This window comes from Ictidomys tridecemlineatus, chromosome 5 (assembly GCF_052094955.1).
Source record: "Ictidomys tridecemlineatus isolate mIctTri1 chromosome 5, mIctTri1.hap1, whole genome shotgun sequence".
Taxonomy (NCBI): domain Eukaryota; kingdom Metazoa; phylum Chordata; class Mammalia; order Rodentia; family Sciuridae; genus Ictidomys; species Ictidomys tridecemlineatus.
The window spans coordinates 83,472,031-83,760,388 of NC_135481.1; the positions used below are offsets into that span (position 1 = coordinate 83,472,031).

At 34.2% G+C, this 288,358-nt stretch overlaps 2 protein-coding genes and 2 long non-coding RNA genes across 7 annotated transcripts; 1 reads left to right on the forward strand and 3 right to left on the reverse strand.

Moving 5' to 3' along the window:
• Positions 1-4,264: 4,264 nt before the first annotated feature.
• Positions 4,265-95,595, reverse strand: Scfd1 (sec1 family domain containing 1). 2 transcript variants are annotated; one of them, XM_078050267.1, is made up of 25 exons: positions 95,442-95,595; positions 92,068-92,138; positions 89,038-89,126; positions 85,881-85,971; positions 80,767-80,889; positions 79,445-79,532; positions 75,983-76,072; positions 73,113-73,168; positions 72,045-72,130; positions 69,513-69,612; positions 59,318-59,457; positions 56,653-56,743; positions 55,903-55,976; positions 55,140-55,221; positions 37,048-37,144; positions 33,760-33,830; positions 31,803-31,882; positions 27,804-27,866; positions 25,909-25,984; positions 17,655-17,708; positions 13,873-13,925; positions 12,493-12,526; positions 11,481-11,546; positions 9,232-9,300; positions 4,265-4,494 (listed from the first exon to the last, which is right to left on the reverse strand). In XM_078050267.1, the coding sequence occupies exons 1-25, from the start codon at positions 95,500-95,502 to the stop codon at positions 4,471-4,473; spliced, it is 1,929 nt and encodes a 642-aa protein (XP_077906393.1). In that variant the 5' UTR covers positions 95,503-95,595; the 3' UTR covers positions 4,265-4,470. The 2 variants fall into 2 exon arrangements, 1 of the variants encoding a protein (XP_077906393.1); XR_013439044.1 differs by lacking the exons at positions 4,265-4,494; positions 9,232-9,300; positions 11,481-11,546; positions 12,493-12,526 and adding an exon at positions 15,177-15,300 and having other exon boundaries at positions 13,892-13,925.
• A 530-nt stretch (positions 95,596-96,125) lies between these two features.
• Positions 96,126-153,687, reverse strand: G2e3 (G2/M-phase specific E3 ubiquitin protein ligase). Of its 3 annotated transcripts, XM_040275663.2 has the most exons (16): positions 153,531-153,687; positions 153,156-153,197; positions 134,579-134,619; positions 129,602-129,699; positions 127,269-127,370; positions 125,822-125,946; positions 124,516-124,681; positions 121,068-121,174; positions 120,312-120,428; positions 117,614-117,738; positions 117,384-117,513; positions 115,192-115,499; positions 113,081-113,262; positions 109,137-109,309; positions 100,927-101,117; positions 96,126-100,224 (listed from the first exon to the last, which is right to left on the reverse strand). In XM_040275663.2, exons 3-16 carry the CDS (start codon positions 134,613-134,615, stop codon positions 99,968-99,970), a joined length of 2,118 nt encoding a protein of 705 aa, XP_040131597.1. In that variant the 5' UTR covers positions 134,616-134,619; positions 153,156-153,197; positions 153,531-153,687; the 3' UTR covers positions 96,126-99,967. The 3 variants fall into 3 exon arrangements, with proteins under 3 accessions (XP_040131597.1, XP_005343149.2, XP_077906392.1); XM_005343092.5 differs by lacking the exon at positions 153,156-153,197; XM_078050266.1 differs by lacking the exons at positions 134,579-134,619; positions 153,156-153,197.
• Positions 153,688-154,026: 339 nt separating this feature from the next.
• LOC144377850 (uncharacterized) lies at positions 154,027-166,537 on the forward strand. Its single transcript, XR_013439045.1, has 3 exons — positions 154,027-154,167; positions 159,791-159,906; positions 165,950-166,537. It is a non-coding gene; the product is annotated as an uncharacterized LOC144377850 (long non-coding RNA).
• Positions 166,538-262,024: 95,487 nt separating this feature from the next.
• LOC144377851 (uncharacterized) lies at positions 262,025-267,781 on the reverse strand. Its single transcript, XR_013439046.1, has 2 exons — positions 267,319-267,781; positions 262,025-264,413 (listed from the first exon to the last, which is right to left on the reverse strand). It is a non-coding gene; the product is annotated as an uncharacterized LOC144377851 (long non-coding RNA).
• Positions 267,782-288,358: the final 20,577 nt, after the last annotated feature.

Sequence of the window (288,358 nt, forward strand, 5' to 3'; positions counted from 1 at the left end):
GTTGTGTTCCACTGTGCCTGGCTCTTAATGCAGGGAATTTTTAAAAATATATATTTTTTAGCTGTCAATGGATCTTTATTTATTTATATGTGGTGCTGAGAATTGAACCCAGTGCCTCACACATGTTAGGCAAGCACTTTACCCCTGAGCTACATACAACTCCAGCCCATTAATGCAGGGAATTTTAAGCAGTGGAAAGAAGATGAATTTGGGGCAGACAGATATGCATTCCCTTTTTGGCTCCACCATGTGTCACTTGTGAATGATTGTTTCCTCTCGGGATTGTTTCCATCTATAAATTTGTAACTTCTATGTGGCAGTACTGTTGTGAGGATGGATAAAACTTTGATTTCACTTTCCCATTGACCTCTATCCCTGTTCTGTACTTTCTCAGGGCAGGAATCAATTCTGAAAATCACTGCTAAATGGATAAAACTAATTTCTGAGTTAGCCAAATTAGTCTTGTTGGTACACGTTTCTTGAACTGCCAAACCTGAGAGAACAACTATATGACCATTGTAATACTGTGGATGGCCTGCCAAGGTAACCCATTTCAGGACACATCTAAGCTGTGGACTGAGAAAGGCCAAGATTTCTCTACCAACATTAAAAAAAAAAAAAATTCTCAAGAAACTTATAGGCCACAGGAAAAGTTTCTCAGAAACTTAGAAATGAGCTTGATTTTCACAAGGCAAAATGTTTGTGACTTTAAAGCAATTCTGAAGAAAAATACCATACCTTTATTGATATGGCTGTTTCTTTCCAGTATATTTGTAAACACAAAGACAATATGAAGAGACCTTGTCTTTTGTAGTTTTGATCCTGCACCCCCATTTTCTAAACAAATGTTAAATAGCTGAAGTACAATTTCTCTGTTACTGAGGAAGCAGGGACATTGCTTAATCTCCTCAGGAGTTCGACACAGCCTTGTTTTCTCTACATACATCTCTCCTCAAGTCCTGAGCATAAGCTGTTCAGATGCTTTGGCGATGATATGGGCTCTGCTTCCATAGGAAAGGTGAGGTGAATGTGAACCCCACCCCTCTACTTCAAGGGACTTCTTTTCCTTCTCTTCAAACTTACTTCAGCCAAAGTGTACACTGGATCATGTACTTGGTTGCATAGTACTAGCCAAATTCAAGTCTTGGCCCTGTCAAACCTGCTTCTTGGGGACAGCCTCCATCAGTGACTTCTTGGCTTTTCAGATTCTGAAAGACCATCCCAGCTGAGTTCCCTGTGAGCCATAGGGCCTGCACTGAGACACAACAGTTGGGCAGCTTCCTCTGTCCCTTCCTTACATTTCTTCTCCAGCAGGTGCTGATCTCAAAAAACACTTCTTCATTAGCATGCTAATCTGTTTGAGCCTGTTTTTTGAGGAACAACCTGTGACTACTGTGTTCCAGATGTTACTGATTTGTTATTTTAAAAATTTGAGTAAATTTAAAATCTATTGAGATCTATTTCAAGTTTCAGAATATGGTATATGTTAATAAGTGTTCTGAAGTGCTTGAAAAGAGTGCTGCTCTTTTTGGGTGGAGTGTTCTAGATCATCCTGGTTTATTTAGGTATGCCCCGTGTAATCACATAGGTCCATTAAATGTGGAAGGAGAAAAACATGAAATAAGAAGGACTTGGCTGGATACTGCTTGCTAGCTTTCCACATGGGGCCATTAGCCATGGATTATGGCGACCACTAGCAGCTGGAAAAGCAAGTGAGCCCCTGGGTTCCTCAGAACCTCCAAGGAACACAGCCCTTCCCATTCCTTGACTTAAGCCCAGTGAGACCCATTCTAGATTTCTGACTTCCAGAGTAGTAAGATAATAAATTTATGGTGTTTTAAGCCAGTGGATTTGTGATTTGTTACAGCACCAGTAGGTATTCTTCAGGTAACAGCTGTAAAAATGAAGAATATGGAAAACAACAACCCCTAGGGAGAAAGGAGGACACTGGGTGGGTGGGAGTGTGGGGGCAAAAGCAAACAATGAGTCTTCCGCTCTGGACTTTCACCCTTTCCCAGCAAAAATGGGTTTCAAACTTTTGCAACTGTTTCCCTGATTTAGGCTTTGAACTTGCACAATTTTCACACCTCTACTTAACAAGTTCAGTCTTTTCCCTGGTTTCCTGATCACAAGGGAGTAACAGTAATTAAGTAATGTCCTCATCTCCAAATTATAGCAGCTGTGATATTTTTGGTTTTAAATAGATTTTTATCCTTATTGGGGATTGTGTTTTTCTGTTGTTTTGCATTTGATTAGATTTCAAATTCAATTTTTTTTACCTTATTGGGTGCTAAAAAATTTTATAATTCTTGTAGTCTTGAGCATTGGTCTGGGATATGGTTATTTGGAAATAATTTGATCTTTTTAGGCCTTGCTTATAAGCTTTGTAGGACTCAAGAGCAGTTCTTAGTTTGGGACTATTTTCCTCACTAACATGGCAATATACTTGTAAGTTTTTGATTCTATGTGAATTGTGCATTTTTCTACTCTGGTTGTGAGCTCTGAGGATTGTTCCCTCCAATTATTTTGGGGTGGTTCTTTCCCCACTCTCAGGTAGTTTTCCTCCCTTGCCTGGTAGGTACTCTACTGAATGAGGACCCTCTGCTAAGCTGGAGTATAGTGTCTTCTCTGACATTCTACCTTGAATACTGTGGCCACCCCTGAATACCCAGAACTGTCTGCTCAGTTAAGGGGCACTAAGGGTGTTCTGGCACCAGAGTTAACAATCTAGGAATCACCCTATTTAATTCCTGTCTGCAGGACTACAGTCTTAGCTGCTGATGTGCAATATTTTAAAGGACTGTTGTTTTAATATTTTGTCCAGTTTTAAAATTATTGCTGGTGTGAGGGTAAAGCAGTTACCTAGTGCTCTATCTTGGCCTAAAGTGGTAGTTCCATTTTACTTGTTTGATGTCAGCAATACTATTACTAATGTTCTTTTTTTTCATTCCTAATACTGGGATTTTGTGTCTTTTCACTTTTTTTTTTTTTTCCCATCAGTTGGTTCTTGTCTTAATTTGTCAGCTCAGGAACCTGTAACAAGATATCACAGATTTGGTTGCTCAAAGAACAGACATTATTTTCTCATAGTTCTGGAAGCTGAAGTTCAAAATCAAGGTGCTATCAGGTCTGTCTTCTGATAAAGCCTTCCTTCCTCTGTGAACATGTGGTGAGAGGAGATTTTTGAAATTTCTTCCTCTTTTTATGAATAACATTATAGAATTAAGACCTCATATATGTTAATTATCAAGTGTAGGTTTACTGTAGCCAGCTAGATAAAGTTGATTAATTCTGCCTTCAAATTTTGTGTTTGTTCTGAACACATTTCCACAATGCCTTTTAGTTTCTCTGAAGTAAATGTTCATTAATTTGATAGAAGTTATTCCAGGTTATAACTGTTGGTACTATCAAATTTTGGTACCTCATTTGTCCTTTTTTTTTTTTTTTTTTTGATATTGGGGATTGAACTCAGGGATACTTAACCACTGAGCCATAACCCCTGCCCTTTTTTTATTTTATTCATAGACAGGATCTAAGTCTAAGTTGCTGGGGCTGGCTTTGAACTCTTGATCCTCCTGTCTCAGCCTCCAGAGCCAGTGGGATTACAGGTGTGCACCACAGCTCCTGGCCCTCATTTGTCTTAATGAATAATGAATACATAATTGAACAATACTTCTTGTTGGCATTACACACCATGAAGCATGGAATCAAGTTTAATACATATTATTTAGAATTTAAGGGGATGAATATTATTTGTATTTGTTCATTCCAAACCATGTTAGTGTTGTCCTGTCAACATACAGAAAGGAAAAGACTTATAAAATGTACATAGGTGTGCCAGATGGAGAATAGACATTAAAGTGGTTTTAAAATCTCCACTTACACTGGATGTGGAGGTTCATGCCTATATTTCCAATGACTTAGGAGGCTGAGAAAGGAGGGTTGCAAGTTTGAGGTCAGCTTCAGCAATTCAGCAAGACCCCATCTCAAAAAATAAAAAGGGCTGGGGGATGTAGCCTAGAGGTATAGCACCTCTGGGTTTAATCCCTAGTACCCAAAACAAACAAGAAACTTCACCTAATATCTGGCACACATGTTTATGTACATTTTATAATGTGAAAACCAATGAACTATAAAAAAGTAGTTTTACAATTAAAAATGTATGTAAGGGATTCATGAACCAGTCAAGTAATATTTGTATAGGATAACCTTAGACTTTTAAAGGTCAATTGTAGTCATCTGTTAAACATAACAGGAGAAAGAAAAATGTTAAAATTTTTATTTCTGAAATGCTTTATTCTTTTAATCAGTATACATTATATTAAGTATAGAATTTCCTTAAAAATTAACAACTCTTGGGTTTCACTGTTAGGACATTGTTTTAGAAAGGAAAATATCTGGCTCTTTTGACTTTTCTTTTTAACATTTATCCAGGCTCCAAGTGGATTATCATATTAAGGTTCTTCTGTGTTATTTCTGTCCAAGTTGTGACAGCTAAAACAAAACACAAAATTATAACTTTAAAAAAAATCACAAAGAATGGTTATGCTTTCAAAATATACCTGTAAACACCCTAAGAAAATTCACTTTCATCACAGTAAAATTTAGGTTTCCTATTTGATTCACTGCATTCCTAAAATAATAATAATAAACTTTAACAACTGAATTAAACAAAACCCTGGGCTGGGGATGTGGCTCAAGCGGTAGCGTGCGCGCCTGGCATGCGTGCGGCCAGGTTCGATCCTCAGCACCACATACAAACAAAGATGTTGTGTCCGCTGAAAACTAAAAAAATAAATATTAAAATTCTTTCTCTCTCTCTCTCTTTTTAAATGATAAACTTAAACCAAATGTAAAAATCAACTAGCCAAAGACAGTGGACAGCAACTAGAAAAGAGTCACCACCCAGAAGGAGGGAATAGCCCTGACTGATTCCCAGGTTTTGTGGTTCTCAGCTGGTGTTATACTGGGGAGTTAGAACTGTGAGAGAAAACTGGCAGTCCTTCTTGCCTGGAAGAATCAGAGTGTGCTTAAAGCAACTAAAGAAACTGGAAAGTGAAGGTGGATCCTGGAAAGGAGGGAGAGACAGATGGGAATGAAATCCTTAAATTCTGTGTAGACATTCCCTAAATCTATCATGAAACCTGAACCTCTCATAAATGGGAGAGACTAAGAAGTCAGGATTTGAGATCCTGCCCAAGAAAACAGTTTGAAGTGAGTCCAATCAAGGTAACTGCCTATCTCCAAATCAATATTCTTAAGAGAAACAGAATTCAGTCTTCAAAACAGAACATTTATAAAGTTAAGAACATAATATGATGCTAATCAATATATGAAGAAATAGAAAAATGTGCCCCATACTCTAGAGACAACCAATTGTGACTGGCAGGGAGATGATCTTTATGTTGTAATTTAAAAAGGTTTTAAAAGCAGCTCTAACTACCTTCAATGAAGTAAAGAAAAATATGCTCCCAAAAAATAAAAAAAAAATCAGCAGAGAAAATGAAATAATGCAAAAGGAACCAAATGAAAATTCTAGAATTGATAAGTATCTCCACAAGACACTAATTAAAAACAACTAAGCCAATGGCAGAAAGATAGTAGAGGGAAAGGAAAGGTGAAGTACTAAGACTGAATCAGAACAAATTATATTCTATGCTTTTATAATTTTTTCAAAATGAATCCTATTTTGTATAACTAAAAAGAACCAATTAAAAAATATTGCTTGCCTGGGGTTGTAGCTCAGTGGTGGAGCACTTGCCTCACACATGTGAGGCACTGGATTCAATCCTCAACACCACATAAAAATATTGTGTCCATTTACAACTAAAAGATTAAAAAAAATTGCAACATAGAACTGACAAATACATTATAAAAAGCAAAAGAGAAACAATAAAAGACTTAGAGCAATATAAATTGTACATTCTGAATAGCAGAATTCTTAGGGATCTGTGGGACAACATATATGCCAAACACACAGTCCTACAATAATGCATAATGATGGGTCTATGTTCTGAAAAATATATCATTAGGTGGTTTCATCATCATGAAAACACCAATGATGTAAACTTAGACAAATCTGGTCTGAGTGGTACAACTTCCTATATGCATACCCAGGTTATTTGGTAATGCCATTGCTCCTAGGCTACAAACCTGTACATCAAAACGGAAAAAAATACAGTAAAATAGTATAAAAGATAAATGATGTGCCTGTATAGGCCACTTTCCATAAATGGATCTTATAGGACTGGAAGTTGGTCTGAGTGAGTGAAAGCTCAGAACATTATTGTACACTGTTGTAGACTATAAACACTATGCCTTAGGCTACATTAAATTTCAACACTTACTATCAGAATCAAGTACATAATATACATAACCATATGTGCTAAATATTATGAGTGGCAATGCAATAGGTCTGTCTACATAGCACCACAACACTTACCTAATGTGCTGCATTATGATGGCTCTGGTATCACTTGATGATGGGAATTTGTCAGCTGTGTTATAATCTTATGAGAGCACAGCTGTATTATATTGTATACATGGGCTGTTGTTGACTAAAAAATCATTATGTGGCTAGAGAATATGTAAAAGGAGTCCTAAAATGAGAAAGAAAATCGGGCATAAAAATATTTGAAGAAAAAAATGTCTGAAAATTCCCTGAATTAGTGAAGATATAAACTTAGCCAGGAAATTTATATCCAGTTTTCTCCAACCAAGACATATATGTCATACTCTTGAAGAGTATGACCTTATAGTTTTATTGAACTCTGAATGACTGTTGACTTATCAGAAAAAATGAAGGTTGGAAGACAGTAAAATATCTCAAGTCTATATAACACAACTAACACTGAAGAGTAAAGGTAAAATAGATATTTTCATAATAGGAAATTAAGAAAATTCACGGCTAGCATACCTGAGGCACGGTAAATTCTAAAAGATGTTTTTCAGTCAATACAGAATTTAAAATTTTTTGGAAACAGAAGAAAATGGAGAGTCATAAATATCTGTAGAAAAGCAAAGGATTTGTTTGTCATCATTTTTGCCTCAGTTGTGTATATCATTGTCCATTGTCTTGTGAAATTATTGGTGTATACACGTGTAAAATATGGGAGAATAGTTCTATAGTTGTAAGGTTTCTAAATTTAGTGCAACTGGACAATATTAACTCTAGTCGACAAATAGTTAAAGATGTATATAGCAGTATATAGCAGTTGCTTTAGAGATCATACTCTATGAATTAATAATGCATAGATGTAGCTTAAAAAAAATTCTGTAGATGAATTAAAATGGAACTCTAAAGTTTTCAAAAATCCAAAGGAAGCATGTAAGGAAAAACAGAAGAATCCTAAACAGGAGACTAAAAGAAAAGCAAATAGTAAAATGGTAGACAGATTCTCAGTAATTACATTAGATGGTAACAGGTCAAAGACTCTAATTAAAAGGTAGACACTTCAGAATGGTTAATTTAAAAAGTTCAACTATAAGAGAGAAATGAATTACAGTAGATGGGGTAGAGAGAGAAGATGGGAGGGAAGGGGGGAGAGTAGAGGAAAGGAAGGGCAGCAGAATACAACATACACTAGTTTGGCAGTATGTAAAAATGTGGATATGTAACCGATGTGATTCTGCAATCTGTATACGGGGTAAAAATGGAAGTTCATAATCCACTTGAATCAAATGTATGAAATATGATATGTCAAGAGCTTTGTAATGTTTTGAACAACTAATAAAAAAAGTTCAACTATATGCTGTCTACAAGGTAAGTTGAAAATAAATAGGTGGAAAAAGTTTTAACATTGCTACTCTAGCCTCTTATGCTTACCATTTGCAATGTTAATATATGATAAAGTAGACTTTAAGTCAAAGAGTTTTATTAGTTATGTAGGGAAATACCACATAATGATAAAAGTGGCCATTAGAAAAATGATGAATCATAAAATGTGTATATATCCAATAGCCCCAAATACAGAAATGGACAGAAGCAAAGGGAGAAAGAGAATTCCACAATCCTATTTGGCAATTTTAATAGCAGATGATAGAAAGGACTCACCCTCCAAACCAAAACCAGAAAGCACACTTCAAACTAACAGAGAAGCTGAGCAATGCTATCAGATACCCTGACCAAACTGATATTTACAGAACTCTATACATAACTTCTGCAGAAACTCATTTTTTAAGAGTATATGGAATGGTTGGCAAGACAGGCCTATATGTTAGGCCATTTAAAGAAATTTCAATACATTTTAAACTGAAGTTATGTAAAAAATGGTCTACAACTACAAGGCACTATTAGGTATTTATGAAATCCTGGAATATAAGAACAGTATTATAAATAATACTTAGAATAAATCACAAGGTAAATTACAAAATATTTAAAAGTGATAATGAAAATAAAATAAAAATTTGTAGAATATGCTTAAGTATTATTGTTTGGCAGAAATTAATTTTAAGGCTATAAATGCTTATTTTAGGAAAGCACTAAAGTTAATAAGTTTTCAACTTAAGCTAGGAAAAAAGTTAATAGATTAGAAATAGAAAACAAATGAGAACAGTAACAAAGGCAACATCTGGTTCATTAAAATGATAAACAAATTTGAGATTCCCCTTGTTAACCTAAATAAGACAAAAATTTCATTTATTGGGAAAAATAACTAAATAGACATTTCTCAAGAAGAAACAAATGGCCAACAAATACATGAGAAAATGTTCAACATCTCTAACAATGAGGGAAATGTGAATTAAAACTATACTAAAATTTTATCTCACTCCAGTCAAAATGGGTATAATCAATTATGGGTCAGCATCCCAACTGAAAGCTAAGATCAATATAAGATTGTTAGTGGCAACAATCCTAAAAGGACCATGTGGACAATCAATATGCCTCAGTTATTGTAGTCATTAACTTTAAAGGTGAACATAATTTTCCTGTATCAACTGAATATATGTTATTGCCCAGAAGTTACTTCATTTCTCAGGCCCAATCTATGACACTCTTGGCAAAATCAGATATACGGAAAGCTGAATTGAATTTTGCCTAAATAAGAACACTACTCCAATTTTAAATTTTGTCAATTTGCCTTTTCATAAAGAATTGGAATAATGAAAATGTTAGTTAAAACAAATTTTTGAGTTCTACAGTTTTCAACTGGTCTAGATGAATAGTTTTCTTTCTCTTGAAAAATATCAATGGTAACTTAAGAGAAACAAACTAAAAAAGGTATACTTTACCTGTTTTATAAACTGTGAAGCATTAAAAAGCTCACTGCAGCCATATAAAATGTGTTTGCCTTGCTTTCCCTGTAAAAAACAGAAATCATGAATAAAAACTCAGATCCAAGTGAGTAACAAAAAATATTTTCAGTTTTCCTATGAAAAAATATTAACTTGCTAGGACATTTTTGTTGTTAGTTTTGTGGATGGTGGTGCTGAATTTCAGTGTACATGTGTATCCTAAAACTGCTTGAAATAAAGAGGGATAAAGTGGTAAAATAGGCATAAGAATGATTTATTATACAAAAATAGGAGTATGATCACATTTCATAGGATCAACAATTATCCAAAAAAATCTAAGACCACAACATTCTTTTAAAGATCTATGCTACTTGAAGAAAAATATTAATTTGGCCATGTTTAGCATAGTAGGATATGATGCAGGTAGTACGGACTGTAATTTCAGTCTCACTAGTGCAACAGTATTTACATGTTAATAAATATCCTGTTCCACTCTGAAACTCTTCTTTTATTTCCACAGAATGTTGGAACCTAATTACAACACTGAAACTTCTCCACTAGAAAATGCAATTCCTATTTGTATTGTGAACTTGAAGTTAAATTCATAAGTTTTCTTTTGTAATGTAAAAAGTTTATCCCACAAAGTAATTTGATAATGCAACAAGGAATAAAAAAATTTGGCTTTGTTACATAAGAAAAGGACATTTCTGTGATGTGTAAACTAAATAAGCTGCTTGCCTTATATGAAGTAAGAATAAAAATAATAAATGAATAAAAAAATAAATAAAAAATGAATAAATGTCCTAGATGGCCGTCTATAAAGGGAAAAAACAAAAGCCACACCTTAATTATAATTTTAGGCTGGGTGTGGTGGCGCGTGCCTATAATCCCAGCTCTTCAGGAGGCTGAGGCAGGAGGATCACAAGTTCAAAACCAGCTTCAGCAACTTAGTGATGCTCTAAGCAACTTAGCAATGCTCTAACTCAGCAAGACTCTGTCTCAAAATAACACAAAAAAGAGCTGGGGATAAAGCTCAGTAGTTAAGCACCCCTGGGGTTCAATCCCTGGTACCCTCCCATTCCCCCCCTCCAAAAAAAACCTTTACAATTTTAGAAAATGAGATGGTATATGCAGCAATTACAGAAGGTCATATAACTAGGATTCTTGAGGCTATAGAGGACATAAATGAGCTATTAATAAAGGCAGAGATTATAGTATAGAAGGAGAAAGCAAGCCCAAGAAAACATCAGAGGGGATCAACATTTCTAAGACAGATCTCAGGATGTTATCTCAGTAGCACAAGACTCATCATTTTTAACTGTTAACTATCAAGATACATTCTAGACACACTTGTATCCTACCTATATATTGGGAGTTCATAATCCAAAGATAAAGTGTGTCCTTGCAACGATCCTGGGAGTTGCACTGATCAGGATTTTTTTTTTTTTTGGTGGTGGGGTGGTACTAGGGATTGAACTCAGGGGCAGTCAGCCACAGAGCCACCTCCCCAGTCCTATTTTGTACTTTATTTAGAGATAGGGTCTCACTGAGTTGCTTAGTGCCTTCCTATTGCTGAGGCTGGCTTTGAACTTGAGATCCTCCTGCCTCAGTCTCCAGAGCCACTGGGATTATAGGAGTGCACTATCGCTCCCAGCAGCACTAATCAGTTTTGGAGGTCTGTTTTTTCTTCCTGTTATACCTTGATCTCTACCTTACTAGAGCCTTATATGAAGTGAGAATAAAAATAATAATCATCATTTTCTAGTGTTAAGTGAATAAATTAAGATTACAAAATGTCATTCTAAGAATACTTTGTTTTTAGTTTTTTTCTGTCACTTCCTGCTATGTTACCCAGCCTGGTCCCGAAATCCTGAGCTTGAGAAACCTCTTACCTCAGTCTCTTGAGTAACTGAAACTTATTGGTATGTGCCACTGTGCTTGGCCTGTATGCAGGATTTTTTTTTTTTTAATAAAGCTGTTTTAATTTATTTATTTTAGTTTTTTTAGGTGTACACAATATTTTAATTTTATTTTTATGTGGTGTTGAGGATCAAACCCAGCGCCCTGCGCATGCCAAGTGAGCGCGCTACCGCTTAAGCCACCTCCCCAGCCCTTTATGCGGGATTTTTAAGTGATCTCTTAGAAGAGTAGTTACGTAAAGGTCAGGACAGCCACCAAAGAACGCTGTGCTCTAAAGATATAAAACTGAAACTATCCTATGATAGAATAAGAAGGCCAAAACATACCTTTATGTAGTCAACAAGATTTTGATATTCAATGTAGTTGCCTCCTCCCACCACAAAAACAATTGCCTACAAATGCAAACAAAAAACTAAATTGAAAGAAATAGTTAAAAACATTGTTATAATTTTCAAGCAACATAGTTTTTAGTCTGAAACCTATTCTACAATTGGGACAAAAACACTAGCTAGCCAAAGGCCACAGCTGAAGCATCTAATGGTATTTAATTAAGAAATTTCTAAAAAGTTTATACATTTATAAATTTTAATGCTTGTTCAGTGGTAAAATGAGATAGAGTTTTCAGAAACAATTTAAAGATAACTTCTTTTTTTAGTACCAAGGATTGAACCCAGGAGTGCTCAACCACTGAGCCACATTCCCAATCCTTTTTTATATTTTATTTAGAGAAAGGGTCTCACTGAGTTATTTAGGGCCTGACTAGGTTGCTGAGTCTGGCTTTGAACTTCTGATCCTCCTGTGCTGCTGGGATCACAGGCATGCACCACTGTGCCCAACACTAGAGATACTTATTATTCGTCTAATAAGTAATAGCAAATAAATCCAAAGGGCTTTCTTCAAAGGATGCTTTTCAGTTTGCAGTTATTTACTATGGGCAGGAAAATCAGAAAAACCAGCATTTACATAATTTTCTATATATGTTATTTACTGTATTTGCTGAGAAGTCTATTTGCATTTTAAATTAAAGCAGTCTTCACAAATGCATGGAATCCAATTTTATAAGCTCCACACTTAGAAAATTTTCACTGCAATCTGCAGGCCTTCTTTTTTGGCAAATTGCATAAGTTTCAGCCACTTTAAAGCTTCAATATAATAAGTATAAATAGTTTTATAAATCAGGAAAATACAGTTGCTGAGAATTAAAAAAAATCTTGGGGTACAGAATTGGATTTATCCAAATCATCATGCACTAATCATATTAGCCATGTTTATGACAAATTATTGTTCAGGTTACCTTTTATCTTTTCTAGGAGCACAAAATTTTCATGTGAAACTTACCTCCTGAAATGGATTTTTGTTCCTAGGAACTGAGCTGTAATAGAGAAAAACTATACTGAAAATCTCACCCATGGCTTTTATTATGGGTAGAACAGGTATGGGAAATACCACATTAACATATACTCCAGAGGTATGTTAGGCATTTACAGTTCTACCTCCTCTTTCTCAAGAGGGTAGTGGGTACTTGAGTTCTGCAGAGGAAGAAGCCAGAAAATGTAGAATACGTGTCTAAAAGGGAATTGGCATCCTATTGACTTTGAAATAAAATTCTAGAAAACTGAGGAGCAGGTCTCTGTATATATGTAGGTATTTTGGAGGTAAATTTCGACATACTTCAAATGTCATTTATGTTGTCTATGGGTATCTATATTTGCAGAAAAAATGAATAAACACCTATAAGATAACATAGGAAGAAAAAAGAAAATGGCAAGAGGGATCCGTATTTTGCAGTAAATTATATTTTCTTTATTACATTATTATATATTTAAAAATATTTCTTTGATATATAGAGATCTTTAATAAGGACATTTTTTCAAAGTTTTTGTGTTTCAGATACATGTTTGAGTGCTAAAACAGGCTGTACAGTGTGATTTACAAGGACAGTTGAAACTTTTTTCAATTACTCAGTGGCTAAACATAGCTCTATCACCTTTCCTAACATCTTTAGTCTGTCTAATTATTCTGTCAAAGTGGTTAGACATTCACCTGATCAAAAATGCTCCTAAATGCTTAACTTCCTTCTAATTCTGCCTCCTTCCCTCCTAATTCTGCCCATTATTTTTCTATAATTTATAAGCTATTTTTTGTATCACCATGAATTAAATCTTGAAAAATATCTGTAATAAACAAAGGCTATCTTACTATATCATGCCTGTCATAAAATACAAAAATTATTTATAGAATGTTTCACTGTCAGCAAATGTTTTTATAGCAATGGTTTCCAAGAACTGGATTTTGTAGGCAGCTACATTAAAAAAACAAAACAGTATCCAAATATAAAGCTCCTTTCTCTTCATTTGGTCTGATAAAAATATTCTTAAAACACACATTATCCAAATTTCCCTCCCCTACACTTAGTTTGTAATGCCAAAAGCCCTCCCAAATAAGAAAACCCCAAAACAAAACAAAAGAAAACAAACACCTCAAAACAAAAACCCAGTAAACAGCTACATGTATTTGTATATATACTTGGAGGGAAAAACAACAAAATACTATCTTTAATACTATCTTTGAGAGATTAGCACACAGATTGCTTCCTTTCCAGTTTTTCCACACAGTTTAAATTTTTAATATTAAGCAGTGCTGCTTTAGAGTACAAAACCAATTATTTTCATGTTTGGGAAATCCTACAACATATTATAGAAGACAGAAACTGTTTACCTGTCATTGCCACGTAGCATTTTGGGATCGAAATATCTGTAGTCGTCAGTTTCCTATTTAAAAACAAAAAACCCTTGACAATGGAATTTTTCTTTAGAAGTTCTGGCATACGGTTATCTTATATTTATGAATCTATCAATTTTGTAGCGTGTAAAACAACCACCCCTAACATTTAACGAGTAGTTACAATGTGCTAAGCATCATTTAAGTGCTTTATGTGAAATTACTCATTTAATCCTGAGTTTCTCAAGTAGCTACTATTACTATCCCCATTTTTCAGATTGGCAAGTTGAGGGGGTACTGAGAGGTTCCTAAGGTTACATATGTAATAAGTATGGGAACTCTAGCACTGGCAACAAGGCAGTTTCAATGTCCAAGTTCTACTCTCATGCTATAATGCTTCTCAAAAATAAATCTGAAAAAAAAGTCTTTTAAGTCTGAAAGTAGTTAATGTACTGAAGTATTTTTGTTTTTTAGAATTTTATCTGTATAAATTTTATCTCATGATTTTACCGAATATATGGAATACCTAACACAGGTACACATCTCTTATCTGAAATTTTTGGAGTGATATGTATTTCAGAGTTTAGGATTAAAAAAAATTTAGATAAGTAATATCAGGCATAAACTACATATAATATGGGTAGCACCTCATCATCAAATATGTTAATACTTCTATATATATGAACATTAACAGAAAATAGGATAAATAAAAACTATAAAGAGCCTCAACTGCAGTCCAGGTCAGATTTTGCCACCAAATGACTTATACAGAATCTTTTAGTTTTCAAAGCTTTTTGGATTTTTCAGAAATTGTGAATAAGGGGTTGTGGACCTCTATACTATACTGGAAACTTAACACTTTGATTAAAGAAGTTGGAAAGTATTGCTCTACTACTTATTGAATAAGGACTTTCCATTCTCTGCCTGCCTCTCCTTCCATAGCAGAATCATCCAAAGAAATTCATCTTTTCTTCTTCTGGAGTGTAGATGGTTTCACTAAAACCTGATAAAGTACAGATATACTACATGTGTTGCTACTATTTAGTTCCGCACCCAATAGTAGATACTTTCAATCAACCACAGCACCCTCAGTAAACCCAAATGTAGTGTCAGAATCCTCCAAGTAGTTTGCTTCAAGAAACCACTACCAACCAGATTTACAAGGCAAGAATAAACCTATCTGATATCTTGCCTTAACTTTATTAAGACAAAGGAGAACACTTAATAAATGTGATAAGAATGCATCTAAAAATAGGTAACAGCATTTTAAAACATTTGAGATAGGATACATTCAAGATTACCTGCCAGGTCTAACTTAGTACACTTTGCTATCTCTTCAGCATTTTGCTAATCTCCTCAGTGCCTCCAAATCAACTTGTCCATCTGGGAACAGGAGAGGTATAAGAGTGCAGGCAGCTACCTCACCTAGCAGATGGATGAAGAAATGCTTTCAAAACAGAAAACATTTACTTTTTCTAATTAAAGTATCTGTCTGTAGTAATGTGCCTTCAGTTCTATTGACTTTATAACTAATAAATGAACTTGTAATTACAACTTGGAGAAACATTTAAGACCCACGATTTAGCCATTGATGTGTTTTGCCAGAGAAATACAGAAGGATTGTGTATGCTGGGATGAGTACTAGACTGGAGGACAATAGTAGGATTTTTATTGTAATTCTGCTACTAAAAAGGTGTGACCTGGCAAGTTACTTAACCTCTCTAGGTTGCCTTGCCTCCATTGTTAAAATTATTTAGGATGTTTCCTTAAACTCTATTTCTGTGATTCCATGGTTCTTACCCTAATCAACAAAATATAATGGTAGACAATTTGGCTTGTGGTTAAAATTCCAGTGCTGCCACATACTAGCTGTATATCCCTGAGCAAGTTTAATGACCTTATTGTGACTCAGTTTCTTCATCTATAGAAATGAGAATAAAGATAACAATACTCTTCTTGGAAGGTTCTACTGAGGATTAAATGATATAACAGGTAAAAAATGCTTTGCATGGTTCTTGGTACTTAGTAAGTATGCAATATCTGATAATATTTAATAAGTATGCAATAATGTTAGGTGTTAATTTTGTGGTCATTATTTTTCATGTCAACATCAAAGGCAATAATAAAATATCATAATTTCCCTTAACCTCTTGTATATTTGGCTATCTAAATGTTATTTTTAATCTTTATTACTGTTTGGAATAATATGTTCCAGCAGTTTACTGCCCATTACAAAGCAGTATTCTCTGATACAGACATTAATGTCTCTCTTTGGCTTTTCAAGAAGTACTACTTCTTCATATATTCTAGGATACGGTGACAGTCTACTATTACTATATTATATACCACTATTATTTATATTGATTCCAAAATGGAAGAATTTAATCCTCTCAGATTATCCTTACAGATAATTCTTCCATTCTTTTCATAATGGTAATTGATGTTGGATATTTTATTAGGCTATGTTTCCATATGACTTAAATTCAAAATTTTATTTCTGTTAATTTCTTTTAATGTTACTGAAATAATATTTATAATTACCAGAAAAGTCCCATTGATCTGAACATTCTATTCTCATTCTTTTTCCTTTTTTTTCCAGGGCTGAGGAGTGAACTCAACCTAGCTTGTGCGTGCTAGGCAAGTGCTCTTGCCACTTGCTAAATCCTGAACCCCCTCATTCCTTTTCAAGTCTGGAATTGTGTGCCTCACTGCCAAATCTACAATGATTCACATCAACCCAAACTGGATTTTTTTTTTTTATATATTGGGGATTGAACTTAGGGGCACTCAACCACTTAGCCACATCCCCAGCCCTTTTTTGTATTTTATTTGGAGATAGGGTCTCACTGAGTTGCTCAGAGCTTCACTAGATTGCTGAGGCTGGCTTTAAACTTGTGATCCTCTTGCCTCAACTTCCAAGCTGCTGGGATTACAAGCATGTGCCACTAGGGTTTGGATGAGGGTAGGATCATGCTGCCATTTATTTATTTATTTTATTTGGCACCTGGGATTGAACCTGGGGGCACTTAGCCATTGAGCCACATCTCCAGTTCCTCCCCTGTCATTTAAAAATTTTAAATTTTGGGATAGGGCCTTGCTAACTTGCTGAGGCTAGCTTTGAAGTTGAGATCCTCCTGAGCTGCTGGGATTACAGGCATGTGCCATCACACTCGGCTTCCATGCGTTTTTCTTTATACCAGACTCTAGCCATAGTATCAGGATAGTTATTTTTACCAAAGAAATTCTGAGGACTTTTGTATTTCTTTTTTGAATTGTAAACAGACAGCTTGAAAACTATTCAAGTAAATGTGATAATATTTACCAATGATTTCTCTTCCTCAATTTGCTTCTTCAGTCCCAAAGACTTCAGTGCCATTTGAACATAGGCACTTAAAATTTTTACTATGCATATTTCTCCTAATTTAATTTTCTTAAACTTAAATTGGTCTAATCCTCTTTACACTATACCAACTAGTCCTTTTTCATTTATAGAAACTTGCTCCTTAAGATAAAATTTACATGTAATTATACACACAGAAAATAATATACACTTAATTTGGATGGGAGTTGACCAGAATGTTTGTAGCAGTGGAGAAAATCAATTCCCAGTATCTGTGATAATGGCTAAACAGGGCTCTTTTAGAACATGAACTCTTTTCTTTCTCTGATTATTCTGCTATGATTAAAAACACAAGAAATTCAATCTGTATCATTACCTTTCCCATTAGCCAGTTTGATACATTCAAGAACTTACAAGTTCAATGTAACATGCTACTCACAGGGTTTGATTTCATCTCCATGAGATTGTCTAAAATACGAGTAACAGGAAGATTCTGTGAAAGAGATTAGTATTTTATTAACAATAATAAACCAAAGTTCCTTTCTACTAACAAGACAACCTAGTAATTTTATAGTTAAGGATTAATCATAATTAAACACATTCTAAGATTAAGTATACTGCAAGAGTTAATGATGTCAGATGTAAATATCCTTGGCACTTAAGTGTCCACAGAAAAATATCATTCTCAATGAAAAGCTTCTTTTAATATGTAGGCGTATTCAGGTTTTAGTAGACAATATGTTTGGGCTTTTTACTGTTGAATATTTGCTTCTCAATATTAGTAACTGCAATCTTTTGTTCTGATCAAGAATATCACTGTTAACTTTTCCTTTTGTCAGTTAAGAGTTTTCTTTACGGATAGTTTGAGTTCTTTTCCTATTTTTTTCTCTTTAATTTTTTTTCTTCTAATTGCTCTGGCTAGTTTCCAGGACTATGTGCAAAGAGGCATCCCTGTCTTGTTCCAATTTTTTGAGGGAATGCCTTGCATTCTACCAGATCATAATGGAAGGAAATTAGAAGTCAATGATAAAATAAAACATAGAAGCTACTCTAATGCCTGGAGACCAAATAATACGTTATTGAATGACCAGTGGATAGCAAAAAGTCAGGGATGAAATAAAAAAATACTTAGAGGTAAACAGAATAGCGATACAACATATCAAAATCTCTGGGACATCATGAAGGTGGTTCTAAGAGGAAAGTTCATTGCATTGAGCTCATTCATTAAAAGGATAAAAAGTCACCAAATAAATAACCTAACATTTCATCTCAAAGTCCTAGAAAAAGAAGAATAAACCAACACCAAAAGCAGAATACAGGAAATAATTAAAATCAGAGATAAAATCAATTAAATTAAAAAATTGTACTCTAATAAAATAGAAAATCCTGAAGACATCAACAAATTTCCAGAGACATATGACCTACCCAAACTGAATCAGGAAGATATAGAAAATTTAAACAGATAAATTTCAAGCAATGAAGATGCCATCAAATTCCTACCAACAGCTGGGTATGGTGGTGCATGTCTGTGATCCCAGGGGTTCGGGAGGCTGAGGCAGGAGGATTGCTGTCAAAGCCAGCCTCAGCAACACTGAGGCACTATGTAACTCAGTGAGACTCCGTCTCTAAATAAAACACAAAATAGGGCTGGGGATGTGGCTCAGTGGACAAGTGCCCCTGAATTCAATTCAAAAAGAAAAAAAAAAAGAATGGGATGGTATCACACTAAAAAGCTTCTTCATAACAAAGAAATAACCAAGAGTGTGAAGAGAAAACCTACAGAATGGGAGAAAATCTTTGCTAACTGCACTTCAGACAATCAGAATGGCAATGATCAAGAATAAAAGTAACAATAAATGTTGGTGAGGATGTGGGGGAAAAGGTACACTCATACATTGCTGGTGGGACTGCAAATTGGTGTAACCACTCTGGAAAGCAGTATGTAGATTCCTCAGAAAACTTGGAATAGAACCACCATTTGACCCAGTTACACCATTTTTTGGCACATACCCAAAGGACTTAAAATCAGCATACTATAGTGACAAAGCCAAATCAATATTTATGGCAGCTCAATTTGCAATACCTAAGCTATGGAACCAGCCTAGGTGGCCTTTAACAGATGAAGAGATAAAGAAAATGTGGTGTATATACACAAGGGACTATTACTCAGCCTTAAAGAAGAATGAAATTATGGCATTTGCCGGTAAATGGATGAAACTGAAGACTATCATGATGTTAATTGGAATAAGCCAATTCCCCAAAACTGAAGACCAAATATTCTCTCTAATATGTGGATGCTAACTTATAATAAGCTGGAGTGAGGGTGGGGGTGGCGAGAAATATTAGTTCACTGGATTAGAAAAATGGGAATGAAGGGAAGGGAAGGGAGATAGGAATAGGAAAGACAGTAGAATGAATTGGACATAACTTTCTTATATTCATATATGAATACATGACTAGTGTAACTCCACATAATGTCCAACCACAAAAATGGGAAGTTATACTCCATGTATGTCAAATACATTCTACTGTCATGTTTAACTAAAAGGAACAACAAAAAAGTTTTCCTTAGAAATTCAGTAACTTTTAAAAATAAGTTTGTAAAAATGCACAAAATTAATTGATCTAACAGATTTCTTTCATTTCTAATAAAAAGACGTTTGAATACTTTGAAAAATGGGGATATGAATACATACACAATTTTATTGACCATTTTTATTTTGCCTAAGATAAATTCCAATTTTTCAATATCATACTGCATTATCTTTTTTACAGAACAAATTTGACTCTGAACTTGAAATGTACAACACCAACACTGGTGTTGGCAGAAGTCTGTTCTTTTAACATGCTTATAGGATTTGGGATGAGATATACTATTGTTACATTTCTATCCAACAAGTTTGATTAATTTGAACATAAGAACACTGAGTACAGAAAATTTACTAAATGACTATACTGTCTATTCAAAGTGCATTTCTACTGGGCTGATATTCTGCCCATTTTGAACTGGTATTTCCCTTGTGAACTGTACAGAATAATTTTCTATTTGAAACTTCACACAACAAAAGCAACATTAAATCTGATTGTTCAAAAAAATGTAACTAAGGATTTAAAACAAGGATTTAAATTTTCTTAGGTCATAAAACATATTGTCACTAAAGTGGACTAGCACTAAGGAAAATGCTATTTTCCCTAGAAAAAACAAAATATTTTTCCCCTTTTACTAGATTATGAAGTAAAGATCTTTTAAGATGGTCTCACACAAGTGAAATTAAATTAAAGTTATTTCATCATTTTCTGAAATTTGTGTTGGCCAGGAACTTTTAAATATAAAAGAGAACCATATGTTCAAACTGAATGTATTTCCTGAATAATCTTTAGAATAAATTTAAAAAGGTGGCTTCAAAATTTTACCTTTTTTGTTTCAAAAAAAATTGAGTTTGTTCATTTATCAATAGGCCTAAACCATAAATTTCTCTAGGGATGGAGAAAACTATAGTTAAGTATTTGTTCCAAGTAATAAGAACAAAAGATGATGAAGCACTTGGCAACAGTAGAGAAAGAAATAATACATTCTGGAGCAATGGAACATTACAAATTATTTGGCAAGACTTTAGTAAAATTGAGTTTTTTTTTTTAAACCCATTTTTCTATTTAGGCTGAATTCTGTTTAGCATTTTGAATTGCACTATTACAGCTATGCAATGGAGAAAAAAAATCAAAAGATTTCACATATGATAAATCATGAGTCATCTTTTATACTTTTGAAAATAATTGGAAATTTGGACACTTAACCAATATTTCATGATAAATCTTCATTTAGTATAAAAATTCCCTAAAGGATGCAATTACATTTTACTTTGTGCTTTATAGTTCTGCTATCTCTTATAACAAGTCTGTCAATAAATACATTAAATAACTTAAGAAAAATTTCTTTCTAGAAAAATTGTTCAAAAATTTAAAAGCCCAGGGACAAATCTTTCTTATATTTTCTCCTGGCCTTTATGATCAGACACTAAATCAATCAACTATAACTGCTGTACCATGTAATATTCACAGATTGCCAGAGATTAAGGGCAACTCCAGTTGAAGAGAATGATAAAGGAAACACATAATGTCTTTTTTTTAAAAAAAATATTCATTTTTTAGTTTTCAGTGGACACAACATCTTTATTTTATTTTTATGTGGTGTTGAGGATCGAACCCAGCGCCCCTCGAATGCCAGGCGAGCATGCTACTGCTTGAGCCACAACCCCAGCCCACACACATAATGTCTTTAAAGGGATAAGGAAGAGTACATTAGAAAACAGCTTTTAAGATTTGCCACCAACTGGCACTCTATTCAGCTGTTTTCTTTGCCTAAATGAAGGCTTGGATTAATAATTTTTAAAATAAATTACAGATTTAATTGACTTTTATTGACGGAAAAACTGGGTTGTAGCATCTTAAGTAACAGAAGAGAGAAAGCATCAGAACAAAACAGTATATCTCTTTTTGCTTAGCAGAGACTGTTAGTTTTTAGAAACAAAATAATTGTGTACCTCAGTAAGATATATAAATGAAATTTAATAAAATGAAAAACATATTAATTGTTTAAAAAATTCCCAAGCATATTTTTCTTTTTTTGGAAATCACTATTTAGAAATAAAACTGGAAGCATTATTGTAGGTTAGTAACACTAAACGGATCAACTACCATTAAATTTCTAATAATTAGTAGAAAGCCATTACAGATACAGATTTGAGAAAAAAAGAGTCCTACACACACAAAAACCCTAAATTAAGGATCAGTTTTTCTAAAATACTCAAATTTCAAATACATGAACTAGAAATTTATGTATAGAAAAAAATATGGTAGGAAATTTGTGTCTAAAAACCCTGACTTCTTACTTTAATACTGTTTTGTAGTTTTAGTCATTAGAAAAGTTTAGATAAAAATAATGCTAACTTCATCTCTGCTGGGGTTATTGCTTAAAAAACAAAACAAAATATGCAAGAAATTCTAAAAACCAATTTAACAAGTGTCAGCTCTATAACCAAAACAGAGAATTTTTTCCCCCTTTGAGTTCTAGAATTAGCCACCTCTTGACCTATATTGCCATCTGCTCTGTGGTGACTATTTCTAACTTTTTCCTCGCGTCCCTAGGCTTGGAATGATACTTTGATATGGAGCTGAAAGCAGGGCTGGGACAAGGGTTGCTGCTGTCCTGCATATCAGAGCTCTGGAGAATGAAAAGGCAGTTCCTTAGGAAGGATGCTTATCTGGAAGGCTTTGATTAGTACAGAATAAGATGGGATGCGAAGACACTGGGAACACTTTGGGAATGAGGCATATATATCAGTGCTAGAAGGGTGGAAAGTTGCCAGTGAAGATAGTAAGAGAGGGAATAAGATTGATCATCTCTTTTCAAAAACTGTAAATTATAAAACAGAAGGGAATCTACAGAGCAAACCCAATACTCTTACATTAGAGATGAGGAAACCATAAAACATGTAAGGTGGTTTCCCCTCAAAAATCATAGCATGTAATGGCAATAAAAATGAAGAAAACAAATGATACGCAAATTCGTGAAGTGTCCCATATTTTTAGCAATTAGAGAAATACAAATCAAAACTACTCAAAGATTTCATCTCACTTCAGTCAGAATGGCAGTTATTGTTGCTTATATTCTTAACAATAAATTTTGATGAGAATGTGGGCAAAAAAGGTACACTCAGACATTGCTGGTGGGATTGCAAATTGGTGCAACCATTATGGAAAACATTATGGAGATTCCTCAGAAAGCTTGGAATGGGACCACCATTTGACCCAGTTATCCCACTCCTCAGTTTATACCCAAAGGACTTAAAAAATCAGCTTACAACAGTGAAGCAGCCTACTCACAATAGCTATAAACTATGGAACACAGGTGCCTTTCAACAGATGAATGGATAAAGAAAATGTGGTATATATACACAATGGAATATTATTCAGCCTTAAAGAATAAAATTATTGCATTCGCCGGTAAATGGATGGAGATGGAGAATTTCATTCTAAGTGAAGTAAACCAGTTCCAAAGAACAAAAGAATGAATGTTTTCTCTGATATGTGGATGCTAATTCACAATAAGGGGGTGGGGAGCTAGGGAAGAATAGAGGTACTGCTAATTCACAATAAGGGGGTGGGGAGCTAGGGAAGAATAGAGGTACTTTCTAATCCAAAGTACCTCTATTCTTCCCTAGCTCCCCACCCCCTTATTGTGAATTAGCATCCACATATGTGCTCATAGGGTAATAAGGCCCAATTCATTCTACTATCCTCCTTCCCTTATACCTGCTCCCCTCCTGTGTCAGCCTCCTGAGCTGCTGGGATTATAGGCATGTACCACCATGCCCGACCTTCAAAACAATATAATTTTAAGGGGCATAAATTATTCATAATGCTCCAACTGTGAAACTGATGGAACCAATCTCTTAGCAATCTCTTCTTCTTTTTTTTTTTTTGGGGGGGGGTACCAGAAATTGAACTCAGGGCCACTCAACCACTGAGTCACATCCTGGCCCTATTTTGTATTTTATTTAAGACATGGTCTCACTGAGTTGTTTAGTGCCTTGCTATTGCTGAGGCTGGCTTCAAACTCCCGATCCTCCTGTCTCAGCCTCTCGAGCTGCTGGGATTACAGGTGGGCTCTTCTTTTGACACTTCTTACCTCTTAGTTTCCAAATTGCCTCAGAGCCCCCATTGCCTTTTTAAGTATTAGGACGTCGTAATTTTTTTTAAAAATATTTTTTAGCTGTAGTTGGACACAATACTTTATTTATTTATTTATTTAATGTGGTGCTGAGGATCGAGCCCAGCGCCTCACATGCACTAGGCGAGCACTCTACCATTGGGCCACAACCCCAGCCTCATGACGTTGCAACTTTTAAAATAGATTTCTGTGAATTTAAAATAAATATTTCTAGAACAACAAGCTTTTTACTGGAGGGAAAATTCATAATATTCATTAAGAACAATTAGAAATGTCCACACCCTTATATTTCATAATTCAATTCTAAGAATTTATCAGGTAGGTATAAGTAATATGAGGTGAATACTCACCCAGAAAAAAAAACTAACATTTAAAGCTTTGGTATATATCCTTCTGTACTCTCTATTTTTTCTTTTAAAAACCAACAAAAAGCCAAATGCAGTGGTATACACCTGTAATCCCAGCAGCTAGTAAACTGAGGCAGGAATAGTATAAGTTCAAGACCAGCTTAAGCAACTTAGCAAGGCTCTAAGCTACTTGGCGAGACCTTATCTCATAATAAAAAAAAAAGAACTGGGGATGTGGCTTTGTGGTTATGTGCAGTCTCTGATACTAAAACAAAACAAAAACCAACAAAAATGATCATTTGGATTTGCTGTTTTGTAATATGACTTTTCTTTTTTCTTTTTGTTACTGGGGATTAAACCCAGGAGTTCATATCACTGAGCTATATCTCCAGTCCTTTTTTATTTTGAGACAGGCTGGCTTTGAACTTGAGATCTTCTTGCCTCAGCCTCTCAAACTGCTGGGATCACAGGGGTGTGCCACCTACACCCAGCTATAATATGACTTTTTTTTTTTTCTGGGGGGGGAGGTGCTTATCCATGGAGTCACATCCCCTGCCCGTTTTTATATTTTTGAGACAGGGTCTTGCTAAGTTGCTGAAGCTGGCTTTGAACCTGTGCTTTAGTCTACCGAGCTGCTGGGATTACAGGTGTACATCAATGTGCCCAGCTACAGTATGACTTTTAAGTTCACTTTGCAGAATAAAATGACTCATACAGACCCCTAGTCAATACATATTTTGTCTTATGCTGATCTTATTCTTTTTTAATACCACGGCTCTTCTGATGGTAGTACCAGATATGTTACATTGATAGGGGTAATCACAGATCATTTCAAAGTGAGAATTTGCCTCTGTCAAAGCAGAAGTCATCTGCAATGTTAAGAAAAGCAAAGGGATTTGAAGTCTTAAAAACAAATTGTTTTTATATTTTATGAACTCTAAAATAAAACAAATATTGTGTTAGCACATTAAAATAGGGCAATTTAAATGCTTCTTGCAGGTATCATTAGGGGACTTGGCAATACTGTGCACCAGTTTAAAAAAAACACTTTAAAAAATATTTTTTTTAATATTAAAAAAAATATTTAGTAGTAGTTCCTTGCAAGAGAAGAAGTAGAATGGGAGGTATTAATTAGAATTCCTGAGATAATGAGGTTAAAAAGCATTCCCCGAATAAAATGTTTAGAATCATTTAAAGGAGAAATTTGGAAATTAATCAGCCTTGTAATTAAATGAAGCAAATTAGGATTTTTACTATTCTTTACTAACGTTCCATGGTTTTTTGTAATAGAACATTACTTATTCAAATAAAGAATTTGAATAAAGAATTTACTTTTAAACTAGAAACCCACTTTATGAAAAATTAAAATATTATGTGGCAATTCATTTTTCAAATAATGTATTTTCATAAACCCGATGACAAAGAAAAATTAAATATGAGTAAAGTTCAAATGAGCCAATCTTTAAAAAGTATTAAGATTTCAGAATTCTCATATTCTTATATATACCAATTAAGGACTTCCTGACCTTATTTTATTCCTCATTTGTTCTCAGTAGTCAACCTGTCAACATTTATGTTAAAAAGTTACTAGTATGCTTTTGAACAGGAGCACTTACTTGCTGTTTCAAGACCAAGTTCTTCACTCCTTCCATCACAAACTGAGATCCTGTATTCATGACTCGTGATAAGAGACTAAGTAGAGGCAAGAGAAGGACTTCAGTAAGTAAAGCTTCTCCAATTTGTTACAGATATAATATCTGCTCGCTCACACACTGCATGCTGATGCTCACTGTACCTATTACCATTGTTTTCACTAAATAGAAAGACCCTGAGAATTTCTGCTTCCATGGGTATCACTGCTGCAATTTTATTTAGCCATAAGATGATGAGATTAGTCAGTAATTATTTTAAAAAAATTTGTTCTCAAATAAATATTAATCTTAGGTACAGCTTTGAGGCAAAGTATAATTTGAAGTAATTAAAGATAGTAACCCAGACAACTTGCTTTAGGAGCTCAAACACACATGTTGAAAATACATATGCTTACTAAGTACTATGAAAAGGTCAAATGTTACTGTCTCTTTCTACTGTGTTCACAGCAGTAGAAAGGATCCAGTCCTGAACAGTATACTATGTCCTCTCTCTATATAAAGTCTATAATAAAATGTGGGGTATAACCCACTTCATGAATTCTGTCTCAATTCTGAAGAATGCTTATTGTCAGAACTTTTATTTATTTATTTATTTTTGTACCAGCGATTAAACCCAGGGCACTTAACTACTGATTTTGAGAGTGCCTAAGTTGCTTAGGGCCTCACTAAGTTGTTGATGCTGGCTTTGAACTTGCAATCCTCCTTCCTCATCCTCCCAAGTTGAGGGTATTACAGGTGTGTGCTACCACTCCTAGCTCTTGTCTGAACTTTGAACAACAAAAAGAATGCCAACAAATGACTTGTCACACTGGGTTTAAATTTATGGTTCAGTCTCTCACATGGATCTCTCACATGGCACAGAAGAGTAATTCTGATACATTTATGATATTAGAGGACTAGGGATAGCCTGCAAATTGCTTTTCTTATAACACTTTTTATTAAAATCCCCAACTAAAAATACATAAGAAATCTAATAAGCTTTATTTAAACATTTCTTAAGATTTTAAGACATGAAACTGGAAAATCTCTTTTATTAAATACATGTGAATTATTTTCCAAAATTATTTTCCTTTTCCCTGTTTTATCCTTACCCCCTGCTGAAAAGAAGAGATGGACAGGATGGATATCCTTAATTAACAGAAATAAGAGAAAGTAATCTTTGTTGGAATACACACAGGCAACTCTGAAGGGCATATAAACTGCACAGCACCCTCTGCAGCTGGATTCATTTTGCCCAGGACTTACAAAGGGCAGGCCTTAGGCAAAGTTCTATCGTTTCTGGAAAATGTTTCATTAAAACTTGTACGGAGCTAGGATGAACCAATTTTCCTTTGAACTTCATACTTTTATAATTCTAGCTCTAAAAAATAAGTTAGGAATTTGAAACTTGCATGGTATTGAAGAGAACAGTAAGAATTATCTTTGTTCATAATTTTTGAAAATTACATAAACTTTATATGAGTCTTTGGAGTAAGAAGTCATCCACAGTCCTGGGTACTTCCTAGCTATCATTCAGCACCATGCCTGGATCTGTCTTACACCTAGGTCTGAGTGACTAGCTTCAAGCCTATGTTAATTATCAACATTGATATAAAAATAGTTTTAACCTTCACATATTTTCTGAAAATGTGTAATGTTTTAAGAGCAAAGAAGCACATGAAGTTCATATCATGTAAAAGATACTGCATTACATTAAAAAAAAATTTAAACCATCTAAGGAAGCCAAAGGCATGGTGATATTTATCCTGCATCATAACAAAAACATTCTTCAAAGTGTTAGGTATTATGTTTTTAAGGCATGAAAGTCTAATTAAAGCCTGGAGGACAAGGATTCAATCAGCATTATTAAAAATACTTACCCCATTGGTTTAGTGGTAGTGTTTCCATAGCTGGCAGGAGCTGAGGCCATCTTGGCAAAAGCCCTAAGATATAAGAAAGTTATATTTAGATGTGACTATTAAAATTCCTATTCAGTATTATGGTATTAAAATATCTATTGACCAACTCTAACTTCTATTATGCATTTTCTGAAAAAGAGGAATAATTTTTTAAACCAACATAACTATATTCACTTAGTACAGAAACACTGATATTCTTTAAAAACACAAATGCATTTTAATCTTCACAATTTTTCTTTCTTTATCCACTCTCATCTGATCAAGGACAAGAACTGAGGCAGACACCTACTAACTTAAGACAACAATCATGTATTGATTAACTTTAGTCTCCTTATTGTTTCCATATACTGTATTCTCTTGTTCCTAAATACATGCCTTTGCTCACTGTGACCTTTGGAGAGTAAAACTCACTACCTTCTGCAGTGGAAAGTGCCCATTTCCTTTTAAGACTCTGTTCAAAACCACTTTATCATTACTCTTTCAATTTCTACTATCCAATGATTTTTTTCCTGTAGCTGTATTTTGTACCATACAATTTTATATTTAATTGCATTACTTTTAACTGTTTTGAAGTATCTAGAGTGTCTTTAACTATACTATAACATTATTAAGGGTTGGGGGAAAACACAGCACTTAGGTGTGTTTTAAAAATTTTTCCTCTGAGTCTCTTCTCTCATTCTGTACAGAATCCAGAAAATACAGAATGCTTGCAGAAGAATTCCATAACTTTGAGGTAACCAAATATTAGGATGTTGGTGTATATTTTTCTAATCTTTGGACATATGCATACATAAAGTACATGATTTAAAAATCAAAATTAGCATTGTATTACTATAAACATTTAATGTCAATAACTATTCTTTCATGATTCTTAATTATTTCAATTGTGGCTTTGTAAATAAAGATAAAGTGTGTGTGTGTGTGGGAAGAGACCTAAGAAAATTTTTATAAAAGTAAAAAAGAATGGGAATCACTAAGATGTGGTAGTTGATATGCAGACAATATTCAATCTCAATCTTGATAAAATCTGTCAACAGAAATCCCAAACTTGACACAAAAACATGTTTTGTTCAGAAAGGAGGATATGAATCAACTGTTTCTAGCAGTGAATTGGAATTTCTGTCTTAACAAAAATCTGTATTTTTTTTTTACTAGAAACTATATGTAAATGATTAAGAGGGGTTTATAAATAGCATTATATTTTTATGACTGAATATTATGCAAACATCAAATATTAACCTTGGAGACTATCTTAAGAACAATGACAAACAAAACCTTATAAAAATGATTTTCCAGTTTTAAGAAATATATGTAATATATGCACAAAACAGAAGGATATACAATAACATTTACCTGTAATCTCTGGATATCGAGATTACAAGTAAATTTTTACTTTTTCTTTATACATTACTTTCCAAATTTTCTTCAATAAACTGGTATGGCTCTTACAATGGGAAAAAAATCTTATAAATTAGAGTTTATGTATTTTATGACTGTGTAAAATAATGCCCAAGATTGTTTTTCCCCTGATAACTCTAAATACTGATTAAGGAATTGCATGTAAATCATAATATAAAACAAACAATGTATATATACGACTGCATGACAGATGTGATTCTATAATATGTACAACCAGAAAAATGAGAAATTATGCCCCATCTATGTATATCAAAGTGCATTCTGCTTTCATGTATAACTAATTAAAACAAATAAAAACATATTAAAAAAGAACAATACTCTGTCACACTGCCAAATATGTCTGTATATTATAAAAGTTGGAAAAAATAGTTTTTAGTTTTTCTTTTTAAAAAAAGGTTTGTTGTATATTACAAGAACACAGTCAAGTGAAATTTGAAAACATGAAAGCATAGATAATACTCAAAAACTTACTACTCAGAATAACCACCGTTCATTTGGTACATTTCTCTTGCTATGCACATTTTTTGGGACCTAATTGGCGATCAGAAAGCACAGTTCAATCTTACTGTTTTAAAAACTGATTTAAAAATTATTTCAAAGGTAATGTTTATTAAAGTAAATTTGGAAAATAAAGTGGTCAAAAGAAAAAAAAAATCTGCCACTAGGAGTTACCTGCTATGACATTCAGAGGTATGTCATTTCACTTATGCAATTAAATGTATATATGTGTATACTAACACACTAATACAGAAAAATGGATAAACAGGGATTGTGCTGTAAAAAAATGTCATCTAAGTTTGTGTTCAAATGTGATCCAGAGGTTTCCCCTGATCTCCTAAACATACTTAGCTCTTACCTCCAATAAATTAAGATCTTATTCAACTTTATTTCATTTTATTTGATTAACATGGCATAGCATCATTCTGTTCATTTACTTGTTAACTATTCCCTTAAGATAAATTCAGTGCCAGTGAGGCCTTGCTTATTAGGCTTTACTATTAGAAAATACAGTCATCCTTCAGCATTCACAGGGGATTGGTTCCCAGATCTTCAAAGATATGAAAATCTGCAAATGCTCAAGTCTCTTAAATAAAATGCACAGTATTTGCATAAAACCTATACAAACAATCCCCATATACTTTAAATCATCTCTAAATTACTTAGCATACTTAACGAAATATGAATTCTATGTAAATAACTGTTATACTGTATTGTTAAAGGAATAATGATAGGAAAAAAGTACATATTGTGGAGAGCAGTGATAGAGAATGGGAGAACAGTGTCTGAGATTGGGGTCTCTGATGACTTCATGGCTGTGGTATGCTTGATGCCTGGGAAAATTTCTGTGCAAAGGTGCAGGATGCCTAGCTGCTATGGTGATGCCTAGCTGCTATGGTAATGCCCTCTGTGAGGAGGCTCTGTGCTAGAGTCTTATCAACCTCGATCTTGATCTCAGGCACTCAGCTCCTGGGAATAAAAGAACTCTTTGGCTAGAAAACCACAATATTTTGCCAGCTCCACTGCTCCTGAACCTGTCCACACAACAGTAACTTTAAACAATGGACTTTCTTGAGAGCTACCCAAAGCTCCTAATATTGCACAATGTAACTGTGGAATGTAATTGCAGAATAAGCTGCATAATGTTGTTAACTAACTTTCATGAATACAAAGACTAATGCTTGAAAGTCTTTAATCTGATTAATGAGACATATATAAGTAAAGATTGCTGGAGTAATTCTTCAGACACTGCTCTCTACAACATGTGTGTTTAGAAAAAAATTTTTTTGAATATTTTCAATTGGTGGATATAGAAACCATGAATATGGAAGAACAAAAGTATTTATCAAACAAATCAATAAAGACTGTTACACAATTTTTTTCTCCTTAAAAAATATATGAACATTTCCTATGTCAGTAAGTCTTCTACAGCACGAATTTTAGTGATTCAATTGTATTCTACCTTATGTAAATGCTACAATTTACTTACCAATCTTACCACTGGACATTTAAGTTGGTTTTCAAAATTTCATCATTTTAGTTACTTCTGAGATTTTACAACTCCAGTTACTTATTTGGGATAAATCATTAAGAGAAGAATGTGCTAGGTTCAAGCCATTTTTTAAAAGCATTTTTATATCATCCAGAAAAATAGTGACAATTTATATTCACAGCAACACAGTACAAATTTGCCAATTAATCATCTTTGGCACAATATTTTCTACATTTTTACATTATGTTAATCTGTATTACCTGTGAAATTAAAATTAACTTTTAATGTTTTTAAGACACTTCAGTCTTTGACTTTTTTACCTTATCAGTGGAGAAAATATAAAGCTTGTCTAAAAAAGAAAGTCATTACTGTTTTATGTAATTTTAAGATGTGCATAGGGTGGGTCAGATAAGGAAATATTTGTGCCACTGGATATAAAAATCAACAATGGCACTGTTTAATTTCCTTATTAGCATTCCCATTTTCTTGTGAACAAAACCTTAACAGTGCCCTTACCTTAAATGACAGGAATTAAAGAAAATAAAGCTTACTTCCACTGTTTGATATATTGTAAAGGATTAAGGTTGCATCCTGCATCTGTTAAAGCTTTTTTATACTGCTCCAAATCAGCCTGAAATAAGAAAAGAACTGTATGACAAAAATTTATACTTTCATGAATGTTGTCATTTGAGTAATCAGCAAGTAATACCAAAAGCATGAGCTTAAATTATTGGTACCTAAATAGAATGGAGTTGCATCTTTACTGAATACCCAAGTGAGGATCTGAGACAAAAATCATATAAAATAAAAATAACTTAACAGGTTCCCAAATCACCAATAAAGTGTAGTATTTTATCATACCTCAGTAAATTCAACAGTCATGTTTTTTCTCTATTGCTAACATAGATTGGCTTTCTTTGGGACAAGCATTAAATTAATGATTTGGCTTGACCAAGAATATTTCAGAACCAGAAGTAACAGGAGAACAACATGGACTGAAAAGAACTGCTGATTCAGGTTTCCCATCTTATATATTCTAGGGGTCCAGATTCATTAACTGAAAAACAGTGTATTACACCCTCTCCACCACCCAGATTGGGGCTCTGAGTGTCCTACACCTCTTAAATAGCTGGTTTTTTTTTTCCTCTTCCTTGAGCTTTTTTCTTTTTCCCTAATGAGTAAGTCCAGTTGAATCTGTGGAAGTTGAAGAACTACACTATAAAAACATTACAAGGAAGAAGCGTTTAAAGTTTACCATAAACCAGGAGTTTTCATTACTTTGTATTAAAGGGCTGTTAATCTGATACCAGTTGCCATAATTTGCATTAAGCCTCTTAATCATCACTGAAACTTCTGAAAAGATGTAATTTTTAAACAAAAATAAATGAAATTAATGCCCAATTAAACTATTGTTTTAAAATCACTTATATATGATTTAACAATATATATATATATAAAATATATATATATTTTATTGGGGATTGAACCTAGGGCAATCTACCATAAAACTATACTGTCATCCTTTTATACTTTTTATTTAAGACAGGGTCTCACTATGTTGCTGACGCTGGACTTGAACTTGTGATCCTCCCTCCTCTACTTTCTGTTTTGCTAGGATTACACTCATGCACCACTGTGCCCAGCTAAAAATCAGTCTTAAGAAAGCATAATAAAGTCTGTTAGAATCTTATAAGATAATGGGAAACTCCCATTGATGAGAGATTTTTACAAAGAAAAACCACACTTACTGAATTAAAGTAGAAGTCAAAAGATAGATGTATTCCTATAGTACAATAGAAATGGCTTAAAGCAAATACTGGGTTTAGTTTGCTGTTTTAACATGCCCAAAAGTTTTGATCTTTGCTGTTTTAACATGCCCAAAAGTTTTGATCTACAGAAGCCTGACAATTTACTAGACATCAAAAAGTAATTGCTACCAGCAAAGGAAACAAACTTACAATAGCCATGTTATTCCAGATGTAATCTTAGAAGTTCATTTAGTAAAACTAGTTGCTCATACTTCTTGCTCACCTAGTAAAACTATACTTGGTCAACATGAGAAAGAGTCAATGATCTCTAACTCAGTAAGAAGCCTGACACCAAAAACCCATCACTTTCCTTCATAATACAGGATATAGGATATTTTCTATGGAATACTAGTTTCAAAACAATCTTAAAATTATAAGACTGTTCAAAAATCTTATCAATACTGGTTAACCTATTTTAGAGTAGTTATTTTCCAGAAATAAGAATTTTGGCACCTTGAATTCAATTCATATTTTAACAACTTAATAGTGGTCAGACATTTCCTGAATGGACAGTTTCCCCTGGTGACAATAAAAACTGCCACAAACTCTGTAGTAAATAGAATGAGTCTTAACAAATTGTTTTTCTTTTAAAGAAAGGAATGAAGTAGTTATCTAGCCATAGTGATTTTTATTTCTATTTTTGAAATTCTGTTTTAATTGCAAATAAGCATTCCTCCCAATAACTCTTTAGAGCACATACCTCAGAAGGGACTTGCTGTGTACTTATGTAATAGATAAGAAACAGTCTCATTTTGTCTTCTGGAGTTCCTGCTACAAAAGAAAAATAACAACAAAAAACTTTCATAATTGTGGTTATGATAATCAACATTTACAAGTACATTAAAATTCAAGGCATATGTAAATGTAGCAAAACAAAATATGGTTCTTGATTCAACTGATAATTACCATAATTATAACCACATAAAATACAGATACAGAAAAAGATTAATCGTAGGATTAGAGGGCTGTGATTATGGAAACAAATTCATTCTAACTTACAAACTATAGTGTTGAGATTTACTTTTTAGATTAAAAAACTCAAAAAGAAAAGGAAGGATATAGGCAGGTAATAATACAATTATATAGAATGGGATACTTGTAAGATGGCAAGAAGAGGTTGGTAAAATTAATAGTTGTTTAATAATAAATAAAATAAAGGTATAAAAATACAATCACATTTAAAAATAAAATTAAAACATTTTAAAAATCCCTAGGGCATTTATTAACACTAATATTATAAAATACGTTTCCTCTTGAGGAATGGGAACTATTCTTTCTTTTTAAAGCTAAGTATTACCTACTATTGGAAGATGTTATGGATCAAACCCAGTGTATTACACATGCTAGGCAAGTGCTCTACCACTGAGCTACAACCGCAGCTCCCTCTAGAGTCTCTTTGCCAATAGAGTTATCTTATGGTAAGGATTGAAAAGCATCCTGATGCATATAACTATATATGAACCAAACTGAAATCATAAAATGTTTCTTTTTAAACCAATAGTCTATAGCACGTAGCTACAGCCTGGAACCTCTTGTCATACTTTATATTTTGAGAAAAGTTTTAAGAATAGCTTGGAAAGCATTTTTTTAATCTCTGAAAAATTTAAGTTGCTGAGCTAATGTCCATTACTCTCAAAATCAAAGACATTTCCAATATAATTTTGATAATATAACAGAAAATTAACGTTGATACATTGTTACACAAATGTAGTAATCTGCTACACGATATGTATATTATTGTTTCATTCTCATATCCCATTTCAAGTTTAACGAATTGTCTACAATATCTTTCATGGCAAACTTTGGAATCATGTGTTGCACAGAATTGTTATGCCTCTTTAGTCTTCTATAAAAAATTGTTCCTCCAGCTTTCCTTGACTGGCATGACTTGGTATTTTTTAAAATTATAGGTTACATTTTTTTGGCAGCATACTGTGCAATTAATATTTCATCACAATTAGATTCAGATTATACATTTTTAGCAAGAATATTACAAAAGGATGCTGTATTCTTTGCAAAGAATCATAGTAGGTGCTGCAGTTATTTCCGAATATCTCATTACTGATGATTTTAATGTGATAATCAAATAGGGTATTTGTCAGGCTTCTCCACTGTAAAGTTACTATATCTCTTTGTAATTAATAAATACTTTTAAAGTAAGTACTCTGAAACTGTAAATATCCTGTAAAATTTGAAGGTAACCATTTTTTTTTCTATGAGGATTTGTAGCTGTTTCATTCAATGGGCTATACTCATTATTTATTCTGACATTCAACTGTCATGATTTGGAGACTTGTCAAGCTGACTTCTGGGACTTTTTGACATGTTCTATCATATTTTGAGTTATTTCCTTGCTTTTTGTTACAACAAAATGTTCCAGACTCATCTAGTACTGTCTTTCCCTACCCGAGTCCTGGAATCAGTTACTTCTCCAAGGAGTCCTGGTGGAAAATGGTATTTATGAGCCAGAATCTTTAGCAGTGGGATATTACTGTTCCCAGGCCTCCTCAGCTAGGGAATACATATAGTGTGCACATATGTGTGTGTGTATATTGATTTCTAGATCTGACAAATATATAGTGAGAACACTAAATTCACAACACTTGAATACTACTTCATTCTAGTTTTTACCTTTCTGTACTTAATACTTCTTCCTCTGATGACAAGAAATCTGGCTCCCTTTAAACTAATCGACATATTTACTTGTTTAACTAGTTCTCTGTTTGTAATAAGTATCCATATCTGCTGCTATCCCTTTGCTTGCATGGATGCTCTTCTTACTTCACTTGAACTCTGATTCCCTATGATGGAACCACCCACACACCTGGACATATTTTTCAACCTACCTGGGCCCAGACTGAGTAGTTCCTGTGTGGGATCACTTGCCTTAATCAGTTAGGGCTTTTATACCTCTTACAAAACTTATTCCTACATGTGGATACACTGTTCATCCCCTCTTGAACTTTGACATTTCACACTAGGTTACCCACTCCCCTCTACCCCATGTGTAGTTTCTCCTGCCATCCTGCTTAGGTTCCAACATCTTGTTCTGGGCTAAAGTGGCACCAGACTGCCACTGTGCATGAATGCCGACTTTGTTCTGCCCTACTTAATGTCTTTTGGAAAAAGTTGTGTGAGAAACAAAGAAGAAAGGCCTTTTTATCAACACATTTATTGTTTTGATTGTATTCAGAAATTTTCACAAACAACAAGGAATACCTCGGAAGTGATGGATGTTTCTCTCATTGCAAAGTGCACATACATAGCAAAACGTTATAAGTCTAGTTTTTAAAAGTATAAGCAATACTTGTGGCTCCTCAGAAGTTTTAATAAATGGAATCTTTATTTACACATTAGTTTGGATTTTCTTTTTTCAATTTGGAAAAAAGTCTAAAGCTTATATCCAAATTTGAACTAAAAATCGTCATTATACAGCTTGAATACTCCATATCTGCAAAATGGGTCATGGGCTTTATATCTGCTTTGGGAAACAATGAAATTTGGATTCAGAACTATTCTGAAATAATCAAAACGTCTCTTAAGGTTTGAATATTTTAGAGGCTAACCCCCTACATACATTCCAAAGTCACTATAATTAAAAGTTATAATTAGGTTATATTTTCAAATTATAAATAGTTGTATTTTGTTTCAATAGAATCTAACATAAAATACTTAGACATACAAATATAAAGAATTGACTACAAGGTTTTCTCAAAGTGAATTTCTTAAACATATAAAATAGATTTAGAAATAAAAACAAAAAGTGCTTTAAATAATATAAAAGTAAAGTTCAGTAAATAAAATACAAATCATTTTTCCACTTTAGGAACTACTATGTTGAATGTTTTTCAACAGAAAACAGTTCACTGAGCTTCCTTGTTATTAGTATTGATTCAGAAAAGTAGTAATTCTACTTAAATTTTGCTCAAATTGAAAATGCTGGATTCATAAGATGTGAAACTTTTAACCTTAAACTTATGGTACATACCATCAGGGTCTGATATTATATCGAGAAGAGATTTATCCAAAGTAGTTTTGCTCATTATTTTTTCTTCATATTCAAAATATACATCCAGCTTTCTTGCCTGTTTCAAAGTAAATATTAGATGAGACTACATCAAGTAATAAAAATATATTAAAAGTCTTTCAAAAATTTCTATTTTCTATAATCAATTTAAGAAATAAATGTTCATTTCCTAGTACAATTTCAAGTTTCTTGCTTTTAATCACACACTTAATATACACATATACATACATGTATAAATCCTAGCCAAAAGATTAACTATTTTGTAATGTATCAGAATTAACTGTACATGTCTTACATATATTAGTAAAAATAAAAACACACTAATTGTATTAATTACTAACTAGAACACAAATCACATTGTACTCCATGCAAATTAATATTGTGGCCATGCTGTTTACATTTTTTAGTGTGCAAATCCACATTTTTCTATCTTAAGTGAACAAAAAATTACCCTAATTAGCCTGCTTTCAATGTTTTTAAAAAAAAACTCTTTTTTTCCCTCATTAGTTCTATTTGATATGTTGAAGTTTTAGATAACAAAAAAGTAGTAAAATGTTTCCAAGTGACATTGATCCAAATGAAGTTAAGAGTAAATAAAAAGTAATTATTCTTAAATATCTATTAAATTATGCTTCTGATAACAAAACAGAAAAGAACATATTTGTTCCTAACACAAAGGAGTTAAAAGTTAAAGTAGCAGTAAAAACCATTCATGAAATAAATTTGGATACTTAACAATACCAATGAAGAATCAACAGATAATTATAGAAGGTAAATACTTTATGCTAAAATTATATAATTAAATAAACAAACTTTTGTGGAAGAGGAAGTGATATATTTTGAATTAAAAGTGACTTGGGAACTCAGATATAGCTCATTTAGGTTAAACAGATCATACCAAGGTACAACAGAGTGCAGACATCCAAATAGTAGACTAAAGAGTGGATTTCATACATGGGCAATAGTCTTTTCAATTCCACTCCCCTGCAGTGGCACACAAAGCCAGATTTTTAAAGAATGAAATATTCAGGAGTTTAAAAAATAAACAACACAGAAAGGACAAAGAAGTTCCAGTTCTTGCTAGTCTTCTTCTCATTCATTTCCACCTGCTTCTATCAGTATTTTAATTATTTCTTCTACAGTTTTTCACTGTATTAACATAAAGAAATAGAACCTACATTCTAATATCCCTCCCCACTTTGACACAAAAAGTTAATAATGCTATACTCTTCTGCCCCCTTTTGAATAATATAGACTACATCAGTATGTGAAAATTTTCTTTACCAGTGAGTGCTTAATGAGAGTATAATAGAAAAAGTTTTTTCCTTATTATGTTTGTGCCTTCATATTCCCTGATGATATAGGAACTATTTTAGCTACTATATAGTGCTACTTTTATAACTATAACAGAGAAGAGGTAAAATCCCATGGAATGACAAAGTCCTAGAAATAATATTATAAATAGACAAAAGAAATATAAGAGAGATCCTATAGAAAAGACTAGGGTAGTGGCTAAGGGAACAGAGAAGATAGATATTTAATAATTAACACAAGAAAGGATATGAGAAACAACAGTAGTGAAAGAAGTAAAAGAAAACTCCCAGGGAACTAAAATGATTGTAGGAACTATGCTAATATGAATATTAGATTAGGAAAAGCTATTATTTGTAAAGCCAGGAATGAAAACGGAAAGGCAATAAAATATGGCATTAAACTGACTTTTAGGCAGTTCACAGTCTGATCCATCCAACTTTTTTGATTTCAGCATTATTTATAGATTTGGTTTCCTCAGTACACCATATAACTCACCAAATTTTCATTAAGCATAGTGTATACTTTTAACCTTCCAGGGTTATGCACAAGATATTTCTTTAAGTTTTTAAAGGATATATTACTTCTCTATCATTTATCCAGTGAATTCTATTCATTTCATCTTATTTGCAGCTTCTCTGCTCTCTCCCTCATATTCCTTAGCCAGAACTCGTTACTCCTTTACCTGTACCAAAAGCATTTCATAATAACAATGATCTCTCCATAACAACAATGATCACATCACATTACTCTCCTTTGCTTTTTATGTCTTCTTCCTAAAACTATAAACTCCTTAGAATGTGTCTACTTAATTGTTTAACCTAGGAGTTTAACAAAGAACCTGGCTCATAATAAGTACTTGAATTTATTGAATTTCAAAACTAAGAGCAGGACATATACAAGCAAGCAGTCATTTTTAAAAATCATAAAAATAGGTGAATGACCTTCTAGAAATAAAAAATGTAAATAATCTAATCTTTAGTGCTTTAATATAAAGAATTAAGCATGCTAAATGGTACAAGGGAATCAAATGTCTATATGGATCAGTGAAAAAACAATGTTTCATTTACTTATGCAGGTATACACACATCTGATTCATTTCTCCTTTCTTGATGTATTAACTTGTATTCCAAATTCTAAGGAGCAATGTAAATCGAGTCCCAAAACAATTTAGTTTGAATAGTAATGGACAGGGTTTAAAAAAAATTAGAAAAAAATTGTTTTTGGTGATAAAAATGTTCCAACATCAGGTTGTGATTATAAATTTCATCAATTCTATGAGTATACTAAAACATATAAGTGACCCATGAAATGTCTCTACAGAGCTCTAGGGTACTAGAGAACAGTGTTTAAAAACCACTACCTTAAATTATCTTGTTTAATTCTCCAAATAACACTATGAGCTAGGAATTGTTAGTCTCATTTTAAAGATGAAGAAGCAGACACAAAGAAACTTAAGTTTATTCAAGGTTACCAGAGTAGAAGTAGTAGAGAGTTGAGATTCAAATCCAGGTCATACTTCAATGTACACCACAGATAAAGAGTAGGGAAATTTATATTTTCCTCAAGAACAATTTATTGCTTCTTTTGCTTTATGAAAAAAAGCATATTTGTCAATTAGTAAGTGTTTGGCTTTTTGGTAATACATATAATTTTTGTATATATTTGGCAAAAGGTCATTCTGGCCAGAGATCTTTTATCTATAGGTCTTTTCTCAAATTCTTCAAATGAAGGAAAATACTGAGAGGCGCAACTTGGTAACTTCAAAGATTGGTTATTCTTATTCAACATGGGCTTAATAGATAATACAATTTGCATAGTAAGAGTGACATTAAAAATGAACAACTTAAAAATTATAAAATAACATCAAGATAAATTTTTGGTAGTTACATTAAATATCAAGAATAAACAGATAAAAGGGACTATAAAAGGGACTATTATAGAAAATCAAAAGCACTACACATGGAATACAGATTATACATATAGTGAATATATTGTGAATATGAGTTGTGAGAAAGATGAATTTCTCAAGAATTGCTTTAGAAGGGCTTTCTAAGTGAGGATATGATAAAAGTAAATTTAGTATTTCTTTCCAGTTAACAAGGAAGCTTTTTATTATACTGTCTCAAAATTTATATTCAATTAATACTGCATATATGTTGTTAAAATTTGCCTACCTATAGCCCACTGGATGGGAAAAAACACAAATAAAACAAATCTAAAGAAAACATTTTCCAAAGCTAGTCTGTCTCTTCCTTTACTGTAATGGACAATTTCTTTTCATAATAGACAATTCTTAAGATTCATCTGAGAAGTATAGTTTGTTTACACCTTTTGCCTTTTTGAAAATCTGTTACCTAGAAACATGTACCAGATACCACACAGGATATAAACGGAATTCTTTTCCTTATAATTGTTGGAGATCTTCCATCTCTTTGGCATTCTTCTCTCTATTCTAGCAGATATCACCATTATAGAATTCTCTCTTCATTGCTAGCCTCATTTCTTACCTCTGTTTAATGACTGACTGATGGCAAAGTCCAGAGACTATCTTGGCCTTCTCATCTCTTGGCCCCAACTATATCCCCTGGTACTATTTAGCAGTGAAAGAAAAGGCAAGAAAGAATTAGAGTTCTACCTCCTTCTTCCATTAAAAATCTCAATATTTCTCTCTATTTTTTTTAGGGGGGAGAGAGAAAGAGAGAGAGAGAGAGGATATAAACCCTTCTATGTTACAATGCAATATGAGAAATAACTCTACATTGTAGACTAAACAGGTTCTATGGGAAAGAAAACTATCTACCACATAATATTTTAAAGAAGGTATATTATACGCACTATAATAAACTTAGAATTAGACTTTCAGAATATAATCTGTACCTAAGTTGAAGACTGTTTATACTTGAGCCTTTTTTATTCTTTCTTCTTCATGAGTTTAATTTGTACCACCTTTTAGGGCTGTACTTCTATCTCCCTTCATCTACGTGGGTAGCAGTGGTAATGCATTATTCTAATAGTTTGTGGTTGGTGTACATCATGAGATTATGAACTCTTTAAGACTCCTCATTCATTATTGTGTGCACAGCGCCCTACAAGATGACTGGAATTCTCCAAAACAATTTTTTTCCTAATATAACAAAATATCAGGTTAATTTATTTTCAGTTATTTAGGTGGGTATTTTGATGAATTTCACACTGAAATGTTTGCCATTGCATGCATGAGTTTGCCAACATAAGAAATTATTCCACAGTAACTAGATGATCCATTAAGTTATATTTAGACGTGTTTTATAAGACAAGTAGCTGAAAATAATCACTTTGAAACACTTGCTTATATGTCAGAATGACATAAATTAATCCTTTCATCTTCACCTCTATTTTGTGCAGAGGAGGGAAAATGCAATGTATTATTAAGGTGAGGAAATTGGTTAGGATCTTCAATTTCTACAATAGAATGTTAACCTTACTACTTGGTTATCTCATTTTTAAATCTACATATTTTTCTATCAAGACACTAAATTTCTAGCATTCAAGGCCCAAATAAGAATATAGAATCAACTTTGCTTTATCAAATCCTATCAAAAATCCAATCAAAAATTGACATTATTATAAATTATTTAAAAAATTGGTAGTCATCTATTCTAGATATTAAAAATTTTATTCTAAGTTTAAGATGAACCATTAAAAGGCTATGAACTTAGATCTTACTACCTTGGTAACTGATAGAACTACTCTCACTGAATTGTATTTTAATATTATACCCCTAGCTTTCATTAAAGGTGCCATACAAAACAGTCATATGAAATCCGTAAATGTAACTGATATTAAATATTATATCCTTACATCATAGTTTACTTTAGATAATATAATGCAATATTTTTTGTAATGTTACACTAAGTAATGCTTTTCTTAAAAGAAAATCAACTTTCTGCTAGAAGTTTTTAAAACTTATCTCTCTTTTGCTCCCTTTTAAAATTTTGGTGACCAGAAGATTCAAAGCCACATTTGTGAATTAACAACATGAATACGTAGAAACTATTCTGAATTTTTATCTCATTTTTTAATGTGCTATTTGTGGAAGTGGTCCTAAATCAGACTTAGACTAAGGAAACAACTTTAATCTATAAATTTATCCTACATATTGATGTTTGCTGAAAATTTATTTAATTCAAACTAAAATAATGTATAGACCAAAATTTTAAAACATACAAAAATGATCTTTATAGATTACAAGTATTTAAAATACAAATAAAAGTGACCTTATCATTAGATAATGAAAATTGCTTTATCAACAATATTTCTGTAGAGAATAGAGATTTATGTGGCACTTGTAAACTACTGTCTTATTGTATTATGGCTCTATAATATTTCTGTACAGACATTTATATAGGACTTATAAAATGCTATAAGTCTTATTATGACTCAGAAAACAAAAAAGAGCAAATTAAATTGAATATATGTAGAAGAAAATACATAATAAAAATCAGAGCAGGAATCAATGAAATTAAAAACAGAAAAATAAACAAAATCACAGAAACCAAAAGCTGGTTATTTAAAAACATAAAATTGATTAAATCTCTACCCAGGTGATAACCTAAGAAACTAAAAATCCTAGAAGAAAGAGTTAAGATACAAATTAATAATACCAGAAATGAAAGAAGGGCTCTTGCTACTAAGCTCATGATAAAGTAATGTTTTAAATAACTTTATGTGCACAAACTTGGTAACCAAGTGAAATGAACTAATTTCTTAAAAGATAAAAGCTATCAAAACTAACTTAAGGAAAAATAGATAATCTGAATGCATTTATATCTATTTTTAAAATGTGACTAAAAAACAGAAAGCATCAGATCCTGATAGATGCACTAGGGCATTCTATTAAACATTTAAAGAAGAAATTAAACCAATTTCCTACAATGTCTTCTACAAAACAAAATGCCAGTTGTGACAAACTAAGTTTCTTTCCCATAAAGATCTTATCCCTATTACTATACTGGAAGTCTTAGCTAATGCAATAAATAAACAAGGGAAATAAAAGGCATAGCAACTGGGTAAGAAAAAATACAATTTTTGGTTGCAGATGATATAAGTGTCTTTATTGAAAATTCCAAAGAACTAACAACAACAACAAACTCCTGGCACTAATAAGCAATTATGTCAAGGTTGCAGGATACAAGGTTAACATATAAAAGCCAATGACTTTTCTATATATTAGCATGAACAATAGGAAACAGAAATTAAAAATTGTGCCACTGTACCAGCACTAAACTCCCCAAATACTTATATATAAATCCAACAATACAAGTGTAAGATCTGTAATGATAGAACAGAACTGATACGAAAGAAACCAAACAGGCTTCATATTGTCAGGATGTCAGTTTTTTTCCAATTTTATCTACAGGTTCAATATAATCCCAATAAAAATCCCAGCAAGTTAGTTTGTGGATATTTATAAAATGATTCTAAGGATTATATAGAGAAGCAAAAGACCCCAACCAGCCAACATAATATACCGGAGGAGAACAAACTTGGAGGAGTGATACCACCCGACTTCCAGAGTTACTATGAAGCTATAGTAATCAAGACAGTATTGTACATATATAAACACAGGAGAAATGAGATCCCCAGAAACAGACCCATTCAAATGTAGTCACTGAATTTTAATAAAGAACCAAAATCAATATAATGGAAAAAGGATAGTCCTCAATCAATTTAGACACCTTTTCAAAAGTCAACTAAAACTAGACCACAGATCTAAATGTAAAATGGAAAATTATAAAACAACTAGAAAATAAGAAAATCTACATGGTGATGATTTTTTTTTTTTTTAGATAAAACACTGAAAGCATGATCCATGAAAAACACTTCAACTAAGAAGATAAATAGATGGCAAATAAGAATAAGAAAAAATGCCCTACATCATATGTCATCAGGGAAATGCAAATTAAGATAACAATGAAATACCACTACACACTATTAGAATGGTCCAAAACTAGGATTCTGATAATATCAAATGTTGGTGAGGATATGGAGTAACAGCAGCTTTCATTTATTGCAGGTAGGAATGCAAAATGGTACAGCTACTTTAGAATCTGGCAGTTTCTTACAAAACTAAACTTATTCCTACCATACAATTTAGCAATCATGTGCTCAAGAGTATTTGGTATATGTCCAAGAGTTAAAAACATGCATACACAAAAAATGCACACATGAATGTTTATACCAGTTTTGTAATTGCCCAAACTTGGATGCAACCAATGTATCTTTCAGTAAATAAATGGATAAACAAACTGTGGTATATACACACAAGGGAATATTACTCAGCAATAAAAAGATGTGAGCTAAGAAGTCATGAAATAATGGGAGGAACCTTAGATATTATTAAGTGAAAAAAGCTGAGCTGAAAAGTCCACTTACTCTGTAATTCCAACTAAATGACATTTTGGAAAAGGTACTTCTATGGAAACAGTATAGAGATCAGTGGCTGCCAGGCTTAAGGGAGGAAGAAGAGTATAGGGAAAGTAGGGCATGCCCCCGGCTCAGGAGACTGAGGCAGGAGGATCTAGAGTTCAAAGCTAGCCTCAGCAAAAGCGAGGTGCAAAGCACCTCAGTGAGAGCCTGTCTCTAAATAAAAATACAAAATAGGGCTGGGGATGTGGCTTACTGATCGAGTGCCTCTGAGTTCAGTCCCCAGTAGCTGCCCCCAACCCCTCAAAAAAGAGTACAGGGAGGAAGGAGGGATAAACAGGTAGAACACAGAACACAGGAAGGATTTTTGGCCAATAAAACTATTCTACACAATTCTGTAATAATTGATACAGGTCATTATGTGTTTGTCAAAACCTACAGAATGAATCCTAAGGTAAACTAAGGGCTGTAGTTAGTAATAATATATTAATGTTGATTTACCAACTATAACAAATGTCTTACTATTGCAAATGTTAACACTGGGAAACTAGAAGTATGTGGGTAAAAGAATATGTGGGAACTCTCCATTTTTTTTCCTGTAAACATAAAACTTCACTAAAATAAATGGAATCTATTAATTAAAAAACCAAATATATGTAAACAGGACAATAAAAGGTTCTTATCTAATAAAGAGTGTTGGCAAATTCTTGGAAAATTTTGTATAGGTTGAATATCTTTCCAGCTTCTTCATGCATAATGTATAAAATGATGCAAAAAGAAAAGAATATAAAAATGATTTTGCATGTGCTTAAAAAAATTTCCTGGGCTTCAGCAGCACCTAGTCCTATATTTATAATAAACACAAAAGATATATTAAAGATATATTTGATGGATGAACCTGGAGAAAATTATGCTAAGTCAAATAAAACAAATATAGACAAATATGTGGAATCTGAAAAAGTTGAATTTATAGAAATAGAAAGTGGAAAAGTAGGGCTGGGGTTGCGGCTCAGTGGCAGAGCGCTTACCTAGCATGCGTGAGGCACTGAGTTTGATCCTCAGCACCACATTAAAATTAAAAAAAAATTTATATATATGAGACTTAAAAACAGCATACTTCAGGGACACAGCCATATCAATGTTTACAGCAGCACAATTCATAATAGCTAAATTGTGGAACCAACCTAGATGCCTTTCAATAGATGAATGGATTAAAAAAAGTGGCATATATACACAATGGAATATTACTCAGCAATAAAAGAGAATGAAATCATAGCATTTGCAGGGAAATGGATGTAGTTAGAGAAAATAATGCTAAGTGAAGTTAGCCAATCCCAAAAAAACAAATGCCAAATGTTTTCTTTGATATAAGGAGGCTGATTCATAGTGGGATAGGGAGAGGGAACTCTAGGGCAGAGGGGTTGGAGGGGAAGAGGGGGAGCATGGGGTAATTAATGATGGCTGAATGTGATGATCATTATTATCCAAAGTACATGCATGAAGACACAAATTGGAGTGAGTATACTACGTATACAACCAGAGATATGAAAAATTGTACTCCATATATGTAATAAGAATTGTAATGCATTCTGTTGTTATATATATATAAAAAAAGACATAACAATCATAAATATCTATGCCCCAAACAATGGAGCATCTGCATATATCAAACAAACGCTTCTCAATTTCAAGAAGAAAACAGATCACAACAAAATAAAACTGAGTGACTTTAACACACCTCTCTTACCACTGGATAGATCTTCCAAACAAAATGTTGCACTACATTTGTGTATGAAGAATTGAAATGCATTCTGCTGTCATGTACAACTAAGTAGAACAAATAAAAAATTAAAAAAACAAAAAACAAAAAACCTTAGTAATAAAGATGAATAATTTCTAGAGACCTAAAACACAGCATGTGGTTATTACTAACAATAATGCATTGTATACTTGAAATCTGATGAGAGTAGATCTTCAATCTTGTTACAAAAGAAATGCAACTATGAAAGGAGACATGTTAATTACCTTAATTGTGCTAAATCATTTCATAATCAAAACCTTATGTTGTACACCATAAATATATAATTTTTATTTTTCAATTACAATTCAATAAAACTGGAAAAATTTTTGTTGAAAAAGTATATCTGTTTTATGAAAATTAATAAAACAACTGGAATGACTGAACACATTAAATGAGCGATTAAACACATTAAGTTGATCAGGTGTTTTAATAAACAATTGAGGTTCCTTATTCCTATTTTCTTTTTTTTGGTATATGTGTGTTGTGCATGTATGTCAATTTATAATGAATACAAAGAGTATACAAAAAACATATTTGATGGATGTAAATATATTTGATTTATGGCAAAAAATCTTTTTTTTTTTTTTTTTGTGGTGCTGGGGATTGAAACCATCAATAACCTCATGCATGCTAGGCATGCCCTCTTGTCGCTGAGCTACATCCTCAGTCCTCACTGATTGTTTGCATTTGAATTATGTTTAATCTTATGGTTACTCCAAAGGGATTATCAAAGAGCAAACCATTCTCATTATGTTTTTGCTGAATCTTTTTGAAGGAACTACAGTCTGGGATTTAAAACCTCAAATTCAATCTATAGCAGATGATCTTAAGACAAGTATTAAGAATGTCTGAGATTCATTTCCTTTGTAGAATGGGGAAATACACACATACAAATATACATAGTCATACAACGTTAAATTATTTGACATACAAATGCATACACACAAGTCTTGTTTTCCTTTAAAAGAAAAAAAATGTTCCTATTTTCAGCCAACAATTGTTTCTTTTTCTCTGAAGAACCCTCATTAATTTGTTTGCTTCCTTAGTGAGTTTTGACATCTTTATTCCTTTGAATTTAACCTTTATGAATCAATTATTGGATCCTGCTGCATGACAATGCTTCATTTCCACAATAGCCATGGCAAAGAAATAAAAAAAGCAAAGAGCTAGAGGAAGTTAATGCAAATCAAAACTACACTGAGTTTCCATTTCACTCCAGTCAGAATGGCAATTATCAAGAATACAAGTACTAATTAAAAATGTTGGTGAGAATGTGAGGTAAAAAGGTACACTCAAACATTGCAGGTAAGATTGCAAATTGGTGGAACCATTATGGAAAGCAGTACTTGAAATGGAACCACCATTTGACCCAATTATCTCACTCCCAGGTTTACACCCAAAGGACTTAAAATCAGCATACCACAGCGACAAAGTCACATCATTGGTTATAGCAGCTTAACTCACAATAGCTAAACTATGGAACAAACATAAGTGCCCATCAATAGATGGATAAAGAAAACGTGGTATATATACACAATGGAATATTATTCAGCCTTAAAGAAGAACGGAATTATGGCATTTGCTGGTAAATGGATGGAGCTGGAGAATATAATGTTAAGCAAAATAAGCCAATACCAAAGAATCAAAGGCAGAATGTTTTCTCTGATATGTGGATGCTAATTCACAAAAAGTGGGGTGGCTAGGGAAGAATAGAGGTACTTTGAATTAGCGATGACTGAAGTGAGGGTAAGGAGTATGGGAAGGAATGATAGTAGAATGAAACAGTCCTTATTACCCTATGTGCATATATGATTACACGATCTGTGTAACTCTACATCATGTACAACCAGAAGAATAAGAAGTTATACTCCATTTATGTATGATGTGTCAAAATGCATTCTACTATTACGTATGACTAATTAGAACAAATTAAAAAAGGTATTCCCCCCCCCCAAAAAAAAAGAAAGAAAAAAAAAAGAAATTGATAAAGTGACTAAGAAGTTGAAGTACATTCCACTCACTCAAGAGGTTATCTTTTAGGGGCTGGGGTTGTGGCTCAGTGGTAAAGCACTTGCCTAGCATGTGTGAGGCCCTGGGTTTAAGTCTCAACACCACAAATAAATAAAATAAAAGCCCATTTACAACTAAAATAAACATATATTTTTTAAAAAGAGATATCTTTTATGCACTGGGAGTAAAGAAAACTTCAGGTTCTAATATTGACTAATCTTATTTGGGATAAGAAGCAAAGACACTGATAATTTGTCTACTAGGGACCCTCTGGTACAGAATATAGTTTATCTCTACCTTGAAGACACCAAGGTCATATAATTAATTATTCACTTGCTATGTACAAAAGACAAGAAATTATTTTAAGACAGATCAGTACAAAATCAAGCCAGAGAAGTGTTTTTATTTCTAGTATAGCAAAAGACCTCTAATGTGATCAGGAATAGTACTTATCAATCAGTTAATGTAAAGACTAATAAAAAAGGATTTGTGTTGTATATGTACATTTAAAAACATTGTCTATAAGACCTAAATTATAGAACTATTTGTCTGTCACTAATATAGGTCCAAGACCTTTTGAGTATAGAGTTTCATTGACTGAAATAGACACTGCAAAGCAATGAGACTGTATAGTATTTTTCAAGATTTTATAGATGACATTTTTACCCACAATCATTCCAAATAATATTTAAAATCACCACCTTTTCATTCTTTCTGAAGTGTGTAACTTGATACAATCTTCTTTTCACACACTTACAATCGATATAAATAGACTGAAATTAAATACAAGTAACTCCTTGGTGAGCAAAAAGTCCAGCCCATAAGAATAAAAAATGTAATAAGAAGAAAGTATATTAGCTATGAGTTGTCAGGAAGTCAATGTGGCCATCAGCTATTATGTTTTATAGAGGAAAAAAAGGGCACCAGTTAATTTGGAAAATACTCTAAGTATAAATCAGTTAAGAGATTCTTGAAAGGTTATTTTCCCCAAAGAAGAAAAAAGCAGAAATAAAGAAATAAAGAAAATTAGTCCTTATAAGTAGGAACCCTAGCCTTGTTCAGAGTACAGACCTCATTACCTCATCAGGTCATGTCTTTGGATGAACATCAGTCCCTCTCCACTTTCTCTAGTAAAACAGACACACAGACAACAAAGACCTGGTAACAAGCGCTGCTTGGCATAGCTTTTTAACAGTTTATTTTCTGCCAACTACATTAATAAGAAACATAGAGATATCAGAGGTCTTCCTCTTAGGTGGGGGCATTTGCTTGCTTCTTTTCCTTTTCTTAGGAATCTGATGCTACAGAGTACTTAATTCAGTTTGACTTCTGATTTAGTAGGTGGGCTAAATCTCTAAATCCCAGAAGCTACTTTCCAAAAACCAGAACTTGGGAAAGTCACACATGCATTAGAAAGTACTACACCAAAGCAAAGGTATAAAAACACAAAATACTCAAAACAAATGAGTACTCAACAATTTCCTTTTTATAGACCAAAGCCATTACAATTCTTAGAATATCAATAAATTTAAGTGAGAATATTTGCCAAACTCATAACAAAGGTTTTTTGGTTTGTTTTTGGTATAGGCGATTAAACTCAGGGATGCTTAATCATTGAGCTACATCCAGTCCCTTTTATTATTATCATTACTTTTTAAATGATTAGTGCTGGTTTATTTCTGAGTAAACACAGGGGTAGGTACAATACAAAGTCTTGTTTTAAGACTTTGTATTTTAGTGCTTATATTCTGAGCAACTGTCTCACCTCAAAAAAACTGAGGGTGAGAGGTACACAGTAGTCATGTTTCCATATGTACCTGTGATCTAATGTCCCAAAGATAGGTTTGAGTCAAACATGTCTTGAAAAGGGAACAGTTTAAATATTGTTCTCTTTATAAAAGCAGTTTATTACCATAGGATTTGAACTACTATGAGATCTCATAGAGAATCCAGAAATCCCTGATCTTTCACCATCTGGGCATTGATATCATCATGGAATTATGCCATGCAAACTGCTGCCATTTTCTGAACATAGGGATCTTCATCCTTCCAGCACTTGAGGGGGGAAGGGTTCACAAATATTCTGTAATCTTGTCCACTGGATGCACCCCATGGTCCTACCTGCCAAGGCCCAAATCTCCTAGGACTGGGATCTCCACAATCCTTCACAAATCAGTTGACAGCCATGATGGCCATGTCTGACTAGCTCTTGGCATAGTTCATCAAGTAGAGATATACAAGTTTTTTCAGTTCCAAGATGTCAGTTCACTACATCTAGAAAGAGAGAGCTAACATCCTTCCCCACTGTTACAGCAGCAATCACTTTCTTCACAGCCTTCTTCCTCCTTTCTTTTTTGAGTTCAGCTTTTAATTCAAAGATTTCATCCTTTTTATTAGTTGTAAAAGTATTTGGAGTTATGATTTTGGATCTTTAGTGTACACCGGAGGCTAGGGCAGGGGTGGTATTGTCACCTTTTATTTTTTTGAGACAGGTCCAGCTAAGTTGCTGAAGCTGTCTCCAAACTTTTGATCCTTCTGCCTCAGCCTCCTGAATGGCTGGAATTACATGTACCATTGTGTGGGGCTGGAGTGATCTTAACTTTCTGCCAAAATACTGATTATGAAAGAACTACCAGAATTTCTCTAGAAATTAATTTCTTAAATTGATCAAAGGAAATGTAAGAAGCAGCTATATTCTAGATATCTCCAAAGAGATACATACAACTGCAATAAAGACAAATATCAAGAGAAATGCTCTGAGAACTTTGCATAAAAAGATATAATACTCTTAGTAATAAAAACACTGTTTAGGTGACTGTTTACAAAGACGTTAAGTTCAAATGGTCAAGAAATTCTGGCAAAAGAGTAAGGCATTATGGAGAAGTAATTCTTGATTAACATTATAGCCAGTGGTAGATGGCTACAGATTTGTGGTAGATTTGTACCACAGTAATGATACAAATAAATATGCCACTTAAAAGTAAATAAAAATTGGAAATTTAATAGTTATGGAAAACTACAAGAAGAAATTTTATAACTGGCAGTAGTGAGAAATGAAAACAACGAAGTTTATGTGCTTGTTTTGACAAGGATGAGGAATTTAAAATGGTAAATATTAAATGAGGAATTGTCACAGAAGAAAATATTCCAATTTCCTATACTAATATAATAGCTTCTATGTATAAGATTTACTAAATACAGCTATAATTTATATGTAAATATTTAAAATTAACAGCTCTTTATCTATGATATAAAATACCTCTTTTGATATTAATTGGGTTTCCTAAAACAACGCAAGTAGGAATATTATATGTTATACATGACATTGTTTTCCCTCTATAAAGCAAATGTCCTTTATGGCAATTTCTGTAAATCAGATCCTGTTAAGAAAGGGTATCTTTCTTGAGTTACAACAAAACAATGACTGAAAAATATCTTAAGTTTTATATAAAATGACTCATTATCTTGAATTGACAATCCATTTCTAGCATAAGTTGCTCTGCCAGAGAAAGAGCAGTCCTAGAAGAAACACTTTTTTTCATAGGACCAACAGTTCTTCAAGCAGAATTGTGCAGATAAGGCATGGTGTCATATTACACTGTCTTGGACAGGTGGCCTTTTTTTAACACAAACTGATTCTGAAAAACTCACCTAAGATCATTAGTGTAAAATGGTAAACAATCACAAACAATTTCCTAAGTAAACTGTACTTTATAGAACACTGTACTTGCCTAGACCATTAGAGTACATGTCTTCTGCTTCTATGTTTATTTCCAGAACTTACCACTCCTCAGTCCATTCTCCATTTAAAACATAAATCAGATCGTCATTAACTTCCAACGACTTCCCACCATAATTACTAAGTTCCTACTTTTTTTCCTTCCATTTTCTATTACTCCCTCCTCAATAAAGAACATTATTCTTATTTCTAAGTTTTCAAATATATCAAATCTGTCTTAAGGCCTTTGCATTTATTATTCCCTCTGGCTCTGAGATCTTCACTAACTGGCTCTATTTCATGATTCAGGACTCAACTCAAATATCACATCATCAAAGGTGATTTCCTAATTACTTAATTCCAGAAAGGCAGGTCTCTCACAGTCATTCTCTATTGCCTCATATCACTCTTTTTGTTATTCTTACACCACCTAAAAGCAGAATTTATGCTGCTTTCTACTTTGTTTATTCTGCTTATTGTCACTATAACATAAGCTTCAAGAGAAGAGAATGTTTTGTACTACTATTTGTCTTTAGGGCCCAAGACAATACACATGGTCAACAAATATGACTGAGTAAGTATATTACTTTAACCAAAATTTTCTGAAACCATAGGCCTTTATCCCTGCCCTATTTTAAAGAGTATGTTCATATATATTTGTGGAAAAATAATGTTTGTAAGGTTTCATGAATAAGATTAAACTGTACTTTTCATAGTAATTAGTCACTTTGGTTCATGCAACTTTATTTGGTATCAGGAGCTGAGTCTGGCATTTTCCCTATTTTATAGCTGGGAGAACTGAAGTCAGAAAGTAAAATATAAGAATTAATAAACTGGGTTGGGGTTGTAGCTTAGTGGTAGAGTGCATGTCTTACACATGTGAGGCCCTGGGTTTGATCCTCAGCACCACATAAAAATAAATAAAATTAAAGATATTGTGTCCATATACAACTAAAAAAATATTTTAAAAAATAATTAATAAATTTTTGATAATGGAAAAACAAAACAAAAAACCCATTAAATCAAAGAAAATATAGAGAACAGCTTAAGTATCAAAGTGCTCACAGGACCATTAACAACTTCCTAGAATTTGTTAATTGTCTATTTGCACCCAGTACTTAGCACAGTGCCTGGCACACAGGAAATACTCAAAAATATTTGTTAAATGGATCATAGGGCCCTAATTATATAATCATAGTAAAATAGATGTAAACTAGACCCTATTTCTATTTTTTTAGGGAAGCAAAGTTTTACTTTCTGCATTAGATTCAGTCTTCCTATATAGCCTTGTAAGCAAAACCTTTTTCTCCTATAGAAGAAAATTCTCAATAAGAGTTGTTTTATTTTATCTGGTTTTATATAGCATGTTCTCTTTCTAATAGACAATGATCTCAAGTAAACATATTGGAACAGCTTTTTGCCATTTTCCAGAAGTATTACATATGGAACTGAAAACATTAGCACAATTATATACTATTCAGACTACACAATTTTATTTCTATTCCTGTATGTACATGAAAAATATCAAGCATCAATATCAAGATATGGAGCAAAAGCTGGGTGTGGTGGTGCATGCCTATAATCCCAGCAGCTCGGGAGGCTGAGGTAGGAAGCTTGTGAGTTCAAAGTCATCCTCAGCAATGGTAAGGTATTAAAATTAAAAAACTCAGTGAGACTCTGTCTCTAATAAAATACAAAAAAGGGCTGGGGATGTGGCTAAGTGGTTGAGTGCCCCTGAGTTCAATCCCTGAAGCCCCTTTCCCCTGCAAAAAAAATATGTGGAGCAAAGAAAATATTAGGCTGTCAGCTTAATAGAAATTATTCAGGTTTAAAAATCTATGCTGCACAATGTTCATTATCTATCTATATGAATTCCTTTCCAATGTTCTATGAGTTTTAAAGTCATTAAAAAAATAAAACATTTAAATCCTGCATAAATCAAGATAGTATCAACTTTGATAGGTCCAATTATATTCATCTTTTAAAGCAGTTTCAAATAAATCATATTAAAGAAATGTTGAAGTTAGTATAGTAATAACCAAGTCTTAGCATAGTCAATTTGCCATTGAAATTCAGCTCCATGTCTAGAGAAAAAAGTGACAGTAGAATACTAATGGACAAGTAAGCTGACAAGTGGTAATCATGAATAAGGTAATGAGAGAAAAAACTATGATAACAATGTTTCGAAGCTCCAATTTATTTGTTTTAAAATAAATCACCTCTAATGAGAGAAAATAAGAAGCTTTAATGTTAAAAGATTCATCTAAAATCCCAACTCATATAAAATGATATGTAATTTATTTTATTAAATTTTTTTGTAGTTGTAGATGGACAGTATGTCTTTATTTTATTTGTTTATTTTTATGTGGTGCTGAGGATTGAACTTAGTACCTCACAAATGCAAGGCAAGTGCTCTGCCACTGAACCGCAGCCCCAGTCCCTGATATGTATTTTAGATAGTACTATAGCAAAAAGGATTTCTAAATCTTCATTACTATTAATTATTAATGGAGTAAGATGTTCAGAGACAGTATTAAGGAAGTGCAACATAACAGAAATATCACAGATCCTAATTTCTATTCATTAAGATGATTTTCTTAGGCATATCATTTATTTTTCCGGGTTCTTAAGTTTCCTTATTTACAAACAAAACAAAACAAAACAAAATATTGCTACCTTCTAGAATTATACTTCATAGTGTTACTGTGAGGGATAAATGAGGATGAATATGAAAGCATCTTACAAAGTATAATTATAAACTTTATGCAAACACAAGTCATATTGTGAGGGGAAAGTTAAATTTACCTTTATATGTTCTAAAACAGCAGTAGCAACATTTGTATGAAGATCAATAAGTCTTTTCTTTTCAAGGAGTTCTGGCAGAGAACTACAAGTACCAAAAAGTGGAAAATTAACCATAAAATTTTCTAAGAAAATGTTATAGTCTCTAATAAAACCCATGCCTGTTTTTTTCTCCAAGGAAAATCAGAACACTGAAATAGTGACAAAAATGACATATTAAATTACCAACTGAATTTAATCTCCAGGCTAGAACACATACAGAATGCATTACTTTAATACAGCTGAAATGCTTCTCATTTAAAAATAATCTAGGTCCCAAATATTATTTCTACCATTTCACTTTCTGCTCCTAAAGTTTTGACTAAAATTAATGGAAATACACTTTTATCTATATTTCTAAAACATAGAATAATCCTCTTCCTCTTGACGGCATTCAAAGTAATAAAAATTCCTTAACCTTCAATTAAGAAAACTGGCTACAACAGTAAAATTAACAACAATTTGCCCTACTTTCTCGTTAATACCGTTTTCTTTTCTTAGTAAAATTATCCCCATCTCATATTTCTAATTGGTGAAAGAAGCAAATGTTTTGTTCTAAGTTGGAACTGAAATCAGCTTAAACATGTTAAAAGCATAATTTAGTTCTTTTAGCTTACAGGTGTATTTGCTTTTACCTACTATTTCCTGTTATTAAAAATGTTAATCATTTATAACCTCCCAAATAAATTTAATAACAGAAAGACACTGAAGAGGATATACTGCATACCTAACCGCTGATGTTAGCTTAGCAGTATTGTCAGAAAGCATACTTATGGCTCCTTCATCTTCCCCTTCTAGACCCTGGGAAGGGGAAAAAAAATAAAGTTTTAGTAAAACTATTAAAAATCTCCAGGCTCAAGCATAAAAATCAACACATTCCTAAGATTACTGACAAACAATAAAATTTAGGTTACCTAGGATAACTATTCTTCTCTTCTAGGATAACACAGAAGCACATGTGTTTCTGACAGTCACAGAAAATTTCTAGTCACCACCAGTTTAATAAATGGTTGACTAAGTAAATTTATGGTCAGCAAGGAAGCATGTCCAGAGAAATAAATTATGGATCAGCAAGAAAGCAAGTCTATAGAGACTTGCCAGCAATCACACAGTACACACAGTATAAAGAGTGTAGTTGAAATCTGAAGCTGGATTGAAGTATGGTAGATTGAGGAATACTGAAGATATGTCTCTAAAGTCACATTGTATATATTTTTCATATCATAACTTCATATTATTCTTTAAACAACTTGCTCTCTACCAACTGAGCTATATCCCCAGCTCCTTTTTAAACAAATTTTGATCTCAATATTAGGTTTCTTTTTGAAAAAGACTGCTTAAATAAATTGAAAATAATTTCCTGTTATTAAAGCAATAAATTGCCTTGAACTTTAGAGAAAAAAAAAAGCAAACCTCTTTATCCTTTTAGATGCCCTTCCTCTTCCCTATAATACTTAGAAAGCAAAGAAGATCTTACCATAATGCTTTTAAGACGTTTGACCTCATCTTCTTGTGCTCTATAATATTCTAGTTCTTGCTGAACGGATTCTGCAACTTCTGGGAATGGACTAAAACAATATGCACAAGAGAAACTATGACACTGAAAGACTGATTTTTGTGTGGATTCTGAAATATATACAATGGATATTTAGTATTATTTTAAATGGACTCATATGTATTTGAATATATTTTATATATAACATGGTCAGAGAATGTTCAACACAAATAAAACTATATATGTAATCTTTATGATAAATGGGGCACTTAGGTGCATAACCTATAATCTCAGGGACTTGAGAGACTCAGCAGGATGATAGAAAATTTAGAGGTCAGACTGGGAGACTTAGAGAAACAAACCCTGCCTCAGAATAAAGAAAAACACAAAACAAAGAAGGGGGGGGGAATGTAAGTAGTTCAGTGGTATAACAGCACCGTAGAAAACCTTGTACTATAAAATGTATATCATAATACTTATAAATCTAAACAAATATAAAATTTACTTCTATTCTTTTCAATAGTGAGATTGCATTTTCCCTTCACCTATACTCTATTAGAACAAAAATAAACGCCTTTGTAACTCAGTACTTTTAATATCCTTATTGGTAAAAATAGTACTTGAATCATAGTTTTGGTGGACCTAAAGCCTGTTATTGTCCTCCAGGGAAGTGCTGTTCAGCAATAATTTACATAGACTTCAAAACACATGTTGAGGATAAAATGTAAAAAGAGTATTTTTCATCTATAGCTTTAAGGAAGGCAAGAGCCTTTTCTCCTTTAAGAAAAGGTTATATCTTATTAGCAATGAAATAAAAACCTTGCCTCCCCTCCTTAACCCTGACAACTGAAATATCTCACTAATGATCAGCACATTTTGTCCAATGGAGACTGGCAGAAAAGATGAGTCTGGAAAAGATTCAGAACATAGTCCAATTTTACCTGACAACCATAGGCACTTACCCAGCTCCAGTGGTCTTTGGCAAAAAACAGCATTAAGGCCTTAGCACTCTAGTGTAGAGTTAGAAGTTTTTGATCTAATTATAATGAAAACTACTTTTAGGAAAGCTCTTACCCTTTCCCATTTGTAAAATGTACTGGGTGAAATCCATGATCCTCAAAATCTCTCATATTTTCAGATCTCAGAGATAATGAAGAATAGTAACTGCTTACATTTATTGAGTGTTTACTGTGTATCAAATGCTATGTTAAGTACTTATCTCTGTTATTTTATTTAATCATAACCAGTTTGTTGGGTGGTTATCATTAATAGTTAAGACAAGGCACTTTGGGATCTGTCAGAACTGAGTTCTACCCTAGACTTTACAAATTTCTTTATATTCACTATCTCAATCTTCTTAAAAATCTTCTGAGATATTGGAGCAAAAGGTAGAATTATCATCTCTCTATTTTACTGATAAGAAAATAAAGCTCAGAGAGGTTAAGTCATATATTTAACTCTATGGCATCTCCCAGTGTCTTTGTGTTCACATTTTTATTGCAGTACAATTTTCAGGGCAAAAGGGCTATTGTTACTTGAAAACATCAAGTTCCTACTATTCAAATCATCTTTTAATTTGTTCCTAAACATATCATGTAAAAAATATTCAAAATCTCCCTATTTGAATTAAGGGATCTTTTCTCTTAAGCTCTTCTCTATTAGGAAATGTCAACTTCAAAATATTTTGTATCCTCCACAAAAATGCCTCTCTAATGAAATGTAATGTTTTGTACTTTAGCATTCTTGAAGGAATATAAACTATGAAATTTCAAAGGAAAGAAATTATTTAAAGTAAAACACCTAAAACTGCCATAGCCAGAAAGACAATTTCTTTTCTCTGAAGATTTCTATTATAGCAATATGATTTTCCAGTTGTGTTTTTTTTTTTGTTTTTGGGATACTTGGAATTGAACCTAGGGGTGCTTAACCTCTGAGCCACATCCCTAGGCTTTCTTCTTTTTTAGTTTTTAATTTTAATTTTTTTTTTGGTACTGGGGATTAAACTTATGGGCACTTGACCAATGAACCACATCTCAGCCCTATTTTGTATTTTATTTAGAGACAGGGTCTTGATTAGTTGCTTAGTGCCTCGCTTTTGTTGAGGCTAGCTTTGAACTCATGATCTTCCTGCCTCAGCCTCCCAATCTGCTGGGATTATAGGTGTGGGCTACCACACCAAACTTGTAGTTGTTTTTTTACAAAGCTGTAAATGTTTAAACCACACACACACACACACACACACACACAGCCACTGCATGTTGAACCACATCTACATCTCTTCAAATGTAAATATAAAACAAGGCCCAAAAGAATAGCTATATTGAGGCTGTAGATAGATGTATATTTACATAGATATATTAAAAACTAAAAATAACAAATAATATATTTACATAATTGTTGACAAATAGCATTCTTCTATTAATCTGAGGAATGTTCAAAATCATATGGGATAAGCTTAGTGAAAAGAGAAATAGTCCCTACAAAACAAAAAACAGGAATGGAGAAGAATCAAGGACATTAATTATAGCTTCTGCTCATTATGTGAATGAACCATTATGACCCTTTGGATATTTTTCTCAAATTCAACTGGCTAGATGACATCTTAATTTCTCTTTAAGTGGTGAATCTTTTACTTATTGATATTTACCTTCCTTTATGTTTCTGCCAAAATTTATCAACTGGAGTTAAATCATAAGATTTCTTGTTTTTTCTCTTTGGTCTAGCACCAGCTGGAGAGTTTTCCACTCCTGTAGATTCTTCCAAATTCACTCTGTTTAAGTGGAAATCCTAGGGAAAAGTAATACTGTTTTAAATAACTATTTTCTGAGTTTAACAGCCATAACATTTCCCACAACAAGGAAAATAAAACAGATTCTTGCTGCCCTTGCTAATATTTACAAGGATAAAATACAGATCTAAAATTTAAAAGACATCCTTCCAAACTTTTGTTATATTCAAATGCACTTTTCATTATGAATTTTAATGGAAGTAGTAGATACATGAGATTAAATTCAAACATAAAGAGAAAAATCATGTTAAGGTTCTATGTATCCTTCTAAAAATATGCATTTGGATAGCTCTTAGGTTTACTTTAAAATGGGATTATAACATACATATATAATTTGCCCCTTTTTTCCCATTTAATATATTTTAAAGCTCTGTAGGTATAGCTACTTTATCTTTACCATGGCTACACAAATTAGTCCAATGATTGGCTCTATCAATTTACTTGAACAGGCCTCTTGATGCTTGGTTGTTTCCAGTAAAAAACCTTCTTAACAATAATTTTAAAACTCTTGTGGAATCTTAGTATTCTGATGTTTCTTGACTGATTAAATTTAAAAATTAAGGTAGAATGTATAATAATAATAAGAAAATAATAGTATTCTGGGCTGGGGTTGTGGTTTAGCAGTAGCAGTAGAGCACTCGCCCAGCACATGCAAGGCCCTGGGTTCGATCCTCAGCACCACATAAAAATAAATAAAAAAGGTATTATGTCCAATACAACTAAAAATATATAAATATTAAAAAATAATAATAATAGCATTCCCTTTCACATATATTCTAACAGCCAGTCAGACCAGTAGTTGTTAAGGTTTTCTGCTTGGGACTAATTTCACTTAATGAGTGGCTTGATTTTTTTCCCCCCTTTCTCAAAAAACAAACATAAAGTAGACAAAAATAAAAGTAATTATTTCTCTATTCCTTCATCCTCTTCTTAATTCCCTTCCTGCAGTATTTTATGGGTCAACTCTGTTCAAGAATGTGAGTTAAAGAGATAAAACATGGCTATAAACAAGTGAGTAAAAGAATAATACGCAATAAAGAAACTATGTGGAGAAATGTGATATAATTATCTTAGTTCTAAGGTATTATATATATTAATGATTATTCTAAGTCTTGGCAACTTAAATATATTGAACACAATTTAATCTCCTCTAATAAAATAAGGTTCAATACTGACTCTAGATACTTTGAGTATACTCTGAAACTTTCTCAAATCTTTTACAACAGCTTATTTCCTCCAAGCTTTCCCCTTTGACATAAAAAAGAATGAAATATGTGGATGTCTAACTGCCACAGTGAAGTAACACATCTATTTTCTATCAAATAAATTATAAGAACAATGAGGCAGCCTTTGCATATATGTGTGAAATCCATTAAGGAGAAAAATCTCTAAAGATTAGGTACCTTTTATGTGTAAGGCACTATTCTCAGCACTTTGTATAAGTTTTCTGATCCTCACAATAAGCCTCAGAAAGAAAAAAATTTCCATTTCAAAAATGAAAAAAACAAAAACCTAAAGCATAGAGGAAGAAATTTATTTCCCAGGTTATGCAGAAATATGTGGGAAAAACACGATTAAAACCTAGGTAGAGTGATTTTAGAGGGCTGCTTTATTAGAAAGAGCAACACTACTTGGAATCAGATTCCTTCACTAGAAATCCTTGCAGGGTAGAATCTGGGTAATCTTAGGTGGTATAAATTGGCTTTTAAAGACTAGAGAGAGTTGCAAAAAAATGGTTGGGATGACAAAAAAAAAAAAAGAGTATATCATGTTATATTTCAACCTGTTATTATTGTCTTTCCTATAGATTTTTCATGTTATCAGAGGTCAAGAACATCAGTGATCTTTTAAAATTTCTCTCAGTTTCCCATCCCTCTGTCCAATCTTTAATTTGCATAGCAAATTAACCAATACAGGAAGAAAGTAAAAATAGCACAATTGTGGGAAAATACTTTAAACAATATGAAAAATAAATAGATATTACAGTACATCTACAAAGAAGCCCAGCTTTTAAAAAAATATGTAAGGAAACAAAAGATACAAAAGGGAAACATATTTAAATGGTTAAGCTATACTAAGAATTTCTAGTAGGAAATTGAAGTACAATTTCCATGGTGATGACACAGTTCATTCAACATAGAAGTAACTAGTTAGTAAAATTATTGCTCTAAAAATAGGAGAGCATATTATTATATAAGTATTGACCGAATACTTAAAAACACAAAATAATGAAGGAATAAAAGATGTTAAGAGTTCTAAGAAATAACATAATAGCAAGAACATTTCCACTGTTTGCATAATAACAAGGCAAAAAAGGAAAAGTAATTTCCAACTTCAAAATTGGGAAACTAGTACATCTTGTGCTGTATTCAATCACGTTAACACAACTGAACAATTATGCACAAATAAGATAGCAGAATTGGTTGGAATGGAAGAATCTAATCTGTTCCTTCTGATAGCACCATCTTTTCAACTTAAAAGACTGAACAATATTGCCTAAAATCCCAGATAAAAATAAATTCCATCAGAGCCAAGTATGGTGGCAAATGCCTGTAATCCCAGCAGCTTGGTAGGCTGAAGTAAGAGAATTGCAAGGTCAAAGCCAGCCTCAACAACCTAGTGAGGCCCTAAGCAACTCAGTGAGATCCTGTCTTTAAATAAAATATAAAAAAGGGCTGGGGATATGGCTCAGTGCCCTTAGGTTCAATGCCTGATATATACATATATATATATATATATTAAAAAAAGGAAAAAAATCCCACCAGGAAATGCTAAAAATATCTAGAAGTCTTTAACAGTCTTGTTTCTTTTCACGAGTTAAAGCAGATATAGGTAGAGCAACAGATGGCTAATGTTTGGATATCAGAGGTGACACCTATTAATACAGAGCTGAGACTTATTACACATGTGAAAAAATGCAAAGTAAAATACAAATTTTTATTTTGGCAAGAATTTACTACCCCTTAAACTCCAAAAACTATTATAGCCATGAATAAACAGCTAAGTAATTCAACAGATGTAGTTTGGAGCCATAAATCAAATATCAGCATAAAACAAACATCCAGGTGACATCAGCTCATACCAAGGAGACCCTTTAATTTGAACTATCAAAATAAGCAATGAGAGAAGAATAAAACACAGTTCAGGGAAAAACATATAACTGGGAAAGGAAACCACAAAGCAGCTGTACCATCTCCTAAGGCTCTGGCTCCTAACTTACTCTAAGCAAGGAAATGCATCTTCAATCATTTGAAGATGAATACCTATGTTATCTTGTCCCTGCAGATTAACCTCAGGAGAACTCCAAAAAGGAATGTGACTTTCTGGAGAAAATTTTTGCCTTAAGAGTCAGTTTGGAGACTAGGGATAACATCAGTATGAGAAGAGATGATAAAGAAAAAGTGTGATGACTTATGTACATTTTCTCCAGAAGAGGCAAATACTTTCCCTTCTAAATCAGTTATTTACTTCAGACTTAAGATATGAGAGCTAAACAGAAACTAGGAGTTTCATTGCCTCTTGTCAAAGGCAATTAAAAAACAAGATATGATTCAATAGATTAATACATCAGGGTTTCAATCTAAAGGCACTGCATGTTAACTATTTCAAATGTTTTCTTTTGTGTGTGTGTATGCACACATGCATGCGAGAAGGAGAGACAGAGGGAGAGAAATTAAAGCATTATGTGAAAAATTAATGTTTCAAAGCTCTTCCCTAAAGCTAATAACCATGAAGGGAAATTTTAGTTCCTAAGCAAAAAGTAGTCTAAATTTATTTCTACTGTCCCTGAATGCTTCAGAACCAGTTCTAGGTCAATAGTAGTGATTATGCCTTAAAAAACCTAATTTAGAGGAAGTTCTTAGAAACTGAAATTCTATTTCTTACTGAGAAAGCAATTAGATACAACTATTAAGCAATCTCCTACTTCAGTGAGCATGGATAACTGCGCTCAATGAGAAGAGTCCAGAAGCTTTGAGAACCACAAGTTACACATTATTCGCCATCTATCACTCCACAACAGATACATTCATTTTAAATACAGTGGGCTTTCAGGTAAAATTGTATAAATCTGTAATTCTACTAACACTGTTCTTGAGAGACTGAAGAAACAACATTCTTGATGATGAGGCATGAGCTTTAAATTGTATTGTTTCTAATTTACATAACAGTTATGGTTTCTTTGGCTCATACAAATCAGTCTGTCAAATAAAACTCAAGTAAAACAAGATTAAAATATACTCATTAAGATAAAACAGGATGAGTTCTACACTGATGCTTTTAAATTGTGTATAAGAATCAATGGTCATTACTGTATTTTTATAAATAAAGTTATAACAAAATGGGTTCTTTCCTAAAGAATGGGATAGGGGCTGGGATTGTAGCTCAGCGGTAGAGCGCTCGCCTAGCGTGTGCAGGGGTCCTGGGTTCAATCCTCAGCACCACATAAAAATAAATGAATGGAATAAAGGTATTATGTCCAACTACAACTAAAAAAAAATAAATATTAAAAAAAAGAATGGGAAAGACCATAAAGTACTATTTTTCTCACCACTGAAAATGCCTAAAGCAAAGACATTCCAGTAGAGATTAACAATCCTAGTAATCCAGATTGTTATTTAAACCCTATTTGCCATTTAAAGGAACCAGGGCTTTTGGGGAAATGGCCTAGTCCAAGTCTGGAGAGAAAATGAAAGTGATGAGTCAGAAAAATTTTAACACCTGAACAAGTAAGCAAACAAAGACTAAAGGGTCATGCCAAGATGACACTGAAGCTAGGATGAGCCAAAGATGAGACAATTTGTATATCAAAATGAATGACTACAATAGTTAAGTATATATTTCAGATATAAAAATTCCCTAGTTCATAAAATAATATTAAAAAAAAAATCAACCACCTTACTGACTGCTTTTAAAGACTGTTAGGGTATTAACTCATTCTAAAAGTTAACAAATAACAAATCAAGCATTCTTTCTGTAATCCTAGCAACTTGGGAGGCTGAAGAATGAAGATCTCAAGTTCCAAGCCAGTCAAAGCAACTTAGTAAGACCCTGTCCAAAATAGAAAAATAAAAAGGGCTGTGAGCTCTGCGCAATAGTGCACGGAATCCCAGTGGCTGCGGGGTGGGGTGGGGCTGAAGCAGGAGGATCTTGAGTTCAAAGTAAGCCTCAGCAAAAGTAAGGTGCTAAGCAACTCTGTGAGATCCTGTCTCTAAATAAAATACAAAATAGGGTTGGGGATGTGGTTCACTGATTGAATGCCTCTGAGTTTAATCCCTGGTAATACCAACCCCTCAACAAAAAAAAGGCGGGAAATGTGGCTCAGCAGATAAGCACCTGGGGGTTTAATCCCCAGTACCAATAAGTAAGAAAGTAAGTAAGTAAATAGTACATACTTTTCTCACTTAGATAAAACATTTAATCCAAGCTATATGGAGATATAATGAAATGATCCCGTTTAAAAATATAAATGCAATCAAAGATATCTTCTGGCCTTTTACCCAGCCTACATCCCTTCTGTATAAACTGCCTATCCACAAATACTTTTAGGTAAATATTTAAAACTAGGCCACCACAGTAGCTGCCCATGAGGTTTTATAGTAATAAAAATTAGTAGATCAAAAGAACATCAACCATGGACCCAAAGCATCAACCTATACTATGGCATTACAATTACACATCTTTAAGAGAACGGGTGTTGATTTTCTGATAATCTTTTAAAAATAAATATTTATTTGGAAACAAATTCCTGTTGTATTGAGTGGCAAAAATATATATTTTATTAAACTACCTATATATTTTAGTATAAATTCTGATTTAATGTTTCAAATAGCAAGAGTCAGCAGAAGACAAAAAGATAAAAAGAAATCGCAAGCTTTGAAAAGACAAAGATACTAAGATGAAATATCCACCCCTCTGAGGGTAATTAGCACTCTTTGCAGCTAACAATCAAATCCACCCCTCCCACAACCAAGATATAGTAAAAAAGAAATCACTATTTTCTAATTGTTAATTTTACTTTTTATGTCCTGTTAAGGAAAGGGGCATTGCAAAGCTTTTCATCAGAAGGGTGTACTTCCTATTTTAAGTGAAAACAATCATCTTTCTTTGATTATTCTCATTGGTACACAGAGGAAAGATGTCTAAATTTTCGATGTTGATTTTGGGGTCTAATATATAAATAATTATCAATGGTCCAGATTTCTATACAAAGATATATATTTTTAAAGATCTTTATTTTTTAGTCATAGTCAAATACACTATAATTAATTAATTAATTTTTATGTGGTGCTGAGGATCGAACCCAGGGCCTCTCCTGTGCTAGGTGAGCGCTCTACCACTGACCACAACCCCAACCCCTCTAGACAAAGATATCTGATAAATAAAGCAAACTGCAACATTTAAGTTAACATTTTCAATCTAGAACTTCTATTCCATCCTGTGGAGGCAAAGGGTATAATTATTAGGAATTTTAAGAGCACTGAAGAAACTTTAAAAAGTAGTGGTTTTTAAACAACATGGTTATTGTTCACATATAGAAAGTGCTTTAAAATTAATGAATAGAATTAGGTCACTGTAAGTTGTGCATTTATTATAACCAAACTCTTCAAAGACTGACAACTTTTTACTATGTGAAGATTAAAACAAAAACAATCCTTGTTGTCTTCTTTCATCATTTTTTATTTATAGAAAAAAATTTTGATTTTAAAGACTAGGAAATAAAAATTAGTATATTGGCCAATTTAAAACCTCTTAATAATACTCCTCATTATTCTCATTTCATTCTGGAATAGTGAAACCTCATCAAGGACCTGAATTAGTTAGCAGTGTTCTGTATTGGGAATCTCTGCCCTAAGTTACGTATCTCAGTTTTCTCTTCTGATAGAAGACTCAGCATATTTCTTTACACTGAAATTATTTGTACCTGTGTCTCATCTCCTGTACTCACAGTATCTTATGTTTTAACTTCCTCCATGAAGGAAGTCAAGAAGGTGTCAGGAACCTTTCAAGTTCAGGAATTTGAAATGATTCCTAAATATCTCAGTGATCTGGATAATTTCTATTTCACAACCATCAAGAGTGAAGAAGTGGCCTCTAATCTGTACGCTCTCACTAAGACCCTCACCTCTTGCTCCTACTCAATAGTCACAGCTCCACAAACCAGTATGGTTGGAGACCATTAATACTTTCTCACTAAGCCTATTAACTCCTTAGCCCCTGACACCCTCATATCTCATCTCCCATTCTCACCCAACTCTTGAAATTCTTTTGTTATAACGTCTGAAACTCACACTCAGTCACCAACAAAACCTCTCATTTTGAACACCCCCTGCCAACTTACGTACCTTTTTTGCTCTAAGTGAATACCAAATAGCTAGTTAGCCCTTTTAGACTTTTGAGAAGATACTTTTCTGTTGTTTGTTTTTAAACCTCTTATACAGCTCATATCACTGGTCTTAGAACTGGATTAGATATTTTCCTTGCTACTCCAATATCCTTTACTTACTCTCTTCTCTAAAACAACTCTAGTTTTGAAACTCTGATTATCAGCCTGTAATAGTGGTTCTCAATCAGGGACAAAATTGTTCCTTCTAGGAAACCCCATCCCCAGGAATGTTTAGCAATATGTGAAGACACTTTAGTTCACAACTTAGGGAATGCTATTGGCGCTATTATAGAGGATTGAGGCCAGGGTTGATGCTAAACATTCTACAATGTATGGGATAGCCCCCACAACAAAGAATGATCAGGTCCAAAACCAAGGTTGAGAAATCCTGGTCTACATTACTCACCACTGCCACCTGCAGTACATTTGCATCTCCTGCATCATTAACTTTTAAAAAAATTGTAAATCATTTTTTATTGGCTCTTTTAAGTTGTACATAGATATTAGGATTCATTTTAACGTAATTATAAAAGCATGGGATATAATTTGCTTTAATTCAGTTCCTCTTTGATTATTCTCATTGGTACACAAATGTCTTTCAGTTAAAAACCTTTTCTAAACTCAAATTAACCATCCAGCAATCACTGCCTTTCTCAGCTGTCCTATACAGGGGGAAAAAAAAAATCTTTAAAGGTTTAAAATGTTTCTCCTTCCAATCTCTTTTTAAGTCACTTTGGTCATTGTTTTGCCCTGCACTGTGGGATACCCAAGTCACCAAATGACCCTAACACTGCTGCACGCAATGGTGACTTCTTAGCCATCAGATCTTATACCCCCTTCCATTTCTTTTCCATCCAATAAACATTTTTCCATTTGCAAGGGTCAAATTTGAAGTCAACTTTGAGGTCTTTCTTTTAGATTTCACATTAAACTCACTGACAATTCTATACTTTATAGTCATCAAATAATCATATCCTTACCATCTCCATCTTTAAGATGTCTTGTGTTATACAGTCTCCTGTGTCCTATTTAACCTTATTTCTTACTTTAGTGCAGCTACCTACCTGCCTTCCCATCTTTCAAACGTATCTGGAGCCCTTCTGCCTAGATTGTTCTTTTCCTAAATAACTGTATAATCATTTAGCCCTTACCTCCTTTTAGATCTTTTTCAAATATCATTTACTCAGAGAGATCTTCCCTATTTAAAAATTTAAATCCTATTCACCATCATCTACTTTATTCTCCTCCAAAGCTCTTTCCACCTTCTGAAATGTTTATTTTACTTCTTATCTCTTACTAGAATGTAAGCTCCAGAAAGAGGAATACTTGTGTCTTTGTTATTGCTGTAATCAGGATCTAAAATGTCTGTTAAAGGTAGGCACTCAATTATAGGTTAAACTGAATCAGTCTTACTCAACCTCTTACTTTACATACTACCACCAGCTTCTACGTCTTATTTGGGGTTTAATTTGGTAGTTCTCCTGATTCTTTCCACCCTCTCTACTGAGTTGGTGTTTCTTTGGCATTCTAGAGTCATGGCATAGGATTCTAGGACCAAGAATTATGTAGAATGGCCAATTTCTGCCAGTAATTTTAAAGCTGATTTACTGAAACAAACCCTTTAGAGCAATATCTAGATTTCAAAGAAATGAACTGTTAAGCCAAATCATCTATTACATATCTTTCATTTCCTGTTTATGTGGCATTCCAGGCAATCTTTTAAAAATGATACTGTTATATACTATAATCCATAAAGGCCTGGGCTAGGAGTTAGTAAACTAGAGTGCTGATAATAGAGTCAATGATTTGGGTTCAAATTCTTAAACTTCTTTTGATTTTCTATCAAATGGAGACTATTCTCATTCTATTACAGTGTCTTGAAATTATATGTGTATATATTTTCTTTCCTTCTACTGCCTTTGAAGATAGAGGCTGTGTTTTATTTATCTGTGTACATCACATGCTAAACACAATATTTAATTGATGAACATAAGTATAGATAAATATAATTTTTTTTATTTTAAGCATAAAATTAGATATAGGGAATTATTTCAGAAAACATAGTATTACATATTTATTTATTTATTTTAAAGAGAGAGAGAGAGAGAGAGAGAGAGAGAGAGAGAGAGAGAGAGAGAGAGAGAATTTTTTAATATTTATTTTTTAGTTTTCAGCGGACACAACATCTTTGTTTGTATGTGGTGCTGAGGATCGAACCCGGGTCGCACGCATGCCAACTGAGTGTGCTACCGCTTGAGCCACATCCCCAGCCCCAGTATTACATATTTAAAAAGTTATTTATTTTAGCATAAAATGAGGTTTAACTGACTCCTACCGAAATGAGAGAAATTACAGTTTTTTTCCTTAGGAAAGCTCATCTTTTAATTTTGATAAAACTTACTGAGTATGAAAAATTAACAACTAAAAACATAGTTGTTCATTTTCCTTTATTATTTTTTCCCGTCACTGTCAACAATACCATGAATTTATCCTATAATAAAGATCATAAATTTGGAATTTTAAACTTTAATTCTTCACTCTTTAGCATCAACATCATTAATTTTATTTTTTCATATTTTTCAGCTTTATCCTTCACAACTTTGTTTCTGTAGCCATATCAACTCAAACATTACCACATTTCAGTAATGGGTGCTACATTTAGCCTCTTACCAGTACATCATGCACCAGTGCTTGATATGTCCAAGTATGGTGTAATGGAGTTGCCAAATCTATGTTTCTGTCAACAAGGACTAATAAAGGCCTTTGGAAGCTGTAAATATATTAAAAAAATCATATAAATCTTGATGGCAATGTATACATCTAAAATTTTCTAATTCTTTATGTAGTGTATGCCATTTTGATAAAAACAATATTTTGAACTCCATAATACTCTGCTTTAAAATATTTTTTGAATATATTCAGTCAATTATGGTAATGATTTGGATTACTTAGAACCTATGCATAATGTTAGACTGTATTACTCAAGGAAATTTCTTCAAGGACATAATCCGTACAAATACTTTTACAAAATAATTTTTTGTAGTTAAAATAAGTTGCTGGTCTTCTCAGATATAAGTTTCACATTTTTCAAAAAAGGGCAAAAAGGAATAAATATTATCAGATTCAGGAAAAAAAATGAAAAAGAGTATAGAATATTATAAATTTACACAGATGTTTGACAGTTTAACAAGTTATGAATTACAACTTTTTTTTTTTTATAAATACAAATCCAAAATAGTGGACTCTAGAAAAGAGTCTCAAAAACCCATATCCCATTATAATATACTAAATCAAAAAAGTTAAGCCACAATGGTATCTAATTATATAAGTACTCACTTAACAGACAAGGCATACACACTTTATATTACAATTTAGATGAGGAACAGACTAAAAGAAAACAGAGGCACAAAGTCATTTGGTTACCAGATGTCTATAGAAGTTTTAGAGATACTGTTCAGAGGGGTATTGTTATCAGAAAGAAGTACACTCCAGGTTTCAAAAGTCACTGTTATCTGAGTATATTAAGTATACACATTTCCTTTTGCAAGATAAATCTGATCATTTTACTAACTCATTACACCTTTCTGGGCATAGGTCAGTGGACTTACGCCTACTGTACTGACTGGGCAGTCACAGTGGCACCCTCATCTCTTGCTATTACTGATTACTCCAGAGATAGGTTGAAGGCAAGGGAGGATGGTATACAGCAGGGTTTCTTAACCTGCTGTATACCATCCTCCCTACATAAGCACTACTGACATTATGAAGGTTTGTCTTTTAGGAATTTTAGCATTGCATGTCACTAAATTCCAGTAGCATTTACCTAGTTGTGACTACCAGACATGTTTCTGCACAAAATGTCTGTGGGATACAAAAGGTGCCCTGATTGAGAATCACTAGCTTATGGGTAGATTCAAGTATATTTAACAACAGTCCAACAAGTTGCTGATTAAAATAAAATAAAACACATCTAACAAATTAAGAAACAAGACAAATATATTGTGGTATGAATAAATTTTTTAAAAAAATAGTGCCTTGATGTTAGTTTCTAAGACTTATGCCCCAGCTATATGAAAAGGCAATTATTAAGTAAGGATAATATAATGTCTACTTCTGGTTACAAAAATCAGGTAAAAATGTGATGTTTCTGCTCTGCTTAATGAGAAAAATTTTGAAGAATATTTAGGACCAGCAATTAAATCAGAGAACAATTTAAAATAATGTGGGAATAAAGATGGCCCAAGCAATTGAAACACAATGTTAGAGTGAACTATGAATTATAGCAGCAGTATATAAGACTATAGAAACCATCAAAATTGGGTCGAAATAAAATATATGAACATTTATCATGAAATTGTATTGCTAATGGGCAGTCATTTCACTGGACTTCTCTTCCTCATCCCACTAGCTCATTAGTTCACCAAAGTAGGAGTAAGAATTAATTTTCCAAAAATATTATCTCTTCTTTATAAGTAATTCTCAGCATTCTGGACATAGCGGTGCATGCCTGTAATCCTAGAGATATTTGGTACTGAAGCAAGAGCAAGTTCAAGGCTTGTTTGGGCAATGTAGCAAGCCCTAGTCCCAAAATTTAAATGAAAAAGGGCTGAGATGTAGCTTAGTGATAGAGCATCCATGGGCCACTACCACAAAAACAAAACAAAACAATTTTTTGTTGTTTTGAGCAGGTTTCTTTACTACATTTCAACATTCTCCATTACTACTAATAATCAAAATGTACTATAATACAACACTAATAATTAAGCAGTGACTTTAGCATTACTAACATATGCTAGAAATGTTAACAATGACAGAAATACTTTGCAAACATAAGCTATTAGTATTGCAATGTAAAAACAGAAATTTAATAATAAAAGTAGAAACAAATAAGTATTTAAAATTTCTCACTTTTTAAATTACCTTGTGGTTTAATAATTGAAATGGCTCTGAACTTCAAGGTCATATAAAACAGAAAAATTCTCTTAGATGATAAGATGTAATAGAAATTTCTATCAAAAGAAGATAGTTTGAATAAAAAATTCCATTTTTATAAATAAGAACTATCTGAGTCAAAATTCTGATCCTGATTAAAAAGAAACAAATTCCTACTATAAGGATAAGGGTACTCTATTATACAAGAAAAATAACAAAACTTCTACATGTTTTATTTTCAGTCCTGTAAGTATTTAACTAACATAATACCTGAATTGGCCAGCTCCAAGTGTGTCACCCGTAAAAAGACTGTTTCTGGCATCTCTTAGATTTTCTCGAAGTTTCTTATCTAGTTTCTGAAAAATCAAAATGTAAATTAACTCAAAACTCTCTTTTAACTTTATGTAGGGAAATTTACTTTATTCTTAAGTCTCATAACCAAGAAGTTTAGAATTTCTTTATAAAATAGCAATTCTAAAATTTAAATATTTTAGCTTAACTTATAACTTTTGCTTGAAAAATATCAACATCTTTTTTACAGTGACTCAGGTCATTTCATGAATATGCACTTTTCACAAATTTTACTTTCAGTACAGGAAACACTTTGCAATAATGACCTACCCTCTCTTCCTAAGCATGGCTCTGTTGTTCCAAGGAAGATGTCTACACAAAGAAAATGCTCATTTGGGTTGGTGGGAATGGAAAGAGTAGTGTAGGGTGCGACAGGCCCAAGAAATAAAGAATATAAAGGAAATCAGCCCTCCATTAGTCAGTGATTCATTTGGGATAATATTACTTCCAAAATGTTAATGTGTTTTCCTATCTTACCATAACACTTGACTTTTTCCTTTTCAGAAATTCTTTATCTTTTTTTTCCCTTAATCTTTAAATGAAATTTGTGAAATGTTCAACTTATACTGAATATTTTACTCTGAGAATGGGATAGCTTTAAAATGTACTTCATTATTTTAAAAATGGTCAGGTTTCATAATAATTACTGCTCAGTGAAGTTAAATATTAAATGATTTGGGAGAAAAATAAGTGTAAAATACTGCTTGGAGATACAAAGCTGAATGAGGAATTTATATTTTAGTAAAAAAAGAAATAGGCTGGAGTAGTACATTAGAGTAAATAATTTGTCACATAGAAGTACAAAATGATTACTTTTTTTAATCTTTTGTGGAATCCAAATATAATAAAACAAAAGTATGTCACTGGTACTTAATATATAACCTATAATAATCAAATGCTTAATATTAACAAAACCACATGAGGTACTTATGGGGAAACAATTCACACAGTATTATTTATATCCAAGTACTATTTGCATAAACTCACCACAGCCACCATTTCTGCTGCTGTTCCTCTTGAACATCTGATGATAGGAACAGCACCTATTTTAACAATAAATGTTAGTGATGATCTTGGCTCACAATTAAAATGGATGTTTATAAAATACATCATCAAAACATACATAAAAAGAAAAACATTTGAAAATGGTTAAAATGGTAAATTTATGTTTTATATATATATATATTTTGCCAAAATAAAAAACTACAACAACAAAAACAACAAAACCCAAACAAAACAAAAAACATAATATATAATAAATAGATGTATATAATTTCAGGCTACATAAAAGGATTTATAATCTTGAGTAAAAGTAATGTTTCAGAAATGAATCTTCTCATTAATAAAGAAAACACGGACTCATGAAAAAAACATTTTTTAAGTAACCTAATCAGTGTCACTGATTCCCTCCCACCCCCCCAATAGATTGACTAAATCAACATTTTGACCTCTTGCAGGTAGTTTCAAAGAATAAGTTTACTCTTAAAGACTTCAGTTTAATTTGACCCCAAAGAATTAAAAGACCTTAGCCAATTTTGCAGTTTGGAATTGCAATTTTTTATTTTACCAATTAACAACAGAGGATCTTTTTTAACAGAGAATTTTCTTCTTAAAAAACACTAATTTAAAATAGAAAATATATTCTTCATGTGTAATGTTCTTAAAATTGGGCCACCTCAGCTGATTACCAAATCAACTCATTGGACTTCTTAATTTCTCTTGTCCTTTATTATTGCAATACATGTTAGTAAAGGCTGAAATATTAAAGTAGCAGACAAAATCATTGCATTGGAAATCTACTGAAACAAACTAAAAACACTGTAATGATCACATGTTGAAGCTGTGTCACTTTAGACTCTACAGGAACACACACCTTGTCAACTGTTAATGTAGAAACATGGAATATTAGCAAGATTTTGAAAATGATGTTTTCTTCTTATGGCCTAGGTTATATAGGTTTAAATTATATTATAAATATGGAAAGTTAACTCTCTTAATTTTAGCCACCACCCCAAATAGTCATCATTAAGAACTTGAAATAGACTCCTTTAGGTTGTTTTCTACATATACTCTAATAAGCCTGTGTATGTATGCACATGTATAAAAAACAAAAATATTAAAGATACTGTTCTGAAAAATTACCCCCCCACACCTTAATTAAGTATTAATATTCTTCTAGGTCAGAGCAGTAGTAATTTCAATTTCTCCTTTGAAGGAGAAAAGTCACTTTTGGGCACTCCATATATAATAAAGGTGGCCTTTATTATCTAACACGTCAGTGGCCTTAATACATCTCTTTTCTAATCTATCCTTACTTTAAAAACATAGTTATCACCAAGCAAAAATAAGCATCACCAAACAAAAATAAGCTTTATTCCCACAATAACCCTAGCAATAGGCAGAAATTTGGAGATAGTATAGGCTTGCAAAATAGAAAGATAATTATCTGTTTAATGACTAGTTATACATAGGTATTGTCTTTAAAAAACAACAACAAAAAAAACTCAACTCATTTGAGGGCATTGAGAGCTCAGACAGAAAGTGGATAGAAATTAAATTCTTCAAAGAAGTGAATCACTTGAGATGCAATACATGTTTGGCCAGCTTTTGTCCTGAGGGTACTTTACATGGCACACAGAAAAAAGACTAAGCAGAAAACAGGAGATTATTGAGGTGACAAACCAAAGATCTGAGTTCAGAGCTGGAAGTTAAAGGAGGGAGCCCTAATTTTGCAAACAAATTTTCAAACATTTGTCTAAATCCTACACTATACATGATATCTCTTCTTTAATTTTCTCATTTGTAAAACTTTCAGTTTTATAAATGATACTGTCAGTATTATTTTATTTGTTGTAGTATCTATAAAATTAAAACTGTAATCAGGGTTATAAACAGATCTATTAATAACAATAAAGCATAGAGTTTTTTAAACATAATGAAGCTTAACAGTAATTTTAGATGATCCAAATAAATATTTAAAAATTTTAGAACATAGGTGGATTAGTATTACAAGCAAATTTAATGTTTTCTAGAGGCTTTGGCATTTCCCTTAATAGTTATCAAGCACATTTCTCTTAGAAGTATGTTTGAGTGGGGAAGGGGGCGTGGAAGTAGGAAAGATGGTGAAATGAGATGGACATCATTACCCTAGATACGTGTATGATTGCACAAATGGTGTGACCCCACTTTGGGTAAAACCAGAAACGTCAAAAATTGTGCTCCATTTGTGTACAATGAACTGAAGAGTATTTTGCTTTTGTGTATTACTGATTAGAATAATTTAAAAAACGATAGGATTAAAATTTTCTTTTAGAACAAAGTAATCTAAATACTTAGCAAATACCTTGTGGATAATTTTTTCCTGTATCTGCATCTTTTTTAACATATTTACATTAATTTTCACTATATATGTCTTCATTAGCATATCACAAATTTTTGTAGTTTCCATTTACTTGTATCTAGGTCTATTTCTTTCCCCTGCATTACAGTTTTTAAAATTTCATTTAGTGAAATTCTATTAAAGTAAAAAAAAAGTATGTTTGAAATTTTTTGTAATAAAATATGAAAAGAAAATTAGCAGGTACATTTGTGAAGTTACTACCAACAATTTAAATAATATATTAAAAAGTCACAATTACCATGCTATCTAAGGTGACAACTCAAAACATCTGTTGAATACCAATTCAAGAGGCATAACAATATTAAGTTATCAGAAGAATTATGTTTTTATATAATGTATCCTAACTGGAGAGCCTCTAGAGATTCAGATAGATCATAGAATGGTGCTGTTGACTAAAACGAGTTGTTAAACAATTCATTTCCATTGAAGAAATAGCCAGAAAGATTTGAAAACTTACCCAATGTAACAAAAAAGCAAAAGAGGCTGTCAACAATAGTGTCCATAACAGTTTCCATTTCTGTGTCTGTGATATCTGGCCTATTAATGGCTACAATGACACAGGAAAAGAAGAAAAAAAAAAGACCAAAACTTATGCCTTATCTTTATTAAATCCTTAAATTAATTAAAATGCAGTTTGATATCACTTGTAACACTCAAGTAAAATTTTTTGCTATAAACTTTAAGGTATTGTGATTGATTGAACCCAGGGTTTCAAGCATGCTAAGTAAGCATCTTACACTGAACTATAACCCCAGCCCTATAAACATTTTTTAAGTAAATAAGTATATATTAAACATTACACTACCTCAAAAAAAACCCAAAAAACAAAAAACAACAAAACACATAAAATCCTACCTTACTATTAGAATAGTAGTAAAAACAAATCCTTTCACTATATAAACTGTACAGAATTTTTGCCAGACCTAATAAAATTAATACTGTGCTCCATGATTTTATTCATAAACACTAGATGGCTTCCAGAAATTATATATCCTGTTAATCAATTACTATCATAAAAGAATAATGCTGGTAAAACCAACACCACATATCATTTTCTTTGTATTTTAGTAAGTTAAATGTATTTCTTTTCTAATCTACAAGACTGAACATAAACAGTTTCCAACTTTTTGTTGGTATAATCATCACCCTGGGAATACAAAGGAAGAAAAAGATTCTTTGAAAGCTTTTAAAAGTTAAAGATTCTGGGGCTGGGGTTGTTGCTCAGTGGTAGAGCACTTGCCTAGCATGTGTGAGGCACTGGGTTCAATTCTCAGCACCGCATGTAAATAAATACACACAATAAAAGGTATAAAAAAACTTCAAGTTTTTACCCTTTTCCTACATGCATTCAATTCAACAGCTGTGAGGTAATTCTAAGAAAACTAATTTTGATAAGCACCTTAGAGGGTTATGATGCAAACAGAACTTGGGGCGATACTCCAGGGAAAATTGTTGCAAAGAATGTCCCTGACAGTCAAAGACCTTGACTTACTTTCAGTTATCTCCTTCTCACAATATTTAGACCCTTTGTCTGACAAAGTACTAGTGGAAAGACTGACTAAACTAAATATTATCTACACGGTATTTTATTTTGGTACCAGGGATTGAACCCACGGGCATTTAACCACCGAGCTACATCCTAGCCCTTTTTTTGTATTTTATTTAGGGACAAGGTCTCACTGAGTTGTTGTCTCGCTAAGTTGCTGAGGCTGCCTTTTAATTTGTGATCCTCCTGCCATAGCCTTCTGAGCTACTTAGATTACAAGCATGTACTACCGTGCCTGGCTACACAGTATTTTAAATTTTCCAATACTCTGAACATAAAAACAAATATAACATTTGATATAACTTGTGGTTAACATTAGAAGAAAGCTGAACCCACTGGATATATGAAAGTATCTAAACAAAGTGAGGTCTACCTAGAGAACATAAAAATAATGAAGAATTCAATCAGGCATACAGAATCCAGTAGAAGAAAATGTGCTGTTACTAAGATGCTGCAGAATGATATCTATTCAACTAAGATGAAAGATGTGACCTAAGGATACAATGTGAAATTTATGATTTCAGAAAACATGAATTATGGTTTATTCAGTCAAACACCTGGTACAGTTAGAGACTGCATTCAGCCCTCTGATCTTAAACCCTGGCTTCACATCAATAAATGAGAAATAATCTTAAAAATCACAAATACTTTAATCCAACTTGAGATAACAAGCTACTTTGTCTGAGATAATATTTCTCTTCTCAGTCTCAGTTCCAGAGGACAAATTTGTCTCCTTTATTAGATAAATAACTCACAAATCCATAGAATTTAAAAAGATCAAAAATCAAATCCATGTTATTAATATGTTTAGGAATATCTGTTTAAAATTTTGTTTAAAGCACTTAACAATGCTTGAGAGAATCTGGCATACAATTATTCACTGGTTAAAAGAACTATCTTTGGAGCAAGACTGCCTGCTATTTCCTGACCCAAAAGTAAAGGTGCTTTTTTTTTGCTTTTTTTTTTTTTAATAAATAGCTATTCCTCATTTTTCTCCTATGGAAAATGGAAATAATACCTACCTCACAAACTTATTCTGAGGAGTAAACAGGCTTATATTATAAAGTAGCTAACACAATGACTGGCATAAAACAAGTAATTTCTACTACTATTATCATTGAGAGTCTGGGTGATTAGCTATATGATTAAATTAGTAATTAATCCATTAGTTCCATTAGCTCATTCATGAAACACTTAAAAAACTTAAGCAACAAATAAACCATTTATGATAACTTTGAAATAATTATGTTTTCAGAGTTTTTTTTTGAGAAAACAGGTGAATATTAGTAATAACTAATAATATTATTGTTAATAAATTATATAACAAGCTCTAGATTATGGTTTCCAACTCATTTTAATAACCCTTTGTAATTTTTTTTGAAATACTGGCAGAATTAAAAACCTATGTTATACTGAAACTTGTGATCTTTTTAAAAAAGTTGACAGGTATAGGAAAATTTAAATTTATTAATATTTGAATGCTTAATGAATTTTAGATTACAAATTTAGTTTTTTTTTTAAAGAACTAATTAAATATTTGGGCAAGTTTAGCTTGATCATTTTATAAATTTGCCTTGTCTGGTATGTGAATTATTTAAAAAAAAGAAAATACAGTGAACCTATTGATATAATGCAAAATGTTTAAGGTAACTTAAAAAACTAAGTTTTCTGATTATTAGGAGACTTTAATCTGTTCAATTTAACTAATCAAGGAAAAAGTAAAGGTGCCTATTTTTATAACTTAAACGTTTAAGAAATATTAGGTTTTAAACATGTTAAATAAGTTGCTAATTAATTTACAAACCAATTAATTGTAAGGGTACTTTTGTGAATAACAACCACTATAAAAAAAGAGAAATTATCTCACACTGATAATTCAGCAAATACATTCTTTTAGAGATTTTGTTTAATTTGAAAAGATAGCATATTACCGATCTTAACAAAACCAAAAGATTCATACTCTATTTCCTTAGAGAGCTTATCATGTGAGCTAGTATTTTATAAGTATAGAAAAATGAAGTGTCTTATTCTAAGGTAAGGACTAGGCAATTAACTTTATCCTGAATTAAAATAGTTCTTACTTGGTATGAATAAAGCATTCATATGATTACTATGGGAGCACATAAAAGGTCAGAGAATTGGTACTTCACTAACTTTACAAAACAAGTTTATTAGATGTTTATATATGAGAGAATTTAGTCTGACTTGTTTTCTCTATGTGCTTTAAAAATTTAAAAAAAAATTTTTTAATAGCTCACTGTTGTAAATAAATCTGGTTTTAGAGTACATTATATACATGTTCACTTATTTTTTGTATATACTGTACTGTTCACTTTGTTAACAATGAATTGCAATATTCTTATTTTTACATACCACGATATGAAATAAGCTCCTTGTTTTGATTACACAACACAAACATATCATCTTCCAAGGTAATAAAATTGAGATACTGATCAAAAACCTAAAAACAAAAGAAAAGGTTTATGTATCTATTTTATAATATAGCCATATTTAAAGAAAGTTTAATCTGATTTAATCTAATAATGGCAAAAGTGGAAACCATCATAATTACATTCACTAAATAAAAAACTGTGCAAAGATTGTCTAATTGGGTAAAGAGGAGGTTAAGAATATTAAAAAAAACAACAAAAACAAGCTTTAGGACAATAAGTATAAGGGAGGAGAGTAACATTTTCAGAAATCAAAATTTTAGCAGAAAAATATAAATTGTGCTTATGATGGGAATGAATATTAATTTTGAAAAAAATCACAATTTTAATTTTTATGTTCATTATAATCATACTTTCCTAAGAAAGTCACAGTAATTGTTTTTATACCACAAATTTAAAAAATATAGTGGAAAATTTATACCAGGTCTTTGGAGGTGCAAATAAAGAGAAAAATTAATAAAACTATTTGAAATATATTAAATTTAGTTAAGACAATTGAAAACTCTTCCTATTTTTTAATGAGAAATTTCAAGCAAGAATATTAAGAAGTCTCAAGAACTAATAAGAATTTGTTTTGAACAACCAATAAAAAAAAAAAGAAGTAGTGAAAAAAAAAAAAGAACTAATAAGAAGCAGTAGTGGACTATCTAAATCTAAGAATAAAAAATCTATTAGTGGGGGAAAAATGTATACTTAAGACTTTTATGGCCTAAATAGTGCCCTAAAATTTTCACATCTTCTTCAAATTCAAGAAGGATAGGGTGTAACAGGGCCCAAAGCAGGAATATATTGCACAAATTCACTTATAACTGAAAGCTGAACCTGATAAAAAGTCACTATGGTATAGAATTGCTGGCCTGTTGTGAATTCCTTTTTTCTTGTAATATAATACATAGCCTCTTTGGAGCATCTTGCTTAAGAGAGAAAAGATCTGGTGATAATATGGTAACTACCATGATTAGAAAAAACAATGTCAATACAGTTCTTAACCATGTTAATACAATTAACATAACATAATTCATTACCACACAATTTCAAACTATTTTCAAATTAAGCTAAAAACTATACAAAGCAAAAATTGATGTTTTTTTTATTTCAGTCTTTCATATTCACTGAAAAGTAGATTCCTTTAGTTTGCTTTATTTTACCTAGTTTAAGATAAGACACCTATGTCAATTAACAGCTTTCAAAACACTGCTACATTTTATATTAACAAAATGTTATCAATCGACCCAAATCTTTTACCTTGGCTACTTGAGTTACTGCACTAGCTGCTAATGCTGCATTTGCAATATCTTCCAGTTTACTTCTCGAAATAGCAGAAATAAAATTTAAATAATATGATTCGTAGAGCTGATTCCGAAGATCCTACAAACACCAAAAATATTTCATTCTTATAGGGCAGTATAAAGGATGACCATGAATAAAACAGGATAAGAAACCTATTTAAAAGATAAAATATATAAGTGACAATCAAGAAAATTATATCCCAAGCCGGTTTAAATGGTACATAGCAGCTCAGAAAACTGAGGCATGAGACTCCCAAGTTCAAGGCTAGCCTCATAAACTTAGCAAGACTGTCTAAAAATAAAAAAGGGTCACCTTGGTTTCAATCTCTAACAACACACACACACACACACACACACACACACACACACACACACACATATACACACACACCCCAAGGGAACAAAGTTATGAAGAAGTATTAGGCATTTGGTTACTAAAGGTATCTTAATAAAGTTATATTTATTATTAACAAAATCCTATTAATAACAAAATACAAAATTGCTCTGAAATAGCTTACCTATATTTTTCTTTTCTTTTTTGGGGTACCAGGGATTGAACCCAGAGATGCTTAACCACTGAGCCACATCTCCAGCTCTTTTTCATTTTATTTAGAGACAGGGTCTCACTGAGTTGCTTGGGGCCTCACTGAGTTGCTTAGAGCCTTGCTAAGTTGCTGAGGCTAGTTTTGAACTTGCGAGACTCCTTCCTCAACCTTGTGAGCCAATGGGATTATAAGCATGTGCCACTGTGCCTGGCTTATCCATGTTTTCTTAAAATACCCAACATAATAAATATCTAAAAATATCTAACATAATAAAATGTTTGCTATATTTGGCAGATACTACCTTCTATTGCTCTGGTCATGGGATGACACATGTTTTTCACTACACAAAGATACATTATACTCTAATTACCAATTCATTAAAAAATAGAATTAAGTTATATAAATTCTTAAATCAAATTTACTTATCTTCTTAAACTCTAGATATAGATATCTAAATAACTACATTTCCTCAAATCTAAGATGTTATCAACTGTAATAGGTACCATCAAGAAAGAATGCTGTGGGTGTGGTGGCCCATGCCTATAATCCCAGTTGCTCAGGAGGCTGAGGTGGGAGGATGGTGAGTTTAAATCCAGCCTTAGCTATTCAGTGAGGCCCTAAAGAATTATACAAATAAATGCGGACATAAAAGTGTATGTGTGCATGTACATATGTATTTTCTAGCTTTGTACTCTGAGAGGACCTAAGAATACTGACACTCTACTTACAATGAGCAGGTCAGCTCAGGTCTTGATTTCTGAATACCATTCTCTACAGAAAGCAACCAAGGTTCCTAAAACTATTAGCTGAATTCAGGGCTGGGCAGAGAAATTAGGAAGTGGTTAAAGAGTAACAGACACGTTTCAAAAGGACACAGAAGTTTAGCAAGGTTGAGGGATATAAGATAAATACAAAACTCAACTGGATTTTCATATAATTTCAAACATCAATAAAAATGGAATTAAGACAACAATTGTATTCATATGAAGAAATAAATAAGAGAAACATAAAAATTATATTCTAAACACTACATAGTACTATTAAAAAAAAGTAATGAAGATCTAAATGGAAAGATATTCCATGTCCAGAGATCAAAAATCTTAATATTGGTAGGACTGTAATACTTTCAATTGATCTACAGATTCATTGCAATCCATATTGGAACCTGGCTGACTTTGTTGTAAAACCAATTAGCTAATCTTAAAATTCATTTGAAAATTCAAGGATTCTAAAAAGTAGAAACAATCCTGAAAAGGAAATACAAAAAGGACTCAATTTCTTATTTCAACATTGCCACCAAGCAATGCAAATTTTCTTGGTCCAGGGACAAGGAAAGATGTAGAGATGAAAGGCACAGAACTAAGAGTCCAGAAATAAATCTACTGTCAATTGATTTTTCACAAGCCTGTCAAAATCATTCATCAAGGAAAGAATAGTTTCCTCAACAAATGATGCTGGGCCAACTGGATGACCACAAGCAACTGAATGAAGTTGGGCACCCACCAAACACTATATACAAAATTAATTCCACATGGATTAAAGACCTAAATGCAAGAGCTCAAACTATAAAATTTGGAAAAGAAACAGAAATTTGGAATAGCTTCTTAAACATGACAACAAAAGCACAAGCAGTTAAAGAAAAAACAAACAACCAAACAGACATAAGCTAGCCTTCAAAATTAAAAAAAAATGAGTACCAAAGGATACTATCAAGAGAGTGAAAACAATCCACAGAATAGGTAAAAATATTTACAAACCATACATGTGGTAAGAATCTACTATCCAGAACATATAAAGTTGCCTAACAACTTAATGATTAAAAAGACAACCCAATTAAAAAATGAGTAAAAAATATGAATAGACATTTCTCCAAAAATACACAAATGGGAAGCATGTTAAAAGATGCTTAAAAGGTGCATGTCTATAATCCCATTTACTTGAGAAGCTGAGTCAGGAGGGTTCAAAGCCAGCCTCAGCAACTGAGCAAGACCCTGTCTCTAAATAAAACACAAAAAGGGCTAAGGATATGGCTCAGTGGTTAAGTATCCCTGGGTTCAATCCCTGGCACCCTATTAAAAAAAAAAAAAAAAGATGCTTCATATCACGCATTTCAGGAATGTAAATTACAACTGTAATGAGACATCTCTTCAGATCTTTAAAGATAATTATAATAAAAATGTCAGTAAGTGTTGGCAAACCTCTGGATAAGTTGTAATCCTAATGCTGCTAGTGATAATTTAAAATGTGCTACCACTTTGGAAAATAGTCCATCATTTTCTCAAAGCTAACTATAGAATTATCATTTGAATCAACAATTTCATTTCCATATGTTTATGGAAACAAGAAAAATGAAAACATGTCCACACATAATCTTGTGCATAAATGTTTACAATAGTATATTATCTACAATAGCCAAAATATGGAAACAACTAAAATGCCCATTAACTAGAAAACAGGTAACAAAATTTGGCATATCCACACAATAGAATACTATTTGGCCATCAAAAGGAATGAAGTACTGACACATGCTACAATATGGATAAACCCTGAAAACATTAAGAGAAAGAAGCCAGATCACATATTATGATTCCATTTATATGCAATGGACAGAATATACATTATTTATAGAAACAGATGTAGCTTAGGGTCAGGAGCAGATGAAGGTTGGGGTTAGAGATGTAAGAGAGTAGTTTCTTTTTTTCTTTGTAAAATATTTTTAGTTGTATACGAACACAATACCTTTATCTTATTTATTTATTTTATGTGGTGCTGAGGATCGAACCCAGTGCCCGTAAGTGCTGAGCAAGTGCTCTACCACTGGGCTACAACCCTATCCCCCAAAGTTTCTTTTTGAGGTGATAAAAATTGACTGTGGTGAGGCTTATACAACTCTGTGAATATACTAAAAGCCACTGAATTTTACAATTTAAGTGGGCAAATTATATGGCATGTTTGTAAATTACATTTTAATAAAGCTGCCAGGCGCAGTGAAGCACACCTATAATCCCAGCGGCTCAGAAGGCTGAGGCAGGAGGATCATCGGTTTAAAGACAGCCTCAGCAACTTAGTGATGTGCTCAGCAACTTAGTGTATCTCAGTGGTTAAGTGCCCATGAGTTCAATTCTGGGTACCAAAAAACAAAACAAAACAAAGCAAAACAAAACAAAATCCTGTTATTTAAAAAAGGAAGAATGAAGAGATCGAAGTAATTTATCTTTAAAAAATGACACAGTTGGGTTGGTACAGGGTAAAAGAGGTACCTGGGTATCGTGGGTATCCATAAAGTTACAAAACACAAAAATATGTACCTTCACTAAAAATTTATATAACAAATTGATTCAATAGTTTAGAACATGGACATAAGTTGTGACTTCTGGCAAACACTGTTAGTATCTAATATCTATTTTTTGCCTTTTCCTTGCTAAAAGAATCCAAATTTTCTTTGGGGGTGTCGATACATTCATCTAAATATTAATGTAGCATCTCTTGAAACTAATTCCACTCAGACTTAAATATGCCTTTTGGAGTTTTGGGAAGGTTTAGCTTTCCTGATCTATATGAACAGACAGGTTGGCACAGTTCATTTATCATTTCTTCTTGCTGTGAACACAGATGTGATGTCTGCAGCTGCAACTGCCACCTTACATCGATGAAGCAACAAGCAAGATGAAAAAAAAAACCCTAATAAACTAAAAGAGATAAAAAGAGTGGGGTATTTGATTACATTACATTAATTCTACATGAGGTTAGATTTCCTATTCTCAATGTTCCTACTATGTGAGTAAACCAAAATTCTTTTTTATTTTTTAATTTTTTGTTCTGGGGATTTAATTCAGGGGCTTTTTACCATTGAGCCACATCCTAAGCCCTTTCTACTTTTTTATTTTGAGACAGGGTCTCATGAAGTTGTTTAGGGCCTCACTAAATTACTGAGGCTGGCCCCAAACTTGCAATCCTCCTGCCTCAGCCTCTTAAGTCATTGGTATTATAAACGTGAGCCACCATGCCTGGCTTAAAACTCGTGTGTGTGTGTGTGTGTGTGTGTGTGTATATGTGTACCAGGGATTAAATTCAGGGGCACTTGACCAGAGCCACATCATCAGTCCTATTTTATATTTTATTTAGAGACGAGCTCTCACTGAGTTGCTTAGTACCTTGGTTTTATAGAGGCTGGCTTTGAACTTACTATCCTCCTGCCTCAGCCTCCTGAGCTTTGGGATTATAGGTGTATGTTACCATGCCCAGCTCAAAACTCTATTTTTAAAGGTAATAGACTTTGTTTTTTTTTTTTTTTAAAGGCTAGACTCAGCCTCTACTGATAGAATGTTTCTTCAGTTACAGTCTCACAAAAAAAGAAAAAAAAATCTCTTGAGCTATTTAAAATTCAAAGACAGCCTAAAAAATCAAAGTGGAAAGAAAGCTGGGTAAAGAAATATCTGATTCTCTACATTAGACATCCAAGACAGTTTTTGAATAATGTCTGGTTCAATATTCAAGTGTCAGGTAAAATAAGAACGCATATTACCTGGCACATTCTATCAATATTTTCTTCAGTTGGCATTACAAAGTATACTGCAGGAACATCTGGAATAGGATCTCGATCAGAGTGCAGAAGCCTAGAAGACATAAAATACATAAAACTCACTTATTTCTTCGTCATTTATTTAAAAAGATAGTTTAGAACACTATTTCTCAAACTATTAGCTCGCCAGCTCAAGTTCTTGGTGCTCTTAATCAGTTAGTTAACCTAACTTTATTCTTTTTTTTTTTTTTTAAAGAGAGAGTGAGAGAGGAGAGAGAGAGAGAGAATTTTTAAAAATATTTATTTCTTAGTTCTCGGCAGACACAACATCTTTGTCGGTATGTGGTGCTGAGGATCGAACCCGAGCCGCAGGCATGCCAGAGAAGCGCTCTACCTCCTGAGCCACATTCCCAGCCCCAACCTAACTTTATTCTTAAGAAACAAACAAAAATGTTCAGGTAGTTAGTAGTATCAACATTATTTATAAGGAAGAGTCTAATTTCTCATTAGTTTTCATTTCATTCAACTTATTTTTAATATCTCTTATAGTCAGACATTCTTTTCTACTATCAATCTTCTTGAATGAAAACTAAAGCACATTCAAAATCAACTTATTCCCATTTTTCACAGAAATATAAGGCACAGGTTGTGAGTAGGAAGAAAAAGTATAGCTATACCCAAAAGGGAAAACAAAGCAGGTGGAATTCTTAGAAGCAATGCAAAAATTTAATCACACATGAAATCAATTATTTTTAAAATGAAAATGAATATTTCCTTAAAACTAATTTTTATTTTTAAAATGTGGCGCTGGGTAGTGAAACCTGGGCCTTTAAAATTTTTTTTTTTAATATATATATTTTTTAGTTGTAGTTGGACACACTATCTTTATTAATTTATTTTTATGAGGTGCTGAGGATTGAACCCAGGGTCTTTCACATACCAGGCAAACACTCTACCATTGAGCCACAAGCCCAGTCCCAAACCTGGGCCTTAAGCATGCTGACCACATATTTTACCACTGAGTTACACCCCAGCCCCAATTTACTTTTGCATATTTTCTGTGCTATAAAAGAATTCATGAGAGATCACCTGAGGAGCCCACAGATTATATACTAGAGAGTTTTCTCTTTTTTATCAGGGGAATATTTTTATTTAAATATCTTAGTCATAAAATTTCTTTATTCTTCATTGTAAGATTTTTACCATGCTTATATCAGGAAATATGACTAACATTGTATTTCTACACTATTCACCCCATTCTAGTCACCTTTCCTTAATCAAGAAGAGTGAAAATTCACATACCCCTAGTGGGTCTGCATTTAATAACTTCTTCTATTAGTCTAACTGCTGCTACTGATAGTGAGAATGAACATTTGATGGCAAGTATAGTTTGCTCTCTTTTTATGCCAGCTTCCCAATTATCTAACAGGCTATAATCACCATTTCATACTCAATAAACTTGTGGTTACTGTATCCTACATAGCAATCTAAACTAGCTTGCAGAGGAAAATTATTGTCATATTCTCCAGAAAACAGGGTAGAATAGTTAGAAGCAAGGCTCACAGGAGTTTGCCATGGTAGTTAATGCAATCTTTCCATGCTCTCATGGCAATAGCTCCCTGCTTCCTAGACTCTCAAACTGGCACCCCTTAAGGAAATACCTAGTTAAGCCTCACTCTAGAGTGTCACCCCTTAAAGAAATCCCTAGTTAGGCTTCACTTCTATTAGGCACTGTTATTGAGCTATTATGATTCAAAAAACAAATAGCACAGAATTAGGAGACAAGCAATCTGGCCATATTGCTCTGCTATTAAGTAGTTGCTCTATTGTGGACAATCACTTACATTTTCTAATAGTTTAAAAACTATTAAAATAAAGGAGTTAAATACTTAGTAAAGTATCAATAGGAAACTAGGCTTATTAATAATCCATCATTTCCAAGGATAACACAAGCTAAACTTCAGTTTAGTTCATGAGAATTAATATGTTACCAAAGCAACTTTGTTTGAAATCTAATAAAAAAATCAAAGGGGGAAAAAAAAACCTGTCAAATACTATATTTCATCAAATCCAAGGTGGTATCAATTTTAAAACATATTATGTATAACATTAAGAAAATGCTGCCAATTATGCAAGCCACCAATTATAATACAACTTCTAATCAAAGAAATACAAAAAATTGAAAAGTATATTTGGAACTGATGTATATGGCGTGGCAGTGCAGATCAATGGTAGAGTTCTTGCCTAGCACGCTCAAGGTTCTGAATTTGATCCCTAGCACTGCAAAAAAAAAGAAAGAAAGAAAGAAAGGAAGGAAGGAAGGAAGAAAAAGATACTTTTAACTTTAGATAAACATTCATTATATAATTTAAATAATTAAAATTATTAAGCCAGATTCTGACATGGGACTCACTGAAAATCTAAAACCATGTTTCCACTAAGATTATACTTCAATATATTATGAAACCATAAAGTGAAAATTGTTATAACTTCAAGAATAGAACAAAATGCAAATAGGTTAGAACACAATAAAACTGGATTCCTCAGTACACAATAGCATCAGTATATATTCAGGAACACAGCCTGTCTTCAAAGTTCTACTGGGCAAGTATTTAATGTAGCATAATTTGTTTTACTTTTATCAAACACATCAGAAGCAATATAATTTAAGTAAACTTAACAGTTAAGACAGCACAGTCTTCTATGATGATTAACAGTCATTACTTCAGGTTGTCAAATAAATTGTTCATATTAATGATAAACTAACTCATATAAAGTCCACTGACAACTAAAAAAAATGTTTTAAAAAGGGTACATTTAAATTAAAGAAACAGAACATTTATAGAACTGGAAGAGAGCTGCAGACTACTAGTTCTTTCCCTTCATGCAGATGGTCAACCAAATCTATGGGAGGACACAAGAGAAAATTTAAATTCTGAAACTGTATAACCTTGGAGTGAGGATTATTTTTTAACCTCAGAAAAAGAGAGGTGAATAAAAGAAGATATAGGGGGACTATTCCTATATTACACAGAATCTGTAAGTGAATATTATTTTTCTCTCTCAATGTTCCTGAATAATTTGATTTTAAGGTGATCAAAAAATATTTGATAATTTATTTGAAAATAAATGTTATTATTAGAAAATATATAAAACTCACAAATGAAGAGTGATTCCCATATCTCTTAATTCCTTCACAGATAACAGAGGAGAGATTATATCTTGTCCAAATCTGTCATAAACAAGAACCTTTAAAGAAAAAAAAAAAAACAAATGTTTTTAACAACATCATTATTAATGAATAATCAATAGGGAACCAATATTAAGATGATGTTGTAGTAAATGTTATATTTGTCTCAATTTAATATTTTCCAACATTATTTATCAAAACATCTACCCATGAAGTAATATTAAAAGCATTACTGCTTAGACTCAAATAAATCAATAATTATATAATTTTCTTATATTTTTTCTAACCTCCCCCCAACAATAACCTCTCCAAGAGACTATGAAATCTTATTTTAAGCTTTATAAAGGACTTACAACATAAGCAAACTTGCACACTCCTCTGCTTTTTTCTGGTTCACATAGATACTTTCTAAAAATGATAATGTAGTGGCCAAGGTGGCACATGCTTGTAATCCCAGCCAATCAGGAGGCTGAGGGAGGAGTATTAAAAGTCTGAGCCAGCTTGGGCAACTTAAAAATACCCTGTCTTGAAAATAAAAAAGGGATGGGGAATGTAGCTCAGTAGTATAGCACCCCTGGTTTTGATCTCTGTAATAAATAAAATAAAAACTCCAACAAACACCCAAAACAAAAAACAAAACAAAAAGTAGAAATTAGCCACTTTTAAAACCAATATGTAACTAGTCCCACTGTCATAAAGAAAATTTGATAACTTAGGTGTCTCAGGTAAATAAAGCATTCACTTAAAAAATTAAGTCTCTAAAGAGTACTTGATAGACTTCCTCTATCAAATGCATTCCCCATTCTAAAAGTATTAAAACTGATACCTTTGAGGAATGATTAAAACTACAACTGGGTCTTTTAACTTAAAATTAAAAGAGAACTTCAACTGGTGTTTTCCACAACTACTTTAATAATTCTTCACAGAGAAAGAAATTGCTACTGAGAATGAAATGAGCTATTATAAAAACAGTTTTCTTAAATGCTAGGATTTTTTTTAGAGAAGTTCAAACTCTTTCTGCCATAGTTATAAGAGGTTGGATGTTGTGGATCTCAAAAGTCTTCTCTTTAAATCTCAATATGCATTAGTTTTCCCTTATTTGCAATTTTACTTTCTGCAGTTTTCATTCCTGCAGTCAAATGGGGTCAGAAAATATTAAGTGGAGCCAGGTGTGGTGGCACACACCTATAATTCCAGCATCTGGGGAAGCTGAGGCAGGATGACTGTGAGTTTATTTTGTAAATAAAATTTACAAAAAGGGCTGGGGATGTGACTCAGTGGTTAAGTGGCTCTGTTCAATCCCTGGTACCAAACAAACAAAAAAGTGGAAAATTCCAGGAAAACCCCCCACAATATGTAAGTTTTAAATTGTGTACTGTTCTAAGTAGCAAAATGACATTTCATGTATCCTGTTGTATCCTGCCCAACTCTCACAATGCTGCTGTTCTATACTGCTTAAGACATGAATCACCCCTTTGTCCAAATGCATCCATGTGGTATGTATTACCTGTTTAATAGTCACTTTTCAGCTGACTTGGTTATCAAATCTTGTCACAGTATCACAGTGCCTGTTTTCAAATAACCCTTATTTTACTTAATAATAGCCCCAAAGCTAAACAGTAATAGTGCTGGAAATGTTATTACAGTAGATTGGTATAACTGCTATTTTTACTAGTTATTGTTGTTAATCTTTCTGCACCCAATGTGTAAATTGAACTTTACCATATGTGTATATATATAGGAATAGAACATATATGTCTAGTCATTCTTGGGTACCCTTGGGGGATTGATTCCAGGATCCTCTACGGATACCAAAATCCTTGGGTGCTCAAGTACCCTACATAAAATGGCACAGTTTTGCATATAATCCACACAACACTCCTGTATACTTTAAAGCTACATAAACAGTTGCTATACTATTTTGTTTAGGGAATAATGAAAAAGAGTTTGTACACGTTTAGTATAGACAAAATCAAAAAAATTTTTTTTTGGATTTGTGGTTGACAGAATCTAATTGAATCCATGTACACAGAACCCACAGATATAGGGGACTAACTACATATGGTATGGTACTATTTGCAGTTTCAGGAATTCACTGGGCATCTCGGAACGTATCCCTGCAGATAAGGACGGTGGAGACTATATCTGTATTATTTATCTGGTGGTATAAAAGTGATGGGTAGGGAAAGTATCTTGACAAAACGGGTACCCAAGAAGTTTCTCCACCTATTTAACTCACAGACTCAATGTAGGCCTTATAAAGAAACAAGTATATAATCGTGTAAGAAGCAATAAGAAAAAGCCCACCAAAAAATAAAACAAAAAAAACCACCCCCCCACCCTCAAACAATAAACAAAGAAAGAAAATAAGGGCGATATTAGGGAATACTGAATCTTAAACTATGAATGCAATATGAATCATTTTAGCCCCACTGAGAGTTAAAGGACCTATAAAGACTCATTAGATCATTCATAACACCCATAATTCTAACCAAGTTGATTTGTTCTTAATTCTTACCAAGAGACAAATATAAATGATAATAAACTAATAAGTTTAAACCTAATCAATGACATTTTAATCTCTTTAAAGACTGTAGGTTGCTTTCTGGGTCCACTGAACAGTTTTAAAGCTCATAAATTAATAAATTGGCACTGTGGTTTATAAATAGACCACTTTCCAATGAGCTGGTTAAAATGGATCAGTCCCCCTGAATCTACCTAATTCTGAGAAAGCTTGTAAGAGCCAATGTATAGACTTGCAAAGCTAAGAAACAAAACACCAGCCAGAACTATCAGTGAGAACCCATCTAAGCAATCAGAAGGATGTTCTAGATAATTACTGTTTTTTTTGCCAGTCTCACTCCATAAAATGTTTATCAAAACAATTCATATTAAGATGCCACAAAATATTCATGAACTATAACTAAATTATAAATTCAGTATTAACAAAGAAATTTCAACCAATTACCATCAATAAGGGTTAAGAAAAAAAGCTCTTACCTTCCATACTGGTTCTCCTGTGCTGTTTTTAACATGTGGTACATTAAAATTCAACATACGCTTTAAAGCCACTGAAAATAAAAAGTTTTGTCAAATATACCATTTTTAAAGGACTTCATATTTTCTCTATATTATTATTAACTATCTAAAAACAAAATGCAGAACTGATTACAAGAGGCATTTATTTGTCCCAAATGAAATTGTTAAAAACTGTTGAGCAAAAAGTGTTTTTCCATTTCTCCTGACTATCCCACACTAAATTTTATGTAGATTTAAAAACAAATTTTTTAATCATGATCTTAACAGATAACTGGTGCTGTTGTCTATTTATTGCCTGGCTGAAAGCATAGATTAAGATCAGTCTTTCTAAAGGCAAAAAATTATCTATAGGTTATATGCAGCAGATCTATTTTTTGGTTACCCAAGAGTACATTTTTACAACCTATTTATCCTATCAGATTTTCTGAAAAGTTATGCTGCTTAAAATTCTATGTTGGAGGGAAAATGAGACTTTCCCATGGGTGTATTAGATAACTGATAATTCTGGCTAAGAAAATATGCAATTTCAATAACCACAGCAGTTATGGCCTATGTACAATTTTGTGTTTTTTTTTCCTGTTCATCTCTTCATGTAGACTTAAACATATTTTCTAAGGAAAATGAAAAATTTTTAATATACTTCTATATGAAACTGAGATAGTCAAATATTCAAGAAAATGTATTAAGTGATTTAATATTTCAAAGATTGGCAACATTAAATCTACTTGATTTTAAAAAGGGACCGGCATGGTGGTGGATACTTGTAATTCCAGTGGCTTGGGAGGCTGAGGCAGGAGTATCACAAGTTCAAAGCCAGCCTCAGCAATTTAGCGAGGCCTTGAGCAACTTAGTGAGACTATCTCAAAAAATAAAAAGGGCTATGGATGTGGCTCAGTGGTTAAGCATCCCTGGGTTCAATCCCCACTACCAAAAATAAATAAAAATTTAAAAAGCATTTGAGTCACTTTATTAAATAATACAGAAATACCCACACTCTGAACTCCTACCACAGAAAGAACTACATAATACTAAAATCACCCCAAAATCTATTTATATGCCCTACTTACTCACTAGGAAACTTCTATTAAATGCTTGTATATTGAGGTAGGTATAATGCTGTAACACCTTTATCACTGAAGAGATTTCACTTCAATAACATGCAGTTGTCCCTTGATAACTGTCCCACAGGAGACTGATGGATACCAAATCCTTGGAGGCCAAGTTCCTCATATAAAATGGGATAGTATTTGCTTATATCCTATGCAATCTTCCCATATACTTTAAGTCATGGCTTTATTATAATATCAAAGATAATGAAAATGCTATTATACTGTATTATTTAGGGAGTAATGCATGTGTTTAGTACAGACACGTTTGTTTAGAATATTTTTTTATTTGTAGTTTATTGACTATGTGGAAGCATAACTCAGAGATACAGTGGGCTGACCATGCTTAAATATTTGAGTGGGTTTATTCAAACATTTTCCAGTAGAATGTTTATTAGCACCTAATGACTAGTTAATAATACACATTACCAACAATTTATGCCTATCTCAAAGCCTCAGAGATATTATGGTATTACATAAAAATATACATAAATAAAAGAACACTTTTACATGTAAAATTAAAATATTACAAGAGGCAAAAGGATGTCCCTAGGTTAACTCTCCCATTGCTTTAGCAGAGCTCTTTTCCCCACCTCCAGGAAATAAAGAAAAAACACTACTCTGGCACTCACAGTCCTAGAGAAAGACACCTTGTTTGTAGAAAAAGCTGTTCACATTCTTGATATGTGACAACTAGGAAGAACTATATAGTCAGGCTGCCATGTGGATCTCAGGCATTTAGTGTTCTCTAGCGTTGGGCCTTAGTTAACTGAAAGAGGCCAGTGTGAGAAGATAGACAGTCTAACATTTGCTTTCTCAGCCCAGTCTAGGAAAATTTCTCCAACTGACTCTTTGCTAACTTGGTCAAAGATAGTTTGACACAGTGGATTTGTTAATGAAATACATGGCCAGAATACATTTCAAAGAGTTATAAGAATGTAATTTTAAGATCATCAGAGTTTAACTCCCCAAGACTTATATTACTTCATTTTAATTGAAATAATAAACTAGTTTTCTTTATTGGCTTTAAATATACTATTCATATTTTTAGACTTGGTTAATGTAGCTTCATCCTTACCTGGAATGTTGTCTTCACTCATTCACTGAATAAATGTCATCTATGTTTTCTATTCATTCATTCAATGTTTAGCGAGTGCTTACCATTTACCTGACACTGCCTTAGCAGTACTAGCACTAAACGGGTACTAGCACTAAACAAAACAAATCGAATAAAAATGACCAGTCCTCATGTAGCTTTCATTTCAGTTGGGGGACAAAAACTAGTAAAAACAAATAAGACACAAAGTATATGAGATCATAAGTCCTATGGAGAAAAATATCAATGGGAAAGGGAAAAAAGGAGATGGTTTATTTTTATTAACTCCTCAGAATATATAGCTTCACAAACTTCAAGACCATTGGTTAACAGGTATAAACATTCGTTTAGAGCTAACATGCATAAACCAAGTCGTCATCACAAAGTTTACAAAGAATAAGGAAACACTAAAACTATCTAACATGGAAAAACATTAAAACTCAAGGGAATATGAATCTTTACCAGATTTCAAAGCTATTTAAACATGCTCTACTGAAGATAAAATTATCATGTTTTAAAATACTAATCAAACAACTGAAATGGGAAAGCCATTAGTTAACTTGCTTTGCCATTCTTCTATCCCTTCCAGCAAGCTTAAGAAGGAAATCTGTATCACCAGGCATTTTTCTTTAGGTTCCCCTAAAAGGCTGGTCTGAGAGAGATGATGCACAAAGCCAATCTGAAAAGAAGCTCTAAACTTTGTAACTGGTGCAGGTGAAGGAAAAAATGGAGTTCTTTAAACTTTAAAACTAGAGTGACAAAACAGGGAGACGTGCAATACGCACAGATACAAACCTCGGGATCTCCTAAGTGGCAACAGAGGAAAAGAAAATTCCAGCTGCCAGATATTGTCTTGACAGCCTTCTGAGCCTCGGTAGTAAAAGGCAGACTGTAGTAATCGGCCCACTCCTAAGGCCCCTTCTCCGGTATCACAGGTGAGGGCCAAGTCCTAAAGCGAACTGCATCTCTTCACCAAAAACTCAAAGGGGAGGGGCTCTTGATGCACTAGGAGACTAAACTCCTGGAGATCGGTCTTTGAGTTACACGCACCACAACCAAATGAGGGCGACAAGCAGATGGAAAGGATGTCTCTGCGCAGGCACAAACCCACATAGAAGAAAATAAGTCTGTACCTGTCTGTCTCTCCCGAATACTGGCTGCCGCCACCGCTGCCGCCATTTTGACTCCCACCATCCACTGCCCAGCTGGCGAGCGGAGCCAGAAGATGACGTGGCGGTCCCTTCCGCCCCGGAAGCAGAGGTTGGAGGGGCGGGGCTTGGAACACACTCCGCCTTCCAACGCGACCGCTTCTCCTGGGCTCTGGGGACACAGTTTGGAGATCCTGTTGAAGTTAGAATTGCGGGTGTTGTTTCCTTTCTAGCTACACCCTCTCAAATGTAGAGTAGGAATTTAATCCCCTCGAGTAGGAATTTGTTGCTGTGTTAGGAAGCTAATGATACGGAACAGATATTTTGGTCCTTACATTTAAATGGTAACAATACTCAAGGTTTGTAAGAATCACAGAACTAAAGTACATGAAACTCCGGATTCCCCTTCCTTTTCTAGAAACACAGGACGTTTGGAGCGTTGCCCTTATATGGTAGATTTTTTCATCTCAATCTCTTATCTCTCAGTGCTCTAGTTTTATGGTGTTTTTTCCTGCATGAATACTGGAGTCAGGAAGGTGCCAAAAATGTCTTTAATTACAAATTCACAAAACATTACTGAAGTAGGGTGTGTATCTGTGGGGAGGGTTGGGTATTGTTGATGTTTGTATACTTGAAGTCATGCGATCACAACAGAGAACAGTCTGATAGTTTCCATAATCCATAGATTTTTATTGGATGTCAAAAATGGATACACAATTTCTCATGTTCAAGGTTCATTGCTGACATTTTGCTAGCTGTTGAATGTTTCTTTTGAAGTTGCATAAAATTCTGAAATAATAAATGATGCCTTAAAAGCTTAACTTTGAAACTAGTGTTTTCTTCAATGGTATTACAACTATTTTCAAAAAAATCTTTAATGAACTAGTGTCTTTTTTTAGACAAATGACAGTTCCTGCCTTATGGGTAAGTTTTACTGCATACTGCATTCTTCAGGGAATATAAAACATAGACCCAACTCCACTTACAAATGCAAATCTATCATGTAATAGTTTCAGTTCCATCAAAGACTCCTTTTGAGGAACTACATGAGTCATATTAACATAAAATACTGAAACAATGTTAAATTTATGTTCAGTAGGTGTATATTATGTGTATGGAAAAAAAAACTGTCCTGCGGGCAATAAATTTACAGAAAAATATACCCCAGAGAAGAACAGTAGCAGCAGATGAATAATACTTGAAGGGCTGAGATTATGGTATTTCTTTTGTATTATTAGAATCAAAGAATAAAATGCATTCTGTTATCACAGACTACCTCAGAACATTTCATGTATAGAGAGGCTCCTGGTTGTCAGCTGCTTATAGGATCTCTCAAATGTGGAGAGTACAGGATTTTGGATGTTACTCAGTTTTGTCAGAATCTTAACCTTGTGAAATTCCAGCAAGTTCTTTAATTTAGTTTATATAAGCACATTTAGTGGCACATTTATTCAGAAAACTTCATTGTCATGCTTTTTGATTACATCTGGCCACTTTTAAGATGGGGAGAAATAGGCTCACATATAAATAATCACCTAGCATAACACTTGGCATACAGTAGGTATTAGAGTATGTTTGGGAATTTGAAAAGGGTCAAAATCAGAACTTGAAAACTGGGTCTGTTCAAGGCAATCCAAATTTCCTTAAACTACAAGTCACACACATCCACTTCATCATTACATGTGTTCTTATGTTTTGTATTGCATTACTTTAAGCACAAAACTTTGCATTACTTGAAGCATAAAAAACTAACAGCTTACAGAAAAAGCAATAATAGAGTATGATAATCACTATATACAATAATTATGTTTATAAATAGAAAAATTTTATGATCAATGATCATTTTCTTATTATGATTGAATACTAAAGGCAAAGTCACTGAGAAAACTTATCCATATTTCCCGTTTACTTAGCATTTTAGTACTGAGTGCAGATTTGAATAGCTTTCTCCATATAATTAGGGAAAAATTATGCTTTAAACAGAAGTCAAAGTAAATTCTCAAGCTAGTAAACAAATGAAGACTTTTGCTTTACTAAAAAAAAATTTGTCATAATGTAGAAACTAAATATTACAAAGTATAAAATTATAATCTAAAACTTTTTGGTATTTTAAAGAATCCTTACCTTAAATTCTAAAAGAGTAAAATGACCAAGTACAAGAATAGTATTGTATAAAAGACCTGCAGATAAAGAACCCATACTAGAAACAATTTTAAAACTGTTTTAAAGAAATGAATATAAAACTAATCAAAACCATTAATAATAGGTGCATAATAGTCAATTTATGGTTTTCTTCAATATTAAGTAAAAGAAAACAAGCTTAAAATAATACACGCCATTTAGACAATTGAAACAGTAAATACATATACAAACTTTGTAGCATAATTCCTTTATAAAATTCGGCATCAGTTAAGAATTGTGCTATAAAACAAATAGGAACAGAATAACACAAACCATTTGACAAAGTAACACTGCAGAAAATAAATAACCAACAGGTTTCTCTGATATGCCTTGACTATACAGATTAACCTAAAAATCATAACAGGACATCCTTCAAACCAGAAAACATTTTACAATATATTTACATTTCACTTTAAGAGGCTAATATTCTGAATTATTAATTACACCATCTTATACTAAGGCCTTCTCTATACTTAAGTGTAAGGAGGAACTGAAATAGCAGTTTTAATTATTATTAACCAAGCATGTTGCTCCTAGTCCCTACCCCCACCCTCACAAAGCATGCGAGTATTGTATTAGTTTTAATTAGCATACAAGGAGAAATTAAAACTACAAACCAGAAAGTAGATCTAATTGTTTTTTTTGGGGGGGAGGATTATATTGATTTAATGGCTTTTAAATTTTTCTAAAAACTAGATGCATTAAGAAATAAAATACCTGATTTATCAACACATTTTGAATAAAAGCTCTATGGTGAGCTTGAGGTTTATATTAGATATTAAACTTTTAAAATAACTGACCCTTTAATTACTTTTGATAATCTAACAATTTAACACATGGCAAAGAAATGCCTTGTTTATTAATATTGTTAAATAATTAAAGTAAGTAATTTGCTAGGTCTGTTAGTACAATTTGAAAAATGAGGTAATAAAGGAAATTACGTTAGGATTGTTTTCATTTTCCTTTGGTTTTAAGAGATGTATTACCATAAGTCAATCTTGGTAATTTTCTTTAAAAATATTAATAATTTGAGTATTGGGGAGTCTCATCTTGGGAAGGATGAGATTGTGATCATAGCTAATACTTAATGTAGCAAGAAAATTGTGGTTAAAATATTTTACCTCTCATAATGCCTTACCTAGTATATAATGATTTACTTTAGCAGAAAACCAGGGCTTTATCTCATTTATTTCATAATAGATTGGGATCTGATAATAGATTAAGGACATCCAATTTCTCAATTTTTTTGGTAGGAACACAACTATGGGAACATAAGTATGAAACTATATATCTTCAAATTATTATTACATGATTTCTTGTTAATTTTAGTAGCATTAATATTGTTAAAAATAGACAAGACAGGAGTTTATAGATGAATATACAGAAACAATACTAATATGTATGGTGAGTTTAGAGTGGGGTTTTCATTCTGTTTGTATTTTTTTATTTATATTCTTTTTTACTTTATACATTGCTTATATAAAAAGGTATCTTTCTAGGGTAAAGAAGATAATTGTACAATGGTATGGAGCTGGTTTGCCTATAATACCACCTTAATAATGCCAAAAACCCATGTATAACACATTATAATACACAGAGATCATTCAGATACCTAAAGTGATTATGGATTAGACATACTGAATACCAGAGTTTTTTTTTTTTTTCCCAGAGGTCTATGATTAAAACCAAGACTTAGAAGATACTATTCTCTTAGGTATTTTCAGTTACATTGTATCCACCTCAGAAGTGTTTTTAAGCCTATGGAACATGCCCAGAATCCAGACAATTTTGTGCAATTCTGCTTTTTATATAACACCTCCTATTAGAAATAACCCAATTGCAGTGTGGGTAATTTTAACATAAATCAGTGATCTAGAAATATTTTAGCAATGGATTTAGTGCCATCTTTGAAAAGCATAAATATAATGTATAAACCCCAGAATCTAAGCCTGATTCCTAAAGCAGGATTTAATCAATTAGCTCTTCTATTTAATCCTTTAAAATAAAGAAAAATTTGAAAATGGCACCTGCCATGCTATTATACCTGAATCAAGTTTGTATAACCATTCTAAAAGTAATTACATTGAAGATTATGAAGCCTGTACATTAAGAAAACAGAAAAACATCACCAATTTTGACTAGAATGCCTTAATTGAAAAAACTTCTGTTTTGTTTAAATGGCCAAAACATTCCTTTATGTTTATATCATAAATTTTATTGGGTCAAGAAGGTGACAAGTTTGTTCAAAACTGATGATTAATAGATTTTTGAAACAAGAAAGTTTTTAATAGCAGCTTTTAAAGAAGCATCTCTTTGTTCAAAGAAACATTTTAATGTTCACTGTAATGAGAACTTTCTTCCTTTCCTAGTCTTAGAGTGTTTCTTATGGCGAAGTCCATATTTTCTTGAAACTCTTTATATGTACTGGTGATTGGAAGAGTTAAAGAGTTATTACATTTGTTTCCAATAGGAAAATCCATATGAAGACACTCAATTGAAGGAGTGGGTTTAAATCCTGCAGGTGGAATGGAACTGCAACCAGTTGCAAAAATAAGAATGTCTTCCAGTGTTGTTGCAGATTTGCCATCTGAAGTTTACCAATAAAAAAGAAAGAAAAAAAATCCAAGTTACATATTGATATTATCATAGTCTCTTCCTCAACTAGACTGAGAAAACTGAAAAGACTCCCCACATTCATCTTAGGCAAATTAAATCACTAAGTGTAGGAATAGGCAAATATTACATTCAATTAATAAATCTCAAAGGATTCATAAAGTAATACAACTACTCATGGTATATTTGACTTCTTTTCAATCATCACTGATTAACATACTATTTAAACAACTGCAGAGAAAAAACTAAATTGTGAAAAAACAAAAATACAGCTAATTGAACTCTGGTTGAAAGATAAAATTTTCTTTATAAAATGGATTTACATTGCTAAGCTCAGTGTTAAATATCATCAGCACAGCCCTGATCAGAGGATAAATTATAATTAAGTTGAACTTCAGATTGAAAAAGATAAAATAACTGATTAGCTTTAAGACTGTTTGACTATTATGTGCTGTGGCCATCATCTATATTTTAAAAGTTTTATAGGAGAAAATGCCTTTCACCTCAAATTATCTAGAGGTAAGCCTTTTCTTATCACTTTCAACACAGTAACATAAACTTGTCTTGAAATAAATGAAATAAGACTTATGAATATCAAGAAGTAAAATTCTGTAAGAAATAAAATGTTGAGACAAACATTCTGAGATAGTTAAATAAAAACAAAATATCCACATACCCTCAACGGTCTGTAAGTAACTGTTCCAAAACCCCAAAGCTTGTACATCAGGTAATGTGTGTACTGTAAAAAGATCTCTAAGGATCTTTGCAGAAAGATTCTCAGGTTTATGACAGAGGATGTTACAAAATGCTTCTGGGTAAGTCTGAATTTTTTCCAAAACACCAAGAGTTTTCAGACCCTGCTTAAAACTTGAGAGGAAAAATAACAAGCCAACATTGTTTAGTATTACCTTATTAGGGAATCAAAACATTTTTAGCAAACTTACTTTATAGATACACTATGTATACTTTAATGTCAATAACAAGCAAATACATTAATGAGTGTTTTCTATGACTATATTATTTGACTTTATAGTTTCAAAATTAACATTTTACTAAGAGAAAGAAGTAAATGTCCTAAGTATTTTATACTTCAGAGCTATTTGTTATAAAATTTAAAACGTATTACTACAAATAAATCAGAAGACATCAAAGTGGGAAAATATTTTAGTATACATGACAAAATATTAATTTCTCTAATATACAAAAAATACAATTCTTTTTTCTAAAAGATCAATAATCCAATAGGAAAATGTGCATGAAAAATATGTATAGTTATCAGAAGAAATGCAAATAACAAATGAATACTCAAATGCACATTCTCATTAATAAGCAAAGAACAGAGGTACCAGTTTTGTCTATCAGACTGACTTTCTGGATTCCCTAACCTTTTACTCAAATAATCTGCTTAGATTGGTTTATTTCTCCTTTTAGAACTTTCCACCACTTTATGGTGTTAAAGTTTGGATATGTGCTGTCCCCCAAAAGCTCTTATGTGAGACAATGCAGAAATTGTCAGGGTTGAAATGATTAATCGTAAGAACTATGCCGTAGTCCGGCTGGGCAAAATAACCGAGAGGTGACAAGCAACTTGAAGGTTGAAGCGGGAACTACTTTATTGCAAGTGAACTCAGTGAGAACTCAAAGTAGAGGGCACCCGAGATAGAGCCGCTTCTCTGACAGACAGCAGAGGTATATATACTTAACTAATTACACACAGCTTAACTTAATTAACATCATCTAGATACAGCAGTCAGCCAATAAGGAATCCTCATCAGCTTAATGGCTCCCTGGCGTTGCTTCACAAACCACTCCTCCTGGCAAAGTGCCAGGCGCTATCTAGATCTGATTTGCATCCCCAACAGAACTATAACCGAATTGGTGGATTAATCCACTTAAATGGATTAACTGGGTGATAACTATAGACAAGTAGGATGTGTCCAGAGGAAGTTGATGACTGGGGGTGTACCTTGTGGTTTATATTCTGTCCCTTTCTCTGCTTCGTAGCTATCATGTCCTAAGCAGCTTTCCTCCTCCACACCCTGTGTAATGATATTCTGCCTCACACTGGGTCCAAAACTATGGAACTAGATGACAACAAACCTCTGAAACTGTAAGTCAAAATAAATTTTCCCCCTTCTTAGGTCTTTTGGTCACAGCAATGCAAAAGCTGAATAAATGTTTTTCTGTTACTTGCTTTTTTCAGAGTAATTTTCACTTATTTGTGAAACCATTTCTGCCACTTTAATTAGGGCAGTTTGTACTATCTTTTAAAAATACTTTTTTACTCCTTGCCAATTTCTGTATTTACTGATTTTCTAAACCACCAATTCACCCTATTTTAATGTCACAGTAACTCTTAGTTTTAAAATTATTGCTCCCTTAAGGTTTTAACAAACATTTTGAAATCTAATCTTCCTGAGGAATACAAAAAACCTTATGTTTATAACTCTACTCACTCTCATACTACTTATGCTATTTAAAAATTATTTTAGTTCCTACTTGTATTGTAATCCCTCAAATTAGACATTAATTTTCTGTACAACCAGTGTTTATTTTTATCGGTTTCTTTATTCACCACTCTTCCCCCTTGAAAACCTCTCTGTTAGAATCCTCCTTCCCATTTATATCCAGTAACCTTGCTTAACTCTAAATAGAATATCTTGTTTTATACAGATAATTACATAGCCTAAAAAGGTAATGATTTTATTTTTTCTAAACTTTAATAATATTCATTTGTTTAATTTGTTGCTCTGCTCACACCTCCAACATGTTATTAAAAGAAGGGACTAGTTGTGTGTATCCTAGACTTGTTTTAGTCTTAAGGGGAGGATATACCTAAAATATTTTGCCATTAGGGATGTTTGCTGAATATGTATAAGATACTCTTTTATCAACAGAGACATTTTAATTTCTTATTATATGAGATTAACATTATTCATTCTCTTCCTAAATTGCTAATTTAAAACTAACTATAAATGTTTAGATGTGTCAAATGCTTTCTTGTGTCTCTGACTATAAAAGGATCTTAGCTTTTTTTCTCCTTTAATCTATTAGCGTGGTACACAATGAATTTTTCAATTTTGCACTTAACTTGCTTCCTAATGTAAATCTTCCTCAGAATTGATATTTTTATTCACTGCTATTATAGGACTTCAGTAATTATTTGCATGCTTAAAATAAACTCTTTGAGATCTGTTTCAAATTTCTTAACAGAACCTATAAATTTAGCAATTTCTTGCATCTTATTAGTTTAGTGTTACATATTCTGGAACTACATAGTTAGGTGCAAACAGATTCAAGACTGTTTAATCTTTCTAAAGAACTGAGGATCTTTTAAGATCAGGTTTTATTTATTTATTTTTTAAAGATCAGAGACTTTTATCTTTTTTTGTTGTTTAACAAATTTAAGGTTCTTAGTCTTGTAATACAAAAGTGTAAGCAATGAGATTAAATAGGTTTTCTTGATTTTTCCCCTGCCCCATCCCCTCTTCAAACTATTTGGAAGATATATACAGTCTATCTGTATAATTTTAGAGCTTTTCCTTAAAAGATTTATACTTGATTTAATAAAGTTTAAAGCCAATTAATACATCCATAGTACTACCTCAACAATACAAGCTCTTTAAAACAAGAACTCCACTAACTTCCCTTATCATTTTACATAGTACTCTTTTTCTAAAATTTCAATTATTTGAAACTTTTCTTGCCAAAAAAGTAGTAGTCTTTTTAATGGTTGCTTGTTTTTATTTACCCAGTTTCTGCCCTCAACCCCACTCCTTTTCACTTCTTTGTTCATTGCTGTTTTGTTTATCTTAAACTTCTGGTTACAATTTCATTCTTCCTGAAGTATATAATTTACTAATCCTTTAAGAAGTAAACTTTGTCCAGAAATATTCTTCAATATATACATATTTTTAGTTGTTGATGGACCTTTATTTATTTACTTATATGCAGTGCTGACGAACCCAGTGCCTCATATGTGCGAGGCAAGCACTATACCACTGAACTACAACCACAACACTACTTTTATTTTCTTGACCCTTGAATAATGCAGACTACTTTCATGAAGTTATAACTTTGGCTGTTTCTGCTTTCAATATAATAAATGTTCATTTTTACAAACGTCTTTGCACATGCTGCTGTTCCATCACAAAGTAATCTACTTTGGCTCATTAAGCCTTGTGAGTCTGAAGAATTTTTCAAGCAGTATTTTCTGTAATCTGTCCCTATATTAGTTAAGTGGATGCTCTTACTCTAATACTGATTTCTTATTTCAATCTTCCTTTCTTTGTTCTAATCAAACCTTCCTATTCCTCTTCAGTTACACTTTCTCTTCAACTGCCTGGCATTTAATATAACTATCAAGTTTTCATTTCCATGATCATTTGTTGGTCTTCCCTATCTTCCTGTGGCTTTTTAAAAAATTCCATTTTTTTATTTAAAGTGCTTTTTAGTGTCTCTGTATACAGTTTTAAAAAAATATATAACAATCGGGCTGGGGTTGAGGCTCAGTGGTAGAACACTTTCCCAGCATGTGTGAGGCCCTGGGTTTGATCCTCAGCACCACATTAAAAATAAATAAATAAAATAAAGGTATTCTGTCCAAATACAAGCATCAACATTTTACCATTTCAAGTAAAATACAGAACACTTCCCTCCCTTTAAATCCCTTTACCCTTCCATGTTTATGATGTAATGTCTTAAATATTTCCTCTACATACACTGTGAATCACATTAAGTAATGTTACAATTATTTCCTCGATAATCAAACATGACTTAGAAAACACAGGAGGAGAAACATGTTTTTATTCTTTTCACTAAAAAGAATGTTCAAGACTCAATCTTGAATTACTTGCTTTGTTTCAAAAACTTGTATAGCCATTTTCTAAAGGGTATATCTGCTGGTGACAAATTTTCTTAAGTTTTCCTTCACATAGATTGTTTAGATTTCCCCTTCACTCTTGCTGTGTCATTCCTTGGGTCCTTCCTAGTAGAAACAGACAGTTCGCTCTCCACCTTTCAAAGTTTTCTTTTGCTTGTTTTAATATAACATTTGGAGTTTTTGAACAGTAGATATCAGGAGAAATAGAAAGATGTCTACATGTTATTCAGAAGCAGAAGTCCACAAACATTTTAATATAGAAATACTATTTGATTAATTTTATATTTTGTTCCAATTCTTTTAAAAAAATCTTTTTGGGCTGTGGCTGGGGCTCAACGGCAGAGCGCTTGCCTCGCATGTGTGAGGTCGTGGGTTCGATCCTCAGCACCACATAAAAATAAGTAAATAAAATGAAGGTATAACTTAAAAAAAAAAATCTTTACAATCATTGCAAAAATACTTCGTTCTCTTGCCCAAATCTTTTACTGTGCTATTTCTCCCAATTCTTGCTTTTCAGCCAGACGTAAGTTTTGCCATTTTTTACTGGGAACTCCAATTTGTGAGGACTGCTTTACCTTTAAGCATTCCCATTAGACTTGAGCTATAGAAATTTCCCTACACTGCTGCTATATATTGCTTATACAAGCTATTATGAATCCTAAAACCAATTACTTTGTTAATTCTTCTTTAGACTGGGGACCACATAGAAAGTCCAAAAACAAGCTTGAGGCAAGTGGAGGGTTTTTGTTTCTTTCCATGACAGCTAAGGCACTTTAGCATTTGGTTTCTTTGTTCTTTCTTACATCTTTGGGGCTACTTTCTTATAAGTCAAAACATACTTTGCTATATAACTTTGTATGTTTTATATAAAAGGAGGGATTGATTTTCAACTTCTTTTTTCTTGCCTCTTCATTTTGATCTTCCTAACGGCTACTTATCATTATGGTTTTAATTTTAAAACTCTTACATACAGAAGCCTTTCTTGACCTCTAGACTACTTATATCTCTAAAAACAAAACAAAACAAAAAGATAAATGACAATGATTCTACTCTATTTTAGAGAAAAATCCATTTGTAGATAAATAAACTGGGGGGGGGCACATACCTCACTAAGAGATGCACTTCAAATAAAATTTTACTAATTATAACCAAATCTAAAATATACTAGGATTTTATATACTAACCTTATATATGACTTATATATAATTTATAATCATAATTATAAGTAATAATTCTGTTTCTAAGAAAATTTTACTATTCAAGTCACACCAGAGAACATTTAGAAAATGTTTACTGTATGATAGTAGTATTTTAAGCTGCAATATTAAAAATATATTGAAAATCACATCTTTTGCAACTATTTAAGATTATAATGGTATTATTATGGTGTACAAGAGTGCTAGGGAACATCCCAAAAGTCTATCAACAGGAAACTGGTTGAAAAAACCATATATTCAAACAATGGAATTCTGAGTACCCCTAAAAAGAAATGAGTAATATGTCTATTCATGTACTATCACAGAAATGAACTCCAAATACACTATCAAGTGAAAAATTAGTAGAAGAAAGGGTGGATGGCATGTTACTATTTATCTAATAAAAGGAATACACATACATACATATCCTCACATATTATCTGCTATTTTTAAAAAGAAAAACAAACAATGTAAGGAGAAATCATTAAAAAAAAAGAAAAAAAAAGCCAAAAGATTACTTCATAAGGGGATGGAAGGTGAATGTGTTTAGGATGAAAGCTACACTTCTTTGAATACACAGTGCATCACAAAAGTATATTTTTATATGCTTTTACTATTTACTTGACTTCAGAACCATGCAAATACTTTATATAACTATTAAGTAAAAATTTCATAAAAAATAATCACAAAAATATTAAAAACGAAAAGTATATCCAACTAATAGTGCAACACAGGGAATAAGTATTCCATATAACTCAAAAACAAATTGTACAGTTCTAGAAAAAAAAGGACAGTAAGTTAAATTTGTTTTAGTAATATTATGTTATTGGTAAAAATGTTAGTATTGTTATTTTGAGACAAATGTTTAGGAAATGAGGAATAAGTGAAGAACTATACTTTAATTCCCTGGTGTCCTTAAAACTGGGATTCTTAACATGGGATATAGAAAAACTTAAGTCATGTAATAATGAATTTGAAGTATCAGTATGAATCCATGATGTATTTTTATCTTTCAAACCCTTCTCCAAAAAACAAAAAAACAAAAAAACCAGCCAGACATGATTGTGCATGCCTGTGATCTCAGCAAATTGGGAGGATTGCAAGTTTGAGGCCAGGCTCAGAAATTTGGCAAGACCCTGTCTTTAAAAAGAAAAAGAAAAAGAAAACAAGGACTAGTGGTGTAGTTCAGTGGTAAATGGCAAAGAACCCCTGAGTTCATTCCCAGTATTCAAAACAAGCAAAACAAAAAATAAACACAAACACAAAACAAAACCAACCACAAAAAGCAAAAACAAAGGAAACAATAGTATAGCAACAACAACGACAACAAAACCCTCACAAACCAAAGCAAAACAACTTCAATAAAACCACTGAAAAGGGGTCTGGGTGTGGTGATGCATGCCTGTAATCCTAGAGGCTTGGGAGGCTGAGGCAGGAGGATCCCAAGTCCAAAGCCAGCCTCAGCAATTTAACAAGGCCCTAAGCAACTCAGTGAGATCCTGTCTCTAATAAAATACAAAATAGGGCTGGGGATGTGGCTCAGTGGCCAAGTGCCCCAGAGTTCAATCCCTTGTACCCACCTTGACTGCCCCCCTGCAAAAAACAAAACCACTGAAAAGGCTTAGATACAGAAACCATCCTGGAAAAATAAGCATCCCTAGCATCCATCTACATTGTTTTGTGTGTGTGTGTTTGTGGTGCTGGGGATTGACCTCAGGCCCTTGTGCATGGGAGGCAAGCACTCTACCAACTGAGCTATATCCTCAGCCCCACACTGGTTTTTGAAATAACATTTTCCATTAAAAGAAACAATGCTTCCTTAGGCCAGAATGTACAAAATGGATCTGAATATTTTCATCACACAATATAGAAAGAAAGCTATCAAAGTCTATTAAGGGTCACATCAAAAGAAACAAAAAGTTAAAAAGGTCAAAAATAAGATAATACAAAACTTCAGTAAAGATAAATAATAATCATTTTAAACACATCACATATATTTAAATCCATAGGTGATACTGAACTTTTAAAAAATGAATGATCACTTCTGAGATAATATTGTGTATGGTGAATAATATTGTATATTGACTGAAAATAATACTGAAGTCAATAATAGGAATAAGAATATAGAATAGGACATTGATGAACAAGATTAGCCATAGGTAGATAACTTTTAATATTAGACGGTGATCACAAGGCTACTTCCATATATATTTGAAAATTTTCATTATTAAAAAAATGACTGTGAGGGGAGACATAAGTTGTCAGACATATTTTTAGGGTTATTGGGACAAAATTTTGAAGACCAATGTTCTAAACTGAAGAAGAGCAAGAATCAGATCTACCTTGTTACATGGTTAGGACCTATGTTAAATAAATATTGAGCACCTAGCAGACTGAGGTGCTCAATATTTATTAAAAGAATGAGATAGACAGAATAGTAAGCATATGTAGTAAAAGTTTTCAAAGTAATTTTCTTTAGAAAAATAATTATAAATTGAAGTAATGATTACTTCTCCTAAGCATAATACATTTAATTAATTCTGTATAGATTGATCAGAAAAGGGCTGGGGGATACAGCTCAGTGGTAAGAGTGTTCACCTGTATGTACAGGTCGCTGGATTCAATCCCCAGCATTGCCCAAAAAATGAAGTAGAATAATCAAAGAATAATGATCATCATTGAGAGGTTAATTTTAAGGCATTATTTTAAAATAACCTTTTTTCTGAAAATAAACAAATGTATCTCATTATAAGATAATGAACCACTTTGAACATAATTTGGGAAAATCTTAACATAAAAGCTGCTTACCTTTCAAAGGGTGCTTGGACTCTCTTAATTACATGGTAGAAAAGTATGTCTTTTACCAACATATACTTATCACTTAATGTCGTTAAAAGTCTAAGACATCCAATAAGCTCTAGGTAGTTGTAGCATTCATTTACTACTGAGTTTAAGTCAGTCATATTTGTTGCAGTATTTATCTGTAATGAAGGAGAAAATATACCTACTTTACCCATTTATTTGTGAGTGATACTTACATTTCAAATGACACATTATTTTATACTCAATTTTTTAAAAAGATATTTTATTAGTTATTGATGAAACTTTATTTTACTTTATTTTACTTATAAGCAGTGCTGAGAATTGATCCTAGTGCCTCACCCATGCTAGGCAAGTACTCTACCACTGAGCCACAACCCCAGCCCCTTTATACTTAATTTTTGAGTACATCAAGGGTAGAGTGGAATATACTAAAAAATATTTTCTAGAATCAATGTTTGAAATCTGGTTTAACAAATATTGTATATTTCTGCCTTCAAGATCTAGATTATAATGCCAGTTTAATACAGGAAATTGTTTATATAAAAATCAATGAAATAGAGAATTTTATAGCTCTAGAGGGGCAAAAGAGATGACATGAGGAAATTTCACAAAAGAGAAAAACTATTGGCTGAAACCTAAAAGATGCATAAAATTTACCAAAAAAAAAAAAAAAAAATTTCAGTATTAAAAAATACTTGGGGCTGGAGTTGTGGATCAGTGGTAGAGTGCTTGTCTAGCATGCATGAAGGCACTGGGTTCGATCCTCAGCACCACATAAAAATAAAATAAAGGGTTAAAAAAGAAACAAAGAAATACTTAACTATTTATGTGCCAGATACTTGCATATAGATAGATTAGCTGTTAAAAAAAAAAAAGATACAGTAGGGTTGGAGTTGTAGCTCAGAGGTAAAGTGCTGGCCTAGCATGCGTGAGGCACTGGGTTCAATTCTCAGCACCACATATAAATAAGTAAATAAAGGTCTATCAACAACATAAAAATATTTTAAAAAATATAGTAGGAGAAAGATAAAAACAGAGGCAATCAATAATCCATTCATAGAAAATTTCTTTCCAAAACATTCTTCTTCCAGAGATTAATGATTCCCTCATTCTTTTCAAATCTCTGCTGAAATCTCTTTAAGTTTTTTTCTCATTACATTCATCAAAATATTACCTGTATTCTCTGTCAAAATTCATAGTTTAGTATATGTTGCTCCATTCCCCCAAATCCCACTTTGAGTTTTAGCTGGATACCCAGCCAGACTTTCTCTGGAGCTAATGAGTAAGGTCTATCTAATGGGATATGAGTCAAAACAATGTGTCAACTTCTCTGCTCTCTGGTACTTTCAACAAGTTGAAGATAATGTTCTAAGTAAACAAAATGAAAAGAAGGAACCCAATACTACCCTATATGATTTTGAGTACTGAAACTGTACTTTAAAATAGGGGCCTTGTCTGTCAAGGGCCAGACAGTATTTTCTGCTTTGTGAACTATATGGTGTCTGTTGCAAATACTCATCTCTGCCACTGTAATGTGAAAGCAGACAGATACATATCAAAGGGGTGTGGTTTTGTTCCAATAAGCAGACATAGTCTAGAGGACATTATCTAGACAAGATTTAAGAAGGAAATAAACATCTACCTTTATTTGGACCACCATCTTTTGGGGCTTATTTGTTAAAGAAGCTTAGCTTAAACCCTAACTTTAATATACAACAACTTTTATTTATCCAACTCCTTTTATTCTGCTATATTTATCTTCATAATATATATTTACTTTATGGTGGTATTTTTTGTATTATGGTGGTATTCCTTCCTGTAAGAAGACAGAAACTTGGTTCATTATTCTGTCTTCAGTGATAACACACTACACTGTGTGTTATCTTGCTGACTGTGTATACTTGCTGACTAAATGAAGGAAAAAAACACTGGGTAGGAAGTGAAGAAAGCAGAGTATATAAAGCCATGAAATGCTTTATTGTGAGTTTAAACTTTGTTTAAAAAAGTCTAGGAGGGGGGATCTTAACCCATTAAATCCTGAGTTTTCAATTCTGTGAACATTTCAATGAAATGGACATAGGTGCCTTAAAATAGGTTGGAAATCATAATCTGGAGATTATATATTAACATCATTATACTGTGATCATATTCTTGTTACTATAATTATATTTCTTATTACATAATTATATATTATATACTGTATTTAAGTTTTTATAGGTATGCCATATCTATGACAATGGGACAAAATGGGTTAAACATGCGGCCTAGTGTGCTAGCAAGCCCCAGATCATATCTTCATATAAAATATGGGGATTAAAAATACAGGCTATGAATCATTCAGAAAGGTTATGAGAGAGAAATCACTCTTCAGAGAATAAGAATAAGGACTGTTAAGACAACACTGAAAAATTCTTAAGTGTCGGGGGAGGGGGGGGTAAGAGAAGAAGCATTAAGGAAGATAGTAGTAACCAAAAGTAGGAAGTAGTACAAAATTAAAGAAAACAGTAGGGAGGAATTTTAAGAAAGTACTGATTATAAAAGTCAGGGAAGATAATGCCTCTAATTGCAATCATTCGGTAGGCTGAGAAGAAGAATCACAAGTTCAGGGCTAACCTTGGCATTTCAGTAAGACCCTGTGTAAATTAAAAAATAAAAAGCAGTGGAGGCATAGCTTAGTGGTACAGTACCCCTGGGTTCAATCCACAGTACCACAAAAAGAAGATGGAAGAAGACCCTCATTGTTATACACAATTACATATATGATGGTGTGAGGGGGAAGAAAAAAAAAAGAGAAATGTGTCACAGTAGATTGGGTAGAGAGAGGTGATGGGAGGGGAGGGGTGGATAGGAAGAGCAGCAGAAACAACAGACACTAGTATTGCTGTAGGTATAAATGTGGCTGTATAACCAATGTGATCCTGCAATCTGTACTCATGGAGAAAAAAAAAAAGAAAAAACAACAACAAAGATGAAGAATTAGAAAAGAAAGGGTTCAATATTGAGGATTTAGATCACTGAATAGAAGTTATGAATAAGCTAACTCAGGAGACTGGTGGTAGGAACAAAAGAATGATTTTAAGAAGTGAAGATATGTAGAAATTGGAAAATAGAGAAAATGAAGTTAAAGAAACTGCTTCTGATAAAGAAAGAAGACAAAAAGAAAAATGAAATTGGAGTTAATTCAAAATATGATTTTAGGATGAACAGTCTTAGGTCAAATAAATAGACCTGTTAAACCTCAACAGATAGCAACTCATACTTCCATGGTGTTTACTTTGTGGTTCAGAAACCAAGACTTTACAAGATTAACATGCCCAGGTCATACAGTAGTTAAATGGCCTAATACTCAAACCAAAATCTCACTTATATATTATGATAAATGAGTTTATACATATGTTGAGTGTAGTAAAGTGCACAATGAATGGTGGGAAGCATTGAGACCACCCCCCTACTTGTTCCATGTGGAAGAAATTAATCCTGGTCTTTCTTTCCTTCTATGACTTACTTTCTCTCCTTCTATTACTTCCCCATAGAAAGAAAGGTAAACATTCCCACTGGAGAAGCAAATCCTTCCTTTCCTCAAAACTACTTGCCTCCAAGATGGTGCACTTTCATCTGTTCTTTAGTAGGCAAATTAGGAACCTGCCACACATTAGCTCTGCCCTGGACAGATCCATCTAGTCATTTTGACCACAAATCTAAGACACATTATCCAACTAGTTTTATGAATATTAAACTTGACAGTTTCACCTCCACCTATCTGAATTTTACATTTATCACTGGTTTGTGAACTCTGCTGGTAAACGCAATATTGTATGTTAACAACATGTAACTACTCCAATAGAGTACTACTGCAAGCCATTCATTCATATTAAAATATATTAAAATAGAATAAAATCTATATTTTAATAAACAGGTACATTTCTTACCCTTACTATAATTTGTGCTACATCAAAGTCTGAAACATCATCTAAAATTGGTTGGGTATTTTCTGGTCCATAAACAAGGCAGTTAAACAGGGTTTTAGAAAAGAAACCAGGTGAAGGACCACCATGAACCAAAGAAATGGCAAGCATTTTTCCAGCTTCATAGTAAAGATTCTCTTTCAGAGCTGTAAATACAGATGAAAATTCATTGAACATATTTATTTATTATTATAACCATCATTTTAAATGAATATATATATATAATTAAAAATAATCCCCAAATCTAAACATTAGACAAATGTAAAACAGTAATCATTCAACCTGGTACACAGGCCTTACTAAAATATGTAAAAAAAAAAAAAAATTTCTGAATATAAAGTAATAGTCTATCATAGGGGGAAAAAGACAAATAGAGAAAGTCTTCTAAAAAACTAAAATACTTATAATCCCACCATAATAATCACAGTACATTCTTTTGTGTAGTTTTTATCTGCATATAAACCTATACATAAACAATTTGAATTCTGCTTTTTTCCTCTTACTATTTTATATGATTTTCCTTATGCTATTCAAAATTACTCAATTTTAATTGGATGCATTAAGACTAACTTAGAGATGTACTACAAGGCAAGCCATTTCCCTATTATGGCTATTCTGGTTGAGTGACATTTTTTATTATATAAAACAATGTCATAAATAACATCTATTTACATATATTTGATTAGGATAAATTCTAACATCTGGTATTACTGGGTCAAAGGACATGAATATTTTTAAGTTCTTAATGTATGTCATTAAATTATCTGCCAAAACTACAGACTTTTTATTCCCAATAGTATATGCTACTTTACCATACCCTTACAGCTTTAAAGGTTTTCAAAATTGTTGGTGTTATACCACTGAACTACATCCTCAGCCCTTTTTATTTATTTTTGAATTTTTAGACATGGTCACTAAGTTGCCCTGGCTGGCCTTGATCTCAGATCCTCCTGCCACGGCTTCCAAGGTAGGTGGGATTACAGGAGTATATCACCACCACTTGTGGATGTGTACCAACTCGAATCCAGATTCTGTGACTTAAATTCATGCATTCTCCATGTAACAAAGTTTGAATTTACATTACTGATTATTTGAGAGTCTCCCCAACCCATCCTAATGGGGAATTAAACTCTCTATATAAACTATTGTAAAAATGTTTGTGGCAATGATGAAGTTCTATGGAAAATACAGAAGGAAATTATTTTTTTATTAATTGTTTTTTTAAAAATATATGACAGTGGAATGCATAACATATTACACATATGTAACATATGTAACATATAGAGCACAATTTTTCATATCTCTGGTTATATATAAAGTATATTCACACCAATTCATGTATTAATACATGTACTTTGGATAATGATGTTCATCACATTCCACCATCATTTCTAACCCCTACCCTCCTCCCTTCCCTTCCCACCCCTCTGCCCTATCTAGAGTTTGTCTACTCTACAGGAAGAAATTCAAATGGAAGGGAACAACTCTTCTCATTGTTTTTAAATTTCTTATTGTAGTAAGTCCTCACCAAAAAGAAAAGTATATACATAATTGTGTAAAAAGAAAATTCTTGGAAACAAAAAGCACATCAAAAAACGTAATATGTGGTCCAGAAAACTGCATTTAAATACAAATTCTATGCTGTAAAGAAATACGTCAAGTGCAAATTATAAGAGTTCAAATAATCATATATTCCATCTGACTACTATATTCAAATGAAATTCAAGTGAATGTATTCAAAGTTACACTCATTTATAAATTCATTTTAAGGATATTGCTATAAAGTATAGATATTCTTAAATCATGTTTCATCATAAGACTTACCTTTTCTTTTACTTGGGGTCCTGGGAATCAAACCCAGGGTCTTGTGCTTGCTAGACAAGTGCTCAATCATTGAGCTGTGTATCCCTAGCCCCAACAACATTTTTCACTCTTATCTCTTTCCTGTGATCATATTGGTAGTTTATTATTTTAAATTATAGTCAGATCACAATTAATGAATATTAATTCTAACTAGCATTTCACTTCTTATATCTGCTATATAAAATATGTATAAGAATAAATAAAATAATTACCTTGAGAATTTAGAGACAAGTTCTTTGATAAGGACCCTTCAAACAATGATGAGTTCTCAAGATGTTGCATCAAAAGACTCAAAAATTCCTGCTTTGATCCAGGAAGCTCTCTTGCAAACTTATCATTTTCATTAACAAATGTTATTTCAATTGCGTATGAAGGATTAAACTTTTGATTCCTGAATACATCTAAGGCACTATTCCATATATTGGCTTTGTTGATAAATAATCTTTTAGGTTTTTTTTTAATTTGGAATCCTAACTCTATCAGAATAGTCGAAATATCTCTTCTAAACTTGCTGCCTTGCCTATAAAAACATGAATTTAAACAAAGAGATAAGTATTTCAAAGTGTTTTATGTAAAACAGGAGTTATATTGACAATAAAACAAAAGAAAAATTTTAAATGGAAATTCTTTACTGAATGTGACCCAAAACCATAATAATGGCTGCTACTAGAACCAAAAACAGTTATTTGATAATCTTAGGTTTTAAATTATTGATTCCTCACCCCCATCTTCAACTAAATTAAAATAATTTATAAGAATGTTGTTAGATCATTATCTCAAATTTGACCAATCCAGCAGATTCAGGTTTTAGAGCTCAACTCTTACTTCCTGGTTAATGGCTAAAAGCAACTTAACTGTACCTTGTTTCATACTTGCTATATCTTAAAAAAAAAGAAAATGTAAGTTCTGCATATGTATGAGAAAACTATGGCTTTGAGAGATTACACAATGTATTTTAAACCATAAAGTTATAATCAATAATAAAGCTAATATTACAGAATTCACAATCCATTAAATGGTACCTTTTAGTCTAGACCAGTCATTCTCAAAGTGTGGTCCTTGATCACCTGGGAACTTGTTAGAAATGCAAATTATTGAGTCCCATAGCACATCTACACAATCATAATCTCTACTATTTTAACAATCCAGGTGAATTATATAAACCAGTTTAACCATTTTTTGCCTCAGTTGCTCCACTTGTAATTGGAATTAATGTATTCTATGCCCAAAAGTCACTTTTCTATATCTAAGTATAAAATTTTCCCATACCAAGAAATTTAATGTGCCATTGTGGTCCAGGCATTGCTTTTTCACTACCCCCCCCAAAGAATCCACTACTCATTAGTCCAAGTTGAAGAAAAATCAAAATTACACCTTCTTATAGTAGTTTGATTCCTTGCTCCCACCTGGATCAGTGATAATGTTGATGCTATTCTTCTAGAATATGACTGCAAGTGAAAGCAGGAGCAAGGAGTCAAGCTTCCCTGTTGTAACATATTTAGAAACCAGATATTAAAATTATTTAAAAATAATATGAACATCTTTTTACATGAAAAATATAACAAATGAGATAGCTGTTACAGTTGCAATAACAAAAGTGGAATTTTTAAACCAGTAATTCCTCAGTTTGGCAAATCCCTAATATTGTATCCATCTGGCAAATTGAATTATCAAATATTTTCATCAAGCTTAGCTACAAATGTTACTTTTCTACTTTCTTCCTGTTGGGTAAACCAAAGCTCTAAAAACTTTTGCCAAATTAACATAAATTTAAAAATCATTACTACAATTTAACAAATATCTGATGCAATATAAATTTGCCATTTAGTGGACATAGGAATTAATACAATAATACTTATAGGTATGTCTTAAACCTTCTAAAGGAAAGAGCTGACATTTAGACTTCTAGCATTGACAATGAATATATTAAGGAAACAATGATTACAGTATCCAATAAGCCAGCTCATGTTAAATAAGATTCCACCCTTTTCACAGAGTTACATTGTATGTTTCATATTTTAACTTCCTATTTTTATAATCAAATAACATTATAAGGACATTTTCCAGAACAGTGTTTTTCAAACTATCTTGAAAATGATCTATAATAAAAAATGTTTTACAATATGATTCAATATACAATAAATAAATGATTTCATACACATTCTTTCTACATGTAATATAATTTGACATATTTTGCATTCTATTCCATCCCATCCTATCCCATTTCATTTTTTTTTAAGATGATGGCTGCGTGTATTTCTTGATCAAATATTGGGTTCTGCAGTTTGAAAAATACTCTTCTAGACTATCATATGATCAGCTAACATCCTAAGTGTATATGCACTTCCTTTAATTTCTTTTTCCAAAAAGATTTTTATATTTTTCTCAAATTCAAAATACACACCTCAGCAGGTCTTTACGCTGAGCTCCAGGTGACTGTCTGGGTAACTTAGGTGATGACTCTTCCAACAAACAATCAGTAATTGCCACATTATTAGAGTTGGATAATGCATGTTTTTTTGCTTTTTGGAAATCTACAGATTTAAATTCCAATGTTAGCTTAAAAGAAATATAGGTGAAAATTTTCTAATAACATGCATTTAAACATTTTTATTCAAAATTACAAACTGTTACCTGAATTGTAGATAATACTTCTACATTCCAAACACTCCCAATTTTGTTCCCATGATCGTAGTGAGGAACAGGCTAAATGTGTTCCACTAGAACCACAACACTGACAGCGTTTTATTTCCCATTTGCTGAGGACATAAAGAAAAGCAGATGCATATGTTTTGATATTATCTTAATCTAGTTCCAACCACCAGCAGGTCTGCCCTCTGCCATACAGATACTAACCCTTTTATGAAAGAGGGAAAAACAGATTATCTTGCTTTGATACTATATTACTTTTTTCTAAAATATATTTTAAAATTTCATTTATTATGTTTGTAATCACCTTCTCTAAATATCCCCTGAACTTAAAACCCTAAGCTAGTATGAACATATATACATACAGGCACATGCACAAAGAATAGAAACATTAGAAAGGCTGTATAACTGAGGAAAAAAAGCATTTCCTCTTATATTTGATGACTTTGCTCACAAGAAGATTACTGTATCAGTATGTCTGATAAGGAAAAAACATTCAGTACATTTCAAGGTAAATATCTCCTAAAACTTGCTCAGATACTTCAGGTCTTGTGGAGCACAACAGGGTTTAGACTTTCTACCTGGCTTATATTCATATTCTCTCTCATCTTCTCCCTACCACTCCATGTTTCCCCACTATGCCATGTGACATGTGGCAGTTCATATTCATATTTACTTGTGGGTATGGGTGTGAACTGTGGTGTGAGGCTCCTTCCTCTTTGTATGGATAATAGTGTACAGAAACAGATATAAGCTTCTTGAGTGTGTGTAAATGTGGGTGGCAAGATGGGTAGCTAAATATACTCCCACTTCTGCTGTAGGTTTGGTCATAGCATCCCTCTCTGTGGGTTGGTGTGCAGGTGTGTATGCATGTGTCTCTCCTTCTTCCTCAAATGAGGAAGGTCTGACTCACTGATGAGTAGGAAGATGACAACTAACATGAATACATATTTCATTCAACAGGTCAACTTCTTACTGTTTATATGAAGAGCTTAATACAATTTTAGAAGACAGAACTATTGCTACCTTCATTGTCAAGAAGAGGAAATTTAAGCATAGAGGGATAAATAACTTGCCCAATCAAGGTCACACTGGTTAAGCCTCAGTCAGGTTTCCAACCCAGTTTACCTGGCTTCAGACCAATATTCTTATCTATTATACCAAGCTGATTTTTCATCAATACTGCCTTCCTTTCACTGGGATAAGAGGGATTAAGTTTAAAATGCAAGAGTTCAGTCAGCAGATATCTGTGTCCAAGGAGAAAAAGCAACATGTGATAACAATCTCAAAAAGATGCTGCTAAAAAGAAAAAGGATTGTGCTTTATAGCTACATGCAGAAAATGACATGCAGAAAACATATTGTACCAAGCACAATGAAGGAAATCTGTAGCCTTGAGGTGGAATCAGGAGTAGGAAGAATTGCTTAGGGTAAACTTTCCAATGTTGGTCAGACCTCAGCTAATTCTTCACAAATAAATAGTAGCTGATCCAGCCAAATCACTTTCCATGAGAAATAAGGCTCTACTCTACACTTCACTATGTTAAGGAAGACTATGTAACAGGAATAATAATGTACTAAAATTTCCTACATAAATTTCAATAAAACTCGATTTGTTGACATTTATCCTCACATAAAGAGACTCTTGATCTCTAGTGAAATACACAAGACACAAAATGATTGCTAAAAATAAAAGCAGCTATGTATTGACATTACAAAAGAGTAATCAATAAATTTCAAATGCCAAACCCATTTTATAATGACCCAAAAGAAACAGATTAATCTATCTAAATTACCCTCTAGAGTACTACTGTTCAACAGAAGCACAATGTAACCCAAGTATATAATTTAAAATTTTCTAGTAGCCTCATTTAAAAATGTAATTCAAAATAAGTAAAATTACTTCAAATGTTTTATTTGCAAAATACTATCATTTTCTTTAACATATTAATCAATACAAACTTAAATATAATTTTAAGTTTTTCTGTTCATATGATTATAGGTTGATTTGTGCCAACCCCTAAAATTCGTACTTTCAGGTAAGTTTTAACCCCCACTACCTCAGAATATGATTATATTTGAAGAAAAGGGCTATAAAGAGGTAATCAGAGTAAAATGAAGTCTGTAGTTAGGTACTAAAACAATGACAAATGCCATCATAAAAAAATGATTAGGACACAGCCAACAGAGAGATAACCATGAGAGGACACAGCTAGAAGAAAGTCATTTGTAAGCCATGGCCTCTGAAGAAGCCCAAACCTGTAATCACCTTGATCTTGTACTTCTAACTTTCAAAATTTTGAGAAAACAAATATCTGTTGTTTAAGTCACCCTGTCAGTCTGTGGTCTTTTGTTATGGCAGTCCTAGTGAACTAAATCTTTAGAGTGTATTTTAAACTTAAAGCATCCTCTCAATTTAGAACAGTAATATTTCAAAGGCTCAATAGCCACATATGGCTAATATCTAGTGTATGGAATGTTGTTTATCTAGGAAAAGGACCTTCATGAAAATATACCAGAGAAACAGGTTAGCTGTACTAAAAAAATTCCTCCATACGCAGATGTAAACATACTTTATCTCAAGTTAAAACATCAAACTCCCTAAAAGAGCAAAACTGTTTCACTAGCTTTCTCAGCTAAAGGTTTAAAGGAACCACTAAGCACAATTCAATTTCCAGAAATACCTATCGGGTGCATTATAGTCTCGCCCTTCTTTGCAACGACATCTTCGAACATCACAGTGCTCATAGTGCTGCAGAAGGTCTTGATAAGCATTTTCCTCTAATTCCCAAGATGCATCCCTATAAATGAAGCAAGATATAAAATATACTTTGACCTAAATGTTATATAAAAGGATTGGTAATAAATCTAAAAACCTTTCTCATACTTAGTAACAAGGATAAAAACCTGTTGTTTTTAGGATATCCTTTTTTCAGTATATAAATCCATCATGTCATTTAACCTATAATTAATCTCACAGTAAATTTTCAAACACTTAAGTGAAAAATTAAGCAGAAATTTTCTAAAACTTACATTTTTCTAATATTTCACTTCCCAATTTTAGTTTCAGGTTTACTATAATTACTTCTGGATTCATCTTTAAGCATTAAGAAAATTCTTCTCATTCATTTTAAAACCATTTTGATTCTCTTAGATAATTTATAAATACTGTTTCGAAGATGATTTGTGTATAAATTGATCAATCGGACAGTTGGAATACTAAAATGAGACTAAAAATTAGTAAATGACACATTTATGTCAAAGTCTCTTATAAGAAATAGCAATCTGAGAAGTAAGCTTTATATCTTGCCATTGGAAATGGCTACCCGTCCATGATCACTTAGTCAAACATAAATGATTATATCTAATGTTATTAAATCCTAAAGTTAAAACATTTAGAATAACTTTTTTGGGGGGTCAAAAAACTAACTATTACTTACTTTTCAGGAATGTGAATTCCCATTCTTAACATCTCTTCCTGAAAGGTGTCAGTATTACTGCATATTGTACATCTGAAGAAAAACACTCCTGCATTTATTGCTTGAACCTATAGTGGAAAATGGAAAATCCATTTTTAACAATTTAAGCCTGTTACCAGTTTATGAATTACATAATAGAATATGTGCTATTTTTCATTTTATATGTTATGAAAACATTTTCTATAACTAGTGGTTCTCAAAACTTATAAACTAAGCTATCCCATGGCTAAAATTTGGAGAGTCCCCGATTCCCAGGTCTAACGAATAGATGGTTCAGCTTTATATTCATCACCAATATTTTTCTCAATTTTTGTAGCCTAATGCATTTTCAGTTCCTAAATACTGTGTTGTTGTCCACACTGTGGGAAAACCAGTGAAAATCTTTAGCTACTTCATCCAGAAAGAAAGTTTAATTACATGTTATTCATAAATCATTACTGATTCTGTTTTTTTACTTATACCTCTTGAATTTTCTTCCCCAAATGGGGAAAGTATAAAACCTGTTACCAATGCTATAGCAAACACAAATAAAGAAGTCACATGGTATATTCAGAAGGAAACAGGAAGCTATAAGCCTATTAGGAAGAGTAGTCAGTCCCTAATAAAAAACCAGTCACACACATTCATTAAAAACAAAAATGTTAACTCATACTTTATAGATGAAAATACTATATTGTGAATCAAAAATAGAGACATAAAATGACTAAACTTCAAGGAGTTTTAGCAAGTACACAATACAGGTATACAACCATAATATTGTGTACAAGTGCTGATTTCTTAAAAACTTCATGGACAGAAAAATGAAAAAGTACCTAGTCTACAATGACAAAAGTATTACAGGGATAGTGAGGCCACAGCTGTTTTGAAGAATAGAGGTTTACTAGGAAAATAGGATAATAGATAGTCCAAGGATAGGGAATGGCATATATCAAGCCTCTGTGAAAAGACAGAGAACAAGTGATTAGGAAACTACAATTAATAATATATTTAGGGATTACATTCTGGTGAAGCTGAACTAAGTAATGAAGCCAGATGGGTAAATATAAACCAGAAGCAGAACAGTTAGTGTGAAGGAAAAAAGTAAGAGGAGCTCAGGTTCAGAGAACTAATAAATGGTACACTCAACATTGAACACATGAGAGGGAAGCAACAAGTTACCAAAATCTATGAACCTAAAGGAGCTTTAAGCAATTGCAGATACATCCTGAGATCTTACTAAATATAAGATATTTTATAAGAAAGTATTTGGAAGGGAGGGAAAAAAAATTCGATGACAGAGATATCCAAACTAATCAAGAATAGTGACAATTCCTAGCTACTAGAAGGCTATACATATAAGGCCGGGGGTGGGGGTGGTGGTGGGGTGGGAAGAGTGTGAGTTCTTATCAATGCCTTTGATTCTAACCTTTAATCTTTTCTCACAAAATTCCTACGTATAGCACTTGTTAGTGGTTTCAAATAATGATATTTGTTTAACAACATACAGCTATCTAGGCTATATTTCAATTGAGATTCTGGCACCAAAACGAAAAAGCCACTGGAGGTCTTTTAGAGAAAGTGACTCTAGAATTAGTCCTTAGTATGCGCTAATCAAGTAACAATGGCTTATTGATATTTATATCACAGACAAGTGTCTGTGAGGCTGTGATTATAAATTAATTTGCATAAAATAGCTCTACTTTTTTGTTAGGAATAGTATTTCTACTTTTCAATGACAATTAAAACTCAGTATTTTCAGTTTCACAATACCCCTACAAATACCAGGTCAAGTCGTAGACCCTCTCTCTGCTTCATTATTAACACATAAGTGAGGCAAATCTTATTTGTTTTGAATAATAACAGAAAATTAACAAGACACATTTGTTGGCAATTACATTTATTCAAATATAAACTGTTAAATTAGGAAAAATTACCTTTTAAAAATTCTCACATGTGAACCTCTTCCTCAATAGCTAAGGATAATACTTTATGATGTTGTTTATTAACTGCAGTCCCTGGGATGATTTTATGCACACTTTTTGCAACAATTACCAGAATTTCTAATATTTCCCTAATAAAATAGGCTCTGATGCAACTTTTTTTTTTGGGGGGGGGGGCTCAACCACTGAGCACATTCCCAACCCTATTCTGTATTTTATTTAGAGACAGGATTCTCACTGAATTGCTTAGTGCCTCATGGTTGCTGAGGCTGGCTTTGAACTCGAAATCCTCCTGCTTCAGCCATCTGAGCCGCTGGGATTACAGGCATGTACCACTGTACCTGGCTCTTATTTTCTTTGAATGATCTTTAAGTATAAAAGTTCAAGGACCATACAAAAAAAGTAAAAAGTATGAAATAGAAAATAGTCATCCAAGATCTACTAAAGTCCTTTGACTATGTTAGGACTTTTAAGATTTCATTGAAATATAAATAAATTTATACATCCTAATTGTAAGGAAAAAAAAAAGTTAAAACCAGACCTAGCTGGGTGGGGTGGTGCATACCTATCTTAGCTACTCGGGAGGCGAACTGCCTAGCATGTGCTAGGTCCTAGTTTCAACCCCAAGTACTACCAAAAAAAAAAAAAAAAAAAAAGGATTAAACTTAAATAAATCCTTTGTTATTTGGCATTGCATTATGTCTAACAGGTAGAACTTTCACACATGTATACTACATATTTAATATTATTAATAGTTGGGATCTTATTAAAATATTCATGAGTTTTCCTAAGCAAAGAAATAGTAAATTATGTTTAATGTTGTATGTGTGTGGGTGTTTGCAGTGCTGGACAAGGAACCTTGTGCAAGTGCTGTACCACTAAGCTACATCCCTAGCTCCAATGTCCAGTGTTTTATGATACTGTTTATTTGAAAAATAGTCAATGTGTTTGATGTACAAACTGACTTTCAAAGAATCAATATTTTCAATTCACCAACAGTAATCACTTTCCTGTCAAGGAGTTATGATAAAGAGTTTATTATAGTTAAAAAAAAAATTAAGTCCTCAGTATTACTTACTAGTAGCCAATTCCTGGTTTTCTAGCTTGAACATTTAAATGGAACTTAGGAATTAAAATTTGTGTTTTATTCATTGTGAAATACAAACTCCTTAGGTAAAAACAAAATTTTATAAGCAAAAATATATTAAAAGGTGGCATCTAAAGTATTTATTAAATGCTCACTGTACCCATAAATAGGAAAAATTTCATATGTATAATATGCTAGAAATTGAATGCTTTAGTTACTTTAAGAAGTACCAAGTAGGGATGGTTAGTTATGTGGCTCAGCAGTAGAAGTGTACTTGCCCAACGTCCACAAAGCATTGAGTTCAATCCCAAACATCTGCACGTTCCAATTCTAATTTAAAATTAAAATCAGCAAACAATAAAATTTTATATCATTCAGAGAAAGCTTATAAAACATATCTTACCTGTAAACAGTCTCTGTGAAACCAAGCATTCTTACAACAAGGACTTCGTAGTATGTTATAAGTAGGAACAGGCTCAATATATTCCAAACAAATGGTGCATGGTAAGGAATCTCTGTAATTATTGGATGCCATTATTTGAACAGGTCGATGTTTCCAACAAAATGACCTAAAATGTAAATATTTAAGAATAATATCTCATGAATTTTAAGACCCAACAATTTAAGAGAAAATTTGCTTGCATCTCTCTCATAAATAATCTGCAACAGACTAGAGCCTTGCAGTATAAAATTTGTCTCTATGACCTTTCAAAACAAAAATTTTTGGTGGTGAGATCTCATACAAAATTTCAGTAAAAAATGTTGTACTGAGAATTCTATGTAATATTACATATAAATAACGTATACTTTTGTCTCAACAAATAAGTATACATACTGTTAAACCCAACACTGTATACAATTAAAGGAGGCAGGAACTTACACTTAAAATATTTTAATCATATGAATTATGTAAATAATAATAACCTATTACTAATCTATTTCCACTTGTATTTTCTAAAATGTTGTTTTCTTACATAGTAACAGCCATTACATAGGTCAAAATATGAAGACTTAAAAAGAAATACCTAATTCCAAAATTTATAAAATATAAACGCTTGAAGTTATTCAGGAAGCAAATATTTTCAGGGGCATCCCAGGGCACAATATTTATTTTTTTGGACTCAACAAAATTTATATGCCTTCAATTTACTACTTCTTCTTTTTAAAAGAATTATCTTCTATACCACCTTTATTCCATTTATTTACTTTTATGTGGTGCTGAGAATCAAACCCAGGACCTCACATGTGCTAGGCAAGCACTTTACCACTGAGCTATAGTCCCAGCCCTTCAATTTACTTCTTGAGAAATATATATGGCCCTGTGAAAGAAAGTTGGACTACTAATTCTAAACACTGACATCAAAATCTAGAAAAATGTAAGGTAGAAATTTTTACTGAATATAAATAAATCTGAAGTTCAATATTATTTCCTAGAGTTGAAAGTTGCAGGTGACTATTGATCATCAGGCCCATTCTAAACATTGCTATTTTCAAGACTTAGCAGACAAAAATAATGCCATACGAGGGTGATATAGCTTATAAATATCTTTCATACACACCCAAACATATACAGCATGTACATATAAACTCAGTATGTACATTATGTACATGTAAAATTACAAAGTAATTTTAAGGGAATTATATTGTGATATTCATTTTCAACTATTCTTTAACATTCACATTTCATGTTTAACAGTTAAGTAACTCACGCAAAGTTGCCAGTAAACTGGAAAATACATTCTCTCTGAAGTCCACATGGGAAATGATAACTTCTTTTACATCGAGGTGCAACACATCCAATTGAAGCACCATTTTTCTTACAAACACAGCATTTCTAGAAGAAAACATGAAAACAGAGCCACAATATAAAAAAAAAAATTGAGTACTATAATATGATCAAGGTATTAGTGAATATTTCCTATGGGGAAATTGAAAATTATTTTCATCATAATGGTTGTAATGATAGTATATTTAAAAAATTTTTCTGAAATAATCTAAAGATATCAAAGACTCACTGCTATAAGGAAGAAGTCCCCTTTCCTTCCCACTTACTAAAACATTTTAAACTTACAGGTATTTGCCACCAAGCCTGGCTTAAAGTCATAAATTTCTAGTTCAGAAATTGATAGAAAAGACTTTGCAAGTATTGACAATTTTTATGGTATATAGTGTAATGAGTTAAATACTATAAACATAATAGGTACACATGAAAGTTGCAATAAAATCTTAATGGAAATTATAAAAATTTAAAAATTCCGAGAATAGGAAAATAATAATAAAGTTGAATTTGTAAAATACTAGCTAAAATTACTCTGTTCTAACCAAAATGAAGAAGCATTAGATACCTCTAGTGGGATGAACAGTGTTCTCCAAAAGGATGTTTAAGCTCCTATAATTTCAATCTTCTCATTCATTCTCTATCATTACTTCTACTCAGACCATAGGGAGACCTACAGTCCCTTTCCTTACATTTAGCAAGGTAGCAATCATATAGAAGATTCACAAATAATTTAATGGACAAGGGGTTAAAATTTAGAAAGCCTATCTTGGAGAATAGAAGGGGACACTCACTGAACATAAACATACAATGTCATATCAGGGTCACAAGAGTTATGGAGATCATAAATTATTTCATAGTTGTATAAATTTTAACCTCCACTCATTTCAACCTCTGCAATTGAGCTATAAGAAATAAAAAAAAAAATAAATGGTTGTCGTGATTCAGAATTAAATGTTTGTAGATCAGCAGGGATAGAACTATGGTCATATGCTGATTTAAGAGTGAGTAAAATAATGGGTAGGTTGAATAAGAAAGAGAAATCTGTATTGTCATATGAATTATTCAGGGTCAGTTAAATTCTCATTTGCAAAAATACCAATTGTTTATTAAAACTTACTATATTCAACAAAAATATACATTGAAACAAAATTAAAGTCGTTAAGTTTTTTTTTTCCCTCTCTCCCTTTATATCCTTTTAGTGGTACTGGTGACTGAATCCAAGATGTCCAACTGAATGACATCCCTAAGTTAAGACTGACCTACTTGCAATCCTCCTCTCTCAGCTTCCAGAGTACCTTGGATAAGAAGGGTGCGCCACCATGCCCAGATTAAAAAGTCATAAAGTTCTAGTGTAATGAGTAAAATAATTTACTTACCAGTTTAGATGCTCTATTCACTTCCTTCCTGATGTCTTCTATTAGAAAACCATAAACTCCCTCTTCTTCTTTACCTCTCTGCCAAATTCCACTTGACATCAACTATGAACATATTCAATGAGAAAATAAATTCCAAAAAACTAATTTGGATTAAAATCTATAATTTATTCTAATAAAAATGGACATAAATGACTCAAATTTCAAATATATACTCAAAATAACTATTTTTCCTGGCCAAAGTAAGAAGTTATTCACATCCTTTGATTTGGAAGACACTATATTAATAGTTCATATACCCAAACTGAACTCTAAAAGTATTTCAGGAACAACAACAACAAAAAAGATGGTAGGAAGGGAATGTATGAATATAGGTGAATGGAAAGGAAAGTGTGGGGGGGGAGAACACCTAAAATTTAGTTTTAGAAAAAAGGAGTGGTAAATACAAAATACTGTAAATGAAATAATACATTGAAATCCATGGAGCCAATACAGATTATCAGTGCTATTTCAGGCTGACTTTAAACCTACTGGAATTCTGAATCATAAAAGGCATAGTTGTAGGGAAATCTATTGAATCAATCATTGATAACAAATGTTTCTCTTTTTAAAAATCTCATTTTAACTTCAAAGTTTAAATATGTTAAGGAAGCATGAATCAAAAAAAAGCATGGACTGGAAATATGAAATCCTGGCCTACAAACCAGGCTCTGTGCCTAACCTCCTGGAACCTCTAGGCAAGGAATTTAAAGTTGCTACCTTAACCATGTCTCTAAGTCTCTTTTGGTTCTAACATTCTATTTCCACTTGTAACATTACAATATTTCCCTGTTCAGAATGAAACAGAATCTTAAAAGGGTTAAACTTGGGGTCAATACTTCTTTTGAAGTATTATATTCATTTATAAGACAGACTCTAAGATAAATTTTGATATGATCAACTTAATTAAATAATTAAAAATGCTTCAGCAGAGCAAGTTTATAATTAGAAGTTTTCATCAATATAATGTTCTAAAAAATGTAAGTTTGTTTTCATTAATATAGTGTTCTGAAAAAAAAGTGATACATACTAAGATCTAGATATGAGCATATTTAGAATGCCAACTTCATGTTCTCTGAAGACACCGTATAAGGTGATTAGACCAGTGTTCAAGTATATTTAACAGACAGAGTACCTGAGACAGAAAAAACCTTAGTATTTAGAGGAGCACAAAAGAATACTTTAGATGGTTTTCCAAAGAAGCAGTTGAAGAATTTAGCCCAGATGGCGGTATGTTTAAAAATATGTCCATAAATAACTATTAATACTCCTTCCTTCAAGAGATGGAGCTTAATTCCTGTTCCTATGAGTATAGGGTATGACTTAATAATCACTTCTAACAAATACAATAAAGCAAAAGGGATAGAGACAGGTGATTGTGAAGACTAGGTAATATGACTGCATCTGGTTTGAGCCTCTCATCCCTTGCTTTGGGGAGGAACCAAATAACATACTGTGAATAGCCCTACTGAGACGCATAGGATGGTAAGGAGTTGGGGCCTCTTGTCAACAGCTAGGAGGAACTGTGGTCACAGGCACATGAGCCACTGTAGGTAGATTCTCTAGCTTAGTAAAATCTTCAGATGTAACTTGGCTGACATGATGATAAGTATCTCATGAGAGACTGTGAGTCAGAACTATCCAACTCAGCAGATATTAGATTCCTGACCCTCAGAAACTGTGATAATAAATGTTGGGGGAAAAAATGTTGGTTTAATCTGCTAAATTTCAGAATAATTTGTTAAATGATGATAGATAACTTACCTATTTATCAAATTCTAAGATATGTACAAATACAACCTTGGCATGCTAAGATATTAATGGCACCACTACCTTAAGGAAGAGATTCAGTGTGATGAGAAGTTGGCAGAGAGAAGAGGAAAAAGATCAGTTTTACTTTCTTTTGAGTGATCTAGTATACATTAACCTGTTTCCTTTTCCACTTTTGTTATACCTTTAGCCAGAACTTTTCCTTCTGGAATCTGTGAAATAAAATACTTTCCCTCTAATTCCCTGAACCCTCTTTTGAGACTTGTCACTAGTAAGTAAGGAAATAAGTGATAAAAAGAACCCTTCCCTTTACAGACCTAATCATTTTTTCCTTTTTTTCCCCTCCCAGTTAGACAAACAGGTAATGATAGATCTTTATATATACAACATAATTTCAGAGCCATAGAATTTGATATATTAAAAAGTACCATCTTAACACATAGAAACAATTTGTCCAGTTCTCAGAAATCAGTGTCAGAATCTAATTCTCATCAAATTTATAGAATTTAATTATAAATTGTACTCACCAAACAATAGTAATGTACAGTGAGATTCCACTTCTCATTTGTTTTCTTTTCACCATATTTATTAGGACAGTCATCATTTTTTCGACAGAAAACACAAGCTAATAATAAAAAAAGTAAACAGACAAAATATATTTTAACATTTCAAAATGATTCATAGAATTGGTGTTTCTCTCAGTTGATGTGTTAAATTCTTTTTATTTTAAATATTTATTTATTTTTGTTGTTGTTGTTGGACACAATACCTTTTTATTTTTATGTGGTGCTGAGGATCGAACCCAGGGCCTCGCACATGCTAGGTGAGTGCTCTACTGCTGAGCCACAAACCCAGCCCCTCCAGAACCTTGTTCCAAAATATATGTGATTTATGTGTTTTGAACTATATGGCAGCTCCCTGAGGGATGGGCTCAGATACTTATTTTTGTTTTTGCCTACCTCAGAACTTTTATAAGGTTAAAACAAAAATGCTAGCTGCAATAGCCAAGGACAGAAGATAATAGCTCTAAAGTAGCTGACAGACCAAAATGTCTAGGGAAAAAAAAAAAAAGGAGAGAGAGAGAGACTAGAAAAAAAAAAGTAAATATGGGTTAAATAAGGGATTTTTAAAAATTCCTATATATACAGGAGAATGCATGTGCATACCAATGGAGGTAATATAATTTCAAAAAAACATCAGAAACCCTAAACTTTTACCCTGGTTGATCTTTAGGTTCATACAAGCCTATATGAAAAACTGCAAGCTCTCAAATTGTAACCTAATTAATTTTATACCTTTAAGAACTAGAAAAAGAGGAGTAACTAAATCCAAAACGAAAGCAAGAAAGAATTAGAGAAAGAAAAAGGATTAAAACAGATATAAACAAAATAGGGAACAGAAAAACAATAGAATCAATAAATATAAAAGCTAGTTCTTTGAAAAGATCAACAAACTCCATAACTTTTAGCTAGACTGACAGAGAAAAGAGAAGAGTAAAAATTTACAACAAAACCAGTGATCAAATCAGTATAGAATAGAGATAGTAAATCAGTACAAAAGAATCCAGAAATAAACTCTTAACATCTATGAACAATTTATTTGTGATAAGGTTATCAAAGTTTAATGGGGAAAGAAATTTCCTCAGTAATTGGTGCTAAAACAATTGCACAGCCACATGTAAAATAATAAAGTTGAACCCCCACCTTATGCCATATCTAAAAATTGATTTCTCTATAGACCAAGGACCTAAACATAAGGGCCCAAAATACAAAACTCTTAGAAAAGATGGGGTAAATTTTCATAACCTTGGATTTGGCAATAGTTCCTTATAATTCACATGACATGAAAAGCAGAAGTAACAAAAGCCTAGATAAATTAGACTTCATCAAAATTTAAATTTCTGTGCTCTTATCAAGAGAGTGAAAAATCACTCTATAAAATGGGAGAACATATTTGGGAAACATTTGTTAAGGGAGTATCTAGAATGTGTAAGAAAAACTCTTACAACCCAATAACAAAAACACAAACAACCCAATTTAAAAATGGGCAAAGGATCTTATCCCTATTTCTCCAAAGAAGACACACAAATGATCACTAAACACATTAAACATGCTTTATATCACTAGGCAGTCAACAGACAAAACCACAATAAAATAACACCTAACACACATAAAGAAAGCTAAAATCAAAATGTCAGAAAGGTACCACATGACACAGCCATTCCATTCCTGGGTATACAAGCCAAGAACTGAACACAGATGTTCAAGTGAATACTTGTGCACAGCAGTACTTTTCACAATAGCCAAAGTAAAAACAAACCTTAACTACAGTATTTCCATACAATAGAATATTATTTTGCAATTAAAAGCAAAGAGGTTCTGATATAAGTAACATCACAGATAAGCTAATAAATGACATTAAGCAAAAGAAATCATGCATAAAAAGACATTATATGATTTCGTCTACATAATGGAATACATTATACAGAGAAAAAGCAGATTAGTGTTGCAGTCATGGAAAATGAGAAGTGACTACCTAATGAGTAGTCTCCTTTATAGGTGATCTAGATCATGGTGATGGTTTCACAGCCTTGTGAACAAACTAAAATGTACCCTTTGGCTGGGTGTGGTAGTGCACAGCTTGTAAACCCAGCGGCTTGGGAAGCTGAGGCAGGAGGATCTTGGGTTCAAAGCAAGCCTCAGCAACTTAGTGAGGCCAGAAGAAACTCAGTGAGACACTGTCTCTAAATAAAATGCAAAAAAAAAAAAAAAAAAAAGGGCTGGGGATGTGGCTCAGTGCTTGACTGCCCCTTGGTTCAATCCCCATTACAAAAATAAAATAAAATGTACCCTTCAAAATAGTTCAAATAATGTACACACACACACACACACACACACACACACACACACACAGAGAAAACTTGGAAAGTCAGAGAGATCTAAATTAAGACTTGGCTTCACACTCCCTGCTCCACCCCCACCCCACCACCATTATATATACTTATGGTATACAACATGATGTTTCAAAATATATATATTGTGGAATGGCTAATCATCATATACATTAGAGTTAACATACTTACTTACCATGTATTTGTAGTGAGAATCCTTGAACTCTACTTTCTTATTAACATTTGTGAGGTACTAGGTTCAATACCCAGCACCAGAGTGGGGGGAGGAAGATCAAATTAACCTAACTGAAATTTTGAATCACTTGACCAACATCTTTCCAATTGGTACCTTACCCACTAACCACTGCCCCTGGTAACTAACTTTCTACTCTGCTGTGTTGAGATCTATTTTTTCATATTCCACATCCAAGTGAGATCATGCAAAATATTGTCTTTCTGTGCCTGGCACATTTCACTACAGTACTTTATGACTCCATTTACTCATCTTAAAAATGAGGAAAACAGTCAGGTGTGATGGCGCATGCCTATAACTCCTGCATCTTGGGAGGCTGAAGCAACTTAGGCCCTAAGCAACTCAAGGAGATCCTGTCTCTAAATAAAAAATATAAACTAGGGCTGGGGATGTGGCTCAGTGGTTAAGTGCCTCTACATCCCATCAAAAAAGGACAACAATAGTATTTATCTCAAACTGTGTGAGGATAAAAAGGAACAATACACATAAATATAATTAAAAGGGCGTGGCACAAAGAAATGAATAAATGTCAGTACTATAATTACCAGTCTTTCTGTCTCATGTTTATCTTATATACCTTATGCAATTATTAAAATTCTATTAATATTACAATGAAACAAGTGGTAGTCTACTACCACTAGCTAAAGAGAAGAGGCTGAACATCTTAAGGTAGCAGATCCATACAAGATGGAGTTTGAATTAAAAACAAGGCATAACCTTCCATCTTCCCTAAATTCACACTAGACTATAACCTGACAAAGTAATAAACTTTTATTGTGTTAAACCATTAAGACTTCAGAGTTTACCTACTACAGCAGTTAGTGTTATTTACCTTGATAAATAAGTGTAATCAAGAATGGATGCATTGAAAAGTACTTTATTAACAGGCTATTCATAAAATAGATCCAGCAATTGAAAGAAACAGTACCAGCTAATATTTCATAATGTGAAATATCCTTACTATATGGCCCTCTGTAATTCTAGTTTAATATATCATAACTTAGAGCCCCTCAACATCTTTGCTCCCTTCCTCTCCATACAAAGAACCTGTTCACATTAACACCAGGCAAACTACCATTTGTTCATATCAGACACTTTACACACTAGTTAACTCTTCTATCCCTAATAGCTATACTTTTAGTTATAGTGTACAGGCTGCTATTAAGAGGAAGAGAAATACACAGAATTAGCAGAGACCATGTAGAAAGAACAGTCCTCATAAAGTAGCAGAGACCATAGAAGGGACCACAGTCCTTCTCACAAACTCTGTATTAAGGTGCATTTGCTATTGTGGATTTCCTTTGTTCCCATTTCTCTTGTCTTCTTTCTCCCAGTATGAAGGGCCTTGGATGCAATAGGTTTCAGACATGCTTTGTTGTTGTTGTTGTTGTTTTGATACCAGGGACTGAATTCAGGGGCACTTAACCACTGCCACATCCCCAGGCCTTTTTTGTATTTTATTTAGAGACAGGGTCTCACTGAGTTTCTTTAGGGCCTCACTAAGTTGCTGAGGCTCACTTTGAACTAGCAATCCTCCTGCCTCAGTCTCCCTAGCTGCTGGGATTACAGGTGTGCACCACTGCACCCAGCTCAGGAAAGTATTTTTATTAGAAAATCACTTTTGCATGTATTTGTACTTGCTGGTTTTTCAATGTTTAAAATTCAGTAAAATTGTTCTGACTTTATCATATTTATAATTAAGATTATCCTCTAAGATAGCAAATGATACTGGTTTCCATTATAATAACAGAATAAAGCTTCCTCCTTAAACGCATTCGTATAAGTAAAAAGTTAATCTTGGGAAAAATCAAGTTAGAAAAAGTACGGACGAATTTGCATTTGGCAAATGAATGAAGGTATTACACAAATTATTAAAATTTCACAACTATTAGCATAATTGATAGAAGACTGGAGGCAGAAGGAAAGAAGAGAGTTCAGGGAAGTTTAGGAACCAATTTCCCTATTCCAAATGAGGTGGTCCACAGAAAATCTCTAAAATTGATGGTTGAGAAACTTAAGTGTAATATTTTTAGAGGGAATTTTAAAAAATCTAAAAAACTGGACGAGGGAGAAATAGTGGCAGAAGAATATAGAGTAACAATTTAGATGCTTCATCTCTCATGGTTGTAAGCCAACAGATACTATATATAACAAATATAAAACATATACAGACTACAAATAAAATTTGGTGAAAAAAATTGTTCTCTAATAGATTTGTTTGTGAAAATGAATACTCTTAATAATATATTTTAGTACATGGCCATAGAAAGTATGCATGCATCAAAAAAATCATTCCTATTAATTGGGCAGTATTCTAAAAAGATTTACTGTAAAGGAAATGTTTTAAATATAGTTACTTACCAAGCGTTTGTGAGTCACCAGGTTTATTTTCATTCATTTTACTAGGAAAAATAAGAACATACACCCAACTTAATTTTTGAAGTCTCAAATTAATCATTTAAATTAAATTTAGTTATGATTATGAATGAGTCACAATCATTTCTTACTCTAGTATAGTACTTAATTTCTTCACCTTAGCCCAAATAAGAACACTAGTTATCAGCAAGGATGACAGAGTCTGAAGACTGTTTTTAATTGAAGGGAATATTTAGTTATCAAAACACTTATGATGACTATTGATATCTGGTGGAAAGAGGTCAGAACTACAGGACATTTTCCAGTACACCAAGAAGTCCTCTACAACAAATAGTCTAGATTTTCAAATAACCTAGAGGCTCTGCTATACATAAATAGCAAGTCTTTCTCCACTCCCTCCCCCCATTAGGACTAAATCAACATTTGTAGACTGTAATGTCCATATAAATTTGTTTCTGTTCAAAATTTTACCAAGAATTGTTCACTGTTTTGAAAAAGAAAATCACATCATCAGTTTGTATTTGATTAGTATATAAAACAATCCTTTTATTAAGTTTATATTTGTGGCTGTTGCATTCAAGGTATTCAATATAGAGTTGTGAGCATCTGACTGCCTCATTACATTCTATAGTAGTGTTCAACTGCTCAAATACTTAAAGAAATTGAACTATCTTTTATTAAGCAAATAAAACTAGTTACAATTACTGAAATACAACTTTTTCCCTAAAAGATCAAAGGCCTGAAGAAGACATTTTAATAACATTAGTTTGACTTTACCAGAGGCATATGAACAGCTTACTGAAATTTTATTATGAGATTCAAGTTTAATAAGGTATGCAAAAGTTCTTGAAATTTAAATGAAAAAGAATAAACTGTAATGCTACTAGGTAAATAAATCTCATTTTATAGTTGCAGAATCAATGCACAGAAAGATAAACATCTGTCAAAGTTTATAGAAAGTAGAAATAGACCAACCCATAACTGAGTAGCTAGAGGATAATGTCCTACTACTATGCATGAAAATAAACTGATATCATTCTCTTACAATTTAGACTTCAGATTTCATACTGACTATAAGAACTGTTCTGAATTTAAATATGAATTTCTTATACAATGCTTTTGTGCTTTCATAAACAGTTATAGTCCAACTCTTCAAATCATACTGATCCCAAGACTAATATTTTGTTTTTTCCTTTTAAAAATTAAACTTCTATGTTACCAAGATTGCTATTTCTTAAGAAAATCCACAATTATTAAAGAAGGGTTAAAGAAGTAACCCTTTGTCTCCTGGATGGATATATATATAAATATATATATATATACACATTTATATTTTGATATGCACTAATGATTTTCTATAGATGATGGTACTTCTGGTGTTTGTACATGCTCATACAATGACTACAGACTGCCCTAACTGGTCAAGTTATTGAGGATCACAATCTACTACTTAGCAATGAAAAGATGCATCAGATGAATTTCACAGCCATTATGCTGAGCAAATGAAACTACACACTATTTAAATACATTTGATTTCATTCATATAAAGTTCTAAGACAGGCAAAGCAATGCCATTATGAAAAATATCAGAACAATGCTTGTAGGTAGGAAAATGACTGGAATGGAAAATAAGGAAATTTTCTGAAATATTTTTTGTTAGGAAACCCTAAGCAACTTGGATGCAGAGAAGAAATCTTGCTTTCCAACAGATGTACAGAATTTTAGATCAGGGCTTTTGGAACACATCATTTTATATATTTCGAGGAGACAAGACTCTGGGTCCACTCTGTAGTCCACAGCTGATGCTGACTCCTTTAAACACAGCCCTGGCTTGCTCTGAGCCTATCAAAACACTGCTTCATTTATATATTTTTTAAAAAAATTTTTTTAGTTGTAGATGGGTGTAATACCTTTATTTATTTATTTATTTTTATATGGCGCTGCATTTACATATTCTTTTTATTTTTCATTTTTTTAGTTGCAAATAGGAGCAACATCTTTAATTAATTATTTGTTTGTTTATTTAATGTAGTGCTGAGGATTGAACCAGTGCCTCATACATACTAGGCTCTACCATTTAGCCACAATCCCAGCCCTCTGCTTCATTTATATTTCATCTAAATGTTAATGCTCCAAAACCCTGTAAGAATGCTTTTTCTCCCCCTTTTTTGTGAAAAGCCCTATGGCTCCTCTGGTCTGTAATTTCACTCCAAGAGTCAGTAAACCTAATTTTATCAACTATAGGTTTACCCATATGGTTTTAAGTTGATTTGGCTCAGGCAAGATAATAAAGCAAATGGCAGAAAATAATTGTTGAATCCAGAGAAAGAGTATATAGGAGTTCCTTATACTATTCTTAAGATTTTCTCTAAGTTTGAAATTATAACAAAATTAAGTTACTCAAAAGTTGGATTTTCTAAAGACATTCTATAATTCGTACTTTTGACCAGTTCACGTGAGCCTTCTTCCCAATTCCCAGCATCTGAAATAAACAGATGACTGCAGCCTCACAACCCAAAAGTAATTTTGTGGGGTACCTGAAGTCAAATTTTCTCTCTTCCTAGAACATTTTAATGAAGTTCTGGGAAGTCACTGTCAAAAGGTATTCCATATGTCTTCCATTGCTTACCTCTACTTGGTCAGTGATATAGACTGATACTGCCTTCAGTAGGTAAAGCCTGATATCCCTTGCCTTGACTGTGAATGCACTTAGTGCTTGGTAACTTCTTCCACCAAAGTCTATGGCACAAATGACAATGTGTGATATGTCATAAATGGCATTGTGACTTCCTCCTTGCTCTATGAATCATAACCTGTGAAGGAAGCTAGCTGCAGTTGTCACAGAGCTTTCAAAATGTTCAATTTAGGAAGAAGGCCCATTTAGGAAGGCCCATTTAGGAAGAAACAGAGACCGCCTGACCCTCAACATAAGATGAGTGAGGGACATCTTAGAAGCAAACCTTTCGCCACAATCAAGTGTTCAAATGATTGCAGCCTAACACCTGGAGATTCATTTCATGGGGTATCTGATGTCAAATTCACTCTCTTCCACCTGGTGTAATCATTTGAATAAACAAACATCAGATCTTGCCCATTCAACATTTCCTAAAGTTCTAATCCAACTGATAATAGTAAAGCTGAAATAAAGGTTATATGAGCATAAAAAAAAAACCCACAAAAAAACCATAATGTGGTAGAGTCACATGTTTGATGAAAGAATTATTTGACTTTTAATTTAGCATTTTAAAAATAAATATTCCTAAAGGAATGATCTGATTTAAATCATTAATTAGAAAGGTTCAACTTAATTACTTTATGTAAAGTACATAAAATATACCTAAAGCAAAAAATGTTTTTTAAAAATTTTTATTTGTTCTTTTTAGTTATACATGACAGTAGAATGTGTTTTGACATATTATACATACATGGAGTATAACCTCCCATTCTTGTGGTTGTAAATGGTGTGGAGTTACACTGATATATAAACATAGGAAAGTTATGTCTGACTCATTCTTTTGTCTTTCCTATTCCCACCCCCATTCCCTTCCCTACCCTACACCTTGTTATGCATTAGCATCCACATATCAGAGAGAACATTTGGCCTTGGTTTTCTGGGACTGGCTTATTTCACTTAGCATGATATTCTCCGTTCCATTCATTTACCAGCAAATGCCATAATTTCATTCTTCTTTATAGCTGAGTAATATTCCATTGTGTATATATACCACATTTTCTTTATCCAGTCATCTGTTAAATGCCACCTAGGTTGGTTCCATAGTTTAAATATCATGAATTGAGCTGCTATAAACATTGATGTGGCTGCGTCACTGTAGCATGGTGATTTTAGGTCCTTTGGGTATAAACTGAGGAGTGGGATAACTGGGTCAAATGGTGGTGCTATTCCAAGTTTTCTGAGGAATCCCCATACTGCTTTCCATTGTGGCTGCACCAATTTGCAATCTCACCAGCAATGTATGAGCATACCCTTTTCCCCACACTCTTGCCAACATTTGTTACTTGTATTCTTGATAATTGCCATTCTTACTGGAGTGAGATGAAATATCAGTGTAGTTTTAATTTACATTTCTCTAATAGCTAGAGATGTTAAACATTTTTTCATATATTTGTTAACTGTATTTCTTTTCTGTGAAGTGTCTGTTCAGTTTCTTTTCCCATTATTGACTGGGTTATTTATTTTTGGGGGGTTAAGTTTGCAAAAAATATTTATGAAAAGGTCAAAGTCAGAGGTCTTGTACTATGATCCATGACTTCCAATAGAGTTATATCAATCAAGACAAGACTATACAGGCAGATTATAATAGAACATAATTAAAAAGGCCAGAAATAGATCCAGACAATTACTTTCCAACAAAGATATCACAATAATTCAATTGTGGAAATCAGAGTTTATTCAATAAATAGTACTGGAATAATTGAATATTTGGAGGAAAAATAAACACTGATTCTACATACTGAATGTAATTAAAAAATGAAACACACACACACAAAAAAAATTCTAAAAAAAGAAAAAGAGAAATACCTTTATGATCCCGTGTTTGGCAATGATTCCTTATCTAAGATAGACATACTGTGAACCATAAAAATAATAAAATTGATGAACTAAATGTCAAAATTAAAATTTCCGAATCAAAAGATACTGGCATGAAAATACAAAAGCAAGACACTTGGGAAGAAAACATTTGCAAAAAATGATAATAATACAACTCAATAAAAAGACATCACAATTAAGAAATAAAATGGACAAAAGATTGAACAGACACTTAAATATTAGTATCTTCTGCTTATCAAGGAACAGTGTTAAGAGAATGAGACAAGCTTCAGACTGAAAGTATCTGCAAATCATAATCTGAAAAAGGACTTCTATATATATTTTTGGAAAAAACTGTCAAAACTCAGTAATAAGGGCCATTAAAAAATGGCAGAGCCAGGAGCTCTGGTTGGGAGAGGTCTATATCTCCTCAGAAACATAAAAACTTGGCAAAAACTGTCTTAATTAAAAATGTCTCAGAGAATACCAATAAGTGACAGAAATGACAGAAAGGAAACAAACAGAAATTCTGCAGCTGAAAAGTAAAATATTTGAAATGGAAAATGTACTAGAGGCATTCAATAGCACATTTGATAAGTTTACTGAGATTATTTAGCCTGGTGAGCAAAAAGAAAAATGTACAGAACTTAAGACACGGTGAGATACTATCACAGTATGCTTACTGGAACATATACCTAATGGAAGTCCAAGAATAGGAGAGAGAAGCAGGCAGAATATTTGAAGAAATAATTTCCCCAAACTTCCCTAGATTTAATGTAAGACCTCAATCTACACATTTTCAAGAAGCTCAAGGATCTCTTGTCAGGACAAACTCAAGGTGATCCACAACTAGACACAATAAAGACAAAGGGACAAAAGTAAACACAAAGGGAGAATCTTGATAGTAGCAAGAGGGATATGACTGATCATACAAAAGAATCCTTAATAAGATCATTTGCTAATTTCTCATGAGAAACCAGGGGTTCCAGGAAGTAGTGGGATGAAATATGCCAAGAAATGAAAAACAAAGAAAGAAAACTGAGCTATATATAAAGAATTCTATATACAGCAAAACTGTGCTTCACAAATAGAGATCAGTTCATACACTCTTATGGGAGGCAGGTGAGCAAACAAGTATTTCATATAAACAGTGTGATAAATTCTATACAGATAGTGGTTGGCTTCATAGAGGAGATGACATTGTAATTTGATTGTAAAAGATAAATACATTGAGCAGGTATGATAGGAAAGCCATTCTAAGCAGAGTATGTGCAAAGGTATACTGGTGTACTTGATCATAGATGTTTGAAGAATGTTAGGAATTCCTTCTGGCAATTTAGTGGATTCCACCATGTGGTTGAACTATATGAATCTTCTTGGATTGGATAATTAGATAATAATACAATGCCTTCCATCTCCTGGACATTTTCCGCCTGGGCTTGACTATTCCTCAGTAGGCAAGGTCTCATTCCAATCCTAGCTCCCCTCCTACTGACCAAGTCAGGCTCTATGCAACCAGTTCTGTCAACATTTCCACCTATGGTCAGGGCTTAAGCAACAAAAAGATGTTCAGTCACAGCTCTAAGAGGACCAAGTCCTTTCTTTCCTAAAAAATGAGCACCTAATAAGAAAATTTATCTGCTACTTCATTTGACCCATAGCAATTAAACCGTGAAGATTCTGAATAGGAACCAGGCAAAGGAACAAGGGGAGAAAGAATCCAAGACTTAGTTCACACACATTCCTGGCTGTCCCTGTAACAGTGAACAGCCCACTTCCTCTTTTGAGCTTCAAATTCCTTAGTGGCAAAATGGGGATTCTACCACTTACCTGTTAGGACTCTTATATGCAAAGTGGAAGATAGAGTTAATGGAAAGAGGAAGAGTGGAAGGAATTCAGCAAGTATCTAAGGTTTCTAACTTCAAGGTTTCCAGATCTCTTATTGTTAATCGTGGTTTTTCAGGGGAAGAGATGGGGTAGGAATTCTCTTTATAAATTTTGGTATAGTTTGAAATGTTTTACAATGAACATGATTTATTTTGTAATCAAATATATTTGGAATGGATCTTATATATCAATAAAAAGGTTTTTAAAAAGCTTGCATTGTGTGGAAAGTCATCTAGGAGGTAGATACAAGTGATTGTTTCTGCAGAGGATCAGAAGATCCAGGGTCTGAGGTGGGAGGGAGACCTTTTCCTTGTGTATTTTTTTGAACTCATGATTCTCCTGTCTCAGCCTCCTGAGCCATTGAGTATACTACTGTTTCAATGAAAATTACTTCAAAAAATTTTTTTATTCTTCATACACTATAAAAACTAAGTGGATAGTAATCAAACAAAGTTGTTATAAAATTAAGATATTAATTGTATTTTCATTAATTTGTATTATTAATTGTAACCCTCAATATAACCACTAAACACATAACTAAAAAAATGCAGAAAAGGTAATGAGAAAGAAATTAAAATGATACTATAAAAATCAATTAAACAAAAGAAGGCAATAACGGAGGAACTGAGAAACAAAGGGATATGAAATACAGAAAACAAATCGAAAATAGCAGAAATTTCTCCTTATTGGTAATTACTTTAATAAAAAACTTACTCTCCAACTAAAAGGTGGCAATTGACGAAATGAAAAAAAAAAAAAAGATTCATCCTTATATTCTATTAGAATCCCAGTTTAGATTCAAAGACATAAATGGTTGAAAGTTTGTTGAGAGCCACAGCCGAAGGGGTTCCAGCAAACTTCCAGCTGCCGGCTGATGATTGGCTCACAGCGGCCCCAGCAATATCTAGCTGATTGGCTCCTCTGCGGTGATGCTCATTGGGCTGTTTCCCTGCCCTTTCAGACCACGGAGCTGCTCATTGGGGGACTTTTTTGGCACCGCCCACACGACCCAGCCAATCGGCCTCAAGAGCAGGAGGATTGTGGGAGGTGGGGAGGCTTGTGTTTGTGTGAGAGGCTTGTGGGAAGCTGGTGATGGCAGTTGGGCTCTGAGGGTTTTTCCTGAGGAGCTGTTTTGTTTGGAGTGTGTGGTTCTAAAAATAAAGTTAGTTTCTTTTGACAAGTGGCTCCTGAATTGTGCCCAGCCAGACTGCGGCAAAAGTTAAAGTTTGGAAATAAGTATTCCAGTTTGGAAATAAGTATTCCTAATAAATAGAACCCAAATATGAACTTAGGTGGTTCTACTGAGACAAAATAAATTATAAATCAAAGACTGTTGCAAGACCCAAAGAAAGACATTAAAAATTGATTAAAAGTTCAATCCATCAAAAAGATATAACAATATAAACAAACCCTCACCTAAGAACTCCAAAATATATGAGGTAAAAATTGACAGAAATGGAGAAATAATTTTAGACTTAACAAACAGATACATAGAACATTCATTCCATTCAACAACAGAATACAACACATTCTTCTCAAATGCACATGAACATTCACCATGGATAGACCATATGTCAGACCACAAAAGAAATTTCAATAAGTTTTAAAAGACTGAAATCACACATAGTATTTTCTTCAACCACATGGAATAACACTGGAAATCAGTAACAGAAGGGAAACAAATTTGGAGATTAAATAACACAATCTTAATTAGACAAAAGGTCAAAGAAGAAATCACAAGGGAAATTAAAAACAGACAAAATGAAATAAAAACACAGTATATTCAAATTTAATGTCTGCAGCAAAAAAACAAGACTCGGGGAAATTTATAACTGTACATGCCTACATTAAAAAAGAAGATCTGAGATGGGCACAGAGGCACACATCTGTAATCCCAGTGATTTGGGAGGCTGAGAAAGGATAATAGCAAGCTCAAGGTCAGTCTGGGTAGCTAAGCAAAAATCTGTCTGAAAATTAAAAATAAAGGGGTTGGGGATGTGGCTCAGTGGTAAGGTGCCCCTGGGTTCAATCTCCAGTACTAGGGGCGGAGGGGGGAAGACCCAAAACAATAAACCTAACTTTGTAACTGAAGGACCCAGAAAAAGAGCAAACTAAGCCCAAAGTTAGAAGGAAGGCAATAATAAGGATTAGAGTTTATATAATATAATAAAGACTAGGAAAAAAAATGAAAAAAAAGTTATTTGAATAGTTCTTCAAATGGACAAAACTTTAGCTATACTGACCAAGGTGGGGGGTGGGACTTAAATTACTAAAATCAGAACTGAAAGGGAGACATTGCTACAGACCTAACAGAAGTAAAAAGGATAATAAGGGACTACAATGAATAGCTGTAATGCTAAGTTAAATAATTAGCAAGTTAAATAAGTCAGATAAGCTAACAAAACTGACTCAAAAAGAAACTTTCAACAAACCTACACCAGAGAGTAACACCAATCTTTTTCAAACCCTTCTAAAAAAAAAAAAAAAAAAAAAAGAAGAGTAAAGAATATGTCCTAACTCATTTTATAAAGTTAGTAATATCTTGATACAAAGTCAAATAAATATATAAAACTATTGACTAATGTCCCTTATGGATAAAGATGCAAAAATCCTTAACAAAATACTAGTAAATTCAATCCTTACTAAAAAGAATTATCAATCGTGATCAACTGGGATTTATCTCAGGAATGCAAAGGCAGTTAAACATATAAAAATCAATCAGTGTAATATACTGTATCAACAGGTTAAAAAAGTCAAATGTTCATCTCAATTTTCTGGTGATACGGAAATGGCATTTGAGAAAATCCAATACTCTCTCATGATAAAAACACTCAACATTTTAGGAACAGAAGGAAACTTCCTCAGCATGATAAAGGTTATCTATGGGGAAAAACAACTAACATATTGAATGGTGAAAGACTGAAAGCTTTCCACCTAAGATCTGGAACAATATGAAGATATGAACTCTCACTGCTTCTTATTAACATACTAGAAATTCTAGCCAGAATAAGGCTTTTGAAATAAGATACACCCAAATTGAAAGCAAGAACTAACTATTCAGAGAAGATATCTTTTTAAAAAATATTTATTTTTAGTTGTAGTTAGACACAATATCTCTAGTTCACTTGTTTATTTTTATGTGGTACTGAGGATTGAACCCAGGGCCTCATGCGTGCTAGGCTAGCGTTCTACCGCTGAGCCCCAGCCCCAGCCCCAATATGATCTTATGTATAGAAAAATTCTAAAGAATTAAAAAAACCCTGTTAATTGCTGATAAACACAGCAAAGTAACAGAATACAAGATCAATATACAAAAATCAGTTGTCTTTCTATATAGTAGAATGAACAATCCAGAAAGGAAATTAAAAAATTTAATTTACAACAGCATAAAAAACTACTTAGTAATAAATTTAACTAAGGAGGTACAAGTAAGACTTGTGCACTAAAAACTATAAACAGTGCTGAAAGAAATTAAAGAATCCTAAATAAATAAAAAGATTCTGTATTCATGGGTTGGAAGACTTTATATTAAGATGAAAATATTCCTCAAAGCAATCTATAGATTCAGTTTAATTCCAATTAATTCACAATGACCTTTTTGCAGGAATGGTATAACAAGTCCTAAAATGTACGGGGAATCGTAAAGAACCCTAAATAGACAAAACAACCCCTACCCCCAAAAGTTGAAATAGTCACACTTTCCAATTTCAAAACTTACTATAAATGGTGTTGGCATAAAGACAAGACATAAATCAGTGGAAAAAATGAGCCTAGCAATAAACCTATACATTTATTGTCACTTGATTTTTAATAAAGATTCCAAGACCATTCAAAAGTGAAAGACTACTCTTTTCAACAAATGGTGTAGACAACTGAAAAGCCACATAAAAAGAAATGAAGTCAGATTCCTACCTCATACTATATACAAAAAAATTAACTCAAAATGGATCAAAGATTTAAATGTAAAAACCCAAACTATAATATATAGAGCAAATCTCTGTGACCTTGGACTTGGCAACAGTTTCTGATATGACATTAAAAGCACAAACAAAAAGAAAATAAATTAGATTTCATCAAAAATTAAAACTTCTGTGCATCAAAGAATACTATCCAGAGAATGAAAAGACAGTTCATAGAATGGGATAAAATATTTGGAAATCATATATCTAGTAAGAGCCTAGTATCTAGAATATCACAATTCAACAACAAAAAGATAGGTAACCCAATTTAAAAGTGAACAAAACATCTGAATAACTTCTCCAAAGAAAATATTCAAATGGTCAACAGGCACATGAAATAATGTTCATCATTACAGGCTTATGCAAATCAAAACCACAATGAGATACCACTTCATGCATACTAGGATTGCTATTTATTGGGGTGGGGGGGTTGGGGAATTGAACCCAGAGGTGCTTAACCACCAAGTCACATCCCCAGGCCTTCCCCCCGACCCCAGGCCTTTTTAATATTTTTTATTTAGAAACAGGGTCTTGCTAAGTTGCTGAACTCAAGATCCTCCAGCCTCAGTCTCCTGAACCACTGGGATAAAATGTGTGTGCCACCGAGTCGGGCAAAGTGGAACAGGGAGCCATGGAGCAAGCCTGTAATCCCAATGGCTCAGGAGGTTGAGGCAGGAGGATAGCCAGCTCAAAGCCAGACTCAGCAATTTAGCAAGGCCCTAAGCAACGTAGTGAGACCCTGTCTCAAAATAAAAAACAAAATGGGCTGGGGATGTGGCTCAGTGGTTTAAAGATCCTGGGTTCAATCTCTGGTGTCAAAAAAAGTGTGTGTGTGTGTGGGGAGAAACGAAAGAAAAGGAAAATAACAAGTGTTGGCAAGGATAAGGAAAAATTGGAACCCTCATACATTGCTGGTAGAAATGTAAAATTACACAGCCACTGGGGAATACAGTATGGCAGTTTGTCAACATGTTAAATATAACTGTCATTTCACTCAGAAATTCTACCAAGTATATATCTCAAAGAACTGAACAGGTATTCAAAGAAAAACTTGTACACAAATGTTCATAGCAGCACTATTTAAATCATTATTAAACAATCACCAGACTAGTGGTGGCAATGCCTGTAATCCTAGCAGCTCAGGAGGCTGAGGCATGAGAATCATGAATTCAAAGCCAGCCTCAGCAACTTTGCGAAGCCCTAAGCAACTCAGCAAGACTCTGTCTCTAAACAAAATATTAAAAAAGGATGGAATGTGGCTCGGTGGTTAATGCCCCTGGATCATTCCCTGGTACCAAATAAAAAAAAATAATCCAATTGTCCATTAAATGATGAATGGACATAAAATGCAGTATATCTACACAATGTAATATTATTTGGCAAAAAAAAGGAATGAAGTATAGTTATCCCTTAGTAAGTGTGAGGGACTGTTTCTAATATCTCCCTCCAACTCTTTCTCACAGACAACAAAATTCTTAGATGCTCAAGTGTTAAATACAATGTGCCGAAGTCTGGCTTGGCACAATTCAGGAGCCACTTGTCAAAAGAAACTAACTTTATTTTTAGAACTACAAACGCCAAACAAAACAGCTCCTCAGGGAAAAAACCCTCAGAGCCCAACTGCCACCACCGGCTTCCACAAGCCTCTCACCCCCACACCAGCCTCTCAACCTCCCACAATCCTCCTGCCCTTGAGGCTGATTGGCTGGGTTGCGTGGGCAGAGCCAAAGAAGTCCCCCAATGAGCAGCTCCGTGGAGGAGCCAATCAGCTAGATGTTGCTGGGGCCGCTGTGAGCCAACCATCAGCTGGCAGTCTGAAGGGCAGGGAAACAGCCCAGTGAACATCACTGCAGAGGAGCCAATCAGCTAGATGTTGCTGGGGCTGCTGTGAGCCAATCATCAGCCGGCAGCTGGAAGTTTGCTGGCAGCTGGATCATCAGCCAGCAGCTGGAAGTTTGCTGGGGCCCCTTTGGCTGTGGCTCTCAACATCTCCCCCTCTCTGTTTAAACAACAAGCATGTGGCTTAGGGACCGTGCCTGCCTTAGGTTGTCCAATACTACATATGGTCCTTACCCATCTTCAGATGAGCTGACCTCAGGGCGTCAGCCTCCTGTCTTAGGTTGGTACTTGTTGGAAAAATTGTACCACCGATGACATCATCAGCAAAAATACCCCAATACTACCACAAGTTGATGCACTAACAGATAGTTCACAATGCATACAAGTGACACATAGTCTAGGCAAGTTCTGCAAGCAGTTCAGTGATGGCTATTGCAGAAGCTGTAGATTAGTTTTATCTTTGTCTTCACTGGCACTAGGATGAAGATAGGAATTCTGGCAATAATGGTTAAAGAAAAAATTGTGTAGATTATCTGCATATAGCCTACCAGAACCTCCAGTATCCTAGATTATTTATAATGCCTAATATAATGTAAATACTAATACTTGTTATACTGCACTGTTTGGGGAATGACAAGGGAAAAAGTCTACATGTTCAGCACAGACACATTTTTTTCCTAAATATTTTCAATCTATGGTTGGTTGAATTTGAGTATGCAAAACCCATATATTACTAGAAGGGAATCTCAAAAACATTAAGTGGAAGCAGACATTAAAGGTCACACATTGTATAATATCATGTATAGAAAATATCCAGGCTAGGTAAATCTGTAGAGACAGAAAGCAGATTTGTGGTTTCTAGGGATTGGAGGAATGAGGAAGTAGGCACTGACTGCTTAATATAGTATATGGTGTTTTCTTTTGGGATGATGGAAGTAATTTTGAACTAGATAGAAGCAATAGTTTTACAACACTATGAATACACTAAATGTCACTAAATTATAATTTAAAATGGTTAATTTTATGTAAATTTTCCCTAAAAAAGAATCAAATGTATACCTACTTTTTGTCAAATGTACATATGATATGGCTAAGAAAAATGATGGTGTAGTTTTCTTTGTGCACAAATGTCCATTGTAGGTTTATCTATAATGGCTAAAAACTATAAGCAACCTGAATAATCATCAATGGATGGATAAAAAAAAATTGTGGTATATATGCAATGAAATATACTCACTAAAACTCAATGAACTCTTAAATGGGTGAACTTTATTGCTTATAAATGAAATTACCAGATGGATTTATTAAGGATATCTGTTTAAATTAAAAGAAAATTAACAGTTAAATTTTATCTTAACTTATCAATCTAGTCTTCAGGAAACAAATTTCCCCTGTGTCTCTGCATATTGGCTTCCTATGCCCAGTGCTGATATTTCTTTATGATTCCAATGTCAACCAATACATAAAAAGAACTTCCCAGCTTGGCCAAAATTCAAGAAGAAATCATGTGAGTGGTCTGGTCTACACTGTAAACATGCAGCTGGATTCAAATACCTGTTTTGCTTTGGCTAGAGCAGAGGTGTTAGTTGAGAGCATATTAATATTATATGCTCCTTAAACTAACCCCATCTACTGGTGTTTAGAATGATGACCCTAAAATATTGGGTAGCTTGGAAATCAAGTAACTGTCTTAACTGTTCAAACTGAAAAAGAGAAGCAACCTTTTCTGTCTTTTAATTTCCTAACGCTCTGAATTAAGTTCTTTTCTCATTATATTTAACATATATCATTCTAATAATTAAAAAAAAGTCACCAAGAAATCAAATATAAGAAAATACAATGTAATATTACCAAATATTTTGACACCTCAGTTTCCTCTTAATTTGGGGATAACAATAAAATGGTTGTGAGGATTAAGTGAGAAATATATATATAAAGCATTTAGAATTCCACAAATATTAGTAAATATTGCTCTTGATTTTTCTCATTTGAAATGTCTTTTGAGATTAAGATATCAATACTTATTATTTCATATTTGTGAGGTTTACAAACCATATATCACTAAAATCTCTAAGGAACTACACAGAATTATATTCTATCAGATAAAAAGCAAAGCTTTTTATTTTTTAACTTTTCCAGATTAACATAAGACATGATGTGCTTAATTGTTAAAATTACACAAGCATTGACTGAACATACACAATTCAGAGTATAAATACATTCAATGTTCTGTACTACACAATGCAAACATAATGATGACGAGGACAAGAACTATCATCTAATGCTATGTTTATAACCAAATTGAACTGAGGAAGAAGTACTCTGCTGGATATGGGTAAAATCTTAAGTGTAAATGAAAAGTTCAGAGGCAAAGTATACATAAAAATGGTAAAAGAATAGATCTGGAGACTCATAGTAGTAAGGATGGAACATCAGCAGGTCAGAAAGAGTGTAGAAAAATATGAAATCGATGCTTGGAAATAGAGTGGAACCGGACTATGCAGGGCTGTGTTAAAAAAAAAAAAAAAAAGAGGGCTGGGGTTGTGGCTCAGCAGTAGAGCGCTCGCCTCACATGCGCGAGATCCTGGGTTCAATCCTCAGCACCACATAAAAATAAATACAATGAAGATATTGTGTCCAACTTACAACTAAAAAATAAATATTAAAAAAAGAAAAAGGCTGAGATTTTGAATTATACATGGTAGACAATGAAAAGTTATTAGAGATTTTTATGGAGCAACATTTGGAAGGAGAGTGCAAAGAGGTAAGAAGTATTTATTTAAAAGACAATTTTTTTCAGTTAATCTAGTTTTTGATCCTATTTCAAACATCTTATTAGTTGTGTGAGAACAAATTACTGAATCTCTTAACCTGTTTTCTTATCTATAAACAGTAGCTACTTCATTGATATTGTAAAGATTAATGATACTTTATGTAATATGGTTTGTACAATGTTTTGCAACTCAATATAACAAGAGACATAATGGATTATTAACTATGTGCCACACACTAAAATCTTTACATGTATTTGTGGGAGACCAACCTTACACGTGACTGGGTCACACTCCCTGGGTGGGTGCTGAGGCTCTCAGTCGCAGAAATGTGGCACCCTTCTTGGGTGCAAGGGTTGGTGTCTCATGCATGGGGTGTGTTTTGCTACAGCCCCATGGGTGAAGCTATGCTCACCTGTTCCTTTGTAATATAACCCCTTGCCCTATTTAGGATAGAATCTTCCATGGAAGTGCCTTGTGTGTATCTCCTCCTCTTATTGTGCCCTTGGGTGTGGCCTACCCAGGTGTCAGTTAACCTGCTGACAGTGGACATCATGAAGATACTCAGCCTCCTGAAACCTAACCCCTTGCCTTCTGTGCTCTTGCTGTCTCTCTTTCTGTGGACCCTTAAGGTCAGAAAAGCCTTCACAGCCACCCCAAAGAAAAAGGTATTTGTGTCTCTTGTGTGGTTATTTCGTGCAGCCCAGTTAGCCCAGTTTAACTAGAGTAACCCCTGAGCCTTTTAGTCACGAAAACAGAAACCCAGCATGTATTAACTCATTTAATTCTCACAATAATCCTACAAGGTAGTTATTAGCCTCATTAAACAGCTGAAGAAATTGAAATACAGAGAGTCTTACACAGTTTGCTTAGGGGGTCATATGGCTATCACATGGTAAAAGATGGGATTCAAACCAAGGCAATCCAGTTCCAGTTCAATGCCCTTAACCAGTACAGTACCTTGCTTCTCTAAGAACAAGTGAGTGTTTTTAAAACTCTGGTAGAATGTTCTAACCTTTCAGTTAAATATGCAGATTATTCATCCCATCCTCCACAACTACTGATCTAGAATCTCTGACATTTGAAGTTTAGGAATCAGCATTTACCTAACCCTCAAAGTAGTGTATACACAATATAAAGTATGAAACTCACTGATTTAGGTGGATAAAATGAAAATTCAATGAAGAGTCCAAGAAGCGAAATGTAACAAATTAGAATGTAGAAATGAATCCTTAAGAGAGATTAGCCTTTGCTAGTGGCATATATGAAATGAGCAGAATGTCTATATGCAATACTTAGCAAAGGAAAGCCAAGGTCTTTGATGCAGTCTCATAAAAAATGTTTAAAACACTGCCTATTTAAATCTTTTCTTTCCCCTCCCCCTAACAGTGAAAACAAAAATTCATTGGCAGGGATGGGGGAGTGGTGAAGACACTCCCATTCCCACTGTCTTGACAAGGTCACAGTGAGGATAAGTGCTGGCAAAGCCACACTGGTGGGAAACCGAAACCATGAGACCCTTTTTTGTGTAATTGGACTTTTTACTTTCATGCTCATATTCCTTACAGGAAGCATGAATATGCTTATTGATAAACCAAATTAAATTTCAGATGGCTAGAACATAACAGGTAGTTCATGCCTTGAACTACTTCTCAGCATATTAAGGACAAAATAGAAGGCTGTTCTACTATCTCAGTACATTTAGGACAAAACTGACAATTAACAATCATTCTCCGAAAGGTCATGAGAATTTTAGGCACCACACTGAATATCAACTAAGAACCCAGGCCCATATCTCTGGGCCTCTAGAAAGCCTAATTATTATGCTTATTGCACAAAGCCCACCATATGTAGTTTTATTTGATTACGGGAAAGTTATGTTATACACTTAGGAAACCTAAGGCAAATAAAGATACATTCCCCCTTTTCTATAAATCCTCTTTACTTCATATAGGGACTTATGATAAGCATAGTTAATATTGGTGGTAAGTGGACTGATGTTCAGAACTTGCCTTTCAGTGAGAGAGATTACAAAGATATAAGAACTAGTGTACCTTGACTAAGAAAAAAAGAAACTCTTTGAGAAAGTAGCTCAACCAGTTTTTTGAATAAATGTAGGAATTAATTAAAGTAGCTTTATAAGACACATTTTTAGAAAAATGTTAGAAATATTATTTTATTTAGATTCTTAAGTTTAGAATTCTTAAATTTTTAGCTGTATGGGTCCTTAAGATGCTTTGAGAATAGTTTATAGACTTTAGGATATTTTAAGTATAAGATTTAAGGGGACTTCTTTAAATGAGGATCTTATATTAGAAATAAATACAAGTGTACTTTAAACTTAAAGATTAATGATAGGTTGGGAGACTTAGAGTCTGGTTACATAGTTTGGCATCTGTCAATAAGAAAATATAGTACATCTTGGGAAAATCTGAAAAAATGCAAATTAGTGACACATTTTATTAATGATTTTGTACTCATAATGATTGTTAAGGAAATATCACATCCTGGGAAAATGTAAATTGATGACACATTTTTCTATACCCATATGATTGCAAAGGGAATGTCACATCTCGGGGAAAATCTGGAAATTGTAAAAATCAATGATGTATTCTATTAATAATTCTGCATTCATAATGATGAGAAAAATTGTAATAAAAGATGACCCAGAGAAAGCTGCATTACAGCTCTCTCTCTCTCTCTCTCTGGAGATTGCTCCAAGAAAACGATTCCTGTCTCATGCCTTGCGCCAATGCCACTCATCCTTCAGGACCCCTTGGACCCCGCTGGGGCAGGACCCCGGCAGGAAAGGAGGAGGAGTCAGCACTGGATGAAGCAATGTTTTTATTCTTAAATATTAAGTCCTACTTTAAAAAAAGATATTTATACATTTATATGGTACAATACCCTGATGCTAAAACCTTATAAGGAACTTAATATCCTTTCCTGTAAAGCCCACAAAATTAGTCTGATAGTTTTTAATAAGGCAGGATATAAAACCTACAAACATTTAAAGTATAGTTTACATTTACCATCCACCTTTAAACTATTCAAAAAGGTATGACTTTATTTGGGCGGGTGAGAGTTTAGTTCATTAGAAATGAGCAAAAAAAAGAAAAGAAAATTCGAACAAAACCCGATTCTTGAAGCATTTGAGTTCTTCCCAAATGACCCCGTATTAACTCAGTTGGCCAATGAATAAAGAGGGTGAAAAGGCAGGGAGGTGGAACTAAACCTTATCCCTATTGTTAGGAAACTAAGACCCAGCGAATCATCTCGGTTACTCTGACCAACTTAAAAGAGCAAGAGTCTCGGATTTTTGCGGTACACGAAAAATGTCAACCGTGAAAGAAAAATATCCGGGTTTCAAATACAAAGGAGACTCGGGTTTCAGTTTAAATCCCCACCAGGCATTTCGAAGACTGTCACTTCCCTGCGGTCCAGGGTAATACAGAACGCTGGAGTACCCTCTTAAGGGGAACTCGGAGCCACAGAGCATCTCTTCGTTTTAAAGCTGCCCCCGACCTTCCATCTTTAATAAAGGGTAGTTCTTTTACCTGTGGTATCGCTTTCGCTATGACATTCACGTCCTGAGAAAGCTGCAGAATTGATGGAAACGCTAAATTGCGATTACGAAAGAGTCACCCAGACAGCGTATAAACAAGTCTTGATGTCAGGGGCCGGCCAGGCCTCCAAATCCTCAATGTTAAGGGTTGGCTGGGTGTGCGCAACCGTCGGGAGCCTTGGCCAGGGTGACTCTCCCCACCCCGCGCCCCGACTTCTCGTGGTCTGCACACCTGGTCCTTGCAGACACCCGCAAAGGTACTCCAAAGCCCCCGCTACGCAGTCGGCCTCCCGACCCAGCTCTCCCATCCGATGGCCCCGCTTCTCTCCCTGGAATACTCAGTTCTTCCCGTTCCCCATCTACTCACAGAGGCTCGCGGAGCATAAGTTCCAGGGTGGCCGCGTCACTTTTCCCTTCTCGCGCAGCACTACTGCAAGCCACCAGCGACCAGCCCCCTCCAACGGCCCGTAGGATTCAAATTCTCTCACTTCCGCCCGCAACCCGGAAGGAGCGGTCGGCCCCGCCCCCAAGGGCCGAACCCGCGGGGCGCGGGCTGTGGGGTAGGGGCTCTTGCACCCCGGCTGTGTTGCTGGGTGCTGGTTCCGGTAGCCTTTCCGTTTACGGCTTGTTGTTGGCTTTTTCCAGTCTCTCTTCTTTTCAGGTTCTCAGAGAGGGCCGGGCGGTTGCTTCTGCCTGGTGACTCTTGAGCTGCTTGTTTCTAAAATGGGTGCAAACGTGCTAAAGTTTCTTCATCTTCAAGGAATAGGGAAAATGGGAGCCCTACTGCGCCGGGAGGTTTTTACCCCGCCCCTCGCCCTGGCATAAACAGGAGCAGCGACAGCCAGAGGAAAAAGGCAAACCTCCACGTACTCTGCACAGGTTTCCTTCGCCCTCCGGAACCGCGCCCGACAGCACCTCTAAACGCTTTCCATCCACCTCTTGAGGAAGACAAAAGGACAAGTTTGCCAGTCACCCCTCACCCGGCCACAAATTGAAAATAAGAGGTCAGAGCGGTTCCCGGTTCCAAACAAAATATTTGAGAATAAATATTAGAAAGCAATAACTGTCCTCACCCCTTATAAAGGATCATTTTGCAAGACTATTATGTACCGTTCTGTAAGGTTCTTGGGACAGCAGTGTCTTATTTTTTAAACAAAGAACTGCATATTTTTTGATCCTAAAGGTCTTAAGCTTCTGAAGGGCTACGTCTGGGAGCTTTAAGAAACTAAAGAAAGAATTGAACATGCCTTTAGGGGGCGGGGTGGGAGAAAGAAACTTAACTCTAACCTTTGGGGTCCTGATTGATGGTGCCACCAGAGGGATGGTACTCACAGTTAATGGCGTTGATTTACCTAAACTGATGAGTTCAGACTGAGCCATGGCAGCAACATTTCTGTCTCTGTCAAAAATCCAATTTGAAAGATTTGCTAGATTTTTAGGAATTTATCTTACAGATAATCTGACACAAGGAAGTATAAAGGTATTTATTGTATTGTTTTTAGCAATGGAAAGTAAATAATCTGTGTCCACCAATAAGGAAATGGTTAAAGAAATAGTTAAGTAAGTTATATGTTAGGATTTGGCATACATTGCAGGCACTAAAAGTAACGATGAGTAGCTATTCAAATACTGGAAAAAGCGAGTTTTAGAATGACTACAGTATCCTATAAATATATATCAGCATAAAAAATTTCAGGATAGATGCATAAAAAGTGTGAACAATTATTTACAGGAGTGGCAAATAGGGGTGGTAAGAGATGGAGCTTTTTTACTTTTCACTTTATAACCAGTCGAATGTTTTACTTTTGCAATTTTGTTTTAAAATAAGATTGTTAGAAATTGAGTTTATTCTGGATACAGAATTTGATTTAATAAATGTATAAATTATAATGTTTGGATAGTCTGCGTTCATTTATCAATTCCTTCAAGATTGGACCACACATTTCATCATTCATGACATGTTGTATTATTCAATGTTCCACATTTCTAATATGTCCCCATTAAACATATAACTTCTTGAAGTTGCTCAAAGACAAACTAAATCTTATTTTCCTGTCTTTCATAATTCTTGGTACCTTCCCACCATTAAAGTTTCATAGTTCACAGGAATTAAATTCTCAAGTTGACCTGCAAGTAAAGTTAAATATTCTTAAATTGCCCTTGAAAAGTCCCAACAAAAATCACAAAATATTATATATTATATTGTATGTAATGACAATTATATAATTATTGTCTTTATATAACTATAGGCAAGATTCTAAAAATCATTGTTTCCTGTGTTCAATCCTTCCCTAGGACCTTTAATGAATTCTTCAGTCTCTTCCACTAAAATGTTGATAAAGTTACCATCACCCAGCCAGCCTAGCTATCAGTCAGGCTGAGTTTAATTTCTTACCAACATTGAAGGACCCTATGTAGAGTCAATCATGTATATTTTAAAAAATATATTTTTAGTTATAGATGGACCTTTATTTTGTTTATTTAGTTTTATGTGGTGCTGGGGATTGAACCCAGGGCCTCACACACACTAGGCAAGTGCTCTACCACTGAGCTACAACCCCAGCCTTCATTTGTATATATTTTCCCCCTAAGATTATCCAGGCTTAATTGTATAAATTGCCTATAACACGCATGCATTGAGTAGCATTTCCAGTTATTTACACTATTTAAGCTTTTCTTTCTTCCCATCAGAGTTTAGTATAGGTAATTATAATAAGTAATGCTACAACATTTCATGAACAAAATAAAATCTTCAGTAAATATCCACTGACTAACTAAAGAGCTGGAGGAAACAGACTTACTTTTTATTTTTATTTTTTGGTACTGAGGATTAAACCCAGGGACATTTTAGCCCTGAGCTACATCCCCATTCGTAAGTTTTGATTTGCTTAGGGCCTCATAAGTTGCTGAGGCTGATCTCAAATTTGCTATCCTCCTGCCTCAGCCTCCCAAGTTGCTGGGATTATTTATGGGTGTGTTCCACTGGGCCTGGCCAGACTTACACATTTTTCTTAAAAAAAAAAATGTATATATATATATATATATATATATATATATATATATATATATAGATGGACACAATATCTTCATTTATTTATTTTTATGTGGTGCTGAGGATTAAACCCAGGGCCTCACATGGGCTAGGCAAGCACTCTACAGCCCCAGCCCCCAGACTTACACATTTTTTAAAGAAAATATTTGTATTGGACATACTAACAAATCTGGCCATCATCTGATAGCTGATAACATTTTTAAATTAAGTAAAAAGGAATTATATAAGTATTTCATCTAATAAAAGCTGCAAAACTAAAGAAGAAAAAGAATACAAAGATTTGATTTAGTTTCTCATAACACCTCAATAATCTGAACAAGCTGAGAACTGAATCCATAGACAATTTCAATCATAGCTAATTTAACTTCTCTCTTCCTTGTATTCCTCTTTTCATTCACTTCACATGTAGCAGAAAGCAAGACAAAAACATTTGTGGACCAACAGCCATCAGCTTAACATGCAAGAGCCAATACAAAATGCTTTAGCAGAAGAGCTCCAACAGTTTACCTTGAAAGATTCTTAGCATAACCAACATAAGTGACAAAAACAGTAAAAATTCCTAGAAAGAAATTTAAAGAATAATATAGGGCCTGACATTTTAAAAAATGTAATGGAGAATATAAGTGATTGTAATGTTCATAAAAAATAATTAGAATTGTTAAGATAGTTTAGGGGGGGAAAAAAAGATTCATGAATGCTGAGGACAGATATTTTGTCTTTCCACAAAGCTAAAGTAAAACTTGCCACAAAGCTAATACAAAGGTTAGTAGTCACACACAAACGATTGCACAAGCAAACCAACCAACAAAAGTCAAACAGATCAGACAAAAAAGTATTAGCCTAAAAAGACAAATACAAGGAGTGGGGTCATACTAGGAAATCTGAGACAGGAGGATTGTAAATTTAAGGTCAGACTGAAAATAAAATTAATAAAAAGAACTGGTAGATGTAGTTCAGTAGTAGAGCAGTTGCCTAGCATGTGTGAAACCCTAGGTTAAATTCCCAGTATATCACACACACACACACACACACACACACACACACACACACAGACACGACAAATACATAGAGAATCTAGAATTAACTATATAGGGAATATTAATAATACTAAAAGCTTGGTCCATGTCTCCTTTGACAATTCAATAATAAGGACAAGGTTTTGAGAAAAAGGAAAAAGAAATTTGATTGATTGGCTAGCTAATGAGAAACACAGGGGACTACTGTTCCAGAGGCTGTGATTCTTTCTTCTGAAGAGAAGAGAGAACTTCGGGGCTGGGATCCAAATATTGTCAGGAGATATAAAGTGTCCTTGAGAAAGTCATTGCTCCAGCTTTGGAGTTTCTTTATTCTTGTGGGCAGTGATATTCTTTTGAGGAGTGAAGGACACAATAGCTTAGCATGGAGTGGAAAAAATGTTAGTCTTGTTTCTCCTGTTGTTGTGTGTGGGCCGCAGGAAGAAAAGAGGAAAAACAAAACAAAAATGTCAATTTAAAAATAAGCTACATGTGGGTGAGCGATAAGGTTTATAGTCAAAAGTACAAAGTGGACTCCTGTTACTACATTAATATAAAGGTGGCATTTCAGTTTCAGGAACAGGATAGTTTCATTTATAAATTGATCAATGCTGAAAATAATTGGCTGTTCACATGGAAAACACAAACTTAAGCTTCTACTTTGTACCATATACCAAAATAAAATTCTAGAACAGTAACAAATAATGTATGTGCATATATGTATATATCCATATACTTATATATGTAATATATATGAGATATACGAAAGAGAGAGACAAAAGAGAAAGGGGGGGAAGAGAGAGAGAGAGAGAGACACCAACTGAGAGAGTGTAGTGGCACCCTTTCCTACACACACATACAAATCTTAACTAAGCTTCTCCAGAAATCTTCACCATAATTGATTTTAAGATTATAAGCAACAAAAGAGTCTCTACAAAAAAGTTCAATGTAGTTAAACTTCCTATTTTTATGTTGCCCTGTTTTACTTGGCCACTGGCCAGGAAGAAATCAACACTCCAGGTGCTGGACACCCCCTTACTAGTTTTTCACAAACATGCATCCATTATAGTATTTTGTAGAAATGTGTAAACAAGGGTCTCTGGCCTTGAGCTGAGCTTCAAGATGTCTGAGATGTCTACATTTCTAAGATAAGAGAAGTTACCAATTGGGCTTCATGATAACAGCTGGCAGGGGGAGGAAAGAAAGGGGAGAAGAAGCCTCCCCTTCTCAGGTAGTGTCCTTGAAGGGTTAACTTGCCCAGAACAGTGAAAGAAAAAAACTACTTTAATGTGAACTTCTGCAGACCGTGAGTTTCTGAGCCTCACCCCTTACATGCTGGGTATAAAATTCTGAAACTATCTGAACATGGGGTTCAGGGGATTGATTGAGTACAACAAAAGCTGTGCCCTCTGAACCTGGCTGCAGCCAAATAAAACTGTTTCCTGCTATCTTTGGTGCCTTGCCTCATTTGTCCCTACAACATAAGAAGTCTGTTCTACCCTTAAGTCCCAGTTAATCTTCTATTTTCTCTCTCTTTCATCTCTCTCTCTCTCTCTCTCTCTCTCTCTCTCTCTCTCTCTCTCTCTCTCTCTCTCCCCCTCCCTCCCTCCCTCCCTCCCTCCCTCTCTCTCTCATTGTAGGGACAAATGAGGGCAAGGCACCAAAGATCGCAGGAAACAGTTTTATTTGGTGCAGCCAGATTCAGAGGGCACAGCTTTTGCTGTAATGTTAATTAACTAGTAAGGGGGTGTCCAGCACCTGGAGTGTTGATTTCTTCCTGGCCAGTGGCCAAGTAAAATAGGGCAACAGGAAAACAGGAAGTTTATCTACATTGAACTTTTTTATAGAGACTCTTTTGCTGACAGTCCTAAACTCCGCTATGGTGAAGATTTCTATGGAGAAGCCCAGTGAAGAATTTCTGTGGAGAAAGAGGGTGTCATTACACTTAAGGCAGGAATCCTAGAAGCCATAAAACTAAAGTTAGAGTTTAAAATATCTGTATGAAAAAAGTCATCATATAATATAAAGAGATTCTGTGAGAAAATATTTATAAAAATTAGGATACTAGATCAACAACTCTAATGTAAAAAATTCTTGAAATTCTTTTTTTCACAAAGCAGTAAAATGGGTAGAAGAAATGAACAAGTAATTCATTGAAAAGAAAATGGAAGAAGACAATAAGCAAAAATATACTGAGTCTCACTACCTCACTTTTGGAAATACAAATTAAACTACCAAATGCCAATTTTCCTCTCTTGGATCAACAGAAGTTAAAGCAATGCATAACATCCAACACTGGGAAGTTGTGGTATAAAATGTACCCTTAGTCACAAGAGCATACGTTGCTACAATTCTTTTGGAAAGCAAATTCTACCAAATTTTCTCAACTTTGGAATTCACCTACAGAGATAAATATGCTAGTGCTTTTTGAAAACAGTACTTGTAGTGGCTCCTGACTAAAAACAAATATCAAGAGGGACATGACTGAATGAATAAATTAGAATATATCATACTATTTGACCATATCCCTCTCTGTGCTTATTCTCCTTGTCTGTTTCTTAGTTCTTCTGATTCTCAAATATTGGAATTCTTTGGCATATCCCTAATGATGGCATGAATGCTATGTATGAAGTTTTCATCCCATAATTTAAAAAAATTGGACTAATCACCTTTTGCATGTAAGTTATAAAGAGAATATTGTACAAAATAAGTATATGATCATTTGTTAGTGTATGACTTCATGATTAATATGTATTTGTCAAACATTTAGCAGTGCTAAATTCTGAATGGAGTTTTATTCATGTGTTCACCAAAATGTTCCTTACTGTAGTTTGCCAGACCAATCTTTTTATTTCTAGTTCTGAACTTAAATTAAAATATATTTTAGGAAAAGTAGGTTGTTTGCTACCAAACAGGGATCTTTTCCTCATTGTCTCATCCCCTTGAATGTTTTGATCTACAATTGTAATCTAACTGTGGTTAGGTGTCTTTTAAGTAAAACATACCACCTCCTGGCAGCAGGAAGCACCACCCAAAATAGCGAATTTCAGGTCTTTTCTTTCAGGGTTGTTTGGATAATGAGTAGGTATATTAACAGCAGTGATTTGGAATGATACTATTCCTGCTGAGTAACTGTGTGGTTTTAGCAAGAAGGTCTGAAAGTTTCCTTGAGGCCCGACATGAGACACGGTATTCTAATGCAGGTCAAAAGTATGACTGTTTATGTTCACATTATCCTTCTTCAGGTTGGTGTTTCAAAATAAATGGTTGTCTGAATGCTTTTTTAATTGCAGTCTTTGTCCTGAAGTGTTTACATAGAAATCAGAGCCTCTTTACAATTAAGATAACTCCAAATGCAAGAGTACACACTGGTAATATCACCCAGTAGTGAGCAAGATGCTTGAACTGAGTCTTAAACATTCTTGGATATAGTTGCTGGCAATCAAAAGTGTTCTCAGTTTATTTTGTGTATTATAATTTTTAAATTTCCTCTCAGAATACTAGAGGAAAAGGAGTTGATAAAATGACTCAATTATAAGCAGTTCAATTCTCACCTGTGTCTTGATAGGGGCGGAAGAAAACATCAAATTCTTATAAGGGTCTTGGCCATCAAATTGCCACTTAGGAAGCAAGCACTTGCTTAATGCTTAATTTCAACCCTAGGGCATTCTCGAGGAAAAAATCTTCAGCAAGACCTAGAAGTGCAATGTCTAGAGTCTGGACTTTTTAAAGCTAGACAGGCTGAAGTTTATACACTAGCTCTATTATTTCCAAGCTAAGTTGGAAGAGCTTTGAGCTTTACCAGTCATTTGTAAAACGTAAATAATAGTAACTACCTTTTTGATTCTTGTGAATGCTAAATGAGAAAACATTCAAAATGGTAATCATGATTGGACAAATGGGAAAATCATAAGGCTGATGTTCCCTTTCTTTGCCTTTTAGTGGTAGGTGAATTTCAAGCCCAACATTCTTAGGTTGGCAATCCACTGAGTCACAAAAGACTCTTTCCTCTAGGTGGATCTTAGCTTCTTGCTCTTCTTCTTTTCATAGCATGATAAATTCCTCAGTCACCTGTTCCCTACTTTTCATCTTGGAAGCTAATCTGAAAAATTAACCCATGTCAATATAAAGATCTAATAGATTAGCTCTAATAAGTTATAACTGTAGCTGAACTGTATAGTGAGAATTTATGGGGTAGTCACATGTGATATTTGCTATCTAATCCCCCCTCTATGTTTTCATTATTATTAGTTTGTTTTTGCAAGTCCATTATTTCAAAGGTGACTCTTCTTTGGTATTTGTACTTCAATATTTTGCCAGTGATCATAATGGGGCAGCGAGGGTTCTTGTATATGAGGCTAACTAATAAAAGACTTTTGGGGGAAAAAAAAAAGATAACTATTTTTTTTACCGTGGGGGGGCCATGCTGGGGATTGAACCCAGGGCCTTGTGCATGTGAGGCAAGTACTCTATCAACTGAGCTATATTTCCAGCCCAAGAGAGTTAATTTTTATTCAATTCTTTATATCTTTAAAAATACTGTGAAAAAAGTATTTAAACGTAGATTTTAAATGCTGATAAAATAGATGATGAAACTAGGATTAAGTATTGTTAAGTAATGTGCCCAAGGCCACAGTAAACAGAATTGTTTATTTTAACTCCAGCTTGTTTGGATGTGAAACCTATTCTTTTTCCATTACAATATTTCAATTCACATACTCTGTATATGAGTAGCTATAAGAGACCTAATATTATCCTAAAACAATTAATTATTAGCATAGTTTATTTCTTATGGAAGATTTGTTTACTCATCTGTAGATTTGTAGGATGTTAATTTGATACAGGATCTAAAATATTACCTTGTTTTAGTAGAGGCTTTACTAATATTACTACAGAGAAGATTCTAGAACTAGACTAGAGGTTGAATTAGATTGTCGGTTCTCAAAATGTGGTTCATGAGGTGCTATAGTTTAGATCTGGAATGTCTTCAATAGGCCCATACATTAAAGGCTTGGTTCTATTAGGGCTTCATGTTATTGAAAGATGGTGGAACCTTTGAGGTGGGGCCTAACAGGAGGTCTTTGAGTTATTGGGGGCATGCCCTTAAAGCAAATTGTGAAACCCTGGTCTGTTCCCCTCCTCTATCTCTTGATCCTGGCCATCAGGTGAGTGGGTATGCTCTGGCACACACTCCCACCATGATGTGCCACCGCAAACCCAAAGCAACAGGGGCAACTGATCATGAACTGAAACCTTTAAAACTGTGAACCAAAATAAAACTTTTTCTTCATAAGTTGATTATCTCAAGTACTTGTTACTGTAATGGATTTTCTAGCCATTTTCATTATTATAATACTAAGACTTTTTACCTTTCTTACTTATGTTCTCCCACAAGTGTACAGTGGGGCTTTCTGGAGACTATGTGAGATATGATATTGCAACAGATTAAATGCAGAAACTCATATGAAAATCCAGTGGTTTTCTAATAATAAGACAATAAGAGATTTGCATAAATGCCACTCTTCTCACTGAATTATTTTTGTTTTGGAAAATAAAAATATTATGTTAACATGTACTATGTATACTTATTTTAACAGAATTAAATATACATGTTAAAACTTTCTTAGCTTTAATATTTAATATGGTAAATAATAATAAACGTGAGTCATATAAAATCTTTTTTTATTTGTTCTTTTTATATATACATGGCAGTAGAGTGTATTACACATACATGGAGTATAACTTATTCTAACTAGGATCTTATTCTGTGGTTGTTTATGATGGGGAGTTTCACTGGTGATGTATTCATATATGAACATAGGAAAGTTATGTCCAATTCATTCTACTGTCCTTCCTAATCCCATCTCCCCTCCTTTCCCTTCATTCCCTTTTGTCTAATCACTGAATTTCCATTATTCCTTTCCCTGCTTATTGTGTGTTAGCATCCACATATCAGAGAACATTTGGCAGCCTTTGTGTTTTCAGGACTGGCTTATTTCACTTAGCATTATAGTCTCCAGTTCCATCTGTTTACCATCCAAAGTCATAAAGTCATTCGTTTTTATGGCTGACTAATATTCCATTGTGTATATACACCATATTTTCTTTGTCCATTCATCTGTTGAAGGGCACCTAGGTTGTTTCTGTAGCTTAGCTATTGTGAATTGAGCTGCTTTAAACATTGATATAACTGTGTCACTGTAGTATGCTGATTTTAAGTCCTTTGGGTATATATTGAGGACTAGGATAATTGGATCAAGAGGTACTTCCATTCCAGATTATCTGAGGAATTTCCATACTGCTTTCCAGAGTGGTTTCCCCAATTTGCAGTTCCATTACATAAGATCTTTTGGTGGTCTTCAGTTTTTAAGAGCATAAAGAAATCCAAAAAGTTCAAGGGCTATAGAACTAAGTAATAACTAAAAAGTAGTTTTAGGCTTTTGATTTTTAAGTGCCAGTAGACCTAAGCAACAAACAAACAAAAAGACAGAAAATCCTTCCAAAATTTTGGGCGCCAGCACTTCTAATTTTGCCAATGGTATACATCTGCTAGGAGTACATTAACAAAACACAACTGGATGCTTTAAACAACAGAAGGTATTATCTCATTGTTTAGCAGGCTAGAAAACTGAGAGCAAGTTGTTAGCAGAGTTAGCTCCCTCTGAGGACTGTGGGGAAGTACTTGTTCTATGACTTTCTGAGCTTTTGGTTGTTTGCCATCAATCTTTGGCATTCCTTGACTTGTGGATTATCACCCTTACCTATGACTTTATCTTCAAATGGCATTTTCCCCATATGCATGTCTCTGTCAAAATTTTCTTTTTATAAGGATACCTGCAATATTGGACTAGGATTCATCCTTGTGACTTCATTTTAACTTGATAACCAAATAAAGTTGCATTCCAAGATATTGAGGGTTAGGACCCCAAAATATCTTTTTTGAGGGGGAATGCAATTCAATTCATAGCATCAAGTAGAAAAGAAGGACTGGGAATGTGGCTCAGTGGTAGAGCTTCTTGTCTGTACACTTCTGAATAATTTTATTTAGCATACAGAAAATCCTGACCCTAGATTCAAATCCCTAGCATTCCTAAAAAAAAAAAAAGAAAGAAAAAAAACTTCTGTCATTATCATGAACATCATCTTATAAAATATAAAATATTTTCCCACCAAAAAGCTGAAAGAGACTAATTAAGAAGATCATACTTTAAAATGCTTATATTTTAAGAAAAATTCAATATGGCAAAATCACATCATGCAAAGAAATTATATTCAAAGATCAACCAAGAAGGTTAAGGTTAAGTATAGTAAACATTACTCTAAAAAATTCCCTTAAATTCCCATATATAGCAATATGAGTATATAAGTGAATAATGTATACTGTAGTCAAAGTATAATTCTATAATGGAATCATTAAAATTAATAATTCAGAAGTTTCTTTATTGAAACACTCCAAATATATGAAGATTCCATTCTGGCTCTTTTCTCCATCCTTGTTGTTTTCTTGTGTAGACAATTTCATTAACTCTTCTAACATTTTCAGCTTTCATTCTTTCACCTGACAAATACTTACTTAGCTCTTGATATTGCCAGGCTTGTTCTAGGCACTGGAATTCTGAGATAAACAGGAAAATTTTAAAAATTTTAAAAGTTTTTTGTACCAGGGATTTAAATCTGGGGCACTTAACCACTGAGCCAAAGCCCCAGACCTTTTAATTTTTTATTTTGTTTTTACCTTTTTTTTTTTTTTTAATGTGGCGCTGAGGATCAAACCCAGTGCCTCACGAATGCTAGGCAAGCACTCTACTTCTGAGCCACAACCCCAGCTCAGACCTTTTTATTTTTTACTTTGATAGAGGGCCTCACTGAATTACTGAGGCTAGCTTTGAACTTGTGATCTTCCTGCCTCAGCCTCTGAGCCACTAGGATTATAGACATGTGCCATTGTTAGGGTCCGGAGGAAGAGACTGTCTTATGCAACAGCAGGAGGGTTTATTTGGAGACCAGCATGCTGGGGCTCAGAGCTCACTTTAGCAAAGAGAGATAGAGCAAAGAGCCCTGAGAACAGCTTAAGCAGAGCTTATATACTTTCCTTGGAGAGGGCAGGAGGGAAGTTCATTGACGGGTCAGGGCGAGTGGGCGGTTTGCCTGCAACCAGGTGAGGGAATACATTCTGCAGTTTGGCAGTTGGGGACAGCACATTCTGGGAACAAGATTAGCAAACAGTTCTCAAGATTATTATCCTTTCACCATTGTGCCTGGTGAACAAGGAAGGTTTGACCTCTTCTTACAGAGCATACAAAACAGTGGAAGAGAAAGATGACAATCAAATGAACTATATCAAGGTGCCCCCAAAATACTGTCAAGTAACTTGTTGTAAAGATAAAATTGTGTTTATCCTTACCATAATAAGGGAGAGGACTTGACTGAGTCTTTGTATCATTTCCAAAAGGGAAGAGCTCAGGGTTTAGATTTGAATTAAGAGGGATATTTCAATGAGGGTGGGAGAATTGATTAGGATTGGGTAAGGATTATAATCTCTTTAAGACTGTGAACACATCAAGGTGTAGATTTCCAGGCAAATGTATAAAAAATATCTGGAGGACTAACAGTTATTTAATCCTGTCTTAAAATTGTGAAGCATTTGATTTCACTTAAGTGAGGTTTTTAAAGAACATTTCTGAAACAAAATTAAAGTTGTTTGTCACTTTTGTTTTCCAGGGCAAGAGATTCCTGAAATTGTGAAATCAAGTTGAAGAAGACATGGGGAAAATGATTTTTAGTGAAGACAGCAAAATAGTATAGTCTTATTAGTGTGGTCAGCAAGCAGGCCTATTCCTAGCATTTTCTCCTTATGGTCATTATTACCCTAAACTGAAGGATTCACATCTGGGCACATATCAGTTTCCACCTTCCACTCTATTTGTACGTCATGATGATGAATCAGGTTTTGGGGTGTCGTTTTGGCTCTCCTATTTCCATAGATATCAGGGGTCATGGTGTTTTTTGGTCATCGATGATGTTTTTTTTTAATTGCATTTTAGCAAGATTTGCTAAATCATTTGATGACATAGTATCTATGCAGCAGCATTGAACACATGAGGGAGAACACATCTGAACACTACCTCACAGAAAAATGCTGGCAGAAGGATCATGATCAGATTTTGAAGTTTATTTCTCATCCAGAATCAAGAGTGTCAATATTAAATCAACTGAATAGATTCATTCCCAATCTGAAGGCACCAAAGATTTGTCTGTTTGCTTCTTAAACCATTTAAGTAATATTAAAAATTCTAGAGATGTCTGCAAGCATGTAATCACAATATTCTTTCCTTAAAAGAGCATATGTTACCCTTTAAGAGGCCAATATTTCATCTCTGTGGCTCTGTTCTAAAACACTGCCTGTCCAATTTTATGAACCTCCCAGGCAAAAAGTTCAATAGCCCAGATGGCATTGTCTAACACTTCCACTACTCTCTGAGACACAACATTTAAAATTACACTAAAATTAGGGGCCTTTTATAAAGCATGTATTGGAAAGAATGTAGAACAGAAAGCAGTCATTAATTTCCCTTGAGTAGTGAGTATTTGGATCTCAAATCTAGTCCAGTTTTTCTTCTCATTTAATTAAGTTATATAAAGATTTCTTTTTCTAAGAGGGGTAACTTATTTTCTAAAGTGAACCCAGGTAAAGTCTGGCATCATTTTATCAAGGTAACAAGCCTCTGTCCAGTTTGTAAATGGTAGTCAGTAGGCTTTTATACCACAAATCCAGTCCCAGTCATTGAGGACCACCCAGTGATGTGTTTTCTGCTAAAATATTCCCTCAGGAGTTGTCAAATAGTGTGGTAACATTTTGGCTTCACTCATCATCTGGAGAGGCTGGGATAGTGGTGTTTCCTACTTGCAAGATCTGTAGCAGTGAGACAGCCTCCAGATGCACACTATGTGCTCCCTAGAGATCTTCAAAGTTCTGTCTCTATAAATTCTTAATTACAAAAGCCAGCCTTTATGAAAGGGCCCTGAGGATAGTTTCAGCAAAGATAGGAAACTCCATTTCTGCCATAGGGATGATACAATTGGATATTTTAAATTTATGCTCTCTGGCCTGTGATGTTGTTTACCATCTGATGGTAAAATAAATGATTCACCTAATGATTGAGTCCAATTACATAGGAAGCCAACTAATTCATTTCAAGAAACTGGTGGCAAGAAAAAAATGGGTGTCTCTCAAAGGAAAATGTATACAAATTCCAAGAGTCAAACTGGATGCTTCAGCCAATTCATGAGTAGTTTACAACCAGGTATTGGATTTATGCCAACTAATTAAAAATGCAAAACTTTATATTAAGAACAAGTCTTTGAAGAAAAAAAAGGTTTAAGTAGGAGAGGAAGAAGTAAAATTATTTGTAAATGACATGATTGTCTATGTAGAAATCCTGAAACAAATCTATCAACAAGAAACAGGAACTAACATATAAGTTTAATGAGGTTTCAGGATATAAGATCAATATGCAAAAAATTGTATATATGTTAACAATAGACAATTTGAAATTGTAATTTGTAAAATACTATTCACTATAGAAATAAAAATAAGATACATTAGGGATAAATGTAATGAAATTGTGCAAGAATTGTACACTGAAAACTATAAAACATGGCTGAGAGAAATGAAAAAAAAACTAAATAAATGGAAAGATATGCTATGAAGATCAATAATGTTAAGATACCAGCTCTCCCCAATATGATTAATAGATTCAATAAGATTTCCACTAAAATCCCAGAAGTTTTTTGTTATAGAAAGTAACGAGGTTTTCTAAGATTCATAGATATGTAAATAATCTACAATATCCAAAACATTGTAAAAAAGAAATGTAAAGTTGGAAGACTAATTAAAGAGTGTGGAACTGGTTGTAAGATGGACAAACAGAACAATAGAACAGAATAAGTCCAGAATTAGACCTACCTATACATGAACAACTAATTTTTGACAATGGTGGAAAGCAATTCAGTAGAGTAAGGACAGTATTTTCAGTGAACTACACTGGAACAATTTATATCCAGGTGTAAGAAAATGAACTTGGGGGCTGGCGATGTGGCTCAAGCAGTAGTGCGCTTGCCTGGCATGTGTGGGGCGCTGGGTTCAGTCCTCAGCACCACATAAAAATAAAATAAAGATGTTGTGTCCACTGAAAACTAAAAAATAAATTAAAAAAAGAAAAAAAAAAGAAAATGAACTTTATCCATACCTTCAACTACATACAAAATTTAACTCAAAATGGAGCAGACCTAGATGCCAAACACAAAGCAATAAGAATTTGTAGAGAAAAGAAAAGACAAAAATCTTTATAACCAGGTAGAGATTTCATAGACACAATACCACAAACCATAGTAGAAATATTTAATAAATTAAACTTTATAAGATTAAAAATGTTTGCTATTCAAAGGACACTGTTTAGAAATCTAAGTGGTGAAATGAAAATGACTTTCATTTATAAGTATTTTTTCCCAAATAAGTTGGGAAAAAATACTTATAAATCAAAAACTTGTAACCAGAATACACTAAAAACACTAAAAAAAGTCAATAATAAGAAAGTCCTATTAATAAATGGGCAAACAATTTTAAGAAACACTTCACCAAAGAAGAGATATACATGGCAAATAAGCAGATGAAAAAGATCACTGGTTATTGGGGAAATGCACATTAAAACCAATGAGGTTCTACTTACCTATGAGAATTACTAAAATTCAGGAGGAAAATTCTTCAAAGAGGGCAAAGTAGGAAGCACCAGAAATCCGTCTATCCACCTAGATGACAATTTGTTTGATGTAACCGTTTTGGAATTCTGGAATCTATTGACAACTTGCAACTTCCAGGGGAAGTCTTCGAGGATAAATTGCAGTTTTTTGTGGTCAATTGCAGCTCTTAGTGGAGTAGTAGCTACCCATTCCCTCTCCTTTAGCCCTGTGTTGGGTAGTTGTGCCTGTGTTCCTGGAGCAGCTTGGACACAGCTTGAAGGAACCAGGATGGGCAGAAAGGATCTCCAAATACTGGGGATCCGTACTTTGAGAGATTGCTGTATCTTATCACAGAGGTAGACAAAAAGGTGGTGGCCATTATGATTGCATCACCCTTCATCATTGTAGACCCCTCTCCCTCTGGCTAAAGTGGTATCCAGGAGACATAAAGGGCCAGTGCTTTCCCACCTTTATTTAACTCCTTTTGCCTTTTTAGGAGCCACATATTGAAGAAGAGGACATTTAAAAGAAACCACATTTATGGGGGAAACTAGAAAGTCATCATGCATGCACAGGTGAAGGCACAGGCTCAGCAAATAACCAAGAAGACTTTAAATTTATACCTCAGGCTGATCCTTGGCACAGAGACAGCATGCAGCAATCAAAAACTAAAAACAAGAACAATCAAACCCTAGCCAAGAGGGAGAATCCAGTTTCCAAACTACTACATTATTAAATTCAAATGTCCAATTTTCCACACAAACACAAGTCACAAGGTGAAAGGCCAAGGTTCGTCGTCGGAGATTAAAATGCACACACACAGATAGCAGTGACAAAGATGAAGCACTTTACTGCAAGCTGGTTCTAGCTTATATACAAAGTGAGAGTCTGTTATCTTAAACCAGGAAGCTTCCAGGGCCAATCATAGTAAAGGTCAGGTCATCACCTATGGTGCACGCTCATCGGCCCTGCATAAGATTTATGGGGGGCACGAACTGTCCACGAGCTCGGAAGACAGGAGGACCAATTAGAAAATTTTCAAAACTTGTTATCCGCCCACTGGCAACTTGCCCAATGCCATGTTGCATTAGGAGCTCCTTATCTGAAAGGCCCGGGGAGTTCTAGCCGCCCACTGGCAATTTTCCTGCCGCCATGTCTGAAAGGCCCAGGGAAGTTCTCAGGGAGACTCCCAACACACGGCATGCACAGAAGCAGAAAACTCTGGCCCATACAAAGGAAAAAAATTAAGCTAATACACTATCCCTGCAAAATACATTACGGTAGATCTACTAGACAAACATAGACCCCAAAACAGCATCTTTAGATCAAAGAATTAAGACATAGAGAATTATGAAAATGATGTAGGAAGAAAATGGAAATACCAATAAAGAAATAGAAAGCCTAAAAAGAAACCAAAAAAGAAATTACATACTACCAAAATATACAAATAACTAACATGAAAAAAAAATTACTAGAAGGACTCAAAGGCAGATTTGAGCAGGTGGAGGGGAAAAATTAGTGAACTTGGAAATAAGACAATGAAAATAACAGATTCTGAGGAATAGGAAGGGAAAAAACTAGAGAAAAGTGAACTGAGTCCAAGGAACCTGTGGGATACCATCAAGTAGACAATACACACATTATAGCAGTCTCAGAGGAAAGAAAGAGAATATTTGAAGAAATAATGGCTGAAAAGTTCCCCAAGTTGATGGAAGACAGCAATATAAATGTTCAAGAAATCAACATATGAAGAACTCAAGGTACATTTTAATTAAAAAAAGCTGAAAGACAAAAACAAAAGAAAATAATTTTGAAAGCAGAAAAAGTGACTTGTCATATACAAGGAATTGTCATTAAGATTCACTGCACATATCTTTCTTAAGATACACTTTGGAGGCTAGAGGATGGTGGGCCAATATTTTCAAAATACTAAAGAAAGAAAAAATTGTCAAAGCAAAACTATATTCCCATATTGAAGAATAAATTAAAACATTCCCAAATAAACAAAAACTTAATTGAATTCATTTCTACCAGACCTGTTCTGCAAGAAATGCTTAGAGGAAGTCCTGCCAGTTAAAATGAAAGGATACTAGATAGTAAATTGAAGCTTCATGAAGGACTAATAGTCTCAGTAAGGCAAATACATGCACAATTACAAAAGCTAGACAGCCTTTTTCCCCTCCGTATTTGTGGATTTCACAATTGTGGATTTAACCAACTGTGGGCAAAAATTACATAAGTACTGAAAATGTACAGATATATTTTTCTGTCATTATTCCCTAAATACTGCATAGCAAATATTTATATAGTGTAAAATTATTGTATTAGGTATAACAAGTAATCTAGAAATGACTTAAAGTATATGAGAAGATGTGCATGGGTTATATTAAAATGCTATACCATTTTATTGAAAGGACTTGAGCATCTGCAGATTTGGGAATTTGTGCAGAGGATCTGGAACCAATCTCCCACAGATACCCAGAAATGATTTTCTATTATTATAACAATGATGTATTATTCCACTTTTTGTTTTCTATATGATTTCAGAGGTTTTTATGTTAAAAATTGTTATTCTAAAAGTGTTATTATTATTAAAATTATATATTAATGATAAATAATCATTAAAATTATTATTCTAAAAGTTATTATTTTAGTGTTATTGTGACCTTCATTTGTAACTCCACACTATATTCTCTACATTAATTGATACATTAATGTATTAAAAACTTTTTAGTTCATGTTTTTGGAAACACAAATAAAGAGGTCATTTTTTGACATTGATTGAAAGGGTTGTTGACAGAGCTGCTAAAAGTACAGAGTATATAACCTAGTTGGTAGAAAGCTGAGGATATAACTCAGTTGGTAGAATGCTTTTGCATTGAGTGCATAAGGCCCTGGGTTCAATCTCCAGCACCAAACACACACACACACACACACACACACACACACACACGTGGAGAATATTTTGTATATTATTGGAGTTAAACTGGTATGATTTCAAGTTACAGGCTTATGACTTTAGAGTGCTAAATGTAATTCTCATAGTAACCATGAGAAAATTGTTGAAGTATATACACAAAAAAGCATAAGGGAAAAAAAGGTAAACATTTTACTACAAAATCAACTAAACACACAAAAGAAGATGGTAATGCAGGAAATAAGGTATAAAAAAGCAATAAGGTATATGAAAAACAAATAGCCAAGTGACAGAAGTAAATCCTACCATATCAGTAATTATTTATAAATGGATTAAACTCTCCAGGAAAAAGAGATTGGCAGAATGGATAAAACCAAACCAAAACAATCTAAGTCAGACAGTACATCTAACTACACTCTACCTACAATAGACTAAATTTTAGAGTCAAAGACAAAAATAGATTGAAAATAAGAGGGTAGAAAATGATATTCTATGTAAATAGTAATCAAAAGCAGGGAGATGGCTATAATAATATCAAAATCACTGAAATTAAAGAGTAATCGTATCAAGTGTTAGCAAGAATACAGAGGAACTAGAACTCATACACTGTGGAAATTTAAAATGATACATCCACTTTAGAAAACAGAAACCTACCTACTATATGACCCAGTTATTATAACAGAGACTTGTATACAAAAGTCCATAGTGACTGTGTATACAATAACCAAACCCTGGAAAAGTTCATTAACGGATAAATGTATGACAAAATATGGTATAGTTATATAATACAGCATAGCAATAAAAAGACATACTTTATACACACTATTATTTTAAGAATGGACCTAGAAATAATTATGCTTAATTAAAGCCAGAAAAATAATACATTCTATATTAATTATGAAAAATTTCAGAAAATGCAACCTATGGAGATAAAAGAAAGCTAGGTGATTGCCTGGAGATGAGGTATGAATGGGTGAGAGATTATAAAGGGGCATGAGGAAATTTGGGGGAGTCATGTATATGTTCACTGTTTGATTGAATATGGTGATGATTTCCTGGGTGTTTGTTTCAACACTTATCTGACTCCTGAGTTGCTGGGATTAGAGATGTGTACCATGAGCCAGGGTCCCTTCATAGGTTCTTTTTTTTTTATTAGTTGCTCAAGACAATACAATGATCTTGACATATCATACATTTGATTCAAATAGGGTATGAATTCTCGTTTTTCCACGGGTACAGATTGCAGGATCACTTTGGTTATACATCCATGTGTATACATACAGCAATCCTAAAGGTGCTAAAAGCATGTAATGGAGAAAGAATAGCATCTTCAACAAATGGTGCTGGGAGAACTGGAAATCCATATGCAACAAAATGAAATTGAATCCCTTTCTCTCATCATGCACAAAAGTTAACTCAAAATGGACCAAGGTGCTAGGAATCAAACCAGAGACTCTGCGTCTAATAGAAGAAAAAGTTGGCCCTAAACTCCAACTCGTGGGGTCGGGCTCCAAATTCCTTAATAGGACACCTATAGCACAAGAGTTAAAATCAAGAATCAACAAATGGGATGTATTCAAACTAAAAAGTTTTTTTCTCAGCAAGAGAAATAATAAGTGAGGTAAACAGGGAGCCTACATTCTGGGAACAAATTTTTACACTTCAGATTGAGCTCTAATCTCCAAAGTATACAAAGAACTCAAAAAGTTAAACAACAAAAAAACAAAAAATCCAATCAACAAATGGGCCAAGGATCTAAACAGACACTTCACAGAAGAGGATATACAATCAATCAACAATTACACGGAAAAAATGCTCACCATCTCTAGCAATCAGAGAAATGCAAATTAAAACCACTTTAAGATACCATCTCACACCAGTAAGAATGGCAGCCATTATGAAGTCAAACAATAACAAGTGCTGGCGAGGATGTGGGGAAAAAGGTACACTTGTACATTGCTGCTGGGACTGCAAATTGGTGCAGCCAATTTGGAGGGCAGTATGGAGATTCCTTGGAAAGCTGGGAATGGAACCACCATTTGACCCAGCTATTCCCCTTCTCGGACTATACCCAAAAGACCTAAAAAGAGCATACTACAGGGACACAGCTACATCAATGTTCATAGCAGCACAATTCACAATAGCTGGATTGTGGAACCAACCTAGATGCCCTTCAATAGATGAATGGATAAAAAAATGTGGCATTTATACACAATGGAATATTACTCAGCACTAAAAAATAACAAAATCATGGCATTTGCAGGGAAATGGATGGCATTAGAGCAGATTATGCTAAGCAAAGTTAGCCAATCCCTAAACAACAAATGCTGAATGTCTTCTCTGATATAAGAGGTGACTCAAAACAGAGTAGGGAGGAAGAGCATGAGAAGAAGATTACCACGAAACAAGGAAGAGAAGTGGAAGGGAATGGGAGGTAGAAGGGGGATTGCACAGAAGATGGAAGGAGACCTTCATGGGTCTCCACAAAATACATATACGATAGTGTGAGGGGGAGGGAAGAAAAAAAATACAACCTTCATAGGTTCTTGTTGGGAACTGCAAGATCATTGAATGCTGCCTTGCTGAAAGTTTCAATAGAACAATTTGTTGATGAGACTAGGCTGATTTCTTTTTATATTTTATTTTTTAGTTTTTAGGTGGACACAATATTTTTATTTTTTTATTTTTATGTGGTGCTGAGAATCAAACCCAGTGCTTCACGCATGCTAGGTGAGCACACTACCATTTGCGCCACATCCCCAGTCCATATTTTCATATATATATATATATTTAGTTATAGTTAGGCACAATACCTTTATTTTATTTATTCATTTTTATGTGGTGCTGAGAATCAAACCCAGCTGAATTTAATCTTACTGTGGAAGGAGAGATTATCATCCTGATAAATGATAATTGTTTTAATAGTTTTTGAAAGTGGGGAGGACAAACATAGGATATTTATTCAGTTTAGGAGAATGGTTTAAGGTAATTCTTTCAGAAGAAGTTTTAATTAGGATTAGATGAAGATTGAGATCACATAGTTTATGATTGGTGGGCCCATCAAGGAAAGAATTTTGAAACAATCCCTTGAAGTCTTTGGGAGTAAGTAGTCATTTGATAATATTTATTAGAAAGATAAAAACTTTTGGCGTTCACTTAAATGAGTTTTTCAGGGGATTCTTTAAATTTTTTTTTAGTTATAGATGGACACAATACCTTTATTTTATCTATTTATGTGGTGCTGAGGATCAAACCCAGTGCCCCATGTATGCGAGGCAAGCACTCTACCACTGAGTCAGAACCCCAGTACCCTCAGGAGATTCTTGAACCAAAAATAAATTTTTTTTTGTAGTATAAAGGTAGGCATATTGATCAAGGGAGTCAAGTTAGAGTTGAGAGATACCTTTACATTTATGTTCATATGATTTTTTTATTAAGGTAAAATTCACAAAGCATAAAATTAACTACTTTAAAGTACGTAAAGTGGCATTTAATGTATTCACAATATTATACAACTATTACTTCTCTCTAGTTCCAAGAGATTTTCCTCACTCAAAAGAAAATCTCAAATCCGTCAAGCATTTACTCCTATTCATCCATCCCTTTATCCACTGGAAATCACAAGGCAACTATTTGTTTTATAGATTTTCCTATTCAGAATGTTTCATATAAATGAAGTCATACACATGTGATTTTTTGTGTTTGACCTCTTTTATCTAGCATAATGTTTTTAAGGTTCACAACAGTGCTTCATTTTTTTAAATCACTGAATAATGTTCTTTTCTGCAGACACATTGCATTTTGTTTAATCTTTCTTCAGTTAATGGACACTTGGGTTGTTTCTACCTCTTGACTGTCATGAATAGTGTTGCTATAGACATTCATATTCAAATTTTTGTTTGGATGCCTGTCCATTACTGTGACAAAATACCTAAGAAAATTAAAAGGAGAAAAATTTTATTTTGGCTCATAGTTTCAGAGGCTTCAGTGTCATGGTTGCTTGTTCCTGTTACTTGGTGCCTGTGGTGGCATGGTATATCATGGTGGGAGCACGAGACAGAGGAGACTTGTTCACTTCGTGGTGTCAGGAAACAAAGAGAAAACTAAGAAGGAGCTGGGATGCCAGTATCCCCTTCAAGGGCACGATCCCAGTGACCTAACAGCCTTCCATTAAGTCCCACCTCCCAGAAAGTTCTACCACCTCTCAGTAGTACCACAAGTTGTTAACACATGGGCTTTGGGGAACACTTGTCCAAACTATAGCACCCTTTACAATTCTTTTGGATATATGTCTAGGAGTTCCATTGCTTCATCAAATGTTGATGATGTGTTTAGATTATTAAGAAACAGGCAAACTGCCACAGTAGCTGTCCCATTTTAACTTCCCACCAGTAATGCATGACGGTTCTCACTAACATTGTGCTCTCCCCTCCCTTCCTATCTACCTACCTCTTTTTTCCCTTCCTTCCTCCCTCTCTTCCTTCCTCCTTTCTCTTTTCCTTTCTATCTCAATGTATATGAAATGGTATTTCATTATGACTAAGTATGTTATTTTTTCAAGTGTTATCTACTATTTGTGTGTGTGTGTATATATATATATATATATTTTCATTTATTTATTTATAATGGGAATTCAACGCAGGGGTGCTTTACTACTGAGTTATATCCCTAGGGCTTCACTAAGTTGCTGAGGATGGCCTTGAACTTGCAATTCTCTGAGTCCTTCTACCTCGTGAATTGCTGGGATCAGTGGAATGCACCACTGAATCCGGCACATTCATACATCTTTAGGGAACTATTTATTCAAGTAATTGACTTTTTTTCTGTTATGTTTTGTTTCTGTCTTTCTCCTGTTGCGTTCTAAGAGTTCTTTATAGGGCTGGGGATGTGGCTCAAGTGGTAGCGCGCTCACCTGGCATGCGTGCGGCGCGGGTTCGATCCTCAGCACCACATACAAACAAAGATGTTGTGTCCGCCAATAACTAAAAAAAAAAAATATCAAAATTCTCTCTCTCTCTCTCTCTCTCTCTCTCTCTCCTCTCTTTAAAAAGAAAAGAGTTCTTTATATATTCTGATTACTAGACTATAAGATTTGAAGTCCCATTTATTTTTTTCCATTGCTTGTGTTTTTGCTGTCATTTCTAAGAATACATTTCCAAACACAAGGTCATGAAGATTAATTCCCTTTTTTTAAATAAAAGTTTTACAGTTAATTATTATATTTAAGTCTTAAATTTATCGATTTTGAGTAACTTTTTGTAGATAGCATGAAGTAGGGATCCAATTTTATTATTCGCATGTGGCTATCCATTTGTCCAGTACCATTTGTTGGAGAGAAAATTTTATTTCTGTGTTGAATTGTTTTGGCACTCACTGAAATCAATTCATTATATATATTGGGGATTTCTGGACTCTGTTGTTTCGATTGACCTCTATGTCTATGCTTATGCGAGTACCATACTGTTTAATTACTATAGCTAGCTTTGTAATAAATTTGGAAATGGGGAATGTGAGTCTTTAGCTTTTTCCTTCTTTATCAAGGTAACTTTGACTGCTAAGGCACACACACACATATAATTATAATTATATGTATATAATTATAATTTTATATATATACACATATATATACATGTATATATATATATATATATCCCTTGTACCAAATATATATATGTTTGGTACTAGGGTTAGAACCCAGGGCTTTTAACCACTGACCCACATCCTAAGCCATTTTTTTTTGGAGACAGGGTTTTGCTAAGTTGCTGAGGCTGGCTTTGAACTCGCGATCCTCCTGCCTTAGCAGCCTGAGCTGCTGGTATTAGAGGAGTGCACCACTGCACCTCTCATGGGTCAATTGATTCTTGAAAAAGATGCCAGAACAACTCAATGGGAGAAAAATAGTCTTTTTAATAATTGGTCCTAGGGTTCTGCCCACCTTGGGCTTCCTGAGCGGTCCCGCAAGGCAGGGCCAGCTGGGGCAGGATGGAGGCATGCGGCCAATGGTGGCTGGTCAGCGAGCTGGAGGCCCAGCAGGCCAGGACCAACAGGCTGCGGAAACACTCCTACTGGCTGGACCTCTGGCTCTTTGTGCTCTTGGACGTGGTGCTGTTTCTTTTTGTGTACCTCTTGCCCTGATGGGTTTGCTGACATCCCAAGATCACTGGATTCTGGAGTGAATTCTGAAAATGAACTACAGTCTTCTTGAACAAAGAAGATGGGATTTTGCTACTGCAGAATTTCAAGTCTCCAAGGGACCTTCCTTTCTTTTTACATAAGTTATCTAACTCATTTGGGGAACTACTAAATGAATAGTGATTTCATTCATAGCCAAGTTCCTAAAACTAAATGCAGTGTTTCACATTTAAACTTTTTCAAACACCTAATGTCTTTATAGGGGCTGGTGTAGAAGTGAAATTTGTACTTCAAAGCTTAGCATAGTCACCGGGAATACCATAATGTCTGTACTGTTGTAAGGGTTGGTCTGGGTTTAATTCAGTCACATACTGTGGTGTATAACTAGGTGAGGTGAGGTAGTTGTAAATTCCAAAGTTTTTCAGAAGTGAGAAAAGGACTAGTGTTCTGAGATTGTGTAGAGGCTGTCACTAACACAAGCTGTACAGAAAAGAGAGTCCACAATCTTTTGGCTCTACAGATGCTTAGTTTTTAAATGGAATGCTTTTTCTGCATCTATTGAGATGATCATATGGTTTTTATCTTTAAGTCTATCTATGTGATGAATTACATTTATTGATTTCCATATGTTGAATCAACCTCTCATCCCTGGGATGAACCCCAGTTGATTGTGGTGTACTATCTTTATGATATATTTTTGTATTTGATTTGCCAGACTTTTATTGAGAATTTTTATATCTATGTTCATTAGATATATTGGTCTGAAGTTTTCTTTCTTTAATGTGTCTTTGCCTGGTTTTGGAATCAGTGTGATATTGGCCTCATAGAATGAGTTTGGAAGTGTTCCTTCTTTTTCTATTTCATGAAATAAATTGAAGAGTATTGGTATCAGTTCTTCTTTAAAGGTCTTTAGAACTCAGCTTTGTATCCATCTAGTCCTGGGCTTTCTAGATGGCTAGGCTTCTGATGGTGTCTTCTATTTCATTGCTTGCAATTGATCTATTTAACTTGTGTATATTATCCTGATTCATTTTGGGCATATCATATGACTCTAGAAATTCATCAATGCTTTTGATATTTTCTACTTTATTGGAGTACAAATTTTCAAAATAATTTCTAATTATTTTCTGTATTTCTGTAGTGTCTGTCGTGATATTTCCTTTTTTCATCACAGATATTAGTAACTTGAGTTTTCTCTCTCCTTCTCTTCGTTAGCATGGCTAAGGGTTTATCAGTTTTATTTATTTTTTCAAAGATCAAGCTTTTTGTTTTGCCATTTTTTTCTATTGTTTCTTTTGTTTCAAATTCATTGATTTCAGCTCTGAATTTAATTATTTCCTGTCTTCTACTGCTTGTGGTGTTGATTTGTTCTTCTTTTTCTAGGGCTTTCAGAAGTAATGTTAAGTCATTTATTTGTTGAATTTTTCTTCTTTGAAGGAATGAACTCCATGCAATGAACTTTCCTCTTAGTACTGCCTTCATAGTGTCCCAGAGATTTCAATATGTTGTATCAGTGTTCTCATTTACCTCTAAGAATTTTTTAATCTCCTCTTTGGTGTCTTTTGCAACCCATTGTTCATTCAATAGCATATTATTTAGTCTGCAGGTGTTGGAGTAGCTTCTATTTTTTTTATTTTATCATTGATTTCTAATTTCATTTCATTGTAATCTGATAGAATGCAGGATAGTATCTCTACTTTTTGTATTTGCTAAGTGTTGCTTTGTGGCATAATATGTGGTTCTTTTAGAGAAGGATCCATGTGTTGCTGAGATGAAAGTGTACTCACTCATTGATGGATGAAATATTCTGTTAAGTCTGTTATTGATTGTATTATTGAGTTCTCTAGTTTCTTTGTTTAGCTTTTATTTGGAAGATCATCTATACAGTGGTGAAAGAGATGTGTTAAAGTCACCTAGAATTATTGTGTTGTGGTCTATTTGACTCTTGAAGTCATATTGTTGGGTTTCTTTTTTTTTTAAATCCAATCTGCCAGTCTATGTCTTTTGATTGGTGAGTTTAGGCCATTAACATTCAGGGTTATTATTGAGATATGATTTGTTTTCCTGATCATTTTTATTTATTTTTGGTATTTAATTTGACTTGTTTTCTCCTTTGATTGGTTTTTCCTTTAGTGTAATATCTCCCTTTGCTAATTTTCATTGTTGTTTTACATTTCCTCCTCATGGAATATTTTGCTGAGGATGTTCTATAGTGTAGGCTTTCTTGTTGTAAATTCTTTTAGCTTTTGTTTGCTATGGAAGGATTTTATTTTGTCATCAAATATAAAGCTTAATTTTGCTGGATATAGGATTCTTGATTGGCATCCATATTCTTTCAGAGCATGGTATATGTGGTTCCAGGATCTTCTATCTTTGACAGTCTGGAAAAATCTGCAAATATCCTAATTGGCTTCCCCCTATATGTAAGCTGATTCCTTTCTCTTGTGGCTTTAAAAATTCTCTCCTTATTCTGTATGCTAGACATTTTCATTATAATGTGACTTGGTGTGGATCTATTGTGATTTTGTACATTTGGTGTTCTGTAGACCTCTTGTATTTGATTTTTCCAATTCATTCTTCATATTTGGAAAATTTTCTGATATCATTTCATTGAATTGAATAGATTGTTCAATCCTTTGTTTTGTAACTCTATGCCTTCCTCTATCTTAATAATTCTTAAATTTTGTCTTTTTATGTTATCCCATAATTTTTGAAGGTTCCTACCATCTTCACTCTGTGGTCAACATTCTTTTCAATATTGCATATTTTCTCTTTATTGTCTGAGGTTCTATCTTCCTGATGATCTAATCTGTTGGTGGTACTTTCTATTGAGTTTTAATTAAGTTTATTCTTTCTTTCATTTCAAGGATTTCTGTTTTTCTTTGTCAGAACCTCTATCTCTTTATTGAAGTAATCTTTTGCTTTCTATATTTGCCCATGTAACTCTTTATCAAAATGATCTTTTGCTGACTGTATTTGCTCTCTTATACCATCCTTTAGTTCACAGAACATTTTAATTATGTACATCCTGAACTTCTCTGTAATTTCTTCTGTTGTGTTGCCCATGGATTCTAATAATGTAGGATCTTGGTTTGTTTGGAGCACTACTTCTTTGATTTTCATGTTGTTCGTGTGTCTTCCCTTCTAGCATTTCGGATCCAAGGCATTACAGTTTTTATCCTATAGGCTTATAGTATCCCTCCAGGGTTTTAATAGCTCTCCTTTAAGAGAGAGTACAATATTAACAGATCGCAATACAAAAAATATACAACCTTAAACCAAAAAGCTGCTATTAAACATTTATGGTTTTGTCACAATATACAGAAATGGTGAGTTCAATTATTATCTACAATATGAACGGTAGGTTTTTAAGAGGGTCTATAGTTTCTGATGGTGGACAAAGAACCAGGGGTTAGGTGTAGAATGAGAAGTTGAGGGAGTAGGATGTGAGGATATAGAGTTATTAGATCTTAGAAAATTTGAAAGAGGAATCTAAAGAAGTTGGTTAGTAGCAGGAGAAGAGACAGAAAGTGATTTTTGGGGAGACACATAAGTGGGAGACAATAGAGTACAACAAACAAACAAACATAAATATTATGAAAAATAAAAAATGTAAAAATAGGAGATAAAAAAAATATAACTGTGATATACTATTCAGACATCCCAGTCCTCAGTAACCTAATTCATGGAAAGTACTTGGTTTCACAAATATCAGAGATGTGAGGGAAGGAGAAAAGAGAAAGAGAAAAAAATCTTGAAGGAAGATACAAGGATTGTTTTTGTTGGAGATCAGTATCTTTCTTGCTTCCTTTCTTGTCCACTAGGTGGGGTTGTCTATTGTTTGCTGGTATTCCCGCCCTCAGGATGGTGAAGGTTATTAGTGTTGGGAGTCGCCCCTGCTCCAAAGATTAACTTCCCCATCCCCCAAGATCTTGCTGTCCAAAGGTGAGCCCTGCTGGCTCACATGATCCTTACCCACCAATCAGACTAGCCCTGCTGGCTCACATGATCCTTACCCACCAATCAGAAAGCACTCCAGCCAATTGTCAAACCGTTCAATCATTAAACTGTCATAACTGTCAAACTGCCCCAGGCTCTATAAATATGCAGAGCTGTTCCTCAATAAACGGGCATTTTCTCTGACGGCAAGCCTTGATCGTTCTTTCAATTAGGATGGGAGGGTTGGTCTTGAAGGCAGTCCTGGAGGTGGGGTGTAGCACTTGCCAGTTCCTGATGGAAGACTGTACCCCTAGGATCTCCTTTGGGGGCCATCTGTATGATGTGGGCTCCTGTCACCTATAAACCTCACAATTCCTGGTCTCTGAACTGTATCTCACTCACCCCCTCCCTTTATACTTCCCAATCAGGAATGTTTCTTTCCAGAGGTCTTGTGGGCTGTGCTCTGGAGGCTGTGCACCTGTCACAGAGAGCTGTTTTGTATTGGGCAGTTCAGGACCACATTTTGCGAGCTATGGACTGGTTGTAAGAGAACTGTGCCAGGTTAGCAGCTGCCAGGAGGAGGAGGGAGTTGCAGACTAAAGGTGCTTGATATTGCTCCTAAGCTCCAGCTGGTGTTCCAAGCTGGGAGTTGCCCCAACTAAAGATGGCAATGAAGGTGTCACAAGATGGGGGCAGCTGATTTCAATGATGGGATGACAGGTTGGGTGGGGTCGGGAGGTGGTGGTGGGTAGCGTGTTGTGTTCAGAGATGCAGCTTCATGGTTTGCAGTGTTGTGTCTGGCAGCTGTCTCTAGACCCTGTGCAGTGTCCCCAGGTACAGTCTACCATGTGTTGGGGACTATAGCACTGGTTGCAGTGTCCCAAGATGGAGGTGACCAGGGTAGCCACACATTGGTAGATGGGGAGTGGCAGCTGGAGGTCCTGCATGTGGGCAGCATCTGGGTGTCCTGAATGGGAGTGGTGAATGGAATTCCTGCATGGGTGGGTGGCCAGGAGTCCTGTGCTGATGCTGAGGCCTGGAGACCTGTGAGGGCACAGTGGCTGTGATTCCTGTGCTCTAATCACTTGCAGAGAAAAAGTACTCCCACTACTTGAATCCCAGGTCATGAACACAGAATGCAGCCTCCCTCTAGCCCACCATCTTGGATCCAAGCTTCTTTTAAAAATTGTTTACAACCTCTGTCTTTTTGGGTGAGAGTTTTCTGGAAAATGAACTATGTCAATGAAGATAGAGGAATAGTGAAGTTTTGACAGCAGATTAGTGAAGTCATATTTATGTATACAGTAACTTTAATGGTGTATGTGGTTTCAGTTTTTGAAACAAGTATATTTAGTTTCCATCATAAACATAGCAGATAATGATTGCTGATGAAATAATTAAATGGTATGTGATAGAATGAATCGATGGCTATTCCAGATTAAGCATTTGGAGATGACTTTTATAAAAAGGTGATATGGAGCCTTCAATATGAATGATTAAGAGGAGCTAGCTTTGTTAATAAGGAGGTGGGACTGGGTAGAGAAATGGGAAGAGCATTTCAGCAAAGAAACAAGCTGGTGCAGATGGGATCTCTTTTGTTAGTCAACATCAGAGACCCTTGTCTAACTTCTCAATATCCACCTAGCTCTCTAGCCATTAGAACAACATATTTCTCTACTTTGTTAGTGCTAAGGAAACTTAAACTTTTAGTCTTTTATCAATTTTAACTTAAAAAAAATCTTTGAGATATAATTCACATACCATAAAATTCACTGGTGTTTGGTGTTTAATTCAATGATGGTTTATTTACAGACTTGTAAATCACAAAGATCAAATTGCAGAATATTTTGTTAGAGTTAAAATAAACCTTGCAAATAATGTGGCTACTCTTTTTGCAGCCCCCCCTTTTTTTCCTTCCTTTTCTCTCTCACCAATCAATAATGAGTGAAAATGTCTTCACTCTTTTACATTAACTCACTAGCCAGTAGTTGCCAACAATTATTTAACAGCATCTTTGACATTTGATTGAGAGTGTTTGATTCTCTGACTTACTCATTCTTTCTTTGTGACTTTCCCTCTTTCCTTCACTTCTGAACTTGTTCTCTGGTTGGCAGCATCATTTTTAATTGTATTGGGAAAAATTTAAAGTGCTTTGCAGCATCAACGCAAGTTTTACTACTTTTAGGGTTCATGTAAGTCTCTTAAGAATAAAATATTTGGGTCCTGAAAGGTTAGAAGCACATGATTGATACCAAACAAAGATAAGAGACTAAAACGGATGCAGATATACTCGATCCCTTCAAGGATCCCACCTACCTCCTCAGGATACCCACGTTTGCCTGAAAATTGGTTGAGTGTCCAATTCAATGCATTATATGAACACCTTCCTTTATTAACTGAATACCAGCAAGGTCCTTTGCTATTGAAGAATGGGGTCCTTTTAGGGAAGTTTCTCCTCCTCTAGGGACCTCCTATAGTCCCTCTAGGTGTGGTGACTCAGAAGGAAAAGCTCTGTTGGTATCAGAGAAAGTCAGAATAGTGGGGCAGCCTCTCTTGATTGTAATTCACTCAGTAAATATTTATATGAGGCATTCCAGACTCTGACTGTGTTATGACTTTATGACAGTGAAATTTTAGATGAACAATGCACTGTAAAGAATTATAATTTGGTAGGTTTTGCAATAAATATTCATGAAATTTATTGTTTATAATATTCTTAAATAAAAGTTTCACTATGTTTCCATCTATTCAAGTAAATTAATGTCAATAGCCCTTGTCAATGTTTTTACACTGAAACCAAGCTCCTTAAAAAACTATTACATATTCCACTAAATAAATTCCATACTTCTTCATTTGCCTTTTGAAAATAGTAAAGTCAGCAGGAAGGGAGCCCTTGCCAGCATCTATTCAGGTTCCCTCCTGTTATTCTTCTCTTGCCTCCAATCAACCCTTGCTAACGCTTGCTAATGTTTTGTTCAGAGAGAAGATATAAATAAAAATTTTCATCGTGGAAGAAATAATAGGCTTATTTCAATAAAAATTCTGATTAGAAGCCAAATACTACACATTGTATTTCTCCAGTCTCTAAATTTTAAATATATATAAATTTATATTTTAACAGATTTTGCTAGACAGCTAATATATCAGATCTTCTTTAATAATTTCTAATCAACTATACATTAGAAATGATTTTCTTATTTTTACTCTAATGTACTCACAAGCAACTTTTAAACACATTTATTAAACATCTACATCAGCTAAATATTAGAGGGATATGAAGGGGTACACATTACTGGTTTAGAGAATGCCAGACTCTTCTCTTCATCTGGGGGATCACTTTTTTCATCTCAATAGAGATTTTGGAGAAAAATCCTCATGTTAGCAAACATTTACCTCACCTTGTCCTTTCTGCATATAAATTCCTTGTGGAATGTGGCAAGAGGTGGAGCTGTGGCATAATGGGAATACAGTGTTTGGGATCCTGGAGTCTCACCATCTCTCAATCTATCTTAAAAGGCATGACTACAATAAGTTATGTCCCTTGAGCTCAAAAAGCACAAGTGTTTCTGCCATATTGCTAACTGAAATGCTTTAAATTGGGGGATAACTGTTAGATAAGACATTATAATCATCAACCTTGACAAATACAATTTAATTTACACATTTTTAAATGTGTAAATTAAATTTACAGGATTTTAAAGTGATTGAAGAAGAAGTTTCTAAAATGAATGTAAGAAAAGGCACTTGTTGGGTAAATAGATAAATATAAATGCTTATTGCTATTTTTTTAAAAAAAATTTTAGTTGTAGTTGGACTCAATACTTTTATTTATTTATTTATTTATTTATTTTTATGTGGTGCTGAGGATCGAACCCAGCGCTTCACACATGCGAGGCAAGCACTCAGCTGCTGAACCACACCACAGCCCCAATGCTTATTGCTATTTTATTTGTGCTACAGAATATGTATCATTTATGTTTATGAGTTTTTTTACACTGCCAGCCTATCATCAGAAAACCCAGTCATGACCATTACCATGGTTTGGATAAATGTCCTCCAAAGGCCAATGTGTTGAAGACCATGTCCCCAGCTCATGGTGCTATTGGGAGATAGTGGAATCTTCAGGAGGCAGGGCCTAGTGAGAGGTCTTTATTTAAATAATATCCAAGTTATTATCTTTTTTGTAAAATCCACTTCTTTAGTAGTTTTACTAAGGTGTAACTTACATACAATAAACTGCACATAACTTGTATACACCTGTGGAACCATCACCACAATTACAACATGAATATATCTATTATCCCCCAATTTTCCTCTTTTGAAAATTTCAGATAAATTTTGTAATCCATCTCTCCTGTTTCTGTGTTCTAATGCCCTACTCTGTCTCAAGGCAACAACTAATCTACTTCCTGTTATTATAGAGTTATTTACATTTTCTGGAATTTTGTAAGAACAGAATCATAAAATATGTACTCCTTTCTGTGTAGTTTCTTTTACTCAGCATATTTATTTGGAGAGGCATCCACACTGTTTTGTATATTATGTTGTTTATCTTGATAGAGTAGTTCATTGTTTCCAGATTTGGGCTATTACAAATGAAGCTGCTATGACAGTTATGTGTATGCAACAAATCTGAACATATGATTTCAAGTAAATGCCTTGGAATACAAAGGTTGGATCACATTGTAAGAGTATGCTTAACTTTTTAATAAACTTTTTAATATTCTACTGAATGGTTTTCCAAAATGGTTGTACCATTTTACACTTCATCAGCAAATCATAAAGGTTCCAGTACTTCCATTCTTGTCAGCAAACACTCAGTATGATTAACCTATTTATTATTAGCTATTGTAATAGGTGTGTAGTAGAATGACAGTTTCATTAACTTCAGTCTTTTTAATTTTCATTCATTTTAAAAGATGTTTAGTGGCATCTTATTGTGCTTTTAAATTTTCCTTCTCTAATAACTAATGATATTGAGCATCTTTCCATGTGTGTACTTTCTTTAGTGACACATCGGTTTAAATTTTTCATCTGTTTTTATACAAGTGTTTATTTTCTCATTACAGAATTTTAGAGTTCTCATATTACAATCTTTATAAGATGTATAATTTTCACTTTTTCTAAACATTCTAACACTTCATATCAGAGTTATGCTGGCCTCTTACAACCAGATATATGAAAAATTGTGCTTATATGTGTAATAAGAATTGTAATGCATTTGCTGTCATTTATTTTTTTAAAAAATCAATTAAAAAAAAGAAAGAAAATGGTACTGGAATATTTCAGTATTTTGTGGAAGAGTTTTTGTAGAATTGGTATTCAAGTTTGATGATTGGTGGAATCCACTAGTAATATTGACTAGGTTTTGAGTTTTGTTTCTGGGAAGGTTTTAAAGCAATTGAATTTATAGTTTAAAGCCACTTAAAGCAGTACATATGGAGAAATTTATAAAACTAACAACTATGTAATAAAAAAAGAACGACCTTTGATGGCCTGCTTCTACCTTACAATTTTTTTTTAAAGAACAGAAAATAAACACAAAGTAAGAAAAAAAAACAAATAAGAAAGGAATTGAAATTAATTAATTGGAAAACAAGAGCAATAGAGAAAATCAATAAAACCAAAAAATGATTATTTGGGAAGATTAATCAAATTGACAAACTTCTAACAAAACTAGCAAATAAAAAAGAAAGAGTTTACATATTACCAATATCAGGTATATCTTTAGGTTATATCACTAAAGATACTACAGAAAGGTAAAGAGATATGAATAACTTTCTGAAGTAAATTTGACAATTTAGACAAAACAGACAAGACTTGAAGAAATTACCAAACTCATTCAAGAAGAGAAAAACTAAATATCCTTTCAGACTTTATTGCCAGTAGATCTGCACTATAGGTAATGTTAAAGACACTTCTTCAAGTAGAAAGAAAGTGAACATGATACTAGAGGAAATTTACAGCTATGGAAAGAAATGAAGAGTACTGGAAATGGGTAAGTAGTGTTAAAGTGATCACAGTATTATAAGTTGTTTCTAGGAACTGTCCATTGTTTGTGTCTCTGAACTTTTAACTATAGTACAAGGTTTTAAATATCCATGAACAATATTTATGATAGATAAAATATATAGAAAATCATTCACATTAAACCTGCTGAAGTATTGCCAATTAATTTTTCTACATCTGAGTTTTTTCACACTATATCTTTTATATATGTGGTATTTTTCATCTCATTCATGAAATGTAGTCAATGTTTCCTATTAAAATCTCTATAACTCCTTGTGCTTCTGTAAACAGAAACATAAATCATGTGGCTAAAATAGTACATGAATACTCTGGTGACAATTAGAATGAGTATATATGGCTTAAAATATATATTTCTTGGCTCTCCTCTTTAAAAGTATTCATTAATTCATGTAACTAAGAGTAATTATTGAGTGCCAGGTATTGTACTAAGCCCTGAAGACAGAGCAACAAAGTCCTTTTATGGTTCTTACATTCTAATGGAGACACAAAATAAACAAGTAAACAAATACTTATATAATATGCCAGATGATAGCAAGCTATGAAGAAAAACAACAAAGCAAAATAATAGAGAGTAGGGGAGATTTTATTTTGTATTGAGAAGTTGTTGGAACTATGAATGAATAAGCTGAGGGAAATCCTGACACAGAAATGTGCTTGGCAAGTTCTAGGAACCGGAAGGGTGTCAACTGATTGAAGTAAGAGGAATGTGGGACAGAGTTGAAGGAAATGAGGTAGGTGGGAGGCTGGATTGTAGACCTTTTGGCTATGAGAATGATTGGAATTATGTTTTGTGTAAAATGGAAAGTTACTGAAGAATTTGGGGCAGGAAAAGGGCATTATAAGACTAATATTTTAAGCAGATTCCTTTAGCTGCTGTGTGGAGATTAGAGTACATGCATGGTGGTCAAGAGAGGAAGTAGAAATATTTGTAACAGATAAATATCATAACATAGAAAAGCTTTAGACCAACTTTATGCATCTTGTACTTTGCTGATAAAAGAATCCAAGTGTAAATTTAAGGAGCAACTGAATCAATGCTGTTTTGGGGCATTCTGGTGATTGTGAGTCTCCAGAATGGACTTTGTATCCAATTGGTGACTTATCTGAGGAGCTGCTTTTAGCATTTCTGTTGTATTCATTGTAGTGTTGTTCCAGTTATCCATTGCTATATAATAAATATCTCTGAAATTTAATGGCATAAAATAATGACATTAGTTTTGTTTATAAATCTGTCATTCTGGCAGAGTTTGCCATTTCAGCTCCTCTTTGCTGCACTTGGCATCAACTGAGAGGGCTAGAATCATCTGATGGGGGTCACCTACATCAGGCAGTGAATAACATTGTCAGCTGGGGCCTCAGCTGGGGCTATGGTCAGAATGCTTAAGTACATATAGCATCATGGCTTCCTCCCTGCATGGTGGCTTGGTTGGATTCCAAGAGTGAGCCAGGTGGAAGCAATATCAACTTCCCTAACCCAGGTTTGAAAGACATGCAGCATCTCTTTTGCAGCCTTCTATTCAATAAAATTAAGTTTTTATGGCTACCCCATATTTAAAAGGAGAAGTAGTTGTCACCTTTTAATAAAAAGAACATCAAATACCACTATGAGGTGAATTGAATTGGCAGAGTAGATGGCCTTAGTAATATCTTTAGGCTTAGAAAAAACAAACCTTTACTTGGCTTCAAAAGAACACACAAGTTTTGAAGAAAAACATGTAAAATAAAATGAAGGTTTCTTTGAAAAAAGACAGCATCAACTGAACTTGATAATTTATTTCTCCAACAAACAGTTGAAGGCTTGCTATGCTTCAGGAACCATAAACTCAAGTTCATGAGGATTTCCAAGTCTAATGCAGAAAAAGAGACAAGAAGTTCTCAGGTCTTCAATAGAGTGGACCACATCTCATCCATGTATTCTTGATACCTAGTACTATTCCTGAAATACAATAGACACTCAATAAATGTTGGGTAAATTAAATATAACATTGTTATATTAAGTTATATACAAAAATGCGAGGAAGTACATAGGAGAGAGAAGCAAACAGCAGTAGGTCATGAAAAGCTTCACAGAAGATGAAGCATTTAAATTAGGTCTTGAATGATTGGGAATTTGAAGTCAAGTCATCAGAAATATCATGCGCAAAGGATAGAAAAATGAAAGACCATGTTGGTTAAGACAACAGCAACTTCAGGTGACTTTGGGTAAAATGCGTACTTGAAAGAGTAGGCACTCAATAAATATTGCTCGCTACCTTAATGAAGGAAGAGAATTGGAATAATCAGCCTAGAAAAGTTAAGTTTATGTTAGTAGTGAATCTTATGCCATTTAAAGAATGCTAGAATATATCCTTTATGTGGTGTTGAACGATGCCATGTTTTTATACAGGAAAATGTAATTAGAGGTGAATTTAAGACACAGAACTCTTGTAACAACAATAAAAATACATTGAGGTTGAAAAAGATTGAACTCTGATAGCCCGGACCAATTTGGAAGCTACTGCGATGGCTTCCAAACAATTGAAATAGGGAGGAGAAAGCAGAAACAAGTGCTAGTCTAATCAAACCATTGAGAATGGAAGTGTGTGTGTGTGTATGTGTGCGTGTGTGTGTGTGTGTATGTGTGTGTGTGTGTGTGTGTGTGTGGTTGTAGCTCCAGTTTTCCTAGGACCTACAATCCAGGTTGAAAGGAAAGGGAGAAAAGCAAGAGACGGGCAAATGAGAAATGAAGGACAGAGACCAGGCAGAGATTCACGTGAAAGTTTATTTGTCAAAGCTGACAAATAAAGGCCATCTCTCTATAGGAGAGAGAGATCCAAGATGTTCGGGTGTTCAGCTTTTGTGGGGTAGGGGTTTGGACTTGTAGTTGTGGCGCTATGGGTTAGGCTGGGGATACTTGCATCAGAGCTAGGGGGGTGGGAATAGTATGGGATTGTCTTAGGTCAATGGCACCATGGGGCTTTCCAGAGCAAAGGGGTCGTATCCTTCTGGGATTGACTTAGGGTTATAGCATCATGGGGTAGGTCACTAATGGAGGTGGGGGGAGTTCTGGTAAAAGAAGGTACAGGAAAGTGAAACTTATTTCATAAGATGGTGGTTTACATTTAAGATGGCTGCTCAGATGTTAAATCAATACCCTAAACAGGTCATATAATAATATTTAAATAAAAGACTTGAAATTGGACCTCATCCAATTAGCCTCATATTGTTTCTTCCTGGTTCAAGGATATTTCTATGCTGTTTCATGTGTTCTAACAAATGGCAGTGATTACCTACTTCTGTAGAGTAATGTTTTCTGTTTTCCCTCAATATAGTGAACTGGTTCTCTAGTTGAGCAAGACCTCTTTAAGACAGCTTTTGCTTCTGTTTCATCTCTTGATTTTTTACATTCCTTTTGTGGACCTCAGATACCTATGGCAATACTGAGACAACTCTGAAACTCCTGATATTTGCATGCCTATTCTTCCCCTCTAGTCCCGGAAATGCCACCATGATGATATAAGAAAATACATTCCCTAGCACTTGTGTGGTGGCCATGGAAGCATGTCTTTTAGGTCTCCATTCAAGAGAATCTGTTGCTGGGAGCATAGTTGATTGACAGCCTCTAGCTGCTGTATCTTTAGATCCACTATGGCATTTATGCTAAGGTTATGCTTCCTAAAGGTTTTTCTTAGTGAATGACTGAGCATGGCACTAGAGCTGGTTTCTTTCTGCCCAGCACAGGACTTCTCTAATGGCAGCCCTTTCTCAGTGAAACTCCTCTAACTTGGCCAAGATTTTCTTAGAACAAGTGTATAGTTTGAAAAATCTTCCTGTATTGTGTTCTGAAGGCTCTACCTGCCTATTTCTGTTCTCTTCCTCTTAATCATTTATAGGTGTTTTTCCCAATACATTTCTCATATGTCTAAATATTGTTTGGGTATTTGGTTTTTGGAAGACTTGAATTGACACAAGAACAGAAATCAGTTACTAATATTTTAGAAATAACATTTTATAATGTTTTGAGACTCTTACCATGTACCAGGCAAGTTTCAAGTACTATGTAAGTGCTGACTTGATCCCACAATAATCCCAGCAGCCATGTTCCCCACTTTACAAATGAAGAGACATGGAGGTTAATAACATTATAGGTATAAACTGGCTGCTTTGTGATTCCAACCTGTGGTCTTAATCACTATGCTGTTAGTATAGTGGTGGAATAAAAAAAAGTCTCACCTGAATATTACTAGCTTGGTGCTTACAGATTTGGGGAAAGAAATCCTACTATCTGTGTTGTCTTTTCCAAAAAATTCAGGTTGGCAGTTTACATAGGCACTTTTTAGAAGCAAACTCAAATCTTTCTGAAGAAACTCACTTTAAATTCAGCCCTTAAATAAATCTCATATACAAAGTTCCAATAAGCATGAATTTGTAATAAAAATATCATAAAACACACAAAAATATGTATTTTAAAAATGAAAGTCATAATTTTAAATGGGAATAAATGGAGCTAATACATTCCTATGTAAAAATTAAACACAATCAATAGTTTGACAATAAGAAATAAAAATCAAAGTAAGAATTATAGACAATTTTTCATAAAAATTTCATTTTCAACAAATGGAAACACTTATTACTTTTGTTTTTTGTGAAAATATCAATATGGAATGGTAATGAGAAGCAATAGAAGTGATAAAATTCAATGCTTAGAAATTTTCAGAAAATATACCCTTTAGTGGTATTTTAATAATCATTTAATAAAATTTATTCTTAAGAATAAGTCATAGGCTGTGGTTGTGGCTCATAGGTAGAGCACTACCCTAGCATGTGTGAGGCGCTGGGTTAGATCTTCAGCACCACAGAAAAATACTACCTAAAAAAAAAAATGTCTACCTAAAAAAAAAAAAAAAAAAGAAAAAATCTAAAATAAAATAATAAATATTTTTTAAAAAAGAATAAGTCATAATTTTGTATTTATATTTGTGGAAGCTTTGAGAATGATGGCTGTAAAAAATCAAATACTCATGAGTCTGGTGTAACTAATTAATGAAATGCTCTTTGCAAACAAAGTAAATTCAGAAGAATTCATGTCGCAGTTCTAACACCAAGATAAACATTTGCACCAGAGCAATCTGATTTCAGATGTTGCATCAAATACCAAGTTGAACATTTCACACTGTATTTATAGACCTTCAAAGAGACTAAATTATGCATGATTTATTGTAACTTTGAGGTGGCACCCCTCATGTAGTGTTAGCAGCAATACTTATTGTGGGACACATATAAGTATTAAAATAAAATTATAAATTTGAGAGACTGTTTGTTTTAAGGCCAAGATCCTCATATTTTCTAGCAAATAAGAATCAAAGCACTGTACATTAAGCAATCAAATAATGGTAAATGAAAATATTCTCATGATAATTTCTTCCAGAGTTTCTCACTACAAAGATACTTGTTTTCTCCAGGCTAAATTGACAAATACTCTGGTACAATTGAAAGCATGAGTTTTTTTCTTATTTTTTTCTCCCTTTTTTGGGCCTGATTTCTGCAGATGCCTTCTGTTTAGGGCTTCAGCTGAAAACAGCAACACAGGCCCAGATTTCATCCTGAGACTATGGATGCTCTAACATTAGATCCCAAAGCCATACCACCAACAGTGACTAGTTCTAAAAATGATGGAGCCATTCCTGTCCATGTGGCAAAAACGTGGGAAGAAGGGGCTTTTCTGCTAGGAAAATGAAGACTTGCCTGAGGAGTTTCAGAGAAGACAAGACCAGCAGCCTGTCTGGCAGCCCTAGGCCACCCAAATCAGGGTATCACATGGGGTGAGGGGCAGGGAGAGAGGGAAAGAAAATGGAATGAATGAATGAATGAATGGATGATCAGGGCTGTGAGAACTGCCTGATACTGTTGTGGTTGGTGTTCCTTGCTCTTCAGAAGGCTTGGAAGTTTTCTCGAGGGAGCCCATTGTCAATGCAGACCTTTGTGCTAGGAATGCAGAAAACAAAGAAAGTAGAAGAGAAAGTTGAAGATTCTACAGATACTAAATAAATGGGATTTCCAGGAAAAACTTTATAAGTGGAGACACCAAAAGAGCAATTTGTAAAGTTCCAAAGAAAATGGGAGCATTTAAAGTATTCTCTGAGAGAGGCAGTGTGGCAGTGTGCATGAATGATGGATTCTCCATCTGCTTCCATTTTCCCTCGGATATGGGATTCTAGGATCACAGTTGAACTCCTCATGGAATCCTTCACCCAAAAGAAATCTGAGTCCATGGATGAGGCCCCAAGGCTCTTGAGACAGGAAATGAAGGGCACCCAAGGGGAAATGAAACCAAGAAGACTGCTTTCCTCTCTTCTGTTTTCTCTGCCATACCTTATGGCTGGTTAGAATCATGTGTTCTAGATTTTAGTATTTCCTGATTTGGTGGCATTGGGTTTTGTTTGGAAATCAAACAAGTAATTGATGCTTACATTGTAAAGTGCTGTATCGGTAGTTGCACTGATTTTGGAATCTAATTGTGTTTTGTATTTGTGTGTGTATGTGTTAGTGTGAGGCTTGCACTCATTTTTATTATCATATTGAACCTTTGGCATTTAGGAAAATTAAATACATGAAATTTTGGGGGTCAGAGAAACTTGATTTTGTAGGTATTGAAGTTGTGATGTTAACTTCAGTAGAAGAGGAGGGGACTTATTTTAGCATTGTCAGTTATTTAAACCTATCATTCCCCCCTCACCCACTGTTTCCCAAATATGGGTCACTTTCTGCAGTATTATTAATAGTATCTTTATGGTGAGGAGTTCTTCTTGCACAGTTTCTTGGATTTTTTTTTAAAATCTGTGATTGTTTATTCTTAAATGCCTGAAGATAAATGTGCAATATGATATTTCCATAATATTTTCCATTGGAATAATAATGTGGCATTAAGTGTCATACGGATGGGGTTCAGAACACATTACCCCAAATTATGGCACATTGGTATTTGAGAAAAGGACAGAAACTCAAAGGTCTCCCCCCCTTCCGTTTCTTCTCCCTTGAAGCAGATAATAAAATCTGTGTTCCAAAGATCTCCTCTCTGTACCTGGAGGAAAAGAACATAGGCAGACAGACACTAAGAAGAATCTGAACAAACAGGCCTTGTTAAATCTCCTTAGTTTATTACCTTTGGATCATACCCTCTTGGTTTAATCATACTTCTGTCTATTCTTTATTAACATCAGTATAAAAATGCACAAGTTTTCCTGTTTCTTTGGGTGTTCATTTCTTAAGTCTCCTCATCTCATATAAAACTTAATTTTTTTAAGAGAGAGAGAATTTTTAATATTTATTCATTTATTTTTTGTTTTTTCAACAGACACAACATCTTTGTATGTGGTGCTGAGGATCGAACCTGGGCCACACGCATGCCAGGCGAGCGTGATACTGCTTGAGCCACATCCCCAGCCCTTAAATTTGTATATTTTTTTCTGTTGTTAATCTGTTTTTTGTTATGGGGACCTTAGTCATGAATTTGCAATAAATGAGGAAAAGATGTTACTTTTGTTGGTCCTCTATTATACCAAGTAGCTTATTTCTGATAGTTTTAGGAAAACAGTTTGGGAAACACCAACCTATGAAAAGGGGTTTGGCCATTGGTTCATACACTGGAGTTTTAGGTAAAATCTTCATAGTAATAAAGAAGGCACATTTACCTGGCTTTGGGCTCTGTGCCTGTATCTCTTGCGTATTTTGTAATGGTAGAGATTAGAGAGGGTAAGGACAGGTTGGAGGGAGGGAAAGGAAGGGAAAGAAAAGCTAAGCTATAAAAGGGCAAGATGTAGGCATTTAAAAATCTTGCATTCTGGCCAAATACTTTTACAGTTTCACTTTTCACACAGCTTTTTGAGTCAGAAAGATCTAGGTTGATATCAACGCTGTACTAGCTATCAACAAGATGACAATGTGAATGTTGCCTTCCTTTTAAACTTTATTTTCCTGCTGTATAAAATTAGGGGAATATAACTAACTCATTCAATTATTTTAAGAATAACCAATGACCTATCTGAAACATGATAAGCAATTAGGAGGTATTTTTTTTTAATTTCTATTTCTTTAAAAACATTTTTTGTAGTTGTAGATGGACAGCATGTCTTTATTTTTATTTGTTTATTTTTATGTGGTGCTGAGGATGGATCCCAGTGCCTCACAAAGGAGAGGCAAGTTCTCTACCACTGAGCTACAACCCCAGCCCCAACCGGGAGGAATTTGTTGAACAAACGTACCTAGTTTTGTGATAACTATATAGTCTTCAACAAATGGAAACACTTATGATTGCTGCCATCATTATGAGCTCTGAATCCCAAATATCAAGGAAGACAGAAACAGAAAGCACATCAGTGTTAAATACACACACACACACACACACACACACACACACACACACACTCATTGAGCCTAAATTTTGGACACACTTATGGAGATTTTTCAAAGTTTTCAACACATCAATGCCAGAGAAACCTTTCCAAAGCTCAATATGCCAGTTTGCTCTTTAAAACATTCGATATTTGTTCATTAAAACAGCAATGAACCCCATCAATAATCTGATGACAATTATGGACATCTTCCTAGAAAATTACATATATGATCATATACAGATTTCCCCTACTATTTTAAGAAATTTTTGGACACCAAAGTCCATTATAAACTATGTATGGCTCATGGATATAGACCAGCATTTTAAAATCTTGACATTTAAGAACCTTTATGACAATTGTATCTATGATAGCTATAATAACTTTACATTCCACCCTACCCTTACTCTTATCATGCACAGAACTATCTTTGTGGGAAAGGATTTACCTGTAATCTTCCCCAAATGCCTGAGCCAGATGCATCTTGTCTCCCAATCTTGTCTGACACTGTTGCTCCTCCCTGCGATGCGTCCTTAGCATTCCCTGGTATCTAATTCCCATACCCTCTTTAAAGGTCATTTCAATTTCACATACTCTCTGAATCCTCTCCAATCAACTCTGACCAACAAAACCCCACACTCTCCTCTGTGTCCTCTTAAGGGAACTCTTCTGTAGACATCTTCCTTCACCCATCAGAAGGTTTATGGCTGACATCTCTATGACAAAACCAACTAAAACAAAACCCTGATAAATAAGAGGATAACAACACATTTATTTAATGATAGTTTTAACTGATGTAGAAGCCTTCAGAAATGAAGACCCAACAAATGAGGAAAATGTTTATTTTTATGCTTAGGTTTAATGGATGGTTGTGTAGGAAAGGGGAAGATTTAGCAAGGCCTATTCATCCAGATTCTGCTTTGTAACAAGTTGGGGTGTCTCATTCCTTCCTTCAAGGTATAGAGTAGTATACCTCTCACGTGATCTTCAAGAGAGGACAGAAACTCTTGTTTCTGGGCTTCCATTTCCTTCGGCTTAAATACTCAATATTTCAATGTGCAGTATTTGGTGGGCATTGTATTCTGAGTCTTGGAATTGCCTTTATCACTCCTTATAATTTTGATAATTAACGTGTTCTCTTTCATTAGACTTTTATACATACATGTCCTCCGTAACTAGATTGTAAACTCCACAATGACAAGGGCTGTATTTTATGCATTCTGACTTAGGAGTGAAATACTATAGGTCATACATAATGCCATGTTTCTTCAGATTATAGTGAAATCTTCCAGAAAATTACCAAAATTTAGCTTAATTTTCCACATAAGTACATGGAAAATCACTGACACAAGCATGGATGTAAAAACAAAAGGACACTTTTTTAAAAAAAGTTTAAGGGTCCTGGAATTTTGGGCAAACCACAACCAATTACCACTAGATGGAGGTAGTGATTTTCTTAGTCAGAGAATTTGAAGCTTTTCATTTGAAGAATCACAAATGCTTGCTCAGGCATTGATGGTTATTGTTAACAATTTACCATATTATCAGAATCTTCAAGAAGTTTGAAAAGGTATATCCTCTTTCTCACGCTCCCACCACTAAAAAAGGCAAAAAACAAACAAACAAACAAAAAAAACCCAGCAGATAAAATTAGTGTGTAATGAAACAGGCTAAATCAATGGTTGAAATGTACTTTCAGAAGCAGGGAAAACTTTCATATAATTTAATTACACATTAGCATAATTGATGTCATTTTATAATAAAATAAGCTCAACGTGCTGATGTTTATAGGCTTATAGGCCTGTATAGACTTCATTATCTTTCTGAGCTCTTTTTCTGAATTTATTGCTGTTATTACATGTTTATACCATGACAGCATTTCAGATATCAAGTATGAAAACTTTGCCATTGACTTTTTGTTTTGAGAAGTCCTGCTTCGTGTTCCTTTAAAATGGTAAATTTGAAACTGAGGGGGGGGGAACCTATGTAAGTATGAAAATCACTTTTTACTAAGGGCAAAATTGATATCACTGCAATTGGTTAGAAAGTGAAACCCTTCACCTTTCTACCTTTCTTTCTTCCTTTTTCCTGGGTAAATGTTGTTACTTTTCTATAACTGTTAGCAGAAATGTTAGAATTATCATAAATGAGCTTTTGCGCATGCTGTTATTTCATCTTCTGTAAAAAAATTTCAATCATATTCTTAATGTTTCTGTTTCCAAGCCAACTGTTTAATGCTCAAGGCTTTATTTCAGATTGCAGCTCAGACTATTCATTTATGCTAACAGTAGAGCTTGAACAATACTGTAAATTAAAGAAAATGTAATTTTGGGATTTGTCTTATAATTTACCATTTTCAAAAAGCACTCTCTGGAGAAATTAATAGCTTAAATATTACTGGAATAATGAGGATCAAGTTTGAGGAAAATATAGCTTGAAAGTCTATTACTGAAAATGATGGAAATAGGCATTTTTGTATTGCTATCTGAGCAAATATAATACCATACCATTTATCTCTAATTATCCCTAAGAAAAAGAACAAGAAGCACTGAAAAACAAAGAGTAAAGATTTAAATGGATCTGTTATTCTCCTGGTTTTCCTCGCCTACTATTTCTGTTATTGTAAATATTAACAAAAATCAGCAAATAGAACTAGAAAGTAAAAACAGAAGGCTGATACATTCTTTGGGTCAACAAAGAACTTCTATGCAGCACATCAAAAAATCTTAGGCCTATTATTCTGGGAAAATATCCTCACAGATAATCCAAATGTTCATTTTCAAATCCATTCATGTTCAATGAAGTGTGTGATTTTTCTATTCAAGTTAGAGAAAGCCAGATTGAGAATTTATCTAAATTCAGCTAATTATATTTGGTCAAGCATTGTCCTTGGCACAAATATTCTCCAGATATAAAATTTTTGTTCTTTTAATAAGCTGTGGTTATAGGGAATATTGGCTGCAAAAATAGAAATTTTAATTACCCTGGGATGCAGTGCTATGACTAGACCTTTATATTTTGTTGTTTCTTCCTGTCCAAATAAATGGTTGGGTTATGCAACAAATGTATCCTATAGAGGTAAAACAGGGACAAACAACATGGAATAGTTCTGTGAGATTAATTTGTATCTGAGTTTAGCTTTATAAAGTTTAGAGCTTTGTTTCCTTCTGTACAGTAGTTGGCTTCTGACAGCCACTTACAATGTATGTCTTATGCCACCATCATCATTTGGGCTAGGTGCTTCACCACGACCTTATTAATTTTTAAATTCTAGTACAAGGAATTGACACGTTATCTTGATGCTTTTATATCTGTGATATTGGAACTTTGATTCCTCACTTACCACTGCCTTCCCCAAGTTGTGAGAAAGATTTTCTCTCCTTTATAAGTGCAGGAATCTGAGACAGAAAAGAAGGAGGCAGGATCTTTACACCTCCTCTTGTCAGTCTGGATGATTCATTAAGCTTGGGAGGCTGCATGCCTTCCTATCGATACAATGACATAATCATTACCTGTAAGTTAAATCACTTCACACACCCACTGGCAAAAAATGTAACAATAAAGCTATTTTTATGATTTTCTTCTCAAAGTAATTATATATAGTTGAAAAACTAAACTACACTCAAACTAATGTAACTTCAAACATTACCTTTCCCCTTATGAAACTTCTTACCTTGCACTATACTGAATTTAAAAAAAAAAGGAAAGAAAAATTAGTTATAGTGAAGAGACAAAATATATTTCTCAGATATTTAGTTCAGAAAAATTAACAATTGGAAACAAAAACAATAAAAGGAAGCTGGTAGTATTTGTACACTGTCAGATAATAGTTTCTTGAGAAGCACCCATTGAAACAATGTTAAATATATAAACTTCTTTCAAAATTACTTGAAAAAGATCCAGATTTCCAAGAATAAATATGCTCTTAAAGGGATCATTTTTCTATAATAAATGCAAGCATCAATAAAATTTCCATGAATTAAGGGAAACGAGGATGACTTTCTGGTTTTATAATTAGCTAGCTTTTAAAATTAGTGTGCCTAACTTCTGGGCATCCAAAAGATTTAGTGATAGAAGAGGAAGCCATGTGACCTCAAAGGGCATGGGTTTGAATCCAACACAGGTTGTCACAGAAAGTTGATACCATTTGACAACTGCTTTGTGAAATGAGCTGGTCTCAGTCCAGTGGACAGATGTCCATATCACAAAATGCTCTAATTGGCAGTCTCAGCAGAGGAGCCAAGAATCTAATGGGCCTGGAATCTGAACCCTCTTCTCACTCTCTTGAGGGGTAGACAGAGGTACACTCATAAAGGAAGCTCAGAATTGCTGGTGGCAATCATAAATGCATCTTATGGATAAACAGAGGACTTTGTGTTTCAAAGCTGTCAGTCTAATTTTTCAATATATTTAAGTGCTTTTAATAAAAACTTTCCAAGTTGATGCAAATGTTTATTACTTTCATTGTAAATTTATTATCACAAGCTTATGTGTTATTCAAGAAAAAAAAAACAGTAATTAAAGTGGTAAAAACAGAATTATTTAGGACTTAGTCCAGTATGGGGAAAAAAGACTTTAGAACAGAACTAGGCTCAATTCTGAATACGGCACGGATGAATGAGGAATTATAGCCAAGAAACAGGGTGGGAGCTGGTAGAATGGAAAATTACTAAGAGGAAAGAAACATCAGGGATATGGGGGAATTTGGGTTGAACCAACTTGATAGGATTCTTACTGAAGGCAGGTGGAGGTAATCCCATATTATGTGGGGGTGGCTGGTGGAATAGTAATTTGTTCAGATATCTAGGGTGATGAGATATCAAAGGTGGGGAATTTTTACTAAATTGACCTAGCAGGATTTTCCCCTAAAACCAAGGAATACAAAGACTGACATGAAAGTCCAAATGCTGAGGCCTGGTTGAGAACAGAGTTTAGAGGAGCCTGACTAGGGTTTAGCCAAGGAGGGAGTCCTTATGGAAATAGGACTGCATATCTCATGTGAAATGTGAAATGTGGCTGGTGGTAAAGACTATCACGAGTGAGCTAAAAACATTACACATGCCATGGAAAAAAATTTCGCAAGTAAAATTCAGTAAATACTTAATCTATGAATATTTTGCCGGTGACTCAAAATGGGCCCAATCTGCTGTAGCTTTCTGTGTGCCATAGAAGTGGCCAACCCCAAATCTGGAAATCAAATAGACTGAATCATTGGACATATCCTTCTAGAACTAATGACACAGCAATAGTTATAATAAGGGGTTTTATGCTGGATAATGACAAATGACTGCCTATCTCTAAGAGTATAAGTAGCTATGAGAAAATCTACTGTCCCTACATGCCTAAAATTCCAGGATGAAAGCATTATCTTTTAGCTTTGGTTTTGATTTCTCTGAGAGAGATCGTCTTTCCAGACCGTGGCTCTCAGAACACTACTAGTCCTATAGGTGTTCTGTTAAAAAATAAACAAGGAGACAGGTATGGTGTCACATGTCCGTAATCCCAGTATCTTGGGAGGCTGAGGCAGAAGGATCTCAAGTTCAGCGGCAGCTCAGTAAAAGCAAGGTGCTAAGCAACTCAGTGAGACCCCGTCTCTAAATAAAATACAAAATAGGGCTGGGAATGTGGCTCAGTGGCCGTGTACCCCTGAGTTTAATCCTTGGTACCCACAAACAAACAAACAGAGAAAAACAAAAATAAAAACAAGCACAACTCTTCCAACTCTCCAAACCACTAAATACCTCCAAACCACTAAAAAACAGGAAAAACAAAAATACAAACAAGCACAACTCTTCCAACCCTCCAAACCACTAAATACCTGAGATGTTGTGTCTGTGGGGGAGGGTGATTCCATGGTCACATGACTTTGGGAAAATTTGGTTAGATGATATTTAATAGATTTATTTATGCAAAATTCAGGGCTTTTGCCATACAAATGAGTGTGTTGACTCTCAAAGAAGAATATCTATCATTTCATATAACACCTATTAACATTGTAAAAAACTTGTATTTCAAGAAATACAAATTGAAAAATGCTCTTCTTAATCAAAGTTATTGTACCCAAATATTCAGTTATTTCTCGATAGGAGGATTTTCAAAGGAAAGGCAGAACATAAGCAGAATATTTTACCCAGAATTACAGTCTAATTGTTTTCCCCCCACAATTTTGCTGACATCAAAACACTGTTATAAAATAAGCCTTCTTCAGAATGTAAAATGACTTGCTCTTTGAGAAGTTCAGTAAATTCTCGGTAGTGTGCTGTTTTTGGTAAACTATTCTCAGTAAATCTTGGGGATGGTATAATATCCTGCTATCAATTTTCTTTGAAACATTAATTAGATAAGAAAGCAAGGTTCAAGTTCTTTAGTGCCTTTTCTCTTTAAATTTGCTGTGTTTCCTTCTCTTTCTGAGAGTGTCATGCCAGGCGAGGCAGTAAGAAAATTTTGGAACTATACAATTATACAAGAGTACAGAGAAGTGTAACCCCAATGGTGAGTTAAAGTGAAACTAGGTTGCCTTGATTGACTTACTATACCTGCAAGGCTAAGGCCTGTGGTTCTCAGCCTTGGCTATAAGGTAGTTTTTTTTTTTTTTTTTTTTTTTTTAATAAAACAACAACAAAATCCCCCACTGGTGCCTGGGTCTTATCCTCAGAGGTTTGAGTTTAATTGATTTAGGGATCAATTAAAGCATTGAGATTTCTTAAATCTCCCAGGAAGTTTTGCATGCAGCTTACACTGTGAACCACTGCCTGAGAAGGACATAGATATCACAAGTCTTGCCCATGTTGTTATACACTTCTGATGACACCTCTAACATGCCCAACTAGCTTTAGATCTGTTATTTTTTGAAAGTGTGTTTTAGTTGTTAATGGACCTTTATTTTTTATTTATTTATACATGGTGCTAAGAATCAAACCCAGTGCTTCACACATGCTTGGTAAGTGGCTCTACCACTAAGCCAAAACCCCAGCCCCTAGATCTGTTATTTAAGTTTTTTTCCCCCCTTTCAGTACTGGTGATTGAAACTAGAATACATCCACTGAACTCTGAGCTACATCTCCAGATCTTTTGATTTTTATTTTGAGTCAGGGTCTTAGTAGTTTTCCCAGGCTGGTATTGAACTTGTGATCCTCCTGCCTTAGTCTCTGAGTTGCTAAGCATACAGGTGTGTACCACTGCACCTCATGGCTACTTATAAGTTGGTCAGAGCTGGGGGGTATAGCTTAGTGGTAGAGTGTTTGCCTAGCATGTGCAAGGCCCTGGGTTTGAGCCCCAACTTTGCAAAAAGATAATAAATAAATAAAAATAAAAGTTAATTAGGATATTCAAGAGGGATCTAATCAGTGCTAGAACCACTTGATGGTCCAAGCTTTGGCATACAGGCCACGCTCTATTCACCATCACAGGCATACTTGCATCAAGAAGCAGGGAGCGAATGAAAGAAAAACCTTTGGCTAAAAGTCACTGAACTTTTCTCATTTTCAAAAGATAAAATATCTTTAATATATTATCATTTGATATGCAAAATGTACCTAGACTATAACAACCAGGAAACTATCAAAGATATCAAAGCAAAAACCCTCTCCTAATTTGGAAGCCAATATATTTTTATTTGTGAGAGTGCTTGAGAATACTTCTATTATCTATGTGCCAATTCACACTATGCTATAATGTAAAGATTCAGGGACAGAGAATTATCATATATATGTATGTTATGAAATAACTAACAGTAATATGTGTGTAGTAGGGAAGAAATACACTGAAATGGTATCAAGCCAGAACTAGTCTGAAACTAATCATCACCTGTGGAAAATGGGATTGAGTTCCTACTGATCCCAATCAAAGTGGAATTTCTTTCCTATCAGGTATAATACAATAGAGACAATTACAATTTTTCCTCTGTTGATAGGAATTTTTTGAGATAGAATTCATTTCATGTTCCTATGTTTGTAGTGCACAAACCTGTCATGGTACTATTATTCTTTCTATAGAGACTATTGTAAAATCATTGCTATATGAAGAAGATTCAAAGAATATAGAGCCAAGAAATGTAGGAGGAAAGTATTACAGAGCTGCATCAGGCAGTTCACAAAATTATTATATTTTTTCTGGTATTTGAGATTTTTATAGCATTTTTCAGCTTTCAAAATTTTTCAAGGGGTTGGAATTGTGGCTCAGTGGTAGAGGGCTTGCCTAGCACGTTCGAGACCCTGGGTTTGGTATTCAGCACCACATAAAAATAAAAAATAAAATAAGTTATTGTGTCCAACTACAACTAAAAAATAAATACTAAAAATTTCAATGTTTTGCTTTTATTAAAAACAAGTATTTGCTTTCATACTTAAATTTATATTATTTTAATTAAATATGGCAACTCCAGATTATATAAGCTTTAAGTATCACAAAACCTGGATCCATTCTTGATATATTGCTTATTAAATGAGTTAAAGGAGTATTCTCTTGTATGTTTCCAGTATGTTCATCTGGTATACATTAGGCAAAAACAAAATAGAAAATAATTCTCTCTGTCTCCTTCTTTTCCTCCCTTCTTCCCTCCCTCTCCAATTTAAGGGAAATCTCTAGTTGATGAAAATTAACATTAAAAGAAGAACTCAAACTATTATTATTTGCCGATGACATGATTCTGTATTTAGAAGATCAAAAACATTCCACCAGAAACTTGTAGAGCTAATAAACTGTTTCAGGAAAGTATCAAGGCATAAAATCAACCCCCATAATGCATAAATAATATGCATTTCTATACATCAGTGATAAATCCTCTGAAAGAGAAATTAGAAAAACTACACCATTTGCTATAGCCCCCAAACAACAACAACAAACAACTTGGGATCAATCTAACAAAAGAGGTTAAAACCTCTACAATGAAAACTATAGAACACTAAAGAAAGTAATTGAAGAAGACCTTAGAAGATGGAAAGATCTCCCATGTTCTTGGATAGGAATTAATATTATCAAAATGGCCATACTACTAAAAGCACTATACAGATTTAATGCTATTTCCATTAAAATCCCAATGCCATTCTTCATAGAAATAGAAAAAATAGTTATGAAATTTATTTGGAAAAATAAGACTCAGAATAGCCAAAGCAATACTTAATAAGAAGAGTGAAGCAGGAGGCATCACAATACCAGAACTTAAACTATACTATAGAACTATAGTAACAAAATCAGCATGGTATTGGCACCAAAATAGACCTTAAACTGATAGTACAGAATAGAAGACACAGACAAACTCATATAAATAAAGTTATCTCATACTAGACAAAGGCATCAAAAACATACATTGGAGAAAAGATAGTCTTTTCAACAAGGGGTGCTGGGAAAACTGGAAATCCATATATAGCAAAATGCAACTGAACCCTTATCTCTCACCCTGCACAAAACTCAACTCGAAGTGGATCAAGGACCTAAGAATTAGACCAAAGACCCTGTGCCTACTAGAAGAAAAAGTAGGCCCAAATCTCTATCATGTCAGCTTAGGAACTGAATTTCTCAACAAGAGTCCTAAAGTGCAAGAAGTAGAATCAAGAATCAATAAAAGGGATGGTATCACACTAAAAAGTTTCTTCATAGGAAAGGAAACCATCAAGAATGTGAAGAGAGTGCCTACAGAATGGGAGACAATCTTTACCACATGCACCTCAGAAAGAGCACTAATCTCCAGGATACATAAAGAACTCAAAAACTTAACACCAAAAACCCAAATAACTCAATCAATAAATTTGCACAAGAACCGAACAGACACTTCACAGAAAAGAAATACAAATGATCAACAAATATATGAAAAAATGTTTAACATCTCTAGCAATTAGATTACTAATTAAAATTACTCTGAGATTTTATATCCAGGCAGAATGGCAGTTATCAAGAATACAAGTAACAAATGTTGGCAAGAGTTTGGGAAAAAGGGTATATTCATGCATTGCTGGTGGGATTGTAAATTGATATAACCACTCTGGAAAGCAGTATGGAGATTCCTTAGCAAACTTGGAATGGAACTACCCTTTGAACCAGTTATCCCACTCCTTGGCATACACCCAAAGGACTCAAAATCAGTATAGTATAGTGACATGGTCACATCAATGTTTATAGCAATTTAATTCACAATAGTTAAACTATGAAACTAACCTAGGTGCCCTTCAACAGATAAATGGACAAAGACAATGTGGTATTTATACACAATGGAATATTACTCAGCCATTAAGAAAAAATGAAATTATGGCATTTGCCAGTAATTGGATGGAAACAGAGACTATCATGTTAATTGGAATAAACCAATCCCTACAAAACAAAGCTTGAATATTCTCTCTGATATACAGATGCTAACACACAATAAGGATGATGGGTAGGAAAGAATAGAAGTTCACTGGATTTGAGAAAGGAGAATGAAGGGAAGGGAGAGGGATAGTATAGGACAGATAGTAGAATGAATCAGACATGACTTTTCTATATTCATATATGGATATACCACCAGTGTAACTCCACATCATGTCTCACTACAAGAATGGAAAGCTATACCCATGTATGTATAGTATATCAAATATATTCTATTGTCATATATAACTAAAAAGAACAAATAAAAAATTTTAAAAATAATGAGTTGAAGTCCTATTCCCAACATGATGGAATTAGGAGGAGTGGGCGTTTGTGAGGAGACAGATCATGAGGAATGTATGCTCATTAAAGGGATTAAGCTCTAATAAAGGAGACCCAAGAGAACTACCTTGTCCCTTTTTCCACTTGAGGACCCAGCAATAAGTCAGCATCTATGTATCAGAAAATGGGCCTCACCAGACACTAAATCTGCTAGTTCTTTGATCTTAGACTCTGCAGACTCTAGCAACATGAGAAATAAATTTCTGTTGTATAAAATCCATTTAACCTCAGGTATTTTGTTATAGCAGTCCAAATGGACTTAGACGTTGGCTGATGACATTATATTCTGCTGTGCCCCTCCCCTGACTCAAGCAATGGCAAAACCCTACTGAGGTGGATGGCACAAGTATGTTTCTGGGAATGGGCTGGTTTGTTTTTGTATTCCTTTAATAAGTATAGTTGTGACTTCTCATATGACCATTAAGTATGAAGGAAAAAACATGACTTTCCCAATTAATGCAACTACTTCTAAAGGATAGATCTGTTTGCTCTAAATGCAATGATTCAGCTGTGTAAATTGTTAATGTTTAATGAAAAAACCTCCTGTAGGAAAAACAGTCAAGGAAGTTTTTGAGAAGTTAAATTAAAATCTAGAGAAGAAGAATTAATGTTAAGAAGACAGATTAGTACTTGGTACTGGGCAACTTGTTCTTGTTCCTGTGCACAATGTTTTGTGCTCTTACTCTTGTTTGAATAAAATTAATAGCCTCTCTTTTCAAGTTAACCACTTGCCATAATCATGGCGCTGATTCTAGTCAGTAAGTCAAGAAAGAATAGTCAAGGTATAGGCCAATAGTCTGGGACATTTCTAACTACTATTAAAAACTTACTAAGCAGAAACAGCTCAAAGCAAAATGTGAACTGAAAGGAAAAATGCTTGCTTATGCATAAGCCAAGATACATTCTTCTTATCTAATTGTAGCTATGATTTTGTTTCTTTGAATAATGATTCCTGTTTTGTAACCACAAAGTACTGTGAGCCTGCCAAAATGAAAAGTATATATGATCAACTTCACAAGTAAAGATTGGGATTCAGCACCTTCACTTTGGTGTCTGTGTTGTTTCTCCACCCCCTTTCGCTGACTCCTCACCATCAGTTTGTCTCCTGAGACCCCCTGTTAGAGCTGGACTCCGACAATATTCTTCTAGGTAATAAAATAAAATAGTGAAGGACTAATGAAGTGGTATAACATGTATCCTTAGGTATTAGTAAAAGACTGTTAATTTGATGAGAATTTTAAAAACTAACAACTTGTTGAATGCTAAATTACAAATCATCTTTTTAGGAATCAACAATGATAAAGTTTCCATAAGAATCTATTGTCCCCAGAGCCCAAAATACTAAAAATGCCTGTCATAATTGGCATAGACTAGGAAACAGAAAAAAAAAACACAACAAAACTTACCTCCTAATAGAAGTACAGCAAATCCATATCTGGAAGGTTGTGTGCATACCTTGTTTTTGTATCTCAAAAAAGACAGTTATAATCTAGATAGTGACAACTAACTAAGCAGAGTAACTAACTTAAGATTTGAAAAAGGGACTGGAGTGGTAATGTTTGCCTAGCATGTATGAGGTCCTGGGTTTGATCCTCAGCATAACATAAAAATAAATAAATAAAATAAAGGTATTGTGTCCATTTACAACTAAAACTTTTTTAAAAAGAAAACAATGTAATATTAAAAAAAAGACTTGGAAGGAAAAGCAAAACTAATTTTTTCTGGAAAAATGAAAATCTAGAGAGGGTAACAATAAACTTTGCAAAATAATAAGAGGTATGAATAAAATAATCTGAATTTAATTAATTATAATCATGATACATTAATCTAATGACTAATTTTCTGGGGCTTTCTTTCATTTTGAGCTTTATCCTGTTTTTATACTATACACACTCCCCTTTGACATAATCTAAAATAAAATGTTCTATTAAAAAATTGTTCATTGCACTTAGTGAGTTTAAAATACTTACTGTATTATAGCAACTGAATAAGATGCACTATAAACATGACCTTGTCAAGTTTTTGGATGACTGACCTCCTGCTTCTTTATTTTTTTCATTGGTGTTGGTGGTAACATGATCTCTCTCGTCACCCGTACTATAAACCTTGGCATTGTACTAAGTTACCCCTATGGCTAGAAAATTCAGTTGGTCACCAAATCCTTCCATGGAATTTTTTTTCTGGAATTATCCTTTGCATGTTCATGCTCACTGCTCTAATTCAAGCTCTTATTATCATTTGGACTACTGCAGTAGGTTCCCAGCAATCTTGTTGCTTTGGAATAATGGAATCCAGGAGTTGGCAAACACTATGGCTCATGGACTAAATCCAGTTGCTGTTTTCTGTAAATAAGGTGTTTTTTGGAACTATATACAATATACATATATAAAATATATATGTAATATGTAATATATGTAATATACTGTATATATTATATATATGTTAGTTGTAGATGGACACAATGCCTTTAATTTATTTATTTATTTTTATGTGGTGCTGAGGATTGAATCCAGTGCCTCAGGTGCTAGGTGAACACTCTACCACTGAGCCACAACCCCAGCCCTCTAAATAAAGTTTTAATGGAACACAGCCATGACTATTCATTTACATATTACTTATGGCTGTTTTCATGCCTCAACAGAGAGGTGAGTAGTTGTAAGCCCCAAATATATTATGCGAGATATCTATCTATCTATCTATATGTATTTAATAGACAAAGTTTTGCTAGGCTCTTACATAATCTATTATCTATGCAATCAGAGTGATATTTCAAAAACTTAAATCTAATTGTGTTATTATTGTTTAAAATATGGCACCAATTTCTCATCTTCTATCACAGGATAAAGTTCAGATACTTTTGTACTAAGTATAATTGCCAAGGCTCTTGACTACTTTTCTAATTTCATTTCACCCCTTGCTTACTGCATCTGTTACAATAAAGTACCTCCATATATCGTGATATTTCTCCTCAAGCCCTTGCTTTTTGTAAATATAGTCATCTTTCCAGGTTATACACAACAGTTGATGTTTATGTAGACATTCTAGATTTCTCCAAAAGTTAAGTATTTCCTTCCTATAAATTTATCATTTCTTCCTCTTTGTTACCATTAATACTCATTTTAATTTGTTGACATTTTAAACTTGGTCTTTGCTTATAGATTATAAGACCTGGAGGAGCTGGACAGTATCTTATTTATTCTAGTGTCCCTTCTCCTTGCATACATTTGTATATAAGAAACACTTTTGAGACAGTTGCTGAATAAATGAACTTTATAGCTCAATGTTCTGTGAATGAAATCTCATATGACCCCTGGAGAAGTGAACTTTTTGCCATAAAGATGAAAAAACAGGGGCTAGGGTTGTGTTTCAGTGGTAGAGTGCTCACCTAGCACGTGTGAGGCACTGCGTTTGATCCTCAGCACCACATAAAAATAAATAATAAATAAAATAAAGGTATTGTGTCCAACTACAACTAAAAAAAATTTTTAAAAAAGATGAAAAAACACTATTGATTTCTCTTATGTCAAAATTTGCTGAGTCTGTAACTGTAAAACAGAAAATCACCTCTTCCTTATAAATTTATATAGTAGAAAAATGAAAATCAATTTTAGTTTTTTTAAATCAGAAGAATGAAAAGTTTCTAACATGAGAAAAACAAGAAAATTATTTTATAACTAAATATGATTATAGACATACTATTATTTGAATTAAATTATATTATTCAAAATTGAATTAAAGGAAAGTCTCAATTTGGTTTCATAACATCAAATGACTGATTTTTCATTTGCTAACAGAGTGAACCAACTATACAGAATAATGTTAGGACTTTTCATACAAAGGTACGATTAAAGGCTCTGAATCTAGATAATCAGCAGATGTAATGAATACACATATTAGAGCACATAAAGCAATATCACACAGTAAAAATTCATGCAACAGTCTAATATAATAACATAAACAAAAGAGCAGACTGTGAAAACAGATATTAGATTCAGGTTTTAGAAATAGTAGAGTAGTTTAGCCAGAACAGAAAACAGTTACATATGGGCAAATAGCCTTCATAGTGTCTAGTATATAATAAAAATACTGGATATACAAAGATGTAGAAAAATGTGATCCATAGGAGAAAAAACAGGTATTAAAATCTAGTGTCAAAATGATTCAGCTGCCACAATTAAAAAATAAAGACTTTAAGATTGCTATTTATAATACATTCAAAAGCTTAAAGAAAAAAACAAGGCATCAGATGGAAAATTTTAGCAAAGAACTAGAAACTTTTTTTAAAAAAAGAACCAAACAAAAATTCCAGAATAAAACATGTATTAAACTAAAATGAAATGTTATTAGATAGTAATAAAAGCAGATTAAAAGTGGCAGAAAAAGCATCAAGAGAATGGATCTAGAAATTATTATTTTGAAGGGCACCGAGGAAAAAATTTGGAGGAAAATGAAGAGTCTCAGATGCATGAGACAGAATCATGAGGTCTGAGAATATGCATAAATGGATTTCCAGAGGAGAAAGAACGAAGAACAAGAAAACACAACCACTTTGAAACATCATGACATAGTGGTTAAAAAGTTTTAAAAATTTAAAGACATAAGCTCATGGTTTCAAGAAATAACAACCCTGCAAAAGAATTAGCACAAGGAAAACTGCACCTCAGCACATCACAGTACAAATTTTAAATCAGAGAAAGCTTTGGAAACAGCCAGAGAAAAACATAATATATTCAAGGAAATAACAGTTGACATTCTTATTCCACTGCCTTTGCAACCAAAATGACTGAGGTCAGTTAACAATGGAACATCTTTAAAGCACTGAAAGAAAGAAAGGAAGAAAAAAGTCAGCCAGAATTCTAAAACTGGAGAAAATTCATCAAAATTGAAGGTAAAATAGTAACATTTGAAGAGAAACAAAAACAGATTTGTAGCTGTTCAGGCTGTAAATCAGAAATGCTAAAGAAAATTCTTTAGGTTGATGGGAAACAAAGACAACTGTAATTTGTATGTATAGGAATGGATGAAGAACATTAGAAATAATAAGTATAAATGTTTTATTTGAGTGAATATAAAAGATTATATAGGAGCTGGGGTTCAGTAGTTCAGTAGTATAATATATGCTTAGCATGTGTGAGATCATAAAGGCTGTATACGCATTTTCCCTTAATTTCTTTAAGAGACATTATTATTTAAATTTTTTTCGTTGTAGATGGACACAATATCTTTATTTATTTATTAGCAGGCACTGTACCACTGAGCTACAGCCCTAGCCCTTTAAGAGACATTATTAAAAACAGAAATTATAACCCTGCCTTCTATATTAATGGACTTTCACAACACTGACAGTATAAAGAGGGTAAATGGAACTATACTATTTTAAGATTCCCATATTTCACATGAAGTAGTATAATATCAAGTCTAAATAGATTGTGAAAAGTTAATAATATACTTATCCCTAGTTTAACCACTAGAGATGAAGAAGCATGGTGAAAAAACCAACAGAAGAATTAAAATGGAATCACTGAAAATATTTAACTCCAAAAAGGGCAGAACAACAGGAATAGAGAAAGAACAAAAAAAGAGAAGATGAATGGAAAACAAATAGCAAAATGGTAGTTCTAAATCCAAGCATGCAAATATGGATGGGTTTAGGTCTACTACTAGAAATACTATTGGTGAGGGCACTGGGGTTGTGGCTCAGTGGTAGAGCGCTTGCCTAGAATGTGCGAGGCACTGGGTTTGATCCTCAGTACCACATATAAATAAATAAAACAAAGGTTTGTTGACAACTAATAAACTATTTAAAAAATACTATTGGGTAAATAGTGCAATTAAAAAGCAGAAATTCAGACAGGTCAAGAAAAGAAAGACCCAATTGTCTGCAAGAGATATACATTTAAAAAAAAAGACAAATAAATTGAAAGGAAAGGAAAAGATGTACAAGAATACGTGCTATGCAAACAATAAGCATAATATTGTATATTAGGTAAAAATAATGGTGAAATTCAAAAAGGCAAAACTAATCTCTGGTGTTTGCTATTAGGATGGTGGTTTCATTGGGGAGAAACTGCTGGATAAGGGACCAGGGGACCTTTAAAGTGCTTAGCAGTGGTCTGTTTGTTGATCTAGGTGCAGATTATATGGGTGTGTTTACTTTGTTATTTATTCACTGAACTGGGCATTTAGGATTGCCTATGTGTACTTTTCCATAGGCATAAACTTCAATAAGCAAGTTATTTTAAAAAATGGCTAGGATCAGGCTATTTAAATTATTGAAAGATGCTGCACAATTAATTAATCATCTCACAAAGAGAAGTATATCAGTCCACAGAAAGTATATTTTAAGGCAAATATATAAAAGAAATGTTTGACTATAAAAATTTTGAAAACCTCCATAATTTAGAATCATGTATATTTAACCACAATTAAGGGTGACCTTATAGGATCTCTTGTAAATGTTTTGGTAGTTTATTTTAAAAAATAAAGGCAGTGCTATAATTAAGGAGATTTTTAATGCTTCTTTACATATCTTGAAATTTGTAATTTTTTTTATTATCATCCCTACTCTTGAAGGTCTCTCATCTTTCTATGTTCTTTTATAAAATATTTATAAAATTGTTTTGTTATGTTGCAGATAATATGCATAGTAAGAAAACTCATGTTTTTCTGTGCTCATTGCTTTTGTGGTATGACTCAGAATTGCTGACTCCCACTTCTAGGGTCATGTTTTGGTGTCAGAGATCCATAGTTATTCAGATAGTTAAGATGGAAAAAATTGTGCAATTATTTAATTAACTCATCTTAGTTGCCTTGTATTTTTCAAATATTTTCAATATACGAGGTTATGTGATGTTTGCCTTGATGATATCTTGCCAAAGCATATGCTCCTTCTTCAACCTCAGTGTCCTTGAGTTCACAAACATAGGGACACAGTTCTGTGTTTGTTTCCATCTTTCACTTAGAATTCATTGCTAAATCCTCTACTAATGCTTAGTCAATTTTTTGCTTTCCTCATGAATTCCAAATTATCCTTTTCTTCTAATTTGTAGTGATTCTAGTTTGAGAATATATTAAAATTTCTATGGTGTCTAAAAATACTGAAATACAACTAGATATTCTAAAATTCCACATAAAGGTTACTTTTGGTAAGTGCTAGTGCCATATACCACATTTAAAAAATTACTTATTTATTCTAATTTGTTACACATGATAGTAGAATACATTTCAATTAATAGTACACGTATAGAACACAATTTTTCATTTCTCTGGTTGTACACAAAATAGAGTCACACCATTCATGTCTTCATACATGTACTTAAGGTAATGATGTCCATCTCATTCCACCATCTTTCCTACCCCATGCTCCCTCCCTTCCCCTCTCTCCTCTTTGCCCTATTCCGAGTTCCTCCATTCCTCCCATGCCCCCACCACCCCCATTATGGATCAGCATTTACATATCAGAGAAAACATTTGGCCTTTGGATTTTTAGGATTGGCTAACTTCACTTACCATGATATTCTCCAACTCCATCCATTTACCTGCAAATGCCATGATTTTATTCTCTTTTAATGTTGAGTAATATTCCATTGTGTATATATACACCACAGTTTCTTTATTCATTCATCTATTGAAGGGCATCTAGGTTGGTTCTACAATTTAGCTATTGTGAGTTGTGCTGCTATAAACATTGATGTGGCTGTGTCCCTGTAGTATGCTGTTTTTAAGTCTTTGGGTATAAACTGAGGAGTGGGATAGCTGGGTCAAATGGTGGTTCCATTCCAAATTTTCCAAGGAATCTCCATACTGTTTTCCAGAGTGGCTGTACCAATTTGCAATCCCATCAACAATGTATGAGTGTGCCTTTTCCCCCACATCCTTGCTAACACTTATTGTTGTTTGTATTCTCCATATATCACATTAACAATGTGTATCACTAATGTTTAGAATTAACAATATCACCGAAATTTAGAATTTCAGGCTATTTTAGTACTTTTTTTTTTTTTACTTTTAATGATTTCCAACTTTCTATCCCAATTACTTTATAAAGAAAAAATATTTCTCAATAGTATCAGCAGTCAGTATGGTGTGTTGGAATTGGCTATTGGTATTGATTCAGGGGAACATATTATGTGCACCTTCCCAACTTCCTGCCAATAACCCAATGTTGGCAACCGGACATCAACCATGGTGGCAGCATTTATACCATGAAAACTGGAAACACTAAAAATTAAGGTTTTGGTGCTAAAAAGTATGCTTATGAGGACACCATAGTAACCAGTATCTCTGTACGACCTGAAAGAGTATTTCAGTTTGCAGTTCAAGAATTAACTAGAAATTCTGCAGAAACACAGGAGTGGAGACAGGGCTGCCTATGTACTTCATTCATTTTGGTAAAACCCAGTCTCACATGAGCTTGGCAAATGGATCACCAGAAATGAAAACATTAAATTGCTGTCTGGTTGGATAGTGAATTTTGGGGTAGTAAGAACAATTGTGGCTCTAAATTCTTGGTCTTGCAGTAAACAATGTCAAAAGGGCCTGAGAATTATTATATCCCTTATATAATAAGACATCTTACTGCTATATTGAAGGCTAAGCAGGAAATGTTAAGTTTATGGTTTAGCTGAATTTGTGACTTGGGCTGTGTGTAAGTGTGGTGAATCATAAGAATGTATGACAAGTTAATATCCTAATGTCTCCTTCTATGGATACTTTCCAGAGTCTAGAATGCTGGTTTTGGGAGGTTGTGATTTTATTTTTCCTAAAAGTAGACAGGAAATCACATGGCATTCTGATGGTTGCTTTTTGATTTCTATACCTATAAAACCTTATTTTGGTGGGCACATTTTTGTTAAGAATTATATTCACCTAAAAACAAATAAGCCAGGGAAATGCTATTTTCTTTTCAATCAGAGTTAGCAGGTCTTACTATAGTGCTTTTCTCACCATGGTATTGTCAGCGAATGAAGACTACTGCTGCTGATGCATTATTACTATTTGTAGCAACATTTAAAGACACGAATATAGAAATGTTGATACTTGATTTTAATGTGCTGATCAAAGCAATTGGAAATTGCTTAAGTGGACTGGTTTTAAAATTTCCTAAATGCAGAAGATTTCTAACTCAATAGCAAGCAAGAAAGGCACTAAAAACTAAAGATTAGAATGTTGTGCTTGAGATGGACATCATTACCCAAAGTACATGTATGAAGACACGAATTGGGTGTCAACATACTTTATATACAAACAGAGATATGAAAAATTATGGTATATATATATGTAAAAAGAATTGTAATGCATCCCGCTGTCATTTTTTAAATCAATTAAAACAAAAAGAATGTTGTGCTTGAAAGTGATTTTACTAGGAATTCAACTTGGTTCAATTAAACAGACATTTGTGAGACACTTTTTCTATGGTGGTTACTGTTTTAAAATAGAGATGATTAGGAGATATACACTTCTGGCTCTCTAGGAGGTCAAAGTATAGTTGAGGGGCTGCCAGTAAACAAACCAACCAACCAACCAACCAACAAACAAAAACCCCATCATTGTTAGAGAGCTACACAAATTTCAACACTAGATTCATGGTGTTTTATAAAGTATACCTAGTTGTGTAAGTATTCAGAACCCTGAAAAAGCTGGTTGCCTGGTTGTCTGCCATAGTCATATGATAATTAGTACACTTGAAAGTATTTTTACATAACAAAATAACCAGCCAATTCAGGAAAAACAATCCAGGCATACGGTACAATAAAAATGTTATTTAAATTGGCTGTTTTGCAAAATTCAAAGAAAACAATGAATTATTTTAATAAAATGTTTGTTAGAATTTGTTCGAGCACATAATTGCTTTTTCTGATTCTTTCCTGCCTGTTTGATAAAACGAGTAGTGTGAATCCAAGGATCTTCAGAATGTTGCCATGGTGGTGGAGAAGACAGGAAAATAGACATGCCATCCTGTTCAGGTAACAGCAAAATGAGTGTCCTGCAGATGTGAAGATATAGACTATTTTGGAATTATCTAGACAGGAAGAGCTTTGCTGCCACATTATTTTAGTTTGGGGAAGCTGATACTATAACGTTAGGAAAACTATTGGCATCGGGAGAATAATTCAGTATAATAATATAGCTAACCTGTTAACTGGAAAGAAAATGCTAGTTCAGGAAAGTTGGATCCATCTTTTGCTTTATATTTATTTAAAAAGGGTCCTTTAGTTGTTTTCCTTAGATGAAATTTTCAAAATAGTTCTTCCAAATTTATTTAAGAGTCTCGTATGATCAGTATAGTAATTAACAGCACTTATTCTCTTAGGTAGGCAACAGAATTAAAAAGAAAACAACAAAAATCTATTTCATAAAGGAACCAGAGACACAAAAGAAGAAATAACTTCATCAGACAAAGCACCATGTAAAAGTAAACTGTCATCTGTTTTGGCCAGAACCCTCAAGGGTGTGCATATTGTGAATTCTCTGATTAGACTGACAATTTTTAAAAGATGCTGAGATTCTCTTAAATAAATTAGTTCTGTTCCCCTTAAAAAATGAGAGAGATAAACCAGATGAACAGAGACGCTCCGATCTTACTGTAGATACTGCTTCCCTCTTCTATCTTCTTTTTCTATCTCAGTACTTTTAAATAGGGTGGGCAGGAATAAGCACTACAGGAAGTTCCAGAATTTTTCTCCCAGTTGTTCCCAGAATATTCTTGATTGTAAAAGCAAACAAAAGTTGTGTCCCAAGAGAGAAGGTGAGAACCAGAACAATCAACAAACCTGTGAGACTTACCCTAAAAACTAGGGAGTTGTCTTTGACACTTGAGTGAATAAATGTTGAGTCCTCATCCTGCAGCAGTATGTTCCCCCCACAGCAGAACATCAGTGACAACTAGGTCTATGGTGAAATGACCTACTCACTGCAAGAAAGTCATTTTGATACAATAGCCAAGAGGGTTTGGGGGTAGCATCTCTATACCATTTCAAATTTGAGAAGGTATCAGTTTCAACATCCATTTCAGAAAATCTTGCTGGCTTATTGCATAGGTGTGCTGTAGATGTAAAGATATAAATTAAGTTCCTTCTGAGTTCAATTAATTAGTTTTATAGGGAGAACTCAGAGTTTTATAAAAGGAAAGTCTGGTTTCTTGATGTTCAGTGCAGGTGATATTTATTAATAAGTAGACTGTGTAAAGAATATGTTTGTATGCATGCAAAGTGGTATTTTATTGAAGAACGCAAGGTAGGTTGTCATGGAGATTAAAAGCCTTGAAGTGCTATTCACTGGTGCTAGTTATGGTTGCTGGGCACTAAGATATTAGGTTCTGGCACCCTGAATCTTTCATTGTTATAAAAATAATTACACTTTTATCTTCACTGTAAGGGCTATTCAAGTAGGATAAATAAATACAGACACATGAACAAATCTAACTTAAAGGTAAATATAGCAACCCTATGACCCATCCTGGTGCAAAATTATGTAGCTGTAGTTACTATTCCATCAAAATGCTTGATTTTCATTGCAGGGCCATTGAAGCTGTTTATAAGATGAAATTACAAAATGCACAAAATCTGCACTTACATTAAAAAGCAAAAGAAGAATGAAAGCTATTGACCGTTAGTGTGGTCACTGGTAAATATAAAGGTTTCCTTTAGAAGCAGAGGAAACAAATGAAAAGCTTGTAATATGTTTTGCTAGCATTTTCTTGAAATACTGTATTTATATGAGATTTCCAACCTCACTTTGAGCTCTACGTAAAGCACAAAGTGATTTTTTTCTGGTGTTCTTTTCTCTTCAACGATTAGGTGAAATGATCTTGACAAGTTTACCTCAGTGAGAAACTATGTATTTTCTGTATAAAGAGAACACTTATGCCTGGCAGAATCAGTATGGACATTTTCTTAACCAATAAATCAATAGAAAGAGTTGCAATGTAGCCAACTACACAACATACACAATGTAACACTGACATTTGCAGCAGCAAGTAATGTGGTTTTCAAAACTGCCTTAAGTGATGATTAACTAGAATTTTATATATTTATATTTAAACTGACACTACAGAATTCTTTTAAGTCTTGACAGATATGTGGAATATTTAAATGTAGTAATTGCAGTTGCTAAACCTCCTGGGATTAACCTGCTGGAGAGATAGTGACATCTTATACCAAGAAAAAATGATTTGTACTGTGGGGGGGGGGAACTAAAAATGAAGCAATTCCATGTGTATTTTATATAACTCTTTGGAAAAGAAGTTTGTTATAACTCATGAATTGATAATGTTTTATAATAATCTACCACATGAACAATTGTATAATTTATATAATTGCAGGCATATAATAATTTAACCTTTAATATTGGTTTTTAGGCTTCATAATATAACACAGTTCACAAAAAGTAAAGCAGAATTAAGAGTAGATCAGCACTGGGTTACTGTTAATGGCAGAAATCTTGAATTTTTGTTTGAAGGTAGGCTCTGTATTAATTTATCTTCCAGTAGCAGGGAATGATGTAGCAGTACTTCTCAGTTCGTTTCAGGAAATACTTACATTCCTTTATGCTTCAAACATATGTTTTGGTAAATTTAATTGAAGTCAAGGAGCAGAAAGATTAATAAAGGGAGATAATGTTGATTGTTTTCATCATCATATTAAAACATTAAAGTAAGCTAATAGAACTCATATTACCTGTAGATAGAAGACACACTACTCATAGAAATCACTTCCTCTGATAGAACTTCTGGGAAAGTTCTTTGAGCTGCATCTATATAACATAACCAAAAAGCCTACAATTTGAGTTTCAAAATTAATTTTAAAGACTTAATAGGATATAAATCTCTGTGAAAGAAAGCAGAGGGAGAAGATAGCAGAATATAGAAAATAGCAGAATATAGAAAATAGCAGAGGGAGAAGGTATTTGGGTAGATACATCAGAATCTGAGTCCCTCTGTTATCAAACTATATCTTGAAAGCCTTAATGTATTTCCAAAATTGGCAAACTTACATCCATAAGGTAACAGGACAATCTGTTTTTAAGTCAGGGTGGATTGCAGTATATATTTAGTAGACATGTGCATTGCAGTTGCACACCCACCAGACAGGTTCTTGGATTGGGAACTACAAATTTAATTGTAACTATCTTACTAGCCAACTGACTGATTCACAACAATTTGTTCATCCCACTGGTAGAACAAAGCTGAGACATCATGCAATGCCAATTTCTTAAAGTGACTGTTGTTGCTACAGTTGGAGAAAAGGGGATATTTCTCCATTCAACAGCCTGAGACTCAGCTTTCCTAACCTCTGAGTTCCCTGAATTCTTACATGTAAGTAGCCAAAGGCCTCCCTTCCTGGAAAGAGCAATCCTGTCTTTCTGGAACTTACAGCTTAATGGGAGAAAAGCAGCCTGAATATGCCATTATAAGTGTGACAAGTTTTACAAAAGATAAGACCAAGATATATATATATATAACAAATATATACATCTATTATATATATATATATATATATATATAATTTTCAATTTTCATAAAATGAAAGAGCTGTCACCACTAAAATGACTCAAAAAACTGTGATATGTATATTGAACTCAGGGGCACTTGACCACTGAGCCACACACCCATCCTTATTTTGTATTTTATTTAGAGACAGGGTCTCATTGAGTTGCTGAGTGCCTCTCCATTGCTGAGGCTGGTTTTGAACTTGTGATTCTCCTGCCTCAGCCTCCCGAGCCACCATCAAAAATTAGCTTTATCTAATTACAGCCTCTTTTCATAGTTGTACACCTTTATTATAAATTACATATTTTCAGTTTAAACCTGGATGAGATTAGCATCTCTAATTCAACATACCCAAACAACCCAAATCCATCATTTGCCTATCCAAACATCTCTGTCTAAATTTCCTACTTGTTTTGGTGGCTCTGTCCTTTCCTTAGGCACAGCAGACCTCCAATTCATCTTTCATCCCTTCTTTTGTCTTCCACATCCATTTTGTTGCCAGGAATTAAAGATTATCTATCCCTGCACTTGAGAGGCATTGGACTTTCAAGTAAATAAAGCATCAGCGTTCATTCAATAGACATTCACGTGTTCAACAAGTATTTGAGTACCTATAATAGATTGTGCCCTGAGCTGGGAATATAGTAGTCAGCAAAACAGCAATTCTTATGCTTTCACATAATTTTATGGGTTATAAAAATATGAGGCAGCTATTAAATGAATAATCATATATATAAATGTTATCTACACATCTTTTATGCTCTGAAGGGAAAGTATAGGGTGCTATGGGTTGCCACACGAGAGGATGATGGGGTATCTGGTATACTTTGGGGCAGGGGGAGAAAACTTGTCTGAGATGGGAGTGATAATTAGGAGTTAAAGGAAGAGTGGGAGGAAAAGCATTCCAAGTAGAGAGAAGTCTTATGAGATTCTGATTCTGGAGAGTATGGAGCCTTTAAAGCTGGAGATTGTGCTAGGTATCATTAGTTTCTTTTAAGGAATTCAGATTTCATTTCAGGTGGGATGGGAAGCCACTGAAGTGTTTTAGTAAGGAGTGAAGACAGAAATATATTTGTGATATATATAAAAAGTAGAATGAAGAAAATTTGTGAAAGGTTATAAAGTAGAAGAGAGGCTAGATTTGGGACAAGGGCAACTGGAAGTAACATTTGGTGAAACATGGTGTGGAAAGCAGGAGAAGGAGTTCAGTGCTAGATATGTTAAATTTGAAGAAAATATTGGCTATTTAAGTGGCTGTTCAAGAGATAGGTATGCATGTGGACAAGTCCCTGCTATTAAGGACAGCACACACTTAATAGATGTTGACATGTGTATAATCACTACACAAAAAATGCATGTTGTTAATGATTATAGTTAATGCCACACTAAGTTGATGACACAAGAAAGCTCTCATTGAAAAAGTGACCAAAGAGAGCTTTAAAAGAATGATAGAATTTTGACAAATGCTTTTTGGTTGTCTACAGTTAAGAATGATACACTATAATGTTCTAAATTTAAAAGTTGGTGTTTACTGACTGGCATAGGATGTTAGGAGCCCTTTCTTTGAGGAATCCTCAAATGTCAGTATATATACTGACATTTTTTTTGGGGGGTGGTGGTCCTGGGCACTTCCTTCTAATTTTTTGCCTTAAGGGATACAAACTTGACTGCCAGTGTTTTTGGAGTCAAATGGGGGAAGGGAGCTCTGGGACTTACATAGACATTGAGCCAATTTCTTTGTTTTAATTATGGTACTTCTGCCCTTAGCAGTATTTGATGATCCAAAACCAGAGTTCTTAGGACAATCTCCCCTGAGAGTAATTTCTGCAGAGTGGGAGAGTGAACTTACTTTCTGGTTGTAGAGGGGGATTTGAGAATCTCACTGCGATTTATAGTTTCCTTTAACAAATTCTATAATCTACAGCTCTGTCCCAAGCCATCCTGATGCTCCAGGTACTTCTAATTCTGAAACCTCTCAGAAGTTCTGAAGGGAGCGTGAGAACTGACTTGCTCCTCCTCCAGGCTTAAATTTATGCTTTTTTGACTTCGTAAGTCAGTACCATCATCCATGCATCTGCTTTCCAGCTTCTAAACTAGTGGTAACTCTATTCTTTTTGTCTTTGCAGGCTATCTTCCTTTGCTATCATTCAGAAGGGACTCAAAATAAACTTGGGTTTAATTTGTCATGTATAATGGTAATGCAATTTCTAAAAAGTGCTTAGTGATAATGACTATAAGTAGCAGAAGACGATAGCTTAATGAAGTACATGATCTAATTTTCCTCCTATAATTTTATAATTCTTATTGTAAAGGCATACTCCATAAACTCAGACAATATTTTGAGCTTCAGTTATTTCACAATTGTTTTATTGTCATTAACACCATATGTAACTATAGGTATCTTTTTTTCTCTCTGAAGTCCATTTGCATTAGTCCATTCAATGAAAGCATATTTACACAAACCTGTTTTTTAGAGAATGGATTTACTATGGCTAACAGAACCAGCTGAAGGTTTAAAAACAAAAGGCACAAGTACAGAAATAGTCATTTAATTAACATTAGACTTGTGACCTCAATTGAAAAAAAATAATGAAATTGAGAATTGCGGTTGGTAATGTAGATTTAAGTATAACCACTCTGAGCCTGAGGATGATATTAGAATGACAGTATCAAGTTATGTAGGTGGTAGGATAATCCAAGAATGACTTTCATGATCCCGAGCTCATGGCAGGTGTAATGAAATAACTGAGACTGTGATATCTTTCTTCTCATTGCTTCTCTCATATTACCAAATGTTTTATTTAAACCATAGATCAAGTTTCTTCATATCCTTAAAAATTCAATCTTATACAAAAAGAATAAGACTTTGATAAATTTTCCTTTCTTATATTTTGTAGCCTGAACCTCTCACTAGTGAAGAAACACTCATCTGTCTATCCAACAATATATTCCTTCATTTTTTGTTTTTGAGCATTGATTCTGTTTGGCATATGGGAAGACACTGGCAGCTATAGTGGTGAGCAATAAGAAATGTTGTCAGGTAGCTTTTAATTAAGGGGAAGAGATATGCATTGACTAACTAAACCTACTGACGGAATAAACTGAGACAAATATCCTAAAGAATAGAAACAGGCTTTGTTGGCAGCTATGTCATGAGAGTTTCACCTGCCCTAGAGGGAAAAGGAAAACTTCCTGAAAGAAATGACAGTTGGACTGAGAGCTCAAGGATGCCAAGACAACGAAACTAAAGGCAGAGTGCATTGGTAGGAACAGTATTTCTTAGTGCAGGAGGAAAAGTACAAGATATCTAGAAAAGAAACAAGGGAAATATATGTAGGGATCGAAGAGGACCATGACTGAACTAGAGAAAAGGATAAGATCAGAGAATAACTAGAAGCTGGAAATGAGGGAGGTAATGTAAAAAAAAAAAATGTTAGCCCCAAATAATGGTACTTTCATGAAACTGTTGTTTCATCACAAATGATTCTCACCAGGCGAAGCTGACCCTGAAGTTGAACGAATCCCTCCGCCCACCTGCCCTGCCACCTTAGGATATCAGACTTTTATTAGATCTAACTGAAGACTCTTTCATTACCAATGAACAGTGGGGCTCACTTATTTTAACCAACTATACAAAAAACCCCTGGGCTCATTTTATCCTATCTAGAGTGTTGGTTTTCAATGCTTAATTAGGACAAACACCATGAGTTCTCCCCTTCTAGTACTTAAACACCTCTTGAGTTCTCCCTGCCCACAGTGGATTACCTGTGAATTTCTTCACTTGCAGGTGTTTACTTGCTTAGGAAGGAAATATTTAGCTCTTAATTTAGATTGCTTAGAAGCTTTTTTTTTTATTTATTTTTTGACTACAAGGTATGGGGATATGGGACATATCAGCTTTTAATCAGGAAAGTTCTGTCTGGTTGCAGTTCGAGAATGCATTCAAATATGAATCAGTGGATTTTAGGAGATAGGATTCTACAGTAGTCAAATCCAGAAATGCTAATAACTTGGTTCAGAATGTTGACAGGGGACAGTAATAGAAAAATCAGAGAGATAACCAAGAGGTGAACCCATAGGGTTTCGGAAAGGACCAGGTATGGGGGTAGAGATGTGTCAGGGATGACTTCTTGGCTTGAAGGGATACGATGACATTTACTAAGCAGGGAACCCTGAAAGAGTCTCAGATTGGAGAATGGTAAGGGAAGATTAGGTGTTCAGTGTTGCTTTGTCTATCATCTTTTAAATTATTTGTATGGGACCAGAAACTAAAAGATAGAACCCTGAACAGAATTGAGTTTTTATATGTATCATATTTCAGAGTCATTAGAGATATATTTTTTCTTATAAAACACTCTTGGTTTGTTATGCATCTCTGTAGATAATGCTTGGACAATTCTGTTGGCATTTTCCATTGATAACAATTACAGTTATTTCAGATTGTTTTTCTAAGGAAGTTATGTCTAAAGGTGTTATGTGGTTTTGCTATGGATCATTTATGCAGAGTAGAAAACATACTGGGAGTTCAATTCAAAAATAAAACAAAAAAAGCAAAAGCTTCCTTACATTGGTGCATTGCAATGTGTAAATTCAGTTTAAATGAATGTAATTGCAGAAATCAAGTACAGGCATGGGGAAATATTACCTATTGCTCACTTAGCATTGATTCTTAGTGGCTGTGGGTTTAGATAAAATCTGAAATCAATGAACTGTTACAACTAAGTGGTCTCTCTCATTTCCAAGGTAGGAGAAGAAACACTGACTCTTTTCTGGAAATAAAGTTTTCTTTTATAATAAAAGCAATATGTTTTCAATGTAGAAAACCAAATTTTAGATTCTGGAATCTTTCTTTTTCTCTCTTTTCAAATAGATTCCAGCAAGGCTTTTGTGTTTTCTTTTTCTTTAGTGTATATGGGAAATGGGGAAACGAACATAAGCAGAATATCTCAATCCTAGCTGTGACTCACAATTCCAATTGTTTAAAACCGTTTTAACTCACAACTGGATTATCTGTAACACTACATATAACTGGTTTAGAAGTAAACCATGCTTTCCCTGCCCCCCAATATATCATTGGTCTTTAAGGATCTGATATTGGTCAGATTTTTGTTAAATCTCTAATATACATTTTTAAGGAATTGGTCCAGCTTTTTAAAAAACTTCTTGGGCTGGAAGCATAGCTTAGTGGTAGAGTTTTTGCCTAGCATGCACAAGGCCCTGGGTTCTATCCCCAGCACTGGGTGGAGAGGCAAGGGACATACAAACAAAAAATTCTTATTTCTGTTTTAAATTTATTTATCACTTTATCTATTTAAGTATATTTATTATATTTAATTTATATTCTTATAATACCTGTTTCAAGCACTCAAAACTTTTTATACCTTTTATAAAGACGTTTTGTAAAAGAAAATTTCCTCTATATGCAACAGTTGTCTAGAGATATCACTGTCTTGCTGTTTCATCATAACTGGTTCTAACCAGTTGAAGGTGATAAAGACCATGACATTCACCCTACTCCCATGACATCAGACCCTCACCAGATCTGCCTGAACACTCTTTCCTAAATCAGTAAATGATGAGGCTTATTGGCTTAAGCTGTCCTTCCTCTTGACTTCAGCTGTCCTTCCTCTTCTAGCATTTTAAGTCCCTGACTTTTCTCCCTTAACGGAGAACTCATTGAGTTTGTCCTAGGATATGTGTCCTTTGCCTGGCTGAGTTTGTCTGATATGTAATTCTGACCTGTTCTTTCTACTCTCTGGCCCAGACTACAGTCACCTTTCCCCACCCAGTTTACAACTGCCTTCAGACTGTCCTAGGATTTCTCATGGTCTCTTCTTCCTCTTATTTTTGTTAGTTTTCTTATCCTTTTTACTCTTTTAGTTTTTCCAGAACTGACTGATGATAGTTCACTTTCGTGAGAGGGACTGGAACCTCTTGACCCAAAGGTAAAACAAAAACAAACAAACAAAATCTTTCTATGACCCAAGAAAACTTGAAAGGTTTAGTAAGTAACATCTTCTTAAGAAAAGTGGAAATGGGGCTAGGTTGTGGCTCAGTGGTAGAGCACTTACCTAGTACATATGAGGCACTTGATTCATTCCCAGCACCACATTAAAAAAACTAAATAAAAAAATAAAGATATTGTGTTAATCTACAACTAAAAATATATATAAAAAGAGAAAAGTGGAAATGTCTATTTTGATACACAGTCTCCTTTAGGACTGTGAAGCATTATTTTGCTGCCTATACGGCTTACATCATAGTAGCTATTTATGTATCCATCTATTTACTTTCCTGAAATAATTACATGAGCTGGCTCATGGGTAAGGAGCCTTGACATCCCATTTTAAAATTATTTTACTCAGCATCTAAAATTGCTTTTACTATACTTCTATCATTTGTGGGCCTCTTGGCAAACATGGTGATTCAATCCTACTGGTTCTTTTTAATAGACATTTTCAATTCTAGCTTTGGATTGAATCATACATATCTATTTTGTTTATTTATGAACATTAGAAATCTAATGCCTAGACTTGGGCATTAGACTTATTTCAAAATTGGCTCAGGATTCTGCTCCTGTTGCAACGTGACACACTTCTATTTTGCTAAAACGAGGTGCCAAACTTTAAAGTGGCTTTGAATGTTGGTTCTTCTAAAATACCATCCAACAAGTCTATTAATAAAATATTTCTGAGTTTATGGCTTATGGACTAGGGGAGATATTATGGTTTGGATGTGTCCAGCAAAAGCTCCTTGGATCTGTACACAATGTAAGGTTTGGAGGAGAAATGATTGGGTTATAGCCTTGACCTGATCAGTGAATTAATCCCTGATGGGATTAACTGAGTGGTAACTGGAGGCAGGTGGGGTATGGCTGGAGGCAGCGGTTCACTGGGGGAGTGGCTTTGGGGTATATATTTGAATCTGGCGAGTTGGAGCCAGATTTCTTTCTGCTTCATGATTATCAAGTGAACTGCATCCCTTTGTTACACACTCTGCCATTATGTTCAGCCTCAACTAGAGCCCCGAGGAATGGAGTCTGCTGTCCATGGACCAAGACCTCTGAAGCCGTGAGCCCCCAAATAAACTTTTCATCCCCTAAAATTGTTCCCATCAGATCTTTTAGTTGAAGTGGCAAAGAAAAACAGGAGATTCTATATTGACAAAGTTTAGTAATAACTTGAAGTGTAGAAAGGAAAGATGAGATTTTTTATGATGTTTTGAGATCTGGTTCAAAATAGGTCTTTTAACATGGGGAGCTTTGTTAAAGAATTAGGCAAAATTATAATAATTATTTTAAATTGGTATACATAGCAAAGTGAGGATTTTGAAGTGAGTCTTAAGGAGTAAGTAGGAATCTGATGAGTTGGTTGAGCTATTGTCTTGAAATAGGGTATTTACTCTAATGAGAAAAAGTTGAGTAATGTACTGTTTGAATTACATTGTTTGCAACTTCATCTTCTTCTGCAAGAACTGCCTGGAACAATACGCAAATTAATGCAGATAGTCAGCTGTGTGGACAGATAGGGTTTTAGTTCTGGTGTCTTCCATTCACTTATGGGCATTCTTTAGCTTGAGCAGAATAGATGGTCAGCATCTGTGATTACTTTGTATGTTTACTATTGTATGAGAAGATCTGATGTTACCAGAGGTTGAGGGTCCACTATGGATTGGTCATTGGTTCTTGGGTGTAATGCCTAAAATTTGGGCAATTACCTCTGTGCAGAAACAGAGATATAGCAAGGCAGAGATAGTATTTATTTTAAGATGAGGAAAAGGCAAAGTAAAGTGAGGGAAGCCCCAGAGAGAGGGGTGGGTACATTGGTTAGGGACTGAAATCTCTCAAAATGATTAAACTTTAGGCTCTTATTAGGAGGGGGTGGAAACTTGCAGTGATATGAAACCTTGGAGTGGTGCTGACCATTGGGGGGAAGTCATACACTTGTGCTGTGTAAAAACTAAGGGCATGTGTCTGCCTACTTGGGTTACTTTTGCCCTTTCTGGCCTACCATTGTCAGCAGAAAGTCATATAATGATCAGATAAACACAGGAGCATCCTGTGGATACATGCATGACCTTGGGAACATGATGTGTGCCCATAAATTTAGGGAGAGAATGCTAGTCCTCTTTCTGGAATATGCAACAAGACTGGTATTTCTTGGTCAATTAACAGCCAGGGACCCTTTACAGCCATTCCCTTCCTCTGTCTCCCTCTTCTCCTGTTCTGCTCACCTCTAGCTAACTATCTATATGAATAAGACTGCATGTCAAGTTTCCAGAGTGGCTATTTCTATGTAGAAGCATCATATTTTTCTGTTCTTTTTGTTGGATAATTATTTGTTGGGTCCTTTGAATGGTCGCTACATAGCTGCATTTAAGACTGGGCTTCATACATCCAAGCATTGCATCACAGATAAATACTGAAGGATGGATAATGGTGAGAATTTGTAGTATCTTCTCAACTAAGAAAGCATGGCCAAATTAAACCAAGGGAGATGGATGCTATTTCCAAACTAGCAGATATGGGGTTGTTAGGAATATTATCTAATTTTGTGGTTTTAAAATGCTAGCTTCTGTACCTTTTAGTAATATTTGAGAACAAAAAATACAATATTCCTTCTTTAAAACAACACTTTTTAAAAGAGCCAACATCATATCTAAAGGAGCTCTAATTTTGAATTACTTCCTGACCAATTTCATGAAATTTTCAGTAAATTCTAAGCCATGTCTAGCTTCCTTGTTCTGTGACTCATAGTAGTACCTTCTGAACCTCTTGTAAAGCATGAAGTTAAGAGGCTTGAGAAAAGAAATACCCTTGAATGATTAGGGGTTTGGTTCTTTAATTTTTTCCTACTTCTTGAATTACCTAATTTCTTTTTCTGAGGGGTCCCTGAGTAATATCAGGAACTATATCCCCCAAACAGGCATATTGTAGTAATCAAAAGATTCTTCTGGAAATGAAAATATTTCTCTTCATACATATTTTATCAATATGGCTCATTTATATTATTCAGCAATCTGCTTTATTTTCACTTAATATAGAGGTCTTTCAAATAAAAAATAAACAATTGCATCTACTCTGTAAGTCAATGGACTTTTATGTAGCAAATCCAATACAAGTTGTTGAGGACTGAAATTAATGTTTTGTACCAAATACTCATATGGTGTCTTAAATAGTAATGTAAAATTTTGGGGCTATTCATTGAGAATGGTCTGGTGACATGCAATAAATGTAAATATACATATCAAAACCAAACAATCTAAAGCAAAAGTATTTGCATCTTGTGTAGTGAGTCTTGTAAGGTCTGTGAGAGTGACATTACTTTCAAATATACATATTCTAGTTCTTTTTTATGTTCTATGTTTTGCAATTGGTTATAAAATTTAGCTCTCACAAAGGTCCTCCTCTATTTGGTGGAGAGATAGAAGCCTCCCTTTCATCATATAGTGTAATAGGACATTTTAGATTTCTGAATTTCTTCTCTGTTGTATTTGCCATCTAAATTACCTTAATGGTTGAACCAAATTACCCAGAAAACTAATAGTTATAAAGTATTGGTACCAAAGGAATCTGGGTGACTTCCAAAGAAAAATTTATATAAACCCAACAGTAAGAGTGGCCGTGTGCCTAGCTAGTTCGTAAGTATATTGGAACTATGTGACTAAGCATGTAAAAAAAACAACATTAAATAGATGTTTTGTGGGCAACACAGTTAAAGATAGTCTTAACGATAGCAAAAGAAGTAAGAAGACAACTAGAAAAAGAGTCAAAGAATGTAAATTAAAGTGTTGTAATTCATGGTGTTATTCCATAGCTTTGGGTGAGGCTGTTGACATCTCATACAAACATAAAGATTTTGATTCACAGATTTTGGGTGGAAACTCTGCCTCTGAAGACTGTCAACTTTTGGAGGATTGCTAAGAATGCTTAGCTTAAAGACTCTGGAAGTTTCCTCCTTAATTTAAGGGTATGAGTCTAAGAATCAACGCCTTCAATTTTACTGCTATGTTATTTATAAATATTACAAGGTAGGGAGGCTCATTGAATTGGAATTCAAAGCTATCTTTCCCTGATATCTTTTTCAGGGCACCAGGTCTCTAAGTTTTATGTTATGCAAGGATTTTTTAGGAGGATGTTGAAAACGGGAAGCTCATATATGTTGATTATCAGACCAAGTACATAGCATGAATACCTAGCAATATTTAGTTAGGTCTACTTTTAACATAGAGTATGGAATTAGAGGTGATATTCTTAGATGCATGTGACAGTATAATTTGTAAGACTAGAGTATGAACTCAAGGAGAAGTTGGTCTCATTGTTATTAAAACAAATGAAAATACTTTGGTTCACGGAAGTTCAAATGTCCTGAGAACTATGCTAATTTGATAATTTGTTCTACCCGCCTTTTCTGAAAATTGGGGATGATATGGAGCATGATTTTCTAAGTAGAAGAGCGTTGCAAAATTCCAGTAAAAATGGGCTCCTCTGTTCTCCAACTTGTGGACACAAAATCAAGTCATTTTTTTTTTTGCTACTCTGAGGAATACTGCTCTCTGGCAAAGGATTATTTCAATCCAACTCAAGCAAACAATAACTAGAATATGTTAAAAACACATATCAGAAAGTTATATGGAAAACATTTGGAGATGTTCAAAGAACATAGAGGTTTTGAGCTCTTGAATTCTCCATCTTTAGAACTACACCAGGATAATGGTGGTTACAAAGACATGCACCAGAGGCACACTCAGAAAGTTTAAGTTTTTTTCCCACTGAGTGTAGGCAATCTTGTTCCTAACCATGGTGGGTAATTTCATGTAAATTTTCTTAGCGTCAAGTTGAGAGTCTCTGGTGACACTAAGGGACTGTTCTGAGAGCTGCCCTTGAACTTGTCAGTGGATTCATTCTTTTTGATTATAAAGAAGAGTTATTTTTAATTATTTTAATTTTTATGAAAGAGTTTATTTTTTAAGAGCAGTTTTTAGGTTCATCACAAATTCGAGAGAAAACTATCTGGATACCTCCCCTCCCCCTTACCCATACATACATGGCTTCTTCTATCTTCAACATCTCTCATCAAAGTGTGTACTTGTTACACTTGATGAACCTACATTGACACATTATTGTTCCCGGTAATTGACCTTAGAATTCACTCTTGGTGTTGTACATTCTATGGGTTTGAGATATATATATATATATATATATATATATATATATATATATATATATATATATATATATATTATCATATAGTCTATTTCCACAGTCTTAAAAAGCCTCTACCTATCTACTCTCAAAAACTCTTGACAATGACTGCTGATCTTTTAATTATCTCCATGATTTTGCCTTTTCCAGAATGCATATAATTGGAATTGTAAAGTTTGTAGACTTTTGCTCAGTAACATGAAGTTTCTCCATGTCTTTTCAGGACTCAATAACTTGTTTCTTTTCATTGCTAAATAATATTTTTTTTATCTGGATATACCACATTTTGTTCATCCATTCATCTATTGGAGGACAATTTGTTGCTTCCACGTTCTGACAAATAAGAATAAAGCTGCTATAAACACCCAGTGCTCAAGTTTTTGTATGGCCATACAAATTTTCAACTTTTGGGGTAAATACAAAGGAGGGCAGTTGTTGGATTATATGGTAAATGCATGTTTAGTTTTATAATAAATTGCCAAACTGTCTTCCAAGGTAATTGTGCCATTTCACATTCCCACCAGTGATCAATGAGAGCTCCTGTTGTTCCACATTCTCATTAGCAGTAGGTGTTATCACTGTTATGGACTTTGGCAATTCTAATAGTTGTGTAGTGTTTTCTCATTGTTTTTTCAATTTTCATTTCCCTGATGACACATGATGTGGAGCTTCTTTGCATGACTATTTGCTGTGTTTGTATCTTCTTTTATGAGGTGTCTATTAAGGTCTTGGCCCATTTAAAAATGGGTTGTTTGTTTTCTTATTGTTAAGTTTCAAGAGTTCTTTGTATATTTTAGACAATAGTGTTTTATTATATATTTCGTTTTAAAATGTTTATACCTAGCTTGTGATTTTATTCTCTTGACAGTGTTTTTGTTTTTTATAGCACAGTCTTTAATTTTAACAAATTAGTTTAGCAATTCTCTTATGTGGATCATGACTTTATTATCATATCTGAAAAGTTATTGCCATACCCAAGATTATATAGGTTTTCTCTTATGTTACTTTATATGAGTTTTATAGTTTTGCATTTTACATTTAGGTCTATAGTCTTTTGAGTTAAATTTTGCAAAGGATGTAGCGTTTATACCTAGACTCATATTTTAATTATGTGGATGTCCAGTTATTCCAGCACCATTTGTTGAAAAGACTATCTTTTCTTTATGGTGTTGCTTTGATTGCATTTATGTGGGTTTATTTCTGTGCTCTCTACTCTGTTGCATTGATCTACTTGTCTACTTCTTCAACTATGCCATACTGTCTTAATAATAAGTCTTGAAGTTATATAGTACCACTCCTCTATCTTTTTTCCTTTAATATTATGTTGGCTATTCTGAGTCTTTTTCCTTTCCATAATATTTATAATCATTTTATATATATCTGCAAATTTTAAATTAATAAGATTTTGATTGAGATTGTTTTAAACCCATAGATCAGTTGGGATGAATTGACACCTTGACAGTATTGAGTCTTTATACCCACAAACATGGACAAACTCTACTTTTATTTAGTTCTTTGATTTAATTCATCAGAGTTTTGTAGCTTTCCTCATATATATCTGATATATATATATTTTTTGTTAGATTTATACCAAAGTATTTCATTTGTTGGGTGCTAATGAAAATGATATTGTGTTTTTATTTCAAAATCCACTTGTTCATTGCTGATACATAGGAAATCTATTGACTTTTGTACAGTATCTTTGTATTCAGCAACCTTCCTATAATTGCTTATTAGTTCCAGGTGTTTTTCCTTGAATTTTTTTTGATTTCCTATATCAATGATCATGTCATCTGAGAAAAAGTATAGTTTTATTTCCTTCTTCCCTACCTGTATACATTTATTTACTTTTATTCTCTTATTGCATTAACAAGGACTTCCAATATGATGCTTAAAGGAAGTAGTGAGAGGGGACATCTGTGCCTCAAATCTGATCTTAGTGAGAAAGCTTTGAGTTTCTCACTATTAAGTGTAATGTTAATTGTAGGTTCTTTTGATGACATTCATTATCAAGCTGAGGAAGGTTCTCTGTATTGCTAGTTTAGTGAGCTTTTATCATTCATAGGTGTTAGACTTTACTAATGCTTGTTTTTTGCATATGTTGATATGGTCATGGGATTTTTTTCAACATGTTGATGTGATGAATTACATTAATTATTTTCTGTGTTGAACCAGACTTGTATATACAGAATTAATTCTACTTGATTTTGTTGTATAATTCTTTTTATGTATTGTAGGATTCAGTTAGCTAATATTTTGTTGGGTATTTCCCCATATGTATTTATGAGGGACATTAGTATATAGTTTTCTTTGCTTGAGTGTGTAGGTCTGGTTTTGATATTATAGTAATGCTGTCTCTTACAGAGTTAAGAAATAGTTCTTCTGTTTTTATTTTCTAAAAGAGAGTATAGAGAATTATTCCAACTTCTTCCTTAAATGTTTGCTAGATTTTACCAGTGAACCCACTTGGGTTGGATGCTTTTTGTTTTGAAAGATTATTCATTATTTATTTAATTTTTTAATTAAATAAGACCTATTCAGATTGTCCATTTCTTATTGTGTGTATTTTGGTAGTCTGTGTCATTTAAGGAATGGTTGATTTAATCTAGGATATCATATCTGTGGGCAGAGAACTGTTAATAGTATTTAAAAAATTATCCATTTAATGTCCCAGTGATCTGTAGTGATGTTCTCTTTTTCATTTCTGCTACTAGTAATTTTTATTCTCTCTTTTTTTTTTCTTAATCTGGCTAGAGGTAAATTGATTCTATTCAGTTTTTGAAAAGAACGGTTTTTGGTTTTGTTGGTTTTTCTGTATTGATATTCTGTTTTCAATTTTATTGATTTCTGTTCTGATAATAACAATGTTAATTAATATTTTCATGTCTACTTTTGATTTAATTTGGATTTCTTTTTTTAATTTTCTAAGGTAAAACTTTATTGATTTTAAAATCTGTATTCTTTTCTAACACACACACACACACACACACACACACACATATATATATATATATATATGTACTCAATGTTATACAAATGTCCCTCTCAGCACAGCTTTCATTATATCACACAGATTTTTATTGTGTTTTCATTTTCATTTAGTTCAAAATATTTAAAGTTTTTGTTTTAGATTTCTTCCTTGACACATGCCATTTAGAAGTATGTTGCTTAATCTCTCTGTGGTTTGGGGATTTTCCAGTTATCTTCCTGTCTTTGCTTTTTAGTTTAACTTTATTCTGGGCTGAGGAGAGATATTGTATGATAACCAATTTTTTTTTTAGCAAGGCTCCTTTTTTAATATTTATTTATTTATTTTTTAGGTGTAGATGGATATAACACAATGCCTTTATTTTTTTATGTGGTGCTGAGGATTGAACCCGGGCCCTGCTTGTGCTAGGTGAGTGCTCTACTGCTGAGCCAGAATCCCAGCCCCTAACTATTCTTTTAAAATTTGTTGAAGTGTGTTTTATGTCCCAGAATGTAGTCTATAATGGTGAACTTGAAAAGAGTGTATATTCTGCTGTTGTTGGATAAAGTAATCTATAGTTGTCAATTAAATCCAATTGCTAGTATTGTTGAGTTCAGCTATGTCTTTACTGATTTTCTACCTGATGCATCTATTCTTTCTTTCTCTTTTTTTTTGGTACCACAGATTGAACCCAGGGGCACTTAACATTGGGCTACATCCCTATCCCTTTATTTTTATTTTTTCTTTTGAGACAGGTGCTCACTAAGTTGTTTAGGCTCTTGCTTAGTTGTTGAGGCTTGCCTTGAACTTGTGATCCTCCCTTCTCAGCCTCCTGAGTTGGTGAGATTATAGGTGTGTACTGCTGCATTGATTATGGATCTGTCCATTTGTGATACAGTGATGTTGAAGTCACCAACTATAATAGTGGATTCATCTATTTTTCTTTGAAGTTCTATCAATTTTTGCTGCATGTGGTTTATTGTTTTGTTATTAGGTCATACACGTTAAGGACTGTTAAGTCTTCCTAGCAAATTGACCTCTTTATCATTATGTAGTGCTCCTCTTTATCTTTGACTTTTTTTTTGCTTTAAAATCTGCTTTGTCTGAAATTAATATCATTATCCTTGCTTTAAAAAATTAGCGCTTTAAAAATTTATTTTCTCCATAATTAACTTTTATTCAATATGTCCTTCAAGTAGATTTCAATATGTCCTTCAAGTAGGCAATGTATAGTTGAGTATTGTTTTTGATCCACTCTGACAATTTTTGTCTTTTAACTACTACATAAATGCTTCCATTCATGTTCAAAGTGATTATTGATACAGATGAATGTCTACCATATTAATTAATATTTTCTATTTTTGCCCTTGTTCTTTGTTTTTAATTGTGGTTTCTGCATTTTTCCTGCCTTTTGTTGAGCAAGATCATATAATTGAACAAAATATATGATTCAATTTTCTCTTCTTTCTTAGAATATCTTCTTTTAAATTTTGTTCTTAATAGTTGCCCATTTTCAAATATGATGCCCTTTCATAGGTAGTAGGAATGCTTTAATAATAGAAAACTAATCCTAGTATCTTTTTCCTGTTCCTTATATCATTGCTGTTATTCATTTCACTTATATATAAGCACACATGAATATGCATATATATATGTATATATATGTAACTGAATACATTTTTTACTATTATTATTTTGATCAAGCTGTTATCTGTTAATCAGTCAAGAATAAGAAAAGAAAAAGTTTTACTTTTACTTAGTCTTTGATGCTCTTCTTTTCTATGTGTAGATTTGACCCATAGAATTTTCCTCTTTTTAAAGAATTTATTTTAAGATTTCTTCCAAGGCAGGTCTGTTGGCAACAAGTTCTCTCAACTTTTGTTTGTTTGTTTTGTATTTATCCTCCACTTTTTTTTTTTTTTGAGTATCAGGGATTAAACTCAGAGGCACTGGACCACTGAACCACATCCTTAGCCCTATTTTGTGTTTTATTTACTTAGTGAAACTCAGGGTCTCACTGAGTTGCTTTGCACCTCACCATTGCTGAGGCTGGCTTTAAACTTGTGATCCTCCTGCCTCAGCCTCCAGAGCTGCTGGGATTGCAGGTGTACACCACTGTGCCTGGTTTATCTTCCACTTTTGAAATATATTTTCAGGGTAGAATTCTAGGTTGGCAGTGTTGTTTTTCCTCAACACTCTGAGTATTTCACTTTCCTCTTGCTTACACCGTTTCTGAGGAGAAGTCAGATGTAATGCTCATTATTATTTTGCTACAGGTAAGGTGACCCCTTCCCCTGTTTTTTCTTCATGTTTTAAAAAAATTTTAATTTTCTGTAGTTTGATAATGACAAACATATGTGTTTTTTTTTTGGGGGGGTACATTTGTGCTACTTGATATTCTCTGAGCTTTCAGGTTCTGTGGTTTGGTGTCTGACATTAATTTGGGAAAAATTTCATGTGGTGTTTCCAAATATTTTTCTTTTATTTCCCCTCTCTTTCTTCTCCTTCTAGTATCTCAATAAACATTTTTAATAACTTTTGTAGTTGTCCCACAGTCCTTAGGTATTTTGCTTTTTTTTGGTCTTTATTATCATTGCTTTTCAGTTTTGGAATTTTCTATTTTTATATGCACAATATGCAGAAGCTCAGATTTTCCTTAGCCTTGTCATGTCTACTACTAAGCCCATCAAAGACATTTTTTCTTCTGTTAAAGTGTTTTTTTTCTTCTAGTATTGTTTTGTTCTTTTTTCCCCCTTAGGATTTGAATGTCTCTAATTACATTCCCCACTGGTTCTTGCATGTTCTCTCTTTCTTTGGAAACCACAATCATTGTATCATCCTTGGGGAAAAGGAAGACAGTAAAACATCAGGTCCCTGAAATGCCCCTCCCTATTCCCAAGAACCTCGCCACAATAGGGATCAATGAGAGCAAGTCTGGGCTGAAATGTCCATATCAATATAATCTTGAAGGACACTGGTTTTCTCTTTTGTATTCTGGGAATTAAGGCAAATCTGGATATCTGTAGAAAACTGCTTTCTTGCATGCATGCCAAGTTCCTTCCTTCTAGAAGGACTTACAGTGGGGCAAAGCAAGGTAAGTCAGTGATGTCACTGCTTCTGTATCCTCACCTATATTACCCCTCTCCCTGTGGTAACTGGGGAAAGGATTGGTGGAAAGGATTGGTGGAAATCCAGCTGGCTGCCACTGGACAAAGCATTGTGAAGGCTGGAGACACATGAGAAACAGAAGTGCTTCTTGTCCAGCTTAGAGCCACAGGATGTTTTGGCCAAGCATCCAAGATACTTTGAAAAATGGAGATGTTATTTTTTTCAGCCTGAGGAACTCTGGCAAAGCACTAGAGGCACTGTGAGAAAAAAGTCTGCTACTTATCCAGCCATTGCCGTTGGACATTTTCCACAAGCTATAAAACTATGTCTCACATCTCATCTCTGGGTGTCTTTGGTCTCTTGAAAACCTATTCCACTGCCCTAGCACAACTAGGCTGTGTACAGTAAAATTATAACCTTAAATTGTCTGTCTGATAGTTCTAATACCATGTCATGTCAGCTTTATAATTTTTTCATGATATCTAGACATGATGTAAGGAATTACCCTAAATAGGTCTTAGTTACGTGGCAGTGAGGTGTGGAGGGAGAAGTCTGCCATAGACCTCTGGTTAGGTCTCAGTTTTATTTATTTATTTATTGGTTGTTCACAACATTACAAAGCTCTTGACATATCATATTTCATACATTAGATTGAAGTGGGTTATGAACTCCCAATTTTTACCCCAAATGCAGATTGCAGAATTACACATCCACATTTTTACATAATGCCCTATTAGTAACTGTTGTATTCTGCTACCTTTCCTATCCCCTACTATCCCCCTTCCAGTTTTTTATGAGAGTTTCTCAGGTTTTTCTTTTCTCCTCCCTTAGGTGAGACAGCATGGTAGTGTGGGCTCTCTCCCCACATGGGTATTTTCCTGTATTCAGGTTGTTTTCTTTAGGGGAGACCTTGACAGGAAGAACAGTGTACTCTTTTGATTCCTTTTTCTTTCCCCCTGGCAGAAGCATGGGGGATTTTTCTCGAATATTTACCAGAGTACTTGGTCAAATGTCAGGAAGTGAACCTCACAAAATTGTGGAGTACCCCTCCATGACTGGCTTCCTTTGGAGAACTTTTAGCTCTTTGGCTAGTCCACACTGAGACTCGACAGTTTACAGTCCAGCTTTCTCTACACTGACACTGATTCCTGCTGAGGTTTCTTCTGCTTAGCTTCTGCTCTGATAAGTTATAACTTCCTTGTACTTTTCTATTTAATTTGGGGGCCACCGTTTGTCCTGTTTCCTCATCTCTCTCTTACAGATCATAAAAGAGTAATTTTTTTTTCCAGCCTGCTCAGCATTTTGCTCATTAGAATGAAGTGGTGACTCCATTGGATGAGGAATTGAAAATGGAATCTTCTGGGGCTGGGGTTGTCGTTCAGTGGTTGAGTGCTTGCCTAGCATGTGTGTGGCATTGGGTTAGATTCTCAGCACTGCGTATAAATAAATAAAGTAAAGGTCCATTGACAACTAAAAAATGAAAAAGAAAAATAGAAGCTTGAATTCAATATATTCTTACATCAAATGAACTTAGGGGAGTCTCCAAAAAACCTCCAATATCTATTGCTTTTCTAGACAGCTAGGATTACCTACAAAATTTGGTTACTTACCCTTAGAATCTTCCCATATTACTTCTTCCATCCAATTTTTTTTACAGTTGAAATTTAAATTTTTACAAATATATGAATCAGTTGCTATAGTGATGAGGTTCTGGAATTATTTATCTTCCTGAAATCACACTGAATTCTTCTAAAATTTCTTTTTCTCGTCTAGGCTTTGTGAAGTTTCACAATGACTCTCTCCTTAGAACTTGTAATTTACCATCAGTGTTTTTCCCGTTCTGAGGTATGTTTAATTTTAAGAGGCAGTTAAGCTTTAGGTGCTACTGGGTTATCAGCAAGGAAGGGAATTAGGTCAGGAAGAAAGGGACAGGATATTCAGGAGCACAGACAAGAAAAGAAGAGTTGAATGGAGGTCATTTGTTTCCAGATGAGATGTAAGATATCTTATAGAGGGCTAATTTTAATTAAAAAATTTCTTTTGCCTTAGCCAAAATTTTAATAGAGCAATTTTGGAACCTGAATTTCTTTGGCATACTTCCTCCTACCAATAAAGATATGTATACCATTTGCACTTTGTGTGTTTTTTGTTGTTGTTGTAATATGATGTCCTTCAAATGAATAATTTTGTTCCTATAAAAAGCGAAAAAAGTGACTACTGTAAATTCTATCATGTGGAAATTATGTTACTTTGGGAAGATAAGTAGAAGAACCTTCTCCTGTGACAGGAGAAGGAGAAATATACCCCAAAATATATGAATACTGAGACTGACCCACAATAGCCTATGAACAGTTATAATTGTTATTTAAGCACTTTGTCAATTGAATCTCCAGCCTAAGAGCCATTCCATCTCCAGCTGCAAACCTAGCTTATGTAGTTGCTTGTGGATGGAGAGGTTTAGAGAGGAAGTCCTTCCCAAGACCAGAATCTCAGGGACAACTCCAGATAAGAAATTTTTATGTTTTGATAATCGACTTCGGGTAGAATTTGTGTGAAGGATACTAAAAAGAAACCTTCTGAAATTCTTCATATTGAGACTAGAACAATGAGTGGTCTTATGGACCTAATGAAATTACTCTTGGAGAAACATACACACACACACACACACACACACACACACACACACAAACACAAATAGGAGTGGAGAAAGATAAATAGTAATGAAAGTAATTAGGTTTCTATGAGAGATAAAATTTTATCAGGTAATCAAAGCAACCTTAAGAAAGGGTTCCACATTCTAGAAGTCAATACAAATGCATCGTTTAGGGTGATTAAAAGAAAAGAAAAGAAGCCAGATGTGATGTCTCACTCTTGTAATCTCTGACTCTGAATACTGAAGCAGGAGTTGAAGCTCATACCCAACATGGAAGTACCTTACCTCTACTGTCTGAGGAAGAGAATCAAGGCCTTTGAAGAACACTTCTGTAGAAAATTTTCAGCCAGTGCATCGGGCAGATCTCGATTATCATTGGTAGAAACTCCAAGATTGTAAATTACTGGTTCCCTGAAAATACCACTGAAATATTCTGTTGATAAAAGAAAGTCAAGTTTATTGTTACTGCGGTGTGACAGATCACTACTTTTAATAGTTCCATTGTCTTGAGAAAAGGAACTTCCTCTAAAGAAGTTAAATCAAGTGGTTTAGTGGTCAGAAGGATAGAATTTTGAGAAGTTCCTGAAAGAAGTAATGGTTTTTGTAATTTTCATGTTCCTGGGAAAGAACTTCCTATAATAGTAAATTTATGTTAATTCAGGCAGTTGAATAGTAACTTTGTGTTGTAGCAGTAAGTTGTGGAAATGGTTTCAGTTGTCAATACTTCCCCCCATCTCATGTATTTTTTTTTTTCCTGTTGAAACTTTGGAAATTTAGGTTCAGGAGCCATATGAAATGTTGCATCAGTTTGCAAAGTTCTTTCTGTTTGCGGTGACACTTTTTCGTTTAGTTGACTTAGAATTTGCTTTATTCTGTTGTCAGTTGGGATTTATTTTGTAAAATGAAATTAAAATGCCAACAGAGAATTTAAAGTGCATAATGGCCTCTAAAAAAGAGAACATTTAGGCACAATCAACATAACTTTTTCCATTTTAAGTCATGGTCAAAATTGGAAAGAAAAATTTAAAAGTATGATTTCTTTTTTTTCCCCTCCCAGCAGGCATTATTAAATATAGAAAGCTTAAAATTTCAGAACAGTCTATGTTACCATGATTTAAATAAAATATTCTGTTAAGATCACTTAAAAAATAGAAATCTGGGGTAATGTTAGTGCTATATTTTCATTGTACACTTTTTGAAATATTCTCTTGCCACATTCAAAATCAGTTAAAAAACCGAAGAGCAGACTTATTTTTTGCTTCCAGATGATTTGTTGAAAATAACATCTTTTGATTTTAAAAGCAAAGAAATTCTTATTATAACACTTTAGAAAATTTAGAAAAGTACAAATAAGAAAGGAAAATTTATAAAAAAAAATACTACTTTCTAGAGATAAACTTAGCAGCTTAAAACAACAGCACACATTTATTGTCTCATAGTGTCCGTAGGTTGGACTTCTCTGCTTCAGGGTCTCACCAGGTTGCCAGTGGAGTGTTGGCTGGGTTGAGTGCTCATCTGGAGACTCATCAAGGGAAAAATCTGCTTCTGAGCTCATTCAGGTTGCTGGAAAGATTGACTTCTTTGTTTCTATATGGCTGGAAGCCCTGTTCCTTATTGACCATCGATTGAAGTCTCCCTTCAGGCCTATAGAGACTGCCCATAGTTCTTTGCCACATGACAGTGGATTTTGTAAAGCTTGTGGGATAGACTTTCTCTAGACTACTAGAATTTTTTTATAATGTAACATAATCATGGGAGTGGCACTGCATACACCTTTGCTGTATACTATCTTTGGAGGCAAGTCATGAGTGCTGCCTTCATTCAAAGGTAGTCCAGTTATTGTTGGTCAGTTTAGGGTGTCCACCACAGCACTTTTTCTTTTCAGGGGAATATATCCTTCCATGCTTTCTCTGTGATGGCATACGAATGGTATATTAAAAATACAGTATAAAATAATTTTTGTCTTTAAGAATATCTTTTAATATATGTATTATAGTATAAACATATGCATATGTACATGCACATATACAGTACAGGTAGTACTGTATTTTTTAATAGTGATGTAATTTCTAATAAAATATATCAACTAATAGTCATAAAATTTATAGTAGAAAAACACTGTATCAAGCAAAGCTAAATGCCCATTAAGAAGAGTTTGCTTATATAACTTTTAATTTTAAATATTTTCTTACTATGGATTATTTCTAACTTTTAACTATTATAAGTAATTCTTTTATAGAAATCTTTGTGAATTTTTCAAAAACTCTTCAGGATAAATCTGTATCAATAAAATTACTAGGTCAAACAGCAAGACATCATGAAGGCTTTGAATTTATAATTCCAAAGTAACTACTGGGATGGTAGTACCAATTTAAACCTCTCTCACTCTTCAATATTCTATTAATTTGATAAGTAGAAAATAATGTCTAGTTTTAATTTTCTTTTTTTCTCCCTATAAGTGAGAAAGATATTTTCTATGTGATTTTTTCTCTATTTACATTTATTCTTTTAAGACTACCTGTTTATTTGCTGTTTTTTTTTCTGCTGGATTACAGTTATTTTTTAATAAAGAGAATATATTAGTTGAAGTGAGAAGCATCAAAGATTGGTCTGTTTGCTTTTGGCAAATGATAAATGCTTTAAAATCAGCTTTTACTTATATAGATGATAAATAAATGCTAGCACCTTATAACATTGCCCACTGAAACACTGAAAAGTACAAGAGTTCAAAACATATTGTAAGGAAAATTCATCAAGAATCTGCTCTGTTATCTTGGAGGTACCAGACATACCATATGCTGTGTCTAGGAGTTGCTATGGCAACTAATTTTAAAATTTAAGAACAGGGTAAATTGTTGCTTAAAATCTCCATAACTTAGTGAGTTGATTAAGATCTTGTCAGAGTAATGCATTCTTTTTGATAGCTGATAACACTTTATTTCTAGTAGTTCTATAGCATATAAGGTCTCTGGGTCATAGAAAAATGATTCAATTCTGTCTATTTAAGAATTTGGAGAAGAAGTTGCTCATTTGGTATTTTTTATGATTAGTCAATGAATCACTGTAAGGAAGACACAAAGAATAGCCTCACTGAAGATGGCTAGATTTAGCATGTGAGTGTAAAGTTGAGAGAAATTTTTAGCTCAGATGTTGAATAAAGAAATTGGAGTAAAAAGACTTAATCCTTTGAAGTTAGCAGGACTGGGAATAGAACCTCAGTTCCTAGCCTCTCATTTTGTCACCACACTGTTGTATTTTCATAATTAAATTAAATGTAAATATTAAATTTGATTTTATTTTTTGAAATGGGTCTTGCTATGTTTCACAGGCTAGCCTTGAACTCCTGGGTGCAAGCTTCATCCTCTCAGCTGGTATTACAGGTGCAAACCACAGCATACTAGTTACATTTTAGAAAATTAAATCCCATTGTTATCAAATTAATACATTAATCTAACATGAATACCCCCAAAATAAACTCACAATTTTATAATCAAATGATTAGTTTCTGCCCCTTTCATACTTGCCAAGTTTAATATATCAGATTTTGACATTGCCTACTGATTTATTAAAATGATAATAAAGGTTCTAACTGCTTTTATACTTTATTCTGCCTCCTTTCCTTCTTCCCTGTACTCTCAAAATAGAAATGAACACTGTTTAGCTAATTCAATAATCAAATTTATGAAATCAAAGCTTTATAAGATATTGTTGACTGGGCAAACAAGTAGATTTCTTTCTCATGAAACTTTGTTTTCCCTGGAGTTAATAACTGTCTCTTTTAAAACTTCTATGCACTCATTACTGTCTTTTTTTGGTCATACACATCAGATTTTTAAGAAACCATCAAATACAGTTCTAAACACTAACAATTTAAGCCCCTGCCTGGGCCATCTCTCTGGAAGCTGTCCTTCCCTGGCTGCAGACTGGACTATCTGCTATCCAGGCTTGCTGCATGGCTGCCAACTCTGGTCTTTTCATTGTTCTCATGTGCTGAAGTCCTTGCTTTCTGCAATCTACGTTTTCCTCTTTTTCCCTTGTGTTGCTGAAATGTGTTTTCCTGTAGCTTCCTAGAAAACAGTGTATGGGAAATACCAATCTTTAAATTTTTCATGTTTAAAATGGCTTTACTTTAACCTCATATCTGTTTGACAGATTGTCTTGGTTTACAATTACAGGTTGAAGATAATTTTCTCTTAGATGTTGAAGGCATCACCACACTATTTTTTAGTATTCATATGCTTTTGGACAGCATTCTCTTCTTTCTGGTGCTTTGAAACTTGTCAGTGATCAACCGTTGTGTAGTTCTTTCCTCATTCCTTACACAGGTCCTATATCTTTAGAGGTTTATGGGTTTTGGTTCTGAGAATGTTTCTTGTGTTATATCTTTGAGACTTTTCTCCTGTTGACTCCGTGTTCTCTATGAAATATTTTCTGGATGGTTTGCCCAAACTACTTTTCCTACCCTAAAATTATCAAATTTGGCTAATTTCTGAGGACTTTTTCTCTGAATATACTTTGATTTCTTCTTTTTCATAGCCTCCTATTCTTATTCACATATGTACAGTCTTATTTTATTTTTACAAAGATACTGATTATAGTTTTTGGAAAATATCTTTCTTTTGTTTGGTTGTATATCATGTACATTGTCTTTTTCTCCCTATATATACTTTTTTCCAAATATGCTCTTTGAAAAAAAAATTATAGAATAGGTCTGTGTTCATCTATTCTTATTAATAATATGAGAAAAAATACTTAAATATGTTCAAGAAAGGTTGTTATTAGCTGTTAATACTGAAGGGTTTTAATTTTTTATTTCCTACAATACATACACACAAATAAAACTTACAGTGCTTGCAAGATTCTGCCCATTTGGACAGGGGCCTTACAGAGATAGAAAAACTACTGCTTCATTAATTGTTTGTTAGCTTTTTATTAACTGGCAAATGGTCCTTTCAGTCTACTGTCTAGTCTTTTTTATCTTCATTCTCTAGGTGGTCTGTTTCTGAAGTTTTCAGTTCAGTGTCTATAACTGTTTCTTCTTATTTGCAAATGTAATTCCCTGGCCAGCTTTTCTTTCTAACATATTATAAAATATCTAATGATTAGGTAAAACTAGTTATAAATCTCCATATAATTGAATATGGAAAGAACTATTTCTTAGATGAGTCATAATAAAGCATTGTTTAAATATTCTTAAATATAAAAGTGTTTGCCTCTAGTAAGTCTGGGGAATGAGCACTTTAATTGGGCTTATATTACACAAAAAGGGGAAAGCACTCTTATCAATATTACAAATTTTATTATCTTTGGCTTAGTGAAATTCTAAACAAAAAAGGTATTTTAAAATAATATGTTCCTATTCTGGTAACCAAAGAAGCAACAGGTTTACTCTGATGGAAATCATTTCCATTTTTTCCCCTAGTATTTGGACTTATCAGTTAAACCCTGTCTTTAAAAGGATTAAATTTAGCAACAAATATTTTTAAACTGTCTATTTAGTCCTTCATTCTTAACTTTTAGACTTTCTAGAAAGTAGAGACCATTTTATCCTTTTTTTTTCATTAGTTGTGTTAGTAGGGATATAAGGTAGTCAACTTTTGTTGCTGAGACCAAGATACCCAACAAAAACAACTTAGAGAAGGAAAAGTTTATTTTGGACTTAAGGTTTTAGAGGTTTCATCTGTGCTTGGCCAACTCCATCACTCTGAGCCTAAGGTGAGGCAGTAGAGCCATGCCCCACCAGCCCAGAGTTACCACCCAACATGGTAGTCTTTTAAAATTAGAATGGAATGATTAGGTTATAGCTCTCATAATCTTAATTATTTACTTCTGAATATGTCTGCATTAACAGAGAAGATTTCAGGAGACAACTCATAGCCAAACCATAAAATTCCAAACTTTTTGGACCCCAAAATGTTTATGTCTATCTCACATTGTAAAATATATGTAGTTCATCACTAAGAGTCCTCATAGTCTTAATAGTTTCAGCATTGCCCCAAAGTCTCATTTAAGACTTATGGTAAATTCTTGGTTGTGAAACCCTTATAATGATCAAAAGCAAGATAAATGCATATAATTTACAATGAAACAGAGTAAGCATTCCCATATTAAAACGGAGGAATGGGGGCATAGAAAGAAGGGATGGAAACAAAGCAAGACCAAAATCTAGCCAGGCAGATATTGGCTCCTTAGTTCCATGTACAGTATCTGGGGCACATTGTGGGGAGATGTTTTCTCCCAAGGACTTATTCATCCTTGGTTGTCGCTCATGTGGCCTCACTTTTAGGCTAGTTTTGTCAGTAGCTTTTCTCAGTAGATGATCTTCATTACTGGTATTTCTTATTCCTTGGGATCTCCATTTTAGCTTAGGTGTTATCTTTATAACTTTGTGCATCACCCTTTCAGGGGCAACCTGTAGGATTCTGACTCTCTTATACTTTGCCTGGTCTCCCAGGTCTTTATCTGAAGCCTTGGTGGAAGCTTCCACAACCCCCTAACTCCAGCATTTTGCATTTTGCCAAACCAGCACCACGTGGACAAAGCTAAGGTCTACGACTAATTTGAGAAGTATCCTGGCCTTCTTGGATCCTGGCTGCAATGGCCTCTTAGTGGGTGGCTGAGCTTGGTGAACAAATTCTTGGGGAAACAGCTTTTTAAGGACCTCTGTGTAAGTAGGGTGTCCCCACATTCTCTTAAAGTACTTTTTATTTTTATACCTAAGAATCTTTGATGGAGACCCCCTCTGGAGCTCAGGCTTGACTGCGAGGACTGCCTCCACCCACTGGCAGACCCTGCCAGAGCTCAGGCTCAATCCAGACCCCTGTAGGAGCTTGGGCCCAGGGTAGGCTCAAGTCCATCCTGCCATCAGCAGACACTCACTGGAGCTCAGGGCAACCCCAGATCCACCTCACTGACCTGTGCAGAAGCCAGGGCCCAGGGTAAGCTTGGGTCAATCCCCCCCACCATCACCTGGGAGCCAGGTTTAACCTACTTCCAGCTTGAGACACTGCAGCCACCTCTATAGCCTTCCCCATGCAGTAGCTTCTACCTTGGGACAATAGACAGGGCCTAGAAGCAGTTGTATCTTGGAGCAGGCTTCCCAAAGTCAGTGTAAGGCCCACCCTTTCAGCCTCATCTCTGAAAGATGTTGCATCCATCTTGGGGCACTTCCTCTGCTATCTCAAGTTACCTCCTGATATTACTGCCATCAACTATAGTTGCAGTAGCATCCATCCTGGGACACCAGCAGGGTCTGGAAGCCCAACACCAAGGTGAGATAATCTGCACAGATACTACAATATTATAGGGTAGAAACTGTAATACCTCAGATCCACACTGCAAGTAAGGAAATCACGTAGACAGCATGAAAAAACAAGAAAGGAAAGTGCCCCAAACAAACCAGGATACTACATAACAGGACCCATGGACAGTGCAGTTGATGAAATGTCAGAGAAGAAGTTCAGAATGTTCCTAATTAAAATAATCTGTGAATTAAAGAATGACCTAAATGAGCAAATACAGGCAAAAATTGATCACTCCAACAAAGAGGTAAGAGAGCTAATACAGGATGACACCAATAAACAGATAAAGGAGCAAATACAGGCATACATTGATCATACTAATAAAGAGATAAGGGAGTAAATACAGGTAGCAAAAGATTACTTCAAGAAATAGGTTGAGATTCTGAAAACAAACAAACAACAGCAACAAAAAACCCAATCAGAATCCTTAAAATGAAGTAAACATTAAACCAAATAAAAACTCAATACAAAGCATCACCAATACACTAGATCACTTGGAAGACAGAACATCAGATAATGAAGAAAAAGTACACAATCTGGAAAATAAAGTTGACTACACAGTGAAGATGGTAAGAAACCATGAGCAAAACATCCAAGAATTATAGGATAGCATTAAAAGACCAAATCTAAGAGTTATTGAGATAGAGGAAGGCACAGTTTCAAACCAAAGGAAAGTACAATCTCTTCAGTGAAATAATATCTGAAAAATGTTCAAACATGAAGAATTAATTGGAAATCAAACACTAGAGGCTTATAGGACACCAACTGTACAAAGTTACAACAGATCTACACCAAGGTACATTATAATGAAAATGCCCAGTATACAGAATAAGGATAGAATCTTAAAGGCCACAAGAGAAAGGAATCAGATCACCTATAGAAGGAGACCAATTTATATCTCAGCAGATTTTTTCAACCCAGACCCTCAAAGCTAGATGATCCTGGAACAGTATATACCAAGCTCTGAAAGAAAATGGATGCCAACCAGGAATCTTATATCCAGCAAAATTAAGCTTTATATTTGATGATGAAATAAAAACCTTCTATGGTGAACAAAAGCTAAAAACATTTACAACTAGAAAGCCTGCACTACAGAACATTCTCAGCAAAATATTCCATGAAGAGGAATTGAAAAACAACAATAAAAATCTGCAAAGGGAGGAATTACACTAAAGGAAAAACCAATCAAAGGAGAAACTAAATCAAGTTAAATACCAAAAATAAACAAAAATGATTGGGAAAACAAATCATGACTCAATAATAACCCTGAATGTTAATGGTCTAAACTCACCAATCAAAAGACATAGACTGGCAGATTGGATTAAAAAAAAAAGACCCAACAGTATATGGCCTTCAAGAGACTCATCTCATAGGAAAAGACATCCACAGACTGAAATTGAAAGGTTGGGACAAATCATACATGACTCACATGGACTGTGGAAACAAACAGGGTTTTCCGTCCTCATGTCAAATAAAGTAGACTTTATTTGGGTATTTCATACTGCTTAAGGAATGATTCATCAACTAGACATAACAATAATAAATTTATATACCTCAAACAATGGCACTTCTATGTTCATCAAACAAACTCTTCTCAAGTTCAAAAGTCAAATAGACAACAGAATAATTCTGGGTGACTTTAACACACCTCTTTCACCAATGAATAGCTCTTCCAAATAAAAACTGAACAAAGAAACTACAGGAATAATATAACTCAATAATATAATCCATAACAGACTTAACTGACATATATAGAATATTTCATCCTTCAATGAGCAAATACCTTTCTTTTCAGTAGCACATGGATCCTTCTCTAACATAGACCATATATACCACAAAGCAACTCTTAGCAAAAATAAAAAAGTAGAGATACATCCCTGCATTCTATAAGATCATAATGGAATGAAATTAGAAATCAATGATAAAGTAAGAAAAGCTACTTCAACACCTGGAGACTAAATAATATGGTATTGAATGAACAATGGGTTGCAAAAGACATCAAAAAGGAGATTTAAAAATTCTTAGAGGTGAATGAGAACATTGATACAACATATTGAAATCTTTGGGACACTATGAAGGCAGTACTAAGAGAAAAGTTCATTGCATGGAGTTTATTCCTTAAAAGAAGAAAAAGTCAACAAATAAATGACTTAACATTACATCTCAAAGCCCTACAAAAAGAATAAATCAACACCAAAAGCAGGAGAAGAAAGAAAATAATTAAAATCAGAGCTGAAATCAATGAAATAGAAACAAAAAATAGAAAAAATTGACAAAACAAAAAATTGGTTCTTTGAAAAAAAAATAAAATCGACAAACCCTTAGCCATGCTAATGAAGAGGAGAGAGAAAACTCAATTACTAACATACGTGATGAAAAAGGAAATATTACAACAGACACTACAGAAATACAGAAGATAATTAGAAATTATTTTGAAAACTTTCACTCCAATAAAATAGAAAATATTAAAGGCATCTACAAATTTCTAGGGTCATGATTTGCCCAAATTGAATCAGGATGATATACACAATTTAAACAAATCAATTTCAAGTGATGAAATAGAGGACGCCAACAGAAGCCTACCAACCAAGAGAAACCCAGGAGTAGATAGATATACAGCTGAGTTTCACAAGACCTTTAAAGAAGAACTAATACCAATACTCTTCAATTTGTTTCAGAAAATAGAAAAAGAGGGAGCACTTCCAAACTCATTCTATGAGGCCAATATCATCCTGATTCCAAAACCAGGCAAAGACACATTAAAGAAAGAAAATTTCAGACCAATATCTCTAATGAATATAGGTGCAAAAATTCTCAATAAAATTATAGCAAATTGAATACAGAAACATATAAAAAAGGTAGTACACCATGATCAAGTGGGTTCATCCCAGGGATGCAACATACAGAAATCAATAAATATAATTCATCACATCAATAGACTTAAACATAAGAATCAAATGATCATCTCAATAGATGCAGAAAAATCATTCAACAAAATACAGCATCACTGCATGTTCAAAACACTAGAAAAACTGGGGATAACAGTAACATATCTCCACATTGTAAAAGCTCTCTATGCTAAGCCCCAGGTCAACATCATTCTAAATGGAGAAAAATTGAAAACATTCCCTCTAAAAACTGAAACAAGATAGGGATGTCCTCTTTCACCACTTCTATTTAACATGGTTCTTGAAACACTGGCCAGAGCAATTAGACAGACGAAAGAAACTAAAGGGATATGGACAGGAAAAGAACACAAATTAGCACTATTTGCTGACAATATGATTCTATACTTAAAAATCAAAAAAATTCCACCAGAAAACTTCTAGAACTAGTAAATGAATTCAGCAAAATAGTAGGATAAAAAAATCAACACCCATAAATCAAAGGCATTTCTGTATATCAGTGACAAATTCTCTGAAAGGGAAACAAGGAAAATTACTCCATTTACAATAGCCTCAAAAAAATGAAATACTTTGGAATCAACTTAATGAAAGAGGTGAAAGACCTCTACAATGAAAGCTACAGAACCTTAAAGAGATAAATTAAAGAAGACCTTAGAAGATGGAAAGGTCTACCTTGTTCCTGGATAGGCAAAATGAATATTTTCAAAATGACCATACTACCAAAAGCACTATACAGATTTAATGCAATTTCAATAAAAATCCCAATGGCATTCCTCATAGAAATAGAAAAATGCAGTCATGAAATTCATCTAGAAAAATAAGAGACCCAGAATGGCTAAAGCAATCCTTAGCAAGAAAAGTGAAGCAGGTGGCATCACTATATCAAACCTTAAACTATACTACAGAGCAATAGTAACAAAACTAGTGTGGTATTGGCACCAAAATAGACTTGTAGACCAATGGTACAGAATAGAGGACGCAGAGACTAACCTACATAATTACAGTTATCTTATATTAGACAAAGTTGCCAAAAACATACATTGGAAAGGTGCCAAAAATATACTTTGGAAAAAGATACCTCTTCAACAAATGGTTCTGGGAAAACTGAAAATCCATATGCAACAAAATGAAATTAAGCCCCTCTTACCATGCTCAAAACTCAACTCAAAGTGGATCAAGGACCTAGGAATTAAACGAGAAAACTGCGTCTATTAGAAGAAAAAGTAGGCCTGAATCTCCATCATGTTGTATTAGACCCCAACTTCCTTAATAAGACTCCTATAGCACAAGAATTTATATCAAGAATCAATAAATGGGGTGGATTCAAACTTAAAAGCTTCTTCTCAGCAAAAGAAACAATCAGTGAGGTGAGTAGAGAGAGGCTACAATTTGGTAACAAATTTTTACCACACACACATCAGATAGAGCACTAATGTCTAGGGTATATAAAGCATTAAAAAAACTTTAACACTAAAAAACCAAATAATCTAATCAATAAATGGGCCAAAGAACTGAACAGACCCTTCTCAGAAGAAGATTTACAATCAATCAAGAAATTCATGAAAAAAGTTCAACATCTCTAGCAATTAGAGAAATGCAAATCAAAACTACTCTAATATTTCATCTCACTCCATTCAGAATGGCAGCTATTAAGAATGCAAACAACAATAAGTGTTGGCAAGGATGTGGGAGAAAGGCACACTCATACATTGCTGGTGGGACTGCAAATTGGTGCAGACAATATGGAAAGCAGTATGGAAAATCCTTGGAAAACTTGGAATGAAATCGCCATTTGATCCAGCTATCCCACTCCTTGGTCTATACTCAAAGCACTTAAGAAGAGCATACTACAGTGACAAAGCCACATCAGTGTTTATAGTCACTCAATTCACAATAGCTAAACTCTGGAACCAACCTAGATGCCCTTCAGTAGATGGATGGATAAAGAAAATGTGGCAGACATGCACAATGGAATAGTACTCAGCATTAAAAGAGAATAAAATCATGGCATGTGCAGGTAGATGGATGGAGTTGGAGAATATAATGCTAAGTGAAATAAGCCAATTCTAAAAAACCAAATGCCAAATGTTTTCTTTGATTTAAGGATACTGATTCATAATGTGGTGGTGGGAGGGTACAGGAGGATTAGATGAACTCTGTATAGGGCGAAGGTGAAAAGGGAAGGGAGGGGAAAGGAGGGAGCATGGGGGTAGGAAAAATGGTGGAATGCGATGGACATCATTACCCTAAGTACATGTAAGAAAATGTATGAAGACATGCATGTGTGACCAGAGATAAGAAAAATTGTGCTCTATATGTGTAATATGAATTGTAATGCATTCTGCTGTCATATGTAACAAATACAAATTTAAAAAAGATTAATGATGGATGTGGTCTTTCTTGCTCATTCCTGATGTGCCCTCAAGGAATCATATCTATCGTCTCTGTGCAAAGTACTTATCATCTCTTTAGTGGCTCTAATTTCTTTAACAACCACATCTTTGGAGCCTTAATTTTACAGGCACTTTTCTGGCCACATTGCAAGTTTTAAAAATCCTTCTGTTTTGCTTTTTGTTCTTTATTTTTTATAGTAAATCTGACTAAAGGCTAATAGTAATGGCCATGTTACTGCCTGATGGTGTGTTGCTTTGAAATTGTTTCTCCCAGATTTATTAGTCCATTATGTTTAAACTTGGCCTCATGCAAAATCTCAGGACATGGGCAAAATGTAGACAAGTTTTTTACCAGAATATAACATAAATGACCTAATTTTCAATAGAATTTGTGACCCTCTGAAACCTCATGAGCACAGTCTTTACAGTCTGCATTTCTATGGGCATTCTGGTCTACTGAATTCCCGAAAGAATTGCCCATTAAACTTTACTTATAACACTTTTAGGCTTTTTCCAGTCTGCATTTCCAAATTTTTGAGACCCCTCCCACAAACTAGGTCCAAAAAACTCTGAACCACATGGTCAGATTAATTAGCAATGACTCCACCTTGGTACCAATTTTTGTTTTAGTTAGGTTTTTGACACTGTGGCACATACCTGATGAGAACAACTTAAATAAGAAAAATTTTATTTTGAGTTTATGATTTTTAGAGGTTTAGTCCATGCTTGGCCAACTCCATCACTCTGGGCCTAAGATGAGGCAGAATGTTATGGTGGAAAGGCTACGGCAATGGAATACTGTTTTGCTTGTGGCAGCCAGGAAGCAGAGAGGGAGGTGTGGGTGTGAATGAGTGGGAGAGGTTTCAGGGAAGATAAACCTTTTCAGGGCTTGCCCCCAGTGATGGATCTCCTCCAGACAGGCCCTACCAGTCCAGAGTTACCACCCATCAAAGAAGTAATTCTTTTAAATTAGGGTGGACTGATTATGTTCCAGCTCTCATAATCTAATCATTTTATATCTGAATATTCCTACATGAACAGGAGCTCTTGGGGGACACGTCATATACAAACCATTATAGGCTTCAATTTGTTCCTTTGTAGATATGTGATGTTAAAAGATTGGCTCTTATTTTGAACTCTATTTAAAAGCTGAACCCAGTTGTCCTTACCATTGTTCTTTGGTTTGATCAATTCAAAAGATGAATCTTCTCCAACTGTAACTGATCTTTATGGTCTACTACTTCTCACTTTTCCTAAGCAACATCCTTCATGTTAAACATGAAGTTAATGTGAAAAATTTCCCACATAGAGTTTCTGAACCATTTGGTTCTACTGAATGGATGAAAAGCAATGGAGGAGGGAAAAAAAATAGGAAGTTAAATGGCTGAAACTGGATACAGCAGAGACTACAGGTAGGTGAGTGTGAATTTAGGATATATCTCAATACTCACAGATATTGTGGACCTGTGCTAGTGCTCTAGGAAAATCCAGAACAGAGCATATTTACATCAGGATCAAAGTATATTTGATTTTCTGAGCAAGGAATCTTAGGCTATCAACTATTCATAGTGTAGTTAGTTGGGTTATTTTAAGCATATGTTTTCACCTTCTCTGTGCACTCTGCACTTGTCATTTGTCAAATGGGGGTAATGTCTACCTGAGCACACTGGTTGCAGATTGCAATTAGCTAATGGATTTGAAAGTACTGTAGCAAGTGAATAATGTTCTACAAAGGCAAGGCATTTAACATATTCTTCAAGTGCTCTGTGCTGTTCTAATGGGTGGGAGGGGAGTCTTGGGCACCTTGCTAAGCCAAGATCAGTGGCAATTTCCCACAGAGACCATAGGGGATGGTTAGCTGGGTAATATTAAATTGCACAGGCCTCAACCTGAGACCAAGGAATGCTAACACTAAAGGTTAGTTTGTTTCTTTATTTTGTTTTCTCTGTGTTTCAGAGCATCTTCAGACGTAGTTCTTATTTTTTTGCAAAGGGGAGAGGGAAAGGGCTGCCATATAATTAAGAATAAAGTATTATCCTTTATCCTGAGCCACCACTTCCAATGTTTGACTCAAACAGGTTACTATATAATCAGAGCTTTCAAGGTCATTGATGAACCAGGTCTCTTTTATTTCTCTGCTTTACTGTCCTGAACACTGGCTTCTTGTGAGGGCTAATGTCAAAGAAAATCAAAGGTAGACAGTAGTTAAAGAGGAACAAGGATGTTTAAATCAGAAACCATAGCAACATGGGGGAAAAAAGACTTTGGAATAGAAATGAGCTCAATTCTGAATTCAATGAGGAAAATTAAAAAATTTGTACCCAAGGAGCAGGGTTGGGGAATTGGTGAATGGACAGTTATGGAGAGGTGAGGGCAATTCTTATAAACTGATCTAATAGGATTTTAGCTGAAGGCAGGCCAGGTGATCAGATATTACCTGGGAGAAAGGGAAGATTACATCAAATATCAAAGGAGATCAGATATTGAAGGTGGAGGACTATGGATAAACTAATTTATCAGTGTATTTGCTAAAAGTAGATGCTACAAAGGATTGATAAGAAGCCAAGATTTTTCTTAGTTCAGTAGAAGGCTCAAAGGAACCTAATTAAAATTTTGTCAAGCAAAGAATCTCTGTTATAGATTCCCAATATGTTTGCATGATGGCTGCAGCAATTCCAAGCTTTCTATCCAGATTCAGTAACCTCCAGGGGAAAGTGAGCTACTGTTTCTTCCTTCAATAAATATTTTTTTTAATGAGTGAAAAAATTTTCCAGAAGCTCCAACTTGGCTTCTCTGTATGTCAATGACTGCATTGGGTCATGTGCCCATTTCAAACCAATAACTAAAATGAGAAATGGTTTACCACCATTGATTTAGACATATTGTCTTGCTAAGTTAACCTCAATCAGTTGATGACAAAACATGGCTAGAATTAAGGTGAGTTGGAATGTACAGTCAGATTCTAAAGAACTGCAGCTAGCTGGTAGACAGAAGACATTTCTGGTCATTTCACTGACTTCAAGATAGTGCAAACTACATTTTATGTGATTGAGTTTTTAGATTTTATTTATTGAGTTATGTCATAATTTTATTATAGCTGGCCTTTGGTCTTCCTACTAGAGTTTCTTTAGCCTGAGAATATTAGTGATTCCTTCTGTTCGTCTCAGAAATTATAAACTGAACAAGAGACAAAGAGGTAGTAGGACAGGAGAAAAAGAACAAGGAGCAAGATGCTAAAGTGTAGGACTTATGGAACATTGTCCAGGAAGAAGAGACTTTCTTTGAGGCATTGCTTTCAAATAATCATAGTAAGAAAGAAACTATAACTGACCATGGCTAAAATATTGAAAGAAACATTTCTACCAAGTGATGAGAATCTGTTACTGTATTACATTAGGATTCTCTAGAAAAAATAGTACCAATAGGATCTCTCTCTCTCTCTCTCTCTTTCACACACACACACACACACACACACACACACACTGAAAGAGATTTACCATGAGTTATTATTTCACATAATTACAGAGGCTGAGAAGTCCCACAATCTTTTGGAGAACTAGTAAAGTTAGTGGTGTCATTGTAATCCCAGCCCCAATTTCTGAGAATTGGGATGGTCAATGATGTGAGTCTGTGCCTGAGTCTGAAGGCCTGAGAACAGGAGCACTGCAAACCTGAGAGCAGGAGAAAATGGATTTTCTAGTTCAAAAAAGACAGTGTGAATTTAGTCTTTCTCTGCTGTTTGGTTCCATTCATGCCCTCAGTGGATTGGATGACACCCATGTACATTGGTGAGGGCAACCTTCTTTGCTTAATCTATTGATTTAACTGCTAATCTCTTCTGAAAAACATCCTCACAGACATACCCATAATAATGTTTTACCAGCTCTCTGGGCACCTAAAGATTAACATGTATAGATCTGAATAAACTAGCCTGTCTAAGCAATTAACCAGAAAACTAATAGATAGTGATGATAGTGAAGGGCCATCATGGGTTACTTTATATGAAATGTTCTTAATTGTCTCTGTATTTATTTTCAATATTGATGAAACATGATTTTTTTACACTGTTGAAGAAAAAATAGAGCAAATAATAGTATGTAATTTGTATAGCTGAATTCATGTAGTTCTTTTAGGGTTTTAAAATAATTATTTTAAAATAGCTCTCAGCTAGTCATAGTGGCAAGTACGTGCCTGTAATTCACAGGTACTCATGAGGCTAATGCAGGATGATCATTTGCATCTAGGGGTTTGTCAGCTAGGGCAACACAGTGAGACTGCATCTAAAAAAATTGCTTCATTGAGATATTATTTATATAACATAAAAATTATCCATTGTAAATGTATAATTCAGTAATTTTTAGCAAAGAAAATTTTGGATAAATTTCACTGTGACTCAATTCTAGAACACTTTTCTAACCTCAAAAAATTTCATTGTGTTCATTTGCAGTCAGTCCCTATTATCCCTCAGTCCCAGACAGCCATTTATCTGCACTCTTTACCTATAAATTTGCCTTTCCTAGAGACTTCATGTAAAGAGAAGTACACAATTTGCAGTCATTCATGTTTGGCTTCTTTAACATAGCATACTGTTTTTGAATTTGAACAAGTTGTGGCATGTCTTAGAGGTTCCTTCATTTTATTGCCCAATGGTATTTGATTGTATAGATGTGTCTAATACTTTTGGATTATCTATTCACTAGTTAATAGCCACTGTGTTGCTTATAATTTTTGGCTATTATGAATATTTCTGCTATGAATATTTGTGTACCAATTGTTGTGTATGTTTTCATTGGGGGGCACTATACCTTGGAATAGTATTACAAGATCTTGTGATAATTCCAAGTTTAACCAAACTGTTTTTCAAATGGCTATACCATTTAATAATTTTACCAGCAATGTACTAGGGTTTCAGTTTCTCAATATCCTTGCTAATATCTAGTATCATCACTTTTTGATTAGTTATTTTAATGTATGAATATATTATTTTACTGTCATATTTCCCTAATGAATAATAACATTGATAATATGTTTATTTGCTTATTATTCATATGTTTATTTTTTGTATAATGTTTATTCAAATATTGTGACTATGTTTAATTGGGTTATTTTACTAATTGAGTTGTGGAGTTGAAGGAAAGAGGGGGGGAACTGTAGACTGAAATGGAGTGAATAAAATTCCATGCATGGTTTTGTCAAATTGAATTCAACTATTATGTATAAATATAATTCTCTAATTTAAAAAAGAGTGTTGGGTGTTCTTTCTATGTCCTGGATAAAGCTTTTTTATTCAGACATGTGATCTGTATGTGATCTCCTACTCTGTATGTTGTTTTTTTGCTTTCCAAATTGGTAACTTTTTTTTTTGGTACCAGGAATTGAACTCTTTTAAAAGCTAACACTTTTAAAAGCTAATAGTTTCAATTTTGATGAAGTTTAGTTTACACTTTTTTCTTTTATGAATCATGCTTTTAATGTTACATCTAGAATTTGTTTTCCATTTTCTTCCAGAAGATTTATGACTTTTGCCAGTATAAATTACATCTTTGATCTGACCTGAGTGAATTTTTTCCTTTTTTTAAATTGGAGAATTATAGTTATATATAATGGTTGAATTCAATTTGACAGAACTATGCATGGAATTTTATTCACTCCATTTCAGTCTACAGTGCTCAACCTCTTTCCCTCATCTCCTCCCTCCTCCTATTCTCCTTCCTCTACTGATCTTCCTTTCACTTTTTTATTTATTTTAATTGATGCTTCCTACATATACATAAAAGGTGAAATTCACTGTGGTATATTTATACTTGCATCTAGTGTAATCTTGTTAAATTCATTCCACATTTCCTCTCTTTCCCCCTGCCTCTTCCTTTCCTCTTGATCTCCTTTTTCTGCCCCATTGATCTTCCCTATATCTTTATGATATTTGATTTTCCCCTTTCCCTATTTTGCTCTAGATTCTGCATATGAGAGAAAACATTCAACCCTTGATTTTCTTGCTTATTTCACATAGCATGATGTTATTCATTTTCATCCATTTATAGGCAAATGCCATAATTTCATAGTTCTTTATGGCTGAGAAAAATTCCATTGTGTGTGTGTGTGTGTGTGTATAATTTTATAATTTGGCTATTTCAAATTGTGTTGCTATAAACATTGATGTGGTTATACCATTGTAGTATACTGATTTTAATTCTTTTGTATAAATACAAGGAGTGGGATAGCTTAGTCATACAGGAATCTTCATATTGCTTCCCAGAGTGGCTGTACTAATTAAAATGTGAGTGTACCCTTTCCTCCACATCCTTGCCAGAACTTATTATTGTTTGTATTCTTGATCACTGCCATTCTGATTGGAGTGAGTTAAAATCTTAGTGTAGTTTTGATTTGAATTTCCATGATTGTTAGAGATGTCAAATATTTGTTAATATATTTGTTGTCCTTTTGTGTTTCTTCTTTTGAGGAATGTCTATTTAGTTCTTTTGCCCCATGTATCAATTATTATATGATTCTGATGTTGTTTTTGGAGTTCTTTATATAGTCTGGATATTCATCCCCTGTCAAAGGAGAAGCTGGCAAAGATTTTCTCCCATTGCTGTAGGCTCTCTCTTCACACTTAATCAGTTCCTTTGCAGTGCAGAAACTTTTAAATGTGTGGCATCTCTCTTATTGATTCTTGGTTTTGTTTCTTGAACTCTAGAGATCAGGTGAAAGAAGCTGGTACTTGCATCAGTATGATGGAGTGATGACCCCATGTTTTCTTCGAGCAGTTGCAAAATTTCTGGGCTAATTCCTGAGTCATCAATTAATTATGATTTGACTTTTGTGCAAGGTGAGAGACAGGGATCTCGTTTCCTTCTTTTTCATATGGATATCCAGTTTTCCCAGCACCATTTGTTAAAGAGGCTATCATTTCTCCAACACATATTTTTAGCACCTTTGTCAAATATCAGATGATTGTAAGCATGTGGGTTTGCTTCTGTGTCTTCTATTCCATTAGTCTTCAAGTCTAGTTTGATACCAATACCATGCCATTTTTGTTACTGTAGCTCTGAAGAATAATTTGAGATCAGGTATTGTGATATCTCCTTGCATCACTTTAATTGCTCAGGATTACTTGGGCTATTCTGGGTCTCTTACTCTTCCAAATTAATTTTAGGACTCCTTTTTTTTTTTTGTTCTGTGAAGAATGTCATTGGTATTTTGATGGGGATGGCATTTAATCTGTATATTGATTTTGGTAATATGATCATTTTAACAATATTAATATTGCCTATCCTTGCCTTTCCATCTTCTAAAGTCTTTGATTTATTTCTGGGATGTCCTATTGTTTTCATTGTAGAGATCTTTCACCTCCTTTGTTAGATTAAATCCCAAGTATTTTCTTTTTATTTTTGAGGTTTTATTGTGAAAGAGATGGTTTTCCTGATTTCTTTATCAGCAGAATCACTGTTGAAATGTACAGAAACTGTTGATTTATAATGGCTGATCTTGTATCCTGCTACTTTGTTGAATTCATTTAACAGCTCTGGAAATTTTCTGGTGGAGTTTCTTTTGGGGTTTCTAGATATAGAATCATGTCATCAGCCAACAGATAATTTGGCTTCTTCTTTTCCTATGGGCATCTCTTTAATGTCCTCCTATTGCCTGATTGCTCTGGGTAGAGTTAAGAACTATATTGAATACAAGTTGTGAGCATGGAAATCCTTGTGTTGTTCCTTATTTAAGAGGAAATGCTTACACATCTGGTTAAGAAGTTGTCTACATTTTGCTCATGTCCTGAAACTTTCTGTGGGGCTGAATTTAAAGGTGATGAGCTTCTTAATCTGGTGGAAGAAATTTCTAGTCAGTATAGTATTCAGGTAATGGCATGGGTATTTCTGGTGGCCTTCAGCAAAGTTTATTGTGATATTCAGGAGCAGAAAGCAGGGAAAAGACTTTTGTAAAACTTGGACTTGAAAGGTGGGAGTTAAGGAAGTTGCAGTTTTTAAAGACATTACTACTACTAAAGAAATGCTGAAGACTGCCCAGAGACAATAAGAAATATGGCTTGAGAGCATCTCAGGAATTGGCAAGACCCACACCTATATTAGGCTCAAGTGAGTAAAAGTAAAAATTCTTTGAGCAGAGACTAGTGGGATACCCTGCTTGTACAGGGCATGATGCAGTTTTGCCTTGGGTCCCAGAGGAGACTTTGGACTTGAACTTTTGGACAATGCTTGAACTATTGAGACCATGTGAACTCACGGAAATTGAATAAATGTATTTTGCATTGTGAGATGAACATGAGTTTGGGGGGGGCGGGGGTGGAATGTTATTGGTTTAGATATTAGGTATTCCCCAAAATATCACATGTAAGACAATGCAGGAACATTCAGAGACAAAATGATTGAGTTATAAAAGCCTTAATTAATCTGAATTAATTAAGTGAATTAATCTCCTGATGGGGATTAACTGAGTGTAACTGAAGGCAGGTAGGGTGTGTCTGGAGGAGGTAGACATTGGGGAAGTGCCTTTGGGGTATGTATTTTGTACTGGTAAATGGAGTCTCTCTCTTTCTCTCTCTCTCTCTTTCCCCTGATCTTAATGTGAGCCACTTACCTCTACCACACTCTTCTGTCATGATGTTCTGCCTCACCTCAAACCCCATGGAGCTGGCTGTCTATGGACTGAGACTCTGAAATTGTGAGCCCTCAATGAAATTTTCCTCCTCTAAAATTATTTTTGTCAGGTCAGTCACAGCAGTGCAAAATCTGACTAAAACAATAGACAATGATTTCCTAAATAGGACTCCTATAGCTCAGGAAATAATAACGAGAATCAATAAATGGAAAGACATCAAATTAAAAAGCTTCTACATAGCAAAGGGAACAAAAGTGTCAAGAGAAACCTTATAAAAATGAGAGAAAACTTTTTTAGCTACTCTTCTAACAGAGGTTTAATATCCAGAGTATATAAAGAATGCAAGAAACTCAGCATAATAGTCCATTTAATAAATGGGCAGATGAAATGAACAGACTTTATCAAACGAAGCTTTACAAATGACCAATAATTATATTAAAAATGATCAACATCTTTAGCCATCAGGAAAATATAAGTCAAAATCACACTGAGATTCCATCTCCAATCAGAATGACAATCATGAATAGCACAAATAAAATAAACGCTGATGGGAATGTGAAGAAAAAGGAACCCCTCTATACTCTTTGGTGGGAATGTAAATTAATACTGGCACTACAGAAATCAGTATGGAGGTTCCTCAAAAAACCTAAAATGGAACTGCTATATGATACAGCTATACCACTTCTCTGTATTTACCCCAAAGCATTAAAGTCAGAATACTCTAGTGATACATGTATGCTTACATATATCACAGCTTAGTTCACAATAGCTCAGTTATGGAATCATCCTAGGTGCCCATAAAGAGATGAGTGAAATATATATATATATATATATATATATATATATATATATATATATATGTGTGTGTGTGTGTGTGTGTGTGTGTGTGTGTATGTGTGTGTGTGCGTATTAAAATGTAAGATATACACACATATATGGATAAAATATGATCTATTTCAGCCATAAAGAAAAATAATATTATGTTATTTGCAGGAAAATGGATGAGCCTGGAAAGCATTATGTTAAGTGAAATAAGCCAGATTCAGAGAGACAAACATTACATGTTTTGTTTCATACGTGGGAGCTGAAGAAGGAAAAAAAAAAGGGCATCATGAATATAAAACAGAAATCATTAGTGTAGAGAAAGTGTAGTGTAGAGAGGGACAGGAAGGGGAGGTAATGGGGAGTGAATCTGATCAAACAATGTTAAAAGCATGTATAAATATGTCACAATGAAATCTGCCATCCTGTATAATTAATATATACCAATAAAAAGAATAGAATTATCTATAAGTTTCATTTTTATATTGATTATTGCTACTATGTAGAAGTAAAATAGTGATTCTTGTATATTTGTTTTGTATCCTGTGACCTTGTTAGGTTTATTTATTAGTTCTAGTAACTTTTTAAAGGTTTCTTAGGATCCTGTCAACTGTTAATGAAGACAGTTTTACTTATTTCTTTCCAATTTGTATTCTTTAATTGCTTCTTATTCAATAAGAATAGTGAGAGTGGATATCTCAGCTACTTCCTAATCTTGGGGAAAGGGTGTTTTGTCTTTTACCATTAAGTATGATATTAGTTACAGGTTTCTTACAGGTGTGCTTTGTCAAGATAAGGAAATTCTATTCCATTTTTTGAGTGTTTTATCTTGAGACATCATGATGAGGAGTTTGGTTTTTATTTATTTTTTTCTCTTTATTTTTAAATTTTTTCTAATTAGTTATACATGACAGATAAGTGAATAAAATATGATATATGTATTAAAATGTAAGATATATATATACACACACACATATGTATTATATACACACACACACACACACACACACACACACACACACATGGATAAAATGTGATACATTCAACTCACTGTACACAAATGAAGAACAACTTCTCATTTCTGGCTATACAAGATGCAGAGTCACACTGTTTGTGCAATCATACATGTACATAGGGTAATAATGTCCATCTCATTCTACCATTCTTCCCTCCCCTCACTCCCCTCTGCCCAATCCAAATTCCTTCATTCTTCCCTAAACACCTCCACATAATGGATCAGCATCTGCTTATCAGAGAAAACATTTGGCCTTTGATTTTTGAGATTTACTTATTTTGCTTAGCATAATATTCTCCAACTCCATCCATTTACCTGCAAATGCCATAATTTCATTCTTCTTTAAGGCCGAGTAATATCCCATTGTGTATACATACCACAGTTTCTTTATCCATTCATCTACTGAAGGGAATCTAGGTTGGTTCCAAAGTTTAACTATGGTTAATTGAGCAGCTATAAATATTGATGTTGTTTTGTCACTGTAGTATGCTAATTTTAAGTTCTTTGGGTATAAATCAAGGCGTGGGATAGCTGGGTCAAATGATGGTTCTTTGATGATAATAAAGGGCCACATGTTTTATAAAGGAAGTGGCATGATCAGAGTTATTCATTAGGAAAGTAATCCTTAGTGGGGCATGGAAATGAAAGAGACTGGAGACAGGAAAGCCAATCCAAATTAATCTGCAACAGTAAACTCTGATAATGCGGGTTCTTAAATTTTAGTGCACACGAGAATCATGTGGAGATCTTGTTAAGAATCGCTTTGCTGGCTTCATCCCAAGAATTTTATATGCAAAGAGTCAGAGGTAGAGCCTGAGAATTTGTATTTCTAACAAGTTCACAGGAATTCTGTCTGTAAACTTTGATGACCACAGGTCCATACAAATGAAGGAACTCTTGACCTAGAATGGTGGAAAGAGTATGAAAAGATATCAGAGTTTAAGAATTCATATCTTAGTAATTTGTGACTTAAGGGAAATATATCTAGGAGTTCATAATGACAAAATTCAGATTTGTGTGATTTGGTGGTCCTGTTGAAAGATCTAGTTGTAGAAGGCTATTTGGAGGGGTAAGTTGATGATGCTTTTTTGTCGTGACCCCTTGCCAGCAAGGAGGACACGACACAGGATTCTTCTTTCAGCAGTTTATTCAGGCCTTTAATTATGTGTCTCTGGAAGCTTCTTTTATTACTACTACTACTTCTACTTCTACCACTACCACTTCACCCGAGCGCCCCAGCCTTGATAAAGCACATCAAGCCCCAATGCACAACTGCCACGTGGATCTTTCTCATAGGGTGTTTTACAGCTACGTGCCAACTCTCCCAAAACAAGGAGTTGTTTATCACAGGCCACGGCGCTTATCAGCGCCATCTTGTAATGGCGGCCACAGTTCACAGAAACGGCTCACCACAGTTCCCCCTTTTTGTTTTACTAAGACAATACAGGCGAGAGTAGAGGTCCTATCCCACTGTGCAGAAGTGGCTGCATAGTATGGCTCAGCCCTAGGGGGGCCCTTCCCTGGATCTGACTCCATATCAGCCGACGCCTTTTTTCGTGGGGCGGGGCGTGGACGCGTCAAACCCGCATGCAATAGGACATGCTCTCCTTGAGGTCCCAGTCCACTGCGGGATCACTCAAGTGCAGTGCCTTGCCTCGCATCCTGTATCCTGACGATGGTGAACAAAAGGGGGTAGCTGGGACTACCTCTGTAGGACAACCACAATTAAGTTGGCGACACCCTGAGAGAAAGGCATGGGCTTTAAAGCCATAGCTAAAAACCAGTGTGGAAACCCTTCTGCGTGCAATGGCAACAAGACCTGCCGAGTGCAAGGGCTTTCCAGCACTAGAAGAAAGACAAAAGAAGGACATGTCGAACCCAGTACAATGTTAGAATAACTTGGGGTGCAACGACCATGTCAAAGGCACTAGTGTGGAAACCCATCTGTGTGCAATGGCAGCAAGGCCTGCAGAGTGCAAGGGCTTTCCAACACTAAGAGAATAACGAGGAAAGACATGTCAATCCCAGTGCAATGTTATAATAACTTGGGGTGCAATGACCATGTCAAAGATTTACTGCTTAAGCTGCGCAAGCCAGACCTGAGGCGAGATACCATTTTCTAAAGCAGCAAGAGCTTGGACGAGCATTGCCTTGTCCCGAGCATTGCGGGCCTTGAGACGACAGAGAAGCCACAAACAAAGAATCACACCAAAGCAACACATAGTACCAAAAATGCCTACTCCCACCCACTCTAAAAAAGGAAAAAGCAGAAGATATCCAATTAGTGAATTGACCCAAAGTCACAGGATCAACACGGGTGTTATTCAAGACAGCTATCTGAGTCAGTTGAGGCTGGATCATGTGTTCCGCCGTGGACCAATTCCCGGCCAAATAGTCACCAATGATGCGGGAAGCATTCCTGGAATCATTAAATCTAACAGAGGTTATACACAAATGTGCACGTTGGTCAATGCAACCCAAAGGTACCAGGTCAGACAATTCTTTTACCTGAGCTTGAAGTATATCTATTTTGGTTAGCAGCCAAAATCCCTGACAAAATATGTTGATTAATTTTGTTTTGAGACTCGAGTATGGTGGAGGTTTGTTGAACAACTTCATTAACAGTGACAGCAGTTTGCACCTGGCTGGCCATGGCTACTCCGGCCATAACTGCTGCAGCAGCAGCAAGGCCTGCATTAGTTAATGGCCCACCTATCTCTCTACAGACTTTCATCCAAGCCTCTATGCCTTTGTTTTTATAAGGAGTAATAGCTGCCTTACATTCTTTAGTACACTGTTCAAAGACCAATTGTTTAATCAAGGGCATGGCTCTATCGGGATCGCCAAAGATTTTTCCTGCAGCATCCACCATCCTAGCAACAAAGTCTGAGATCTGTATTGACTGTTCTCCAAACTTGAGAATGAAAAGTCCTCCCACGTACGGGGGCAGAGCAATGGGTGGATCTATGGGTGGAACATCAGGTATAGAGCCCTCCTCTAGGTTCTCAACTTCCTCCCCAGAACTTGATTTATTACCCTTCTCACAGCAGGCTTTTACATCTGTTGTTTCCCGTTTTTTCTTTTTTATCTTAGTCTTACGTAATTGTTGTAACAACTTGTCCAATTCCTCAGAACTGTCCGAGCTACTTGTGTCCTTGGGAGTTTTTAACTCAGTCAAGTCCGGATAGAGCCTTCTCCTCTGTTTAACTTCAGACTCCCTTGTCTGTTCACCACTCTTACTCCTAATACTTTCTGCTACCTCGCTATGTGACCCCTCCGATTTTTCTTCATGCAATTGCTCAAGAACGGCCTGACCCTCGCTCACAGCTTTCTGGCATTTACCATCCATTATACACCCCCTCACTAATTTCCAAAGCGGAATGGTACCGCCCTTTAAAGTTCCTTGTTTGTAAGCGAAATCCAGATCTTTCCCTAATTTGTCCCAACTGAGAATCGTGAGACTCCCTGAAAAAGCAAACCAAGGAGCTACAGAGTCAGTCTCTTCTAAAAACCTCTGTAATGTGCTCTGCTTCACTTTAAGTCCCTTGGAACGCAGTAACCCGTCCAAGGCCAGCAAAATTGGGCTTGAGGAAGTAGCACCCATACTGCTCCAAGCGGTATAAAGAAAGTGAAAATATAAAACCCCGCTCTTTCCTTATTTACAGAGGAGCGTCTTATTTTATTATTTTTCCCCGCTCTCTCTTTATCTACAGAGGAGCGTCTTATTTATTATTTCCCCCCCCCTCTTTAATTACCGAGGAGCGCCCCGCTTTCATATGCGGATTCCCACTTTACCTGGGAACTTACCAGTGCACCACTCTGACTGCTGAAAGTTCTGGATCCTGGGTCTGAGGAGGTGTTCCCCGTCCGGGCCACCAACTGCCGCGACCCCTCGCCAGCAAGGAGGACACGACACAGGATTCTTCTTTCAGCAGTTTATTCAGGCCTTTACTTATGTGTCTCTGGAAGCTTCTCTTACTACTACTGCTACTGCTACTGCTACTGCTACTGCTACTACTCCTACTGCTACTACTTCTACTTCTACTTCTACTTCTATCACTACCACTTCACCCGAGCACCCCAGCCTTGATAAAGCACATCAAGCCCCAATGCACAACTGCCACGTGGATCTTTCTCATAGGGTGTTTTACAGCTACGTGCCAACTCTCCCAAAACAAGGAGTTGTTTATCACAGGCCACGGCGCTTATCAGCGCCATCTTGTAATGGCGGCCACAGTTCACAGAAACGGCTCACCACAGTTCCCCCTTTTTGTTTTACCACACTTTTTTTTTTAAAGATAGAACTGATTTGAGATGTTAGAAAGATACTTAGGGAGGGATTCTTGTTATGCATTTGAAAATGTGGTTTCCCCCCCCATTTTTTATTTGGTGCCTTGTAGTTTATAATAGTGAAATTCTTTGCTACATATTTCTACATATACACAATATAATTTGGTCAATATCATTTTCCAAATTGTCAATATGTTTCCCCTTTCCTTTTCCTCCTCCCTCCCACTAGTCCTCTACCCTTACTCTTCAATTTTCATAAGATTTCCCCCCACCTTTCTTTTCCCTTTTCTTTTCTAGCTTCCATATATGAGAAGAAACATATGACCCTTGACTTTCTAAGTTTGGCTTATTTTGCTTAATATAATATTCCTAAGTTCTATCCATTTTTCCTTCAAATAACATAATTTTATTCTTTATGACTTAATAAAACTCTACTGGGTATATATACACCATTTTTTAAAATTCATTCACCCACTGATGGACACAGACTGGTTCCATAGTTTGCCTATTGTGAAATGTGTGCTATGAACATGGGTATACATGTATAATGACTTTAATTCTTGAAGATAAATACCAAGAGGGTTTAGCTGGGTCATATGGCATTCCATTCATAGTCTTTTGAGAAAAACTTCATACTGATTTTCATAGTGGCTGTGTTACTTTACAATTTCAACAGTGTAAAAGTATTCATTTTCCTCTCCATCCTCTCCAGCATTTGTTGTTTGATGACTGCTATTCTAACTGGAGTAAGATGAAATTCTGGTGTAGTTTTGATTTAGTTCCCTAATTACTAATGATGTTGATTCATTTTTATTTCTTCTTTTGAGAACTGTTTGGTTAATTTATTGATTTATTAATTGGGTTATTTGTGGGCTTTTTTGGTGTTTTGGATTACTTTATATATTCTTTATATTAATCCTCTGTCAGAAGGGTGGCTAGCAAAAATTTTTATCCTATTCAGTATGCTCTCTCTTTACATTCTTAGTAGTTTCATTTGCTGTGCAGAAGTTTTTAAAAAACTTATTAACTCCTAGCACTATTTCTTGAACTTTAGGTTTTCTGTTGAGAAAGTTATTGCTTGTGCCTATATGTTGGAGTAGTGACCCTATGATTTCTTCTAGGAGTTGCATAGTTTCTGTTCTAATTCCTAGGTATTTGATCCATTTTGAGTTGAATTTTGTGCAGCGTGAGAGATAAGAAATTACTCTCATTCTTCTATATATGGATAACCAGTTTTCCCAGCACCATTTATTAAAGAGGCTGTAAGTTTTTGGTAACTTTGTCAAAGATCTGATGACTGTAGCAATGTGGGTTTGTTTCTGTGTCTTCTATTCTGTATCATTGGTCTATGTATCAGTACCATGCAGGTTTTGTTACTATAGCTCTGTAGTATAATTTGTACTCAGGTAATATGATGCCTTCATTTTGCTTTTTGGCTTAGAATTGCTTTGGCTATTCCTGAGTCTTTTATTTTTCCAAGTGAATTTTAGGACTTTTTCCCCCACTAATACTATGAAGAATGTCATTGGTATTTTTATGGGAATTGAATTGGATCTTTATATTGCTTTTGGTAATATGACCATTTTGACAATGTTAATTCTGCCTATTTATGAACATGGAGGATTTTTCTATCTTTTTGTATCTTCTTCAATTTCTTTCTTCAGTGTCCTATAGTTTTCATTGTAGAGGTCTTTCACCTCCTTGGTTAGATTTATTCCTAGATATTTTTTTGAGGTTATTTCAAATGGAATTTTTTTCCTACTAATTACTTTCTCAGCAGATTAATTGTTGGAATATAGGAAATCTGTTGATTTTTAATATAGATTTTATAACCCAATATTTTGCTGAATTTTTTTCTTTAAAATAAAGTTTAGTGGTTTTTTTTTTTGTACCAAAGATTGGACACATTACCACTAACCTATATTCCCAACCCTTAAAAAAAATTTTTTTTTGAGACACAGTCTTGCTAAGTTGTTAGGGGTCTCACTAAGTTGCTGAGGCTGGCTTCAAACTTGCAGTCCTCCTGTTTCATCCTCTCAAGTTGCTGGAATTGCAGGTGTGTGCCAACATGTTGAGCTATTGAATTTGTTTATTAGGTCAAGCATTCTTCTGGTGAAGCTTTTTGGATCTTCTAAATATAGGGTCATATCATCTGCAAACAGTGATAATTGACTTCTTTCTTTCTTACCTTTATCCCTTTCCCCCAGATTTCTAGTACTATACTGAATAGAAGTGATGACAGTGGACATCCTTATCTTCTAGATTTTAAAAGCAACTCTTTCAGTTTTTTCCCATTCACCATGATGTTGGCTTTGTTTGTTGTATATAGCCTTTATGATGTTGAAGTTGGTTCCTTCTATCCTTAGTTTCTTCATTTTTTTTAAACCATGAGTGGGTGCTGAATTTTGTTGAAGGCTTTCTCTGCATCTATTTAGATAATTATAATTTTTGTCCTTAATTCTATTATGTGGTAAATTATATTTATTGATTCACATATGTTAAACAATCCTTGCATTGCTGGGATAAAACCAACTTGGTCATGCTGTGTAATTTTTTTTAATATAGATTGAATACAATTTGATAATATTTTATTAAGGATTTTTTATGTAAGTTCATCAGGGTATTGGTTTGTAGTTTTCTTTCCTTGATGTGTCCTTATCTGGTTTTGGTATGAGTGATACTGTCTTTATGTAATAATTTCAGGAATACTAGGTTTAGTTTTTCTTTAGAAGTCTGATAAAATTTAGCTGAGAAACTCTTTGGTCCTGGGCTTTTTATTACTGCTTCTATCTCATTGTTATTTACTCAATTTTGGTAGATCTTAGGTGTCTAAAAATGTATCCACTAGGTTTCCCAATTTATTGGAATGTAAACTTTTAAAATAGTTGGAAATGTGGCTTCTTATCTATGAGAGGTTGGAAGTCAGAAATAGATTTTTTGAAGTCACAATAGAGGTAAGCTTGAGGCTGTGGGAATGGTTGAGATTTTGGTGGAACTCAAAGGATTGAACCAAGAACAGAATTGTGGAGATTCTCACTTTCTGGAAATGAGAGGAATAGGAAAACAGGAGTGGCCAGGAGAGTGTAGTGTTGCAGTGTGGAAAGGAATAGAAAGTAAGCCAATGAGGTCTGGTGCTGCAGAAAAAGCTACCCTCCCATACCTTTAGATTCTGTGATGACAAAGTAATTGGTGACCTTTTAAGGGAGACATTTCAAGCAGAGACACAGGTGTAAAACAAGGAGCAAGTAAATTGGCTACAAAGTGAAGACAAGGAATGAGGGGAAAATCTCTTCTTCCCCTGAAGTTCCACTGAAATGAACTGGCAGCAAGAAGATTAACAGGAGAAAAAAGATCCAAATCTATAAACATGCATAGGGTTAATACAAGTGCAATTACTCATTAGACCAACATGATTCAGAAGCATGTAGAGAGCTCTCCATTGGGTAGGTAGAGAAGAGGGAATCTAGACAATTTTTAGGGGGATAGTAAATGGTTTATAGGGGAATCCAATAGACTTATATAAAAAGTGGCCTTGGGAAAGGACTACAGAAGAGACATTGGTTTGTATATAATTCACTTTAAAATACTGAGTGAAACCAGAAGAGAGAACAATACTGTACAACAAAAGTCTGTCCAGGTGTGTTGAACAATTTTGTCTTCTTGCAATATGAATTTAATTTTTTCTGGTTTTTGAAATTTCAATAAGAAAACTGAAGGCACTGTATTTTTCTTTTGCTGGGTTGGTTAGAAAAATAAGGATACTTTGCAGAAAGTCTCCCCTATGTGAGGCTGGAGAGAAACTAGGGAAAATCAGTGGGAATTTGAGATGAGGCAGCTTTTAAAGTCTCTCAGCAGATCAAAGCATCAGTCCTTGGGATATCATTTTGAGCCCCAACAACCAATATGGTAACCAAATATGAAGTTAAAACAAAACAAAATTTCAGAAAATAGTATATATGTGTATTTATATATCTGCTCCCTTCCCCTGCCCCAGAAAACTCAATGGGGAATTCAAACATTCCACTGTTGAACACAGAGAATTACCTCCGGATTTTTAGGGATTTTACACTGCTAGAATATAGGGGTTTGGTGAAACCAGGGAGAAGTTGTGATTAGCAGCAACATGATGATCAAGTAAGTGATGGAGCAGTGGTTTAGTAAATACTTTTGCCATTCAGGCCCCAGAAAGAAGAAAGATATGACTATAAAAATAAAAAAGTGGAAAGAAAAGAGGCTTCAATGTGTCGTTGAGGGTACGAAAGAAAAGATTTCTTTCCTCACCCATTGTTAGATTTATAACCGAGTCCCATATAACAAAAGACACCTAAACAACAGATAAGCATAACAAAAATTTAAAATACAGGTTTTGTGATACAAGCATTCATTCAGAAATGAGCACCCAAAGAAACAGGAAGATATTTTATGCTAAGATTGATAAATAAATGGACACTTGTGGGAAAATATGATTGGACAAATGGGGGTGTAATCTATTAATAAACTGGGGGAGGGGGTCTCAGAAAGTCCTATTAAGATTATTCTCTGTATCCTAGTGTGATGTACCTTTCTTCCAGAGGGCATATGGGACTCTATGACCTACTTAGGAAGAAAGTCAGAGAATTCTTTCATGGCCCACTTCAGGTTAGAGGGGCAGAAGAAAATCAGAGAGGTCTTCTTGTTTCTGCTGTTTCCTCAAATGCCAAGGTGCCAAAAGTTGGGGGAATGTGTCTTGAACCCCACCCAAGGGATATATTTAGGCATGTTCTAGCAGGGAGAGCTTGTCCTATCTGCTTACTCTGTCACCTCATGATAAAAAGAATTTTCATATTGTCAGAATTCATATATATATGAATACACAAACACACACACACACACACACACACACACACATATATATATATACACACATGTATATATATATGTGTGTGTGTGTGTGTGTGTGTGTGTGTGTGTGTTGTGTATCCTTTTCTTAATATCAAAAATTAATAGCATTTCTCAAATCTTCAAGTATAGTTCATAGGAATCTAAAATGTATAACAAGATAATTATCACTAAGATACTGTGTATTTTATTAATATCATAGTATAGAAATGTGATCTGATTTTGCAGGTGCTTCTATTTTCTGAAAGTGCCGTGGGTTAGGGACTGACGAGAATTGTGGGAAACACCTAACCCAATGAAGGAGTAGTCCAAATGCAGTTCTTATAAAAATAAACAATGCACAAAAATACTTTTGTCTTCATTTGTACCCCTTTCCTCTCTTTTGGGTTATTTGAAAGAGTAGCTAGAAACGTATGTGATTTCACTCAAGACCTTGTGCTTTTTCCCCCCACCAGGCCCAGAGGAAAAATTTCTTTAGCTGAACTGCTTGCTCAGTGTACATTAAAGAACTGATGTTCACAGTATAGCTGATAGCTAGTGGAAATGAAATAATCTGTATTGACACATTTGGAAGTTTCACATCTTTTTCCACTTAACATGCTAACGTGATAATTGCTAGACTGATGATTTTTCCAGTGACACATCTCCCTTTGTCAATATTTAGACCTGTGTATAGAAAGCTTATCTAACACACCTGGCTAATTTTCACTTCATTTAAAAATAAATGGAACATGTTTAGTTTGCTGGGTTAGGACAAAAAAAGAGAGAGATTTCATAAATAATTTTCTCTAAACACCTTTATGATAATAAGAAAATAACTATAAAAAGCAATTTTCTTCATTAAATATATTTGATCAAATTTAAAATCTTAGCTGAAGGATGTGTGAAGATCATCTTAAGGATTTCAATGCTTTTTATTTATTTTATATAATTATATATTTCATTTTTTTCCTTTGAAAGCAGGCAGTTCTGTTTTGCATATGAATTCCATTGGCAGCAAATCCTGCTAACCCTCAGGTCTCTGCCAGGCTGATAAAGTGGACAGTGCTAAGAACTAGAAATACTCATTTCAAAAAGATGAGGTGAAAGGAGATCTGAAACAGTCTTATGACTGGTTCATCATCATCATGCTTTGTGGGGTTTTAATGTTCATCTCACTTTCATCTTTTCCCTTTCTCATAAAATAAAATCGCTATTTAAAATGTAAGTGTGACTTTCTTTTGAAAATAGAATTGCACCGACAGTAACTGGGTTAACTGTATTTCTAGGTTTTTCTTGTTTCCAAAAAATGCTTCAAAAGTATGGAAATAAAACTCTTCTTCTTCTTTATGGCTAACAGCATCCCAGTATTCTCATTTCCTATCCTGTTGCATTGGAGTTCATTATCTTTGTATTACAGTTTAGTCATTTTGTTTGTGTTTCCATTCTTTCTTTCTCTTTCTTGAATTCTTGCTGAAAACAGCAATAAACAGCTGAAACTAGCATGCAAACCAAAACCAAAATGAGAACAGCACTTCGATAAGAATTCCATCCTACATCACAGATTTTGTTTGCAAGTATTAAGAATGAAAAGTAGACTAGAGGCATATTGAGGTTCCCCCCAATGGCTCTTCCCTCTCCTTCCAAATTCAATGATAAACACAGCACATTATTTTACCTTCCCCACTACCACAGTAGAGGGAACAAGGTCATTGAAAACCTCTAAAGATTCAGAGTATAGTGGCCCAAGAAATCATTAAATACGATAATTTTTGTTGAGCCAAAGCACAAGATATCCTAACACCAATGTTTTAAGCAATGAAGTTGGAATTAGAAGTTAAAGCTGTAGTGTAGCTACATGTTCCTAGTTATTCTGGAAAGTCAACTGCAAAAACTGAAAGCAGATGCTATAGCTAAGGGCAGCCATGCAATTGAGACCAATAGCAAGATCCCACTAGTTGGGTGATTCAGAATGTCCCATGAAAAGAAAACCTTCATTTTGAGTTAACTTTTGTGCATGGGGAGAGAAAGGGATTCAGTTTCATTTTGTTGCATATGGATTTCCAGTTTTCCCAGCACCATTTGTTGAAGATGCTATCCTTCTTCCATTGCATGCTTTTAACCCCTTTATCAAATATAAGATAGTTGTAACTTTGTGGATTAGTCTCTGTGTCCTCTATTCTGTACCATTGGTCCACCCACCTGTTTTGGTACCAGTACCATGCTGTTTTTGTTACTATTGCTCTGTAGTATAGTTTGAAATCTGGTATTGCTATGCCGCCTGATTCACACTTCCTGCTTAGAGTTGCTTTTGCTATTCTGGGTCTTTTATTTTTCCATATGAATTTCATGATTGCTTTATCTATTTCTACAAGAAATGCCATTGGGATTTTGTTTGGCATTGCATTAAACCTATAGAGAACTTTTGGTAATATCGCCATTTTGATGATGTTAGTTCTGCCTATCCATATATTTTTCCATCTTCTAAGATCTTCTTCTATTTCTCTCTTTAGGGTTCTGTAGTTTTCATTGTATAAATCTTTCACCTCTTTTGTTAGGTTGATTCCCAAGTAGTTTATTTTTTTTGAGGATATTGTGAATGGGGTGTTTTTCCTCATTTCCATTTCAGAAGTTTTGTCGCTGATATACAGAAATACCTTTGATTTATGCGTGTTGATTTTATATCCTGCCACTCAAAATGGATCAAGGAGCTTGATATCAAGTCAGAGACTCTGCGTCTGATAGAAGAAAAAGTTGGTTCCCATCTACATATTGTGGGGTCGGGCTCCAAATTCCTTAAGAGGACACCCACAGCACAAGAGTTAATAACAAGAATCAACAAATGGGACTTACTTAAACTAAAAAGTTTTTTTTTCAGCAAGAGAAACAATAAGAGAGGTAAATAGGGAACCTACATCCTGGGAATAAATCTTTACTCCTCACACTTCAGAAAGAGCCCTAATATCCAGAGTATACAAAGAACTCAAAAAATTAAACAATAAGATAACAAATAACCCAATCAACAAATGGGCCAAGGACCTGAACAGACACTTCTCAGAGGAGGACATACAATCAATCAACAAGTACATGAAAAAATGCTCACCATCTCTAGCAGTCAGAGAAATGCAAATCAAAACCACCCTAAGATACCATCTCACTCCAGTAAGATTGGCAGCCATTATGAAGTCAAACAACAACAAGTGCTGTCGAGAATGTGGGGAAAAGTTTACACTTGTACATTGCTGGTGGGACTGCAAATTGGTGCGGCCAATTTGGAAAGCAGTATGGAGATTCCTGGGAAAGCTGGGAATGGAACCACCATTTGACCCAGCTATTGCCCTTCTCGGACTATTCCCTGAAGACCTTAAAAGAGCGTACTACAGGGATACTGCTACATTGATGTTCATAGCAGCACAATTCACAATAGCTAGACTGTGGAACCAACCTAGAGGCCCTTCAATAGATGAGTGGATAAAAAAAATGTGGCATTTATACACAATGGAGTATTACTCTGCACTAAAAAATGACAAAATCATGGAATTTGCAGGGAAATGGATGGCACTAGAGCAGATTATGCTAAGTGAAGCTAGCCAATCCCTAAAAAACAAATACCAAATGTCATCTTTGATATAAGGAGAGCAACTAAGAACAGAATAGGGAGGAAGAGCATGAGAAGAAAGTCACCATTAAACAAGGTCGGGAGGGGGGAGGGAAAGAGAGAGAGAAGGGAAATTGCATGGTAAAGGAAGAAGACCCTCATTGTTATACAAAATTACATATAAGAGGATGTGAGGGGAAAGGGGTAAAAAAACAAGAGAGAGAAATGAATTACAGTAGATGGGGTAGAGAGAGAAGATGGGAGGGGAGGGGAGGGGAGGGGTGGGGAGATAGTAGAGGATAGGAAAGGCAGCAGAATACAACAGACACTAGTATGGCAGTATGTAAAAAAGTGGATGTGTAACCGATGTGAATCTGCAATATGTATACGGGGTAAAAATGGGAGTTCATAATCTGCTTGAATCAAATGTGTGAAATATGATATGTCAAGAGCTTTATGTTTTGAACAACTAATAATAATAAAAAAAGAAAAGAAAACCTTCAAAACACTGCTTATGATTTTTTTTCATGAAAGTAATACCAAACAACTAAAATAATGTGCACTTCAAAGCAATTGTTCCAAAACCAAAGTTAACTTTGTGGGTTTATATTTTTAATAAAAATAAAACTCCAGCATTCCTAATTAATATAATAGATCTTTCTAGACATTATTTTGGTAAAACAAGATTGGCAATAAAATAATAAGCAAGGGCCTTCTAGAACTGATTTTTGATTGAAACATCATAGCTCAGGTACTGAAAGAATAAAAATGTAAATACAAGCATTTCTAGAAATGAATAGTGAGTAAAAGAATGGCATAATTAGGGCTGGGGTTGTGGCTCAGAGGTAGAGCGCTCACCTAGCATGTGTAAGGCACTGGGTTTGATTCTCAGCCCCACATAAGGTAAAATAAAGACATTGTATCCACCTATAACTTAAAAAACCCAAATTTAAAAAAAAAAGAATGACATAATTAAATAAGTTCATTTATGTGTCCAATTCAGTGTTTTTTGTGCTTTTATAGGATAGAGTAGAATTCTTTTTCTTTAGAAATTACCAATCTTTTCCAATAGACAGAACTACATGGGGGCCCAAATTATGATTTAGAAAGTTGGCTGGTGGGCTGAATATCAAATAAACAGAATGAGGTTATTTAGTGTTTAATGGCATTGGGAAATTATGGAACCATCCTTAGGGGAGGACTGATTCCTTCAGTGGGAAAATGATGCTTGAGGACCTTAGAGTACTGTTTCCTGTGTCTTGGAAGAATGTTTAGAAGAGCTGTGTTTGGGTGCTTGGTCCTTCTTTCTAGGTTTTTTGTTTGGATTTGTTTCCCCTCCCCCCATCCCTCATGTTCTTTGTTTAGATGAGTTGCATTGTTTAATTGATGATTAAGTATGATGCCATTCTGGTTCTTTCAGTTCACCTTATGTGTTTATAGTTTGGCCCAGTCCGTGCTCACTATATAATTTAACCCTGTAGTCCTTTAGCTCTGTGTTTCATATCACCTGGGGACCTTTACGTGCAGATTCTGGGTCTTCCCAGAATTAAACAAATAATTTTAGTGGATCAGGGGTGAGACAAATGTAGGAGATGTGGGGATAACACTTTGGAAAGCATTGTAAGAGAATACTTTAGATTTAATTTTGGGCTGTATGAAAAGTTTATAAGTTTCAAAAATAAAGATTCTAATCCAATATCTTCTTCATCTCCTACCCTTTAAAAGGTAATTGTGCTTCTGAAATGCAGCTAGCAAAATGAGATTCAATGTGCGTATCAGAAACCTGTGGAAAGACAGAGAAGGAAATAGGATTGGGTAGGAGGAATAGCAATTGCAGCATAGTTCCAAGAAAGATTGGCCAGGCCAGTGGAGAGTTTCTTGCAAGAGGAGAGCCATGGCTTGCTGGTATGGGCTTGTCTCAATACCTTAATCTTTCTCAGTCATTGTCTGAGAGCAGCCTGTGGAAGTTGTCCTTGGCACAAATGTAGTGGTAGATTCAGAGGGAATGCAGCTGGGGCCACAAGTCCATTCAGTTCTTTGGTAGCATTCAGCAATAGATTTGAATGTCACAGTTCACATATTGTCGTTAGTTTCTTGACAATCTTTTCAAAGTAGCTTTTTGCACATATAGGCACATACAAAGATATTCCCAGTTTTCCTTCTTTGTACATGAGAGTTAGTATTTTATACTTTTGGGGTCACTTTCCCCACTTGCATTTTCATCTAAATCTTGATAGATCTTTCCATCTCATTACATATATAACTTCCTAATTTTTCTTTTATGGTTGCCTGGGGTTCTGTAATTTGGCTGTACCATGGTTTTTTAATTTGTTTAAACCAGTCTTCACTGATGGACATTCAAGTTGTTTCCATTTTAAACACTGCTGTTGTGATTGAACTTGTATGGACACCATTTTGCACACATGCAACTACATCTGTAGGATAGATCCCAGAAAGACACCAAGGGGTCAGAGGATGCAAGTCATTGGGATAGGTGTTGTCAGATTGCTCTCCACAGAGCACAATGCCTACCAATAGGTCTATACTCCTGATGGACAAAAGTGCCTGTTTTCTTCATAGCCTTGCAAATTGAATATTATCAAATATCTGTATTTTTGCCAATATAAGTAAAAATTGCTAGCTAGGGAAATTTTATTTTGCATTTATCTTTCTATAAAGAGTAAGTTTAAAGATTGATATTTAAGAGTAACTTGATTTTCTTCTTTCTGTGAGTTGGCTATTATACTTTGTCTATTTTTCTAGTGGGTTGTCTTTCTTTTTGATTTATGAAAGTTTAAAAAACACAAGGGAGATTAGCAGGTTATCTATGCTACGAGATGGAATTTTTCTAGGTTTATTGGTTGTCTTTCTACTTTGTGTATGGTAGGTTTTACATGTGGGAGGAAAATTCTTTCTCTTTCACACACATACAGGCATGCAGGAACACACACACACGTACGTGCACGCACACACACGAAACACTAAAAAGATGCTTAAATTTGCCAGTTATTTTGGGGAGGGGCTTCTGAATTTTGGTGACTGTTTTCAAGGATATAAAGGAGTTCTCCTAGATTTTCTTATAGTATGAATATGATTTTATCTTTTACAATGAAGTCTTGAAGCTATTTGGTTTAGAATGTGATATAGGAATTCAACATAATTCTAACCTCCCTCCCCCCCCCCCCGCTTTTCCAACTTCATTTGTTTAATGAGCCATCTTTGATTCACAGTCTTGAGGCAACACTTCTGCTATATTTTAACTCATCTCAATTCCTTTAAGTATCTGAGTTGAAATTATTTCTATTAATCCCATCTGCATATTTATTTATGTAGTGGCATTATGTCTTTTATTTGATGCTTTTTAATAAGTTTTAATATTTGATAAGACTAATCTTTCCTCAGAGGTCTTCTCTTTCATTAGTTTCCTGAGTACTATATATTTTTTCCAAATGCACTCTTTAGAATTGTTTCAAAAAGCAAACAGCAAATGAAAGCCTGATGGCTCTGTTAGGATGTTGATTAATTCATAAGCTAACTTATGAAGAATGACAACTTTATCACTTTGAATCTTTGTGTTAGTAAACATGATGTAGTTGTCTTTCATGTTCTAGAAGAAAATCTTATTTTGCTCTTTTTTAAGCCCTTTAAAGTATTTCAGTATAGTCCCTGAGTGTTAAAATTTAGCTGATCATTGAACAGGTTGAAATTTAATTTTGAATAGACTAAATCATGATGCTAATAGATATATAGAATGAACACATCAAAGATTTTATTCATCTCATAAGTAATGAAGGAACCAGTAAGATGTTGCATTGGCCCAAAGAGTTCTGAGGAGCCAGGTACCTATGGGAAATTTAATGAATTGCTGGAATAGATCCAAAATGAGTTAATGTCCAAGGGGACTATAAGTCTTTATGGTCATCTGTTCTACTGACAGAAAGTATTTGCCAATTTACTGAATTAAATGCCTACATGTTAACCTTTGCCTCTAGAGAATTGAAAAGCAACCCAGACATTAGTAAAGTTAAGAACTGCCTTGCTTAACCCATCTGTTTTGATTCCCAGATAATATTTTATCTGACATGTCATTAATTATGATATTTAAAAAGTTAATATTCATTGGGTCGAAGTCTTTATTATGTAATATTATTTTGTAGTTACCATGGTACTTTCTCTTTGATTACTTATTTGTTTATGATGAATCCCTAGTGATATGTCTTTGACAAAAAAAATTGAGAAAGACATTAATTCTTTCAACAAATAATAATTGCTGAACACTATTCTAGGTTCCTAGGATTCAGCAATGAACAAAAAATAGAAAGCTCTTTGTCTTCCTGGGCCTTTATTGACTGTCTGAGTGACAGTCAATAAACCAAAAATGTATTAATACAGTGTATAATTTGAAGAAGGAGATAAAAGAAAAAACAGAAAAGCGTAGAGGGCATCAGGGGTGTGAGAAGAGTGTTGTGTGTTGTAGTTTACACAGACTGGTTAGGGAAGGTTTCACTGTGACAGTGATATTTGAACAAAGAGTTGAAGGAGATAAGGGAGTCTGCCACAGAGGAATCTGGGGCAAGCAAATTTTCAACAGAAGTCACAGCTGTACTAATGTCCTAATGAGGGAGTTTATCAGCTCGGTATGAAGAACAGCAAAGAGACCAATGTGACTGGATTGGAGTGAAACACAGAGAACAGAGGTTTTATCATGCACCGTTTTTGCAGCTCATGCTGTAATCTTCTATTTTATTCAGAGGGAGATAAGAAGCAGATGAGTGATGTGATCTGACATACTTGCAAGGATTGCTTTGGCTGTTGTGAAAATAGACTAGGGGTCAAAAGTGGAAATAGGAAAACTAGTGAAAAGGCTAAAACAATCCAGGAAAGAGATTGTCATGGTTTGACCTAGGGTGATAATCAAAAAGGTTGGATTCTGGATATATTGTGAGGGTAGAACCAATTGATTTGCTGTAGACTGGGCGTGATGACTTAAAGAGAATAAAGAGTAGTTCACAGATTTTTGGTTTAAGCCACTGAAGGATGGGATTGCTATCAACTGTGATGGAGTGTGTATTGTGTCTGGGACAGATCTGGTAAAATTAGGAGCTCAGTTTTAGAGCTGTTGACCATCAGATTACTAGAAGACTTCTGAGCAGGAATTTCACATATGAAATTAGATAATGAGTCCTAACTATAGGAGTGAGAACTGTGTTGAACATGTAAATTTCAGTTTCCTTGGACTAGAGCTGGGAATTAAAGCCAAGAGCCTTGATGAAAACTAGTATATATAGAAACAAGAATTAGGTCCTGGGGTTATCCAACTTTCAAGAGATCCTTTCTTGCTATGACAGGGTGATCTGTTAGATCAGTATCTACTGAGGTTGACAGAGCAGAGCATTTTGTGCCATCCATTGGTGACTAAAAGCTAAACCAAGCATATGTCAAATCAAATCCTTCTGGAATCTCAATAAGTAAAATAGGAAGCAAGCAAGTAATGAAACATTCTTTCAAAATAATATTTTGGAATCTTTTAATAGCTAAAGAAGTTATTATCTCAGAGAAACATACATCTGTGCTTAGTTTTGTTTTATGTCACATTGAACATGATAGACTCATCAGAGAAATACAGTGGATGTGTATTATGTACCTTGACCTTTAGAACTCATTGTTTAAATGTTACACAGGTTCATAGACGCAATTATAGCATTATACCGTCTCTGATATTTGATAGGCTTTGCAAAAAAAAAAACAGCTGGTAGTTAACAAAAACCTCTATTATTTGTACCATATAATTATACTGAAGAGATGGACTGTATTTCCTGGGAGGGAGGGGTGAATATGTGTGGCCTGCATACAGCTCCCTGACTGGGTCATGTTGAGCAGTGTTTGAAGGAGAGCCAAGCATGTTCTGGAGAGAGAAGACAGCCCTTGAAACCAGCTTAACAATTAAACGGGGAATTTTATTTCTCCTAAAAGATCAGTGTTCTCAGAAGCCCATCAGCACATGGCAACCTTGAAGTCTCCTGACTTTCCTAAGGATTGGTTTAGCATTTCAGTACCACAGTTTTACTTATTCTTTCTCCCTAAGAACATGTCTTTAAAGAGTTAAAGTTGTCTTCTTCTGCTATAACCAAAAATTTAAATATGAGAAATTTTATTTTTTATTATTCAAATGATAGGAATACGATAAAGAAAAAACCTTACAGCCAAAAAGACATTTTTTAAACTCATAATTATTTTGGAATCATGATCATAAATTTTATTTATTCAAATTCACAAAGAAAATGGCAGTCAACTACTGCAGAGCTGTACCTATTCTAAGCAGATACCGAACCAATTTTAGGGCTAAATTCTTAAGTGGCTTGATGATTGTAAGCTTTATTTATATACTTACTAAATATCTCCTTCCCTCCCCCCACCCCACTTTTTTTTTTTTGCTATGGACTGAACTATGTCCTTCCAAAATTTATATGTGAAACCCTAACCCCAGTGTGAATATATTTGGAGATAGAAAAAAAATTAAGTGTGGTCATAAGATGGGGGCCCTAACCCGATAAAACCAGTGTCATTATAATAAAAGGAAGAAACACCAGAAAGAGCTCTCTCTCTCCCTCTTCCTGATAGTCTCCCTGTCCCTCTCTCTCTGTCCATAGACAAGAGGCCATGTGATGACATAGTGAGAAGACAGCCATGTATAAGCTGGGAAGAGAAGCGTACCCAGAAACTGACCCTGATGGCAACTTGATTTTGGACTTCCAACCTCCAGAACTGGGAGAAAATAAATTCCTGTTGTTTAAGCCACCTAGTCTGTGTATTACATTTATGATGTGGCTAACGTGGAATATTACACCTACTCTATTTTTCCTTGCAACAATTATTACTGCACATATGTGGGCACATATGTATAGGGTATTGCTCACCTATATAATTAAATTTACCATACAACCAATCTAGCTATTTTGTCTCTGATCCTCTTCTAATCTCATTTTCTGCGTCAGATTGTGTGGTCTTTGAAGGCAGGTACCTGTCATTATTGGGTTCCCCAAGAAGTGTATCCTGAGACAAGGATTCAGACACAGTGAATGCCTGCTGAAAAACAGGGAAATGGTTGAAGGAAGGAATAGGAGCCAATAAAGGAAGTGTTATTAAGCCAGGTACCACTGTCATCAACTGAAGTTTAATCCTGTGAGGAAACTCTGGGACAGGTACAAAATGTGTGCAGATTATACCTCCTGAGGGGTGAGGGGACGGGGGCAGTTATTCACCAACTCTTGATAGCCACTGTCCCCTAGCACTATGGGTAACTTGACCTTCACAGTTCTAGAAAAAGGTTATCAGTAGAGGGGTGCTGATACTGTGGCTGAGTCTACTGGATAAAAAGTCCTAGGAATGTGGATGGGGCCCTCATGGTGTTTGCTGCAGCTCTCATTCATCTCTCTGTGTATCTGACAGCAACTGTTTAGCAGCAAATTTATTGACATAGTGTGAAATATTGGGTCTTTCTTGCCCTATAAATTATCTGGGGAGCAGAGCTCTCTTATTCATCTATGATCGTTGAAAAACCGAGCTTTATCATTAAACAACAATGGAAACAGACCTAAAAACTTCATCCCCAATTCATTCAAAACCACTTCACATTATATTTTTATCCATACGTGCAAAATGTATCCCAATTATCTATAAATACCCATGGAATAAATGGGGTGTGCTGATCCTCAGGTTAATGGTGATGGGATCAAACTTCTGGTCTGCATGGCCCTGGTTTGACCTCCTATTTAGGCATTGATGTTTTCTCTTAAGCTCAGTGCTGGCATTGTTTCAACCCTGGATGTTATTCAATACTAGGTTTTTACAAAAAACTCCACCTCCTTTTATTTATTTTTCCTTGGATGAAGCTTTTAAAAAATGTTAATCTATAGATCCTCCTCCTCCATAATTACACTTGCCAGAGGAGTAGGAGCCAAACAATTAAATTCCCCATAGGTGTTGGGTGTAATAATTCCTCATGAATCAGAAGATTAAGCGTGGCAACAACAAATGGAACAAGATGGTCTAAGCTCTGTTTTTCCTGCAGAACAGCAAATAGTTGCAAATCAAAAAGCAGTTCTCCTTAATTACCACTGTATGAGGCATTGGGCTAAAAGCAGGCTCATTTGGTAATGTTTTCTGTGTGGCTACAGTATGTACACACAGTGCAGGCCTTTATGCACTGTCTAATAGACAATATTATATACTAGGGTATTGCTGACATTCATTTTATGTGGAGATACAACTGGTACACCCAGGACACTGGCCTCCAAGCTGTGTGTGCAGTGAACTGAAGGAACAGTTTTGCTTGCTCAAGCCAGGCAAGACTATTTATACTTAAACACATTCTTCACGACTTACAACATGCCTTGCTAGGTGACAGTCCGTGAGCAGGACAGGCTGCAATCATGGACTGTGATCTCGAGGAGTCCTGCAAGCTGTAGCTTGTAGCGAGCTTCACCAAGTTGACACATTTTCTCTCTCTCTTTACCCAAGAATCAGCAACCCTGCTGATCTGGAGGCCTTTAGGGACACGAACTCTGGTAGCAGGAATCCAAGAACTGGTATAAGAAAATGAATAGCAGAGCTGTAGTGTTTTATCCCCTCTCTTCGGTCCCCAAATTAGACCCGCTTGTTTATTGAAATTGGTCAAACAGTTTAATTAGCATTCCATGTTTGTTATTTCTTTAATCAAGGTTTCAAACAGAACAAGGCAACAAGCCAGGCCAGTAATGAGTCTCTTCCACCTACTCTTAAGTTAAATTCTTGCTGAGATTCCCATTGGTTTCCTGGGGATGTCTCATCACTGATGTACTTTCACTTATCATCAGGGTTATTGGGCCCTGCTCATAAATGAATACTAATTGGCAGGAGGCGATGTATATATTTATGTAAATTTATAGTTATATATAGGAACCCATAAAACATGCTTTTTTTTTTAAGCGAGAAGAGTATTTTTCTGACAAATTTGTGAGATTGTGAGGGCCATCCATGGGGAAAATTGATTCACAAGATCCACTGACTCATGTTTGAAAGCTCATATTTTAACCTTCTTGTTTTTATTAAGTCTACTTGACACATAATAAGCAAGATTTTTAAAAAATAAAAAAAAATGTTTTTGAAAAAATTTCAAGTATCTAATTACTTGGGTTCCCATAAAAAGTTGAGGTGTTTAGAAGAGATGTGAAAGGTCAGGCACATGGATTTCATTTTGTTTCATCCAAAATACTGCCCTACTTTTAGCTGCAAATGTAGATAACTTAGGCAGCGTTAAAGAAATTATGCAAATCCTAATTGCAAACAGTTTTCCTTTTAGCTTTTTTTTTTTTTTTACATTTAGACTAACTGTACTAATTATTTAAAAACCTTTTCAAATCCCACACTTAATAAAAGGAAATTTTATGCAAACAATGAAAGAGAATTTTAAAGCAGAAAGTGAGGGTGATGCTGGCTTGCCTTCAGGGGCTAGTCAAGCTGGAGAGGAGTATATTTCTGATCTCCATATTTTCAGGATCAGGATGTACTGAGGTCTTGGCAGATCTGCAAAGACCAGCAAAAGGACCAACATTTTTAGATTCCACACATGAGTGAGATCATGCAGTATTTGCCTTGCTGTGTCTAATGGTATGGAAACATTAGATTTTACCCCATCAATTTGTACAATTATGTGTCAATTAAAAATAAATAAAATGAAAATTTAAAAAAAATATAATAAGGGTAATGAAGATTTGTTCCTGCCAATTGCTTGATGTATAGGCCATGAAGGAGAAAAGGTCACACATTCCGAGTGGCTTATGTGGCTACTTCCCCAGCTTTGTAGGTACACAGGGTAAAACAGAATTGTAGTGAAGAGGGATTAGAGAAATGGGCATTAGACTTCTTGCAACCAGATCTCACCTCTGCACCTTGCTGGCTCTGTGACCTCATCTCTCTTCACCTCAGATTCCTTATCTGTGCAATGAAATTAATATAAGTACCTACTTTATATACTTGCTTGAAGGAGTCAGTCTACATATGAGGAGAAGCCCTTTCAAACAATTCCTGGCTTAAAGCACAGGCTACCCTACCATTTTTGCAAGGCCTGTTACTTTAAAAATATGAACTAATGAAAGTATCCAAACATGCTCCTGGCTGGAGCTCCTTTCTGGGAGTGAGTAGCTGTGGCTTGTGTAATGACCGAGTTAGTGGAAGTCTAGTCACTTGAATTCACCTTGATGAAACTTGTAAGAGGCAACGGCATGTGGTTTTAGAGTCAGGTAGATCTGGGTGTGGATAGAGACTGTTCTGTCACTTACAGACTGTCTGATCTTGGTACAAATTTCTCAAACTCTGTAAACGTCTATGATCTTCATTGTGAAATGAAGATAATGACAAGGGCCACTTCAGAGATTGTTGAGCATTGCAAGAATGTTGTGAGGATTAAATGAGATTAGGCACACAAAGCATTCAGCATTAGCACCTGGCACAGTAAGCATTAGGTAATGATAACAGGATTTCTCAATCTCAGCACTATTGACATTTTGGGTTAGACAATTCTTTGTTATGGGGACTGTCCCGTGGACCATGGCTACTTAATAACACTCCTAACTTCTATCAACTCAATGTCAAGAGCAGTCTCCAACCAAAACATAGACCCAAACATTCCCAAATGTCTCCTGGGGGCAGGGAGACTTTGCCCTGGTTGAGAATCAACTGTATAGTAAGGATGAGGCCAAGGGATAGAAAGTGTATTCAGAAACAGTGAACAATATGCACAGTCTGCAATATCCACTTGTGATTTTCCTCTTTGTAGTCCATGAAAAGAAGACAGTGGGGAGCAGTTAATTTTATTTATTTTTTTAATAATGGGTACTGGGGATTGAACCCCAGGTGCTCAACCACTGAGCTACATTCCCATCCCTTTTTAATATTTTATTTGGAGACAGGGTCTCTGTAAGTTGCTGAGGCTGGCTTTGAACTTCTGATCCTCCTGCCTCAGTTTCTTGAGCCACTGAGATTACAGGTGTGTGCCACCATGCCAGCTAAGGGAAGAGTTAAGTCAAAGGGAGCAGTTACTGGGCCCAGTTTCTCCTAAGTTCCTGAGGCTCTTTAGAGGTCTGTATTTGTAGAGTTTGGAGAGGTGAGGATGCTTCTAGCTCTAATCCTCCACTAGTTTTCTTCATCCTGAATCCTCCCTTAGTCCCAGAGAGCATCCCTTTATTAAGGGAAAGTCTGCAAAATAAGCCCTGAATTTCAGGAGTGAACTTAGTAGTCTTGGTCTTAAATATTAAAAATAGGTGAGGAAGTCAGGACTATACCTTAAAGTTTCAGCTTGATTTTATTTGATCTTGCTTCCTCGTTTCATGCTGCTGTGGTCCAGGTAGTCATTTATGCCCCAAAGGGCCTTTCTGGCCCTTCCAATTTAAACAAAGATGGAATGATTTAATATTAAAATGGTAGAAAACAGAGAAAAATGACTTTATTTATATATTCAACAAATATTTATTGAAAGTTGACCATGTTTCAGAGACTATTCTGGAGGCTTAGGGTTTATCAGACAATAAAACTGCCAAACTTCTATCCTTCATGAATATGAGCTAAGTTATTTATTTTTAAAGGTAGTAGCAGCCCAATTGAAAAAAGATGTGCCTACAGGCTAAGAATGATCTTGAATCCTATGAATTCCGTTTTCCTCTTTCACATCTGTTCTCTTAGGGATTTTCTTTCTCCTCCTAACTTCGTGCCCTTAATATGGCATACCATGGAACAGACTGAATAGGTGAGTTGAATATAGCTTTTTGTATATAACTCTGAATGCTTCTGTCAGTCGTGGGCTCTCAAAATGAAAGCAATCCCATCTTGATCCTTAGAGACCTTTGGTCCTAGGTTAAGAGCCTGATATTCATGCCTTAGGCTCCAGAGTGCTTGGATCTCTGTAGTTGCCGTAATCACAGTTTTGAAGATTACAGATACCAGTGAATCCTCCTCTCCTTCCGTTTTATGTCACACAGCCTGAATGGGTGAGCCAACTCTGGGGTTGTTTCCCACCTGGACTTCCCAGAGGAAGTCTATCTTAGATAGACTTAGATAGAGCCATCT

Excerpts from the sequence above, each read along its gene's own strand:
- Scfd1 (XM_078050267.1), bottom strand. The coding sequence starts at position 95,502 with ATGGTGGGAGTCAAAATGGCGGCAGCGGTGGCGGCAGCCAGTATTCGG. Across the intron at positions 33,831-37,047 it reads TATAATATCAGACCCTGATG|CAGGAACTCCAGAAGACAAA; the intron begins GTATGTACCATA and ends TTTCTTTTGTAG. Across the intron at positions 4,495-9,231 it reads CTTCACAGTTTATAAAACAG|CTGTCACAACTTGGACAGAA; the intron begins GTAAAGTATACC and ends GTTTTGTTTTAG.
- G2e3 (XM_005343092.5), bottom strand. Across the intron at positions 129,700-134,578 it reads TGGTGACTCACAAACGCTTG|CTTGTGTTTTCTGTCGAAAA; the intron begins GTAAGTAACTAT and ends TTTTATTATTAG. Across the intron at positions 117,514-117,613 it reads AAGTATTATCTACAATTCAG|ATTTCCAAAAAGCAAAAAAA; the intron begins GTAACAGTTTGT and ends TTAAATCTGTAG.